This window comes from Haematobia irritans, chromosome 3 (assembly GCF_050003625.1).
Source record: "Haematobia irritans isolate KBUSLIRL chromosome 3, ASM5000362v1, whole genome shotgun sequence".
Taxonomy (NCBI): domain Eukaryota; kingdom Metazoa; phylum Arthropoda; class Insecta; order Diptera; family Muscidae; genus Haematobia; species Haematobia irritans.
In genome coordinates this window covers 160793438-161081795 of record NC_134399.1, presented here as the reverse complement: position 1 = coordinate 161081795, position 288358 = coordinate 160793438, and the positions used below count along the sequence as shown (strand labels likewise).

The 288358-nt window shown below is 32.8% G+C and overlaps 13 protein-coding genes and 5 long non-coding RNA genes across 31 annotated transcripts; 5 read left to right on the top strand and 13 right to left on the bottom strand.

Moving 5' to 3' along the window:
- Positions 1-9057: 9057 nt before the first annotated feature.
- On the bottom strand, positions 9058-69000 carry ewg (DNA-binding protein Ewg). 7 transcript variants are annotated; one of them, XM_075298947.1, is made up of 9 exons: positions 68726-69000; positions 49019-49270; positions 42087-43177; positions 41783-42016; positions 33608-34063; positions 33093-33224; positions 32879-33023; positions 27298-27425; positions 9058-9728 (listed from the first exon to the last, which is right to left on the bottom strand). In XM_075298947.1, exons 3-9 carry the CDS (start codon positions 42873-42875, stop codon positions 9531-9533), a joined length of 2082 nt encoding a protein of 693 aa, XP_075155062.1. In that variant the 5' UTR covers positions 42876-43177; positions 49019-49270; positions 68726-69000; the 3' UTR covers positions 9058-9530. The 7 variants fall into 7 exon arrangements, with proteins under 7 accessions (XP_075155062.1, XP_075155063.1, XP_075155057.1 ...); XM_075298948.1 differs by lacking the exon at positions 33608-34063 and having other exon boundaries at positions 41789-42016; XM_075298942.1 differs by lacking the exon at positions 9058-9728 and having other exon boundaries at positions 25593-27425.
- Positions 69001-76291: 7291 nt separating this feature from the next.
- LOC142228531 (uncharacterized) lies at positions 76292-76672 on the top strand. The gene is made up of 2 exons (XR_012720196.1): positions 76292-76377; positions 76462-76672. It is a non-coding gene; the product is annotated as an uncharacterized LOC142228531 (long non-coding RNA).
- Positions 76673-134844: 58172 nt separating this feature from the next.
- On the bottom strand, positions 134845-146191 carry Cdc50 (cell cycle control protein 50A). 4 transcript variants are annotated; one of them, XM_075298982.1, is made up of 8 exons: positions 146011-146190; positions 145451-145722; positions 141063-141267; positions 140799-141001; positions 140534-140669; positions 140302-140467; positions 139332-139409; positions 134845-135007 (listed from the first exon to the last, which is right to left on the bottom strand). In XM_075298982.1, exons 1-8 carry the CDS (start codon positions 146066-146068, stop codon positions 135001-135003), a joined length of 1125 nt encoding a protein of 374 aa, XP_075155097.1. In that variant the 5' UTR covers positions 146069-146190; the 3' UTR covers positions 134845-135000. The 4 variants fall into 4 exon arrangements, with proteins under 4 accessions (XP_075155097.1, XP_075155099.1, XP_075155096.1 ...); XM_075298981.1 differs by lacking the exon at positions 134845-135007 and adding an exon at positions 135146-135459 and having other exon boundaries at positions 146011-146191; XM_075298984.1 differs by lacking the exon at positions 139332-139409 and having other exon boundaries at positions 134848-135007.
- Positions 146192-150082: 3891 nt separating this feature from the next.
- LOC142229767 (uncharacterized) lies at positions 150083-150774 on the bottom strand. Its single transcript, XM_075300345.1, has one exon. The coding sequence runs from the start codon at positions 150677-150679 to the stop codon at positions 150227-150229; it is 453 nt and encodes a 150-aa protein (XP_075156460.1). The 5' UTR covers positions 150680-150774; the 3' UTR covers positions 150083-150226.
- Positions 150775-151608: 834 nt separating this feature from the next.
- On the bottom strand, positions 151609-151965 carry LOC142228172 (uncharacterized). The gene is made up of 2 exons (XR_012720088.1): positions 151880-151965; positions 151609-151822 (listed from the first exon to the last, which is right to left on the bottom strand). It is a non-coding gene; the product is annotated as an uncharacterized LOC142228172 (long non-coding RNA).
- Positions 151966-152987: 1022 nt separating this feature from the next.
- On the top strand, positions 152988-156772 carry LOC142232132 (PHD finger protein 12). The gene is made up of 6 exons (XM_075302845.1): positions 152988-153154; positions 153333-153523; positions 153631-154085; positions 154156-154415; positions 154479-156121; positions 156181-156772. The coding sequence occupies exons 1-6, from the start codon at positions 153107-153109 to the stop codon at positions 156353-156355; spliced, it is 2772 nt and encodes a 923-aa protein (XP_075158960.1). The 5' UTR covers positions 152988-153106; the 3' UTR covers positions 156356-156772.
- A 1525-nt stretch (positions 156773-158297) lies between these two features.
- On the bottom strand, positions 158298-169550 carry LOC142232133 (uncharacterized). 3 transcript variants are annotated; one of them, XM_075302846.1, is made up of 6 exons: positions 169296-169550; positions 166836-166853; positions 166377-166752; positions 165542-165968; positions 165273-165476; positions 158298-159134 (listed from the first exon to the last, which is right to left on the bottom strand). In XM_075302846.1, the coding sequence occupies exons 1-6, from the start codon at positions 169533-169535 to the stop codon at positions 158507-158509; spliced, it is 1893 nt and encodes a 630-aa protein (XP_075158961.1). In that variant the 5' UTR covers positions 169536-169550; the 3' UTR covers positions 158298-158506. The 3 variants fall into 3 exon arrangements, with proteins under 3 accessions (XP_075158961.1, XP_075158963.1, XP_075158962.1); XM_075302848.1 differs by lacking the exon at positions 158298-159134 and adding an exon at positions 161090-161571; XM_075302847.1 differs by lacking the exon at positions 158298-159134 and adding an exon at positions 161901-162552.
- On the bottom strand, positions 167180-169280 carry LOC142232134 (uncharacterized). Its single transcript, XR_012721040.1, has 5 exons — positions 168960-169280; positions 168531-168894; positions 168135-168466; positions 167739-168070; positions 167180-167674 (listed from the first exon to the last, which is right to left on the bottom strand). It is a non-coding gene; the product is annotated as an uncharacterized LOC142232134 (long non-coding RNA).
- Positions 169551-169783: 233 nt separating the features above from the next.
- LOC142228790 (uncharacterized) lies at positions 169784-171997 on the top strand. Its single transcript, XM_075299303.1, has one exon. It carries the CDS (start codon positions 169910-169912, stop codon positions 171494-171496), a length of 1587 nt encoding a protein of 528 aa, XP_075155418.1. The 5' UTR covers positions 169784-169909; the 3' UTR covers positions 171497-171997.
- A 635-nt stretch (positions 171998-172632) lies between these two features.
- LOC142228791 (uncharacterized) lies at positions 172633-179772 on the bottom strand. 3 transcript variants are annotated; one of them, XM_075299304.1, is made up of 7 exons: positions 179613-179770; positions 179358-179550; positions 179136-179274; positions 178048-178414; positions 175585-175874; positions 175364-175523; positions 175053-175308 (listed from the first exon to the last, which is right to left on the bottom strand). In XM_075299304.1, exons 3-7 carry the CDS (start codon positions 179265-179267, stop codon positions 175190-175192), a joined length of 1068 nt encoding a protein of 355 aa, XP_075155419.1. In that variant the 5' UTR covers positions 179268-179274; positions 179358-179550; positions 179613-179770; the 3' UTR covers positions 175053-175189. The 3 variants fall into 3 exon arrangements, with proteins under 3 accessions (XP_075155421.1, XP_075155419.1, XP_075155420.1); XM_075299305.1 differs by having other exon boundaries at positions 179488-179550; XM_075299306.1 differs by lacking the exons at positions 175053-175308; positions 175364-175523; positions 175585-175874 and adding an exon at positions 172633-173297 and having other exon boundaries at positions 179613-179772.
- A 4542-nt stretch (positions 179773-184314) lies between these two features.
- On the bottom strand, positions 184315-187303 carry LOC142230089 (uncharacterized). Its single transcript, XM_075300723.1, has 3 exons — positions 187061-187303; positions 186632-187005; positions 184315-185523 (listed from the first exon to the last, which is right to left on the bottom strand). The coding sequence occupies exons 1-3, from the start codon at positions 187181-187183 to the stop codon at positions 184500-184502; spliced, it is 1521 nt and encodes a 506-aa protein (XP_075156838.1). The 5' UTR covers positions 187184-187303; the 3' UTR covers positions 184315-184499.
- A 1681-nt stretch (positions 187304-188984) lies between these two features.
- LOC142231761 (uncharacterized) lies at positions 188985-189513 on the bottom strand. The gene is made up of 2 exons (XR_012720906.1): positions 189255-189513; positions 188985-189187 (listed from the first exon to the last, which is right to left on the bottom strand). It is a non-coding gene; the product is annotated as an uncharacterized LOC142231761 (long non-coding RNA).
- Positions 189514-190647: 1134 nt separating this feature from the next.
- Positions 190648-191753, bottom strand: LOC142230291 (uncharacterized). Its single transcript, XR_012720636.1, has 3 exons — positions 191445-191753; positions 191016-191379; positions 190648-190957 (listed from the first exon to the last, which is right to left on the bottom strand). It is a non-coding gene; the product is annotated as an uncharacterized LOC142230291 (long non-coding RNA).
- Positions 191754-192329: 576 nt separating this feature from the next.
- On the top strand, positions 192330-193952 carry PpV (Protein phosphatase V). The gene is made up of 5 exons (XM_075298841.1): positions 192330-192593; positions 192649-192777; positions 192832-192990; positions 193051-193205; positions 193468-193952. The coding sequence occupies exons 1-5, from the start codon at positions 192429-192431 to the stop codon at positions 193769-193771; spliced, it is 912 nt and encodes a 303-aa protein (XP_075154956.1). The 5' UTR covers positions 192330-192428; the 3' UTR covers positions 193772-193952.
- Positions 193953-194162: 210 nt separating this feature from the next.
- On the bottom strand, positions 194163-196588 carry RhoGAP5A (Rho GTPase activating protein at 5A). Its single transcript, XM_075298840.1, has 3 exons — positions 195282-196588; positions 195089-195194; positions 194163-194714 (listed from the first exon to the last, which is right to left on the bottom strand). The coding sequence occupies exons 1-3, from the start codon at positions 196462-196464 to the stop codon at positions 194555-194557; spliced, it is 1449 nt and encodes a 482-aa protein (XP_075154955.1). The 5' UTR covers positions 196465-196588; the 3' UTR covers positions 194163-194554.
- A 2434-nt stretch (positions 196589-199022) lies between these two features.
- LOC142229465 (nudC domain-containing protein 1) lies at positions 199023-201885 on the bottom strand. Its single transcript, XM_075300025.1, has 3 exons — positions 200744-201885; positions 199595-199805; positions 199023-199533 (listed from the first exon to the last, which is right to left on the bottom strand). Exons 1-3 carry the CDS (start codon positions 201803-201805, stop codon positions 199043-199045), a joined length of 1764 nt encoding a protein of 587 aa, XP_075156140.1. The 5' UTR covers positions 201806-201885; the 3' UTR covers positions 199023-199042.
- Positions 201886-202317: 432 nt separating this feature from the next.
- On the top strand, positions 202318-253139 carry LOC142231767 (glutamate--cysteine ligase-like). Its single transcript, XM_075302405.1, has 5 exons — positions 202318-202562; positions 204933-205020; positions 248136-249808; positions 249878-250059; positions 251808-253139. The coding sequence occupies exons 3-5, from the start codon at positions 248138-248140 to the stop codon at positions 251983-251985; spliced, it is 2031 nt and encodes a 676-aa protein (XP_075158520.1). The 5' UTR covers positions 202318-202562; positions 204933-205020; positions 248136-248137; the 3' UTR covers positions 251986-253139.
- A 15307-nt stretch (positions 253140-268446) lies between these two features.
- On the bottom strand, positions 268447-276352 carry LOC142229380 (glutamate--cysteine ligase-like). Its single transcript, XM_075299930.1, has 3 exons — positions 274772-276352; positions 268937-269118; positions 268447-268870 (listed from the first exon to the last, which is right to left on the bottom strand). The coding sequence occupies exons 1-3, from the start codon at positions 276350-276352 to the stop codon at positions 268768-268770; spliced, it is 1866 nt and encodes a 621-aa protein (XP_075156045.1). The 3' UTR covers positions 268447-268767.
- Positions 276353-288358: the final 12006 nt, after the last annotated feature.

Genomic DNA, 288358 nt, shown 5'->3' with positions numbered 1-288358 from the left:
TGATAAGATGTTCAACGATTGTTTCAAAAATGTTTAATTTACTTTGAAAGAAAATTGTTTAACGTCAAAAAAAAATTTCGTTTCTTAGAAAAGGAAACTTTTCTTTCAGTGTAGTCAGAATGTAAGTTCTACTCCCTGTGTAAAATTTCACGTACATCGGAGTAAAATTCTTGCTTCAAGGACCATATAAGTACATATCGGTCGAAAGATATATATGCACTCTCACAAAAAATCGCTTCTGTAACATATACTCCCAAACATATTTTGCTTCAAGCATATATATTTTTGGGTATTGCCCAAACATTTATATGTTTGATCTCTTCCAACATATAATATGTTTGAAAGCATATTGGTCTAAACAATATATGTTTGGGTAGTCAATTTCCAAACATTTTGTATTTTTGCATCCAAATTCAATAATGTTGTCTTCCAAAAAACAATATGTTATTATGTGAACATATAATATGTTTGGAAGCATTTTGCACCCAAAAATATTATATGCTTAAAAAAATTCTCCCAAACAATATTGTGCTCAAAATTTTATTTATTTATTTATATATTTACAATCATAATGAATTATGAAAATAAACAGGTAATATAGGTGCTAACAACATAGGTTTTCGACCTGAATGCTCAAAATTTTGTTTCTGCCCAATTGTATATTCCCCGACATCTTTCTCACTTCCACGAGATTTTTTAGTTCTTAGCACCTTTTTCTGTAATACAAACATTGTAGAAGAAATTATTCAATTGTATGATTTTTTTTATTTTAATTTTACCTTTTGCCGGACGGGGATTCGAACAGCGGACCACACAGTTTGTAAGGATCAAAGAAGTAGCTGATCAATTGCCCAAGGAAAAATAAAATGTTAATTTTGTAATAACAAGCAACAACCACCAACTTAATTCAATATCGCTCCCTGTTAAATAGCGCTCCAAGCTACTAAACACATATATGTTTATAGGCTATTTCTAAATTAATATATGTTTGCATCCAAGCATATTATATTTACAAACATTTTATGTCCCAAACATAATATGTTCTAACATATTAACATATATGTCCCAAACATGTTATGCTAGTTTATGAACATTATATGCTTGCACCCAAAAATATTGTGTTTAAAAATTTGTGTTCCAAACATATAATGTTTATAGCCAAACATATGAAAAACAGTCTTTTTCATCCGTGTGGGAGCTATATCTAAATTTCAACCGATTTCTTTCCCAAATCAATAGGGTTCTATTCAGATCCAAAATACATACACCCAAAGAAAAAATATTTTCCTCAGGAAGGAAGTTTTAGACAACCAAAATTCCCCTTTCTTATAAAGTATATTATTTTCGACCAAACAAACCCAAATTCATGATATGCGATTCAAAGATTTTCTCTAGTTCTATTTATTTGCCTTAAAAGAAATTTTTTAGCGTCAAAATAAAACTTTGTTTGTCTAAAAGTTCGTTCCACAGAAAGTACAACTTTCAGTGTACTTGTATCAAATTTTAAGTCGATTGGACTAAAAGTGATACCTGGACTTTGATCACAAAAATGTTTACGGACAATGGCTAGCTTGACTCAAGGACCCACCCTGAGCATGATTACCAAATACACCATATGTCTATCTCGTCTCCTTATAGATGCATAGACCAAGGAAGGTATAGACATCTCAAGTGAATTCACAGCGCTGTAGTTTGTCTGCACACCGTAGATGGCTCTTTTTCGTCTGCAATTGAGTGATTTTTTAATTTGGCTTTAAATTGTTTCCATTCCTTTGTTCTTTTGATGAAACACCAAATATTGAAAAAGCTTATAAAATTCTATACATCCACACTTTTTTTGTAATGCAAATTGACTGATTTGTACGGTAGTTCTCGTTTTCACTCCACTCAATTGCGCAGTCAAGTGACTCAATTTATTTTTGGAAAACGAGAATTACCGTACAAATCAGTCAATTTGCATTACAAAAAAAGTGTGGATGTATAGAATTTTATAAGCTTTTTCAATATTTGGTGTTTCATCAAAAGAACAAAGGAATGAAAACAATTTAAAGCCAAATTAAAAAATCACTCAATTGCAGACGAAAAAGAGCCATCTACGGTGTGCAGACAAACTACAGCGCTGTGAATTCACTTGAGATGTCTATACCTTTCATGGTCTATGATAGATGTTGCAAACATATGCACTTATAGTTATAATAATACCCTGTTCCAAAGTGTGGCGCATGGTAAAAATATACCCATACTATATATAAAACACCATAATGATATTAATGTTGTAAACTCCTTTGAGATTAATAAATTTTATTCAATATTTGATTAATATTATTTATACACATTGCTTTTAAACTATACATATAAATATAGTATATTAATATATGTAATTAATATCAAAGTATTTTTAATACAATGTTTTCATTATTTTCATATACATACAAATGTAAATTATTACACAAAAACCCTTAATATTGAATTACAACTACAAAAAAAAAATCACTTAATTGTTTCTGTTTTGTTGCTTTGACTAGAACAAGTAATTTTTTCGCATTATAATGAGAATGGTATGTGTATTTATAAAAAGAAACGTTTACAATATTTTCTATTTGTAGACTATTAATTATGAAACTGCTATACATAATAAATTAGATAATTATCTTTTGTATGTAATATCATGATTTATAATATATTAACTCTTGTTGATATTCATATTACAAATTTTTTAGTGGGCATTTTTGTTTGTATATTAAATGCAAACAAAATATTTAATTTATTTATATAAATATTATAATAGGGTTATGGAGTAAATTGTGATTAGAATCTATATAGCTATAAATTTTATACTATTGCAATACTAAATATCAAAAAAATATTTCGTACATTATTATTTTTAAAGATGTATCTAAAAAATTAATAATAATTAAACACTGAGTGTTAATTTGTGGTTTATGCGTGGGGGGGGGCTAGAACATATTACCAAAACATCTTATTGGGAAAAATTAAATATAAATTTTATAATACAATCGAAAAATAAGGAATGCTAGATAATAGTTCTATGTACTAAATTCTGGTTTATTGCTATTCGAAAAATATTACAAATTTATTTTAAAATTTTCTATTTGCATTTTATTTTTTTGTAAGCCTTTTTAGTATACCATATAATATATACACATAAGATTTGTTTTCTTTACAATTATTTCATTTTTCGTTGTTTCCACAAAAGCTAATTGTCGCTACAATTTTAGTGAATAATTCTTATCAATATAATTATTGTATTTTACAAATTTATTTTTATAGGCATAACTAAAAGCCATACTTTTGTGAAAACTAATGAATTTTGGGGATTATTAAAACTAAATAGAAATTTTCTTGATTGTGAGCAGTAAACAAAATCCCATTAAATACTTTTAAAGGTGGTCCAATCGTAATGCACAATATTATTTTGAAGTAAAACAAACACAATTCATAGAAAATTTTGCCAATATTTTATTTCTATAGAAAATTTTGTCAAAATTTTATTTCTATAGAAAATTTGGTCTAAATTTTATTTCCATAAAAAACTCGGTCTAAATGTTATTTCTATAGAATACTTTTTCAAAATTTTATTTCAATAGAATATTTTGTCAAAATGTTATTTCTATAGAAAATTTTGCCAACAGTTGATTTCTATAGAAAATATTGCCAAAATTTTATTTCAATAGAAAATTTTGTCAAAATTTTATTTCTTTAGAAAATTTTGTCAAAATTTTATTTCTATAGAAAATTTGGTCTAAATTTTATTTCCATAAAAAACTCGGTCTAAATGTTATTTCTATAGAATACTTTTTCAAAATTTTATTTCAATAGAAAATTTTGTCAAAATTTTATTTCTACAGAAAAATTTATTAAAAAATTTTTTCTATAGAAAATTTTGTCAAAATTTTATTTCCATAGAAAATCTAGCTAAACATTTTTTTCTATAGAAAATGTTGTCAAAATTTTATTTCCATAGAAAATTTTGTTAAAATTTTATTTCTATAGAAAATGTTGTCAAAATTTTATTTCTATAGAAAATTTTGTTAAAAATTTATTTCTATAGAAAATCTAGCTAAACATTTTTGTCTATAGAGAATTTTGCAAAATTTTATTTTATTTCCATAGAAAATTTTGTCAACCTTTTATTTCTATAGAAAAATTTGTTAAAAATTTATTTTTATAGAATATTTTTTCAAAATTTTATTTCTATAGAAGATTTTGGCAAAATTTTATTTCTATAGAAAATTTTGTCAAAAATTATTTCTATAGAAAATGTTGTCTAAATTTTATTTCTGTAGAAAATTCGGTCTAAATTTTATTTCTATAGAATATTTTTTCAAAATTTTATTTCTTTAGAATATTTTTTCAAAATTTTATTTCTATAGAAAATTTTGTCAACAGTTGATTTCTATAGAAAATATTGCCAAATTTTATTTCTTTAGGAAATTTTGTCAAATTTTTATTTCTACAGAAAATTTTGTCAAAATTTTATTTCCATAGAAAATCAAGCTAAACATTTTTTTCTATAGAGAATTTTGTCAAAATTTTATTTCCATAGAAAATTTTGCCAATATTTTATTTCTATAGAAAACATTGTCAAAATTATATTTCTATAGAAAATTTTGTCAAAAATTTAATTTTTATAGAACATTTTGTCACAATTTTATTTCTATGGAAAATTTTGTCAAAATTTTATTTCTATAGAAAATTTTGTTAAAAATTTATTTCTATAGAAAATCTAGGTAAACAATTTTTTCTATAAAGAATTTTGTCAAAATTTTATTTCCATAGAAAATTTTGTCAAAATCTTATTTCCATAGAAAATTTTGTCAACATTTTATTTCTATAGAAAAATTTGTTAAAAATTTATTTCTATAGAATATTTTGTCAAAATTTTATTTTTATAGAAGATTTTGTCAAAATTTTATTTCTATAGAAAATTTTGCCAACAGTTGATTTCTAAAGAAAATTTTGTCAAAAATTTATTTCTATAGAAAATGTTGTCCAAATTTTATTTCTGTAGAAAATTCGGTCTAAATTTTATTTCTATAGAATATTTTTTCAAAAATTTATTTCTATAGAATATTTTTTTCAAAATTTTATGTCTATAGAAAATTTTGTCAAAATTTCATTTCTACGGAAAATTTTGCCAACAGTTGATTTATATAGAAAATTTTGTCAAAATTTTAATTCTATAGAAAATTTTTGTTAAAAATTTTATTTCTATAGAAAATTTTATCAAAGAAAATCTAGATACAATTTTTTTTCAATAGAAAATTTTGTCAAAATTTAATTTCTATAGAAAATTTTGTCAAAATTTTATTTCTTTAGAAAATGTGGTCTAAATTTTATTTCCATAAAAAACTCGGTCTAAATTTTATTTCTATAGAATATTTTTTCAAAATTTTATTTCTATAGAATATTTGGTCAAAATTTTATTTCTATTGAAAATTTTGCCAACAGTTTATTTCTATAGAAAATATTGCCAACATTTTATTGCTAATGAAAATTTTATTTCTAATGAAAATTTTGTTCAAAATTTTATTTCTATAGAAAATTTTGGTCAAAATTTTATTTCCATAGAAAATTTTGTCAACTTTTTACAAAATTTTCAATGGAATTACCATTGAAAATTTTGTCATTTTAATTCCATTGAAATTTTTTTCAAATTTTATTTCTAAGAAATGTTTTCCAAAATTATATTTCTATAGAAAATTTTGTTAAAAATTTTATTTCTATAGAATATTTTGTCAAAATTTTATTTCTATAGAAAATTTTGTTAAAAATTTTATTTCTATAGAAAATTTTGTCAAAATTTTATTTCCATAGAAAATTTTGTCAACATTTGACAAAAATTTCAATGGAATTGAAAATTTTGTCAAAATTTTATTTCTATAGAAAATTTTGTCAAAATTTTATTTCTATAGGCAATGTTGTCAAAATTTTATTTCTATAGAAAATTTTGCCAACAGTTAGTTGATTTCTATAGAAAGTTTTGTCAAAATTGTATTTCTATAGAAACTTTTGTCAAAATTTTATTTTTATAGAAAATTTTGTTAAAAATATAGAAAATGTTGTCAAAGAAAATCTAGATAAAAATTTCTTTCTATAGAAAATGTTGTCAAAATTTTATTTCCATAGAAAATTTTGTCATAATTTTATTATAGAAAATTTTGTCAAAATTTTATTTCCATAGAAAATTTTGTCAAAATGTTATTTCCATAGAAAATTTTGTCAAAATTTTATTTCTATAGAAAATTTTGACAAATTTTAATTACTATAGAAATTAAAATTAAAAATTTCATTTCTTTACAAAATTTTTTCAACATTCTATTTCTATAGAAAATTTGGTCAAAATTTTATTTCTATAGAATATTTTTTAAAAATTTTATTCCAAAAAAAATGTTTTGAAAATTTTATTTCTATAGAAAATTTTGTCAAAAATTTATTTCTTTAGAAAATTTTGTAAAAATTTTATTTCTATACTAAGTTTTGTAAAAATTGTATTTCTATAGAAAATTTTGTCAAAATTTTATTTCTATAGAAAATTTTGTTAAAAATTTTATATCTATAGAAAATTTTGTCAAAGAAAATCTAGATAAAAATTTCTTTCTACAGAAAATTTTGTCAAAATTGTATATCTATAGAAAATTTAGTTAAAAATTTTATTTCTATAGAAAATTTAGTTAAAAATTTTATTTCTTTAGAAAATTTTTTAAAAATTTTGTTTCTATAGAATATTTTTTAAAAATTTTATTCCAAAAAAATGTTTTGAAAATTTTATTTCTATAGAAAATTTTGTCAAAAGTTTATTTCTTTAGAAAATTTTATTTCTATAGAAAATTTTGTAAAAATTTTATTTCTATACTAAATTTTGTAAAAATTGTATTTCTATAGAAAATTTTGTCAAAATTTTATTTCTATAGAAAATTTTGTTAAAAGTTTTATATCTATAGAAAATTTTGTCAAAGAAAATCTAGATAAAAAATTCTTTCTACAGAAAATTTTGTCAAAATTGTATATCTATAGAAAATTTTGTTAAAAATTTTATTTTTATAGAAAATTTAGTTAAAAATTTTATTTCTTTAGAAAATTTTGTAAAAATTTTATTTCTATAGAATATTTTTTAAAAATTTTATTCCAAAAAAAATGTTTTGAAAATTTTATTTCTATATAAAATTTTGTCAAAAGTTTATTTCTTTAGAAAATTTTATTTCTATAGAAAATTTTGTAAAAATTTTATTTCTATACTAAGTTTTGTAAAAATTGTATTTCTATAGAAAATTTTGTCAAAACTTTATTTCTATAGAAAATTTTGTTAAAAATTTTATATCTATAGAAAATTTTGTCAAAGAAAATCTAGATAAAAATTTCTTTCTACAGAAAATTTTGTCAAAATTGTATATCTATAGAAAATTTTGTTAAAAATTGTATTTCTATAGAAAATTTAGTTAAAAATTTTATTTCTTTAGAAAATTTTGTAAAAATTTTATTTCTACAGAAAATTTTGTCAAAATTTTATTTCTATAGAAAATTTTGTCAAAATTTTATTTCTTTAAAAAATTTTTCCAAAATTATACTTCTATAGAAAATTTTGTCAAAATATTATTTCTTTTAAAAATTTTGTCAAAATTTTATTTCTATAGAAAATTATGTCAAAATTTTTACGATGGTATGAAATTTTACATATTATAACAATTTAAAAATTCGTTAAGTTAATTTAATGAATTATGATTGCACCATGCTTTAATATTAGCATAAGAAATTGCAGTGGCTTAACAAAATAGTTATTATTCATTATATGGATTAACATACTAATTAAAAAATTTGCCATTTTGCCATGGATTACTTTTCGAAATCATTTAATAAATTTCAGAAGATAAATGCATATTGGGAAATTTATATTAAAAACTAAAAGCAATGACTAGAATTGTTGAGTTCAACTAAATGTAAAATATTACAATATAAATAAAACGAGATAAAACAAACAAAACCTAAACAAAAAATATCACAAATAAAGAAGTTGACATAGAGATACTCAAATTAATATTTTTAATTCTAATAAAAATAATGATAAAAAGTTACATACAAAAAATATAAAAATAAATGACGATATTTTGTAAACAATCCATATTTTTTTTTTTTTTTTTTGGAACAAAATCGACATTCATACTTTTGTACCACCTTTTAATATTATTTGCATTATAAAATGCTGTAGCTAAATAAAATGATTATTGTTCATTATATGCAATTAACAAGATTTGATGATATACTTAATGAACTAATATAAACATTTGCATTTCTTTCATAAAATACATACTTAATCCTTTAATAGATTTGATTTTAAAAAATCATAGAAAACTAAAAGGAATGACTAGAATTGTTGAGTTCAACTATGTGTAAAATATTGCAAACGAAATTTAATACATGCTCATCTAAAAAGAGGAAAAGCAAAAACATTGAATAAAAAAAAATCAATCAAATAAAACATATCACAAATAAAATAAATGGTTTAATATTTTTCATTATAATAAAATTTATCAGAAATGGTTACATTAATTTTTAAAAATAAATTAATGACAACATTTTGCAAATCCTCCAATTTTCTCAACAAAATCAACATTTATGCGCTTGTGCCACCTTTTAATATTATTTTCATGAACGAATACTGTGGCTTGACAACATTTGTTGATATACTTAATGAACTAGTTTAAAAATTTGTTTTTTTTTCAAGGAATATTTACATTCATAAGTATTTTATAGATTTGAGAAATTTTTATAAAAAACAATGACTGGAATTGTTGAGTTCAACTGAGTGTAAAATATTGCAATATATCCAAAAAAAGAACATGAAAAAAATAAAAAAAAAATACATAATATTATGGCAATAATATTATTTGCATGGACATATTCAAATTATATTTTTAATTATTATAAAACAAAACTAATAAAAATCGGAAAAGGTTTTATTAAAATGTAACAAAAATTAATGGCCACATTTTGTAAAAGTAACAAAATTGACATCCAAATATAAATGAAATATAATCGTTAAAAAAATTCACAAACAAAAATTATATTTAACAAATAAAATAAAAAAATAAATAAAAACACAAAATATAATTAAAAACTATTTATAAAACAAAATGAAAAAAGATTCTTTCAGGTACATAAAAATAGGGTAACGTTTTTTTCCAAAAATTATTTTCAAAAATTAAATATACACATATAAAGAATTTTTTTTTTTCAGAAATATTAATACCACTTGGTATCAATATATAATATCATATGTTATCAATATTTTAGTGGCTTCCTACACACAACAAATTGCACAGTAAATTCGTCCATACGCCTAATTTAGACTTTTTCCTCGTACCGTATTTAGCTGCTCAGCTTTCTTATTTAATATCTCAATTTGAAATTTGTATAAATTGTATATTTGGTAATGAGGCTATTGTTGTCGCCGTCCCCGATGCCGTTGTCCTCAGTTGTTGATGTGTCATCGTTTTGGCGTAGGCCGAATCCTATTGTTCCATTATAATGGTATCATCTGCCTTACAATTACCGCTATTAATGGCCTCCATGGCCTTCGATAGTAGAGTTGCATCTTTTAGACTGACCACTTGAAGAACTTGAGGTTGTTCACCGGGTGCTCCTTGTATCATCATTTGATGCATACCGGGTGAGATATTAATGGTTTCCAGTTGATCGCCATTTTCGACCTGTAACGAATGAGAGGAAAATGACAAAATGGTTTAATAAATATTCTATAAATATTTTTTTTATAAATTATTAGAAATATGGACAAAGTTAGAGAACCGCACATAGTTTACTTCGTCTCCTGCCGAAGAGAATTTATCTTCTGCCATCACCTAGCGAAATCGGGTTTGAAAGTGCTCCAACAGGTGGACCATCACAAAGTTTTCTAAGACAACACTCAAAAAAAGTGGACCTACCAGGCAAGAAATGGTAGTATTTTATTTTAGAAAATTTTGACTAAACTATTTAACAAACGCCGATATGATGCAAATATGTACATATTTGTTACGTTAGGTGACAGCCCGATATTTCAGGCTCATTTAGACTATTCAGTCCATTGTGACACCACAGTGGCGAACTTCTCTCTTATCACTGAGTGGTGCCCAATTCTGTATTCAGCTCAATGGCAATGGATTTACTTTTTATAGCCGAATCCAAACATTGTTGCGACAAACATGTTACATGTTCCCCGTCTAAAAATAACATTTTGCTCTTGAAACATGTTCGGGGTGATCATATTCCTTTTCGATACATTCAAGAAAATATATTGGACGTAACTCACATTCCTCTCTTGTTAAGGAAAATTTCGTATCTTCTAGAATTTGAGCGCCCTATGAATTTGAAGATATGGACATTTTTGAAAAATTTTACAAAATTTACGAAATTCTGAGGTGCTATTTAGTAAAATTTTATACGTCTATTTATGTTTAACATTTTTCTCTTTTTTAGTTAATTTAACTAATCTGAATCAAAAACGAGTAATAAAAGTCTAAAGTTGGTTGGGGCGGACTATATTATACCTTTGTACTCAACTTTGTACACACAAAAAAATTTATTAGATTCAATCACAAAATTCAAGATTTTTTCTATGTGTGTTGTAAAATCTTTCATGTTAGGTTAAAACAAGTATATACGGCCGTAAGTTCGGCCAGGGCGAATCTTATTTACCCTCCACCATGGATTGCGTAGAAACTTCTACGAACGACTGTCATCCACAATCGAATTACTTGGGTTGTGGTATCTTAAAACTTCTTAACATCGTTTTCTAAATTGTGAGTTAGTCTATACGTGGTATATATTAGACAAAAAAGTTATATATAGGTACGTCTACAAATAAATACGACTCGATATGGACTTTTGCACGGTACGTAGAGAGCCAGAATTGAAATATGGGGGTCGCTTATATGGGGCTATATACAATTATGAACTTGATATGGACCAATTTTTAGTGATTAGGGATCGATTTATCTGTGGGCTATATATAACTATAGACCGCTATGGACTTAGTTGGGCATGGTTGTTAACGGCCATATACTAGCACAATGTACCAAATTTCAACTGACTCGGATGAAATTTGCTCCTCCAGTGGCTCCAAAACCAAATAACTATTGATCGGGATCGGTTTATATGGGGCCTATATATGATTATGGACTGATATGGACCACTTTTGGCATGGTTGTTAAATATCATATACTACAACCTCGTACCAAATTTCAACCAGATTGGATGAATTTTGCTTCTCCAAAATGCACCAGAGGTCAAATCTGGGGATCGGTTTATATGGGGGCTATATATAATTATGGACCGATATGGACCAATTTTTGCATGGTTGTTAGAGACCATATACCAACACCATGAACCAAATTTCAGCCGGATCGGATGAAATTTGCTTCTCTTAGTGGCTCCGAAAGCCAAATCAGGGGATCGGTTTATATGGGGGCTATATATAATTATGGACCGATATGGACCAATTTTTGCATGGTTGTTAGAGACCATATACCAACACCATGAACCAAATTTCAGCCGGATCGGATGAAATTTGCTTCTCTTAGTGGCTCCGAAAGCCAAATCAGGGGATCGGTTTATATGGGGGCTATATATAATTATGGACCGATGTGGACCAATTTTTACATGGTTGTTAGAGACCATATACTAACACCATGTACCAAATTTCAGCCGGATCGGATGAAATTTGCTTCTCTTAGAGGGTCTGCAAGCCAAATTTGGGGGTCCCTTTATATGGGGGCTATACGTAAAAGTGGACCGATATGGCCCATTTGCAATACCATCCGACCTACATCAATAACAACTACTTGTACCAAGTTTCAAGTCGGACGGACATGCTCAGATCGACTCAGAGTTTCACCACGACCCAGAATATATGGAGTCTTAGAGGGGTATATTAACTTTGTCATTCCGTTTGTAACACATCGAAATATTGCTCTAAGACCCCATAAAGTATATATATATATATTCTGAGTCGTGGTGAAATTCTGAGTCGATTTAAGCATGTCCGTTCATCCGTCCGCCTGTTGAAATCACGCTAACTTTCGAACGAAACAAGCTATCGACTTGGAACTTGGCATAAGTAGTTGTTATTGATGTAGGTCGGATGGTATTGCAAATGGGCCAATTGGACCACTTTTATGTATTGCCCCCATATAAACCGACCCCCAGATTTGTCTTGCGGAGCCTCTTGGAGGAGCAAAATTCATCCGATCCGGTTGAAATTTGGTATCTGGTGTTAGTATATGATCTCTAACAACCATGCAAAAATTGGTCCATATCGGTCCATAATTATATATAGCCCCCATATAAATCGATCTCCAGATTTGATCTCCGGAGCCTCTTGGAGGAGCAAAATTCATCCGATTCGGTTGAAATTTTATACATTGCGCTAGTATATGGCCGCTAACAGCCATGCAAAAATTGGTCCATATCGGTCTATAGTTGGCCATCGGCTAATCACACAAAAATTGGTCCATATCGGCAAAAATAATTTACCAAAATATTATTTCTATAGAAAATGTTGTCCAAATTTTATTACTATAGAAAATTTTGTCAAAATTTTATTTATATAGAAAATTTTGTCAAAATTTTATTTCTATGGATAATTTTGTCAATATTTTTTTTTATAGAAAATTTTGTCAAAATTTTATTTCTATAGAAAATTGTATCAAAATTTTATTTCTATAGAAAATTTTGTCAAAATTTTATTTCTATCTAATTTTGTTAAAATTTTATTTCTATAGAAATTTTTGTCAAAATTTTATTTCAATCATTGTTGTTGTTTTTTTGATTCCAGCTTAAAACCATACATTGACTAAACTACAAGTTTAGCTTAACCAACAGAGGAAAAGAAAGTTTGTCAAATATAGACTGCAAGATGGTTGGATGGACTGCAAGATGGTTGGATGGACGCACGTTTCGGAATTACCACATTCCTCATCAGCATCCTCTACTTGCAGCAAAACTATCAACCAATTATCAGAATAAATTCAGGCAGTTCATTAAACCCAACAATAAACCACACTTGAACCCTCCGAAAAAAGGTTTTACATTGATAGCCGGCTTTTGCCGAAAAAAACAACAACAATGATTAAAGAACAAAAACCAACAATAACAAAACAAAACGAATGAAAAAAATTTTATTTCTATAAAAAAAGTCGTCAAAATTTTATTTCTATAGAAAATTTTGTCGAACTGAATTATATTGGCCTTTTTTTGTTTAATATATCCCCCCTTTGGACTAACTTTCAATTTAGAAGACGGTGTTAAAGAAGTTTTAAGATACCTTTCCATCGACAAGTGTTACCACAACCCAAGTAATTCGATTGTGGATGACAATCTTTAGTAGAAGTTTCTACGCAATCCATGGTTAAGGGTACATAAGATTCGGTCTGGCCGAACTTACAGCAATATATACTTGTTTATTTTTATTTTTATTGGAAAACCCATTTCCCAAATCACTTCTCACATCATTCCAAATCTATCTAATCACCTCCGATAATAGTTCAACAAAGCAAAATTTTCCACTAAACCACAAATGCTCAATGATAGCTCTATAATAGCTGTAAATAAAAAGAAACTGAATGAAAAAGAAATCAATAAAAACAATAAAAAAAAACTCAAGAATAAAAAACTTACATGAAACAACCAAGGTAAATTAAAAAGAAAACAAAAATAATTTTTTTTATAACATCAAAAAAATTTTATTTCTCTAGAATATTTCACTTCAATGAAGTTTCATAAAAAAATTAAACTAATATACAAAAGAAGAAAAGAAATCATATATAGGTGTATATGTGTGTAAATATATACATCTAACTAATACATACAATAATTCAAAGTCTATTAAAAAAACAAACAAAAAATATATATATAGTATATTAGAAAAAAAATCTGTTTATGATTTACCATAATTCAAAGAAAATAGGGATAGTTTTTGGGAGCGAAAAAAATAATAAATTCATAATTAAAATAAATCAAATATTGAGATAATTGTATATTTATACACATGTATTTTCCATCAAACAATAGAAAGAATAAACATATGTAATTGGAGTTTATATGTATTAAATATATTTTTTTAATCTAATCAATCACAACACAACAAAAATATAATTTGTAAACTAAATAGATTCAATATTTACAACAACAAAAAATCCAATTAGATATATGGAAATATTGACCATGGTGATGATGATATCAACAAGGTCACAATATTTTATAATTGAAGATTGTTGACAACAATCAATAGTGAATTGAAATCAAACAAAATCAAAAATTTTGCGTATAAATTAATTTAACATAAACTCTTTTCAGTTTTAAGGACTATAAATCTAAGTGCATTTATTTAAATTTGGTAAAGTAAGGTGGGAAGGTTGGGCATTTTGGTTTTAAAAATAAAAATTCCAAATACTTTTAAAATTACTAAAATTGCACATATGTTTTGTTTTTGTATAGTATAACCAAAAAAAAATATAATTCAACTAAAATAAAAAATAATTGCGATTTCTTTCAAAAGCTTTGGATTGATAACACACTTAATAAACTTAATAATGAGAAAAATCTTTGATTTTATCTCCCTTAATTTGACTTTCAAGTTTGCCATTGCACATTAATTCGTTTCAAATAAAAGCACTAAATATTTTAAATATTTAAAACAAAAACTTACAAATATTTAAATCTTTAAAGAACTACTTAAAAAAAATATTTTTATAACAAAAAAATGTAAAAAAAATTAACAAAATTATTTAATTTAAACATTGCAATTCAGTTTCGATTTCTTTTTGGTTTATTCTAAATTTCTTCTCAATTCTAAGTTTTCAGGTTTATGATCATTTAGGAACATCTTTTTTTTTTCAATTCATTATATGAATAGGTTTTTGTAAAAATTTGTATATAAATGTAAATGTTTATGATAGTTAAATGGTACAGTATGGTATTTTTATGTGTATTCTTTAAAAATACACAACTTTGGCATGAATAGCAATAATTCAAATAAAAAAGAATAAAAATAAAAATTATAAATGTATGTCATAAAAATAATAAGTTTTTCAAATTTATTTTGGCTTTGTTTCTAACGAAATTAATTTTTTTATAGATTTCAATAAATATGACAGATTATACCATGAATTTCTAAAATGGCAAGTAGCATAAACAATTTGGCAAAATTAAAGTATTCTAATTTTGTATTGCCTTTGGTATAATAGGAAGTAACAGCAAAAGAACCAAGGATAGAAATATTGAAAAAAAAACTAAGACCATGTTTCCTTTTTAATTCAAAATCCATTTAAAGCAAAAGACCCAATTGGAAAGTGGTAAAAATTATATAATTGGTTTTTGGTTCTCATTTCTAAAAATGTAGATTTAAAGTCAAGTATTTAGTATAGTCCGAAAAAAACTCTTACCTAAAACACATTTTTATTAAAAACAATACAAATAAAATCAGAAGACTTTACATCCAAAGAAAAAATACTTGCCTCTGGAACGAACTTGTAGACTAGAGAGCTTAACAAAAGAGTCGACTTCTGGCTGACTGAGAAGAGTAAAAAACAGTACTAGAGAATGAAATGGATTCATATACTATGGAACCTATTAAAGGCTGTAAGTTCTAAAAGAATGAGAAAAACTGAAGGAAGAGTTTTCTTTTCTGAGGAACGAAATTTAAACAAGAGAAGTTTTCATTCAATGTTCTTTAAAATAAAATAAAAAAGAATAAAATGAAAACATCGCATACCTTACATAAATTCGTATATATTTTCTCTTGGAGAAAGAAAAAAGGAATTTCCTTTATGTAAAAGTTCGTTCAGAGGGAAAATATTTGTTCTTTGTGTCTATTCAGGCAAAACACCAAGGACGAAGTACCCACTTTAAAATCTTCTTCTTTGAAAAATAATGCCGCACTAATTTTTGGCTTTAAATTCTTCTAACACCCAATACAAAGGAGATATGCCGCAGACAGAAGAGAATTGGTTACAGGAGGTATACGTACAAAAAATCTAAAGCCAATTTGCTGTGGTATGGTTATGAAAGTAAAGGGACGAATTCTAGACAAGAAGGGAATAGAACGCTTCCACAATAGATTTTCTTTTTTTTGCAAAAATATGAAATAACGATTATATTGCGCAAAAATAAATACGAATGGTATTTATGCTTCTGCACCCCATATAGATGGGAAATCTCAATAATTAGACAAGTTGATGGTGAGGTTGAAAAAGTAAATTAAATCGGATTTTCCATTTGGCTGAGTGTGGTTTTACATGGGGGAAAATCTTAAGATATTTTATGCAGCATTTACTTATTTAAAATGTAGAGGGGGTAAAATACTTTTGAAATCTAAAATCGTATTCTTACCACGGTTGCCATTCGAGCCAAAAATAATCTACCAAAATTTGGAGAGAATTTAATCAAAAAAAAATTGTCAACATTTTATTTCTATATAATATTTTGTCAACACTTTATTTCCATAAATAATTTTGTCAAAATATTATTTCGATAGAAAATTTTCTCAAAATTTTATTTCGATAGAAAATTTTCTCAAAATTTTATTTATAAAGAAACATTTCTCAAAATTTTATTTCTATAGAAAATTTTCTCAAAATTTTATTTCTATAGAAAATTTTGTCAAAACTATTATTTCTATAGAAAATTTTGTCAAAATTTTATTTCTATAGAAAATGTTGTCAAAATTTTATTTCTATAGAAAATTTTATTAAAATTTTATTTCCATAAAAAAATTTTGTCAAAATATTATTTCTATAGAAAATTTTGTCAAAATTTAATTACTATAGCAAATTTTGTCAAAATTTTATTTCAATAGAATATTTTGTCAAAAATTTTATTTATATAGAAAATTTTGTCAAAATTTTATTTCTATAGAAAATTTTGTCAACATTTTATTTCTATAGAAACTTTTGTTAAAATTTTATTTCTATAGAAAATTGTATTTGTTATGAAAATTTTCTCAAAATAATATTTCTATAGAAAATTTGGTCAAAAGTGTATTTCTATGGAAAATTTTGTCAAAATTCTATTTTATAGAAAATTTTGTGAAAATTTTATTTCTATAGAAAATTTTGTCAAAAATTTTATTTCTATAGAAAATTTTGTCCAAATTTTATTACTATAGCAAATTTTGTAAAAAATTTATTTCTATAGAAATTTTTCTCAAAATGTTATTTCTATAGACAATTTTGTCAAAAATGTATTTCTATAGATTATTTATAGAAAATTTTGTCAAAATTTTATTTCTATGGAAAAATTTGTCAAAATTTTATTTCTATGGAAAATTTTGTCAAAATTTTATTTCTATAGAAAATGTTGTCAAAATTTTATTGCTATAGAAAATCTAGATAAAAATTTATTTCCATAAAAAATTTTCTCAAAATTTTATTTCTAAAGAAACATTTCTCAAAATTTTATTTCTATAGAAAATTTTGTCAAAATTTTATTTCTTAAGAAAATTTTGTCCAAATTTTATTACTATAGCAAATTTTGTCAAAATTTTATTACTATAGAAATTTTTATTTCTATAGAAAATTTTGTCAAAATTTTATTTCTATAGAAAATTTTGTCCAAATTTTATTACTATAGCAAATTTTGTCAAAATTTTATTTCTATAGAAAATTTTGTCAAAATTTTATTTCTATAGAAAATTTTGTCAAAATTTTGTTTCTATAGAATATTTTCTCAAAGTTTTATTTCTATAGAAAATTTTGTCAAAATTTTATTTCTATAGAAAATTTTGTCAAAATTTTATTTCTATAGAAAATTTTGTCAAAATTTTATTTCTATGGAAATTTTTGTCTAAATATTATTTCCATAGAAAATTTTGTGAAAATTTTATTTCTATAGAAAAATTTGTCAAAAATTGTCAACAGTTTACTTCTATCGAAAATTTTGTCAAATTTTATTTCTATGGAAAATTCTGTCAAAATTTTATTTCTAAAGAAACATTTCTCAAAATTTTATTTCTATAGAAAATTGTGTCAACATTTTATTTCTATAGAAAATGTTGTCAAAATTTTATTGCTATAGAAAATCTAGATAAAAATTTATTTCTATAGAAAATTTTCTCAAAATTTTATTACTAAAGAATATTTTCTCAAAATTTTATTTCTATAGAAAATTTTGTCAACATTTTATTTCTATAGAATATTTTGTCAAAATTTTATTTAAATAGAAAATTTTGTTTAAATTTTATTTCTATAGAAAATTTTATTTCTATAGAAAATTTTGTCCAAATTTTATTGCTTTAGAAAATTTTGTCAAAATTTTATTTCTTTAGAAAATTTTCTCAAAATTTTATTTATTTAGAAAATTTTCTCAAAATTTTATTTCTAATGAAAATTTTGTCAAAATTTTATTTTTATAGGAAATTTTGTCAAAATTGTATTTCTATAGAAAATTTTGTCATAATTCTATTTATATAGAAAATTTTGTTAAAATTTTATTTCTATAGAAAAATTTGTCAAAATTTTATTTCTATGGAAAATTTTGTCAAAATTTTAATTCCATAGAAAATTTTGTCTAAATTTTATTTCCATAGAAAATTTTGTGAACATTTTATTTTTATAGGAAATAAAACTGTGAACCGTGAACCTCACCATGGCAAGAATTAAAATCCTAAGCGCATTTAAAGTCGTGAGGGTAGCTAAAATCATGAAATTTTAACGATCCTTATTGCTTTGAATATTTCATGCATTACACTTATTTATGCAAAATCGTTGAAATCGGGCAAACTTTTTTCAGCGTTATTAATTTAAATTTTCTTAATTTTCCCCCCAAAATACCTCTAATGATGATTACCTAGATAATTCGAATTTCCAGTTTGGATTCACAATTCCTTATGACTACTTTCTCACATACCCAATAAACTGAACCCCCACTTCGTAATTTTCAAAATATCTAACATACTATGTCCTTGAAATACTTTTAAATGAATAAGTTTTCATTTCCAACGAAAGTAAAACCCAATAAAGTCTTATTAAATTTTAATGGGAAAATTTTGCCAATTAGATTAGCATAAATATTTCATTATTAAAAATTACTATACTCTAAATGGACTACACGAAAAAAATATTTTATTCCGAAAATAATGTTTAGTCTAAGTTCTCTAAAGGCAAAATTTGTCAATATCCTTTGCGTGTAGTTTATGAACGGAAAGGATTCTTATGATTATATTTGTTATTATCCTTTTTGCTGTTACATTTACTTCCTATACACCAGCATAGACAATTTCAAATTACCAATTAGTTAAAAATCAAACTTTAAGATTCGATAATAGCTTTGAATTTTTCATAATTACGAAAAACTTTTTAATTAGGGAGGGGGGCAATAGAGAATGAGAGAAAGAGAGAATTTTTTCAATATTCCCTAAAGCCCACATTTAATTTTTGGCAAAAATCTTTGGTGACTAGATGACGATAATGATAATGATTATGTTAATGACACAAATGTAACTATGTTTGATGATGGCAAAGTATGGCTATCATATACAAAACTTAAATTGATTTTTGGTATATAATCTAATTATAAAAATGTTGACGATTATATTAATGATAACAAAAAATTAAGTTAGTCTACTTAAAACACTTGCTAATCAAGTCGAAACTTTGATAAGACGCTATATACATGAATTTCCAACATGGAAATACAAACGAATTTGTTAAGTAGTAAAAGATAAGAGGATATTTCTAAAAGATATACATATTACTTTAATGCTATAAAGAGGGCAAGTAGTTATCCGAAATTCTAAGGATTTGAGGAGGAGATATGCAAAATGAATTTTCGTTCTTTTTTTATTTTTTTGTTTTAATTTGGAAATATTTTCACATTATTAACATCATTAGATCAGCAATAATAATACGTCATAATTTACGTATGTCAATTATTAATACCAGTAAGGAGAATCAAAGATCACACATTGAGGTGGTCATCCGATTTGTAAAGGGAACATATTTACACTCAAAAAAAGTGAACCCTGTTTTGAGAAAATTTTCTTCACTTTAATAAAACAAGTCTCTATAGTTCTTTCGGCAAATTCGATTTTGAGCAGTATGTTTGAAATGTTCTTCTATTTTTTCCGTTTTTCGACTACACACAGAAAAAAAGATCACCAAAATATTTCCAATTAAAAAGTTGATTGAAGTCGAAAATTTTTTCAATTAATAAATTAATTGATACAATTAACTTTTTAATCAAACTCGGAAGACTAAGTCACTTAAAAAAGGTGGTCGACATTTTTTTTTAATTTTTAACTAAAAATTTATATCAAACTATCCACTTTTAATCAAATTAAAACACTAACCGCCATTTTCATGAAGCTCCGTTAGTGCTACGTTAGCTAACGAACTTTTATACCGTGATATCTACATATCTGTCATCTTGCATATGTCAGCTAGAAACTTAACTGCTGAAATTTTTTCAGTTGAAAGTTAACCGGAGAAAAGATATTTTCATTTTTCTTTCTGTTAACTGGCAGTTAAAGCCTAACGGAGCACAAGAAAATGGCTGTAAGACAGTTAAGAAAGTAATTGAAAATAGTTACGTTTTTAATGGAAAAAATTAATTGAATTTTGCATTCAACATCAATTAAATTTTTAATTGAATCAATAAAAGAATTAATTGAAAATTGCTAATAAAATCAATTAATTTTTTAATCAAGCATTTTTTTTAATTCCAATTAAAACTGTGATTGATACTATAATTTTCGTGATTGAAGACATTTCAATTAGAGAATTAATTGGATCAATTAATTTCGTGATTGAATCCGAACAAAATTTTTTTGTGTGCAGCTCTTGAACTATTGAAAATTTTACAAAACAATTAAGGGAAAAATATAAACTCAAAAAAAAGTAAACCCTACACACAAAAAATTTTCTAGTTGATTCAATCACAAAATTAATTGATCCAATTAATTTTTTAATTGAAATGTCTTCAATCACGAAAATGATAGTATCAATCACAGTTTTAATTGAGCATCCAAAAAATACTTGATTAAAAAATTAATTGATTTCATTAGCAAATTTCAATTAATTTTTTAATTAATTCAATTAAATTTTTAATTGACGTTTATTGCAAAATTAAATTAATTTTTCAATTAAAAACGAAACTATTTTTAATCGCTATACTATATTTCAATAACTATTTTTAATTTTGATTCCATTCCATTTTTTAGTTAAAAACTCTCAATCATTAACTTAATTGACTTACGGCCATTTTCATGTAGCTCCGTTAGGCTTTAACTGGCAGTTAACAGAAAGTAAATTGCAAACATCTTCTCTTCGGTTAACTTTAACTGAAATTTTTTCGTCAGTTAAGTTCCTAACTGGCCTATGGAATATAAAGGCAGGATGACAGCTTCGTCTATAATACGGGTTAAAAGTTGGTTAATTAACGGAACACTAACGGAGCCTTATGGAAATGGGGGTTAATGTTTCTAGTTTGATTAAAAGGTTAATTTTTTTAATTGAAAAAGTTTTCAACTTCAATCAACTTTTTAATTGGGAATATTTTGGTGATATTTTTTTCTGTGTATATAGCACTAAAACCAACTTAATTCTATTTCCGTTCATGACATTATTACGTTTAGGGAAATTTTTCTTGACTTTAATAATCGGTGAAAATAGTAGTCAATTTTTCACAGCATTTTTCGAGTTATGGACATGCGAAAAATAGAAGAAAATTGCAAGAATGTGCTCAAAATCCCATTTGGGGAAATAACTAAAGAGGCTCTTAAAAAACGAACAGCAACCAATCTAGCAAACTCCAGAAATTACTTTCCTTCTCTCATCGACTACTACTCTGGCTAGGATAAGTGATTTTTTGGGTCACTGCGTAGTCTTTTGCGTACGTTAGGTAAGTATAGTGGCAGCCCGATACTTCAGCCTCACTTAGACTATTCAATCCATTGTGATACCACAGTGGTGGCCAAATGAACTAAAACAAGTATACAAAGTAGTAAATTCGGCCGGGCCGAATCTTAAATATCCACCACCATAAATCTAATATATTAGTTTACTTTGAAAACTCTTCGTCGTAAGGGGTACTTGATAATATATAGAATTGTATGGGGTTTGATGACAAATCTTCTTCCAAGCAAGTCAGCTCCCGAAGACAAACTTTAAAGATTTTACCTATGAAGACCAAATCAGATTCTGGATTCTGGCACACCTTTTTATGGTCCTCAAATATCTCTTGATTTCCAATTTCAGGCAAATCGGATGGTAAATATAGTTTGTAGAAGACCTAGAAGCAAAATCGGGAGATCCCGATACGGACCATTTTCGGTCTATATGGGGGCTATACCAAAACATGAACCGATAGGAACCATTTTCGGCATACCTTTTTATGGTCCTCAAATACCTCTATATTTTCAATTTCAGGCAAATTGGATAAAAACTACGGTTTTTATAGGCCCAAGACTCCAAATCGGGAGGTTGGTTTATATGGGGGCTATATCAAAACGTGGACCGATACGGACCATTTTCGACTCACCACTTTATGGTCGCAAAATACCTCTAGATTTTCAATTTCATACAAATCGGATAGAAAATACTGTTTCTAGACGCCCAAGAAGTAAAATCGGGAGATCGGTCTATATGGGGGCTATACCAAAACATGGACCGATACGGACCATTTTCGACACACCTCTTTATGGTTCCAAAGTACCTCTATATTTCCAATTTCAGGCAAATCGGATGGTAAATATAGTTTCTAGACGCCCAAGAAGCAAAATCGGGAGATCGGTCTATATGGGGGCTATACCAAAACATGGACCGATACGAACCATTTTCGACACACCTTTATGGTTCCAAAGTACCTCTATATTTCCAATTTCAGGCAAATCGGATGGTAAATATAGTTTCTAGACGCCCAAGAAGCAAAATCGGGAGATCGGTATATATGGGGGCTATACCAAAACATGGGCCGATACGGACCATTTTCGACACACCTCTTTATGGTTCCAAAATACCTCTAGATTTCCAATTCCAGGCAAATCTGATAAAAAACTACGGTTTTTATAGGCCCAAGACCCCAAATAGGGAGTTCGGTTTATATGGGGACTATATCAAAACTTGGACCGATATAGCCCATCTTCGAACTTGACCTGCCTGCAAACAAAAAACGAATCTGTGCCAAATTTCGGGACGATAGCGCCATTATTGAAGGCTGTAGCGTGATTACAACAGACAGACAGACAGACAGACAGACAGACAGACAGACGGACAGACGGACATGCTTATATCGTCTTAGAAATTCTCCCTGATCAAGAATATATATACTTTATATAGTCGGAAATCGATATTTCGATGTGTTACAAACGGAATGACAAACTAATTATACCCCCGTCACCATTTTATGGTGGTGGGTATAAAAATGGCGAAAAATTATACACAAATGAAGCATAAAAATTTACTAAATTCGTGCAGAAGACATATAGCTCAGAATTTCTTAAAATTTGTAAATTTTACCAATAATTCGCCCATCATGAATTTCGTATGGTACTAAAGATATTTTTGCAATTTTTAATTCTTTTCCTTCAAACTTCGACATTTTCTTTAAAAAGAGAAAAAAATAATTATGTGTAATAAATTTTCTTGAATTTGTCGAAAAACATTTACTGATTTTTGTAAAATTGGCGTGACTTCTGCCGTTGTAATGTATAGTGTAGTTCAATCTTCCTAAAATTAACCAAAATTTTCCTTCCTAGTGGATTCACTTATAAAAAAAAGTCAGCTGAAAACAGCAGTCGATGTCTGCTGTTATATTTTTGTATTTCAGGATCTAATGAACAACAAATTATAAAATTTTTACGTTATAAATTTTGCCCCGAAGCATATTTAAGAACAAAAGGTAGTTTTGGGTATATTTTTGCACTGTAATATACGTACAAACTCCTAAATGCGAACATTTTGTTTACTATTATGCCTCAATTTGATAAATATATTCAGGTTTTTGAGTAAATATTATAGAGTGAGTGCAGCAAATGTGATAAAGGCTGGTAATGTGGTATAGTAGCTTTTTTCTCTATCTAAAAACATACGAATAACTAAATCAAGCTGAATAGATTGTGGCTGTCAGAGGGAAATCAAAGATCAGTTTGATGTTTGCAACTCTTTCTCTGTGCCAGTTGAAAAAAATCACATTTACCTGTGCTTGAATGTTTTTGTTTTTTTTTTTTTTGTGGTCCTTAATCATTTCGTTTTGTGTGAAGGTATATTTTCAATTTATTACCTCCACCATAGGATGGGGGTATATTAACTTTGTCATTCCGTTTGTAACACATCGAAATATTGCCCTAAGACCCCATAAAGTATATATATTCTGGGTTGTGGTGAAATTCTGAGTCGATCTGAGCATGTCCGTCCTTCCGTCCGTCTGTTGAAATCACGCTAACTTCCGAACGAAACAAGCTATCGACTTGAAACTTGGCACAAGTAGTTGTTATTATTCATCCGATCCGGCTGAAATTTGGTACATGGTGTCAGCATATGATCTCTAACAATCATGCAAAAATTGGTCCACATCGGTCCATAATTATATATAGCCCCCATATAAACCGATCCCCCGATTTGGCTTGCGGAGCCTCTAAGAGAAGCAAATTTCATCCGATCCGGCTGAAATATAGCCCCCATATAAACCGATCCCCAGATTTGACCTCCGAAGCCCCTTGGAAGAGCAAAATTCATCCGATTCGCTTGAAATTCGGTACGTGATGTTAGTATATGGTATCCAACAACCATGAATTTTGCTTCCCCTTTTGGGGAAGGGTACATAAGATTCAGCCTGGCCGAACTTACAGCCGTATATACTTGTTAATTTTTGGATGTAAATAACTGACGAGTACTAAATAAGCATAAAATGTATGCAATTGCGATACATATATTGCATTTATTTTTTTTTTAATCTACATTATGGTGTACCACATTACCTGCAAATTTTATGAATTCGTGCTAAATGTGTTTTTTAATAAATTCGCAAATATATCCGAAATTATGGGTTTCTTATTTTTCGCTCATAGTGGCGTGGATGACTAACACTAGTAAAATGAATGTGGTAACACCTTATCCTCGTCGGAGAAAAACAAAAAATTTTGCTATCGAAAAACAAATGGGTATACCACATTTGCTGCACTCACCCTAGATATTCATAAAAAATTGTGTCACGATAGCCCCTAAGTTGACAGCCAAACTAAAACATGTTTTAGTATAATCGAGCTTAAAAAATATCAGACAATGTTTGCTGTTTCAGCAAACAGTGACAATATTGCCTTTTTCAGCAGACTTTTTGCTGTTTTAGCAGACTTTTCTGCTGTTTCCTCTAACAAATTTCTTTGGGTGTATCCTTCGTTCCTCTGTACTTTTACTTTAGAAAATCGTAACTAAACATTATCAAAAATGCCTATTTCATTTCACAAAAATAGAAAATATTTTTCAACAAATTTAAAAAAATAAATTTTAATTTAATTTGTTAAATAAAATTTTTTTTTTAATTTGTTAAATAAAATTTCGTAGATTGAAAATGGGAGTTCAAAATTGCAAAAATGTCTTTAGTGTCATACGAAGTTTAAAATGAGCGCATTTAAATTTTTTAAAAATTCAGAAAATATTTTGTGGGAAATACATATTAAGTAGTAAATCTGTATGCTTCATTTAAGTATAATTTGTACCCTCTAATTAAATTAATTATTTAATTAAATTAGTTTTAGTGCCCTTTTTTACTAGAATTTTCGTTTACCGATAATGATGTCTCACAGATGTTTATTTCCAAAAAATAAAAACGCTTTGTTTTGGATGTTTACCAGGCATAAAGACTCTGGGAAAAAATTTCCAATATTCTATCGAAATTTTCTGTCTTAAAAATTCTTTGCGATATCTCCTATTTGTTTTTTTTTTTTATCAATTGCAATTAATTATCTATTGACTCAATTTTAATAGTTTTCGAAACATCAACACTGAGAAGACGATTGCCCAGGCGAATACTACCAACACGACAAACACCTACAACATTTCCATCATTTGCATTTCCATCATTGTCAACACCATCTCCAACACCACCATCACCTACATCAGATGGCCTTTCGACAATTTGGATATTTAAGAGGCCTTCGGCATTTGTTGCAGAGGTGTTGATGATGCCACCACCACCACCAGAACCATCATCGCTATTGTTGCTTGTGCTATGCATCAAAGATGAGTTTTCCGTTTCAATTGCCGTATTGCCACATAACTCCTCATCTTCAATTTTAATCACTTTAGGTAAATTATTATGTTTACGACGTTTATGGCCGGATTTCATATGACTCTGGTTATTGTTGTTGCTGTTATTATTATTATTACTATCGCTACTACTATGATGATGATGATGATGATGTTGGCCAAAAGCACTATGGTGACTGCGACTTCGATGTTTTGTACCAGCTGCAAATAGATGATGATGGGAATTGTTGGGAACTCCTGTTGTTGCAACAACTATTGGTAGGGCTGTAGCAATTTTGATATTGCTAACATTATTATTGTTGTTATTATTTGTAGTTGTTGCATCATTATTATTGTTGTTGTTGCTATTATTAAGAATATTTGCTGTTAAATTTAAATGGCCTGGATTTGTGGCAATAAAAACTTTTGCCGTTGCATTTTGTAAAACATTTGTTAAACTTTGTTGATTTATGAAAGAGGCCTGATGGTGTTGCAAATGCTGGGGATGTTGTTGGGGCACTTGATGTTGACTAGAAGAAGGGTTTTGTGTTGCTACTAAACTAGAGGCATTTATTATTTGGCAACGTATATTGTTATTATTATTTGTACTAATATTACTATTATTGTTGTTATTATTATTATTACCACTACTACTACTACTATTATCACTGTTATTATCGCTACTATTATTATTATTATTGGTGGTGGTGGTATTGTTGCTGATATTATTGGCATTAAGATTTAAACTTTGCACCAAAGCATGAGCTTGACTCAATCCCGAATTTACTAATAAACGTTGTGCTGCCGCTGTGGCCATTGGTGTTGCCGCCATTATTGAATAACATTGATATTGCTGATGTGGTCCTGGACCCGTTGTTGCAATGATCGTAGCATTATTATTATTATTATTATTATTTGAAACATTGCCATTACTACTACTATGGCTGGCGGTGTTATTATTACCACCATTATCCCCTCCATTTGAGTCATTTCTATTATTATCACTATTGCTATTATTACTATTATTTTGATTAGAAGCATCTACCTGCATTGGTGTTATACACACTGTGCCATCACTATTTGTATGAATCTGTTGAATGTTTGCCATCATCGATTGATACATGGATGCTGAAACGGGAACGGTGATCATGTTGCTAACTGACACGGGATAACCTGGAAAAGAAATAAAAAAACGAATAAGTTTACATTCATGTGTTACCAAAGAAATCGATAAACTATATTGGAATATATTAACAAAATTATATTAGGATTTAGTTTTGTCAATATCATAGGTTAGGTTAGGTGGCAGCCCGATGTATCAGGCTCACTTAGACTATTCAGTCCATTGTGATACCACATTGGTGAACTTCTCTCTTATCACTGAGTGCTGCCCGATTCCATGTTAAGCTCAATGACAAGGGACCTCCTTTTTATAGCCGAGTCCGAACGGCGTTTCACATTGCAGTGAAACCACTTAGAGAAGCTTTGAAACCCTCAGAAATGTCACCAGCATTACTGAGGTCGAAGCAGGAATCGAAGCCACGACCTTGTGTATGCAAGGCGGGCATGCTAACTATTGCACCACGGTGGCTCCCAATATCATAGCAAGAATTAAATACACTGAAAAAAACGATGCCTGGTTTGTCTTTACACTAATGATTTTGGTATTGATTCCGAGCCAAAGAAGCGGACAATTTAAATAAAGACACGATTCGGTAAGACACAATCCTCTTTTAAATTTGAGTTTTCCGTACTTAATTCTAGGAAACAAATTTTGATTTATACGTTTTCAGCTTTTTTCTTCATATCTTACAGAAATACTTAAAAACCGTGTTGACGACAGCTTAAAGAAGTGTTGAAAAACATGTACTACATTTGAACGCTTTTTGCTTTATAGTCAAGATACAAAAAGTCAACAAATTTAATGATTAATTTACAAGATTTTTTCAGAATTATTAACCCATTACCACTCTCTGTCCCCATATGGGGTCACTTGTTTAAAGTCAACAAGTACATACAGTAGTAAGTTCGGCCGGGCCGAATCTTGAATACCCACCACCATAGATCAAATATAAAAGTTTACTTTGAAAACTCTTCGCCGTAGCGGGTTACTTGATCATATATAGAATTTCAGAGGATTTGGTGACAGCAGATCATTTCAACCAATAAGCTTCCCGAAGATAAATTTAATGATTCTACATATGAAGACTAGATCAGATTCTGGATTTATAAGAAACTATAGCATTTTCACTTCAAATGAAACCTTTTTCAAATCAAATGAAACCTTTTTCAAATCAAATGAAACCTTTTTCCATTTCAAATGAAACTTTTTTTCAAATCAAATGAATCTCTAAAACCAAAGGAATTCTTTTTAATGAATGAATTTATAATTAGCCCGCAAAAATTATTTTCAAAGGAATTGGTATATCGCTAAAAGCAAAAATACACTTTTTTGAAGAATTATTTCGTTGAAGAATTATGTGTTCCTTTCTTATTTGTACTCTCAACTAATGCTGAAATTATTGATTATCCAAGTCTTAATTTACGATTGCACGCCCTCTTAAATATAAGCTCGTTTTTAAATGAATATACAGTAGAACTCATTTATAGCGCCCTCAACCAATTTGCACGTCTGCTTTTGAATGGACATTCGGTTATAACGACGATGTAAGTTCTGTGTACTAATTTTTATTTTTTTCATTCCAATTTTTGTCGTAAGCCAATACTAAATAAAGAAACATATACTGCGGGGAATCACAGAGTTTGTTTTCGACTATCCCAAACAGAGGTGCAAATGACAAAGAAGAAATATTCAAACCAGTTTGGGATGAGTTCGAGTTCAAACCAGGACTGGGATGAGTTCGTAAATGTCGATGACAACGTTGTGACATCAGAAGAGCCTTCATTGAGAGAAATAATGGAGAACACAAAAGAAAATGATGAAACTCACAGCGATAATGAACCAGATGACGAAGATGAGCCAATCAAAATTCCAACTAGGACAGAAACCTTGAGTGTGGTGCACACATTAAAACAGTATTTACGATTTGGGGGTTCTGATATATCAGAGAGTTTATATAGTTCCGTTGAAATTATTGAAAGTAAATTCACACAAAAAAATATCAATTAATTTGATTGTCAATACAATTAAAATTATGTTTAAATCCAATCGAAAATTCATAATGAGTTATAGTAACTATTGTAATTTTTCATACGAAATTTAAAAAATAAAACAAATTTCTTTTAAGTCAGTTGTTAACTAAGGGTTTGGTGACATTATAAGTTAATTTTTTTTTGTTTTGTGTACGGAACCTACATAAATCCAAAGCCGAACTTTTTTTTTGGAAATTTTTCATATCCCAGCAAAAAATTCGGTATTTTGTGAGGTATTTTGTGGCACAAATGCTGGTAACATAAGGGAGGTTAAACTAGCAATTCATAGAATAGTCCGTTATCTATATTCACTTCGTCGATATGACCATATTTCTCCTCATGTCCAGGAGTTCCTTGGGTGCCAATTTTCTAGGTTTATTGACTTCAGTTTACTTGTTCTTTTGCACAAGATTTTTCAGTGCTCAGTCACCTCGATTTCTAGTGCACTTATTTTCTTTTGGCCGCTCGCAGCGAAATCAGATTGTTATGGCGCTTGCCAGAGGTTATATGGACAAGTCATTTCAGTCTAGAATCACCAGATCATATAATTGTCTTCCTACTAACTTAAAGGATTTCTCGATTTCTGATTCGACTTATCGAAAGAGATTACGCGATCAGCTTGGATCCCTACATGAATGTTATCCAACCTCATGTTAGTAGTGTTGCTTTGTTGTGGTTGGTTTAGTAAATAATCTTTTCTTATTTTGTCTTATTTTAATTATATTGGGAACCTAAAATGTTTTGTCATATTTCATATTATTAATTAATTTATTTTTATACTATCTTATATACATATTTATACTTATTATATACACGCATATGTTCTCACATTGTCATAACTTGAATTGTACTTTATTCATAGACTATATAAAAAACTGTACCGATACTCGATATATTCGGCACACCCCTTTATGGTCCTAGAATACCTCTAGATTTCCAATTTCAGGCAAATCGGATAAAAACTACGGATTCTAGAAGCCCAAGAAGTAAATCTGGAGAAAACTACGGATTCTAGAAGCCCAAGAAGTAAATCTGGAGATCGGTCTATATGCGGGCTATATCGAAACAGGGTCCGATAATCACCATTTTCGGCACATCATAACTTGAATTGTACTTTATTCATAGGCTATATAAAAAACTGTACCGATACTCGATATATTCGGCGCACCCCTTTATGGTCCCAGAATACCTCTAGATTTCCAATTTCAATTGGATAAAAACTACGGTTTCTGGAAGCCCAAGAAGTAAAATCGAGAGATCGGTCTATATGGGGGCTATATCAAAACATGGACCGGTACTCACCATTTTCGGCACACCTCTTTATGGTCCTAGCTCTAGATTTCCAATTTCTGGCAAATCGGATAGAAAATACACTTTCTAGACGCTCAAGAAGCAAAAACGGGAAATCGGTCCATACGGGCGATATACCAAAACATGGACCGATAGGCACCATTTGCGGTACACCTTTTGATGGTCCTAAAATATTTCTAGATTTCAAATTTCAGGCAAATTGGATAAAAACTAAAGTCCAAGACCCCAAATCAGGAGGTCGGTTTATATGGGGACTGTATCAAAACTTGGACCAATATAGCCCATCTTCGAGCTTGACCTACCTGAAAACAAAAAACGAATCTGTGCCAAATTTCAGGACGATAGCGCCAGTATTGAAGGATGTAGCGTGATTACAACAGACGGACAGACGGACATGCTTATATCGTCTTAGAATTTCTCCCTGATCAAGAATATATACATCGATATATGTTACAAACGGAATGACAAACTTATTATACCCCCGTCACCATTCTATGGTGGTGGGTATAAAAAAACTATGAGATACCCGTTATTTTTGTAATTTTAAATACACGTATGACAGTTTTATACTGCATTTGATCTATGAACAAAGTCGCACTTAGTCGCATTTGATAAACAAATGTCGTATTCAGTGCTTTAGCGAGAAATAAACAACAAATACATTTGGTAGGTAGTGGCAACCGAAAGCGTTATGCAAAAGAGTTTTAAGACCTCCACACTCCGATTTAATGGCCTTCAAGTCTTCTTTCTCTAATTTCTGTTATATATTGGCCATAGATAACGACCTCAATACATTTTTGATCATTGGTAGTTGGTGATTTTTTTGGTATGCGGTTTTTTTGGAACCGTTTTTTTTTTTTTTGATATGCGTTTTTTTTGGTATGCGTTTTTTGGAAACGGTTTTTTTTGTATGCGTTTTTTTTGGAACCGTGTTTGGTATGCGGTTTTTTTGGAACCGTTTTTTTTGGGAGAGTCCCACCTGGGGTAAAGAATTAATTTTTGATCTTGGGAAAATTATAAATTTGTTGACACTAAACAAATGCAATAATCGCTCTCCAGAAGCACAAAATCAAATACAACTTGAATTCATTCGAGCCTCTGTGTTAAACTCTGTTTCACAAAATAAACCAATTAGCTAAAAAAACACTATTTTAATGGCTCTTGTCTCTGAGGCGCAAACCAACTTGAGCATCAGAGACCGAAGCGGTAAGAGTCAACGACTTCATTCATCAATAAACCAACACCATCTTAATTTGAAATTCATTTGCATTTTTTTTATTTCATGTTTGGGAAATTTACTATTACAACTTGTGAGACAAACATTAATCTACAGTTCACTTTCTAAAAAATCTCACAGTTGTACACTCCGATCACCAAACCGAACAAATTGTCTGGAGACAAAGCATTTTCAAGGAAGAAGATATTTGGAATATTTTCTCAAAGTTTAAAAAGGTCTCTCCCATGTTACGACTTGTGTAAGGTATTCCCACTTACAGCGTATAAGCATCAATAAACCTAGTGAAGTAGAGGGACCAATATGATTAAAAGGTCGGCTAACAAGTTCAAGACAGAACGCGCACTATTGATTTTGAGCCGTAAAAATAAAAGATATTGAACCTTGAGGGTTAACTTTGTCTATAACAGGCTCTCGAACCCCATATTAGCCTGTGGCTATGGTCTGGGGACATAACTTTGGGCAAGTTTAAAAAGTATTCTTCGTCAAGTTGATTCTTACAAATGGAGCATGAGGTAAACTTCTCTCTTATCCATGAGTGCTGAATGGAAATTGCACATCTGCAAAAGACTATGGTCTCCATCACAAATAAAAACGCTTATTACAAGTTTGAGCCGTCAAAAAAAAGAAGAAATCGAACATTTGTAGTGTTGCCCCTGAACCATGTTGCTTTGATGTTTTATAAACAAAACCAATGGATTAGAACTGGAAAATATCATATAACGAAATTTTAGGTTTGTAGACATTTTCATTTAAAGTCCCAGTACTCGAAATTGAGATACAGTTAAAACTAGCCGAGGACTTAAATACATAAAGGATTTTTATTCTTTATATGAGAATTAATCTAAAGCGCAACATAGTAACAAAATCTTTAAAGTTAAATGAAAATCCCATATTTAAAATAAACGTCTCACAGTTATGTACATACCTTGTCCATCCTCAGTTGTTATATAAATTTGTCCATCTTGAGCAACGGTGGCTTCAGTTAAATCAACTGTCATATTTTCATGTCCATTAACATCTCCTAGACTTTGTACAGTTTGTATGGTGGCACCGCCTTCACCTTGATGCAGCTGTAATAAAATTGCAAGAAAAAATTAAGTGAAAAGAAACGCAGTGAATGACCCATTATGACAACATACCGTAGCAACCCCCTGGACTTGAGCCGTTGTACCATCAGGTAATGTTATTATAGGGTTATTTGGATCAACTTGAATTAGAGAAACTGTGCCATCAGCATTTTGTATTGTAGATAAAACGGTTTGTGTGGTGTACTATAAAATAAGAGGACAATAAAAAAAGTAGGATTGTTAAAAATATCATCTCAAGAAAGTGGATTTAAAAAGCTATAAAAAATAAAAACAAAATACGTAAGCCAAGAAACAAGAATGTTAGAAGAAAAAAATCATGAATAGTTACAACAACAAATAAAAATATCGAATGCAACTCCACAGTAGAGTATTAAAATCTCAACTGAGATTTTATTTAGCAATAAAACAAAATCGAAAAACAACGTACAAAAGAAGGAAAAAAAACAACGCAAAGCAAATCCGAACAAAAATAAAATGGTGTAAAAAAAGATAACTCAGATCATCAAAGCAGCAATTTAAAAAAAGGAACAATTCAATAATTTTTGTAAATAGTTGGGTTTACGAACATCCACATCGCCCAAAGTCATTGGTTCTATGCAAACTTGAGCATTTGATATGGTCTGAGCAGCATTCGTTGTGGCATGTACTTGTTGCTGCTGATGAACTTGTTGTTGCTGTTGCACTTGTTGTTGTTGATGTACTTGTTGCTGTTGCTGAACTTGTTGTTGGTGCTGTACTTGCTGTTGCTGTTGCTGTTGCTGCTGCTGATGCTGATGCTGAACTTGTACTTGTTGTTGATGCACTTGCTGTTGCTGATGCGGCTGATGATGTGTTTGTGTTATTTGAGCCATCGGTGCTGGACACAATTCAATTTTCGTTGAGGCTGGTAATCTGGCTGTTGTGGTTATATGTTGGTCATTCGTACTTTGTATTATTGTGGGTCCTGGATTATTCGGATTATGGGGATTTGTTGTTGTAATCACTGTACCCGAACTATTAATCTTGACCACATTAACTTGTTGCTAAAAAAAATAGTTTATAATGGAATGGAAATGAGTAAGAGTAGTGGACATTTTTTTGTAATGTCAGTAAAACGGACTGGAATGTATCTTCGTCCACCAGCTGTGATATTTGTCTGTTTGCTTGTTCATAGGCATTTGCATTATATTCAAATATTGTTTTTTTTTAACCCCAAATATTTAAATATTAGGACAAACCCCAACAATTTAAATATTAGGAAAATAATTCATTGACCCAGAAACACATTTGATAATGATCGCTGTATTTTACAGAGACTAATGTCAACATACAAAAAAATCTTAAAATAAATTTATTATCCATAGCAGTTTAATTTTTATACCCTAAACCACATAGTGGTCAGGGTATAATAAGTTTGATCGGCCAAAAAATGTGCCTACCAGAAATATTGATTTTAGACCCCATAAAATATATACCGATCGACTCAGAATCACCTCCTGAGTCGATCTAGCGCTTGGTGTCCGTCCGTCCGTCTGTCCGTGTATTTGTTGTTCACAGGATTCCGGTCGCAATTATTAACCGATTTTGATGAAATTTGGTACAGGTTTTTTGGGCACAAGGACGAACGCTATTGAATTTGGAAGAAATCGGATCAAATTTAGATATAGCTCCCATATATATGTATCGCCTGATTTCGACAAATGGGGTCACGTTGCGCGTTTTTTCAAACGGATCGTCACCAAAGTTGGCAAAAGGTAATCTTTTCCATCGCCCTTCAAGTATGCAAAATTTCATCCAAATCGGTTCAGATTTAGATATAGCTCTCATATATATGTATCGCCCGATTTTCCCAAATTTGGCCACAAAACCTTTATTTATCAACTGATCTTACCCAAAGTTGGCTAAATGTAATCTTCTATAGCACTAACTATATGTGCAAAAAATCATCGAAATCGGTTCAGATTTAGCTATAGCTCCCATATATATGTACCGCCCGATTTTTCTAAATTTGGCCATAAAACCCTTATTTATCAACCGATCTTACCCAAATTTGGCTAAATGTAGTCTTCTATAGCACTAACTATATGTGCAAAAAATCATTGAAATCGGTTCAGATTTAGATATAGCTCCCATATATATGTATAGCCCGATTATCCAAAATTTGGCCATAGAACCCTTATTTATTAACCGATCTTACTAAAAGTTGGCTAGATCCAGTCCTCTATAGTACTAACTATATGTGCGAAATTTCATCGAAATCGGTTCAGATGTAGATATAGCTCCCATATATGTATCACCCGATTTTGAAAAATTCGCCCCTAATAACCTTATGTTTGACCATACAGGGCTCATTTCTTAACTGATCTTACTCAAATCTTGCACAAGGTAATGTTTTGTGGTATTAATCAAACCCGTAAAATATTATGCAAATTGGTTCAGATTTAGATATAGCTTCCATATATATGCATCGCTCGATTTTCCCAAATTTGGCCATAGTACTCTTATTTATTAACCAATGTTACTCAAATTTCAAATTTTAATTTACTAGCCTATCGTATTTATACGTACTTGTAGCTCTTACATAAGAATATTGCTCGATTTTTACAAATTTGTATTTATTACCCACACTAATTTAACGATTTTCTCTTTTTTTAATAATGGGCTCAATATTAGTGGCATACTAACTCCGTAGGCGCAATATCAACACAGCCAGTGTTGCTAGAAGTAGGGGAAATTGCCTACATGTAGGGTTTTTCTAATACTTAGCGTCTTGTAGGGACGTAGGGCCACAATGTAGGGCATTTTCACTCAACACAATTTGTAATAATTTTTACATTTTGGTTGCTCTAGAGGAGGAAATTAGACGCCGACAAAGCTTGATCTTTAACAATGTGTGGTAAACTTTATTCCTGTAGAGAATTTTGTCAACATTTTATTTCTATAGAACATTTTGTCAAAATTGTACTTCTATAGAATTTTTTTTTTAAATATTATTTTTATAAAAAATTTTCTCAAAATTTTATTTCTGTGGAATTTTTTCTCAAAATGTTATTTCTATAGAATTTATTGTCAAAATTTTATTTCTATAGAAAAATTTCTCACAAAAATTTGTTTATAGAAACTTTTTCCAAAATTTTATTTTTATAGAGATTTAACAAAAAAGATAACTAATTTGGGTAGAATTCTATTCTAAGTTATATACGTTGCATATTCATGTTTTAAGATAATAAGGTACTTAGAATCATTTTTGTTTTGTAAATTTTTTTAAATTTAACGAAAAATATAGCAGGGAAAATTGTTTGGGAATGTATGGGAAAGTAGGGAACTTTTTTTTGTCCTTGTAGCGTAAACCGAACATTTTCCGTGGCAACATTGACTATAGTCAGATTGACACAAAGCACCCATACACATGTACCCCTTAATTTTCTTAAATATGCAACTGCGGTTTATCTCCCAGACCTATATGTTATAGTCGGCCCCGCCCGACTTTCTACTTTACTTACTTGTTTTTAATTAAAGGTGAGTATTAAGTTCGAGTTTAGCCGCTAATTTTCACTAAAGTGAAAACTAAATGTGTAAAAACGTCATAAAATTATACACATTTGTCGCAGATTTCATTATAACTTGATGGGGAATATCCCAAACCAAATTTTCACAAAGTTTATATTCCTTAAAATGGATTATTAAAGAAAAGTAATCGCGAAAAAATTACGATTTTAGCGGCTAAACTCGAACTTAATACCCACCTTAAAAGAGGAATTATTAACAAGTGAAGTATCTTAGGTACCATCCACTCTCTGCAAAACAATAGTTTCGTAGCGGCACATTATTAACCCCTACATATATGGACATAAGAATATGACAGTTGATTTAACTGAAGCCACCGTTGCTCAAGATGGACAAAGTTATATAAGAACTGAGAATGGGCAAGGTATATATTCGGCTATATCACATTTGAACCCACAGCGCAATTTTTCTTCATGTTGTTGGAAAATACCACCGAAAATGAAAGAAAATGTTTGCCATGAGTTGTAGGAGAAATTGACGTACCGAATTTCAGCGCAATTTATATTGATCTTTGTTAGATTATGTTGTGGTTATCGAATGACATAAGTAAATTTCACAGGATCGTCAATCTGTAAACCGTAGCTCTTAAAAAGCCACACCAGAAGATCGATTTGAATGGGATTGAATTGAGATAGATTGTCAATATATGTATATGAAGTATTTTGTTTGGGTCATTGGCCCTCAATTTCTCCCTCGATGCTCAAGAAGACAAATTTATATGGCGGTATATTAGAGTATAGACCGTTTTGGCTTATACCTTTATATAAGCTCATAGTTGCCCATGATTGTATATAAAGAATTGACCTGAATAATAAGTCTGTGGGCAACATGACAAACGAAGGATAGGATAAAGAAATCCCTTTTTCCCACCTGCAAATGTTCAGTAGTATTGGCAGATGGTACTCAGTGTATACCGCCTATGTGAAGCAACGATAGTAATACGGCATAAGCCCACTTACTGAACAAAATGGCAGTTGGAACCTTGTTTGTCTAATATCACTTGTAGACAAATTTGGTATGTGTATGGGGAATACACATCGCCTCCGCATACAAATTTTAAATTTATAACAAGTAAGGAAAGCCTAAAGTCGGGCGGGGCCGACTATATTATACCCTGCACCACTTTGTAAATCCACATTTTCGATACTATATCAAATCCGTCAAATGTGTTGGGTGCTATATACAATGGTGGTTGTCCCAAATACATACATTTAAATCTAACTACATCTGAACAAAATTTATAATCTTTAGACTTAAACTTTAAGTCGGCTAATGCCCTGGTATTATACACTATGTTAGTAAAAACAAGTAAGGAACGTCTAAAGTCGACTATATTATACACTGCACCACTTTGTAGATCTAAATTTTCGATACCATATCACATCCGTGTTGGGGGTAATATATAAAGGTTTGTCCCAAATACATACATTTAAATATCACTCGATCTGGACAGAATTTGATAGACTTCTAGAAAATCTATAGACTCAAAATTTAAGTCGGCTAATGCACTAGGGTGGAACACAATGTTAGTAAAAAACAAGTAAGGAAAGTCTAAAGTCGGGCGGGGCCGGTATTTTGGCCATTTTTGTCGAAATCAGAAAAACATATGGGAGCTATATCTAAATCTGAACCGATTTCAACCAAATTTGGCACGCATAGCTACAATGCTAATTCTACTCCCTGTGCAAAATTTCAACTAAATCGGAGTTAAAAATTGGCCTCTGTGGTCATATGAGTGTAAATCGGGCGAAAGCTATATATGGGAGCTATATCTAAATCTGAACCGATTTCAACCAAATTTGGCACGCATAGCTACAATGCTAATTCTACTCCCTGTGCAAAATTTCAATTAAATCGGAGTAACAGATTGGCCACTGCGGTCATATGAGTGTAAATCGGGCGAAAGCTATATATGGGAGATATATCTAAATCTGAACCGATTTCAACCAAATTTGGCACGCATAGCTACAATGCTAATTCTACTCCCTGTGCAAAATTTCAACTAAATCGGAGTTAAAAATTGGCCTCTGTGGTCATATGAGTGTAAATAGGGCGAAAGCTATATATGGGAGCTATATCTACATCTGAACCGATTTCAACCAAATTTGGCACGCATAGCTACAATCCTAATTCTACTCCCTGTGCAAAATTTCAACTAAATCGGAGTTAAAAATTGGCCTCTGTGCTCATATGAGTGTAAATCGGGCGAAAGCTATATATGGGAGCCATATCTAAATCTGAACCCATTTCAACCAAATTTGGCACGCATAGCTACAAAATTTCAATTAAATCGGAGTAAAAGATTGGATTGACTATAGTACTACTTGTTCTTCTTGTGCAAAATTTTAAGCAAATTAGGGTAAAACTCTGGCTTCTGGGGCCATATAAGTCCATATCGGGCGAAATATATATATGGAAGCTATATCTAAATCTGAACCGATTTCTTCCAAAATCAATAGGGTTCTATTCTGAGCCAAAACACATACTTGTGTCAAATTTGAAGGCGATTGGACTTAAACTGCGACCTAGACTTTGATCACAAAAATGTGTTCACGGACAGACGGACATGGCTAGATCGACTCAGGGACCCACCCTGAGCATTATTGCCAAAGACACCATTTATCTATCTCGTCTCCTTCTGGGTACCCTGGATACCCTGTTCCACAGTGTGGCGCAGGGTATAATAATAGCATACATCCGTTGTATGGAATTTACCCCAGTTCCCACAAAAAGCGGGTTATCTCTACTCCGTAATACTGGTTCCCCTACCACTTCTCAGACTATACTAAAATAAGCAGGTACATCATGTGTTATATGCACAGTTGCCACCTACCAAAGTTTGAAGAAAGTTTTACCAAAAATCTACCAAATTTAAAAAAAAAATTTTTTGGAAGTTTTTGATTAATTTTTTGTGGTTATTATGAAAAAATAATGTTTTTTTATTTTTATTATGGCTCCCCTACCACTTCTCAGACTATACTAAAATAAACAGGTACATCATGTGTTATATGCACAGTTGCCACCTACCAAAGTTTGAAGAAAGTTTTACCAAAAATCTACCAAATTTAAAAAAAAATTGAAGTTTTTGATTAATTTTTTGTGGTTATTATGAAAAAATAATGTTTTTTTATTTTTATTATTTTAATTTAAAAGTTTATTTCAGTATTTGCAATATTATATACAGTGAAACCTCTGAAAGGTGGACATCCACGGTCGCCTAAATTTTGTCCACCTTTGAGAGGTGTCCATGTATGAGATTTTAATGTTTATGTATTAATATACCAAACATCCTCACACAACTGTCCATGTTTAGGAGGTGTCCGGTTTTCAGAGTGTACACGTTTAAGAGGTTTCACTGTATTATGATCTCTCCTATTAGCAAACATTTTTTGGTGTATAAATATCCCTTGACTGTGTAAATGGGTAGATTTTAAATGTTTTAACAATTTAGCTTGCAGCAACAAGGGAATGTTACTACTTCTTTAAGAAGGGAGAACTAACTCACAATGGAATTTGAGGGTATGGCCCAATACGAAAATTAAAATTTGTAATGATATTGAAAATATAGACAATTTTGTCAAGGTATGTGTCTGTGGACTTATGACAAGACCCCATAAGTCGAGATAGGACAATTTCTCAAAAATTTTATGTTGTGTGTAGTTTTTGAAGGTATATCTTTCTGCTTTCTTTCAGATATTCGATATCTGCCCTAGATCGGGAAATATAGAATAGTGAAAACAACACAGCTCGCGAATTTTTTTAAAATTTAATTTTGACAAAACAACATATCTCATCATATGTTGTAAAATAAAATCGAAATATTTTTTCTTTTTGTTGTTTCTTTGGCCAACTCTGTATGATTTTATTATTATTTAATTTTAGCTATTTAGGCCTAACATGGACAATATAAGCTGGAACTACCAAGTTGCAATAAAATAAAGAAATTTATGTTACGTGTTTGAATGTTTATACAAATGTAATCAAAAATGCTTGAACACCAAATAGTGGAGAAACGTCGGGAGAATATGAAATAAAAGGGTTTTATTTCAAAACTAAGTTAGGCCTATATAGCTAAAATTAAATAATAATAAAATCGAAATACTTGCAGGATACTTTTGACAAAACAACATAAGTCCACGTAGGGTTTGTGTAACTGACCAATTTTTTTTTTACAAAAAAACATATTGCGAGTCATGGTGTTTTGTCGAAAAAATGAAAATAAACGCATATTTAACTTCAGTTGTGTTGTTTTTTAGTCAGAATATGATCATGATTCAATGCGACAAAACACCATAAAAAGAGATGTGTTATTGTTTAAAATAAAATATCATATGACAAAACAACATAAGTCGGTCATTCCTAATGTTCTCTGAATCGGGGCTTGCTAGGTGGTTTTGCCAAAGTCTAAAAATAAGCTATTGAAAAGGTCTATCACTTAAATATTAAACATTTTCCAGATCTTTTCTACAGAAGTTTTTGTGATCCCTTAAAGGTGTATTTTCGGTCTCCTGTAAAATTGAGTTTTTAGACTTATGGGGTTTTGTCATAAATTTGACAACATTTTATTTCTATAAATAAAATTTTATTTCCATAGAAAAATTTGTCAAATTTTTATTTCTATTGAAAATTTGTTTAAATTTTATTTCTATAGAACAATTCGTCAACATTTTATTTCTATAGAAAAATTTGTCAAAATTTTATTTCTATGGAAAATTTTATCAACATTTTATTTCTTTAGAAAAATTTTATTTCTATTGAAAATTGTATCAAAATTTTATTTCTATTGAAAATTTTATGAACATTTTATTTCTATAGAAAATTTTATTAAAAAATTGTTGTATGTATGTTTTATATACATACAAATATATATTTATATAATTATTTGAATTTCGCTTTTTTCGCAATAAAATTTAAATTTTGTGGGTTCTACCGGGTATAAAACCAATTCCACATACATATGTAGACTGGAATTTTCAATAAAATATGTGTTAGTATTTTTCAAGAGTGGAAAAATGTCCGTGGTGTGTTCTTTCTGTAGGATATGTACTTATCACACCACCATGTAATTATATAACCATTATAGATTTTATTACAATTTGTGTATATCGAAACAATAATTTCGGCCATGCATTATACTTCCCTTACACTAAGCTACTTAAAGTTGAGTGAGCACAGAAAAAAAGGTTAATATTTACCCTTACATTAGATGCTGCATTATTAGTTGGCGTAGCTGTTACAGTTTGTATAGTAGTAGCTGTATTATTATGAACTGGTTGTACAATCACCTCTTCATCGTCATCTTCTTCTTCGTGTGAGATCAATTGTGAAACTTTATCATCTTCATCGGCAAATGTGGGCAATAAATCCTCACGACCATGATATTTGTAACAGTTTATAACAATTTTACGCAATGCATGAGTCCAGGATATCTATAAGAGAAACCATTGAGGGATTATGAACACAATTTCACAATACATATGAGAAATTAAAGTACAAAACCTTTTGTTTATCATCTTCTGATCTGGCATCCATACGAACATTGGCCCAGGGTAATTCTTTGGGCCACCATGGGGGTCTAGTTGCCTCCCTACCCCAGCCAGGTTTACCCCGACCTGTGGAATATTTCAACATTAACGGTATAAAAGCTCTCAACTGAGCCTGTGTCATTTTCTCCACTGGTGTTGGTATGCCATCGATAATTAGCGGTGGTAATTCAAAGAGTGAAGGATCTTCTTGCGGTGGGGGTGGAGCTTGTTGGGCTAAAGCATTTTCCAATTCATCCATTACAATATTCTTAAGATTACGTACTACATCTTCTAGGGGTTTGGCACCGAACACTTTATAACTTGTATTAGGCTTTCCAGGTGTAGCAACCAGAACTACAGCCTGTTTACCCACACGTCCTGTAAACTCGTATATAATACCACGTAATTTTCGCAGCAAGCGATTCTGTTGTCGTTTACGCACCGACGGATTCGTTTCGAACGAATGTTGCCTTTTGCGTTTTTTCGATGAAGCAATGGCTGCAGCAGCTGCAACACCAACTGGTCCCGCCGCTGCCAATTGATTGGCCAAATCATCTTGCACTGCAATCTGGGCCAATTCATTTTCGTCGAATATACTGCCATCACTACTAATGAGATCATCGTCGTCATCGTCCGAGGCCATACTATCGTCGAGCATTTCGATTTTGTATGTGGTCTGATGCTGTTTCTGTCCATGACTTGTTATACTTTCCACAGCTGCCTGTGTAGCATTTTGCACAGTAGATATTGTGGTAACATTCATTTTGGATCTTTGGTGTTTGCCTTCTATATAGATGTTATCGATTTGAAAAGGGCTTCCTAAACGTTGGCCCTCTCCTTAACTTGTGGGATCAATCCCAATCTTTGGTTTCTTTGCTTAAAGTAATACAAATAAATTTTTGGTTTGGTTTATTGCACTTCTCCTTCTCAACTTCTCATTCGCTTTTATTTGTTTATATATCTATGGTATTGGTTTTATATACAACAAAGAAGAAGATATATGCAGATGCAGCTTAAGATATAAAGAAGTTCGTTTCAGATAGATTGTAGTTAGATGTCCCCAAACTGAAAAAGAAAAAAATATTAATTTATAATTATATATAATATAATAAACAAATATATACGGCCGTAAGTTCGGCCAGCCTGAATCTTATGTACCCTCCATCATGGATTGCGTAAAAAGTTCTCCTAAAGACTGTTATCCAAATACTACGCAGAAAACAAATTTCACGAAAGTGTTTCCAATTAAAGCCTTAATTGAGTTTTAAACAAGTATATACGGCCGTAAGTTCGGCCAGGCCGAAGCTTATGTACCCTCCATCATGGATTGCGTAGAAACTTAATGTAAATACTGCCATCCACAATCGAATTACTTAAGGTGCGGTAACGCTTGGCGATGGCAAGGTATCTTAAAACCTCCTAACACCATCTTCTAAATTGTATGTAAGTCCATACGTGGTATATATTAAATCAAAAAAATCGATTCAATACGTATATAATTCAGTTTGACAAAGTAGACATAAAATTTTGACAAAATTTTCTACAGAAATAAAATTTTCTATAGAAATAAAATTTTCACAAAAATTTCTATATAAATAAAAATTTTGACAAAATTTTCTACAGGAAGAAAATTTTTACAGAAATTTCTACAGAAATAAAATTTTAAAAAAATTTTCTATAGAAATAAACTTTTGACAAAATTTTCTATAGAAATAAAATCTTGGTAGATTATTTTTGGCTCGAGTGGCAACCATGATTATGAACCGAATAAAATTTGAACAAAATTTTCTATAGAAATAAAATTTTGACAAAATTTTCTATAGAAATAAAATTTTGACATGATGAAAATTTTATTATGAACCGAATAAAATTTTAACAAAATTTTCTCTAGAAATAAAATTTTGACAAAATTTTCTATAGAAATAAAATTTTGACAAAATTTTCTATAGAAATAAAATTTTGACAAAATTTTCTATAGAAATAAAATTTTGACAAAATTTTCTATAGAAATAAAATTTTGACAAAATTTTCTATAGAAATAAAATTTTGACAAAATTTTCTATAGAAATAAAATTTTGGTGGATTATTTTTGGCTCTAGTGGCAACCATGATTATGAACCGATATGGACCAATTTTTGTGTGATTGGACCAATTTTGGTATGGTTGTTAGCGACCATATACTAACACCACGTGCCTAATTTGAACCGGATCGGATGAATTTTGCTCCTCCAAGAGGCTCCGAGGTCAAATCTGGAGAATGTTTTATATGGGGGCTATATATAATTATGGACCGATATGGACCAATTCTGGCACGGTTGTTAAAGATCATATACTAACACCATGTTCCAAATTACAACCGGATTGGATGAATTATGCTTCTCTTAGAGGCTCCACAAGCCAAATCTGCGGATCGGTTTATATGGGGGCTATATATAATTAAGGACCGATATTGACCAATTTTTGCATGGTTGCTAGAGACCACATACCAACATCATGTACCAAATTTCAGCCGGATCGGATGAAATTTGCTTCTCTTTGAGGCTCCGCAAGCCAAATCTGGGGATCGGTTTATATGGGGGCTATATATAATTATGGACCGATGTGAACCAATTTTTGCATGGTTGTTAGAGACCATATACCAACACCATGTACCAAATTTCAGCCGGATCGGATGAAATTTGCTTCTCTTTTAGGCTCTGCAAGCCAAATCTGGAGATCGGTTTATATGGGGGCTATATATAATTATGGACCGATGTGGACCAATTTTTGCATGGTTGTTAGAGACCATATACCAACACCATATACCAAATTTCAGCCGGATCGGATGAAATATGCTTCTGTTAGAGGCTCCACAAGCCAAATCTGAGGGTCCCTTTATATGGGGGCTATACGTAAAAGTGGACCGATATGGCCCATTTTCAATACCATCCGACCTACATCGATAACAACTACTTGTGCCAAGTTTCAAGTCGATAGCTTGTTTCGTTCGGAAGTTAGCGTGATTTCAACAGACGGACGGACGGACGGACATGCTTAGATCGATTCAGAATTTCACCACGACCCAGAATATATATACTTTATGGGGTCTTAGAGCAATATTTCGATGTGTTACAAACGGAATGACAAAGTTAATATACCCCCATCCTATGATGGAGGGTATAAAAATATTCAATTTAAAATTTAATTGATTCAACAATTTTTTAGTTGAAACAAGAATCAATCACAAAAATAATAGAATCAATTAATTTTTAAATTTATTTTCAATTAATTTTTTAATTGATAGTATAAGTTTTGTGATTGAACACATTTCAATTAAATATAAATTGGATCAATTAATTTCATGATTAAAGACAAACAAGTATATACGGCCGTAAGTTCGGCCAGGCCGAATCTTATGTACCCTCCACCATGGATTGCGTAGAAACTTCTACTAAAGACTGTCATCCACAATTAAATTACTTGGGTTGCGGCCGATGGCGATGGTCGCTTAAATTCAGTTCTTGACCGGTATATATAGGGAAGAAATAATTAAGAACCGATATGAACTTTTGTGCGGTAATTATAGAGCCTGAATTGAAATATGGGGGTCGCTTTATATGAGGGCTATATACAATTATGAACACGAGTCTACCAAAAATGGCAGATTTTTTGCTGTTTGGTAGATTGGTAGAATTCTTGGATGGTTTGGAAGATTTTTCAAAATATGCCTATCCAACTATGAAATGCTTCATAAATTTGTCTATAGAAATAACATTTTGACAAAATTTTCTACAGAAACAAAATTCTAACAAAATTTTCTAAAGACATAAAATATTGACAAAATTTTCTATAGAAATACATTTTTGACAAAATTTTGTGTAGAAATTATATTTTGACAAAATTTTCTATGGTAATAAAAAAATTTCTATGGGGAGCCACCGTGCTGCAATGGTTAGCATGCCCGCCTTGCATACACAAGGTCGTGGGTTCGATTCCTGCTTCGACCGAACACCAAAAAGTTTTTCGGCGGTGGATTATCCCACCTCAGTAATGCTGATGACATTTCTGAGAGCTTCTCTAAGTGGTTTGACTGCAATGTGGAACGCCGTTCGGACTCGGCTATAAAAAGGAGGTCCCTTGTCATTGAGCTTAACATGGAATCGTGATAAGAGAGAAGTTCACCAATGTGGTATCAAAATGGACTAAATAGTCTAAGTGAGCCTGATACATCGGGCTGCCACCTAACCTAACCTAACCTATGGTAATAAAATTTTGGTAGATTTTTTTTTGCTCGAGTGGCAATCGTGGAGATCGGTTTATTTGGGGGCTATATATGACTATAGATCGATACGAACCAATTTTTGCATGGTTGTTATCGTCCATACACTAGCGAAATGTACAAAATTTCAACCGGATCGGATGAATTTTGCTCCTCCAAGAGGCTCCGGAGGTCAAATCTGAGGATCGGTTTATATGGGGGCAATATATAATTATGGAGCGATATGGACCAATTTTTGCATGGTTCTTAGAGACCATATACCAACATCATGTACCAAATTTCAGCCGGATCGGATGAAATTTGCTTCTCTTTGAGGCTCCGCAAGCCAAATCTGGAGATCTCTCTGTTATGAACACATGTTAAATTTTGTTTCGATCTGGCAACTCCTTAATATAGAAACAGGTGTTCAAAAAAGACGCATCCGCAATTTTTTTACAATGGAAAAATTAGAAATGCGTGCTGTAATTAAATATTTACATAAAAAAGGTTTATCGGGACAAGATATTCATAATGATATGGTGAAAGTGCTCCTTCATATGCAACAGTAAAAAATTGGGTTGCTGAATTTAAACATGGTCGTACAAGCATTGAAGATAAACCAAGTAGTGGACGTCCAAAAACAGCGTGAAATTGCTAATATGATGGGCATCTCAAATGATCGAGTCCATTTAATTTTGCATGAAGAACTACAGGCTTTCTGCAAGATGGGTGCCGCATTTGTTAACAGTCGATCAAAAACGCATCGGTCCATATTTTAGTATAGCCCCCATAAGAACGATCTCCCGATTTAACTCCTTGGGTTTCTAGAAACCGTAGTTTTTATCTGATTTGCCTGAAATTGTAAATATTCTGGTATTTTAGGCTCACAAAAACGTGTATCGGATTAAGTTTTTATCGGTCCATTTGGTAATGCCTCCATATAGACCGACTTCACTTGTTGAGGGTGTAGAAGGCGCACTGATCATGAAAATTGCTTGAAACTCAATGTAAAATTTCCAGATTTTACTTCTACAGATTTAAGATTTCAAATCAATACGTTATTTTATAATTTTCTTGGACACTTACAAGAGATGTTAATGATTGCTCTAAAACTCAAACAAAAATGGTTCTTATAAATCCAGAATCTGATATAGTCCTCATAGGTGAAATCTTTAAATTTATCTTCGGGAAGTGTCCTCAAGTCCTCAAGCCCTCCTGAAATTTCACAGGAAACCCTAATATTTGGTTCATGGTGGTGGGTATTTAAGATTCGGCCCGGCCGAACTTTGTTCTGTATATACTTGTTTTTTAATTCAAATGTCTTCAATCATGAAAATAATAGTATCAATCACAGGATTTTTTAGAAATAAAAAATGTACTTGATTAAAATATAATTGATTTCTTTCGGCATTTTAAATTAGTTTTTTTAGGTAATTCAATTAAAAATTTAATTGACTTTGGTCTAAAAAATAATTTTTAATTAGAAAATATTCTTTTATTTATTAAAAATGTTAATTGGGATAATTAATATTTTAATTAATATTGTAAACATTTTCACTTATTTTCTAAATTGACTTTATTTTTTAATTTGATTAAAACGTTAATGGTATCAGTTTATTTTTAATTTAAAATTTTCAACTTCACTACATTTTTTTCATTTGGAAAAAATTTGGTGATATTAGAGATCTGACGTTCATTTAGAACAAATTTAAACCAAATTTTCAAAATTTTAAGACTTTCCACAGTTAAATGTTATGCTTTTAATCTTCTGTTTGGCGTGATACTTTCTTGCATTGAAGAATTGGCAACGCCATTCATACAAATGTATGGGAGTGAGAGACCTATAGAATCTGGTATATCAATTATCACAAAATAATTAAACATGTTCTTGGAGGTGTATCTGTAGCCTCCACTCAAATTGTTTATAACAAACAGTAAATAAATGGCACGTTCTGCCTTTTTTGCAAATTATGAAAACTTTTGTAATAATAGATGAAGGTTTTTTTTGCGAGCGAAATATGTAATAAGTTCTAATGTTTTTATTGTTAATTTTCAAAATAAGAAACAGAAATCCCAATTTGAATACCAAGTGAGAGAAGGAGAAAATAAAAGTCAACTAATTGAAATATAACAACATCGCACATTTCGAAGAGAGCTTTATGGCAGTCAAACACTTCTAATGAGAATATATTCAAAAACAAAATCTATTTTAGAACCTATCATCATAATTAAATTCAAAAGCTTTGAAAAACGCAAAGTTTGTGTTTGAAAAAAAAAAAACAAATAAAACTATAATAAATGCCAAACAATTTGGTGGACGCGTCTATAGAACCCTTATTGAAAATACATAATTGTTGAAATTTTTATTTTGTTGTTGGTGTTTTTGTTGATAAGTAAATGAGGTCATCCAAAGTCGGTGCACTTAATTAAGTCACTATGAATAAAAAAATCGGCTGACATCGGTGACGATGAGAATGAAGATAATGATGTTGATTACAAAACTCATGCACTCACACTATTCATTTGCGCTTGCGTAAATATACATATATACTATATGTTTTATTTTCTTATAATAAAATGTACTTGTATTTATTTGCTTATCTTATCTGTTTTTTTTTTTTTTAGAATTGTTCTATTTTGTTGTTGTTTAATTGTATTAAGAAACTTACATACATATTCACAAAATTTAATTTTTTGTTTAGTTCTCTGTGAACTTTTCTTGCGCACTTTATCAAATTTTTGTTTAAAATAAAAAACAACAATTTATATTTTCTTTATAGTATTATGAATTGTATTTTTCTATTTTTGAAACCTTAACGCAAACGCATAGCCAGCCGCTCCGTGTGGAATCGGGAAAAATCACTTCTATACTTTAACGAACCACCCCACCGACTGAGCAGGAGCATTACAGTTTTCCCCGTCTGCGTCGTCGTCGTTTTGATAGAGTGAGTGAGTGTGGCCCGGAGAACAAGGGAGAGAGTGAGTGAGAGAGAGAGAAAGACCAAGAAAGAAAGAAAGCATAAAATGTACAATATGATAAACAATAAAAATCAATACAAAACAACAGTCACAGTCGGCCGTCAGAATGAACGAAAGCAACATCAGCATTTCCACTGCTGGCACACTTGGCTCTTTGGGTTGGTGCGCGCCCTGCCTGTCTAACTTACAGCTAGCAGCTATAGCTAGCCAGAAGTGCAAGTACACACGCACACCTCATTAAATACAGATATGGACACAGTGGGCGATGGCTAACATTTTAATTTTTATCAAAAAAAAATATTTTAAACACTAATTAAATTGCATTCGATTAAAAGTTCATATATTGATACACTGAACAAATATTGACCTAATATGAAAGATTAAACAGTCAACATTTTGGTATTATGTTCGGAGTTTTCATCGAAATTTTCAATTATAAAAGCGAACAAATAATTATATTTTCATAAAAAAAACACAAAATTGATGAAAAAGTTCGAACGTATTAATTGCATAAGATTCCGACTTTCGACCACGGTTTCCACTCGAGGCAAACAAAATCTATCAAAATTTGGAGAAAATTGTACCAAAAAACTACCAAACAAAAAAACCTTACTTTGCTTAATTTTATTTCCATAGAAACATTTGTCAAAAATGTATTTCTATAGAAATTTGTGTCAATATTTTATTTCTATAGAAAATTTTCCCCCCTTTTTCGTTGGACCATAACTCCTTAACCCTGAAACTTATAAACTTAAATTGGTAATAGTTAGTTGTCTTTGATGAGAAGTTCAAATTTAAATTTTATTGTAGTCCGATAGTAACTCTATTTTTTCGGTCAGGTGGGTATTAAGTTCGAGTTTAGCCGCTAAAATCGTCATTTTTTCACGATTACTTTTCTCTAATAATCCATTTTAATGAATACAAACCTTGTGAAAATTTGCCTTGGGATATTCCCCGTCAAGTTATAATGAAGTCTGCAACAAATATGTATAATTTTATAACTTTTTTTACTGATTTAGTTTTCACTTCATTGAAAATTAGCGGCTAAACTCGAACTTAATACTCACCTTTACAACAAAAATAAATTCTTGCGATTTTTGAGTCCGAATATCGGAACATGGGGTTTGTGAAAATTTTATTTGTATAGAAAATTATTAGTTTATTTATTTTTATAGACAATTTTGTAAACATTTTATTTTAACATTTTATTTCTAAAGAAAATAGTCAAAACTTTATTTCTATAGAAAATTTTGTAAAAATTTTATTTTTATAGAAAATTTTGTCAAAATTTTATTTTTATAGAAAATTTTGTCAATATTTTATTTCTATAGAAAATTTATGAAGTACCTCTTAGTTTGAGAGGAATAGATTGCAAAATCTACCAAATTCTACCAATCTACCATTTTTGGTAGAATAATTCTACCAACTGTGGCAACCGTGTTTTCGACACGGAAATCAAAATAATACCCACATTAAGGGGAACATTTCTTCAAAATAAAGATTTAAAGTTGGGTTTCAATACAAAAGAAAATAATACTCCGAAATGAATTTTAAGACTTAAGGTGGGTACTAAGTTCGAGTTTAAGGTGGGTACTAAGTTCGAGTTTAGCCGCTAAAATCGCTAAAGTGAAAACTAAATCAGTAAGAAAAAGACATAAAAGTATACACATTTGTTGCAAATTTTTTTATAACTTGATGGGGAAAAGCCCAAAGCAAATTCTCACAAAGTTTGTATTCCTTAAAATCGATTATTAAAGAAAAGTAATCGTGAAAAATTACGATTTTAGCGGCTAAACTCGAACTTAATACCCAGCCGCTAAAATAAAAAATACATCAATAAAATAAGTGTAAAATTATACCTCTTTAATGCAAATTTTTTACAGCTTGGTGAGGAATAGTCCAAAGCAACTTTTCATAAATTTATTCTTTAAAATTAATTATTATAGAAAAGTAATCGTGAAAAATTGCGATTTTAGCGGTTAAAATCAAACTTAATTCTCACCTTTACATGGAAAAAATACCGTTGTTAAACTGATGCTATAATTATCGAATGTTTATTGCAAGAAAAAATATTATTTTGTTTTAGTTTTTTTTAAAGAAATATGCGGTATAAATTTCAATGACCGAACAAATAAGTTCAATGCTAACGACACTGAGAAGATATTGACTTAAATATTAGGACACGCAGCTTTCGCTATATTAAGGACAAATTTCAAATAACAAATAATAAAACTTTAATTAAAAAACAGCTTAAAATCTATGCTATATATTTTTCAATAAATTTAGGACACGAATCTTTGCGTCCCTCCGTTGAAGTCGTATGTCTTTGAATTAAGGAAAATTTTCATTAAAGTAAAGGAAAACATTTTTGAGATAAATAAATCGTTTTGAAATTAAGTTAAAAATTGAATCTTATGATTTGAGATAAAAATGCTTCAAATATATGCTAAGACTTACTTTGAGGATGTTGCATCTTTTGTTTATTTTTTCTTTTTTTTTTTTGAATTTACTTCAAAGTAAATTGTCATAATTTGGATTTTTAAACTGGCCTTTGTTTGCACACGCAGAGAAGAAACATGATTGTCACAATCATATTCGAAGAGCAAAATAATATGATAAGAGCTATTTTTGCGGCGACCATGTAACATTTTAACCTGCAACCATGTTGGCTCAGTGAACATGGTTCTAAGAAAAATATAATTGTCCTCATATAAAATGTTATTATATTGATAAAAAGAATTTTGTTTGAATGAAAAGACAATGGTCACGATTTAGAATGTTATGGTATTCATAAAAAAAGTTTTTCTTCTAGTTAAAAGAACATGGTCACAACCTAAAATGTTTTGATCTTTATGAAAAAACTTTTTTCATCGTCGAAAAAAGGACGCCACTTGAGAAAAGAAAACACAAAATTAACAAAATTTATTTGTTTTTATTTATTTATAAACTAATTCATTTTTTTTTGTACAGGATTTGCTGATTTACATAATTTTTGTAAAGCATGTTGGTATTGATATTTAGATTGGAACAGTTTCGATATCTTCATTAAGGATCTGGCAACTTCAATTTAAGTGAGAGCTGTTGTCATAAAGAGCGAATGAAATGGAATGACTACGCAACGAAATGAATATAAGGAACTGAGGATCTGAAATAGTAAAGGTATCGGATCCAATTCATTTTGTTCCAACCACGGGGCTATATACAATTATGAACCGATATGGACCAATTTTTGTGTGTTTGGGCATCGCTATATCTGATGAAATTTTCTGCTCCAAGAGGCTCCAAAACCAAATCAGGGGATCGGTTTATATGGGGGCTATATATGATTATTGACCGATATGTACCGATGTTGGAATGGTTGTTAAAGACCATATACTAACACCATGTACCAAATTTCAAGCGGATCGGATGAATTTTGCTTCTCCAAAAGGCTCCGGATGTCAAATCTGGAGACCAGTTTATATGGTGGCTATATATAATTATGGACAGATATGGACTAATTTTTGCATGGTTGTTAGTGTCTATGTAGATACACAAAACACAAAATTCCAACTGAATCGGATGAAATTTTCTCCTCCAATAGGCTTCAAAACCAAACCTGCGGATCGGTTTATATGCGGGCTATATATGATTATGGACCGATATGAACCAATTTTGGCATGGTTGTTAAAGATCATATACTAACACCACGTACCAAATTTCAACCGGATCGGATGAAATTTGCTCCTCCAAGAAGCTCCGGAGGTCAAATCTGGGGATCGGTTTATATGGGGGCTATGTATAATTATGGCGTATATATACGCATTTTTTCTTGGTTATTAGAGACCCTATACTAACACCATGTACCAAATTTCAACCGGATCGGCAAGCCAAATCTTGGGGGTCCGTTTATATGGAGGCTATACGTAAAAGTGGACTGATATGGCCCATTTGCAATACCATCCGACCTACATCAATAACAATTACTTGTGCCAAGTTTCAAGTCGATAGTTTGTTTCGTTCGGAAGTTAGCATGATTTCAATAGACGCACGGACATGCTTAGATCGACTCAGAATTTCACCATGACCCAGAATATATATACTTTATGGGGTCTTAGAGCAATATTTCGATGTGTTACAAACGGAATGACAAAGTTAATATACCCTCCCTATGGTGGAGGGTATAAAAATACAAACAAATTTGAGGTTGTAAGGGTTTATGACATATACTAGGTTTTATAAAGATATATAACATTTTGGACCTTTACATTTTGTTGTATGTCGAAAACCTAAAAAAAATTAATACCGACCATCTCTGATTTTAACAATTTTAAACTCCAATTTTTTTTAAATAGGAAATTTTCTTAAACAATAGAAACAAATTTAGTTTTTTTAATAAATTTTAGTTTATTCAGTTTGTGTCATATTGCAATTAATAAGAGTTTCTTTCATGGTGGGTTCACTTTTTTTTGGTGTGGAACATTATTTTTTTCAGTGTATAGAAAATAAGAACAGTATATAAGAATCAAGATGTGTTTCACATTTTTGCAATTAGAAAAAAATATTTTCCCTGAAAATTATATGTCACAGTATTCACCCACTGTGTTGTCAAACAAATACACAGGGATAAGAATAGAAAAACAAGCGCAACGTCAAAAACAATTTGAAAACAATCGCCAAGGCATACAGAACAACTGCGGTGGTAGTTAAGCTTTGTGTCTACCCCACCTCAAGCCATCAGCCACCTCGTCTCGTGTAACTTGTACCCCTAACAAAACGGAATTGTATATTTCATTACGTACTACCACCACGGTGTTCGCCACCTTCACCAACCCTCTCTGTTAACAGAATAGAGGGTGGTTTTTGTCTGTTTTTGATTTTCGCTTTGCACTTGCTAATGATCCATACACGCACACATTCAAAATCATCAGCAAATACACACGCATGCACTGCACCCTTAAAAGTTGTTTGGTCATGTCTTTTACTATGGTGCCGCATTAGTTGCGCGATTTTTTGCCTCCTTTTTGCCGTTTGAGCTATGTTAGTCCGTTTTATTGTTAGCTTTTCCTGTGACAACGAATGTGGTTTGTTAACTCACACGCCGGTTATGGATGGAGAGATATTGCATTAATTATGTCTAAGATATTTTTGTTGTTTTACTTTGAAATAATATACCCCGTGTTAAGCACGAGCCAGAGCCACTAATTGGGGAAAATGTTGTAGCCTCGATAAATTTAGGAAATACATATTAAAATACGTAAAATACGTATTTAAATTTAAGTTACATAGCCAATGTTTCAATATTCAAAATTACATATTTGAACTTTAAACCAATTTCATTTTGAATTACACCCAAAAAAAAAAATATCGAATTATTTTAACAAGTTTTAAATAAACTATTTTACTAATTGCCAAATGATACAAATAATATACATTTTATTCTGTGATTTAAGAAAATGTCATAGTAGAAGATTGGTACAAATTAACTAAATTTACTCATTTTGAAAAGGAATTAATACAATTGAAGTAAAATTTATTTATGCGTTTTGTTCGTAATCGTTGGTTTCTCTTCAATCATTATCGTTGTTTTTGATTTCAGCTTAGAACCATGCATTGACTAAACTACAAGTGTAGCTTAACTAACAGAGGAAAAGTATGCTTGTAAAATTTATTTGGGCAAAGCCCTATAGACTGCAAGATGGTTGGATGTACCGCTGTTTCGGAATTGCCACATTCCTCATCAGCATCCTCTACTTGCAGCAAAACTATCAACCAATTATCAGAATAAATTTGGGTAATTCACTCAACGATGAAGATAGAGGAAGCACGCTCAAAAACATACCCAGTCAACTACATTCAAATCGATGATTTGAGTTTGGCAAAGGAAAAGAGATGTGCTTGTAAATTTGTTTAGGCAGTAGCCGACTATCTAACCTTTTTCAGAAGGTTCAAGTGTAGTTCACTTTGGGTTGAGTGAATTACCTGAATTTATTCTGATAATTGGTTGATAGTTTTGCTGCATGTAGAGGATGCTGATGAGGAATGTGGTAATTCCGGGCTTTGCCCAAATAAATTTGACAAACATACTTTTCCTCTGGTGGTTAAGCTACACTTGTAGTTTAGTCAATGCATGGTTTTAAGCTGAAATCAAAAACAAACGATAAATTTATTTATCTTGGGAAAATATTAATTATTTTATAAGAATTTCGAATTAAGTAATTTTTGTTTACTTCATTTGTATGAAACCTTTGGTTTTTTATACCCTGCGCCACACTGTGGAACAGGGTATTATAAGTTAGTGCATATGTTTGCAACACCTAGAAGGAGAAGAGATAGACACATGGTGTCTTTGGCAAAAATGCTCAGGGTGGGCTCCTGAGTCGATATAGCCATGTCCGTCTGTCCGTGAACACATTTTTGTAATCAAAGTCTAGGTCGCAGTTTTAGTCCACTCGCCTTCAAATTTGACACAAGTATGTGTTTTGGCTCAGAATAGAACCCTATTGATTTTGGAAGAAATCGGTTCAGATTTAGATATAGCTCCCTTATATATATATTTCGCCCGATATGCACTTATATGTACCCAGAAGCAAGAGTTTTACCCTAATTTGCTTAAAATTTTGCACAAGAAGAACAATTAGTACTATAGTCAAGTGTGCCAAATTTGAAATCGGTTCAGATTTAGATATAGCTGCCATATATATCTTTTGCCCGATATGGACTAATACGATCCCAGAAGCCAGAGTTTTACCCCAATTTGGTTGAAATTTTGCACAGGGAGTAGAATTATCATTGTAGCTATGCGTGCCAAATTTGGTTGAAATCGCTTCAGATTTAGATATAGCTCCCATATATATCGTTCGCCCGATTTACACTCATATGACCACAGTGGCCAATCTTTTACTCCGATTTAATGCAAATTTTGCACAGGGAATAGAATTAGTATTTTAGCTATGCGTGCCAAATTTGGTTGAAATCGGTTCAGATTGAGATACAGCTCCCATATATAGCTTTCGCCCGATTTACACTCATATGACCACAGAGGCCAATGTTTTGCTCCGATTTAGATGAAATTTTGCACAGGGAGTAGAATTAGCATTGTAGCTATGGCTGCCAAATTTGGTTGAAATCGTTCAGATTTAAATATATCTCCCATATATAGCTTTCGCCCGATTTACACTCATATGACCACAGAGGCCAATTTTTAACTCCGATTTAGTTGAAATTTTGCACAGGGAGTAGAATTAGGATTGTAGCTATGCGTGCCAAATTTGGTTGAAATCGGTTCAGACTTAGATATAGCTCCCATATATAGCTTTCGCCCGATTTACACTCATATGACCACAGAGGCCAATTTTTTGATCCGATTTAGTTGAAATTTTGCACAGGGAGTAGAATTAGCATTGTAACTATGTGTGCCAAATTTGGTTGAAATCGGTTCAGATTTAGATATAGCTCCCATATATATGTTTTTGTGATTTCGACAAAAATGGTCAAAATACCAACATTTTCCTTGTAAAATCTAATTTTCCTAAACTTCTAGTACATATATACCGTGCGATAAATCATAAATAAACTTTTGCGAAGTTTCCTTAAAATTGCTTCAGATTTAAGTGTTTCCCATATTTTTTTACTAACATTGTTTTCCACCCTAGTGCATTAGCCGACTTAATATTTGAGACGAGATAGACACATGGTGTCTTTGGCAATAATGCTCAGGGTGGGTCCCTGAGTCTATATAACTATGTCCGTCCGTTCGTCCGTCTGTCTGTGAACACATTTTTGTGATCAAAGTCGCAATTTAAGTCCAATCGCCTTCAAATTTGGCACATATTCCTAATTTGGGTCAGAATAGAACCCTATTGATTTTGGAAGAAATCGGTTCAGATTTAGATATAGCTCCCATATATATCTTTCGCCCGATATGGACTAATATGGTCCTAAAAGCCAGAGTTTTGGCCCAATTTGGTTGAAATTTTGCACAGGGAGTGGATTTAGCATTGTAGCTATGCGTGCCAAATTTGGTTGAAATCGATTCAGATTTAGATATAGCTCCCATATATATCTTTCGCCCGATATGCACTTATATGAACCCAGAAGCCAGAGTTTTATCCCGATTAGCTTGAAATCTTGCACAAGGAGTACAATCTGTAGTATAGTCATGTGTAGCAAATTTGATTGAAATCGGTTCAGATTTAGATATACCTCCCATATATATCTTTCGCCCGATATGGACTTATATGGCCCCAGAAACCAGATTTTTGGCCGAATTTGGTTGAAATTTTGCACTAGGAGTACAATTAGTAGTATAGTCAAGTGTGCAAAATTTGATTGAAATCGGTTCGGATTTAGATATAGCTCCCATATATATGTTTTTCTAATTTCGACAAAAATGGTCAAAATACCAACATTTTCCTTGTTAAATCGCCACTGCTTAGTCGAAAAGTTGTAAAAATGACTCTAATTTTCCTAAACTTCTAATACATATACATCGAGCGATAAATCATAAATAAACTTTTGCGAAGTTTCCTTAAAATTTCTTCAGATTTAAATGTTTCCCATATTTTTTTTACTAAAATTTTGTCCACCCTAGTGCATTAGCCAACTTAAATTTTGAGTCTATAGATTTTGTAAAAGTCTATCAAATTCTGTCCAAATCGAGTGATATTTAAATGTATATATTTGGGACAAACCTTTATATATAGCACCCAACACATTTGACGGATGTGATATGGTATCGAAAATTTAGATCTACAAAGTGTTGCAGGGTATAATATAGTCGGCCCCGCCCAGTTTCCTTAAAATTTCTTCAGATTTAAATGTTTCCCATATTTTTTTACTAACATTGTTTTCCACCCTAGTGCATTAGCCGACTTAATATTTGAGTCTATAGATTTTGTAGAAGTCTATCAAATTCTGTCCAGATCGAGTGATATTTAAATGTATGTATTTGGGACAAACCTTTATATATAGCCCCCAACACATTTGATGGATGTGATATGGTATCGAAAATTTAGATCTACAATGTGGTGCAGGGTATAATATAGTCGGCCCCGCCCGACTTTAGACTTTCCTTACTTGTTTTTAACAAACCTCTTCCCAAACCGAATTTTGAAGCTTTAAGAAATTTGTTGAATGAAAAACAAAAAGAACTTTTAAACCGTACTATGGACATATCTGTCATCATTCTTATATCCATATGCCAGTTAGTAATTTAAATGCTGAAAAATTTTTAAAGCTAACCGGAGAGAATGTATTTGCAATTTCCTTCCTGTTAAGAGGGAGTTAAAGCCTAACGGAGTTACATGAAAATGGCAAGTAGGATTTGAAACAACGTTTTATATTGAATGGTTTTTTTTCATTCTATTTAAAACTTGCATTCCAATAAAGATGTTTTTCATTTACATATATGCTCAATTTTGTAATTTTAAGCCCTAAGGCCGATGCAAGATAAATTACAATACAACTACTGAAAAATATAATATAATAATTTTATGAATAATTTATTGACATAAAATTAAAAGGTAAATAATAAAAATATTGGCAAAAAAAATTCAATAGATTTTTTTGTTTTTTTTTTTTTAATAATTGAAATTAAATAATTTTTAAAAATAAGAGAGATACAAAAGGTAAAAATTTTATAAATATCAAAACAAATTATCGCTAAAGTGAGTGAGGATCTACAAAGCGGTGCAGGGTATAATATAGTCAGCCCCGCCCGACTTTAGACTTTCCTTACTTGTTTTTTTTTTTTTTTTGTGGCAAAATTTAACTAAAGTCAAGTAATCATCATGACCTAAAATATAGTTAAATTAGTCGCGATTTCAATTATCGGGGAATAATCTATTATATTAGCTTAATTTTTGTTCCTATGTATATTCTAACTAACATATTTTTTCCGAGTGCATCCTATGGATACGAAACGCTTCTAATAGGCAAATGGCTTGTGTGCGTGCTGGATTTGTAAGGTTATCATTCTTATTCGAAATAGAATTCAAATTAAAATCTGTCTATTTATAGTTGTTGAGTTACTATACTTTCTGGTGCATTCATCACCTCTGCTTTTGTTCAGCACTTCACTATTGAGTTGCAATAAAATACAAAAAAAAACAATGAGTAAATTTTTGTGTTTACTTATTGTGGGATTTTTAACAATATTGAAATATAGCCAGACTCATGGAATGCATGCGTGACCTGGTGTGTGGTGTATATGATTATTAATACGTGTATCTCCCACTGCGCCTGTTCTCGGCAACAACTAAATATATAAAGACCAACGTATCATTGATGGATTGTGATGACTACATAACAAATGACATATGCGTATTTTTTCATATCGCATGCTATACAGGTCCTAATATTGATATCGTATATACCATGGAAGTACCGCTGTCATTTTATTTCAATTTTTTTTTTATGAATTCTACACACAAAGAAAAAATATTTTCCTCCGGAACGAAATTTTAGACAAACAAAATGTACACGCAAAAAAACCATAAAAAAAAAGAAAATTTTCTCAAAAAAATTCTCCCGGGAATAACTATGGATATATCCAGAATCAGGAGCTATACGGAGATGAGTCTGAATCCAAAGACGGTAGACTGAAAGAAGGGTATTCTTTTCTGAGAAACGAAATTTTAGACAAATGAAGTTTTCTTTTGGCTCTACGAAATCTTAGATTTCTGGAACATTAATATCGTTGGAAGGACGATAGGGACACTATTTGGGAATCCCAATGTGATCGGAATCAGTGAACTACCGATAGAGAGTTGAAATGTGCCCGTGAGTGAAGTTTCACTCACTTTAGCGATAATTTGTCTCAATATTTATAAAATTTTTACCTTTTTATATCTCTCTTATTTTTAAAAATTATTTAATTTCAATTATTAACAAAAAAAACAAAAAAATCTTAAAGCTTCAAAAATCGGTTTGGGAAGAGGTTTGTTGAAAAAAAAACTCAACAAATTTGAGTTAAAACTCCAGCAGAAAGGAAAATGTTAGTTAATTTAAAAAAATTTAATTATTACAAGCCTACATGTCATGCCAATTTCACTAAAATAAGTAAAAATTTTTCGACGAATCAAAAAAAAAAAAAAAATTGTGCATAATTATTTTTTTTCACTTGTTAAAGAAAATTTCGCAGTTTGCAGGAAAAAATTGGAGTTCAAAATTGCAAAAATGGCTTTAGTGACATACGCCATATGTTCAAGATGGGCGCATTTTTGTAAAATTTACAAATTTCAATAATTTTTTAAATGTTTTATGGGAGACACGAATTTAGTAAACCTTTATGTTTCATTTGTGCATAATTTTTCCCTCTATTTTAGTTCATTTAAAGACAAGGAAACTTTCTCATAACATAACTTGTCCATGAATAAATTGGCTTTAGTGCCATATAAGGTTCACTTTTTTTTGAGTGTACTTCATCATCAATGTGTTGAGTTCGTATGGTACTCAGGATTCTTAATTATTTTAATTACACTCTGGTTGTCTAGCAATAGATAGTTTTCTTAGCTACTAACAGGTTGGCTGACAAGTCCCCGGTCTGACACATAGATGGCGTCGCTAGTATTAAATGCATATTATTTTTATATAGTACCAACCTTCAAATGATTCGTGTCAAATTTTGACGTCTGTAAGTCAATTAGTTTGTGAGATAGAGCGTCTTTTGTGAAGCAACTTTTGTTATTGTGAAAAAAATGGAAAAAAGGAATTTCGTGTTTTGATAAAATACTGTTTTCTGAAGGGCAAAAATACGGTGGAAGCAAAAACTTGGCTTGATAATGAGTTTCCGGACTCTGCCCCAGGGAAATCAACAATAATTGATTGGTATGCAAAATTCAAGCGTGGTGAAATGAGCACGGAGGACGGTGAACGCCCGAAAGAGGTGGTGGACGAAAACATCAAAAAAATCCACAAAATGATTTTGAATGACCGTAAAATGAAGTTGATCGAGATAGCAGAGGCCTTAAAGATATCAAAGGAACGTGTTGGTCATATCATTCATCAATATTTGGATATGCGGAAACTCTGTGCAAAATGGGTGCCGCGCGAGTTCACGTTTGACCAAAAACAACGTGTTGATGATTCTGAGTGGTGTTTGCGGCTGTTAACTCGTAATAAACCCGAGTTTTTCCGTCGATATGTGACAATGGATGAAACGTGGCTCCATCACTACACTCCTGAGTCCAATCGACAGTCGGCTGAGTGGACAGCGACCGGTGAACCGTCTCCGAAGCGTGGAAAGACTCAAAAGGCCGCTGGCAAAGTAATGGCCTCTGTTTTTTGGGATGCGCATGGAATAATTTTTATCGATTATCTTGAGAAGGGAAAAACCATCAACAGTGACTATTATATGGCGTTATTGGAGCGTTTGAAGGTCGAAATCGCGGCAAAACGGCCCCATATGAAGAAGAAAAAAGTGTTGTTCCACCAAGACAACGCACCGTGCCACAAGTCATTGAGAACAATGGCAAAAATTCATGAATTGGACTTCGAATTGCTTCCCCACCCACAGTATTCTCCATATCTGATCCCAACGACTTTTTCTTGTTCTCAGACCTCAAAAGGATGCTCGCAGGGAAAAAAATTTGCTGCAATGAAGAAGTGATCGCCGAAACTGAGGCCTATTTTGAGGCAAAACCGAAGGAGTACTACCAAAATGGTATCAAAAAATTGGAAGGTTGTTATAATCGTTGTATCGCTCTTGAAGAGAACTATGTTGAATAATAAAAACGAATTTTGACAAAAAAATGTGTCTTTCTTTGTTAGACCGGGGCCAACCTGTTATATGCCATAGTGGAGGTTTAGAAAAAAAATTGATTACAAGAACCATGTATTGGTTAAGCCCAATTGAAAGACAAATAACACAAACGCCAGAATGTAAACACCACAAAAATATTTGATCACAGCTTTTATTACTCCAACGCATTATTAATCAAGACTTCAACTCAAACAAAAACTGTATATACTATTATATAAATTACTTACATAAAAACTTAATGTACACACAAAAAAAATTTTTTCTGATTCAATCACGAAATTAATTGATCCAATTAATTTTTTAATTGAAATGTCTTCAATCACAGAAATGATAGTATCAATTAAAAAATTAATTGAAGGTCAATTAAAAAATTAATTGATCCAATTAAAAAATTAATTGATACTATTAATTTTTGTGATTGATTTTTGTTTCAATTAAAAAATTTGTTGATTCAATTAAATTTTTAATTGAATATTTTTTAAAACTCAATTAAAATTTTAATTGGAAAAATTTTCGTACTTACACAGAAAAAAATTCTGTGTAAGTAATATATTTTTGATTTGATTGAACATTTTTGAATAAGCTCAATCCATTTACAATGTGAATTGAGAAATTTTTATTTTTTGATAATCACTATTAAATCATTTCCTAGATTAAAATTCCTTAATGGAAGTATAAAATTTTATCTAATAAAAAATAAATGCTTATGAAGGAGAAATGGACCGACAAAAAAGCTATGAGTAAACAAAACTAATCGCCTTACCAGCCCAGCTAACAACAAATCAATATAAACGGCAAAAGCCCAAAAAAATATGTAATGCACTTGTGCTGTAATCATCAATTTTTTGTTTTTTTCAAACGTTTGCCCTTTCTTCTTGTGCTCGTTTTATTGTTTATTTTTCTCTGATAAAATAAACTCAAGCAGACGAAAAGGGGGAGTTTTTTTTTATAGAGAATATGTGCGCCCGTTTTTTGGCTCTATTCCAATCAGTCAAAATGTAAGGTATATGCGCATGTGAGAACCTCCCCAAATGCATGAGCTGAACAACTGTCTGCATGCCAAACCAACCTAGTGCAGTATATGAGACATGAGCGGTAACAAGAGGCAGGAGTATGCGTAGAGCGATAATACACATATAATCCACTTACTCCAGCGGCTGAACATATACACAAGCGCATACAAATTCTAACCCACAAAACAAAAAACACACCAATTCCAATTGGAACTGTACTTGTCGAACGAAACCGTTCTAAATGGTAAATATTCTGCCTTGCATGGGGTTGTTTTTGAGAAAGGGTAGTTAATTTCGTGATTCAAGATAAGTATAAAAAAGGTTTCCCACTTTTTTGAAATTTTTAACAAACATATAGATGAACATAATACACTTAATATTAATATTAATATATTTAATATTTATATTATAGGAATATTTATACCCTGCGCCACACTGTGGAACAGGGTGTTATAAGTTAGTGCATATGTTTGCAACACCCAGAAGGAGACGAGATAGACACATGGTGTCTTTGGCAAAAATGCTCAGGGTGGGCTCCTGAGTCGATATAGCCATGTCCGTCTGTCTGTGAACATTGTTGTGATCAAAGTCTAGGTCGCAGTTTTAGTCTAATCGACTTCAAATTTGGCACAAGTATGTGTTTTGGGTCAGAATAGAACCCTATTGATTTTGGAAGAAATCGGTTCAAATTTAGATATAGCTCCCATATACATATATCTTTCGCCCGATATGCACTTATATGGGCCCAGAAGCCAGAGTTTTAGCTTGATTTGCTTGAAATTTTGCACAAACATAACACTTGGCCGTATAGTCAAGTCTGCAACATTTGATTGAAATCGGTTTAGATTTAGATATAGCTCCCATCTATATCTTTCGCCCGATATGGACTTATATATGTCCAGAAGTCAGATTTTTATCCTGATTTGCGTGAAATTTTGCTTAAGGAGTGCAATTGGTACTATAATCAAGTGTGCTAAATTTGATTGAAATCGGTTCAGATTTAGATGTAGCTCCCATATATAGCTTTCGCCCGATTTACACTCATATAACCATAGAGGCCAATTTTTTACTCCGATTTAGTTGAAATTTTGCACAGAGAGTAGAATTAGCTTTGTTGCTATACGTGCCAAATTTGGTTGAAATCGGTTCAGATTTAGATATAGTTCCCATATATATGTTTTTCTGATTTCGACAAGAATGGTCAAAATACCAACATTTTCCCTGTAAAATCGCCACTGCTTAGTCGAAAACTTGAAAAATGACTCCAATTTTCCTATACTTCTAATACATATCTATCGATCGATAAATCATAATTACACGTTTGCGAAGTTGGCTCAAAATTGGTTCATATTTAAATGTTTCCCATATTTTTTTACTAACATTGTGTTCCATCCCAGGGGGTTAATTTTAAGTCAATAGAAGTCTTAAATATATTGTCGGTTCAAATTTAAACGTATGTATATGGGAACATAACCCTTTATATATAGCACCCAACAACAACTTGCAGGATTTCAGATGGTATCGAACATGTAGATCACAAAGTGGTCCAGGGTATAATATAGTCGGCCCCGCCCGACTTTAGACTTTCCTTACTTGTTTTCTAGTAGAATAACCCTATGCTATTAATAGATAGGTATGTTATTCGTGATAAACTTTAAGGAATTTTAATTAGAACCTACGACACTATACGTAAAGGGCATAATCAATGAATGAAATGTCCTACATTTTATAAATACTATCATTACCACTTCAACATTTCCAGTACTATGGAATATTGCAAAAATAATACCCATTAGGAACAAGAATGTAGAGAATCTCGAATCTTAGAGACTCATTTCCATTATGCCCATTATATGTAAAATGATGGAGCATATATTGAAATTGCAGTTGCTAGATTTTCGTAAAGGAAACTCGTTACTTCTGCATTAGTTAGCCTTACTGACATAAGGTATACAAGTAGTGGGCAAAATTGCTGAGTACTACTGTCCCTAGATTTGGAGAAAACCTTTTATTGATTGGACCATGCTCCACTCATTTAGACACTGTTTTATAAATTTGGACTTTCAAGTTCAGCTTGTAAGTTGATGAGTCGTATAATTGTTATATCTCTAGTGTCCTGAAAGTATGCAGTGGTGTACCCCAAGGAGCAGTTCTATGTCATATTTTATTCATTATATATATATCAATGATCTGTTTCTTAATATAGATGACAACAATTGCGTTTCAGTTGTACATGCAGACGATCTTCAAATATTATTTAAGGGGAATTTGGGATTTTTGGACGTCTACAAGCTAATATTATTATAGAGCTCCAAGTCTATTAACACAGTCATTTCAAAGGTAAATCTAGCTCTGCGCTAACTTTATAATATTGATTTGCTACTTTCAATCATGTGAAAATTAAGGTAGTGCATTCAATTATTATGCCAATAATATTCTGAGGTCCACTCTGGATGTACTGGTAAGCTAATGAAAAGACTAAGGGTTACCTTCAACCGGGCTATTCGGTATATATACTTTGAAAATGTATAGCCATATAGCTTCTTATGTAGACAGATTCTTTATCTGCCGATTCCGTTAATTTAAAAAAATAAATAAATAGCAAACACCTTTATCCCTCGTAAATAGAAATCCGCAAATCTTATATCCGAAATTGTGTAGTACTGTGAGCCAATCTCATTTTCATATAAGAATTTTAGACACACATTTTTAGCCATAAAAATGCACTTTAATTTATGTCTATTTTGTACTCAATGGATTTTGAGTAACTGATAGTAAAACATAACATAATTCTCTATTTTTTTCTTATTCGCTCTCAATTTTTTTATATTAAAAAAATATTTGGTTTATGCAAATATATATAAAATAATAATTTGTCCAAAAGTATTTTTCCCCATATGCCCTCTTTTTTTGTTATTAATTTTAAAATATATAAAAAAAAAAACAAAAGCAAACATTTAAGTAAAGACCATACGGGAAATGGATCAAAATCAGGACTATTCCCAGTCTTAGTTCTGGTCAAGACTTATGGTAAAGGCCTGTCACTTTAACATGGGTTTGTCATTGACGGGGCAAATTTACACTTTAGGGCACGTCCTGGGACATGTTAGTAGTAGCACCCCTTAGACAGGTCCTCATGAACCAGTGTCGGACAAACTCTTAGGAATTTGTTTCATTTTGGTTATCCGAATCGCACCAGAAATGAAAAACTTTTCAAATTTGTTGAACAATAGATTATTCTGGTAATTTTACTTCACTAAATGTGTATATCCAATAAGATTTTTATATCATGTGAGTATGGAAATCATTAAATTATGACTATTTAAAAACTGCGACAAACTGGATCACCGGTATCAGTCCCGTAATAGGTCCGTCATTGGCAATTTGCACCAATTTCCCATAGGGTATATACTTCAAATACAGCTATTGCTAAAAACAAACACATTGTAGGAAAGCATAAATATTACCGATGATATTTTTGTAGTAATAAAAGCTTATTTAATTTTTCTAGTTTCTAACTAGTTGTTCAAATTTTTTTTTTAATAACTAAAATAGTTTTTTTTTTCATTTTTAAGAAATAGATGTATCTTCACTTTTTTTATTCAATTAGAATTTATTATTGTTGTTTTTTAACTTTTATATTGGTTAAATATTTTTATATGTAAAGTTAATTTTGTAATATTTTTTTAACCATCTTCTATTAGCCTATAGGCTTGGTTATTTTCACAAAAAATAATATATAAAATAATAAGTAAATAAAATAAATGTACCAATCGCCTCAGCGCCTGAATCGATCTAGATGGGTCTGTCCATAATTTTTTTAAGCAAATTTCATGTATTTTCTCCATGACGAGTATGTCCGTAACCGTATACATATGGTCATTTGCGCTTGGTTGTAAAATGAGTTAAATAATAAAAAAAATAAATAAAAATAAAAAAGATTGACAATAAAGCTGAATTTATTCCATTAAACTAATTTTTGTTTTATCCTCACTTTTTTGTAAAAATACTACTTTTAAAGTTGAAAATTCCTCTTCACGTCCATGTGGAAGGATCTCTCCTAGCTATGTAAATTAACATGAATGAATGATTGAAAGCTTCCAATAATGACACTTTACTCAGCTGATAGTTTGAAAGTGTCATAATGGATTTCATATTTCCGACAAACATTCCATATGGGACATGAACGAACTCTACTAGAACTCAGAAGTGGGATTAATAAAGATTTCTTTGTTTGGCGGGAGATTTAATACCGACCATTCTTCCGGAAAAAACTGATTGAGAAGAAACAGCGCCAGCGCTGATCCTTCCTACTATCAAAATGTAAACAATAGAGAACAATAGTATAAACAAGGGGATACTTCAATACTACCATTACATGTTCTCTAACAAATAGCTCCGGTCGTGACAAGTCATTCATAAATGGAAAGCTCATCTACAATTTACCGTCTGTCCATCCATCAGCTTGTCCGCTCGTCCATATTGCCCGCCTTTAGTATTGAAATAACCCAGAGACGGAGCTTGCATTGAGCATGCATAGAAATGGGACATTCGCAATGGATGTATGTGCGGAATTTGGTGGCAAGACAAAATATCGCGCATCAACTCATCAACGAACGATATTCATTCTATAGTAAAATACACACCACCATACATAACACAACAACTTTGTCGCTATGTGCTGAGTGAAGGAAATATATTAGCACTTTAATTTCTAATTTCTTTCTAATTTTTATCACAATAGAATAGGGAAACATTGTTTTAGAGTAATACGTATGTTCTATCCATCGTTATTAGATTGTATAACAATCAGTCAGTCTCCTGGTGTACATATTGCCAATTACAGATGTGAAAATTACTACTTCCCCCAAATTGGAACAAAGTGATTATAAACACCTACATTTGGGAAGGCGAATAATTAAAAATCTGTTAGTCCCGGATCGAAATGAAAAACAAAAATATTTTCCATATTCTAATACCAATAAATCGATCAAATCTACAAAAAAAATCACTGGCAAATAGAAACTAACATATGGACTCATTCCCAGCTAGAACATCATATCTCGGAAGTTATTCCAACAATTGAAGCATTAGGAAAATAATATTATACAGTCTATTTGTTGTATAAATAAAAAGATTATCCAGCAAAATTTTCCAAAAAATTTAATTTATGAACAATTGAAAGTCTAATTAAATAATTACATTTTGAGATATTACTCTTTTGCACAATATATCGCTTTCCATCATTTAGTATACAGGGAAAAAACAAAAATAACGACGACGAAGTTCCAACAAACAAGGGTGCTCCCCAAAACCACCCCCTAAGTTGGTAGTGTAGTTAACACAGTCAAAACACACACATAACAGAAACAATAAACAATACACATACATACAATCAGCAAATAGATACACAAAACATTTCGATTTTTCACCAAAAAAGGGATTCCAGGCATAGGCACTAAATCCTCAAAAGGCACACACCCATAACTACAAATATGGACATCAGTTCTGGGTCAAAATCAAATTTGGAGAGTCTTTAATGCGCATTATTGTTTTATCTGTGCCTTTAGTCATTGGAGGAGTTGAGTTCATCAATTGTTTTTCCTCAGTTAGTGGCATATATGAAAAAAAATTGTTCTTACTTTCCACACGGAGCAAGCAGGCCCAGTTGACCCGTTGCTGTCACGTCTGCGTGCCTACGCACCTGCGTGTAATTTTGTTGACAAATATGCCTCAAATTTATTAATTTGCTCCATTAATTCTCACACACTCATTGCACTTGCTTGGCTATTACAAAATATTTTCCTTACAAAATTTAAGGCGATTTTGTTTAATAAAATCGCAACAAATTTTCCCGTTCTGTTAGCGAACAACACGAAAATGGAAGACATCGATTGGGGGGTTGTAAAAAATATTCTTCTTCTTTTTATTGGGGTTGGTGTGGGGGTTGGGGCTCTGTAGACATAGAACAACATATGATAGCGTTGCCAACCATCACTAGAAGGGATGTGAGGTTAGTGAGAACGCAAAGTATACAAAAGGCATTACCAGCCGCTTTCATGGAGAATTGTCTTATCAGAAACTAATTTTTTAATTGTTTGTATGTATAAGGTCGGATTGCTTGTAAATCATTCGGTCTGTTTTATTTTAGTACTCGACCAGTCTTGCTACTCGATGCCGCCGCCGAATATGTTGACTCATCTCGACTCAATTTTAACCGTCAATTAATAACAAATTTTGATTTATGCGCCGTCCAGACTATAAGTTTATCCGGACGACAGTGCTCGTATCGAACATATCCCATATATTGGCCACAATATTAAGTTAATTCCGAAGGCATAATCGATACTGCTGCATGTTTATGGGATCGATAACACATTTACCGATTAGTTAGTCATCGCCGACAATTCGTATCGATTGACCACATTGTAAGAATATTTAAAAAACACAGAAAAACGTATAATCTGGACGACGCATTATATAAAAACAAATTATTAATAATTGTTGTAGTTTTTGCCAAAATTTTGAATTTTCCACCCACAATCAATTAGTACTAAGTTACTATAAAAATATAGCTCAAAAAATTTTAATTAAAGGTGGGTATTAAGTTCGAGTTTAGCCGCTAAAAACGTCATTTTTTTCACGATTACTTTTCTTTAATAATCCATTTTAAGGAATACAAACTTTGTGAAAATTTGCTTTGGGCTTTTCCCCATCAAGTTATAATAAAATTTGCAACAAATACGTATAATTTCATGCATTTTTCTTACTGATCTAGTTTTCACTTTAGCGATTTTAGCGGCTAAACTCGAACTTAATACTCACCTTAAGGCCGGCATGCACCTCTAGCGAAAAATTTCATTCCCATAAGAAATGCATTGCTATTTATGCTAACGAAATTTTCGGTAGCGTTCAATTTCGTAAGCTGGTACGCACCTCTAATGAAAATAACAGGGTTGTCAAAAGCATATTTTTGCAGCAAACATTTAATTTATTACAATCATTGTGTGCGTAAAAGTTTTAAAAGGTCTGTAAATAGTAAACAATTTATTTGAGGAATATTTGGAACATATATTAACAATTTTTAAAAGCGATTAGCTGGTTTAAAATTTGTGTACACAGCCCTGTTTTTTTGTTGTAGACTTAGTGTGTAAATATAACCATAGCGATAGGCGGTAGGCGAAACATTTTTGCCGCAACGGCAAATACAATAAGCTTGACGGCGAATAATTCCCTTTTTCACGTTTCCTAGCGTTTTTGTTGTCAATACAGCGTGCTTTGACAATATTAAACAATGAAGTTGAATAAAAACATACAATGGCTTGTTATTTGTTGAGTTATTTCAAGAAAAAATAATCTACACGTCTCCAGGCAACAGCAATTCCTAGTGGCGAGTTAAAAAAAATTGATAAGCGATGGCAACACTATACCAGTTTTCGCCAAGGAGTTAGAATAAGTTTTAATTTAGCGACACGCCGCTAGCCGTCATGGTATTCCGTCGCGGATTTTGGGCTTCCCATAAGAAATACACGTAAATAAGTGTTCGCCTACCGCCTATCGCTATGGTTATATTTACACACTTAAATAAATTTTTGATACCGAAAATTTCGCTAGAGGTGCATACCAGCCTTTAAATGTAAATTTGATTTTAAGATTGGTTGTACAACTAATCTGATTGTCATTCACTTATGCGCTTTATGTGCTTTACAGACTATCAGTTATTCCGGACGGAATGTCGGCGTTTGTAAAGAATCTTACAGTGTGTCGGATCGATGCGACATGTCGGCGATGACTAAATAATCGGTAAATGTGTTATCGATCCCATAAACATGCAGCAGTATCGATTATGCCTTCGGACTTAACTTATAATGTGCACAATATATGGGATATGTTCGGCACGAGCACTGTCGTCCGGAATAACTGATAGTCTGTAAAGCGCATTACAGATTATCAGTTATTCCGGACGGAATGTCGGTGTTTGTAAAGAATCTTACAGTGTGTCGGATCGGTACGACATATCGGCGATGACTAAATAATCGGTAAATTTGTTATCGATCCCATAAACATGCAGCAGTATCGATTATGCCTTCGGACCTAACTGATAATGTGCACAATATATGGGATATGTTCGACACGAGTACTGTCGTCCGGAATAACTGATAGTCTGTAAAGCGCATAATGCGCATAATGCGCCGACAAGTTGTATCGATCCGACACACTGTAAGATTCTTTACAAACACCGACATTCCGTCCGGAATAACTGATAGTCTGTAAAGCGCATTAACTTCAAATTGATTTTATAATGGATAATTGTTCGACGACGAATAGACAAATTTAGCTGTCCAGCCGCCGCCGTCGGAGACACAAAATTAGTATCAGCCGACCAAAATAGGTCGGCTTCATTCTCTGATCAGAGTTGAAGTTATCCGAATGGTAATGAGATTAGTTGTAACAACCAATCTTACAATCACATTTACATTTCATTCAAATTTTCTGATCTAAATGTTTGTAAAATTATTATAGCAACTTTATACTAACGGATTTTGGGTGGACAAAAAATACAATTATGGGGATTAATATTTTTTTCTGATTTAAAACAATATTTTTGATTAATTGACAACTAATTTTGAGTCGAGATGAGTCGACATATTCGGCGGCGGCTTCGACTGGCAAAAACAGCCTGATCTATTGAACATCTGACTATTGCAGTGTTGCAGATAACGCTTCCATGAACGTGATGCCGGTATGATGCATTTCCGAACAGAGCCGGGGTCCATAAACGGAGCTGTTACTATTGGTTCATATCGGTCCACGTTTTGAAATAGATCAATCTCCCGGTATGATTTCTTGAGGGCGTAGAAGCCATTTTCATTCAATTTGTTTAGAATTCAGTGTTATTTTGGGCCATTAATGTCGCAATTTTCATCCAGTTTGGCTGAAAAAATATGAATTTCTGATTTTTTTTATTGCGACCTTGTGTTTGTATGTGTTGCCAATTCATGGATATGGATTTTGTCTCAGCTAAATTTATGGTATGCAATCAAAAAAGTATGTATTTTATAAAATTCTCCCCTTGTGACTTGCAGGGTGGTAAATATAAAATAAAATTAAATTCTTCTCTGTCGTGCAATCAACATGGACTAATAATCATTATTATATTAGAATTCATGCGACATCTACCTGTTAAATTTCATAGTTTTACTTTTGCGATTTTGTCTCATTATTGATGTATAGATGACGCCGATTTAATATAGAGAAAAAAATTACTGTTGGCAAACATATTTTTCCATGGGTACGAAAAAAATGTAGTTCAAATCTTGCGTATTTGTGGAAATCAGTATTAGAAAAATTCCATACCTTTTTCTAGTTAATGAACTATTTGTAACTGTTTTCTGTTTAGGATTTTAATACACTGTGCCACACTGTGGAACAGGGTATTATAAGTTAGTGCATATGTTTGCAACACCCAGAAGGAGATGAGTGAGACAAATGGTGTCTTTGGCAATATTGCTCAGGGTCGGTCCCTGAGTCAATCTAGCCATTTACGTCCGTCTGTCTGTGATCTAAGTCTAGGTCGCAATTTTAATCCAATCGACTTCACATTTGGCACAAGTTTTTGATCTAAGTCTAGGTCGCAATTTTAATCCAATCGACTTCACATTTGGCACAAGTTTCTATTTTGGATCAGAGTATAACCCTATTGATTTTGGAAGAAATCGGTTCAAATGTAGATATAGCTCCCATATATATCTTTCGCCCGATATGCACTTATATGGGATCAGAAGCCAGAGTTTTACTCTGATTTGCTTTAAGTTTTGCACAGGGAGTAGAATTAACGTTCTGGATATGCATGCTAATTTTGGTTGAAATCAGTTCAGATTTAGATACAACTCCCATATATATCTTTCACTCATATGACCATAGAGATCAAATCAGATGTACGTGAAATTTTGAACAGGGAGTAGAATTAACATTGTAACTATACATGCCAAATTTGGTTGAAATCGGTTTAGACTTAGATATAGCACGTGCAAAATTTGATTGAAATCGGTTCAGATTTAGATATAGCTCCCATATATATCTTTCGCCCGATATGGACTTATATGGCCCCAGAAGCCAGATTTTTGGTCGAATTTGGTTCAAATTTTGCACTAGGAGTACAATTAGTAGTATAGTCAAGTGTGCAAAATTTGATTGAAATCGGTTCAGATTTAGATAAAGCTCCCATATATATCTTTCGCCCGATATGGACTAATATGGTCCTAAAAGCCAGAGTTTTGGCCCAATTTGTTTGAAATTTTACACAGGGAGTAGATTTAGCATTGTAGCTATGCGTGCCAAATTTGGTTGAAATCGATTCAGATTTAGATATAGCTTCCATATATATTTTTCGCCCGATATGGACTTATATGGCCCCAGAAGCCAGAGTTTTGGCCCAATTTGGTTGAAATTTTGCACTAGGAGTACAATTAGTAATATAGTCATGTGTGCCAAATTTGATTGAAATCGGTTCAGATTTAGATATAGCTCCCATATATATGTTTTTCTGATTTCGACAAAAATGGTCAAAATACCAACATTTTCCTTGTTAAATCGCCACTGCTTAGTCGAAAAGTTGTAAAAATGACTCTAATTTTCCTAAACTTCTAATACATATATATCGAGCGATAAATCATAAATAAACTTTTGCGAGGTTTCCTTAAAATTTCTTCAGATTTAAATGTTTCCCATTTTACTAACATTGTGTTCCACCCTAGTGCATTAGCCGACTTAAATTTTGAGTCTATAGATTTTGTAGAAGTCTATCAAATTCTGTCCAGATCGAGTGATATTTAAATGTATGTATTTTGGACAAACCTTTATAAATAGCCCCCAACACATTTGACGGATGTGATATGGTATCGAAAATTTGGATCTACAAAGTGGTGCAGGATATAATATAGTCGGCCCCGCCCGACTTTAGACTTTCCTTACTTGTTATACCCTCCATCATAGGTATATTAACTTTGTCATTCCGTTTGTAACACATCGAAATATTGCTCTAAGACCCCATAAAGTATATATATTCTGGGTCGTGGTGAAATTCTGAGTCGATCTAAGCATGTCCGTCCGTCAGTCCGTCCGTCCGTCTGTTGAAATCACGCTAACTTCCGAACGAAACAAGCTATCGACTTGAAACTTGGCATAAGTAGTTGTTATCGATGAAGGTCGGATGGTATTGAAACTGGGCCATATCGGTCCACTTTTACGTATAGCCCCCATATAAAGGGACCCTCAGATTTGGCTTGTGGAGCCTCTAAAAGAAGCATATTTCATCCGATCCGGCTGAAATTTGGTATATGGTGTTGGTATATGGTCTCTAACAACCATGCAAAAATTGGTTCCCATCGGTCCATAATTATATATAGCCCCCATATAAACCGATCCCCAGATTTGGCTTGCGGAGCCTAAAAGAGAAGAAAATTTCATCCGATCCGGCTGAAATTTGGTACATGGTGTTGGTATATGGTATCTAACAACCATGCAAAAATTGGTTCCCATTGGTCCATAATTATATATAGCCCCCATATAAACCGATCCCCAGATTTGGCTAGTAGAGCCTCTAAGAGAAGCATATTTCATCCGATCCGGCTGAAATTTGGTACATGGTGTTGGTATATGGTCTCTAACAATCATGCAAAAATTGGTCCATATTGGTCCATAATTATATATAGCCCCCATATAAACCGATCCCCAGATTTTGGCGTGCGGAGCCTCAAAGAGAAGCAAATTTCATCCAATCCGGTTGTAATTTGGAACATGGTCCATATCGGCCCATAATTATATATAGCCCCATATAAAACGTTCTCCAGATTTGACCTCCGGAGCCTCTTGGAGGAGCAAAATTCATCCGATCCGGTTCAAAGTAGGAACGTGGTGTTAGTATATGGTCGCTAAAAACCATACCAAAATTGGTCCAATCACACAAAAATTGGTCCATATCGGTTCATAATCATGGTTGCCACTAGAGCCAAAAATGTTGTCAAAATTTTATTTCTAGAGAAAATTTTGTTAAAATTTTATTCGGTTCATAATAAAATTTTCATAATTGTCAAAATTTTATTTCTATAGAAAATTTTGTCAAAATTTTATTTCTATAGAAAATTTTGTTCAAATTTTATTCGGTTCATAATCATAGTTTCCACTCGAGCCAAATATAATCGACAAGATTTTATTTCTATAGAAAATTTTGTCAAAAGTTTATTTCTATAGAAAAGTTTGTTAAAATTTTATTTCTGTAGAAATTTTTGTCAAAATTTTCTTTCTATAGAACATTTTGTCAAAATTTTTATTTCTATAGAAAATTTTGTGAAAATTTTATTTCCATAGAAAATTTTTTAATATTTTCTTTCTGTAGAAAATGTTGTCAAAATTTTATGTCTACTTTGTCAAACTGAATTATATACGTATTGGATCGATCTTTTTTGATTTAATATATACCACGTATGGACATACAATTTAGAAGATGGTGTTAGGAGGTTTTAAGATACCTTGCCATCGGCAAGAGTTACCGCAACTTAAGTAATTCGATTGTTTATGGAGTGTTTAGAAGAAGTTTCTACGCAATCCATGATGGAGGGTACATAAGCTTCGGCCTGGCCGAACTTACGGCCGTATATACTTGTTTTTTACTAACATTGTGTTCCACCAACACATTTGACAGATTTGATATGGTACCGAAAGTTTTGATCTACAAATTGGTGCAGGTTATAATATAGTCGTCCCCGCCCGACTTTAGACTTTTCTTACTTGTTTAATAGAAATATAATGCAAAACCTAAATTTAAAAGTGAAATGCGTTTTAAATGTATCGTTAATATAATTCGTCGCTTCTTTGGCTCGAAATCAATACCGAATAATTTAAGTACAGACAAAATCATTGGAACTGGGCAAGCTTTTTTCCAGTGGACTAACTCACAATTCCTCACAATTAAGATTGTCTACTAAACAATGTTAAGAAGTTTTGCACGCCTTGCATTCAATGGATCAGGGGTTTAATATCATATTCGACTGAACTTCAAAAGGTTGTTCGGCGGTGTTTATCTTCGCTCAATAATGCTTGGGACATTTCTGGGTGTTTCAAAGGTACACTCCAACTGCTTTAACCGTACTTTGAAACGCCGTTCGTGCTCGGCTATGATATATGGTAGCATAAAGTGTTAACCCTCTAATGTCCCAATTTTTTTTGCCAGCTGATTAAATTTTCAATGTTAACGACACGAAAGCAAGAAAACTAAACAAGAAAAATTTATACGGTAAAATTCAGTATATGCAGCAAAGCGTCTTGAACAGCTTTAACTAAGTTTTCTTTTTATTTTACCCATTTTTGTTCTCTTAAGGTGTGTTTTACTAAAACCTTCCTTATTAAATGAAGACCGGCTTGGGCATTAGACTAAAGTATCGGGGTGCGGCTATAACTAACCAAACATGACATTTAAGATAAGATCTGCCAAGTTCTAGAAAATATCTATTTATACCTACAAAAATACGAACATGTTGACAAGTCTTCCGTTTCAAAAAAAAACCGCAGTTTGAAAACATACCAATGCTGCTTTGTAAATCTTTCATTCCATTAGAATATTATAAAATTTCTTAATTTAGAGTTGGAAATACTTGGTAGGTAGTTACATTACGTTCATATTTCTTATACATATGTATATATTTCTTAGAGATATGTACGTCGTCAAAACGTCTGTCCCAATGTTTGTTCTTTCAAAATATTTTTAATTTTTGCGGTTGTAAAATATTACCACCAGTATGAATCATTGGTCTAGAATTACCCTTAGTCAAACTTCGGGCTCAGCATTTGCTTCGAGGTTATTTAAAGAGAAAATTATTCGTGATGGAGTTCAAGTGTACTAGTGTCGTACCGTAATATTTTGCTGGAAAATCACAACCACATATTGTTAGCGAGCTCAAACACATTAACGTAAAAATAAGGTTTGGGTATCCTGCCATAAATCATTATAATGATAATGGTAGCATTGCCAAGCGGCTTGTTGTTACTCTAAAACAATCTTCGTCAACAGGTGAAATGGCCAAAGATTTCAAAATACCAATGCGTATTTAAGAACCAAAAGTAATTTTTAGTATATTTTTGCACTGTAATTTACTTACAAGCTCATAAATACGATCAGCAAACATTTTGTTTGCTGTTATGCCTCAATTCGATAAATATTCAGATATTTAATCAATTATTATAGATTTTCATAAAATATTGTTTTAATTATGTTAGGATAGCTACTAAGTTGATATTATTATTTGTTTCAGCCAAAATAAAACATGATTTAGTGTAGTCGAGCTTAAAAAATAGCAGGAAATGTTTGCTATTTCAGCAAACAGTGACTGCTGTCCCTTTTTCTGCAGACTTTCTGCTGTTTTAGCAGACTTTTCTGCTGTCCCTACTAACAAATTTCTTTGGGTGTAGCATAATATACACATTGCTCAGATATAAAGTTTATTTTCCATATCCAAATTCGATAAACTTTTCAGTGAATTGCTTTGATGTAGTTAAAAGTTTCGACTTTAAACTAGGTATCTTTACATGAAAGTTACTTTTGTTTAACTAAGGTCAACTTGACTTTTATAATTCTGTAGAATTCTTCAAAATTAATGAAATCGTCTTTAAATTCATTTACTTTTTGTATCTTAACTACAAAGCAAAAAATCTTTCAAATATAGGAGATGACTTTCTTTATTAACTTTGTCATTCCGTTTGTAAAACATCGAAATATTACTCTAAGGCCCCATAAAAAAAGGAAAATTTCCTTACGCTGTCGAAAATTTCGTAAAAAATAATAAAATTTAACTACAAACAAATAATTTTTTTCCAAAAAAAAAAAGATAAATTTAGCGTTAGTTTAACAAGGGATTTTTTTTTTTCGTTGTATGGCCCCAATATAAACCGACCACTAGATTTGGCTTGCGGAGGCTCTTAGGGGAGCAAAGTTCATCCGATTTGATACGTGGTGTTAGTATACGGTCTCTAACAACCATACAAAAATTGGTCCATATCGGTACATAATTATATATAGCCCCCATATAAACCGATCCCCAGACTTGACTTCCGGAGCCTCTTAGAGGAGCAAAATTCATCCGATCCAGTTGAAATTTGGTACGTGGTGTCAGTATATGGTATCTAATAACCATTCAAAAATTGGTCCATATCGGTCCATAATTATATATAGACCCCATATAAACCCATCGCCAGATTTGACCTCCGGAGCCTCTTGGAGGAGAAACTTTCTTCCGATCCAGATAAAATTTGGTACGTGGTGTTAGTATATGGTATTTAACAACCATGCAAAATTGGTTCATATCGGTCCATAATTATATATAGCCCCCAATATAAATCGATCGCCATATTTGACCTCCGGAGCCTCTTGGAGGAGCAAATTTTATCAGATCCGGTTGATATTTGGTACGTGGTGTCAGTATATGGTATAACCATTCAAAAATTGGTCCATATCGGTCCATAATTACATATAGAGACCCCATATAAACCGATCGCCAGATTTGACCTCCGGAGCCTATTGGAGGAGAAACTTCCATCCGATCCGGTTAAAATTTGGTACGTGGTGTTAGTATATGATATTTAACAACCATGCAAAATTGGTCCATATCGGTCAATAATTATATATAGCCCCCATATAAATCGATCCCCAGATTTGACCTCCGGAGCCTCTTGGAGGAGCAAATTTCATCAGATCCGGTTTATATTTGGTACGTGGAGTTAGTATATGGTCTCTAACAACCATGGAAAAATTGGTCCATATCGGTCCATAAATATATATAGGCCCGATATAATCCGATCCCCAGATTTGAGCTCCGGAGCCTCCTGGAGGAGCAAAATGTATCCTATCCGGTTAAAATTTGGTACGTGGTGTTAGTATATGGTCTCTAACAGCCATGGAAAAATTGGTCCTTATCGGTCCATAATCGTATGTATATATATCGATCCCCAGATTTGGTTTTGGAGCCTCTTGGAGGAGCAAAATTCGGTTGAAATTGGTACATTCCATGCCAAACTTGGCCCATATCGGTCTACAGTTATATATAACCCTCAGATAAACTGATTCCCAATCACACAAACATTGGTCCATATCGGTTGTATATAGCCCCCATATAAAGCAACCCCCATATATAAATTCTGGCTCTCTAATTACCGCGTAAAAGTTCATATCGGTTCATAATTATTTGTAAACTTCCCTATATATACACCTTTTTTTGTCTACTATATACCACGTTACAATTTACTTACAATTTAGAAGACGATGTTAAGAAGTTTTAAGACACCTTGCCATCGACAAGTATTACCACAACCCAAGTAATTCGATAGTCTTTAGTAGGAGTTTCTACACAATCCATGGTAGAGGGTACATAAGATTCGGCCTTACCGAACTTACGGCCGTATATGCTTGTTTTCATTATATTGTTCGAAAGCAAAACATTCCGGAAATAACATCAAATTTTAGAATCAGTTGAGATTTGTTCGAACCGGCTACCTTTGGCACCTATTATGGCCTATACTGAAAAAACTACTGTTTTGAGGACAAGGATTTCATGTCATTAAAATATGAATGCGAATTTTGCTTAGAATATATGACGCATTAGGTTAGGTTAGGTTAGGTGGCAGGCCGATGTATCAGGCTCACTTAGACTATTCAGTCCATTGTGATACCACATTGGTGAACTTCTCTCTTATCACTGAGTGCTGCCCGATTCCATGTTAACCTCAATGACAAGGGACCTCCTTTTTATAGCCGAACGGCGTTCCACATTGCAGTGAAAGCACGTAGAGAAGCTTTGAAACCCTCAGAAATGTCACCAGCATTACTGAGGTGGGATAATCCACCGCTGAAAAACTTTTTGGTGTTCGGTCGAAGCAGGAATCGAACCCACGACCTTGTATGCAAGGCGAACATGCTAACCATTGCACCACGGTGGCTCCCATATGACGCATTACTCTGCTGTAAAGTTTTTTCCTTGTCCAAAAGTCAATAAATTTTTAAACGAAGTCGTTTTGTCCTTATAGTAAAGATATTCGACTTAAAAATGGGAATCTCAACACGATAGAAAATTTTACTTAACTATGGTTAACTTGGCTTTAATAATTCGCAAAAAAAACGTTAAAAATATGGGATGTTTTTGAATACTTTATTTTAAATACGTTTTTTACTTGAAACATAACATAGTTTCTATTTGAAGTTGAGTCTGAACTTGGTAACTTATGTTGCCGTTAATACGTTTTTAAAGGACTTTGATAGCACACGAAAAAACAGCTGAAAAAAACGTATTATATTAAAATTTGTTTGCTATAGTACGCAAAACTCAAATTTAAAAGAAATTTATGTCTTAAAAGTATCCTACTTCAATTCTGCGCTTCGTCGTTGGCTTGGACCAATATCATTAGTCTAAAGACAAAATTTTTAAAACCGGCCATGCTTTTCTTTTTAGTGAACATACAGATATGCAATGCGACAAAGTAAAGCGCTATATATATATTTTTCTTTTTTTATACCCACCACCATAGGATGGGGGGTATATTAACTTTGTCATTCCGTTTGTAACACATCGAAATATTGCTCTAAGACCCCATAAAGTATATATATTCTGGGTCGTGGTGAAATTCTGAGTCGATCTGAGCATGTCCGTCCGTCCGTCTGTTGAAATCACGCTAACTTCCGAACGAAACAAGCTATCGACTTGAAACTTGGCACAAGTAGTTGTTATTGATGTAGGTTGGATGGTATTGCAAATGGGCCATATCGGTCCACTTTTACGTATAGCCCCCATATAAACGGACCCCAAAATTTGGCTTGCGAGGCCTCTAAGAGCAGCAAATTTCGTCCGATCCGGCTGAAATTTGTTACATGGTGTTATTATATGGTCCCTAACAACCATGCAAAAATTGGTCCACATCGGTCCATAATTATATATAGCCCCCATATAAACCGATCCCCCGATTTGGCTTTCGAGGCCGCTAAGAGAAGCAACTTTCATCCGATCCGGCTGAAATTTTGTACGTGATGTTAGTATATGGTCTATAACAACCATGCAAAAATTGGTCCACATCGGTTCATAATTATACATAGCCCCCATATAAACCAATCACCAGATTTGACCTCCGGAACCTCTTGGAAGACCAAAATTCATCTGATTCAGTTGAAATTTGGTACGTGGTGTTAATATATGGCCTCAAACTCCCATGCAAAAATTGGTCAATATCGGTCCATAATTATATGTAGGCCCCATATAAACCGATCCCCAGATTTGACCTCCGGTGCCTTTTGGAGAAGCAAAATTCATCCGATCTGCTTGAAATTTGGTTCGTGGTGGTAGTATATGATATTTAACAACCATGCCAAAAGTGGTCCGTATCAGTCCATAATCGTACAAAGCCCCATATAAACCGATCCCGAGATTTGGTTTTGGAACCTCTTGGAGGAGCAAATTTCATCCGAGTGAGTTGAAATTTGGTACATTGTACTAGTATATGGTCGTTAACAACCATGCCTAACTAGGTCCATATCGGTCTATAGTTATATATGGCCCTCAGATAAATCGATCCCCAATCACACAAAAATTGGTCCATATCAAGTTCATAATTGTATATAGCCCCCATATAAGCGACCCCCATATTTCAATTCTGGCTCTCTACGTACAAAAAGTCCATATCGATTCGTAATTATTTGTAGACTTAACTATACATAACTTTTTTGTCTAATATATACCATGTATGGACTAAATCACAGTCTTTCGTAGAAGTTTCTACGCAATCCATGGTGGTGGGTACATAAGATTCGGCCTGGCCGAACTTGCGGCCGTATGTACTTGTTTTTAATTTTATTATTCAAAAGCGAAAAAAGTCGGAAATAACATCAAATTTTATAATCAATTTAGATTTCTTCTATTTTGCCTACAAAGCCATCACACACTGCACAAAAGTGGCTATGCGGCATTTCTGTCCATACCTGGCGAAGCCCCGTCTTGAGATGATCGCCACTTTTTTGCACCAAGCGCAGAAGTCCAACGGATTGAGATGGGGATATTTTAGTGGTCATTGTGCAGTAGAAATAAAGCGAGGAAACTTCTTAATCATTTTAAAGCCATTCTTCGTTGACGCGTACTGAGTGCTATGGTGCTGAGTCTTGTTGGAACGTCCATGGTCTGTGGCTGAAATGCTTGTCTGGTCAGGACTTAAATACTTTCTTTAAGACATTTTCCCAATAGTAGATGCAAAATTTACAAAATATTAAGGACAAATTTCTTTAAAATATTGCAAATTTAATTAATTTAAAGTTTAAAATCTTTGCTTCAATTTTTTTTCATTAAATTTAGGAAACAAATTTCGTAAATTTGCGTCCCTCCGTTAAAGTCCCATGTCTTTAAAGTAAGGCTAATTTTCCTTAAAGTAAAGAAACACATTTTTGATTTAAAGAAATTGTCCTTAAATTAACTGAAATATTGAAACTTTAGATTTAAGATAAAAACGCTTCAAATATAGGCTAAGGCTTATTTTGAGGATTTAGCGTCTTTGGTTTAAAGTTTTTTTGGAATTAAGAAAACATTTTTTACTATGAAGTATCCGTTTTAATTTGGATTTTTAAACTGATATTTGTTTGTAAGTGAGTACCTTTATTAATAAACCGCGAAAAGAGAATGAATATTTGATAAATGAGATCTGTATCATAATTTTAATTTTATTGGTCCTAGATTTAAAGCCAGATAGGTCGCTAAAAAATTTGGCTCGGAATCAATACCAAAATCCTTAAGGGTAGATCAAAATCTTTAGATCCAAGTAAACTTTTTTTTGAGTGTAGTCGGCATTTATTTTGACCCCACGGTCAATGAGTGCGAGCGACGTTACGGTGGCGCCCAGCGTGGTATTCCACCATTCTGACATGACAAAAATAAAAAAATCAAATTTTATGATTATTATTATCAAATGATAGAAAACATTCCATATTATTTGCGCTGTGGAGTTTTCAACGTCACTCAAAAGGAAAAACACCTGCACAAGAAAATTTTATTCACTGATAACAATGAATTCATAAAAATGAACAAAACCCGAACTAAAACCGAGTTTCCTCAAATTTAGTAAAATTTCTTATAAAATGATAAATCTGCCTTCTTTTAATATAGAAAGCTTATCATACATACGAATAAGACATAGCATAGACAAATATTTTAGTTCACTCGTACTAAGAAGTATTCAATCCTTTCAAAACTTAATCAAACACCAGGAAAAAAGGTTATTCGAAACTAAAGGAAAAAATGTTCATCAATTTAGTTTAGCCATTTTATTTCCATTAAGGTAAATTTTTGTGTGAAATAATAAAATTTACTTGTTTCAGCAAACAAATCCTGAACTGAAAGCAGTTAGGAATAGTTCATTAACTAGAATAAGGCATGGAATTTTACTAATACTGTTTTCTTCGCTGGGTATAAGAATTTACTACTGAACAAGAAAATTTTATTCACTGATAACAATGCATTCATACAAATGAACAAAACCCGAATTAAAACCGAGTTTCCTCAAATTTAGTAAAATTTCTTATAAAATGATAAATCTGACTTCCTTTATTATAGAAAGCTTACCATACATACGAATAACACTTGGCCTTTCAAAACTTAAGGAAACACACTTGTTAGAATAAAGGAAAATTTCCTATATTTCTCTTATCTACCTGTAATCGATATGTTTGCGCGTGGGTTGTTTTTTAGTTGGAATCGCGTTGTTATGGTATAAAGGGTGATACGGTCAACATTTGGTCAATATAAACTTGACGTATTTCTTTCAATTTTGCATTTAAAAAACCTGAACACCCCTCATTTTGAAGGTGTGTGTGTGTAGAATGTTGCTCCTATTTTGATTTTGGAATTCACTCTTCAGCAAGCAAGAAGAGCAGCGTATCAAAATTTTGCTCGCGCATCGCGAAAGTCCGAGCTACTCGCACGCAAAGCTGGCAAAATCGCTAAAAGTTGCCAAATCAACCGTTACAAATGTAATTAATGTGTTTGGGGAACGTTTGTCGACAGCCAGGAAGTCTGGATCGGGGGAAATCGAAAACCGAAAGCCGCTGAGACGACAAAGAGAGTTGCCGGTAGTTTCAAGCGAAACCCTAACCTCTCTCTCCGAGATGCCGCAAATAAGCTGGGTGTATCGTCTACAACCGTGCATCGAGCCAAAAAACGAGCCGGACTATCGACTTACAAGAAGGTAGTGACTCCAAATCGCGATGATAAACAAAATACGACGGCCAAAGCGCGATCCCGGAGGCTGTACACGATGATGCTGACGAAGTTTGACTGCGTGGTAATGGACGACGAAACCTACGTCAAAGCCGACTAAAAGCAGCTTCCGGGACAGGAGTTTTATACGGCAAAAGAAAGGGGAAAGGTAGCAAATATTTTCAAGCACATAAAACTGTCAAAGTTCGCAAAGAAATATCTGGTTTGGCAAGCCATCTGTACCTGTGGTTTGAAAAGCAGCATTTTCATAGCTTCCGGGACAGAGAATGAAGCCGACCCATTTTTGTCGGCGGCGGCTGACACTACATTTTTGATTCCGGCGGCGGCGGCTTGATGGCTAAGCCGATATAAATTTGTCTATTCGGCGGCGGACAATTATCCATTATAAAATCAATTTGAAGTTATCCGAATGGCAATGAGATAAGTTGTACAACAAATCTTACAATCAAATTTACATTTGATTCAAATTTTCTGAACAAAATTTCTGCAAAATTACTATAGCTACTTGATACTGATTGATTGTAAGTGGAAGGTTCAATATTTTGGCAAAAACTACAACAATTACTAATACATTTTTCTGATTTAAATCAATATATTTGATTACTTGGCGGCTAAATTTGAGTCGAGATGAGTCGATATATTCGGCGGCGGTGTCGACTGGCAAAAACTGGTCGGCGGCGGCTAAAATCTGCGGCGCGACTCGGCGGCTTCATTCTCTGTTCCGGGACTGTCAACCAAGAAATTTACGTGAAAGAGTGTTTGAATAAACGTCTGCTGCCTTTCCTGAAGAAACACGGTTGTTCCGTACTGTTTTGGCCGGATTTGGCATATTGGCATTACGGTAAAAAGGCCATGGAGTGGTACGCCGCCAACATCGTGCAGGTGGTTCCCAAGGACAAGAACCCTCCCAACACGCCAGAGCTCCGCCCAATTGAGAAATATTGGGCTATTGTCAAGCGAAACCTAAAGAAGACCAAAAAAACTGCTAAGGACGAGCAGAAGTTCAAGGCAAACTGGCTTTCTGCGGCGAAGAAGGTGAACAAGGTGGCTGTACAAAATCTGATGGCAGGTGTCAAGCATGAGGCCCGGCAATTCGGATTTTGAAAAGCGAAAGCCTAACTGAATATTTTTTAATTAAACGATTTCACCGATCTACACGCGTTTTCCCTTGACCAAATTTTGACCGTATCACCCTTTACGGAGAGATTATTAAAAATAATATAGTAAAATAATATAATAAATAACAAATAAGATATATAAAATATTTGTTAATTTAAATTAGTGAGGAAAAATCATGTTCGTGATAGTGTATAAAGAAAGAAAACGCCAACAGAAAAACAACCCCTTCATTCGTCTTCATTTTGGAATATTCAATTAACAGGTAACATTCAGTGACGCTAACCTTTTGGGAAAAAATTGGTTTATGATTTTTTATATTTGTAGGTATTGAAATTGTAAAAGGAGGTGTAAAAGGTACAAGAAGAAGAAAAAAGCGTTTTACAGTTGATGACATTACATGGAAATTGGAAATAGTGGAATAATAAACAAATATTTCAAGGCCAGTCGATCCTGATGATTATTAATAAATATATTTAATATATTAATAAAACGTGTATTTTATTGGAGAAAAAAATGCCTATATAAATAAATAAAATTGTATTTAAAAACGAAGGTAAGCAGTTCTAAGTTTGAAGTAAAAAGGTTTACCACAAATATGTAAGATTTGTCCCAATGAATGAAAAAAGTTCAATAAAATCATTCTATATATGAATTCATTTTTGTAAATTTTTTCATTCTGTAGTATAAGGGTACATAAATATAAGAGAATGTTAACTAATATATGGAATGCCTTCAACCTAATTTCAACGAAAATCACATCGTTCCTAAAACTAAAAATGTCTTTGGCGCTATACGAAGTTCAACTTTCTTCACAATGAGTTCATTTTAACTTAAAGAAGGGGTCACTTTTTTCTGGGTGTACGGCCATAAGTTCGGCCAGACCGAATCTTATGTGCCCTCCACCATGGATTGCGTAGAAACTTCTACTAAAGACTGGCATCCAAAATTGAATTACTTGGGTTGTGGTAATACTTACCGATGGTAAGGCATCTTAAAACTTCTTAACATCGTTTCTAAATTTTAAGTTAGTATATACGTGGTTTATATTAGACAAAAAAAAAGCAGATGAAATACGTATATAATTCAGTTATTGACCGGTATATAGAGAAGTCTACAAATAAATACGAACCAATATGAACTTTTGCGCGGTAATTAGAGAGCCAGAATTGAAATATAAGGATCGCTTTATATGGGGGATATATACAATTATGAACCGACATGGACCAATTTTTGTGTGATTGGGGATCGGTTTATCTGCGGGCTATTTATAACTATAGATAGATATGGACCAAGTTTGGCATGGTTGTTAGCGGCCATATACTAGCACAATGTACCAAATTTCAACCGAATCGAATTAATTTTGCTCCTCCAAGAGGCTCCGAGGATCAAATTTGGGGATCGATTTATATGTGGACTATATATAATTATGAACCGATATGGACCAATTTTTGCATGGCTGTTAGGTACCTTATACTAATACCACGTACTAAATTTCAACCGAATCGGATGAAAGTTTCTCCTCCACGAGGCTCCGGAGGTCAAATGTGGGGATCGGTTTATATGGGAGCTATATATAATTATGAACCGATATGGACCAATTTTTGCATGGTTGTTAGAGAACATATACTAACACCACGTACCAAATTTCAACCGGATCGGATGAATTTTGCTCCTCCAAGAGGCTCCGGAGTTCAAATCTGGGGATCGGGGCTAAGATAATTATGAACCTATATAGACCAATTTTTGCATGACTATTACATACCATATACTAACATTACGTACTAAATTTCAAACGGATAGGATAAATTTTGCTCCTCCAAGAGGCTCCGGAGGTCAAATCTGGGGATCGGTTTATGTGGGGGCTATATAATTATGAACCAATATGGGCAAATTTTTGCATGGTTGTTAGAGACTATATACTAACATCACGTACCAAATTTCAACCAGATCGGATGAAAGTTTCTCCTCCAAGAGGCTCCGGAGTTCAAATCTGGGGATCGGTTTATATGGGGGCTATATATAATTATGGGCCGATATGGACCAATTTTTGCATGGTTATTAGAGTCCATATACTAACTCCACGTACCATATTTCAACCGGATAGGATGAAATTTGCTTGTCTAAGAGGCTCCGCAAGCCAAATCTGGGGCTCGGTTTATATGGGGGCTATACGTAAAAGTGGTCCGATATGGCCCATTTGCAATACCGTCCGACCTACGTCAATATTAACTACTTGTGCCAAGTTTCAAGTCGATAGCTTGTTTCGTTCGGAAGTTAGCGTGATTTCAACAGATGGACGGACATGCTTAGATCGACTCAGAATTTCACCACGACCCGGAATATATATACTTTATGGGGTCTTACAGCAATATTTCGATGTGTTACAAACGGAATGACAAAGTTAATATACCCCCCCCCCCACCATCCTATGGTGGAGGGTATAAAAAAATTTATTTAGTAGACTAGTGTAATTGATTGAAATATGATTGAAATATGATAAATGAAAGTGCCGAAGAAATCAATACATTTTTTAATCAGATAAAAATTTTTATTTCTAAATAATTCTATGTTTGATACTATCATTTTCGTGACAGAAGCAAATTTCAATTAAAAAATTAATTGAATCAATTAATCTTGTGAAGGAATCAGAAATAACAATGTGTGCAAAGGTAAACTAAATGATAGAAATGAAAATGGATTTTACATGTTAAATATTTGGAGGGCAAATATTAGCAACTACACTCTTAGAAAAATATATTTTTCATATGTTCCGATATAAACAAAATGTGTTTCGGGCACAATTTTAAAACACAATATATTTAAGTGCAAACATGTAATGTTCCTAAACTAACACTAAATGTTTGGGACATCTATGTTAATATGTTAGAATATATTATGTTTGGGACATGAATGTTTCATAAAAATCATATGTGTGAATGCAAACATGTATAAATTTACAAATTTCGACTAAACATACATATGTTGTGATATATTATTCAAAGCGACAGAGAGAGTATAGAGAAAGAAATAGAGATGGAAACCGGCAGAGTTGACAAAAGATATCAACATAACACAGCGAAAGAATCAAAAGAGAACAATTTCTATGAAACCGCTTGTATGTTGTTAAATAAATTTATGTTTATATTATAAAATTATATATGTGTTTATACTCGACTCCACATTCTTCTTTTGTTAGAGTTTTTGAATTCCTTCCAAATTTTAAAGTTTTGTACCAAAAACAGGTTTTTGTTACAAAATTGTTATTTTGCAATAAAAAAATAATATGTTATCCAAAAATCAGTCAATTTCGTTTATATCAAGCCCTGTTACTGACTATAAATCTTTAATAACCCACATTTCGAAGTTTCATTATAAAAATTTAATATAGTATAAATATAAATGCGTAAATTAAAAAAACCAATGGTGTTCGGTCGGAGCAGGGATTGAACCCACGACCCTTTGCATGCTGGTGACTATAACAGCTACGTAGCCCAGTGGATAGGGTGTTGGCTTACAAACTGTATGGTCCTCGGTTCGATTCTCCGTGCAGGCGAAAGGTAAAATTTAAATCTATATATATAAAATTCAAATTATGCTTGTTTATTTGTTTGTTTGTTTATTTGTATGTTCCGGGTTGGCGCGAAAACGGCTGAACCGATTTACTTGAAACTTTCAGAGATCATGGGGGGCACTCATGTGCTGAAAATAGGGTACCTCATTTTTTGACATATGGTCGCGGAGAGGAACCACCCCTTTGTCCGACTTTTTGAAAATTAGACCAAAGTTGACCGATTTGCACGAAATTTTCTGGGATAGTAGGGGGTGATCCCTAGACAAAGATTCGCAAATTTTTTTTTCGAAAATTGGTCGGGAGGGGGTACCTCCCCCTTAAGCGACTTTTTGAAAATAGAGCTCAAATTTTCCGATTTGCTTGAAATCGGAAACGGCTGAACCGATTTATTTGAAATTTTAAGAGAAGGTAAAGGATGATCATGTAGTAGAAATAGGGTAAATCATTTTTATATTTCTGGCCCGGGGGGGTGGGGGGTGGGGGTACCACCCCTTTGCTCGATTTTTTTAGAATTGGACTTACGTTTTCAGATTTGCTTGAACTCGCAAACGGTTGAACCGAAGGTAAAATATGATCATTTGGTAGAAAAAGGTACTCCCTTTTGTTATATCCGGGCGTGGAGAGGTACCTCCCCCTTGCCCGACTTTTTGTTAATTTGACTTACGTTCTTCGATTTGCTTAAAATTTTCAGTGAAAGTTTGTTGTGACTATGGGACAAAGATCCGCAACTTCATTTTCTGAAATTGAATCAGGGAAGGGACCCTTTGCCGGAGGCGTACCTCCCCCTTGCCGATTTTTTTTCAAGTTTCGGATTTGCTTGAAGTCGGAAACGGTCAAGCAGATTTACTTGAACTTTTCAAGAATGTAGAGGGCCACCATGTGGTGAAAATAGGGTACCTCATTTTTTGGTATCTGGTCTGGGAGGGGTACCTCCCCCTTGCCCGATTTTTTTGAAAATTGGACATAACTTCTCCGATTAACTTAAAATTTTTCAGGATGATAGGGGTGGCCCCTAGAAAAGGAGTCGCTAATTTATTTTTCGAAATTTAGTCGTGGAGGGGTCTCTCCCATTTACTCTACTTTTTTTAAATACAGTACAGTAAAATACGGTGTACAGTACTACTCTTCTCGGGTATTGAAATTTACACAGTAGTCGTGCAAAATGTTTTTAGGAAACTGTTCTACCTGCTTTTTAAAAAAGAAATAGTGCGGACACGCGTATCTTTTGATATTAAAAAAACTATTAAATTGTGGCTTTGTTATTTTACCTTTCATAACTATTACCGATAAAGTAGTCAGTGTGAAATCAGTGTGTAGCAATAATTACCTTCGATTATTACCATTTGCATTCACAACTCTGTAACAACTCTGTAACTCCTGTAATAAATTTTTAAATCATGCCAATGAAGAAGAAGGCAACTCTTACGAAACTTTCTATAAAATCGCAGAAACTAAAACAAAGAAGGAATAAAGAGTCGCAAGAAGAGCGTGAGTTGCGTTTAGAAGAAAATAGAAATAGAGCAACAACTTCTAGACAAGCAGAGACAAACCAACAGCATGAAATTCGAATCCTGTCACAAAGACTTCGATCAAGCACATTGCGTACATAAGAGAAATCTGAAGAAAGTCGCCGCAGAATCCAAGCACAACGAATACGGACGTTAGCTTCTCGAGAAATCGAAACTCAGAATCAGCGCGATATTCGGCTCCAATCGCAAATGGTAACAACTATTGCATTGAGACAATCTGAAACGCAAGAACAACGCGATACACGACTCCAATCGCAATTGGTCAGAACTCCTTCATTAAGAGAATCGGAGACGCAACAACAATGGGATCAACGATTACGCTCCCAACTGATAAGAACTGCTGCATCGCGACAATCAGAGACACAACAACAACATGATGCCCGAGTGCAATCAGAACAAGTACGATTTTCAAATCGTATAAATTCAGAATCTGTAGAAGATCAAGCTACGCGTCTTTTATCACAGCGCTTAAGATCATCGAACACTAGATCCGCCGAAAGTTCCAAAGGGAAGAGAAAGGCGACTAAGGAGAGAAAGTTTTCTTGAAATTTACATAGGCAGTGGGGGAAGGTTATGAACGAAGAAGCAACCTTCCTTGCCCCACACTTGAAGGAAAGTTTCAAGAACTTTCAGGGAAGGTTAGGGGTGCTATTCACTACGGTGTTTGTCGATATTGTATCGTCCCTTTAAAACAATAGAGCAAAATTTAAACATCGCCAATCTACTTGAAATTTACAGGGAACGTGGGAGGAGGTGATTAAATTTATACATGATTTTTAAATTAGTATATGATTTTTCGATATCTGGTTGGGGAAGGGGAAAATTGAAATAAACTTTGTCGATTTACTTCGATAGAATTTATAGGGACCATTGAGTAGTTGCGAAATTAATATAGGGTACGTGATAGACCGATATCAGGTCGGAGTGGAGCGAAGGTGGGGGGAGGGTTCCCTTTTGTCCTTTTTTTCTTAAATTGAAAGTAGAGGGTTGTCCGTAAATGGGAACTCGGTACATAATTTTATGATTTTTGCACAGGCTTCTGCCAGACTTCTTTTTAGTAAAGAACTTAAATTTACATGAAATTGGCAGCCAACGTAGAGGGTGCATCATTTTCCAACATTTTAGCAAATGTTAATGTGGTAAAATTTTTTACTAATTTTGCTTTTTCCGATTTATTGGATGGGAAAGAGTAATTCTTTGTATGTTATTATAATATAGTGCCTAATTTTCAGATATGTTGAGGAGAAGGATACCTTTCCTTGACAAGCCACACTTAAAATTCACAAGAAATATAGAAGAAGGTACACCCTCTCCCGCCGTATTTGTACCTATAAACGAAAAATCAAGTAGTCCGATTTGTTTAAAAGAATACAAATCTTTTCGAATTTGTTTTCAGCACGAAGGATATAGTTGACTAAGTTAACACAAAATATTCCTCCAAATATGCTTAGGAAGGCGCAGCGAAGCGGGCCGGGTTACGCTAGTAATTTATAAAAGTGAATAATTTCTTCAACATTATTTGTATTACAGAAAAAGGTGCCAAGAACTAAAATATTTCGTGGAAGTGAGAATTACGAGTATGTTAGGGAATGAGCACAATCGTCTTTGGGAAAATTCTCCCAAGCATATAATATTTTTGGGCTCAAAATGCTTCCAAACATATAATATGTTCACATAAAACAAATATGTTAATGTTTCGGCAGTATCCAATAATATATGTGCTTCCTGCAAAATAGGTTTGGAACATATGTTAAAGAGGCGATTTTTTTTGAGGGTGTGGGGATAGCTTTATATGGGGGCTATATACAATTATGAACCGATATGGACCAATTTTTGTGTGATTGGGGATCGGTTTATCTGCGGGCTATTTATAACTATAGATAGATATGGACCAAGTTTGGCATGGTTGTTAGCGGCCATATACTAGCACAATGTACCAAATTTTAACCGAATCGAATTAATTTTGCTCCTCCAAGAGGCTCCGGAGTTCAAATCTGGGGATCGGTGTATATGGGGGCTATATATAATTATGAACCGATATGGACCAATTTTTGCATGGTTGTTAGAGACTATATACTAACACCATGAACCAAATTTCAACCGGATCGGATGAAATTTGCTTGTCTAATAGGCTCAGCAAGCCAAATTTGGGGCTCGGTTTATATGGGGGCTATACGTAAAAGTGGTCCGATATGGCCCATTTGCAATACCGTCCGACCTACGTTAATATTAACTACTTGTGCCAAGTTTCAAGTCGACAGCTTGTTTCGTTCGGAAGTTATCGTGATTTCAACAGATCGACTCAGAATTTCACAACGACCAGGGGTCTTACAGCAATATTTCGATGTGTTAAAAACGGAATGACAAATGCATCATTTTTTAATACCCACCACCATAGAATAGTGACGGGGGTATAATAAGTTTGTCATTCCGTTTGTAACACATCGGAATGACAAACTCCGTCTGTCCGTCGGGCTGTCTGTCTGTCTGTTGTAATCACGCTACAGTCTTCAATAATGAAGCAATCGTGCTGAAATTTGGCACAAACTCGTCTTTTGTCTGCAGGCAGGTCAAGTTCGAGGATGAACTATATCGGTCCAGGTTTTGATATAGTCCCCATATAAACCGACTTCCCGATTTTGGGTCCTGTGCTAATAGAAACAGTAGTTTTTATCCAATTTGCCTGAAATTGGAAATCTAGAGGTATTTTAGAACCATAAAGAGGTGTGCCATAAATAGTGAGTATCGGTCCATGTTTTGGTATAGCCCCCATATCGACCGATCTCCTGATTTTACTTCTTGGGCTTATAGAATTCGTAGTTTTTATCCAATTTGCCTGAAATTGGAAATCTAGACGTACTTTAGAACCATAAAGAGGTGTGTCAAAAATGGTGATTATCGCTAAATTGAACTTATTTTTATGGGAAAAAAATTATTTGCTTGTAGTTAAATTTTATTATTTTTATCGAAATTTTCCACAGCTTAATGAAATCGTACTTTTTTTAAGTATATGTCAAAAACTTTATGAAATAAACGTGAGTATAAAGTTCAATTACCGTACACATAAGCTCAATATGAACTAAAGCAAAAGAAGATTTTCGTACGATTCCCAAAAATAGTAAGAATGAACTACTGTATGCTTAAAATGGTCATGATTTGGCGCCAATGATTTTCTTCTTTAATTTTAGTTAATTTTTTCTTCTATCAGATGATGTAATTTCGTGAACTGCAGTTAAAAAGTACAATAGGGCATTAAAATTTCCTGGTTTTAACAACGCTTTGTGGAAATCTCCAAATGTGGAGTAAAATTTAGTTCAATTTTCGTGCGAGGTAGTTCATTCTTCCTATAAAACTGTTCACTTTTTTTCGGTGTAGTTATTGGACTTATATAATGCGTCTAATTTGTCTGAAATTGGAAATCATGGTGGTGGGTATTTAAGATTCGGCCCGGCCGAACTTACTGCTGTATATACTTGTTTTAATTTGCAATCAATTATTATTCGAGCTTTTATCTATCCCAGCCAGATCTATACTAAAGGATGTGGAAGGTTCATTCGCTCGAACTGAAACATGTACAGTCAGGCGTGTATAGATTTGTATCTGGCGTTTTCTTTTCAATGACTCTATGATCAAGTTCTTTAATCTTCTTTGTCCATAAAGCTCGAATAATAATTAATTGTAAATTAAATAATGCAAATAAAATTAATTTAATTTAATATAAATTAAATTTTTTGAAAGAAAAATCATAATATTTTCTTTATTTTTTATTCGCTAAATTAAAAAAAAATTAAATTTTATCAATCTTTTTTTAACCTTGGTTAAAATCTGCGAAATCTTTAGATTAATGTAACCTTTTTTGGTGTAGACATTTAAATTGTTTTGCTTGGATAATGCGTTTTTTTTTTTGGTTCAATATATATTTTTTATTTATTTTTTGTGTATGCAGCGATTTATTATGTAGACCGGATATCGAAGTAACATAAGAATGAATTATCACACACTTAAATTCTTGTATTCGTCTCTTTCTCTCTCTCGCTATCTCTTTTGTTGTTTTTTGCAAAATAATATCACGTCTCACAAATGAATATTGTTGTAATGAAATTACAAGGAAGCCCTTCACAAGGCAGCTAACAATCTTAAAACAGCTATGTTGCCAAATGATGGACTGTCTTGAAATTTTATCATATTTTTTATTTAGATATATTTTATTCACTATCAGAATCTTCACAATTTTTTTATGCAACAAAGAGAATTGATATCCGATGATAACGGCGATTTAGGATATTAATCCTTAACGGCTATGCCATTAGAGCTACAAAATACGACTGAGGAAATGCAAAGTCGTATGTGAGTCTTAAATAGTGAGTGGATTTTAGTTTAACGATAAAAGTCGTCGTCGTCTTCATCTTCTGATAAGAATTCCCAGCATAGTTATATATTGAAAATGTAATACTTGCACATTACTTTTTTCTGCGGCTTTGTGCTGACACACTGGCTGACCATCTGAATAGAAGAGTGAGTGATTGGACGCAAAAAGACCCGCAGAAGCCGTAGATGTACATATGTAGTACCATCATACATCAACACTAAAACGTAAGTTATTTTGGGCTTATCGTAAAGCCACGCCTACACGTTGTTGCAGTCGATGCTGTGGTATCACAAAAAAACAAAAAAAAAAAATAAAATGATCCGCAGCAGAAATAATGGGGTGTTATCTTTTGTTCGCCGCATTTGAAATCATGTATATGTTCCATATAGAGATATTGTTATGGGTCAAATCTGCGATTTTCTTCATTCTTATCCAATATAATTGTGCATGTGCATTTATCGAATATTTAGAAGGAATTTGACATACAGGATGGCTGATATGAAATGCAACAAAGCAAAAAAATATAAACCGAAATATAAAAGGCAACCCTTGTAATATTAAATTTTAGAATGAGTTTAGATTTGTTCGAATAGGCTGCCTTTTGGGACGAACTATGGTCTTGAAACGGCCAACAAACCCATCACGCACAGAAAAAAAACATGTCTGGCTCCAAAGATTTCGCCTTTTCGGAGAACTGAGTTAAGAGTACATTTAAGACATTGCTCTTCTCTTTCAAATTTGAGTGTTGAATACCCGATTCTGTGAATCACTTTTTAAACAATTTGTTTTTTTTTTCTTTCATGGCGATATATCCAGTTTTAAGTCACGTCACAATTAACGAATTTGCCTTTTGGACAAGGAAAACAACTTTATATCAGAGAGCTTAGCAAATTTCGGATTCGTATTTTAAGGACATGAAATCTTTGGCCTCACGACAATACATTTTTTAAGTACATACTGCACGAAGGTAGCTCTGCGGTACCTTGGTCCATTCCCGGCGAAACTCCGCCTTGAAATGATCGACACTGTGGTATTTTTTAGTGCCAACCTTACTTTCGAACAAGTAAGCAAAGTAGAAAGTCGGACGGGGCCGACTATATCATACCCTAAACTACCCTTACTGAATTAGTAATCATAAGCATTGTGTGGTAACATTGATATAGGTCTGGGAGATAAATCGCAGTTACATATTTAAGAAAATTAAGGGGTACATGTTTATGGGTGCTTTGTCTCAAGATGACTATAGCTCATAGTCTGTGTTGCCAGGGAAAATGTTCGGTTTACCCTACAAGGACAAAAAAAGTTCCCTACTTTCCCATACATTCCCAAACAGTTTTCCCTACAATATTTTCGTTAAATTTAAACAAATTTTGAAAAAAAAAAATCCATAGAAATAACATTATGAAACAATTTGTTATAGAAATAATATTTTGAAAAAAAAAAATTCTATAGAAATACAATTTTGACAAAATTTTCTATAGAAATAAAATGTTGACATTTTCTACAGGAATAAAGTTTTGACAAAAATTTCTATAGAAATATTTATTTGGTAGATTTGTGGTAATCTTAAAATTCTGTTAGATTTTTCTTTGGCACGAGTGGTAACTGTTGTTACCACACGTTGTTAAAGATCAAGCCTTGCCGGCTTCTAATTTCCTCCTCTAGAGCCACCAAAATGTAAAAATTTTTACAAATTGTGTTGAGTGAAAGTTTCCCTACATTGTGGCCCTACGTCCCTACAAGATGCTAAATATTAGAAAACCCCAACATATAGGGAATTTCCCCTACTTCTAGCAACACTGGCTGCCACTAATGTTGAGCCCATTATTAAAAAAGAGAAAATCGCTCAATTAATGTGGGTAATAAATCCAAATTTGTAAAAATTGAGCAATATGATCGGCTAGTACATCAAAATTTGAAATTTGAGTAACATTGGTTAATAAATAAGAGTATTATGGCCAAATTTGGGAAAATCGGGCGATGCATATATAAGGAAGCTATATCTAAATTTGAACCAATTTGCATAATATTTTGCGGGTTTGATTAATACCACAAAAGACTACCTTGTGCAAAATTTGAGTAAGATCAGTTATGAAATGAGGCCTCTATGGTCAAACATAAGGTTATTAGGGGCAAATTTTTCAAAATCGGGCGATACATATATGGGAGCTATATCTACATCTGAACCGATTTCGATGAAATTTTGCACATACCGTTAGTACTATAGAGGACTGGTTCTAGCCAACTTTTAGTAAGATCAGATAATAAATAAGGGTTCTATGGCCAAATTTGGGAAAATCGGGCTATACATATATATGGGAGCTATATCTCAATCTGAACCAATGATTTTTTGCACATACGGTTAGTACTATAGAAGATTACATTTAGCCAACTTTGAGTAAGATCGGTTGATAAATAAGGGTTTTATGACCAAATTTAGAAAAATCGGGCGGTACATATATATGGGAGCTATAGCTAAATCTGAACCGATTTCGATGATTTTTTGCACATACGGTTAGTACTATAGAAGATTACATTTAGCCAACTTTGAGTAAGATCGGTTGATAAATAAGGGTTTTATGACCTAATTTGGCAAAATCGGGCGATACATATATATGGGAGCTATATCTAAATCTGAATCGATTTCGATGAAATTTTGCACACTTGAAAGGTGATGAAAAAGATTATTTTGTGTCAAATTTGACGACGATCGGTTAGTAAAAAAGTGCCACGTGACCCCATTTGTCGAAATCGGGCGATACATATATATGGGAGCTATATCTAAATTTGATCCGATTTCTTCCAAATTCAATAGCGTTTGTCCTTGTGCTCAAAAAAACTCCCTGTACCAAATTTCATCAAAATTGGTTAATAATTGCGACCGGAATCCTGTGAACAACAAATACATGGACAGACGGACGGAAGGTCGGACGGACACCAAGCGCTAGATCGACTCAGGAGGTTATTCTGAGTCGATCGGTATATATTTTATGGGGTCTAAAATCAATATTTCTGGTAGGCACAATTTTTGGCAGGTCAAACTTATTATACCCTGACCACTATGTAGTTTAGGGTATAAAAAGTCCCAAACGCAAAAGTCCAACGGATGAGATTGAGATTTTGGTGACCATTGTGCGATAGAAATGAAGCGAGGAACCTCCTTTTTGAAGCCATTCTTGGTTGACGCGTGCAAAGTGCAATAGTGCTGAGTTTTGTCGAAATGTCCATGGACAGTGGCCGAAATTTTGGTCTGCCCAGCGCTTCAATAATGTCTTTAGGATATTTTTCCGATAATATTCGGCATTAATTTTGCCACACGACAAAATTCGGTAACAAGCCGCTTTAATGCAGAGTTAGAATCTTTCGATTCTAACTCTTTTTGTACAACGATGAGTTCTTGCACTTTCGTTGAATTTCAATGGCTTTAGTCCAAGCTCGTTTTTCAAGTTTTCTACCACTGCGGCATGGATTTCGATCAAAATTGGCCTTCATTTTTCGAAACATTTCTGGTCTTGTTATCGTTTTTTCGTCCACTTTTCGTGCCTTTATCACGGACATCACACTATCACGCTTGAATTCCAAAGTTTTTGCTACAAAAATGTTCCATTTTCACGCAAAAAACTAATTCTTTCCTCCCAAACAAAATTTTAGACAAGGATCGTTTCTCATTTGCTTTTCACTGCACTATGGGCGGAAATTGAAAATTTGCTGCAAAAATTATTTAAAATCAATCTAGTATCGCCAAACATGGTATATCGATATATCTATATATCAAAATCAAATGTTACCAACAAAAAGGGAGTCAATCCCCCTTATTCCAGGTGCGTTACTATAGAGGGGTCGAAATTGTAATTCCACTTGGAATACTTTAGAATATACTCTTAGATGGAGTTTAATTTATATTTGCTTATTTCCCTTATCCCCAGAACTTGATGTAAATAGTATAAACCAATTGTCATTTTATTAAATTAATTTTATTAATTAAAATTAAACAAATATTAACCATCAAAATCACATTCTTCGGTATCTAACTCTAATTCCGTCCCTCTGTGTTTGTTGTTCGCAGGATTCCGGTGGCAATTATTAACCGATTTTGATAAAATTTGGTACAGCATGTTTTCTTGGTCAAAGGACAAACACGGTTGAATTTGGAAACAAAATGGATCAAAGTTACATAAAGCCCCCATATATATGTATCGCCGGATTTCGACAAATTAGACCATGCTGCGCTTATTTACCACCCGATTGTCTTCCAATTTAACACAAAGTAATTTTTTATAGTACCCTTAAAGTGTGCAAAATTTCATCAAATTCGGTTCAGATTTAGATATAGCTACCATATATATGTATCGCCCTATTTTCCCAAATTTGACTATAAAACCCTTACATTTATTTTAGTATGGGCAAGTTTGGGCAGACAAACTTTACAGCACGTAAAAGTATACTTCCTCACGAACAATAATAAGCAAAAATTTTCATAAACAATCGTTAACATTTCTAGTTCTATTCCTCCCAAATATACGTATGTGTTACAATTTTCACATATAAACCGCACTTTTGAATCCATAAATTCAAGTTCAAAAACAAAAATATTTTGTAAAGTCTTTACAACATTTTGAACTACTAAACCTCCTCTTAGAATCTACATTTAAAAGTTTTCTTTATTCACTTTTATTGCGAAAAAAAAATTAAGCACGAAATTTGTCAATTTTTGTTCGCCTTGATTAAACGCAACTGGCATAAATTTTGGTAAACATTGGCAGCCTTTTTCTCCTGAACAGGGTTGCCAAGTTTTAAATTAACTTTCGATTTTTACTATCCAAGATGTTCTATAGTAATTTCAATTGGAATATCCAATAATTTTTCATTTTGAAAATTTGACTTTTTGTCGCTGTTTTGCGATTTCCGCCCATAGTGCACTGTAAGGAAGTTTATTTGGAAGAAAAGTATATATTTTTTGTGATAAACGTTTATTCTTTTCTGGATGTAAAAACAATTTCATAAAAACTGACTCCAAAAAACAATTTTTTCTAGCTAATTGCATTTGCTCTCACATGTAGAAGAAATTATTATTTGATTTTATAATTATTTTTAAATTTTACCTTTCACCTGGACGGAGAATCCATCCGCGGACCATACAATTTGTAAGCCAACACATTATCCACTGGGCTACGCAGCTGTTATTGTCATCAACAGTCAAGCAGTTATATTTTATAGCATAGTTTTTTGCGCCCACGAGCCGATTAAACAAAATTTATTTAACACAAACATACATTTAGTTGGACACCGTGGAGCAATGGTTAGTATAGGTTCGATCCCTGCTTCGACCGAACGCCAAAAAGTTTTTTTGTTTTTTTTTTTTTACATATATTCCAGATATGTTCGTAAGATTCCGAAAAGATGTTCAATATTACATACTACTATCCCAGCAAAAAAAGATTGGAAGTTCTTCTAAAGGCACAACTTTAAAAGCACTTCCAAAAAGGTTTTCTCGAAGATGTTCTTTATTTTAGCTACACAGGAAGTTCTTTTAATTCAATTTTTTATAACTTGACTTTTTCATATTTTTAATGGGTATTTTTAACTTTTTTTGTTTCAAATAAGTTAAAACCTGAGTAAGAATTAATAAAATGGTACAAATTGCTAAAATTTTGTCAAAAAAAATGTAATATACATTCTAGAAAAATTGCGAATTTTTGAAGTCAAACATTTCAGACAAGCGTTAGAATGCATAAAAAATCATTAAAAAAATTAAATAAATTATTTATTTAGCAAAATATCACAATTTTTTTTAATTCACATCCAAAACACTGAATTCGAATCACACCTTAAGAAGTGATGCAAATTCAGTGCAACAGCTGTTGAAATGGTGGACATCCATCCTATGACAAGCACATGTTAAATTCTGAGCCAATTTTGCACCACTTCCGGATCCAAAAAGAACATTTTCACTGCTTTTTTGGCAACGCTTTTTTGCTGGGATATTAAATTTTTACTATGAAACTGTAAAATGTGTCTTAATAAAAAATTAAAGTCGGAAAAAAATAGTGCTTAATATAAACGAAATGGACTGTGTTTTTTATTGAAAAAATAATTTTTTTTATTGAAAAAATAAAAATTTTGTAACAAAAAATATTTTTGGTGATAAAAATTTAAAATTGTCGAAGAAATTCAAAAAAGTCTAACAAAAGAAAAACGTTTGCGTATTTATCGTCCAAAAATAAAATTTTACTCTAGAAACATGTGGAGTGATCATATTCCTTCTCTGACTGTTGAAAGACAAAATCGTTGGAACCGCACAAGACTTTTTTCAGTGTATGAATGGTGTGCAAACTACAAGGCTTAAGTTATTAAACAACAATGCTTTATTTCAAAGACATTCAGCATAATATATATGCGTGTATTCCAATTTGGAAAATATATTAAAAAATGAGTTCATTTTCAGTTTCATTCATTATTAAGTGAATATATTTGTAATGCACTTATGTCCAATTACAAAACATCATATACCATAATCTTTTGTTTTTTAAAATACATATATTTCTGCCAGATAGTTTTTTATTACGCTTTTAATTATACACTGAAAAAAACAAGCATGCCCGGTTCCAAAAATTTTTACTTTACTTTAAAAATTTTGGTATTGATTCCGAGCCAAAGAAGCGGAGAATACAAGTTAGGATACTTTTAAGACACAATTCTTTTTTAAATTTAGGTTTTGTGTACTTGCTTCTAGGAAGCAAATTTTAAGTTTTCGTTTTTTCAGCTTTTTATCTTCATATGCTATCAAAGTCCTTTAAAAACTAGTTAAGGGCAGCTTTATTTTCCAAATTGAGACTCGACTTCTAGTAGAAATTATGCTATGTTTCAAGTAAAAAACGTCTTTAAAATAAAGTGTTGAAAAACATGTCTTATAATTGAACGATTTTTTGCTTTGTAGTCAAGAAGCAAAAAGACAACAAATTTAAAGACAATTTCATTAAATTTAAAGAATTTTTCGGAATTATTGTTTCATGTTATGATACCCATTTTTAAGTGAAATCACTTAATTATAAGGATAATACGACTTCATTGAAAAGTTTATCGACTTTTGGAGAAGGACAAAAACTTTATATTAGAGAAATGCGTCTTCTATACTAAGCAAAATTTGCATTCGTATTTTAAAGACATGAAATCTTTGACCTCACGACAATATTTTTTTCAGTGTATATGTACACAGAAAATAAAGTCCGTAGTTAAATTAATGCTAAATGTAACTTATTTTTATTGCAAACACATATTTATTTGTAGTTAATTATTTTCATTTTCCACAGCCCAATGATATTTTCCTTATCCTAAGTACAGTGGCGTGCAGAAATGAGTACATAATTTTTTTTTTCAATTCTAAACGAATAAAAAAGCAGCAATAAAGAAAATCAAAATAATTTTATTTTTCCCTTATTCCTTCTTCAATTCTAAATAAAACAACAAAAACTCAAAACGAAAAGTAAAGAATTGAGAGAGATAAATAAACATAACAAAACTCGCATGTACTCAATTTTGCACTTTTCTATACCGGTGTCAGTTGGAACATTTTCTAGTACTTGGTCCATATCCCTTTAATTTTTAATACCATATTTGTACGCTTTGGCATACTTTAAACCAATTCCTGTATAATTTCATCTGGTATATTCTGCCATTCAAGCTGTTCCCACAGGTCTTCTAATTTTGATGGAGCTGTCTTCCCACTATTGACCATAAATTCTCAATCGGGTTGAGGTCGGGGCTTTGCGCTGGCCAATTCATCACTTGAAATTTTGCTCACTAAGCCATTTTTTCACTATTTTTGACTTCAATACGACTTCAGGATAGGCACTCTTGTCAAAAAAACACGTGAAAATGAGTCTGCAAAATGGCGAGTCTTTCTTCTTCATCATACCATCCATTTTCTGCAATGGCACATTGTGCCACCAAGTGAAGCAGCCCCAAACCATGATCCTTCCACCACCATGCTTCACGGTTTGTTTAACATGGTGGCGTTGACTGGTATCACCAGAATGACGCCAGCAATATTGTTTACCGTTCGATTGGAAACGGTTAAATTTTGATTCATCTGACTAGATAACACGTTTCCAGTTATCTGTCGTCCAATTTTTATGCTTTCTTGCAAACTTCATTCGCGCCTTTTTATTCTTTTCGGACAATGCAGGTTTATTTTTTTTTACAGCTGAAACATAACCAATGTTGTGGAGCGCAACTACTTAACTTGCTTACTTTGGCAGAACAAGTACGTAACGCCGAAAAATACTACTAGCAAACTCGATTCTAAACACAAAGTTGTATTACAGATCATAAAGAAATACAAAAAAATACAAAACTAACGGTATATTTTGGTTTTCTACTGAGTACATCAAAAAGTGCAAAATTGTGTTTTTTTGTTATGTTTATTTATCTCTCTGAATTCTTCACTTTTTGTTTTGAGTTTTTTGTTGTTTTATTTAGAATTGAAGAAGGAATAAAGGAAAACTAAAATTATTTTGAGTTTTTTATTGCTGTTCGTTTAGAATTGAAAAAAAAATTAATTATGTACTCATTTCTGCATGCCACTGTATACGACCGTGCACACAAGTTCAATGTGAACTGAAGCGGAAGGAACTTGTCGTACGATTCCCAAAATTAAAAGTTAAAATATTTATGATTGGTGCCAATAGTTTTTGTTTATTTTTAGTTCATTTGTTCTATGAGTGGTTATAATTTCGTAAATTGTAGTTAAATAAAAAGTATATAACATAAGCTCATTACTATTTCCTTATTTTAAAAACTCATTGTGGAAATTTCAAAATGTTGAGTACAATTTTCGCACGATGTAGCTCATGTCAAACAGTTAACTTTTTTTCTGTGTATATTTCTTCGATAAATTTCAGGGTAATATAAGCAAAATGAGTGCAATAAATACATGAGAATCAGTATGGGTTTAGTACAGTTTTTGAAAAACCATACATACACATACATACGTGTATTTTGAGGCTTCAAATCTGGACCCTGACTTGTTTTAAAAAATACGTTTAAGTATAACAAGATGAATGACTTATTCACGTGCAACATTGTGTCTTGTATAAAATTTGCGATAATTTTTTTTCATGGAATGTTCACAAAGTTGCTAACACCATTACAATTTATGCACTATGGATACAAAACCAATGATGTAATGACACATTTAAACCGAATAAAATATTTTAATGTACCATATAAGGCTTGACTACTCATATAAAACACGAACTTGCAGCAGAATGTTCGGGTAGGCCTAATATTATGTACCCTCCATCATGGTTTACGTACAAAATTCTAATGAAGGCTGTCGTTCACAATCGGTTTACTGTATGTGGAGTCTATATTGCAAACCCTGAGAGAGTGGGGTTATATATATAACCCCACTCACCTTATTAGCAACTAAAGGGTTATTTTTTACCTATCATCTTTTTAGTAGCACTGATTTAAGCAGCCGACGCATGTTTCGAGTTTTGTTTCACTGTCAAACATATTCAGTTTGGTCTATAATTTAATTATGTATCGTCTTACAAACTAACAACAAAAGGCACTGAAAAAAAACATGCACAGTTTCAAAGATTTTGGATTTACACTAATGATTTCTGTATTGATACCGAGCCACAGAAGCTGAGAATTGGAGTAAGGACAAATTTAAGATACAAATCTTTTTTAAATTTAAGTTTCGCGTACTTGATTTTAAGAAACAAAGTTTAATTCATTCGTTTTTGCAACATTTTTCTTCATCTGCCATTTAGTGTTGGGAAAGTAACGAGTATTTGATTACAAGTACTCGTTACTGACTAATTTTTTGAGTACTCGTTACTAGTAAAAAGTAGAGGTCTGCATCGAATAACTTTTTACTACATGTATGCAATTCGCTGTCGAATATAGTATATACACTGTCTTTCTCTCAGAGCGCAAGTAGTGAAGTGAAGAGAACACTTGCTTGTCAAATACCACCAAGTACTTATCCGAAACAATATGTGTTCCGAAAAAAAGGAACAATAAAAATGTAAGTACTTGAGAAAAAGTACAACATGGATTCTCTTCACTTCACGTGGTACCACAAGTATTTCTCAGTTATGTGCGAAGCAAAACTTTCCATTATTATGAATCATAGATATGTATGTATATCACATATTTCACATATTTATGTATGTCACACACTTACCTTAACGTTTGCCGTTCTTTATAACAAACCAAAACATATATTATGGAGAGTAACGATTTTTTGTATTTCTGAAACTGCACGTGGTACATTGAGTACTCTATGAAGTTTTGTTCTCGCAACATACTCGACGTGATCACTCTGAGTACACTTCAATAAGAGAGAAAGAGGAATATGTGTTTGTTGGTAGTGAAGACATCAGAGTAGCAACAAGAAGTTACTCGTGGCTTTTGGTGTTCATCAAAATGTGTACCAATAGTTTTGCGAATCTCTCAAATAGATGTACTCATGTAGCAAGTACACGTGTACTCTGCAATTACAAATGGAATTGTGCAGACCTCTAGTAAAAAGTACTCAATTCTGAAATTTCATCCAGTCCACACCGCAGAAATTGTGTTACTATATATATTTTTGATTACCTGCACGAACTTAGATGAGATGCCTATTGCGTGTAATTTGTATATTAGAGCTGACCTGGAAATTTTGTCGAACGCTGCTTTAAAGTCGACGAAGAACGCATAAACTTTTCTTTTTTCTGCTAGCTTGATATTAACTATAGCTGCCAAATTGTATATATTATCAGCAGTAGAGTAATTTCGTCGAAATCCAGCCTGGTACTCCAGTAGAACTTGAAACTTCTCAGTCCATTTGCATAATCTATCATTTAGTATTCCCATCATTGTACACAATTCATAAATGATATCCCCCTATAGTTTTGTGGTTGACTAATATCTCCCTTTTTATGGATAGGGAATATGATTGTTTTGGAAAAAGCTTCTTCAATAGATCCTCCATTTAGGATACAATTATAAGATTTAACTAATAACTCATGAAATAAGTCTGAAGCATTTGCAATATATTCGTAAGGGATTCGATCCTCTCCTGGCGCTTTATTTGCTTTCACATTATCCAGTACTTTTCTCAATTCTCTCACCGTAATTGGTGCGTCCAAATCTTCTTCTATGTTTAACATAGGTGCGTATAATATTGGTTCAACAATTCGGCTAGGGTTTAACAGGTTTTCAAAATAGGATTTGAACTCGACTGCATCAATAATACTGCTTATTTTGAAGCTTTGTCCACGAAGTTCACGAGCAAGTTTCCACCAACTTTTACTATCATTAATGAAATTTAGTCTCACAATCAGTTCGTAATAGTAGCTAGTTTTGGCCCTTCTACATGTATCTTTATATTCACTCAAAGCGTTCAGGTAATTTGTTTTATCCTGTGGATAGTTCGACCTACGGAAGTTTTTGAGTAAATCAAAGCTTTTATTTCGTGCTTTGTTACAGTTTCCATTGTACCATGGTTGCTTAGCCTGGAAGTCGACTGCATGAGGTTGCGTTGTGGTTGCGGATCGTTTGATAATTTCGCTGAGATCAGCTATTTTCGGTTCTGAATTGTCGCTCAAAATTTCATGTAGAGCTCGGTCTAATCTTAATTTGTATCTTTGCTTCATGGAATCTCGTCAAAAGAGTTTTGGTAAAAGGTTTAACTTCTTTGTGAGTCCTTCTGTTACCAGAGTTAACCTCAACGAAATTGGCAAATGGTCTGACCAGGATTTAAAATCGACCTGAAATGATTGTACATAAGGCAATAAGTCCTGTGAGATAGTGCAAATGTCATTTACAGAGTTTCCGATCGAGCTTATATATGTGAACTCTCCATCTACATCACCTCTAGTCTCTCCGTTTAATATGAACAAATTATGGTTTGAACACAGTTCTATTAGTTTCTTGCCTTTTGCATTTAAAATTTTATCTTTAGAATGCCTAAGAGAACAGCCAGCTGAGAACATCTCAAAGTCAATTTCATTAATTTCTTGGTTTATTTCGCCGATCCTAGCATTGAGATCCCCAATTACTATTGGTTTTTCCAAGTTTACGCTTTCGAAAAGGTTTTGAACAGAAATAAAATCCTCTTCCCAAGTGCAGGGCTTTAGATACAGCGGTAATAAAGTGAATGAAGTTTTTATCGTTTTAAATTCGAAATAGGTTATATTATTTTCTACTTTCTTTTCATAAGTAATACCCAGTTTTTTTAATTTGGGTGTTTATCCCTACTAGAACTCCGCCGCTTCTTCTTCCAAATCTTTGTGTTCTAATTGCAGGTTCATTGTGTAAGACAAAACCAGGGAAATATTTTTTTAAGGATTCAAACTTATCAAGTGACAAATGAGTTTCGATTAAGATAAATACATCCATTTTATTAATATAATTGAAAAAAGATGGGTAAATTAGTTTGTTTTCAAGACCATTTATATTAAATGACGTAATATTAATGAAGTAAAAAGTACTCAATATCTTCACAGCCAGTTTTTTTCTTCTGACGGTAAGTAAGTTGGCGGTTTGGAGGTAAAATTCTTGACTTCTTGGAAAATATTAATTGAAGTTTTCGAAAATCGTTTTATCAGTTAAAATAACACGAAAAGGATATATGGCTTCACCTTTGAAGAAAGTGAAAAATTTATCTGATTTCTTAAAAACGTTTGCATTTGAAAAAATTTGCATGGGGTGTAGGTGGGAGCTATAATTTAAGGCATCACACGGATCACGTCTCATGCGAACAGTATGAATATTAATGTCGTTGACTTCAGCTGGTTCAATCCAATTGTTTTCAGAGAAGGTACCCAAGCTTATTCAACAACCCTTGGAAAATTTCAACATTGGGTCTTACGATAAAAATGATCGCTAAATATTTTCATCCACTGTCAATGGTGGGAAATGGTGGATTTAAAAAGTTTGCAAATTGCAAGCATCAGTAATACACAATACCATTTAGATATACCCTGACGAAAAAATACCAAATAGTGAATACGAAATTGGCTCTAAAAATTTGAATGATTGGTGAAAATCTTTTTCTAACGAGACCCATATATCTACAACACCACATTTTATAACACTAGAATAAAACTGGATAATGTAATTTGCTTTTCTATACTGTTTTTAAATTAAAAAAAGAGGAAGATATTATTAAAAAGTGCCCACAATGTCTTTTTTAATTTTTTTTATAAAAATAACTAATAGTAACGAGTATTCAATTCAAAAGTAACGAGTAGTCAAAAGTAATCAAAATTTACAACACTACTGCCATTAGAGTCCTTTAAAATCATATTAACGGCTGCAAGTAACAGGTTGGCTGATAAGTCCCCGGTCTGACACATAGATGGCGTCGCTAGTCAGGCTGGTCAGGCCGAAGCTTATGTACCCTCCACCATGGATTGCGTAGAAACTTCTACTGAAGACTGTCATCCACAATCGATTTACTTGGGTTGCGGTAACTTTTGCCGAACGTAGTCCATAAGTGGTATATATTAAACTTAAAATGGCCGATTAAATACGTATATGATTAAGTTAGAAGTAAAATTTGGACAACATTTTCTATAGAAATACGATTTTAACAAAATTTTCTATAGACATAAAATTTTGACAAAATTTTCTATAGAAATAAAATTTTTACTAAATTTTCAAAAGATTTAAAATTTTGAACATTTTCTATAGAATTAAAATTTTGACAACATTTTCTACAGAAATAAAATTTTGCCAAAATTTTCTATAGAAATAAAATTTGACAACATTTTCTATAGGAATAAAATTTTGACAAATTTTTCTAGATTATTTTTGCTAGAGTGGCAAGCATGATTATGAACCAATATGGACCAATTTTTTTTGTGATTGGAGATCCGCTATATATAACTATAGACCGATATGGACCAATTTTGGCATGGTTATTAGCGGCCATATATTAACACCACGTTGCAAATTTAAACCGGATCGGATGAATTTTGCTCGTCCAAGTGGCTCCGGAGTTCAAATCTGGGGATCGGTTTATATAGGGGCTATATATAATTATGGACTGATATGGACCAATTTTTGAATGATTCTTAGAGACTATATACTAATATCATGTACCAAATTTCAGTCGGATCGGATGAAATTTGCTTCTCTTAGAGGATCCGCAAACCAAATCTGGGAATCGGTTTATATGGGGGCTATATATAATTATGGACCGATATGGACCAATTTTTGCATGGTTGTTAGAGACCATATACTAGCACCACGTACCAAATTTCAACCGGATCGGATGAATTTTGCTCCTCTAAGAGGCTCCGGAGTTCAAATCTGGGGATCGGTTTATATGGGGGCTATATATAATTATTGACCGATATGGATCAATTTTTGCATGGTTGTTAGAGACCATATATTAACACCATGTACCAAATTTCAGTCGGATCGGATGAAATTTCCTTCTCTTAGAGCAATCGCAAGCCAAATTTGGGGGTCCGTTTATATGGGGGCTATACGTAAAAGTGGACTGATATGGACCAATTTTTGCATGGTTGTTAGAGACCATATACTAACACCATGTACCAAATTTCAGCCGGATCGGATGAAATTTGCTTCTCTTAGAGCAATCACAAGCCAAATTTGGGGGACCGTTTATATGGGGGCTATACGTAAAAGTGGACCGATATGGCCCATTTGCAATACCATCCGACCTACATCAATAACAACTACTTGTGCCAAGTTTCAAGTCGATAGCTTGTTTCGTTCGGAAGTTAGCGTGATTCCAACAGACGGACGGACGGACATGCTCAGATCGACTCAGAATTTCACAACGACCCAGAATATATATACTTTATGAGGTCTTAGAGCAATATTTCGATGTTACAAACGGAATGACAAAGTTAATATACCCCCATCCTATGGTGGGGGTATAAAAAGGAATTTCGTGTTTTGATAAAATACTGTTTTCTGAAGGGGAAAATATGGTGGAAGCAAACACTTGGCTTGATAATGAGTTTCAGGACTCTGCCCCAGAGAAATCAACAATAATTGATTGGTATGCAAAATTCAAGCGTGGTGAAATAAGCACGGAGGATGATGAACGCAGTGGACGCCCGAAAGAGGTGGTTACCGACGAAAACATCAAAAAAATCCACAAAATGATTTTGAATGACAGTAAAATGAAGCGGAGGCCTTAAATATATCAAAGGAACGTGTTGGTCATAGCATTCATCAATATTTGGATATGCGGAAGCGCTGTGCAAAATGGGAGCTCACATTTGACCAAAAAGAACAACGAGTTGATGATTTTGAGCGGTGTTTGCAGCTGTTAACTCGTAATACACCCGATTTTTTCCGTCGATATGTGACAATGGATGAAACATGGCTCCATCACTACACTCCTTGGTCTTTCCACGTCTCCGAAGCGTGGAAAGACTCAAAAGTCCGCTGTCAAAGTAATGGCCTCTGTTTTTTAGGATGCGCTTTGAATATTTTTTATCGATTATCTTGAGAAGGGAAAAACCATCAACAGTGACTATTATATGGCGTTATTGGAGCGTTTGAAGGTCGAAATCGCGGCAAAACGGCCCCATATGAAGAAGAAAAAAGTGTTGTTTCACCAAGACAACGCACCGTGTCACAAGTCATTGAGAACGATGGCAAAAATTCATGAATTGGGCTTCGAATTGCTTCTCCACCCGCCATATTCTCCAGATCTGGCCCCAGCGACTTTTTCTTGTTCTCAGACCTCAAAAGGATGCTCGCAGGGAAAAAAATTGGCTGCAATGAAGAGGTGATCGCCGAAACTGAGGCCTATTTTGAGGCAAAACCGAAGGAGTACTACCAAAATGGTATCAAAAAAATTGGAAAGTCGTTATAATCGTTGTATCGCTCTTGAAGGGAACTATGTTGAATAATAAAAACGAATTTTGACAAAAAAATGTGTTTTTCTTTGTTAGACCGGGGACTTATCAGCCAACCTGTTAGCTTTGTTTCAAGTCAAAAAATCTTTAAAATAAAGTGTAGAAAAATCTCCTATTTTTAAATGTTTGTTTTTTTTTTTGCTTTGTAGTCAAGATGCAAAAAGTCAACAAATTGAAAGACGATTTCATTAATTTTGAAGAATTTTTCAGTATTATTAAAGACTTTGACCTTAGTCAAACAAAATTTTCTTTCATTTTAGGATACACAATTTTAAGCCGAATCACTTAACTATAAGGACAAATCGAAAATAATATATCGACTTTTGGACAAGGAAAAAAATTTATATCAAAAATGCTTCTTCTAAGCTAAGCATTTAATTCGGATTCGTATTTTAAGGACATGAAATCGTTGGCTTCTTTTTATTGATCCTAGATTTAAAACCAAAAAGGTCCCTAAAGAAGCCGAATCTTTGGCTCGGAATAACAATAACAAAATCCTTAAGGCATCACCGTACTTTTGAAGAAGCACGGTGATGCCACCAACCCACTTTTTCTAGATTCATTGGTAGCTTTTGCAATGTTTCTGACTGATCGTCACCCCTACATAGGCAAATATGCTTACGTACACGCGTAAAAAAGTTTACTTGGATCTAAAGATTTTGACATTCTCTTAAGGATTTTGGTATTGATTCCGAGCCAAATATGCAGATTCTTTAAAATTGGTATACATTTTAGGGAGCTATCAAGCTTTAAATCTACGCTCTATAAAATTAGAATTATGATACAGATTTAATTTATTGAATCACGGCTTCATGTATAAATAAAAGTCTGTTAAAAATCCATATTATAGCAGATACTCCAAAGTAAAAATATTATCTTATTTTCAAAAAGAAAATTTAAACTAAATCCAAATATGCAAAAATCCTCAAAATAAGTATCAGGCAATATTTGAATCTTTTTATTTTGAATCCAAAGATTTAATATCTCAGTCAGTTTAAAGATTATTTACTTGAAGCAAAAATGTTTTTCTTTACTTTAAGGAAATATTACCTTACTTCAAAGACACATGACTTAAATGGAGGAACGTAAATTTTAACTATTCGTGTCCTAAATTTAAAGAATAAAAATTAAAATTTTGAAGCACAAGAAATTTGTCCTTAATATTGTATAATATATACGTGACTTAAAATGTAAATTGCAAATTCTTTCATATTGAGTCAATAGTTTTTTCTGTGTACTGTTTACATAGAAAATTTTTTCCAGTGGACGTAAAATAAAGAAACTTCTTTAAACTTTGTACAGGGTATTATTTTATTTAGATATAAGTATATATATCACACAATTGTTGTTGATAAATATGGTCATAATATCTTGGAAAACCTTCTTTCTCTGTCTGCAAGCTATCTACTTCACCTATAAAACCTGATTTTGAAAAAACAATATGATCCTTACAAAAATTTTGCGTGTCCGACCTACATGCCATATAATGACTCCCTCATCCTCAGCGGAAAAACCTAGTGACACAAAAATTCTGAATCCTGTGTCTGTACATTGATGATAGACGACAAAATGACCTACAATGCTTACAATGGAATACATATTGGGACAAGTTCAAAGTTACCACAATAACAAAATCAAATAACACAACACACGCAACGATGAGAAGGAGAGGCATACCGTACATATGGTTCTAAAGCAAATACTGTTCAAGGATAAACTCCTTTTTGAATTAATTGAACTACACACAGAACAAAAATGCGAAAATTGATCTAAATTGTGATCCAATTTCAAAAATGCGTTGTTAAAATGATAACAAATAATTACTTGGTATACACAAAAAAAATTTATAATTGAATCACGGAATTAATTGATTCAATTATTTTTTTAATTGAAATGTCTTCAATCATGAAGATGATAGTATTAAACACAGTTTTAATTGGGCATTAAAAACCCTGCGGGAAATTAGTGCAAATTGTCACTAATGGACCCATTACAGGATTGGTTTAGCTCCAGATTATCAACATTGTCTTATAATTTATTGATTTTTATACTCACTTGATATTAAAATCTTTTTGAATCCACACTTTTAATACAATACAACTATCAGAATTATTTATTGTTCAACATATTCCTTTCTGGTGCGATACGGAGGGAAACAGGGTCCTGAAAGTTTGTCCCAGACTGTTTCATAAGCAGTTGTCTATGGGGTAGTCCTACTAAGTTGTTCCAGGACGTGAGTCCAAGTCGTGTCCTAAAGTGTAAATTTTCCCAGCCTATGACAAACCCATGTTAAAGTTACCGTTCCATTCCATACGCTTGGACCAGAACTGTGTCTGGTCCATACACACCAGGCACTAACCCTGTACCGGTCCTGGGGTTGATCCATTTCCCGTAGGGAATATTTGATTACAAAATTAATTGATTTGATTTGAAAATTTAAATTAATTTTTTTAATTGATTCAATTAAAAATTTAATTGATATTGATAAAAATATATATATTGATAAAAATTAGTTAATTATAACTATAAATATAATTATAGTTAGTGCATTTGTTTGCAACACCCAAAGAAACATGGTGTCTTTGGCAATAATGCTCAGGGTGAGTCCCTGAGTCGATCTAGCCATTTTCGTCAGTCCGTCTGTCCATCCGTCCGTCTGTCTGCACTGATATTAATTTACGAAATAATAAGGAAAATTTCTTTAAAATAATGAAATTTTAATTAAAATAATAGCTGATAGCCTAAGTAGCTAATGCTAGATTTTTCTCTGAGTCCCTGAGTCGATCTAGCCATTTTCGTCAGTCCGTCTGTCCATCTGTCCGTCTGTCTGCACTGATATTAATTTACGAAATAATAAGGAAAATTTCTTTCAAATAATAAAATTTTAATTAAAATAATAGCTGATAGCCTAAGTAGCTAATGCAAGATTTTTCTCTATTATTCTTATATTTACTATAAGTTTAAAATAAAGTTTATGATCTTTGCTTTAATTTTTTTTCATTAAACTTAGGACACAAATTTTGCAAATTTGCGTGCTTCCGTTAAAGTCTCATGTCTTTGAACTAAGGCTAATTTTCCTTAAAGTAAAGAAACACATTTTTGATTTAAAGAAATTGTCGTTAAATTAATTGAAATATTGAAACTTTAGATTTAAGATAAAAACGCCTCAAATTCAAAATTTAGTGTCTTTGGTTTAAAGTGTTTTTTTTTTTTTTGGAATTAAGAAAACATTTTTCACTTTGAAGTATCCGTTATAATTTGGATTTTTAAACTGGCATTTGTTTGTACGTGAGTACCTTTATTAATAAACCGGAAAAGTTAATGAAAATTTGATATATGAGATCTGTATCCCAATTTTAATTTTATTTGTCCTAGATTTAAAGTCAGATAGGTCACTAAAAAATTTCTTTATTTTAAAGAAGCCGCATCTTTGGCCCCTTAAGGGATCCAAAATCTTTGGATCCAAGTATACTTTTTTTTTGAGTGTGTGAACGCATTTTTGTGATCAAAGTCTAGCTCGAAATTTTAGTCCAATCGACTTAAAATTTGGCACAAGTTTCTATTTTGGGTCAGAATATTGATTTTGTAAGAAATCTGTTCAGATTTAGATATATCTCCCATATATATCTTTCGCCCGATATGCACTTATATGGGTCCAGAAGCCAGAGTTTTACATTGGTTTGCTTGTTCCACAAACATAACACTTGGTCGTGTAGTCAAGTGTACAAAATTTGAATGAAATCGGTTCAGATTTAGATGTAGCTTCCATATATATCTTTCGCCCGATATGTACTTATATGTCCGCAGAAGCCAGAGTTTCGCCATAATTTGCTTGAAATTTTGCACAAGGAGAACAATTAGTACTATAGTCAAATATGCCAAATTTTATTGAAATCGGTTCAGATTAAGATATAGCTCCCATATATATTTTCGGCCCGAGTTAGACACATATAACCTCAAAGACCAAAGTTTTATTCCGTTTCACTTGAAACTTTGCACATGGAGTAGAATTAAGGTTCTTGATGTGCATGCTAATTTTGGTTGAAATCGGTTCAGATTTAGGTATAGCTCCCATATATATCTTTCGCCCGATTTTCCGTAATATGACCGCAGAGGTCGAAGTTGTAATCCGATTTACGTGAATTTTTGAACATTGTTGCTATGTTTTCCAATTGATAATTGTTGATAATTGTTGCTATGCATGGCAAATTTGGTTAAAATCGGTTCAGATTTAGATATAGCTTTCATATATATGTTTTGCCGATTTGGGCAACATGGCCAAAATATCCAAAATTTTACCAATAATGCACCCATCAGGAACTTCGTATGACACTAAAGACATTCTTGCAATTTTGAACTCCAATTTTTCCCTTCGAAGCCCAAAATTTTCTTAAAAAAAGTGAACATAATTAATTATGTCTAGTAAATGTTCTTGAATCTATCGAACAATATTTACTTATTTGTGTGATATCGGCGTGATATTAGCGTTTGTAATGGTTAGGTTAGGTTAGGTGGCAGCCCGATGTATCAGGCTCACTTAGTCTATTCAGTCCATTGTGATACCACATTGGTGAACTTCTCTCTTATCACTGAGTGCTGCCCGATTCCATGTTAAGCTCAATGAAAAGGGACCTCCTTTTTATAGCACTTAGAGAAGCTTACACGCTCACAAAAAATCGCTTCTGTAACATATACTCCCAAACATATTTTGCTTCAAGCATATATATTTTTGGGTATTGCCCAAACATTTATATGTTTGATCTCTTCCAATATATAATATGTTTGAAAGCATATTGGTCTAAACAATATATGTTTGGGTAGTCTAAGTTCCAAACATTTTGTATTTTTGCATCCAAATTCAATAATGTTGTCTTCCAAAAAACAATATGTTATTATGGGAACATATAATATGTTTGGAAGCATTTAGCACCCAAAAATATTATATGCTTAAAAAAAATTCTCACAAACAATATTGTGCTCAAAATTTTACTTATTTATTTATATATTTACAATCATAATGAATTATGAAAATAAACAGGTAATATAGGTGCTAACAACATAGGTTTTCGACCTGAATGCTCAAAATTTTGTTTCTGCCTAATTGTATATTCCCCCACATCTTTCTCACTTCCAAGACATTTTTTAGTTCTTAGCACCTTTTTCTGTAAAACAAACATTGTAGAAGAAATTATTCAATTTTTTTTTATTTTAATTTTACCTTTTGCCGGACGGGGATTCGAACGGCGGACCACACAGTTTGTAAGGATCAAAGAAGTAGCTGATCAATTGCCCAAGGAAAAATAAAATGTAAATTTTGTAATAACAAGCAACAACCACCAACTTAATTCAATATCGCTCCCTGTTAAATAGCGCTCCAAGCTACTAAACACATATATGTTTATAGGCTATTTCTAAATTAATATATGTTTGCATTCAAGCATATTATATTTACAAACATTTTATGTCCCAAACATAATATGTTCTAACATATTAACATATATGTCCCAAACATGTTATGCTAGTTTATGAACATTATATGCTTGCACTCAAAAATATTGTGTTTAAAAATTTGTGTTCCAAACATATAATGTTTATAGCCAAACATATGAAAAACAGTCTTTTTCAACCGTGTAGAAACCCTTAGAAATGTCACCAGCATTACTGAGGTGGGATAATCCACCGCTGAAAAACTTTTTGGTGTTCGGTCGAAGCAGGAATCGAACCCACGACCTTGTGTATGCAAGGGGGGCATGCAAACAATTGCACCACGGTGGCTCCCAAAGCGTTTGTAATACTATTTAGTTAACATTTTCCAAAAATAATCAAAATTTTCTAAAAATGAACCAACATTTTTTTCTTCCTGGTGGGTTCACTGTTTTTTCAGTGTAGTGCAAAAAAATTAATAAACAACTTTTAAGTTACAAAACAACTGCAACATAAGATAAACGTTTGCTACTATTTTCGGCTCTTTTTTGGGTGACGATTTTTTAAAGAAATTTTTGGGACGAATTGAGGATTTTGACGAAAAATATTTTAAAAATTGAAAATTTTCAGCCCAAAACGGTTGGCACCACTGTTTGCTACACCCGTTTTCCAATAGTTTTAAGTTTTTTGCGGTTGGGAGCCCTATTTTATCTAAAATATGGAGAAATTAATTTGTTTTTTTATTTTTTTTTTTCATAATGTTCAAAAATCCTGATCGGATACCAATAAAATCTCTAGTTAGTGATGGCTATAATTTTTGCCTGAAGATTATCCCATTTAAAATTTGTTTCAAGGAAATTCTTCAAATAATGTGAAATTCAAAATATAAACAATAGCAAAGTATATCCTCAATATTAGTGGGTCACGTGCACATGTATTTGGCAATACGGTAATGGAGAAGCTCAGACACAGAAACCAAAGGCTAACACTAAATACAAAACATGAACCACCCACCCAAAGACCATGCCTACCACGCGCCGCAAAATATGTAGGGAAGCAGCAGAATGGAATGATACCAACTGAATATACTGTGACGTTTAAAAATGTTTGCTGTTTCATTGTAACATTGTCAAAACAAATTAGAAAATATTATGGTCTCGAAGAAAATATTTTTCGGTTATGAATAATATAGTTATTGTCGAATATGTTATGATCCCTACGAAGGCAGGAGTTTCCAGGTGATTACATATGGCTATGGTAAAAATTCCTATGGACTTGAAGAACAAGTGAAAAAACCGGATTTAGGGGTGGTATCCTTCACTTTTCAAAATTAGTGGTGTTTGAGACATCTGAAAGATGTTATAGACCAAGCTATGAAGTGCAATATTTTCACGTAGGGAACATTGAATAAAAAAAGTAAGAAGGGGCTAAAGTCAAAGTTAGGTTAACATTGTGATGGGTTCACGTTTTTTGAGTGTACACAACTGATATGAGGATAACAAAATTTCTAAGAGGATAACAGTGTTGCCAGGTTGGGGATTTCCACCAAATTTAGGGGGTTTTCCTACGTTAGGGGGGATTTTTAGGGGTAACATTGATTTGGGGGTTTTTAGGGGTGAACAATATCTAACACCTTATAAAGTAAAACAATACTCAAACAAATTCGGATATGAATTTGAAGAAGAAAGGACCCGGGAGGTCAAAACAAGGACCTAAATAACTAGTACTGTCGCTACTATTTTCACATGCTTCTGTCGAAAAAGAGCATTTTCAATGTTCGATATAATTACAAACAAATTTAGAAATAAATTTGACAAACATTCTTTTCCTCTGTTGGTTAAGCTACACTTGTAGTTTAGTCAATGCATGGTTTTAAGCTGAAATAAAAAAACAACAACAAATTTAGAAATAGTATGCTAATTTCAATAGCTGAAAGCTTCTTTAAAGTTAATAATATTCCATAAATGATAAGTGTCATTGGCTGGTAAGTCCCCGATCTGACACATAGATGGCGTCGCTAGTATTAAATGCATATTATTTTTATATAGTACCAACCTTCAAATAATTCGTGTCAAAATTTGACGTCTGTAAGTCAATTAGTTTGTGAGATAGAGCGTCTTTTGTGAGGCAACTTTTGTTATTGTGAAAAAAATTTAAAAAAAGGAATTTCGTGTTTTGATAAAATACTGTTTTCTGAAGGGAAAAAATACGTTGGAAGCAAAAACTTGGCTTGATAATGAGTTTCCGGACTCTGCCCCAGGGAAATCAACAATAATTGATTGGTATGTAAAATTCAAGCGTGGTGAAATGAGCACGGAGGACGGTGAACGCAGTGGACGCCCGAAAGAGGTGGTTACCGACGAAAACATCAAAAGAATCCACAAAATGATTTTGAATGACCGTAAAATGAAGTTGATCGAGATAGCAGAGGCCTTAAAGATATCAAAGGAACGTGTTGGTCATATCATTCATCAATATTTGGATATGCGGACTCTGTGCAAAATGGGAGCCGCGCGAGCTCACATTTGACCAAAAACAACAACGTGTTGATGATTCTGAGCGGTGTTTGCAGCTGTTAACTCGTAATACACCCGAGTTTTTCCGTCGATATGTGACAATGGATGAAACATGGCTCCATCACTACACTCCTGAATGCAATCGATAGTCGGCTGAGCGGACAGCGACCGGTGAACCGTCTCCGAAGCGTGGAAAGACTCAAAAGTCCGCTGGCAAAGGAATGGCCTCTGTTTTTTGGGATGCGCATGGAATAATTTTTATCGATTATCGTGAGATGGGAAAAACCATCAACAGTGACTATTATATGGCGTTATTGGAGCGTTTGCTACTTTTGGGAAAAAAAACCGGTTGGACCGGTTATGCCGGTTATTTAATTTTTAAAACACAGCCCAACGGTTTTAAAGAATGGTCCGGTTTTTTTGAACCGAGAAAAACCGACTTTCAAACCAACCGATTTTGTGATCACTCTAATTATAAACCGAATTTTCATAATATATTTTTAATTAATTTGATTTTAAAAATTTATAAATTTATGATTTTTTTCTGAAAATTTGGAAATGCATTTTTATCTACATTTTTACATTTCTAAAATTTTTGGGCGTTTTGGGAAAACTCTAGACCAATTTAAGTTTTTTTTTTTTTTGTTAAATTCGGGGTAAGGTTCACAAATCACCTGGCAACACTGGAGGACAATTTCTATATGTTTTCTTCGTTAGAAGTTAGCATATAGGACTCAAAATTGAGGGTAATATCCCAGCCAGATCTATACTAATGACTGCGGAAAAGTTCACTCGCCCGAACGGGAATATGTACAGTCAGGCGTGTAAAGATTTGGTTTAGGGGTTTTCTTTTCAATGACTCTATTGATCAAGTTCCTTAATCTTCTTTGTCCATAACGCTCGAAAAATAATTATTTTTAAATTAAAATCATATATTTGGAACTTAATCGGTATCAGGTTAACATGAAAAAATATTCTTATATTTGGTCCTGAGTTGAAATCATCCATTTACTCCTATACGATGATCCAGATATGAAGGTATGCAATATCATTTAACTGGACGTGGACGGTGGAAATCATGTAAAGCATTAATAAAGGCAGCTTTAAGGCATCATATGGCCAGCTCACCCAGGTTTTCTATACCTCATACAAATCAGTCATGTCAGTATTACTTCTTGGAAGCATTTCTAAAATGTGTCACAAAAGGTGTAACTCGCAATAAAAGCGGCTCACATTCGCACACTTTTTCAAAAGAGTAAATATAAATAATACGAACTTATATTAATTTTTCTGTATAGAAATGTGAAACGGAATTTTTAAAATTAAAACTAATCTAACAATAATTTCATCTCTATTTCAACGAAAATCACTCCGTAAAATTGACAATTCGGAGGATTAACAGAGTTTACCTAACATACTACAGTTTCTGTGCATACTTTTAGCCGGTTGAAGGGTCTGGGAAAAATAATGTGTAAGAAGGGAAAAGTGCTAACAACCATAGTATTCGAAGCTTAAGCCTCATTATTTGTTAATCACATCCATAAACTTACACAGAAAATAATATCACCCAAATATTTCCAATTAAAAACTTGATTGAAATTAAAAACGTAATTTAATTGTACTTTTTGTATTAATTCTGTTAAGAAAATGATTGAAATTGTTTACGCCTTTAATTAAAATATTAATTTAATTAATATTTGTTTAGTTCGGCTTGATGTCATATGAATAAAAACAGATGTTGTTGTTTTTGTTGAGTTGTATTTTTATATAAAATTATCCAATATTTCGAAACATCTCCGATGTTCGTCTTCAGGTAAATTTTTTTAGAAGTAAAGAACAATGAACTTATTCGCAAACGAGTAAATTTACAACTGTTGTTGTAAATTTACTCGTTGTTGCAAATTTACTGTCACTGTTGTTGTAAATTTACTCGTTGTTGCAAATTTACTGTCAGTTGTAAATTTACTAGTTTGCGAATAAGTTCATTGTTCTTTACTTCTAAAAAAATTTACCTGAAGACGAACATCAGAGATGTTTCGAAATATTGGATAATTTTATATAAAAATACAACTCAACAAAAACAACAACATCTGTTTTTATTCATATGACCTCAAGTCGGACTAAACAAATATAATTAACAGTTTAAAGGTGAACTATCAAACAACAACAAAGAAAAAATATATTTATAAAAAAATATATGCCGAAAAAATACAAAATAAAAACGTTATATAAAATAAAAAAATATATTTTTTTAGAAAAATATTTAATAAAAAAATTTCCGCTAGTGAGATTTGAACCAGCGTTCTTTATTTTTTCATTCATAATAATAAAGAACAACCCAGGAATTAGTTAGAATGTCATGCCGTGTTGTCATATTATGCGCTTTACAGATTATCAGTTATTCCGGACGGAATGTCGGTGTTTGTAAAGAATCTTACAATGTGTCGGATCGATACGACTTGTCGGCGATGACTAAATAATCGGTAAATGTGTTATCGATCCCATAAACATGCAGCAGTATCGATTATGCCTTCGGGCTTAACTGATAATGTGCACAATATATGGGATATGTTCGACACGAGCACTGTCGTCCGGAATAACTGATAGTCTGTAAAGCGCATTAGGTTCATATCAAAAACATTTGAATAGACGTTTTGATTAATCGTTTTCAATGGCGTTTGTGGTTGAGTGTGCTAAGGCGTTCTGTTATGGTGCCAACAAACCCAGGTTCAAACCCCGGTATAAGCGAAGAAGTTTTTCATTTTGTAAAAATTAGATAATAAGAAAATAAAAGTGTAACAAAAAATACTGATAAAAATAATAAAGTGGAAAAAAATTTCGTTTTTTTAATTTCTTCATCCAAATGAACTTGCAAGGCACAACTTCTAAAGCAATGCAAAGGATCCAAAAATAAAGTACTTCCGTCCTATGACAAGCCAATGTAAAATTCATTGGAGATGATCCAAGTTTGCACTACTTCCGGATCACAAATTGGGGATCCAAAGTACTTTTTTGGAAGCTCTTTTTTTGCTGGGGTGTTTATAGAATATTAAATAATTATTTCGATTAAAGATATAAATCTTAGACTTATTTCATTCACATACCACTTTAGTTTATAATTTAGTTAACAGAGAATAGTATTTTTAAATATACAATACAATTAAAATTTAAATTTAAAAACCTACACACAAAAAAATTTTTTTTTGATTCAATCACGAAATTAATTGATCCAATTAATTTTTAATTGAAATGTCTTCAATCACAGAAATGATAGTATCAATTAAAAAATTAATTGAAGGTCAATTAAAAAGTTAATTGATCCAATTAAAAAATTAATTGATACTATTATTTTTGTGATTGATTTTTGTTTCAATTAAAAAATTTGTTGAATCAATTAAATTTTTAATTGAATATTTTTTAAAACTCAATTAAAATTTTAATTGGAAAAATTTTCGTGAAATTTTTTTGTGTGTAGTAAGCAATAATATTATGTTAAATTTTACAGTATTATTAACAACTTCAATCATACTTTTTGCCATCAGTGTATATCAGGGCGTATATAAGCAAAGTAGTACTATTGCATATATATACTCATATATATAAAGGAAAAGGCCACAAACACTATTGAACACATATGTATATGGATTTATGTATGTGTTTCTATTTAACATACATATGTATATGTACACGTTTGTTTGCATATACTATGCATGTACGTAGTACATAAAGGAGTTATTATATACACTGCACACTTGGTTTGTACTACTTTCCCCATTTGAGAGGTAGAGTATTTCAAAATAATATTTGCATACTCTTAGGCGTATCATTAATCGTAATTGTTTTGCAAACATATTATGTCAATCACTTTATATTCACGTTTTCTCATTATTCAAATATTTTTAAGGACTATAATGAACGTTTATTGTTAATTTATCTCTGTTCAATTATATTTCATTATAACTTTTGAAACATTCTACTTTTATTATATATATTAAATTCCTTTTTTTAACAAATTTCCACAATTGAATTTCCTTTTTTGTCGTCTTGTTATGTCTTTCTGGTGCACCGCAATACACAAAACACCGTTCACAATTTCTTTTACGTTATGCTATCAACGTTCCAGTGAAAAATCAAAACAAAGTATCCTCAAAGCCCCCCTCAAAAGAAAATATAGTCTTCGCGTAGCCTGCCTCCTTGACGCCGTTGGATAGTATTATAGTTTGTGTGTTATGGTCGTCGTAATTATGACGACGGGCAAGATGATGACAACGCTGTGTGCCTATTATTATGAAGATGGAACTTCATAATGATGTTGATGAGCTTGTACACGATTATGGGATGTATTTGTTGTATCCAAAGTATTTTACGATGTTGGACACACGAGGTCGTTTGGCGTATTTGTGAAGCGCATGCGTTTCTTTAAGTAGTCGTTGTCCTTTTTGCCTATAAATTCTACACACACAGAGGCACACGTGGTCACATAATGTAATCATGGTTCTACCGTTAAAATTGTCAGGGCCCTATAAATTGAAAAATTATCTTATTATTATCCGATGTCAATTCTCTGACAGGATCATGTCTCAACCAAAAAAAATCAACAAACATCTATAGAGCCAGCAAGATTTTACGGAACCTATGAGGCCCCAAAATAAAGTTTACTTGGATCCAAAGTTTTTGATATTCCCTTAAGGATTTTGGTATTGATTCCGAGCTAAAAACGCAGCCTCTTTAAAATAAAGTCATTGTTTATGAAGCTATCTAACATCAATCGACACTCAAAGAAATTAACATTTCAACAAGTATATACGGCCGTAAGTTCGTCCAGGCCAAATCTTATGTACCCTTCACCATGCGTAGAAACTTCTACTAAAGACTGTGATCCACAATAAAATTACTTGGGTTGTGGTAATACTTACCAATGGCAAGGTATTCCTTACATCGTCTTCTAAATTGTTAGTCCATACGTGGTATATATTACACAAAAAAGCAAATTAAATACCTATATAATTCAGTTCTTGACCGGTATATATAGGGATGTCTACAAATAATTACGAACTTTTGTGCGGTAATTAGAGTGCCAGAATTGAAATATAGGGGTCGCTTTATATAGGGATATAAATATACAATTATGAACCGATATGGACCAATTTTTGTGTGATTGGGGATCGGATCGGTTATATAAATATAGACCGAAATGGACCAAGTTTGGCATGGTTGTTAGTGGCCATATACTAGCACAATGTACCAAATTTGAATCGAATCAGATGAAGTTTGGTCCTCCAAGAGGCTCCTAATCTGGGGATCGATTTATATGGGGGCAATATCTAATTATCGACCGATATGGACTAATTTTTGTATGGTTGTTAGCGTCCATATACTTACACAAAATACAAAATTTCAACTGAATCGAATGAAATTTGCTCCTCCAAGCCCCCATATAAACCGATGCCCAGATTTGGGCTATATATGATTATGGACCGACATGGACCAATTTTTGCAAGGTTGTTAGATACTATATACTTACACCACGTACCAAATTTCAACGGGATCGGATGAAATTTGCAACTCCAAGAAGCTCCGTAGGTCAAATCTACGGATCGGTTTATATGGAGGCTATATATAACTATGAACCTATATGGACCAATTTTAGCATGAATGTTAGATACAATATACTAACACCACGTACCAAATTTCAACCGGATTGGATAATATTTTCTCCTCCAAGAGGATCCGCAATTTTTGCATGGGTGTTAGAGGTCATATAACATACAAACATATAATATTTTCTCCTCCAAGAGGATCCGCAATTTTTGCATGGGTGTTAGAGGTCATATAACATACCAGATCTGATGAAATTTGTTCCTCTTAGAGCCTCCGCAAGTCAAATTTGGGGGTCGGTTTATATGGGGGCTATACATAAACGGGGTCCGATATGGCCCATTTGCAATACCATCCGACCTACATCAATAACAAATACTTGTACCTAGTTTTAAAGTCGATACACTAAAAAAAAACTTACTTGGATCCAAAGATGTTGACCTTCTTTTAAGGATTTTGGTATTGATTACGAGCCAAAGATGCGGGTTCTTTAAAATAAGAAAAAATTTTTTTGCGAACTATCTGGCTTTAAATCTAGGATCTATAAAACTCATTTACAGATCTCATTTATCGAATTTTTAACTCCATTTTTCCGGTATATTAATAAAGCTATTCACGTACAAACAAATGCCAGTTTAAAAATCCAAATTATGATGGATACTTCGAAGTAAAAAATATTTTCTTAATTCCAAAAAACTTTAAACCAAAGATACTAAATCCTCAAAATAAGTATTAGCCTATATTTGAAGCGTTTTTATCTTAAATCTAAAAATTCTATATTTCAGTTAATTTAAGGAAGATTTCTTTAAATCAAAAATGTGTTTCTTTACTTTAAGGAAATTTGCCTTAGTTTATAAACATGCAACTTTAACGAAGAGATGCAAATTTTCCTAAAATTGAGTTTGCGTGATCTTTAATATCACGTAAATATTTTTTTCAGTGTAGCTTGCTTTGTTCGGAAGTTAGCGTGATTTCCACGGACGGACGGACAGCCCGACAGAAGGACGGACGAACGTGTCTAGATCGACTCAGAATTTAACCACGACCCAGAATATATATACTTTATGGGGTCTTAGAACTATATTTCGATGTGTTACAAACGGAATGACAAAGTTAATATACCCTTATCCAATAGTGGAGGGTATAAAAACGTGCATCTTAAATAAGACATATTTTCAGATTTGATAGTAAAAACACAGCACGAAATGCCGGAATGTTTCCGTTTCCAAAAGTTATATTTGGTACGACGTTTGTAAGAAGGGGATCAACCAAAGTGGTTTGTTTTCTTTAAATAAAGTTTCTTTATATAGGCTTGTGTATGCCCAATTGATTGGTTGTATGCGTTGATGGCTATAGTGATAATTGAGTATTAATGACAATAAGAACTGCATGGTGTAGTGGATAGTGTACTTGATTTCAAATTGTATGATCCGTGACAAAAATGTTCCATAGTTCACGTCCGAAAAGAACATTTAGCTCTTGAAACATGTTTGAGGTTATCATATTCCTTCTAAATCCGAAATCGGATTTAGGTTAGGACGAAAAGGGGAACATAAGCCAGTATTCGGTGCACTCTAACTTCTTTTTTTCATCGTTCCCTTCTGCGTCCTTAACAAATTTCCTACTTTGTTTATAAGCTGGACCAGTTCCCGAATCACCTCTTCACCGATATGGTTATCTCTTTTCCTACACGGACGAAAAAGACTGTTTTTCATATGTTTGGGTGTAAAAATTATATGTTTAGAACTCAAATTTTTTAACACAATATTTTTAAGTGCAAGCATACAATGTTCATAAACTATCATAACATGTTTGGGACATATATGTTAATATATTACAAAATATTATGTTTGGGACATAAAATAATTGTAAATATAATATGCTTGGATGCAAACATATATTAATTTAGAAAGAGAGACCTAGCTCCAAGTAAAAGAATGGATGTAACCAATTGGCGCCTTAGAAATATATATATATACAAAGGAAATTTCATTTTTTCTACCCGTGTGTGCCTAAGGTGAAACATAATATGTTTGAACAATAGAAACACTATTTTGTTTGGACCAATCCTGGAAATATATATGCTTGAAGCAAAATGTGTTTGGGTATATGTTACAGAAGCGATTTTTTTCTGAGGGTGTAGTAAAGACAGGACAGTCACAAAGGTAGTGTTCCCAAGGTCTCATCATCCTCAAAACACATCCTACACATCATCCCCCGCTACTACTATTCGGCCCTCACACGGCCTTCCTGACTGTCGTTCGGATTTTATTAAGAAAAATAAGGAATGACAATAAAATTGTTCTTAACCTCTGCAAGCTTTATTGTCTTTAATCCAAAGATTCAGATAATTTTCCTTTGCTTAAAGGAAAATTTGCTTTACTTCAAAGACGTAGAACTTTAAAGAGGGGATGCAAATTTCAAAAATTCTTTCTTAATTTTTAAAGCAAATGTTATAAACTTTATTTATTTTAAAGGAATTTGTCCTTAATATTGAGTAAATTGGGGATTCTAATATTAAGGTTTCATAATATTTTATATTAGGCTAATATTACTTTTTATGGAGCCAGTAAAGTTCTGTGTATCCAGCAAGCCGTCAAACTTCCAAGCAAAGCATGAATTGATCCTTTACTTTCTGTCCACAGTTTATACACATGAAGTAACGTCCGCCTTCCTATTACGCTGCCAAGAAGAGGCCATTGCAAGGCCCATCTGAACCTTCAATTTTACTATGCAATGTTTACTCTCTCGTGATTTACATGCAGTTTGTACGATTAGTGTGTTGTTGTGTTTTTGGCGGCCGTAATGGAAAAGGAGGCAGGGAGTTGGGACTAGGTTGACAAATTTTCAGTTGGGTTGATTTCACTTTATTGAGTCTGTAGTATAGGAAATCGATAGAATATGCTAGTATTAGGCAGCTCATCAACATCTCACCAACCGAAATCATTTCGACGCCACTCATGTATCCATACTTTTGCTGTTGTCAGCAATGCCCATGAAGGTAGAATATGATGCAGAATTATTTGTCCTGTCATATGTATCTTCGCTGAGGATCATTGCGGACACAGTGGTGTTTGTATGTTCACACTGAAAAAAAAAGCATACTCGGTTCCAAAGATTTTGTCTTTACTTTAAAAAAATTGGTATTGATTCCGAGCCAAAGAAGCGGAGAATACAAGTAAGGATACTTTTAAGACACAATTCTCTTTTAAATTTAGGTTTTGTGTATTTGCTTCTAGGAAGCAAATTTTAATTTTTCGCTTTCTCAGCTTTTTTTCTTCATATGCTAAAAGTCCTTTAAAAACGAGTTAACGGCAACTTTATTTTCCAAATTAGGACTCGACTTCCAGTAGAAATTATGCTTTGTTTGAAGTAAAAAACTTCTTTAAAATAAAGTTTTGAAAAACATGTCCTATATTTGAACGATTTTTTGCTTTGTAGTCAAGATGCAAAAAGACAACAAATTTAAAGACAATTTCATTAAATTTAAAGAATTTTTCTCAATTATTAAAGTCAAGTTGACCTCAGGCTATAAATTTTTTCTTTCGTGTTAAGATACCCATTTTTAAGTCAAATCACTTAATTATAAGGACAATACGACTTCATTGAAAAGTTTATTGACTTTTGGACAAGGAAAATAACTTTATTTTAGAGAAATAATATGCTAAGCAAAATTTGTATTCGTATTTTAAAGACATGAAATCTTTGACCTCACGACAATATTTTTTTCAGTGCATGAGGGATATTTTCTTAAAAAAAAAAAACAGTAATTGATGAGAAAATTAGTAGTAAATTAGTAATTACGAGTATGTAGTAGGTTGTATTCCTACACAGAAAAAAGTAAACGGCTGACCGGTATCAGCCATGTTCAGGTTTTTTTATATCCTAAACCACATAGTGGTCAGGGTTTAATAACTTTGAACTGCCTACCAGAAATATTCATTTTGGACCCCATAAAAAATTTTTCGGATAAACTCAGAATCACCTCCTGAGTCGATCTAGCCCTTGGTGTCCATCCATCCGTCCCTCCATGCATTTCGTGTTCGCAGGATTCCGCTCGCATTTATTAACACTAGCCAATTTTTTCTACATTATCTGCCACTATTTACATATGTAAATATTTTGTTTCCTTTGTTATTTTTAACTTCGTAACAGTTTTTTTATATACACCATCGGAGGGTGTATATAAACTTTGTCATTCCGTTTGTAAAGGTGAGTACTATGTTCAGTTTTATTCACCACAACACTAAATTAAAAGTACAGAAATATATATGAAGACGATTATATTATTATCACGTCTTGTCAAATAATTTATGGAAACGATCCAAGGAATTGATTGCGGACTGTTTTATATTTCTAAATTAATTAATTTAAAAAAGTAACCGTGAAAATAAGGTGGGTTTCAGCTTGAAAACTGAACATAGTACTCAGCTTAACACATCAAAATATTGCCCCCATATAAATGGACCCCCAGATTTCGCTTGCGGGGGTTAGAGACCATATACCAACAGGGTGTTGGTATATGGTCTCTAACAACAACACATAAAAAAGCGGTTCCAACGATTTTGTCTTTACTTTAAAAATATTGGTATTGATTCCGAGCCAAAGAAGCGGAGAACACAAGTAAGGATACTTTTAAGACACAATTCTTTTTTAAATTTGGGTTTTGTGTACTTGCTTCTAGGAAGCAAATTTTAATTTTTCGCTTTTTCAGCTTTTTTTCTTCATATACTATCAAAGTCCTTTAAAAACGAGTTAACGACAACTTTATTTTCCAAATTAAGACTTGACTTCCAGTAGAAATTATTATATGTTTCAAGTAATAAACGTCTTTAAAATGAAGTGTTGAAAAATATGTCCTATATTTGAACGATTTTTTGCTTTGTAGTCAAAATGCAAAAAGGCAACAAATTTAAAGACAATTTCATTAAATGTAAAGAATTTTTCTGAGTTATTAAAGTCAAGTTGACCTTAGCCCAAACATTTTTGCTTTCATGTTATGATACCCATTTTTAAGTGAAATCACTTAATTATAAGGATAATACGACTTCATTGAAAAGTTTATCGACTTTTAGACAAGGAAAAAAACTTTATGATAGAGAATTGCGTCTTCCGTGCTAAGCAAAATTTGCATTCGTATTTTAAAGACATGAAATCTTTGACCTCACGACAATATTTTTTTCAGTGCATGCAAAAATTGGTCCATATCGGGTCTATAATTATATATAGCCCCCATATAGACCGATCTACAGATTTGGCTTGCGGAGCTTCTAAGAGCCACAAATAATCTACCGAAATTTTATTGCCATATAAAATTTTGTTAAAATTTTATTTCTATAGAAAATTTTATCAACATTTTATGTCTTTAGAAAATTTTGTCATAATATACTTTCTATACAAAATTTTGTCAAAATTTTATTTCTATAGAAAATTATGTCAGAATTTTATTTCTGTAGAAACTTTTGTCAAAATGTTATTTCTATAGAAAATTTATGAAGCAACTCATAGTTGGAGAGGAATTTTTTGTAAAATCTTCCAAAACATCAAGAATTCTACCAAACAGTAAAAAATCTGACATTTTTGGTAGACTCGTGTTCATAATTGTATATAGCCCCCATACAAAGCGACCCCCATATTTCAATTCTGGCTCTATAATTACCGCACAAAATTTCATATCGGTTCGTAATTATTTCTTCCCTATATACCGGTCAAGAACTGAATATATACGTATTAATCGACCTTTCTTTTGTCTACTATATATCCCGCATGGACTAACTTACAATTTAGAAGATGATGTCTTAAGCCTTACCATCGGTCGCAACCCAAGTAATTTAATTGTGGATGACTTTAGTAGAAATTTCTACGCAATCCATGGTGGAGGGTACATAAGATTCGGCCTGGCCGAACTTACGGCCGTATATATTTGTTATGTTTGTTTTGCATTCTGATATTCGCTACAGAAAAAAATATTGTTGTTGTTCGACATTATTAAAATCGGTTCAGAGTTAGATATATCATTCGCCCGATATAAACCAATATTACCACAGACGCCAAAGTAGAATTATCATTCTTACTATGCATGCCAAATTTGGTTTAAATCGGTTCAGATTTAGATATAGCTTCCATGTATGTATATCTTTAGATATAGCTCCCATGTACGAGGGCAGTTCGGAAAGTTCTTAGCCTAGCACAAACAGCGGCGGTATAAACAGAAAACAGTTAGTGTTTAGGAAACGTCCTAGTTTCGATCTGGCAACTCCTTCATATAGAAGCAGTTTCAAAAAGAGGCATGCGCAATTTTTTTGCAATGGAAAAATTAGAAATGCCATTAAAAATTTACATAAAAAAGGTTTATCGGGACAAGAAATTCATAATGACATGGTGAATGTGTTAGGTGAAAGTGCTCCTTCATATGCAACAGTAAAAAATTGGGTTGCTGAATTTAAACGTGGTCGTACAAGCATTGAAGACGAACCACGTAGTGGACGTCCAAAAACAGCAACAACAACAGAAATTGTAGCCAAAGTGCATGATATGGTATTAAATGATCGACGAATAAAAGTGCGTGAAATTGCTAATATCATGGGCATCCCAAATGATCGAGTCCATTTAATTTTGCATGAAGAACTACAGATGGAAAAGCTTTCTGCAACATGGGTGCCGCATTTGTTAACAGTCGATCAAGAACGAATAAGAATGAATAGTTCTCAAGCTTGTTTGGATCGTTTTAAGCGAAATAAAATGGATTTTAAGCGTCGTTTCATAACTGTTGATGAGATATGGATCCACCACTATGGTTAGGTTAGGTTAGGTGGCAGCCCGATGTATCAGGCTCACATAGACTATTCAGTCCATTGTGATACCACATTGGTTAACTTCTCTCTTATCACTGAGTGCTGCCCGATTCCATGTTAAGCTCAATGACAACACCCTCAAAAAAATCGCTTCTCTAACATATGTTGCAAACATATTTTGCAGGAAACACATATATTGTTGGATACTGCAGAAACATTAATATGTTTGTTTTATGTGAGTATATTATATGTTTGGAAGCATTTTGAGTCCAAAAATAGTATATGCTTGGAAGAATTCCCCAAAGAAGATTGTCCTCTTTCCCTCACATAATTTTCACTTCCACGAAATTTTTGAGTTCTTCGCATCTTTTTCTGTAATACAAATATGCTTTTTTTTCAAATGTCTATTCTCTTGGTTCCGAATGTCTATTCTCTTTATTCCGAATACTCATTCTAATATTCAAATTAAATAGTAATTAGTCTTAAGCATATAAAATTTTTGGCCTTATCATGAAACAGTTTTCCGAAACAACATACAAGCGGTTTCACAGAAATTGCTCTCATTTCATTATCTCGCTGTGTTATGTTGATATCTTTTTATTCAACCCTCCCGGTTTCCATCTCTATTTATTTCTCTATACTAACTCTCTCTCTCTCTGTCGCTCTCTGAATAAAGTATCACAACATATATATGTTTACTCGAAATTTGTAAATTTATATATGTTTACATTCACATATTATTTTTATGAAACATTCATGCCCCAAACATAATATATTCCAACATATTAACATATGTGTCCCAAACATTTTGTGTTAGTTTAGGAACATTACATGTTTCCACTTAAATATATTGTGTTATTTTTCTAACAGTGAAGGGACCTCCTTTTTAAAGCCGAGTCCGAACGGCGTTCCACATTGCATTGAAACCACTTAGAGAAGCTTCGAAACCCTCAGAAATGTCACCAGCATTACTGAGGTGGGATAATCCACCGCTGAAAAACTTTTTGGTGTTCGGTCGAAGCAGGAATCGAACCCACGACCTTGTGTATGCAAGGCGGACATGCTAACCATTGCACCACGGTGGCTCATCCACCACTATACTCCAGAGACAAAAGAACAATCCAAACAATAGACTGAAGCTGGAGGAAGTGCCCCAAAGAAGGCAAAAACAATTCAAGCACGAGTTGCTTGACCACCCACCTTATTCTCCTGATTTAGCTCCCAGTGACTTTTGCTTGTTCCCAAATCTAAAAAACTTCCTTGCTGGCAAGCGTTTTACCTCAAATGAAGATGCAATTACAGTTGTAAACCACTATTTTGAAAACTATTTTAATCAAGGTATAGAATTGCTAGAAAAGCGTTGGAGTAAGTGTATTGAAGTTTCAGGAGATTATATTGAAAAATAAAAATATTTTTGAAAAACTAATTATTCTCTTTCATTGATAAGAAGTTTCCGAACCGCCCTCGTATATGACAACAGAGGCCAAATTTTAATCCGATTTACATGAGAATGAATTGGGGGAATATCACATGGAGAACGACGGTGAACTATCTGAATTAGAGAGGTAGCAATTTTTGGTTGGTAAAGATGGACTTAAATTGGATAAAAATCCTATATGAATCGAAAACATGAAATTTTTCATGAATCTTGTTTTAACGGCTCTAAACCAAAGGAAAAAGGAAGAGTCCTACATACGAGTACAAGGAAAATATGTGGGCAATGTAAAAACCCCGTCTGTGTGGAGCACAACTGGGTGCAAACCAAATGCTACATTTGCTCTAAATATATACATATTTGGAATTTTTATGTCCTCTTCTTTTATCTGTATTATTTTCATATGAAATACTTCAAAACATATCAACTAAAAGTATCTTAAACCAAAAATACTTACATACATATGTATGTAAATAGTGGCAGATTTTGAAGAGTAATCCAAAAATTGTATTGAAAAACTTTTATATTGTAAAAAATATTGTTAAATATGTACATATTATGGAAGAGCACGAAAAATTAGTCACTGAATCCAAATTGCATAAAAATCGGAATATTGTTGAAATGGCAAGAGTTTCAAAAATGAAATATTTACATTTGTATTTATATAGTGCCAAAGATAGGTTTAACCGACTTCGATAAAATTTGGTACAGATTTTTTTGACACAAGAACGAACGCTATTGAATTAAAGTTATTCGTAATAGAATTAAAGCATTATAGTGTGATTGCTTTATACTTGCTTGGAAGACCACAATGATATCTTTAGAGCCCTCCATCACTTAGTTGTGACTAAATCTTTTGTTTTTCGTGCAATTACTCGTTACTGGCAGTGGACGAAATCCAACAAACTGTTTCAACAACATTCGAAAAGTGAAGGCCACATTTAATCGAAATGCACGACTAATTTAGTTCTGCTCAAGTTTCCAATTTGAGCAGTTTGGGAACAAACAAAATGATTTCAAGCTCTACCGGTAGTAATGCTGGAGACCGCCTTATTCATTGACCGAGAGGTCGAAATAAATGACGAATACTATGATGAAAATATCCTAATAACAGTATTGAAGCCCTTGGACAAACAAACATTTCGGCCGCATACCATGGACATTCCAACAGGACTCTATCGCACTCAGCACGCGTCAATCCAGAATGACTCGAAAATAAGGTTCCTTACTACATTTCTATCGCGAAATGGCCACAAAAATCTAAGGATTTCATTCCGACTTTTGTGCCAGGGACATTTTGGAAAGTAAGGTTGGCACTAAAAAATACCAAAGCGCCGATGAGCTCAAGACGGCGGAGACATTTTCGTGCAGCGTCCCAGCAAAAAAAATTGGAAGTTCAACTTTAAAAGCACTTCCAAAAATGTTCAGTTATTTGAGTCAATTTTTTATAACTTGCTTTTTTCATAATTTTAATGGGAAATTTAAAATTTTTTGTTTCAAGTTGGTTAAAAACAGATTAAGACTTTATAAAATGATACAAATTATTTAAATTTTGCCGAAAAAAATGTTAAATCCATTCTAGAAAACTTGCGTGTTTTTGAAAATATTTGACGTTAAATGCTCCAGACGAACGTAAGAATGCATTAAAAATCATACTTTTTTTTAAATTTATCGATTTGTCGAAATATCACATGTTTTCTTATTTCACATCCAAAACACTGAATTCGCATCACACCTTAAGAAGTGATGCAAATTCAGTGCAACGGCTACTGAAATCGTGGACATGCGTCCTATGACAAGCCCATGTTAAATTCATCGCTTCTGTGCCAATTTTGCCCCAGTGCCGGATCCGAAAAGAACATTTTCACTACTTTTTTGGCGACCCTTTTTTACTGGGGTGTATAGCTTTGTCGGCCGATTGAAGGCCACAATTCGTACCAAAGGTAGTCTATTCGAACAAATCTAAACTGATTTTAAAATTTGATGTTATAACAAAAAAACATATCAGCTATCCTGTATAGGCCACATATAAACCGATCCCAAATTTTTGACTTCATGAAACTTCTGGAGCCGCAATTTTCAAACGAACGGCTATATATTCATTATTTATTATTTTTTTCCTTTTTCTTCCCGAAGTTTTTATGAAATATCCATACACTGAAAACACTTATCCAGCATAAAATAAAATAAATGTTTTTTTTTTTTTTTTTTGTTTTTATGTTTAAAAGATCACATGTGATTTATTGTTATTTTACTAATTATGTGCTTATATAAAAATCTATGTTATATAAATTGCATAAACGGCGATGACATATAACAACAAATAGCATCATAACGAACGTTGAATAAAAAACGTTAATAAATATATCAAAACCTATAGAAAGAAAGATAAGAAAATAGTATTGAATTGTTTTAAATAATACGAATTTGAACATTATTGTTTATGTATATATAAATAGGAAAAAAATGCATTATAATGAGTAACAAAAACAAAACTAGAAAATAATAAGTATACATTTAGAGTATATATATTTCTTAGATAAGTCACATAGTGTTTTCCAACGATATCGTACTGAAATATCTAAACATAAATGTACATACGCGATTAGGACTTCCGGGATTGTTAATTTTTTTATTTATATCTACTTTCTAAGACAAATCAATTTAACCACAATGGTTTAGGAATAATACACATCTACTAAAAAGGACTACATCAACATTGCAATAAGTTGAAGAATGTCGGCACAATGATATCTTATTGTTAGTTATTTTTTTATCATTTATGAATAGGGTGTACGAGGGTTCACATTGATCATTTCTGCGTTACTGCAAAGAGAAAGGAAATATGTGGGTATAAATTATGTTAATATTAGTAAACATAGATATATTATAAGCGGGTAAGGTATATGGCTTTTGAAGGAGTGAATGTGATCTTGAAATGGATACATGTAATACATTCGCATTTCATGATAACCCAAGAAGTACATTTGGTAAGCATACGATATGGGATGATATGGCAACATGTCTTGAAAATGTTATTCGAATAAAATCTCCTGCGTCAGATTTGACTGCACACAACAAAAAATCTGATTCAATCACGAAATTAATTGATCGAATTAATTTTTTAATTGAAATGTCTTCAATCACGAAAATAATAGTATCAATCACAGTTTTAATTGGGCATAGAAAAAATTCTTGATTTCATTAGCAAATTTCAATTAATTTTTTAATTGATTCAATTAAAAATTTAATTGATGTTGATTGCAAAACTCAATTATTTTTTTAATTAAAAAAGGTCAATATTTTCAATTACTTTTGTTTGAAATACATTTTTAATTATAAAATAAAAAAAATGTTCATCACTTTTTTTAACTGACTTAGCCTTTCGAATTTGATTAAAAAGTTAATTGCATCAATAAATTGTTTAATTGAACATTTTAAAAATTTCAATCATTTACTTAATTAACTTAATGTTTCTACCTTGATTAAAGGTTAATTGTATCAATTAATTTATTCATTGAAAACATTTTCAACTTCAATTAACTTTTTAATTGGAAATATTTTGGTGATATTTTTTTCTGTGTGTTGTTTCGGCAGACATGATTGATAAGAAGCTCAAGGTCAATGAATACGAAAAATAGCATAAGAACAAATCGGATGTACGAAACGATTAACTGCATATTCCTGCTTCGACCGAACACCAAAAAAGTTTTTCAGCGGTGGATTATCCCACCTCAGTAATGCTGGTGACATTTCTGAGGGTTTCAAAGCTTCTCTAAGTGGTTTCACTGCAAGGTGGAACGCCGTTCGGACTCGGCTATAAAAAGGAGGTCATTGAGCTTAACATGGAATCGGGCAGCACTCAGTGATAAGAGAGAAGTTCACCAATGTGGTATCACAATGGACTGTCTAAGTGCCACCTAACCTAACCTAACTGCCTATTCATACAACTTTCACTCTCCTCGAAACGAATCCCAATTGATTTTATGACAAAATTTAAGTTCTGTTTGTAAAGTCGATTCAAATTACACAATTAATATAAAAAATATTAAACAAACAAATGTATAAAATGCAATATCGCAAGAAATTTAGCCATTATTATTGTTCTCATTTCAGCTTAATCCCATCCATTGACTAAACTACAAGAGTACACCCAGAGAAGGAATATGTTCACCTCAAACATGTTTTAAGAGCAAAATGTTATTTTTGGATGGTGAACATGTAACATGGTTTTCCCAACCATGTTATTTTCTCGGAATCATGTATCTGATTTCGGCAAGAAGGTTATATTTGACGAGAAAATAACATTTTAGTGACAAACATGTTACATGGTCACCATACAAAAATAACATTTTGCTCTTAAAACATGTTTGAGGTGAACATATTCCTTCTCTGCGAGTACTCTTGTAGTTTAGGCAATGCACCTGAAACATGTTTTAGGTGATCATATTCCTTCTCTGCGTGTAGTTATTTGGGCAAACCCCTTTAGACTGCAAGATGCTCGACTATCAAAAAACCTTTTTTCGGTAGGTTCAAGTGTAATTCACTTTGGGTTTAGTAAATCATCCGCATTTATTCTGATGCTGATGAAAAATGTGGTAGTTCCAAAACGGCCGTCCATCAAAGCATCTTGCAGTCTAAAGGGCTTTGCCCAAATAAATTTGACAAACATACTTTTCCTCTGTTGGTTAAACTACTCTTGTATTTTAGTCAACGCATGGTTTTAAGCTGATATCAAAACAATAATAGTGATTGAAGAAGAAACCAACTATAATAAACGCAAAACAAGGAGGAAAGAGCAAGCACGCTCAAAATAAATGCACTCAAATCAATGATTTGTCTTTGGCAAAGAAAAGTTGCAAATTTATTAATAGCCCATACAGATTATGCACATAATCTATATAAGATTTTGGAAGTATAATGTTAATGAGGTATAAGGCAAAGTCGACCAACAAAAAACGATTTTCGGGAGGTTCAAGTGTAATTCATTTTGGATTCAGCGAATTAAGTTTCGCTGCAAATAGAGAATGCTGATGAGAAATGTTCCCTTATTCACATTGAGTAGTTGGAAAAGAGTAAAAAGATACCCGTGGATAATTGATGTCATCACCGTCACGAAGGCCTATTTTGCATACTTCAAAAAAACGTAGTTTTAAAATGGTTTAATAAAGTCGCTGGTGTGTTCCATTTTTTCCAAAATATTGTTTTTGTTTTCTAAGCTAAGAACTTATGGGACCACCGTTGTTGTGTTATCATCTATTTAGTGTTGTGCTACATCAGCTCGTATCCAGATCGAGGAACTCTGCGACTAAGAGGGGATGCATAAAGAATGATCTGGTAGTGAAGCGAGTAGGTTTGGCTAGACAAGCGAAAAGATAACGTGTGTTATGTGGGACACACGCTGCTCTGATAGGTAGGAATTGAGGCAGCTGCACTTGACAGATTTTATGGTGTTTTCTTTTCTGAAAAAAGGTGCATTGCCTTCATTTTGTCTGTACACAATGCTCATTTTTAAAATATTTCTAGCAACCCAAAAAAATATTATCATTTCCGCGGGCAGAAAAGAATTCAAAGGAGAAACAGGGCAATCGCAGCACTCTCGTTTGTCGGCAGTGCTGAAAATGCCCGCAATTTGCCTATATGCGTGGCACTATTTTCACAACAGAATTCGTACTTTTGCCTGCTTTTTTAGATAACAACCTAAAAAGATCATTTTCCGGGCAAAATGCAAAAAATGTGCATTTTTTTACAAGAAAATAAACACCATTAGTATCACTTGTCTGAGGTGTCCACACTGGCGCTGCCTAGTTTACCACAACATGGTTTCTTCGACCCCACCCCGAGTGTTGCCAGCAAGCGTCTTGAGGACCTTGTTTCTACTGCGGAGCTTATCACAAATTTCAGTAGCATGGGCAGACCACTTGAAAAGGAGAATCTTGGAGGTAAATTATACTGTTTTCTCCTTCGACTCTGAGATTCAAAAGACTGTGTAATTCCGCCGTCAATGTAGTGAACAAATGGACCACCATCATAAATGTCGTTTTTATTTTTAAAATGTATATCAGGTATTTTAGGGTCTTAATTTTCATAATTTCAAATTTCTAAGAAGATCTAGGTAACCAACGGTTAGTTTTTGCTACATAATTAAGATCTCGGGAATAGGGACCCAAAAATTTTATCGATGAGATTTAGTTGAAGATGACCAAATAGAGATATGACATATAATATGACATATAAGCAGGTTGATATGGTAGCAGTCGAAGCAAAATTTTTTTTATCGAAGAGAGTAACTGATAAATTTATCCTTTAGTACAACTAAGAATATGATCAAAGGCTACTTGAAGTACAAAGTATTAAAAGGGGGTCGCCGGTTCCATTTTAATTAAACATGAAAATGCATAAAATTACATACATATATTTATAAAGTTTCACAAATCAATTTTCAATTTTTTCACTGTCATGATATGCTGTTTTTGTATCGTAATGCTCAAATGTAATTGAATATAGCAAATGTATTAATGCTAAATCTGAATATTTCCTACAAATTTAAAGTATAACCACTCAACTGTTATAAGACCAAACTACGAAATATTATTTTAATTTGGAGCTAACGCTATAGTCTACAGACAAATTCTATTAATCAAAGTACAAGCACTAAAATAGAAAAAGCGAGGAACCTATCAATATGAAGGACTCACGCAACCATAATTTCAGGCTCTGGATTTAAAATGTTGCTATACGAATAAGGAAAGTGTGGCGTTACAATTATCGGATGCCTAAAGAATAAAAATTTATTATAAGTTATTGAATGTCATATATTTGACGTTTTATTGAGTGAGTTTATAATGACAAATTGTTGTGGAAATTAAAAACAAATGCGAATCTTGTGTCGTTTGTACCGTCATTTAATACATAAAAGAAAAAGTTTTAACATCATGAAACATTGATGAAAAATGTTTACCCTTCCGGGTTTATGCCATAAACATTTTACTGAAAATTAACAAATCTACGATGAGAAACCGATTTTAAAATATTATAAATACATAACAATGCTGGCGACATTTTAAGAAAACTGAATCGGACAACCGTCCTGGACATAAAACCAAAGTGGAGACAATAATCAAACATCGTAAACCAACGTCTGATTACTAATGAATTAAAATCAATAATGCAGCAACCACACAAATAAATATTTTAAAAACCTGAAATCTAAGTGATTACTGCAAATTCTCTATACATTTAAATTATGATCGCGTCAATGGAATTAAATCCGTGTGTTGTGCTTTGCACGACAAAAAGTTATCAATTAGATAATTGTGGCAAAAGGCATATAAATTAGAAATAAATACGATATTACCTAAATCTATCTTAAGTATGTATTATTATTTATCAACGAATTGTAGACTTATCCAAATAAACAAATATTGTTTTAAATTTGTATATATTGACCCGAAGAAGGCTTAGGCTTAGTTAATACCTAAATGGGTTGCGTAAATCCCAAAGATTCCGGGTCATTGCTGTACAATGCCCTATTAGTAGGAATATTACAATACTATTAAAGAACGAATTCAATAATAATAGGAGTAGGAATGTCTGTTAAACATCCACAGTTCAACTCCATTCATATTTTCGTAAATATAAAACAACATTTATGGCAATATATCAAACCTTTTGCTACATTTGATATGTATAATTAATAACGCTATGCCCAAAACTAGACAAATACATCCGACCACAATGTAAGCAATACCCAAGAAAGGATTCTTTCCACCCAGCAAAGATGTGGTTGACAATATCATCTTTTTGGATCCATCGAATGCCGATACTGGATATTCTGTAAAAAGTAAGGATATTGAAAATCTTTAAATTTAATTAATACTTTAAGGAACACAATACTTACGGTACTCAATATGCAGCGTATATTGTCCACTCTTTAAGCCATTTTCAAAATTCGGTTTACTATGATCAATGCGTCGATAAAGTTTACGGAAACTAGGCAAAGCCGCAGTACGCATCCAAACAATTAAATCTTCATTCTGAAAAAAATAAACGAAATATATAAAATAAGAAACAAGAAGGTGTTCATCGCAATTGGATGCTGGAATACACATGTCGATTTCCGACCAAAGCTATGGATATTTACTAGTCAAATTCTTTATACATACCTGAAAACCATTATTATCTGGGTTATTGGGATCTAATTGCCATAATTCTTTGCTCCAAAATTTAGGTTTGGCATATTTTCCTTCAAGTACAGATTGTAGATTTCCTTGTGGATTGCGGAATTTCACTTGTTTATCCGATGGCCATGCAATACCAGTGTTTAACAAAGGAACAGAATTTCCATTGTAATCTAATGTTAGTGTGTCTTCAAAAACATAAATCTATTAATATTGAAATGAACAAATGATCAAAAGTTTACTATTTACCATTGAATAACGAATTGGCAATTGCTCCACAGGGTGCAATTGGAATTTGTGCACCTGTATCAGTATCTTCGTATGCAAATGGCACACAGTCGGTGGACGGTGTTGGTGATAAACGGCCCAGCAATTGATCGTCATCTCTTGATTTTACATAACGTCTATGATTTTGATAATAGTTACTGAGACCATAATACATGAAAACATTGCCCTATTATAAGAAATAAATAAAATATGGAGAGGGATTAATATATTTTTTTGTATTTAATTATAACGAAACCTATTTTTGTTATAATTAATGAAGAAATCATAATATATTAAATATGAGGTAATCGTACGTATTGTTATCTTCAAAATTTCTAATTGGAATTGTGGCGAATAATCTCGTAATACACCCAAGTTTTTTCGTCGATATGTGACAATGGATGAAACATGGCTCCATCACTACACTCCTGAGTCCAATCGACAGTCGGCTGAGTGGACAGCGACCGGTGAACCCTCTCCGAAGCGTGAAAAGACTCAAAAGTCCGCTGGCAAAGTAATGGCCTCTGTTTTTTGGGATGCGCATGGAATAATTTTTATCGATTATCTTTACAAGGGAAAAACCATCAACAGTGACAATTATATGGCGTTATTGGAGCGTTTGAAGGTCGAAATCGCAGCAAAACGGCCCCATATGAAGAAGAAAAAAGTGTTGTTCCACCAAGACAACGCACCGTGCCACAAGTCATTGAGAACGATGGCAAAAATTCATGAATTGGGCTGTGAATTGCTTCCCCACCCACCGTATTCTCCAGATCTGGCTCCCAGCGACTTATCTTGTTCTCAGACCTCAAAAGGATGCTCGGAAAAAAAAAAATTTGGCTGCAATGAAGAGGTGATCGCCGAAACTGAGGTCTATTTTGAGGCAAAACCGAAGGAGTACTACCAAAATGGTATCAAAAAATTGGAAGGTCGTTATAATCGTGGTATCGCTCTTGAATGGAACTATGTTGAATAATAAAAACGAATTTTGACAAAAAAAATGTGTTTTTCTTTGTAAGACCGGGGACTTATCAGCCAACCTGTTATTAAAGTATTTTCCGGTAATGCCCCAAACCATTCACTAATTAAGCTCAAAGATATAATTGAACAAGTATATACAGCAGTAAGTTCGGCCGGGCCGAATCTTAAATACCCACCACCATGAACCAAATATTAGGGTTTCCTTTGAAATTTCAGGAGGGCTTGAGGACTTGAGGACACTTCCCGAAGATAAATTTAAAGATTTCATCCATGAGGACTATATCAGATTCTGGATTTATAAGAACCATTTTTGTTTGAGTTTTAGAGGAATCATTAACATCTCTTGTAAGTGTGCAAGAAAATTATAAAATAACGTCTTGATTTGAAATCTTAAATCTGTAGAACTAAAATCTGGAAATTTTACATTGAGTTTCAAGCAATTTTCATGATCAGTGCGACTTCTACACCCTCAAGAAGTGAAGTCGGTCTATATGGAGGCATTACCAAATGGACCTATAAAAACCTAATCCGATACACGTTTTTGTGAGCCTAAAATACCAGAATATTTACAATTTCAGGCAAAATCAGATAAAAACTACGGTTTCTAGGGCTATACCAAAATATGGACCGATCCTCACCATTTTCGGCACACTTCTTTATGGTCCTAAAATACCTCTAGATTTCCAATTTCAGACAAATTGGATAAAAAATAAGGTTTCTATAAGCCCAAGACCCCAAATCGGGAGGTCGTTTTATATGGGGAACATACCAAAACATGGACCGATACTCACAATTTTTGGCACACGTATTTGTGGTCCTACAATACCTCTAGATTTCCAATTTCCGGTAAATTGAATAAAAACTGCGATTTCTATAAGCCAAAGAAGTAAAATCGTGAGATGGGTTTTTATGGGGGCTATACCAAAATATGGACCGATACTCACAATTTTTGGCACACGTATTTGTGGTCCTACAATACCTCTAGATTTCCATTTTCAGGTAAATTGAATAAAAACTGCGGTTTCTATAAGCCCAAGAAGTAAAATCGGGAGATCGGTCTATATGGGGGCTATACCAAAATATGGACCGATACTCACAATTTTTGGCACACGTATTTGTGGTCCTACAATACCTCTAGATTTCCAATTTCCGGTAAATTGAATAAAAACTGCGATTTCTATAAGCCAAAGAAGTAAAATCGGGAGATGGGTCTATATGGGGGCTATACCAAAATATGGACCAATACTCACAATTTTCGGCACACGTATTTCTAGTCCGACAATACCTCTAGATTTCCAATTTCAGGTAAATTGAATAAAAACTGCGGTTTCTATAAGCCCAAGAAGTAAAATCGGGAGATCGGTCTATATGGGGGCTATGCCAAAACGTGGACCGATACTCACCATTTTTGGCACACCTCTTTAAGGTCACAAAATACCTCCAGATTTCAAATTTCAGGCAAATTGGATAAAAACTACGGTTTCTATAAGCCCAAGACCCCAAATCGGGAGGTCGGTTTATATGGGGACTATATCAAAACCTGGACCGATACAGCCCATCTTCGAACTTGACCTGCCTGCAGACAAAAGACGAGTTTGTGCAAAATTTCAGCACGATTGCTTCATTATTGAAGACTGTAGCGTGATTACAACAGACAGACAGACAGACAGACAGACAGACAGACAGACGGACAGACGGACATCGTTATATCGTCTTAGAATTTCTCCCTGATCAAGAATATATATACTTTATATAGTCGGAAATCGATATTTCGATGCGTTACAAACGGAATGACAAACTTATTATACCCCCGTCACCATTCTATGGTGGTGGGTATAAAAAAGGGGACAATAACAGAATTTTCATTTTATAACCATATTATGTGAACCCGAATAAAACAATCCAGAAATTTACTGTGTCATATCAAAGATAAATGCCAATATAAAGCTATTAACTTTAATTTTGCCTTATCGTAACTGATTGGCTTATGTTTTTACCAAACTAAAAAAAGCGATTAAATATCTTCTAGATTACTACACTATCAGGAGTTCCCAACCAAAATGTCTAAACATGTTTGGTATGTCTTGGGTACTCCAAATTATTTGGACCTTACGGGATCACTATTGAACTGATAATTTAATTAAGTTGAATACATTTACCCTATAATAAAGAAAGATAACTTAATTAAATGCTATCGATTGTTGTATACATTATTACCTGTCTTTACACGAACGACGACAACCCAAAAACTACTTAAAATGTTTACTATATATACATATATATATCGATTTGTGTGTTCTTAACATACAAACTTGGCCTGTGTTTCCAAAGAAATATTATACCACAATCCCTCGATTTACGCCGTCTCGGTTTACGATGTTTCGATTTACGTCGTCAACCTTTTTGTTCCACCCAACTTCGATTTACGTCGTCGATTTTTTTAGACTTTATCAGAAACGCCTTCCATAAATGAAATAAGTACCAACGATGATGACATCGAAACATTTATTTCCGAAATTCTCACCGAAAATTTCTGATTCAAATTCTGATTGATATTGCATATATAACGCAATTGTCGAAGTGGCGATGTTTTTTAATATGTATACAACGTAACGGTGTTATATTTTTTTATGAACTTAATTTTTAAACCCGATATTTTTGAATAATGAATTGTTATTTTTTGTTTATATGTTTGCTTTATGTATATTGTGTACACGTACATACATACATAGTTAAATGGACTTAGAAGTATGACCAATTTTTAATTCGGTTTACGTCGTTTCGATTAACGTGGTCAAATTCCGGAACCAATCACGACGTAAATCGAGGGATTACTGTATATAGTAAATTAAATTGCTACAAATATATTGCTACACTCTTTTGCATAAATTATATACAAGTGGTACATTGTTTTGGTTGGTTTATGTATTTCTTTTTTAATCGAACTTACGCCCACTTTCCCGCCCCTTCCAAACGTGAAACCTCATCCACATAATGTAGGGACAGCGCACACACCATGATCCGGACCATGGCGGGGTGGAGGCAGAGGGATATAACCAGCTACAGAGAAGAGCTCATCGGCCGGATATATTACACCACAAGGCTAAATACTAGCTGATAGATTGATTTAAAATAATGCACATCCTAAAAATAGGCTCTACAGAAGCATAATTCGAACGTTGAAAATCTATGAAAAGAAACTGGTAATTCCTGGAATATTTATCCTAATCCTAGATATCAATTCCGAGCATGGAATATCACTACTAACTAACCTATACACCATCATAGAGCTCAAAATTACTAATTTTTTGCGCTTGTTCTAATTCCCTTTTTGGGAAACACTGACCAAATAATACAATACAATAGAAAATTAATCCTGTCATACTCACCACAAAATCTTTTTCCAAAGTAAAGGTTATTTCACATTTACATGAAGAATTGATATTCTGTCCAATATATTGAGAACATGTTAGATTTTTTTCGCCTGCCTTGAGACAATCTGTGTAGTCAATTATGTGTTCGCTGACTTCATCGGAAAAGTAGAGCAAAGCTACTCCTACTGGTATGAAAAGTATTCCAATTATAAAGAAGGTTGGAAGAACCGTTCCAGCCGTTAAAACAGGTTGCCATGCTGGTAAACGTTGTTGTTTAAAAGCAGAATCTGAATAATATAAATAAAACAGGATATTAGTAGAAAAACAATCAATAATCACAGGTGTTATTGATTCGTTGTCAGGTCATACATAGACTCATTGATTATGCCACCTTATCCCTTTTTTAATTATTTATATTTGGTATATGGGTACATAGTACATACTGCGTTTACATTATTAGTCATCATGCGTACTGCGTTTATTATTATTATTATCTTTTACCCAATTCCCAATAACACAATCAGCAGGTAAGACCATTTTCTTTTAATCAAAAGCAAAAAAAAGACAATTCTTACCAGAAGGTCGTTTGGACTTTTGTTGGAGTCCCTGAGTTTCCACTGGCTGCGAAGCCATAATTTAAATAAGTTGTATGATTTTTGTATTAATACTGACTATAAACACTTTATCCGAGAATAGAAATACGAGTTAAACCACCAACAATTTTTATGAAAAAGCTGATATTGACATTTCTATTCGATAGCGATGGTATTTGCACTGTCTGATTTATCGAAAAGTTGACAACGAAACAGTGTTGCCTACATGTCTACAAGCAATGAAATTTGGTTTTAATAGGCATGTTTTATTATAAAGAAAATTAAAGGGTAAAAAAATTTTAAAATATTGCGAAATAAAATTCACAAACGAAATTTTGTATTTATTAGAGCTTTCACCCAAGATAAATCCTGCCCGAAATCCAGGGATTTTCGGATTAATCCCGGGATCCCGAAAAAATAATTCCAATGTGTTAAATTTGTGGTTTTTATCATTATTTATTAATAAATTGGAGTCTTCATTCTGTGCAAACGGCCCTTAGATTTCATACCTAACAAATTGAGTTAATAAACATTTATGGTACACCTTGAGTTTTTCATCAAAAATCGAAGTATAAGATAAGGCTCTCCTTTGAACAATGAGTTCATGTAAAATGGAATTCGTGACACATAAAATAAAAAGCAATGATATATGTCCGTCGACAATATCCCTGCCAACATTTTTTGAATTTGGGGGCGCTTCTGAGAATCCCCACTACGTCGAAAACAATCATATACGACATCAAAAACTCGTCGGAAAAGCGCCGTCACTATTGAGAAGTTGTACCACGCCAAGTTACTACGAAAAAGTTTTTCATCAGTGCTATTATTATGCGCTTTACAGACTATCAGTTATTCCGGACGACAGTGCTCGTGTCGAACATATCCCATATATTGTGCACACTATAAGTTAAGTCCGAAGGCATAATCGATACTGCTGCATGTTTATGGGCTCGATAACACATTTACCGATTATTTAGTCATCACCGACAAGTCGTATCGATCCGACACACTGTAAGATTCTTTACAAACACCGACATTCCGTCCGGAATAACTGATAGTCTGTAAAGCGCATTAGGTGCCTATTTAGATCAATTTCGAAGGACGCCAATAAGAACCCCTGCAAACTATCAGAAAAAGTGCAGAAAGGTAATTGTAGAAGAATCATTGTGGTCAAGTAAAACACGATTGTGTAGATGTTTATTGATTTGATTAAACATTTATAATTTCTTATAAATATAACATTTTTCGGTTTATCTCATCACGTTTAACATAATTTTTTGCATTAATAAAAGAATGATGTTGAGTTTTAAGTAGCAAGTTACATATTGCAGCGTCTATCAGCCAGTTTGTTTATTTTCGATGGAGACAGCGTGCCTGGAAAAATATTTGAAAAACGATCACTTTATTCTATTTGGAAAGTCGAAAATTGTTCACCATATACCTTTCACAATTTTAAGCGTAATATCTATGTTTTCAGAACTTTATTTTCGTTTTTATTTAAATAAAATATAACAAGCTGGTTGCGCTTGGCGTTTCACAAAAAATAAAATGGCTCTTCTAACAGTAGTGATGGCAAAATACTTTCATGTACATTTTGTACTTTTTGATATGCTTCCCCCATCACAGTTCACGATGGTTGTGGTGACATTTACGAGTCTGTGGTAGCGATGAGGATGAAATGGAACTTTGAATTGCTGGCAGGGATGACAAGATCGCCTTTATCTTATAAAAATTTGGATGTCTTGATATTTTTAAGATGTTACTTAAAACGAAGGAAAAAAGGATTATCGAAAGTGTTCGAAAATATACCTAATATAATATTTTGCTGGTAAGATAGCGATATGAAATTATTTTTAAATTTATATTTTCTTCATATTGTTGAGTTGGTCTAATTGTTCGTAAAGTATGATAGCAATTTGAAATAGCTTTTTAATTTGCACTTATGTTCTTTTGTTAATAACATTGAATTAAACTTATCAATTTTTGGCGCTGTAGATTGTTATTACTTAAAATATTTAAAGAATCCCGAAAGTCCCGGGATTCTACATTTTGAAATCCCTAATCCAGGGATTTAAAAAAATCGATCCCCAATGACAGCCCTAGTATTTATTATCGCAATGTGAATTCTCAGTTCATACGTACACTCAAAGAAATATGTTAGTACAGCAAAAAGTCCTCGGGAAGAGGGAAACAGTCACATCATTTTCTGTTATTTTTTAAACAAGAGGGTCTCAAAGCAATTGAGACTAACAAAGTATACAACTAGGTGCTATACAAGATAGAAAAACAATATGTAAAGAGTAATCCGTGCAATTTCAGTAGCAGACGAGCTTAGTTATACTACTCTATATTTTTATATTATGTGGATTTTTGTTTTTTTTCGACATGTTCGTTTTTTTTCAAATTTTGCTTGTATATCCGTTTCTAATGAAGCATGATTTCAACCCAATTGCGAATTATTGAACAATTAAGAAATCGAGTAAATCCCTGCCAACATTTTTTGAATTTGGGGGCGCTTCTGAGAATCCCCAGTACGTCGAAAACAATCATATACGATATCAAAAACTCGTCGGAAAAGCGCCGTCACTATTGAGAAGTTGTACCACGCCAAGTTACTACAAAAAGGTTTCGCATGAGTGCAATTATTAGGTGCCTTTATAGATCAAATTAGAACGACGCCAATAAGAGACCCTCCAAACAATCAGAAAAAGCACATTTTAAGATAGTGGTAAAAGAATCATTGTGGTCGAGTAAAACACGTTTGTTTAGATATTTATTAATTTGATTAATCATTTACAAATTCTTAAAAATATAACATTTATACCACTATCACATCACATTTAACATAATTTTTTGCATTAATGATGATGTAGAGTTACAAGTAGCGAGTTACATGTTGCACCGTCTATCAGCCAGTGTTTTTATTCGATGGAGGCAGCGTGTCTGTAAAATATTTGAAAAACAATCACTTTATTCCATTTGGAAAATCAAAAATTGTTCACCAATATACCTTTCACAATTTTAAGCGTAAAATCTATGTTTTCAGAACTTTATTTTCGTTTTTATTTAAATAAAATATAACAAGCTGGTTGCGCTTGGCGTTTCACAAAAAATAAAATGGCTTTTGTAAAAGTAGTGATGGCAAAATACATGTATGAAGTACATTTTGTACTTTATGATATGCTGCCCCCCATCACAGTAGGATGGTTGTAGTGACATTTACGAGTCTGTGGTAGCGATGAAGATGAAATGGAACTTTGAAATGCTGGCAGGGATAATACAAAAGAGCTTGAAAAAAGTATTTTCTATTTGTTACAAAAAAGATCGAATAGAACCAAATTATCTAATAAAAGCATTATATTTGCCTAAATATCTGAATTGATTTCAAATTAAGGTATAACAACAACTAATGTTTGCTTACCCTATTAGGAATTTTTCAATATTACATTTGATTTCGGCGCCGAAAACAAATTTGTTGTTACTTTTTTGATTGAATGAAATTATAAGAATTAATTATAGGTTATCAGCAGCCGCTATATTACCATATATAGGGCTGTTCTCTTTTAGCACTGGATACCCTAAGCAGTCATGGACTAAAAGAAAACAGAGTACTCGTTTATCCAGGACATCTCCAACATCTCTGAAAAAATTTAATTTATTTAAAAGTATTGGATGTGTTATGACAATTTACAATTCAATATATTTATATCAAGAGAAAGCGTCTTAAACGAATCCACCTCGCTAGTATTTTAACCAAAATTAAGTAATTATATATGTGGTCCATGCAAATTAAAAGCAACACGTATTCTTAAGAGTTAAGGAAATTCAGTTTTAAATCTTGATTAATAATAGAAACTCGTACATTAGAACAATACAATTATAATTCAACTTACATAAATTCCATATTGACCCATTTTTGTTTAAGATTGTACTACAATCTTCCACTTGCTGGCTATTGAATTTGTTGATAACTCAAATCCTGAGAATTTTTTGGAAAACTTAATATAATATCTCTTCATGTAATTATGCCAAAATAAAATAAAAGCTATAAAAATATGCTTATTTCTATATTTTTATATATTTTTATTAATAACATTTATTTATTCCAACTATGATATCCTAAATTCAAAAGCAGTGTAGGACAAAAAATAGCGAGTTTTACTTTAGTTTTCTCCCAATGTAAATTGTCTTATCTAAGCTAGTAGCACTCGTCTTGCAGAACATTCTGTTCTAATGTGAAATTATATTCTTCCTGTGCATCGACAGACATTTGCCGTGTTAGAAACGCTAATATACCATCCACTTGCATTTGTGTATTGTCGAATGTTGTTTTTGTGCATAACTGCGGTGCTAGGACAAAAGGAATATCTTGAACATAGGGAACGGGATGTAAACTATTTGTTGAATTCGCTGTATTTGGTGCAACACCAGGTGGTCCTGGATACTGGTATCTTGGATATGGCGTTCCATAAGGCGCCGCTGGCATTGAAGGGTATACAGGCCTATGCGGATGTTGTGGAGGATCATTTGGTTGACCTTTCTTTTCCACAAAAATGAAGTCATCCGCCCCTTGCTGATCTGTTGAGCTTGATGGGCCTTGTATTACAGGAGAATCTGAATTCTGAGATTTTTTAGTAAAGAATGAGAACATTTTTATTAATCACGGCGCAATATTTGTGAAATTATTTTTATTATCTGCTGCGTAATGCAAAGTTCAAAAGCGTTCCATCGTTTGATTAAAAACAAAACAAATGGTATGAGGGTTGTTCAGTTGAGGACGTTCTGTCACACCGAATGTGTATCAAGCAGCTGGTCATTAGCAGAGAATGAAGCCGACCCATTTTTGTCGGCGGCGGCTAACACTAAATTTTTTCCTCCGGCGGCGGCGGCTTGACGGCTAAGCCGATAAAAAATTGTTTGTTCGGCGGCTCAAAATTATCTATTATAAAATCAATTTGAAGTTTTCCGAATTGTAATGAGATTAGTTGTACAACCAATCCTACAATCAAATTTACATTTCATTCAAATTTTTTGAGCTAAATTTTTGTAAAACTATTGTAGCAACTTGATACTAATTGATTGAAGGTGGAAAGTTCAAAATTTTGGCAAAAACTATAACAAGTATTATTAAATTTTCTGATATAAATCAATATTTTAGATTAATTGGCGGCTAAATTTGAGTCGAGATGAGTCGACATATTCGGCGGCGGCGTCGACTGCTAAAAACGGGTCGGCGACGGCTAAAATCGGCGGCGAGACTCGGCGGCTTCATTCTCTGGTCATTAGGTATGTTCGCGTACTTTCACAGTAAAAACTTACAAGTATCCCTGCCGACATTTTTTGAATTTGGGGACTCTTTTGAGAATCCCCACTACGTCGAAAACTATCATATACGACATCAAAAACTCGTCGGAAAAGCGCCGTCACTATTGAGAAGTTGTACCACGCCAAGTTACTACAAAAATGTTTCGCATGAGTGCAATTATTAGGTGCCTTTATAGATCAATTTAGAACGACGCCAATAAGGGACCCTCCAAACAATCAGAAAAGGTGCATTTTAAGATAGTTGTAAAAGAATCATTGTGGTCGAGTAAAACACGTTTGTTTAGATATTTATTAATTTGATTAAACATTTACAAATTCTTAAAAATATAACATTCATACCACTATCACATTACATATAACATAATTTTTGGCATTAATGATGATGTTGAGTTACAAGTAGCGAGTTACATGTTGCTGCGTCTATCAACCAGTGTTTTTATTCCATGGAGGCAGCGTGTCTGTAAAATATCTGAAAAACAATCACTTTATTCCATTTGGAAAATCACCAAATTGTTCACCAATATACCTTTCACAATTTTAAGCGTATAATCTATGTTTTCAGAACTTTATTTTCGTTTTTATTTAATTAAAATATAACAAGCTGGTTGCGCTTGGCGTTTCACAAAAAAATGGCTTTTTTAACAGTAGGAATGGCAAATTACTTGCATGTACTTTTTGATGTACCTTTTCATGATGGTTGAAGTGACATTTACGAGTCTGTGGTAACGATGAGGTTGAAATGGAACTTTGAAATGCTGGCAGGGATATAATAAGCACACCATGGAGAAACAATTCCCTGCCAGCATTTCAAAGCTCCATTTCATCCTCGACGCTAGCATAGACTCGTAAGTGACACTGCAACAATCGCCAACTGTGATGGGGGAAGCGTATGAAAAAGTATGAAATGTACATAAAAGTATTTTGTCATCACCAATGTGACAAGAGCCATTTTATATTTTGTGAAATACCACGTGCAACTAGCTTCTTATAATTTATTTAAATAAAATCGATAATGAAGTGCTGAAAACATAGTTATTTCGCTTAAAATTTTAAAAGGTATATTGGTGAACAATTTTTGACATCACAGTTGCCGATTGTTGTAGTGTCACTTGCGAGTCTTTGAAATGCTAGCAGGGAGAGAACTACTGGCAAAATGTTTATGGTCTTAAACGTCCCTGCCAGCATTCCAAAGTTCGACTTCATCGCTACCACAGAGTCGTAAGCGACATGATAGATATTTTACAACTATAAAACAAGATTTTTAAATTTCTCTCTAGAATTGAATTTTTATTACATATTTTCTAATGTATTTAAGCCTATAAAAAATATTCCTATAACAATAATTTTCTATAAGAAAAAACGCAAATAAAAAAATGCGCCACCCAACTTTTTTATAACAATCCGAAATATAGGCCACACAACAATTTGTAAAGAATTTTTAATCGATTGTCGTTTTTGGAGTTTAATTCGAACCAAACCTATTGGATATTCAATTATAGTTATTCTTTGGAAAGTACACGAACATACCTTATATATGTGCTTATTATATATTTGGTAACACTATATCTTGGGCATTGCCATAACAAATCTAAAATCCTAACAGGTTTGTTTAATCACTCAACTATAAAGCGCTCCAAGACAGGGTTGTGTAGTAATGTCAAACAAATCTAGAGTCCTTCATATTTATTTGTTAACTGAGTATAATAATATTGAATTCGTTTTGTATCGTTTTTAATTGAAATAGGATTAAACCATGTCTAAAACTGATGCAAATCCAAATGCTGAGTTAAGCATTATGGAGGTAAGTAAATAATCAAATGCGCCAGAAGTGAAAGCCAGAACGGGCATTTGGTCAGTAGCGCTAGAAAAAAGTGGGAAATGTGTGTACAGCTATGGGTCTTACAAAACGCTGAGATACACTACTTAGTTTTTCTTAATCGGTTTCTTCTGTTAATTTGTAATTGTTTTTATTTTTATAGCAAATACAAAACTTAATTAAACCTCCGCCAACTGAAGATGAAAAATTAGGTGTTCGTCCAACGGCAACCAAGCATCCATACTATAAGAGACCCGGTCGGGGACATAACCATGATTTGTGTGATGCCTGTGAAGAAGGTGGAGATTTGCTTTGCTGTGATCGTTGTCCATCAAGCTTCCATTTGCAGTGCCAGTAAGTTCGAGGGGCGAGCACATTTTCGTTGGAGAGAAATATATCGCCAACCTAAAGTGCATGTATATAATACATAACCTTATATTTTCCATCTATCTGTTCTCCAGTGATCCACCATTGACAGAGGATGATATACCGAGTGGTCAATGGCTATGCCACAACTGTCGCATGACATTGAAAACAGCACCATCTACTTCGTCAAAATCCAGTTCGGTTGAACGCACTTCCACAACATCAGTAGCAGCCGCAGTAGTTGCCGCAGCAGCGGGGGCTAACTCAAGACCGAATACTCCTTCCGCTGGCGGTGATCTGGAGTCGATACCATTAAAAATTCGTCATTTACGTAAACGAAGTAGTAGCCGTGCTTCATTTTGCAGCGACTTGAGTAGCACGGAGAAATATCTCTCGAAATTACCCGTTGGTATACAGAGAGCATTAGACCCCAACAAGAAACCCACACCTTTAGATGAATTAATAAAGGCGGCAAGTATTTTGAATCCGAAACAATTTGAATTGCCAAGGGAGTTAGAAATACACACACAATTTCCGGGCAATGACAAAAGTATGTACCCTTACAAATTTGGGTTTCATTTCAAATAAAATCATTTCAATATATTTTTTTCCATTTGTAGTTGAACCAATACGTAATAATGGTACTAATCATAAAAAACCAAACTATAGAAGAAATTCAAAACCTTTCGAATTAGATTCACAGGGTTTAGTTCCATTGCCGGCTAAAACATGCTTTTATTGTCACCGTTCATGTAAGAAGGCACCTTTGGTGGCCTGTGACTATTGTCCACTATTTTTTCATCAAGATTGTTTGGATCCACCTATGACAGCTATGCCGACTGGCTTATGGATGTGCCCGAATCATGTAGAAAATTTTATTGTAAGTATATCCAAGGTGTCAAGACGTATGAATGAAAAACTTGGCTGACAATATAATTTTCAGGACAACAATCTTCTGAGCAGTATTTCGGCAACAGAACGTGTTCGTTTATGGGATCGATTTTCACAGCCAATTGATCACGAGGCTGTAAAAATGGATTTCTTTCGTCGTGTACATATGAGAAACCCCCCATTTCGTATTAAGATACCAGTCAAGCAAAGAGACACAATTGAGGTACCTCCAATGGTTAAATATCACTACGAAAATCCTCCTCCCCTCTTGCCATCATTGAGAGAAACCTTACGCTATGACATTGTCAAAAGGCGCAAATGTTTACCAAGTGCACCAGAGGTTATTTCAAAGGAAAGTGTTGCAGAATCTTTGGTAAAGGACCTGGAAGCTTTAAAATCAGCAAAGGCGAAGTTAAGAGAAATACAAAAGGAACTTGGGCGCATTGACGAATTAAGTAGTAGCAGTAGCAGCAGTGAGGAGGATGATAACGACGAAATCCTTATGACTACAAATGAAGACAACAACAAATCAAATGAATCTGAAACTTCTAACGTAGTGGAAGCTACAAAAGGTGTAGGTGGCGATGAAGCTTTGCCAGAAAAAGAAGCAAATAAAAATAAGACCAAACGTACAAAAAGAGACTCAACAGGCCAACAACAGTCTCACGGAAAAGAAACTGAAATAAAAACTGAGTGTGAAACCATATCTGTGGAAAAAGAAGAAAAGAATTTGACGCAAGTTGAGGAAAACATTGAAACCAATAACAATAACTGCAGCAATAATGCAGACGACTCTGATGAGGAAATGAAATATGATCCACAAATTGACACAGAACTTCAATATCTGGACGTAGAACTTATTAAGAAATTGGCCTATCAGCGTTTACAGCAATTAGTGCAGGATCATCCAGAAATTGTTGTGCAATATCAAAATCGTACTGCTGCAAAACGTATTAAGGAATTAACGCAAGCACAAACGACAATTGCTACTGAACAGCAAACATTTACTGAAAACCAAAGGGCTTCGGAAATTCTCTCACCCAATGACGTTAGACGATTATGTATTATGTTTACAGGGGAGACATCATCCATTTTGGCTCAACCGAATTCAGCTTCCGAAGATACACCCCAATTGCATCCTGCCTTAGCAACAGCGGCAGCAATTGTAGCAGCCGACGAGGAAGAACAAAAATATACCCCTCGCATATACACGGACCAAGAGAAAGCCTTTGAGGTAGCTACTAGACTAGAATTGAAATTAATGCGAAGAAAAATACGCACAAGAGCCGTTCTTACTCCTCTTGGTGATATACTTGAAGACAATCGTTGGTTTAGTAACATTGAACTACATTCGTCATTTTTTATGCGCTATCGTAGCATAAACATTGGCTATGGTGAAACAAATGTAGGAGTTGATATTAATCTCTCGGTAATAGGTCATTGCAGGCGTGTCTCGCCAAAACATGCAACAATATTCTATGATGATTTTACGAAAACATATGAATTGATCAATTACTCTGAACATGGTACAGAAGTGAACGGTCAATTGTATTCCTGCGATTTTAGTGAACCCAGTCCAACGCCAGCAAAAAAACTTAAAGCTGATGACGTCGATTTGCAAAAGAAGGTTCAAGCAATTCTTGACAAGAGGAGAGGAATTCAACGCCACTTTTTTGTAGTTGACAACAACGCCCGGTATTTAAATTTGAACGTACTTTTTATTTGTGTTTATTAATTCTCAATCTTGTTTTTAGTATGGCGCCACCCCCCAAGCCTGATTGCAAATGTTCTGTCTATTCCGAAGGTCCTATGATCAAGGGTGCCTGGGAGGGAACCGCGATTTTACAGCATGGTTCTTTAATACGATTCGGTTGCTTAGCATTTGTTTTCTCAATACCCAAAATGGAGACATGTAATGGCCAAGGATGAGGTGGCCTACATCAAAGCCATTGAAATGAACGAACGACATCAAGGCAAATCATCATCTCAACATAAAGTACAACAAACAAAATTATTTGCATAATTTTGTTGTTTTATATATCGTTTTTCCGATTTTATATATTGTTTAAGCTAATTTTAAAATCGTTTATTTCATTTTGACCAGCTTTTAGCTTTGTTATAGATCGTTTAATTGAGGTCGAGAACGCAACGTACAATGAAATTAAATTGTATATTGTGTTCTTATGTACATACTACATATACACGGTTTATGCAGCACATCTGGATGTAAAAACACATACTCAGCATGGTTAATATACACTCTTATTATTACATTATTTGGAATAATGTTTTACTAAAACTAAGTAAATATAATGAGAATAAAACACAGTTTTTTTGAAAAAAAAACGTCTTGCTCTATATCAATGCGCATGTGGTAATGATGGCTCCCCAAATCTCTTCTATCGAAAGGAAAATGAAGAAGCAATAATGTGTGATTTTGAGTTTACTAAGTATCGGACAGTAATCATCGATATGATAGAAATTCGCCAAATACAGTGGGTCTCATGGTTTAAGTAGCTTGTCACTATATTCCATATGTCACATAGGAATTTAACTGCCGAACATTTTTCATTTAAAGCTACCCGAGGAAAGATATTTACAATTTAATTCATGTTAACTAGCAATTAAAGTCTAACGAAGCTACATGAAATTGTCGTATGTCTTGTATACCCAAAAATCTGAAAATTTATCAAAATAAAGCAAAACAAAGGTATATTGGCTGATCGCATTTAGAAGCTTTTAAGAATATTAAAGTGTATACAAAAAATCCACTTTTTTTACTTTAATGTGCTTTGGCTATCATGGCTAAAAGACATTTTTATAAGTGTAACCTTGGGTATGATATATTCCATATGTCACATAGGACATATGGAAAATACACATTGTTTCTTTGTACTAGACTCATACACTCATAGAAAAAAGTCTGCTAAAAACAGCAGTCGATGTCTGCTGTTATATTTTTGTACTTCAGGGCCTAATGAACAGCAATTTATAAAATTTTTGGTTTATACATTTTTCCCCAAAGCATATTTAAGAACCAAAAGCAGTTTTTGGTATATTTTTGCACTGTAATATACTTACAAGCTCCTAAATACGATCAGCAAAACATTTTGTTTGCTGTTATGCCTCAATTCGATAAATATTCAGATTTTGGTCAAATACTATAGATATTCATAAAATATTGTGTTAATTATGTGAGGATAGCTCCTAAGTTGACGTTTTTATTTGTTTTAGCCAAAATAAAACATGTTTTAGTGTAATCGAGCTTAAAAAATAGCAGGAAATGTTTGCTATTTCAGCAAACAGTGACTGCTGTCCCTTTCTGCTGTTTTAGCAGACTTTTCCGCTGTCCCTACTAACAAATTTCTTTGGGTGTAAAAAAGTCTACCGAAAACAACAGCCGATGTCTGCTGTTGTATTTTTGTACTTTAGTGACTATAAAATTATATGTATTATAAAATTTTTAGGTTATAATTTTTTCCCAAAGCATATTTAAGACTTAAATAAGTTTTTGGTATAGTTTTGCACTATATTTGAAAGCTCCTAAATGCTATCAGCAAATATTTTGTTTGCTGTTATGCCTCAATTTGATAAATATTCAGGTTTTTGGCAAATACTATAGATATTCCTAAAATATTGTTTCAATTGTGCTGCGATAGCCTCTAAGTTGATAGTTTAATTTCTTTCAGCCAAACTAAAATATGTTTTAGTGTAATCGAGCTTAAAAAATAGCATACAATGACTGACTGTTTTCGCTTTTTCAGCTGACTTCTTGCTGTTGTAGCAGACTTGTTTGCTGTTACTACTAACAAATTTCTTTGGGTTTAAGTTCTCATTTCCCCATTCTCCCCCCCAGAAATTTTTTGACAAATTTTATTTTTCTATATATTTTGACTTGTATTTTCCATATAAATATTAAAAAGAAAACATAACTTTTAAAAATATTCCACACCTACACCAAAATTTTATATGGTATGCCTAAAGTACACATCTTAATATCATTATAATAATTCCGATTGATTTTTTCTTCACCGCTTTCCAAAAAGTTAATTACATATATTTGTGAATATTCACTAAAAACTACTTAATACATGTATTTAATATATGAATTTGTTGCATTAAATGTAGGTCGTATTGTGGGTGCTCCGCTTGACGGCTTTCTGGTAGTTCTGGATTCTCCGTATTTGGATCCAAATTAAGGCGTTCCATCTTTGTTTTCCACCATTCTTTTGGATGTTGCCGCTTTATGTGAACATACATATTTGATTTAGAGCGTGACTCTTTTCCACAATGCGGACAAGTATACAACTGAGTGCCGGTATGCGTAGCTAAATGTTCGTCCAAGCCACGTTTTTCGCGAAATACTTTGTCACAAAAACTACACTGTAAATTTTTTTCCATTTCATGTAAATATTTTACATGATTTTTTAGACTGCGACGAGTCTTAAAGACTTTTCCACATATCTTGCATGGCTGTGGTACATCTTCATGTTTAAAACGATGCAAACGAAGGCTGTTCGGATTTTTAAGCCAAGTTTTGCATATGGAACATTGTACCGGTGGTTCCGTTACACCCAAATGCTCTTGGTAGTGTCGTTTGAATGATTCCTTACATTTAAAATTCTTACCACAAATATCACATATATTGATTGCCATATCCTTATGTTCCGAAGATTGGTGACGTCGCAATTGTTGTTTGTTTCCAACCCTAGGATAAATGGAAATTGGAAGAATTACATTTTTGACAAATGCTGTATGTATAAAGTAATTTTTTTAGAGATGTCTATGTATGTGTGATGTCTGACACAAAATCTTCATATTTCCCACTTTGTCGTGAACTATTTTGTTTAAGAGGTAATGGCATTTATACAATAAAAACTATTAAGTAAGTAGTAGAAGTAGGTGGTTAAGAAATATGGGTAATTCCAACTTATCATGTTTGCGTTTGTGTGTTTGATGTCGATTCGTTCGATATTTCAGGACCTATTATATTTAGATCTAAAGCGAGATTCAAGACTTCCACCATTCATTCGAATGAAGACGATTTATGTTATACATATATTGTATGCCTTTGAACATGATTCCTTGCCAATATGTATAGATAATCTTTCTTACAAAAATTACGCATTAGCTTCTTTTGCAATACATGCCATATTTCCATAAACATCGGTGTGTCTTGAATTATTCGTCACAAATTGAACAGAACTTGGATGTTCTTCATGCTGAAACCGGTACATTTTTACACTATTTTGACTTTTCCCACCATAACATTGAAAGGCACTGATCTTAAATGCATTTGATAGTTTTTTTTAAGAATCAATTACATTTGAAATTTTTACCACAAATATCACAAACACAACTTGTTATATCGTCATGCAGCGTTATAATATCTACCAATTCATAATAAATTTTCGAATTAATTTTTCCTTCAAAATAAATTATAATAAGCAGAGAATATGATTTGAATATTTTATGCCGTGGAATAATTTTTGCTTTTTCATATAAAGTGTACATTTTTGGATAAGGGTAAAAATCTATTGTCTTTTTGTTGCAACCAAACGAGTATTTCGTAGAGTTTGAAGCCACACACTTATCACCAATATTTAGAATGTGGGGATTGTAAACATTTAAATTGGAATTCGCCCTATTTATTTCCAATTGTGATATTCTCTTCTATAGATGTGCCAAGGAGAGTATATACTGTAGCATTGTTTTGCTATAGCCACTATAGGTCGATTTCCAAAATATTACTTCTGTATACCAAAACTAAAAACGTCATCTATGTTTAATACTTTTACATATTTTTCCTTCTTTGGCGTTCATAAATATTTTTAATATTTTGATTCCGCACTTTGGTGTCCGTTGTTAATTTGTTTCCTTCCGTCAACCCCAAGAAATAGATAATTAAGATAATTAATTAAGTAATACGGAAACATAAGTAGCTGCCCGAATGATCAGCTGCATTAATGCAGCGAAAATAGCAAAAAAGACCAGCCGCTATTGTAACATAACCAAAGAAATGTGTTACAAATATATCTGGCATTTATTGAAAATTCTGAATTTTTCACATATAATGTATAACGCATGTAGAAACTTTTAAGAGTATTATAGGGCTGAAAAATACAAAAAACTACTTTTGGTTCTTTCTTTTTCTTTGTATAACATTTTAAGATATAAACATTTTACAAAAACATTTATTAGCAGGCATTGACCTCTGTTTTTTGCAGGCTTTTCCCTATGCGTGTAGTTTTCCTACAGTAATCCTGTTATGGAGTCTTTGAATTATTTTCGTTTTATGTACAATTCATCGCTAATTTTTTGAGTGTGTGAAAATAATCATATATTTTTTTCAACACTTTCAAATGTCTTTAATTAAACGTTTTTATTTTCCAACAGTTTATTCTACTGAATTAAATGCTTTTCATATATTTCGGTAAAATATAAAATATATTTTCAAAATTAAATAAAAAAACACTTTACATTATCTCTTAATTAATTGGCTCTAATATTAATACATTATTATAAAAGAACAATCTCCCCCTATTATATCTATGTAGTACTTTGCACTTTATTGTCTGTAATACTATCTGGTTCAATGTGTTGTGCTTTGTTTTCCGTTTCTGGTTTAATGTTATAACGTTCCTGTTTCGATTTCAACCATTCTTCAGGATGTTGTCTTTTAATATGAACATACATGTTCGATTTGGATCGTGACTCTTTGCCACAATGTGGACAGGTATATAGCTGTGTTTCTGTGTGTGTTGCCATGTGTTCGTTGAGATTTCTTTTTTCACGAAATATTTTATCGCAATAGCTACACTTTAGGTTTTTTTTCCAAACGATGCCAATAACCTTTGTGTCGACTCAAATTCTTTTTCGTATTGAACACTTTACCGCAAATGTTGCAAGAAAATTCCGCATCCTCATGGATAGTTAAATGCACCTTCAGACTGTAACGATTTTTAAGCCAAGCTCCACAAATGGAACATTGAGCAGCCGGTTCAACAATACCCTGGTGCTCCTCATAGTGTTTTTGAAAGGCAGTTTTCGATTTGAACTTTTTCCCACATATATCACAAATATGATGATAAACGTTATTGTGCACAGATTCGATGTGACTACGCAAGCGGTATATAGTTGCACATCTAGTGGGAAATTTAATTGTAGAAAGACAAAATTCAATGAATATATTTCAAAAGAAAATTAAAGAAAAGATGATCTCAATAGAACAAAATTATTTAGATTCATATGTAGCTAAGGTGTTTCCTATTATATTTTTAGCGTTTAGAGTTGTATATTGAAATTCAACCGACAATTAATCCTAAGTGTTCTCTTAACTTTATTACTAAGCTTGATTCCTATCTATTTACTTCTATTTTAATTTATTTGTAAGAAATCTTAGAATTTTAACTTATTATTTTACCACATACTAACATTTATATCGTTGAGGTGAGAGACAGAAATAAAAAGAATATTTTGCATTTTATTTTTATTTACAATATTTTTAAGTATGCATTGTTTATTTATTCAAAAAATTGTCATACATCTTTAATACATCATGTTGTTGTTGACGATATTTTTCTATTTCAGGATGTTCTGTACTGGGATCTAAATTCAAACGTTCCACCTTTGATTGCCACCATTCATTAGGATGTACGCGCTTTATGTGAACATACATATTCGATTTTGAACGTGATTCTTTACCGCAATGGGGACAAGTATACAACTGTGCCCCTGTGTGTGTAGCTAAGTGTTCATCCAAATTACGTTTTTGACGGAATACTTTGTCGCAATAAGTACACTGCAGATTACGTTCCAATTCATGCCAATACGTCATGTGTCGACGTAATGTATGACGGGTCTTAAACAATTTGCCACAGACAGTACATGAATTTGGATGTTCTTCATGGACAAAACGATGTATGCGTAAACTGTGTTGATTTTTTAGCCATGATTTGCAAATGGAACACTGTACAGCTGGTTCAACGATGCCTTGATGCACTTGGTAATGTCGTTTAAAGGAATCTTTACATTTGAAGTTTTTACCACAAATGTCACAAACATGCAAAGATGCGTCCTTGTGAAAGGAATCCATATGTCGTCGCAATTGGAATTCACTTTCTAATCTGTGTGATACACATGAAATTTTATTTTAATGTTTATTTTATAAAAAGGGATGTATACAAAGATTATCAGCAGTTCTAGCTCTTAGTGTAATAAAAAAAATGTCAAAGAATTTCTTTTTTTTCTGTTAATGAATTGGCTGATATGGAGTCCTTCCTTATAGCAGCAAACTTATATATGGAATATATAACTCTGATACATTTAATTTAATGTGCAAATGCAGGTTCATAAGAGTGCTATTCCTAAAATGTTTATTTTTATTATTGTTTTTTTTTTTTTCAATATTTATTTTGTATTTGATGTTATACAAATTATACTCTATCTAAGTTTGATTGGTTTTATTCATTCATTTCATGTAATCTTACACAATATAACCAAAGCTTATAAAAGGAAGAACCAAAACTACAATTTTCAATTTTTTGGCGGATAGAGACAATTGGTTAAAATAAAATACCTTGTTTACATAGGGAGTGCTGAAGATTTAATATTTGAGGAGAGGTTGTCAAGACCGTAATTTTCGAATACGATTCAAGATAATTAAAATTAAAAATTACAGTCTTTAATGAAAGAAAGTCAGAAATGTAAATTCAATTACAAGCATTTTTTATAACCATTTTATATTGGCCTAAAGGCTTGGTTATTTTCACAATAAATATAAATAAAATAAAATAAAATGCTTGTTAACATTTTTATGCTGCACTTTTGTTCGAGGGTGTGTGCCGAAAAGTTAACTTAAACGTTAAAGCTGCTGCCGGTTTCTCAATTCCTTGTTATTATTTATCGTGCCGATGGAACAGCTGATCCCATTTACCATTGAAGGGTTTATACTCTGATTAAGTATTAATCGAAGGATGAGAAACCTGACATTATTTATGCGCAAAACTAAAATGTAGTTCATTGTAAATACGGCAAAAATGTTAGGAATATTGAACTCAAATTCAAGACACAAGTCTTTTGAATATGTATCTTTCCTAGAATACAAGATGCAAATAAGAAACAAAGGTATGTCATTCTTCTATGGATCTCCCCCTATCTAAAGGTAAGTATAAAATTCTTGAAAATGAAACATTTTCACGATTAGAAAGAAAACTTATTGTTTTTTAAAGGAAAGCCTTATCACTCTTGTTACTTTTCACTTACAATTTTGGTTTCCACTGATGAAACACGAACTTAATATCGTTGTTGACAAAACCAAATATCATGGAATGTACTTGAATAACGATGACAAATATATACTTGGATATCATTAGAACCCAATGTCATATAACCGAATACATATTTTGGCCAAATCAAGCCTGTTTTGCAAATGTATGTATTTAAAATCAAAAATTATGTTCCACTTTAAAGTCAAATGGTCACAAATGACCAGTTTTAATTACATTTTTATATACCGAAAATTTAGTCAAATTTCAATTCGTTCCCGAAGTACGACTTTTGTCCGAAAAATCGAGGAACCATTTCAAATGATTTCATTTTCAGTATGTTTAATGAAATAACTTAAACTCTTGGTGGTATTTACAATTTAAGTTTGCTAAAATATTAAAATGTGCAAAATCCAGATCAATGGTATATGTTCCATTTTCAATGATCGAAAAATTTAATGTGTCCAAAACGTATAATCTCTTTATTTTATTTCAAAATTTTAAAAATTATTGACTGTTTTGAAAAATATTAAAAAAAACTATTAATTGATTAATTGAAATAGTTAACTTTTGTATTCCTAAGAAGAGGTAATGGCTATGTTCGGATATGCATCAGATCAGCAAAGCTTTATTTGCATCACTGCAAAAGTCAGATATTCAATAATGTAGATGAGGCTGAAAAATGCGCAAACGATTAATTATAAAAAAAAATTGATATAAATATTTCCATTGTTAACTTTATTTCATTCGAAAATGTAAACAAACTGCATATCAGTCAAGAATGGACAACAGTTGTTCTGCTAATCCAGTAGAAGAGCTGATGCCGACATGAATCACGACGCATAAATGCAGCGCCGTGATGCATTACCGAACAGGATAAATAAAGAAAAAAGAGTTAATAGGCCGGCTACCTCTTGCAGTAAAAACTGTAGCAGTATTGTTCCTTTAAATAATGGACATAAATAAGTTTTGATGTTAACTAAGAGCAATTTTTAGAAATTTTCCTAAATCGAATCCCTTTATTTCGCGAAGAAAATCACCGTGGTCTATCAGACTGGTATAAAATTTAAAGCGTGATAATAATGTGCTTTGTTTTATGGCATCGACTTTAGAATAATATACATATTTGATGTTTCATGACCGTTTTATATGTAAGATATTTCATACAATCTCTTTCAAATTCGAGACGTGATATTTATATACGCTCAACAACTTGGGTATAAGCATCGTTGATCCGCATTTCTCAACGCAAAAAGTGTTCATATATGCCTAATATATGCTTATGAAATAAACTGATTCCATATTTAATTTTTAATAAACCCTCTGACGAACAATTTTTTAATTTTTTGTTCTGTTTCTGCAGTTAAACTACTGAGCCGATTATGTTGGTCTGTAAGATCATCTGACTTGTTTTTACCTACTTTAATGATTTCCATCATCTACATTTTGCTGCTTTTTAGCCAAAGTTACAAGTCTAGTAGTCAGAATGAAAAAGTTGGATTTTCAACTTTTGATATTAATAAAAACCCAACACTCAAAAAACAAACAAAAGATCATTGAAAATAACTAATTATACTTACCTTTTGTTGCATATTTGACATTCAATGTCTTGGTCTTTACTGTGAGTACGTAAGTGGTTTTTAAAGATCGTAAAATTTCGGAAATTTTTGAAGCAATGTTCGCATTCATACTTTTCAAGTATATCTACATTATCGGGATGTTGACTGCTAATATGAGATGTCAAATCTCTTGAATTGGATAGGACCTCGTTGCACATTTTACATCTGCAATAGAAATAGATATATGTACAAAGAATAAAATATTTTAGTATTTATATTGTTTCATATACTTGAATGCATCAGGATTTTTGTGCCAAAGAAGATGATCTGCCAGAGGCCTTTGTTTTTCGAAAACAGTATCACAACATTTAATATAAGGTGTGCGGGTATGTGCCAGTAAAAAGTGCTGTCGTAAATCTTTCCAAGTGTTTACTTGAACTTGACAAATTTCACATTTCAATTCCATTGACGTTGCAATTAATTCTTTGGCAGGAATGTTCTTTTTTCGTTCGCGCTTCTTTGCAGGATCTTTTGGCTCTTTTGGTTCTTTACGTTCCTTACGTTCTTTGCGCTCTTTAGGTTCTTTGCGTTCTTTAGATTCTTTGCGTTCTTTACGTTGTTTAGGCTCTTTTGGTTCTTTTGATGTGCTGTTCTTTGTGTATTTACGTTTTCGTTTGTCCTTGTTTTTGTCCCTGAGGTTAATCAAGGGTAGATCGTCTGAAAAAAATATTTTTAATTATCGTACAAAAACTATAAAATAATTTATATAAAATTTCTCTAAATAATGGCAATATATTATCAAAACACCAATGCCTCTGCAAAACGAAATTTTATAAGAAATATTTGATTTCAAGCTAATGTTTGAAATTATATTCGTTCCAATATTAGAATTCAACAATGTTAATCCTTAACGGTGTTAAAATTGCTTGGCGTTAAAGTAAAAATTGTATAATCCTTATTAATTGGAATCAATACAATAAACGTCAATCCAGTTTCCACAGCAATCAATAATGTAAAAATGACTTTTGAAATTTTAAGTAACATCATAAGTTTGTCTTCAATAATAGTTTCGAACTTATTGAATAAAGAATAAACCATTTAATATAGCCTTGAAAACGTTCATACCTTCTGATGACAAATCAATGTCACGTCCATCATCGGCAAATACGTCCACGTCTGGGCCGTCATCATCGTCATCTAGCACATCCGCTGCTACTATTTCTTGCTCATCTTTCCCATCATCCTCCTCAGTTTTCAATACAACAATTGGACTTTCGAACATAGCCTGTTCCATCTCCTTGACAACGCTGCTGGCCCCATCAATGATATTTTTATCTTCAACATCACGGCTGTCGTGGTTTTCCTCCTTAAGCTGAACTAGAAGAAACTTATCTAGTGTGCACTGTTTCTCTTTAACATCTTGATGGAATTTGTGGAATTCTTCTAAGTGATCATGACAATCCTGGCATATCATAGTTGAGACAACATCATCTTGTTTAACCTGATAAGACCAAATAAACCCAATTATTAGTTTAACACACACATAAACTATTACTAATTATTACAACAACAACAGAAACCAACCTCAATGTCCAAATACTGCCCAATAAACACAAACGTTTGAAAAATACTAAAATTCAATAATTTTTCAAACATTTTTTCAAAGGATTAGGGTAATATTCAAGTTGAGAAATTGTTGAGAAAATCGCGTTCTCAACAAAAAACAGACATTACCCTCAACAGTAAAATTCAACACAATAGCAATAATTTCTCAATTGTAATCCTCAAATTGAAATGCATCGCTACTCAATAATTTCTCAAACAGTTTTCAATGTGAGAAAAATAAAAAACTAGCATTGTTGCGAATACTTTCAAACCACAATTTGTATGAAAGTCAATCCTAGTTCCAACTGAAAGTCAATACAAAATTTCTAGGGATTTTGTAAATTTTATTTTTTCGTTAACAAATATAATAATCTTAAAAATAACATTAATAATATATGAAAATAATAATATTATACCAATCAAAATGTAATTATCTTATTAAACGTATTAATAAATAAAACTATGAATACAACTTTAAATATCTTAAACATTTTTACATGTATAATTCCATTTCCTCCATAATGTTGGTGTCATTAATATGCTGGCAATTTGAAATATTTACTATCGAGGAACTTGCTGGCTTGTGTGTTAGAATAGATTCCAGCAAGAGGAAATCACAAAATATCAAACTGATGACGGGATGTAAATTGATGTAATGCACATTTTCATCCAGAAGTTCTTGATATAGGAATTGTTGCACTTTGTTTTAATTGGTTGCACTTTGTAAGTTTTCTGAAAACTTTTCTTTGTTGTTTCCTTCATCGGTTTTTCATCGGCCAACATCTTCCAAGAATATACCATTCAATGATTTTAGTTTTCTGCAAAACAATCGAGTTTTGTGATTTCCATTATGTTTTCATTTCACTTTTTATTTTGACTTACCAATTTGTATTTCTTCCAACTGACCACGTACTTCGTGATTTCCTCAAGAACGTTGGTGTTACAAAATTGTTGTTATTAAAATACTGGCAATTTTCAGGAACTTGATGACCAGATAATTGGAATAAATTTCCAGCAATTTCAATTCACAAAATAACAAATTAAACCGATGATGCACATTTTCATCCAGAAGTTCTTGATATAGGAATTGTTGCACTTTGTTTTAATTGGTTGCACTTTGTAAGTTTTCTGAAAACTTTTCTTTGTTGTTTCCTTCATCGGTTTTTCATCGGCCAACATCTTCCAAGAATATACCATTCAATGATTTTAGTTTTCTGCAAAACAATCGAGTTTTGTGATTTCCATTATGTTTTCATTTCACTTTTTATTTTGACTTACCAATTTGTATTTCTTCCAACTGACCACGTACTTCGTGATTTCCTCAAGAACGTTGGTGTTACAAAATTGTTGTTATTAAAATACTGGCAATTTTCAGGAACTTGATGACCAGATAATTGGAATAAATTTCCAGCAATTTCAATTCACAAAATAACAAATTAAACCGATGATGCACATTTTCATCCAGAAGTTCTTGATATAGGAATTGTTGCACTTTGTTTTAGTTGGTTGCACTTTGTAAGTTTTCTGAAAACTTTTCTTTGTTGTTTCCTTCATCGGTTTTTCATCGGCCAACATCTTCCAAGAATATACCATTCAATGATTTTAGTTTTCTGCAAAACAATCGAGTTTTGTGATTTCCATTATGTTTTCATTTCACTTTTTATTTTGACTTACCAATTTGTATTTCTTCCAACTGACCAGGTACTTCGTGATTTCCTCAAGAACGTTGGTGTTACAAAATTGTTGTTATTAAAATACTGGCAATTTTCAGGAACTTGATGGCCAGATAATTGGAATAAATTTCCAGCAATTTCAATTCACAAAATAACAAATTAAACCGATGATGCGATATAAATTAATCTATCGATGTGATGCGAATTATCATCCAGTAGTTGTTGATATGGAAAAGCATAAATACCAAGTTTTTTTGGTTGCACTTTGATTTATGGAAACTTTCTCTTCTCGATAAGCCACTACCATTTTTCATCGGCCAGCCTCTTAATGTGTCCAAGAATCAGCATCCAAATATTTTAGTTGTCTGCAAAGAGATTTGAGTTTAGTGACTTCCTTCAAGTTTTCATTTCGTGTTTTAGTTTTACTTACCAATTATTATAAGCAATTTCAATTGATTATTAAAAAATTTCCACATTTTTGTATTTCTTCCACGAACTTTGTTGTCCAAAGTAGTATTGAAAACCATGTGGTTTTTTCGTTGCATTTCAGGGTAGTGTTTTGTCAAAGTTTTCTCCAATTATCTTCAACACATTTTCAAAGTTTTCGTCAACATTTTGCCAAATTGGTTGTAATTCGCAAACAATTTGAAGATGAATTGAAGATGAGCTTTTTCAAGTCAAGTTGAATTTATGTTGAAAATGATATTTACCCTCAAACTGAAGAGGTGTTGCATTTGAAAAACGCTCATCCTGTGTTTATTGGGTGTTCAATAAGTTTGACCATTTCCATTGCCTCCATTGTGGTATCCAAATCATGATATAATTTTATAACCGATTCGCTGGGAACTGCTTTTAGACACAAACGGCAAACCATTTTATCGGCCAATCTTGTAAAAATTCCTGATTTCAATTTCTTTCCGACTCCTATAGGTGTATAATGTGTGTATATTTTCTTCTTTTCGTTTAGATCATTCACAATGTAATGATAGCACATGTGATGTGTCATCTACAATGTCCAGAGATACCAATTAGTTAATTTAACGTGCTATATAAATTTTATATATCAAAAAATGGGAGAAAATGTAGGAGACAAATAAGCAAATGTGCATCCTAAAATATGCGCCCTTTATGAAGCGAATAGCGGGAATCTATAAGAAAAGAAAAAAAGAAAAGGTGGAAAATTGCTAAAAATTAACTTTGAAATAATTTGGTAACACTGAACTAAATGCATTTTCTTAGGGAGGGAGGTGGGTGGGTGCCATACAAAATCAAAATATTTATCATATGTTATAATGCTGAAAATAATTAAAATGGAAAAATAACAGACCATAGAGATCAATCGTAGCATTTTTCGCATTTGTACTTGCGTAAACTTTAAAAATGTCTAAAACAATGGAGAATTGTATGGTATGCTTGGAATCTGGAAATGGAGATGAATATACGAGACTCAACATCAACTCCGACGAATGGCACAAATATAATATGCAGAAAATAATTGAGAAACACCTTTGGTGGTGGTCAAGGAATAAATTTACGTGGATATGTCACGAATGTTGGTCTTCACTGTGGTCATTCCACACGTATTATTTGCGTGTCCAAAAATCGCATAATTTGCAGTTTATGTCTCTATATCTCAAAATGTCCAAAGAGGAAGAATTACTATCAGATGATCCGGAAGAACTGCATGAAGATCTTATACCATTGGCGAAACGAAAGCGAGGGCGGCCAAAACTTGTCGAAGACAATTGCATTACCTTAGATGTTGATATCAAGAGTGAGACGGGTTCGCATTCTGATAAGGAACTTGAGAAAGACTTTAATTCAACATCAATGTCCGATCAAGATTTTGCATCAGATCATGATGAATTTCAAGATGATTGCAGCTATAGCAAGTTATCTTCAGAGTCAGAAAATGCTACAAAAGCTGAAAGAAAAAGACCAGTGTGTAAGAAGAGGAAGCCCAAAGATGAGGGAGCTTCTTCCATACATTTAACTAAAAAATACGACATATTTATATCTGAAAATCATAAGCTATTTTGCTCTCTGTGCCACATTCCACTTTCAGATTTTCACAACTTGATAATACATTTTCAAAATGACCATAGCACTACCAAACCATTTGCAATGTGCTGTGATAGGAAATTCTATAAAAGAGCAATTTTTGTCGATCATTTGTATGTTCACAAAGATCCCGAATATTTTAAATGTAAACATTGCGAAAAGGTACTGTCCAACCGACGATGCCTAAAAAATCATTTGGAATCTCATGACGAGTCCCGAAAGGCGAAATATAAATGCGAAGAGTGTGGAAAAAATTTTCTTAGAAGCGGAAGTCTTGCGAAACATAAGCTACTACATGTACCAGAGGACGAAAGAAAATTTCAATGCATGGAATGTGATAAAAAATTTGCCTCCGAGAGTTTGAGAACACAGCATTTAAAGGTAACACATTTAAACAAATACGCCAAAATATGTGATGTCTGTGGAAAAGCATTTAGAGAGCGACACTCTTTCCAACGTCATTTGTCCGAACATACAGGAATACCAACGCCAAATATAGAATGCGATTTATGCGGCATGAAACTGACAAGTATATATGGCCTAAACCGTCACAGAAGATTGCGGCATACAGAGGAAAATATGCAGGAACAAATATGTCCAATATGCTCCAAAGTCTCACCAAATATCGCTGCTCATAAAAGTCACATACAATATTCGCATACAATGAAAAGAAGACACGCATGTCATTTATGTGAGAAAGCATTCCGGCGTCCCAAAGAATTAAAAGAACATTTAAGCACGCATACCGGCGAAGCTTTATATACTTGCCCACATTGTCCGAGAACATTCATTTCAAATGCAAATATGCATAAGCATAGGAAAAATGAACATAGAAAAGAATGGGAGGAAAACCGTTCACAGAATAGACTTGTACAATTAACGGAAGGATTGAAGAAATTATTATAAGATAGTCGTCGTTATTTTAAATATATTTGATATTTGTTTTTTTTTTCTCTTTTTTTAATGTGCAAACTATAAGTATTTACGTTAAAAATTTCACCTATCGCTTGTCACTAAGATACTCAAATATCATGGGCAAGATTGGGAGTCTAGCCAAACTGTTTGTCAAATGAAATTTTAGTCGTAAAAATAAATTGAAAAAATTGGACCCAATGAGCTTTTTGATTGAAATGGAATTGAATATAGAATTTTCAGAATTCTAATCACTTGCCCTGTTGTTAAAACCAACCACTGAATGGGATTTTCCAGTCAATCAATCTCCGATTTTATAATTTAAATTAAAATATATTTCCAGTTTTGTATTTGTGTATGTATTTATAATGTGAGTATTAAAATATATTAATATACCATATTATTAAAAATTTTTAGCATGTTGTCTTATTGTTTAAGTCTCCAGTATATATTAAGCAATAAATATTTTCGATATGAAAATTTTAAGAAAACCAATTTTTGAGTTTTTATAACACAGGCTAAAAAGAACGGTATTTTCATTGAAATGTGAGTTGTTGACTATGGGTGATATTTATAACAACTCACTCATGGAAAAGTCTGCCCAAAACAACAGTAGATATCTACTGTTATATTTTTGTAATTAATGGTCTAAAGAACAACATTACATAAAATTTCGATGTTTTAAAAACCCGAAAGGACGTTCAATAGTTTGGGTGTATGATAGTTGTAATGAAGTTTCGTTATTTAATTTTTGATATTATGACTGTAGAACATGGTACATGAGTTTTGGTTGCAATGTTGTATTATGTATTACAACAAAAATTTAAAATTTTTTTTAATTATTGTCTATAAAGAATTGAATGCATGAAAAAATTACTCGTCAATTATTGAAAAATTAATTGAAATATTAGTTGACAAACTTCAACTTCATTGGGTCTTTTTTTTTTGAGTAGCGATCACAAAAGTCGAAGACATTTCACTTACGACTTTTGCAAAACTGTATCCTTGCTTCCATACCGATTTTAAATTCATACAGGCCCAGTCAAACAATCAACATTTTTTCTACAAATATGCGTTGAAGGCAATATGATTTTTAGAAAACACCACTAATCAAATAATACAAAGAAAAATAAGAATTTAGTATATATTTACATGTAAACAATTGCTATATTAATGATACCATGTAATAATATTACATACTTATGTAATGTAATAAAGCCTAGAACTAGATTAAACAATTTCAAGAATTACTCAATGCTTTTGGCAGCTGTTAATTCTCTCTGCTTAACTTCTATACATTTGGCCTTGTACAGTTTATTTTTCTCCAATCTAAATGCCCGTTTTACTGTGTCCTTGTATATATCAAATGTATCACATTCTGTGGCTGAAAATAATAACTCGTTTATATTACGATATGATCTGAATGATTTCTTTCCCTGACTTCCATCAAAATTGAAATCTTTTATTATGGCTTCACTAAATAAATTGTGAAAATTTTTGAGAATACCTCCTCTCTGTATAATTTTCTTTACGACATCGTTGAACACTTTGTCGTTTTTATCGTTTAATTTACACTCCAAATCATCTAAAGCTTCTTCTGTTTCGATTGGGAATAATCTTATCATTTTCTTTTTTTCTTCATTTTTTTCCAATATCTCATGTAGGCACATTTTAATTTCAAATAACTCGCTGGCAAAGAATTGATTTTGAGATCGAATTTCTCTTCGAAATTCATGGACTCCCTGTGTCTGGCCCTCTATGTGTTTTTGAATGCACTTTAGCATATCATGCATAGCTGAAAATATAAAAAAGAGTATGCTTTGATTTTTGTGCCATTCAAAAGATCAGCTACAACAAAATGCGAAAGTTTTTCTGTATAATATAAATTTTTTTGTTACACTGTATGGCTTTTAATTTAAAAATAAATTGTTAGGGAGTAACACAATTTTTTTTCTAATTTAACCCTTATATTATGTTGGGGTCATTTGGTGACCCAAGTCACATTTATCATCATCACATTTCATATTATTGGAATATAATTAAACATTCTTACTACTCAGTGCATGAATTATTGACATATACTAAATTCATGCTGAGTAGTAAGAACTTTTAATTAAATTCCAACAGTAAGAAATGCGATGATTATAAATATGACTTGGGTCACCAAATGACCCCAACATAGTATAACGGTTAATCACGAAATTAATTGATCAAATTAATTTTTTAGTTGAATGTCTTCAATCACGAAAATGGTAGTTTTAATCACACAGAAAAAAAAATTCACGAACATTTTTCCAATTAAAATCTTAATTGAGTTTTAAAAAATATTCAATTAAAAATTTAATTGATTCAACAATTTTTTTAATTGAAACAAAAATCAATCACAAAAATTAATAGTATCAATTATTGGATCTGTTACTTTTTTAATTGATACAGTCATTTCTGTGAATGAAGACATTTCAATTAAAAAAATAATTGGATTAATTAATGTCGTGATTGAATCAGAAAACAATTTTTTGTGTGTTGCTAGATAGAGATAGCAATAGGGAATTACTGACGCGCACGAAGTGGCTAGTTCAACCACGTTGCGCAAATACTTTGCTCTTCTGTTGACATTAACCATGGTAGTATTTTATTAACCATAAAAGCAGAACATAAATAATAAAATACGACGCTTAATCTATGTTTTTAGGAAAAACTACTTTAATTGATGCTTTGGATAAGTAATGGGATTTTTCAAATTTTGTTTTTATCTTTTTTTTGCACTTTTGTTTTACAAATTTTTAGTTTAATATAAACCTACTACTCACCTTGAAATAATAACATTCCGCTAGACTTATTATTATGGTATTCGTAGAAAAGGGTGTTTATCAATGCAATGAGAACTGGTACAAAGGAAGGAAGCGACCTTCAGTCACAAATGATGTTATGCTTTAATTTGAGAAAAATGCGAATAAAATTCTTAAAATATGGTTTTTATCGTGGGTATTATTTTATTCATTTTTTCAATTGCCCTCCTGCTAGAACAACATAGTGCGCACGTTCACCCAACATGATGAGCTTGCTGAATCTTCCATCAAGAAACGGTCGATAAGAACATCGGAAGTGTGCCATTTTTCTGGGTGTAAATAATTATCGCTATTTTTTTAAATTTCAGGAGGAATGCATCCTATAACTCGGCACGTAAATTTTGGATTTGGAGTCTATTTTACTTTTGAGCCTCTTATTATGTTTTCTGAAAAAGTGCTTTGCCTATCTGTACAGAATGTGCATTTTAAAATGTCATTTCATCATTTCAGCGGGCAGAAAAGAATTCAAAAGAGCAAACAGGGCAATCGCAGCACTCTCGTTTGTCGGCAGTACTGAAAATGCCCCCATTTTGCCTCTATGCGTTGCATTATTTTCACAACGGAATTCGCACTTTTGCCTGCTTTTAAGAAAGGAACCTAAAAAGTTCATTTTCAGGGCAAATGCAAAAAAGTGCGCATTTTTTACAAGAAATCAAAATACCATTAGATTGTTGTTAATGATTTCGGATCAATATTAACAATTGTTCTGTTGTTTTTTATATGCACACTTAATTATTTATTTAACATATTGAGAAAGAAAACATGTGGATGAATAAAAGTATGAAAAAACGCCCTACTTAAACAAAAAACATTAACCAAGAATCCGTTAATTTTGAAACTACATTTCTCTCTTTCTTTTTCGGCTAGCTACACGATCTCTAGCATGTAGTACATGTTGCTGGCAGACCCTGTTTATATCCAAAACGGAATATTCCTTAAATTTTGTGTGACACATATCTATAGACGAAATACAGTTATTTACTTTAAATAAAAGCATATTGAATTATGTAACCTTTCATAATTTTGAATGTTGCAAAATCTTGTATACTCGGTTTTTCTGGAGTTCCTCGCCACGTCAAGCCAACCGCTAAATCATCGCTTATTACCGATTTTATAGCCAGTCGCATAAATGTAGGCATATCTTTCCCTCCAAGTCGTTGTATAATATATTTCTGCAATATTCCAACATAGTAAAATTCATTTAAATGCTTTAAAAGAAATTGATTAGCATACCAATTGAGTTTGCATTTCTTCATCTAACAGTACTTGCTCATCAAATTCTCTGAAATCATCCAAAGAATAAAATGGAAGTGATGGAAATAGATTTGATGTTTCAACTTCTGTATCATTTGTTGATATATGCCTTTTAACTTCCCGTCGTAGTGCCATAACCTCGTCTGTTAAGTTAATTATTAGGTCGTGCTGCGCCTCATCTCTTTCTTTCAAATCCCATTTCAAAGTGCGAATCTCTTTTAGGAGCTCAGCTATAAGTAAATTTCCATCATTGTCCTTCGCCTGCAATACTAAATTTACCAAAAAAAAAAATGGTTTAAGGTGAAAGCATTCTGTAACTCATATAATCTAATTTCAAAAGAAAAAACTTTTTGTAACAAAGTGATGACATATACTTTATGGTCGGCAATGCAGAAAAGGATGCTCTAGAAATTGAACGTGTTGTTTTTAAAACGTTGTTGAAAACTTTTTTTATACAATATTGTTAAATTACTTATGCCATATTAGAACATTTTTTATTACAAATATTGATTTTTTTTTACAAATTATATAGACAAGTACGTAGTTTATATAAACTAACTACTTTCAAAACCCGAAGATAGATGAGTTCTACAATAAATATATCTCATTTAATACATAATAGAAAAATGTAAATTACTACAACAAACGGTCTTATTAAACTACTTAACTTGACGTACACTTTCGTCCAGGCTTTACTAAAAGTCCAGATATATTTTGCTATTTTGGTAATTGAAATTTAAGATATTCCTAAGATTAACCACCATTTTCATGAAGCTCGGTTAGTACAATGTTAACCAACGAACTTTTTAACCGTCTGCCGCCCAGCCTATATACTTTAAATTTTACTCACGAATTAATTGGTATTGCGATAAGCCAACAGTAAAATTGTCATATGGTTAATAGACTGAAGTTAAAGGTTCAATTAATATTTTATTTTGTAGAAATGAATAAAAAAATCAGACTTCGACATAACTAGACAATTAACTTTTAAAAAAGCAACTAAAAGTAGTTCCACACTTTTTCCCAGATTGTCCCCCAGAGGCCTTCTTACGCTTATGCATATGATGTTAAAATAGATTAACATTTTTTCACTATTATCTTCATTTATTATTACTATTATATTAAACGTTAATTCCCAAAGTAAATTCAGAAATAAGTTTAACATTTTACCAAATAACATAAAGCTAAGCTAACATAGAAAAAGGGAAATGACAGTAAAATTGTATGCTAAAACCTCCATTTTCAGGAAGCTCCATTAGGACAAGGTTAACAAAAGAACTCGTAACTCATCCAATGCATAAATACATCATCGGTTTTATATATAATTGCATTCATTTCAGTCGAAATTAACGGCAATTTACAATTTGTTAACCGACATTTAAACTCTAACAGAGAAAAGGTCATACTACAGAGGCATATATCTAAATCAAATCAATAAATACATAATATACTATGTTTTTGGAACAATCTGGTTGGTTCAACAGAAGAAAATAATCGAGAAGGTTCAACGGTTAAAACTAGAAGTGCCCATATGTAATAGGTACTTTTCGTTAATGTGGTATCACAATGGACTGAATAGTCTAAGTGAGCCTGAATCTTAATCGGGTTGCCACTTTAACCTAACCTAACCTAATATACTATGTGCTTTAAAAAAAATTATATACGTAATGGAGATACTTACCCTCCCCTATAATTTTAATCAAACAAAGATGATTTTACTTAAATCGCATCAAGTATACATTCTCTTTTGCAAATACATACAAAACAATTTTGTGTGGTTTGTACTACGACTAAAGCAATAATTTTTTAAGGTTTGTTCAAATTTACTTTTTGCACACAATTCAGAAGGAATAAATTAAATTTGTGCTATGACAAAATCGAATTTCAATATAACTTTTAAGTTACTGATCCAAAGCATCAATTAACCTGCACCTAAGCAGGTTGAGAAATAATATTGTATAATAGTTTATATAACCTAACTATTTTCCAATTAGTAATGTGGGAAAGTGTAAATACAGTATCTGAGTAGTCACGATGTGCAGAAAAAAGCAATAATGCTCCTCTTGGGTGAGTATAATTGGAGTAACATTCTTTGGAGGTCGAAACTCCTTCTAATACCATCTAAAAATTAAAGGTTTTCTGAAATTTGTTGGTATGGATTTACATTATCCGGCGGGAGTCCGACTTTATGTATATACAGAAGTCGTAAACAAACTTTGAGACAAATAGCTTTGAAGGTTTTAAAAAGTGGGCAAAACAACGTTTTTTCTCCTTCGATATCAATATGTGTAATATCTCAAAACTTCTTAAATTTAATAATTTCATATTGAAAAAGTGATATAAATTTAAGAAAATTGAATTATGATTGAATCAGACAAGCAATTGCGAATAGAAATATGTTATAATCTATTTATTTGGAATCTTATCAGATTTATGACTTACCTCCCGATGAATGTACATCACTTGAAAAAACATTCTTATTCGACTCCTCACTTTTACCATTGTTTTGACAGTCATCAAATAAATTCTGATCATTTCCTTCCTTTTCGTCTTCAGTCTTTACAATTTCCATTATATAATCACATGATTCGTCTTCCAACTCCCATGTGTCCGGTACGATTCTATCGCAGTCATCATCATTGGCCTCCACAAAACTAACACTTACAGGAACTTCGTTTTTGACTTGAACGCATTCACTTTGAAGTGTTTCTTGTTTTTCTTCAACATTTTTGCGGAATTTATGAAATTCTTTTAAATGCCCATGACATTCGGAACAAATAATGGTTGAAATAGCATCATCATGCGTAACCTTAATAAAGAAGTAAAAACTTGATAATGGTATTCATATTTAAGAACTGTATATTTAGCACCCAATTTAATAAAACATTGATTCACTATTGCTTTTTCTTCGAGCTTTTAATACCCACATTCTAAACTATGTGTTGTTAAAAAATATAAACAAAATAACCGTGTAAAAAAAGAATATTTAGATGGACAACTTTCATTATTATACACCCATAGGAAAGTCTGCCAAAAACAGCGGTCGGTGTATGCGAATATATTTTTGTAGTTAATGGTCTATGGAATAACAATTGTAAAATTTTTAGTTTTTAAATTGTTCCCCCTACGATTTTCAGACTTGTTGCTGTTTTAGCTGTTTCTACTTATGATGAGCACAAAATGCCGAAAAGCAGTTTATTTTCGCGGTTACTTCTAGTTCTAAAATAGGAAACGCTATTTAATCAATGACCTTGATCTTTGTCAAGATTTGACTTATATAACATCGTCGACACATCTATTCTTGATCTCTTCATCTGGAGTTCTGATGGAAAAATCAAATATAATACCTGGCTTTACTATAAGGATGTATACCTTTTCTGAGAATTCTTTGAATTTTCTTTAAATACCAGAATTATATTCTCAACACTGATACCCTAGCTTTATTTTAAAAATATTATCGGTCTTATATAAACATTGTCGGATTTTGTGCATGGGTCCATAGGTTTTGTGCGTCAATTTATTTTACTTACTTCTATATCAAGATATTTTTCAACTAGTCTTGCCATCTCTAGGCCTTCTATAACGTTCAGCTCCGAATTGCGATACAGCTTTACAACCGATGCAATGGACGAGTCATCTTTCAAGCATAAGCGGCAAACCATTTTTCTTCTGTGAAATACGAACGAGAAATACATACATATTTTTATTTTGTAGAGGTTGGTAAGCGATAATATATTTCTGCATATGCCTACCCTGCCTTAAATCCAAGCTAATCCTTAAGCACTATTTATGTATTTGATGGTATCTCACTTTTAAAAGCCTTAGATTTGGCGGGCTTCAATTCAACGCTCATAAAATTCAAATGCCCTTAAATTTGGTTACCTTTTCTACGAACCCTCTTGTCGTTTTTAGGTCCTAATATTTTACGGTTCTCAGAAGTCCTCTCTTAAAAAACAGGGAATGTATTAAAATTTCAATAAGAATTGATACATTTTATTATTACTTACCACTCGCCAATGAATTTAAAACCTGTATTTAAATATTGTGCCAAAGTTTCTATTATTTACTAGTATTTCTTTTATTTTAAACACTTATTTAGATTTTGGAGTTTGTTTATCTCACTCTTGTCGCTTTCGAATTGATGTTGCCAGACAATAGAAATTATGATAAAATGTGGGCTTCAGACGCCGAAGTCGGTTGTATATTTGCCGGCTAAACCGCCGCCGATTAAATATAGAGTTGTGCCCGCTGTGTGGTGAAATTTCAATAAAAATTTACTCTTAAGGTGAGTATTAAGTTCGAGATTAGCCGCTAAAATCGCTAAAGTGAAAACTAAATCAGTAAGAAAAATGCATGATATAATACGTATTTGTTGCAAATTTTATTATAACTTGATGGGGAAAAGCCCAAAGCAAATTTTCACAAAGTTTGTATTCCTTAAAATGGATTATCAAAGAAAAGTAATCGTGAAAAAATGACGTTTTTAGCGGCTAAACTCGAACTTAATACCCACCTTTAAGGTGAGTATTAAGTTCGAGTTTAGCCGCTAAAATTGCCATTTTTTCACGATTACTTTTCTTTAATAATACTTTTTAAGGAATACAAACTTTGTGAAAACTTGCTCTGGGCTATTCCCCATCAAGTTATAATAAAATGTGCAACAAATATGTATAATTTTATGCCTTTTCTTACTGATTTAAGGTGAGTACTATGTTCGGTTTTTTCACCAAAACACTAAATTAAAAGTACAAATATATTTATGAAGACGATTATATTTTGATCGATTCTTGCCAAATAATGGATGGAAAAGATTCAAGGAATTGATAGCAAATAATTTTATATTTCTAAACTAGTTAATTAAAAAAAGTAACCGTGAAAACAAGTTGGTTTTCAGCTTGAAAACTGAACATAGTACTCAGCTTTAGTTTTCACTTTAGTGAAAAAACTCGAACTTAATACCCACCTTTAAGGTGAGTATTAAGTTCGAGTTTAGCGGCTAATTTTCACTAAAGTGAAAACTAAAGCAGTAAAAAAAGTCATAAAATTATACATATTTGTTGCAGATTTCATTATAACTTGATGGGGAATATCCCAAAGCAAATTTTCACGAAGTTTGTATTCCTTAAAATGGATTATTAAAGAAAAGTAATCGTGAGTACTATGTTCGGGTTTTCCACCAAAACACAAAATGAAAAGTACAAATATATTTATGAAGACGATTGATATTTTGCCAAATAATGGATTGAAAAAGTCCAAGGAATTGATTGCAAATAATTTTATATTTCTAAATTAATTAATTAAAAAAAGTAACCGTGAAAACATGCTGGTTTTCAGCTTGAAAACTGAACATAGTACTCAGCTTTAATGCTGGGTATTAAGTTCGAGTTTAGCCGCTAAAATCGTCATTTTTTCACGATTACTTTTCTTTAATAATCCATTTGAAGGTATACAAACTTTATAAAAATTTGCTTTGGACTATTCCCCATCAAGTTATAATAAAATTTGCAATAAATATGTATAATTTTATGCCTTTTTCTTACTTCACTTTAGCGATTTTAGCGGCTAAACTCGAACTTAATACTCACCTTAAAGGTGGGTATTAAGTTCGAGTTTTTTCACTAAAGTGAAAACTAAATCAGTAAGAAAAGGCATAAAATTATACATATTTGTTGCACATTTTATTATAACTTGATGGGGAATAGCCCAGAGCAAGTTTTCACAAAGTTTGTATTCCTTAAAAAGTATTATTAAAGAAAAGTAATCGTGAAAAAATGGCAATTTTAGCGGCTAAACTCGAACTTAATACTCACCTTTAGCCGCTAAAATCTTCATTTTTTTTACTAAAGTGAAAACTAACAAGTACACACAGCCGTAAGTTCGGCCAGGCCGAATCTTATGTACCCTCCACCATGGATTGCGTAGAATGTTCTACTAAAGACTGGCATCCACAATCGAATTACTTGGGTTGTGGTAATACTTACCGATGGCAAAACATCTTAACATCGTTTTCTAAATTTGTGTGGACGATCACAATTTGTGGATATGAACAAGAAGACTTCATGTACTCGTTCGCTATTTTCTGGCGTTCCCCAGGGTTCGGTCCTTGGTCCAATTCTATTTCTTTTTTATATGGATGATTTACTGGAGTGTCTGAGAGGTACTAGTTGTTCGGCCTTTCTTTATGCTGATGATGTGTTGCTTCTTTTTAGTGCTTTTCGTGAGTTCCCAGATGTTTTGGAGAATAACGTGAACTTTTGTTTGAGCCGAGTTGAGCAATGGACGGTAGCAAACTCGTTTTTTCTAAATCCTCTGAAGACAAAGGCAGTGCTTTTTGGTTGTCAATCCGTGAATATTAATGTTATGGTTGGCCGAAATGTTGTTCAATGCGTCGATCAGTTAAGATGTTTGGGAGTTTTGATTGACAAGTATTTGTGTTTGGTCCTCACATTGACGCGGTGCAAGGTAGAATATATGCGACTTTGCGTAGGTTTTATTCTTCCAATTTGTTTTTGCCTTTTTGGGAGAGGTATCGATTGGCCCATGCTTTGCTAATGCCTATTATACGGTATGGCATTGAGATAGTGTCTGGTATAACGGCCACTAACTTCTTGAAATTGAGGCGTGCTGTAAATTCTATTGTTAGATTTGTTTATAATGTTCGACGGCGAGACCACATTTCAGAGTTTGTCGTGAAATTTCTAGGCATACCGTTTTCTAGTTTTGTTGATTGTGTCAATCTATTCTTCTTTTATAAGGTCATGAGAATTGGAACACCTAGAGCTTTATGTGAGGCCTTTAATTTTACTCGCTCGACAAGGAATACTCAGATAATTATACCTAGAATAACGTGCTCATTGTATGAGCGCTCTTTTCTTGTTCGCATTGCTCGTTGCTGGAACTTGCTTCCAATTGATTTAAGGATTTTTTCTCATACGAATAATGCTTTTCGCTTGAAAATATATAATTTTTTTGTTTCCCATTCTGATTAATGGTTGGGATTTATTGGTGTTGTTTAGGACACATACTTCCATACGAATGACTCGTTGTATTTCTTTTTTTTTTGGGTGGGGGCCCTTCAAACAAAATTTCAACAATCTTGATAGTTACATTTATAACTATGATTATATTCATATTTGCATTTATTATTATTATTATTGTAAGAATTATGATTATATTTCTTTGCCTAGGCTTTAAGACTAGTTGTACTTTATTTATTGGCCTTGTGGCTTAGTATAACATATAAATAAATAAAAATGAAATGAAAAAAAAATTGTTAGTCTATACGTGGTTTATATTAGACAAAAAAAAACATGGCTGTTTAGCGGCCATATACGAGCATAATGTACCAAATTTCACCCGAATCGAATGAATTTTGCTACTCCAAGAGGCTCCGGAGGTCAAATCTGGGGATCGATTTATATGGGGGCTATATATAATTATGAACCGATATGGACCAATTTTTGCATGGTTGTTAGATACCATGTACTAACACCACGTACCAAATTTCAACCGGAGGTCAAATCTGGGGATCGGTTTATATGGGGGCTATATGTATATAATTATGGACCGATATTTACAAAGTCTTGCATGTTTGTTAGAAACCATATACTAACACCACGTACCAAATTTCAACCGAATCGGATGAATTTTGCTCCTCCAAGAGGCTCCGGAATTCAAATCTGGGGATCGGTTTATATGGGGGCTATAAATAATTATGGGCCAATATGGACCAATTTTTGCATGGTTGTTAGACACCATATACTAACTCCACGTACCAAATTTCTACCGGATAGGATGAAATTTGCTTGTCTAACAGGCTCCGCAAGCCAAATCTGGGGGTCGGTTTATATGGGGACTATACGTTAAAGTGGTCCGATATGGCCCATTTGCAATACCCTCCGACCTACATCAATATTAACTACTTGTGTCAAGTTTCAAGTCGATAGCTTGTTTCGTTCGGAAGATAGCGTGATTTCAACAGACGGACGGATGGACGGACATGCTTAGATCGACTCCGAATTTCACTATGACCCAGAATATATATATATAGTTTATGGGGTCTTACAGCAATATTTCGATGTGTTACAAAGAGAATGACAAAGTTGTTATAGACACCATCCTTTGTATAATAAGTAAAAAAAGGCATAAAATTATACATATTTGTTGCAGATTTAATTATAACTTGATGGGAAATAGCCCAAAGCAAATTTTCACAAAGTTTATATTCTTTAAAATGGATTATTAAAGAAAAGTAATCGTGAAAAAATGAAGATTTTAGCGGCTAAACTCGAACTTAATACTCACCTTAAAGTGTTCGTAACGAATAAAAAATCATCAAATTCAACAAACCATTTAAAATTAATAAAAAAAATTGGACAATTTCCGTAATAATTTTACAAGTATTTTTTTTTTATAATGCAGTTTCGTGCGAAAAGGCGAACTTAATCGAGCTTAAAAATAGCAGACAATGTTTGCTATTTAAGTAAACAGTGACAGCTTTCCCTTTTTCAGCAGACTTTCTGCTGTCACCCAAATTTCTTTGGGTGTTGCTGTAAGACTGAAAAGATGACCTCTACGGGAGGACAGCCAAAAATTAATTCATTCAAAATTTTTGTAAATTTATATAGTACACCCAAACTATAACAACCTTATGAGCATTTCTTCATAGCTATAGTTTACTTACATTTTGTAGATTGAAAGATTTCAAAATTTCAATAAATAATTTGTACTAAATGTATTTAAATATAATAAATAAGTATAATAATGGTAACTAAATAACTAATGAATACTTTTTGTTTTTCTATAATCTGGATTACAGCAATGTAATACTGTTTTCAAAATATCCTACTTACACTTAATTTGTATAGTAAATGTACTATAAACTACATTATAATTTAATAAGACATATCCTGCATGCCTATTATGTCATTGTAATGTTTGCTTGCACTTCTTATTGCCTTTTTGCATTCTTCTGTGGTAATACTGTGCAACATATTATCGATACATTTTTCAGCCAATAATAGACGCTGTTCTTTTACTTCATTGGGATTGAAGAGAGAAATATTGGGTTGACTTTTAACATTTTTCTTAATGTTATCCCAAATGATTTCCAATGGATTTAGGGAACATGAATATGGACTAAGTAGTAGAAGAGTTACTTCGGAATTATTTAAATATTCATCGAGTTCAGAAAAGCAATAATCGCTATCACATACAATTACTAAATTATTAAGATCATAATTATTAGTGGATACCATTTTTCTAAATATATCATCTGGTCGTAAGCGCTCCCGACTGCGCTTAAGTTCTATATCACCTTCCGCTGATATAGCTCCCATCATGTAAATTGTAGGATCGCACGTAGCAAAGAATGTTGTATTTGTATTAAAACGTCCTTTAGCGCGACGACAAAACATTTTTAAATGAGCCTCTCCCATCCAGATAATACTTTTCGTTAATTCCATATAATATTGAAGAGTTTTAACATATTCGGAACGTTTAAACTTATTTTCGATTGTATTCATAAGATGCGAATGAAAGTCCTGTGATCGCCTGTGTTGGTAAAGACGGCCTTCTAGAATACCCTCTATATAATAAACGCAGACATCTTTTTTCAAATGGTTTTTAACTTTGGAAACAATTTCCTTTAACGTCAACTGTCGGTTTTCTTCTATCCACCGAATAATCGTATGAATTTCATTTTCGGAAAAAGAAATTTTGCCACTTTTTAAAAACATTTCTTTACGGCTCGTCGATACCCAGGTGTAAGCAGTTTTATACTTTACTCCCAGCTTCGAAGCCAAGGCGGACCAATCATCTCCTCGGTTTGCAGCATCAACGATTCTCGACCGATCTTCAGGTGTATGGGTTTTGTAAGGAGTTTTGCGAATTGGTGCCTTGGAAGAATTGGATTTCATTCTAGAATAATAAAAAAATGTATACAATTTATTTATTTAATCGAGTAGTTACTCCACTATAATTAATGTATGTTTACACTGGGAACTTTCATAAATATTTGTTAGTTTGTTTACATAATTTTTGAATACTGAAATACCGAAACAAATTTATTCAATACTTTTGTGAGTCATAATTAAGTAGTTACTCGACTTTCAAGACTGATTATTTACATTGTCATAAATAAATATATACATATTTTTAAGCTACTACTAAGAATTTTTGTTATTTATTTTTCTTTTTTTTCTTTTCTTTCCTTTTATATAAAGAAGTATTCCTATTAAAACATACAAAAGAGAATTATCTTTTCTTGTTTCTTGCTTAAATATACACTTATCTGCTTTGTGTAAATGATTGTTTTTTATAAGTATTCAACATCTTTTTTGCACACCTTATGTATTATTATGTATGAATATTGTATGAAACTCTAGAGAGTAGTCCATTGTAATTATTTTATTTTGGCCAAATAGGCTTAGAATTACATGCTCTGAATGAATAAATAAAAAAAATATAGACTTCTATAACGAATTTGTTGTATGCTCATAAAGAGAATTAGCTTCAAGGATCACAATACATACACTGGTGTGAAACCCGATTATTTGCAGTATAACAGAGAAAATTAAAATACACATTAGTTTCTGCTTTGGCAATGTATATAGAAAGTAGTTTATGCAGATACGCTTCTATAGGAATGAATATTTTTTTCTGGCTGGAAATTTTTTTTTTTGACAATTTAATTTTCACTTTTTGAGCTCAGATTTGGAATATCTATGATGAAAATAACAAAACTTTCAACTTTTCATCGAGATCAGCCAAAGTGTAGGAGAATGTGTCTCAGGCATGTCTACTGCATAAAAATGGTTCGCGAAGTTCAAAAATAGTGAATAGTGAATCAGTACTAACAATTGGTTTTACTCAAAAACTCTGTTAAATACCCTTCGAAATTATACGAAGACTCAATGTATTGGGACGCCTCGGAGATAATTTGTTGGAAATGTATGACAACATTATAGTGGAAATATCAAAATATTATTTCTGAATTATTAATTTATTTCATCAAAGTAAAACTCACTTGAACGGAGTTCCTTCTCCTATTAACCATGGCGGCATATTGTCAAATCCTGATCTTTTTCCACTATAAAATTCGTTATTAGTTTGGTGTTGACCACTGGCCGGAATCAACAATTCATCTTGTGTATCTATTGGGATCTCGTCGCACTCTTGACTGGCTCCACCATCAGTCTTGAACTCCACTAAAACATCAGTATCTCGTATGTAACCAATTTCGTGTTCATCCTCATCATCAGAATCTTCCAATTTTATTGTAGGAATATAATTCAGTGATTCTTGTTTCTCCTTAACTAACAAAGCAAACTTGTGGAAATCTTCCAAGTGTGTATAACAAGAGTGACAAAGGAATGGCGATTGGGAATCAGATGATTTTAGCTAGAAAAAGAGCGGATTAAAAATATCATTTTTGCCCATTACAGAGTATACCCACCTCCATTTGTAAATATTTTTCTATTACATCAACCAAACGACTTTTGCCATCGAAAAAGAACTCATCGTAAATACTGTATGATTTTGTCCTTCTCAAGGGGACTATGCACAGTTCGCAATTCATAATTTTGTGACCAATAAAACGTTTTTGTTTTTATTTTTTATATTTTTAAGTGAAAAAGAATTTAATTACAACATATTATAGACAATTAGAATTTTCATTCACCCGGAACTGCTGACAATTAACATAAACAATTTCTGTTTTGCAAAAACAAACATAACAAACGTATTATTGCACGACGTATTGTGAGGTCTTAGCGTATCAAAAAATTCAATTAAAACGTATGTTTTCTATTATTCAGATCATTACAATATCCCTGCCAGCATTTCAAAGTTCCATTTCATCTTCATCGCTACCACAGACTCGTAAATGTCACCATAACCATCGCGAACTGTGATGGGGGAAGCATATCAAAAAGTACAAAATGTACATGAAAGTATTTTGCCATCACTACTGTTAGAGGAGCCATTTTATTTTTTGTGAAACGCCAAGCGCAACCAGCTTGTTATATTTTATTTGAATAAAAACGAAAATAAAGTTCTGAAAACAGATTTTACGCTTAAAATTGTGAAAGGTATATTGGTGAACAATTTTTGATTTTCCAAATGGAATAAAGTGATTGTTTTTCAAATATTTTACAGACACGCTGCCTCCATCGAATAAAAACACTGGCTGATAGACGCTGCAACATCTAACTCGCTACTTGTAACTCTACATCATCATTAATGCAAAAAATTATGTTAAATGTTATGTGATAGTGGTATAAATGTTATATTTTTAAGAATTTGTAAATGATTAATCAAATAAATATCTAAACAAACGTGTTTTACTCGACCACAATGATTCTTTTACCACTATCTTAAAATGTGCTTTTTCTGATTGTTTGGAGGGTCTCTTATTGGCGTCGTTCTAAATTGATCTATAAAGGCACCTAATAATTGCACTCATGCGAAACCTTTTTGTAGTAACTTGGCGTGGTACAACTTCTCAATAGTGACGGCGCTTTTCCGACGAGTTTTTGATATCGTATATGATTGTTTTCGACGTACTGGGGATTCTCAGAAGCGACCCCAAATTCAAAAAATGTTGGCAGGGATACCATATTCGAAGCGAGAACGAGCTTAGCGCTCGGCTTTCCATCAATTAGGGCGCGATTAAAAATAACATGCAAATGAGAAAACGGCAGTAACGTGCCGGTCATATTATATCCTTATTTATATCATTTTGGGGATTTTATATGAAACACTCGGTAACGATATTTTGAATCAAGTCAAAACATTAGTTGTCAAATTTGCGTTTTCTTGTATTTTAAGGCCGGTACTATGTTCATTCTTGCGAAAAATTTTTATGGAAACCATTATTTCGCACATAGAAAGCGGCGTTTTTTTAGGTAGCTTGGAGCGCTATTTTACAGGGAGCGATATTGGATTAAGTTGGTGGTGTTGCTTGTTTTTACAAAATAACATTTTATTTTTCCTTGGGCAATTGATCTGCTATTCCTTTGATCCTTTGTATAGTTTCGGAACAAAAATATGGTCCGTGTTTGATTTATAAACCCGCACAAATAGTTTTTAATAAATAAATTATTTCTTAATTCACATTGCAAATGCCCTGCCAACATTTTTTGAATTTGGAGGCGCTTCTGAGAATCCCCAGTACGTCGAAAACAATCATATACGATATCAAAAACTCGTCGGAAAAGCGCCGTCACTATTGAGAAGTTGTACCACGCCAAGTTACTACAAAAAGGTTTCGCATGAGTGCAATTATTAGGTGCCTTTATAGATCAATTTAGAACGACGCCAATAAGAGACCCTCCAAACAATCAGAAAAATCACATTTTAAGATAGTGGTAAAAGAATCATTGTGGTCGAGTAAAACACGTTTGTTTACATATTTATTAATTTGATTAATTATTTACAAATTCTTAAAAATATAACATTTATACCACTATCACATCACATTTAACATAATTTTTTGCATTAATGATGAGGTAGAGTTACAAGTAGCGAGTTACATGTTGCAGCGTCTATCAGCCAGTGTTTTTATTCGATGGAGGCAGCGTGTCTGTAAAATATTTGAAAAGCAATCACTTTATTCCATTTGGAAAATCAAAAATTGTTCACCAATATACCTTTCACAATTTTAAGCGTAAAATCTGTTTTCAGAACTTTATTTTCGTTTTTATTTAAATAAAATATAACAAGCTGGTTGCGCTTGGCGTTTCACAAAAAATAAAATGGCTTTTGTAAAAGTAGTGATGGCAAAATACATGTATGAAGTACATTTTGTACTTTATGATATGCTGCCCCCCATCACAGTAGGATGGTTGTAGTGACATTTACGAGTCTGTGGTAGCGATGAAGATGAAATGGAACTTTGAAATGCTGGCAGGGTGGCGCCGTGCTATAAACGTCAGTTTTTCAACACGAAAAAACAAAGTATCACAAATGGAAAAAATTTCGCAAATTTTTCGCATTTTTTGGTTTTGTATGGAGTTTCAACGCGAAAACCGAACAGAGTACCGGCCTTTATATAAAAAATCAAAAGTTCGCATAAGTGTATACCCTGCCAACATTTATTGAATTTGGGGGCGCTTTTGAGAATCCCCACTACGTCGAAAACAGTCGTATACGATATCCAAAACTCCTCGGAAAAGCGCCGTCACTATTGAGAAGTTGTACCACGCCAAGTTACTAGAAAAAAGTATCGCATGAGTGCAATTATCAGGTGCCCTTCTGGACACATTTAGAAGGACGTCAATAAGATCCCCTTCAAACAATTAGAGAAAGTGCATTTTAAGATAGTTGTAAAAGAATCATTGTGGTCAAGTAAAACACGATTGTTGAGATGTTTATTAATTTTATTAAACGTTTATAAAATCTCATAAATATAACATTTATACGGCTATCGCATCACATTTAACATATTTTATGCATTAATAAAAGATTGATGTTGAGTTACAAGTTGCAAGTTACATGTTGTAGCGTCTATCAGCCAACCCAATAAACACAAACGTTTGAAAAATACTAAAATTCAATAATTTTTCAAACATTTTTTCAAAGGGTTAGGGTAATATTCAAGTTGAGAAATTGTTGAGAAAATCGCGTTCTCAACAAAAAACAGACATTACCCTCAACAGTAAAATTCAACACAATAGCAATAATTTCTCAATTGTAATCCTCAAATTGAAATGCATCGCTACTCAATAATTTCTCAAACAGTTTTCAATGTGATCAAAATAAAAAATTAGCATTGTTGCGAATACTTTCAAACCACAATTTGTATGAAAGTCAATCCTAGTTCTAACTGAAAGTCAACACTAAATTTCTAGAGATTTTGTAAATTTTATTATTTTTTCGTTAACAAATATAATAATCTTAAAAATAACATTAATAATATATAAAAATAATAATATAATACCAATCAAAATGTAATTATCTTATTAAACGTATTCATAAATAAAACTATGAATACAACTTTAAATATCTTAAACATTTTTAAATGTATAATTCCATTTCCTCCATAATGTTGGTGTCAAATAACTATTAATTAATATGCTGGCAATTTGAAATAATTACTATCGAGGAACTTGCTGGTTTGTGTGTTAGAATAGATTCCAGCAAGAGGAAATCACAAAATATCAAACTGATGACGGGATGTAAATTGATGTAATGCACATTTTCATCCAGAAGTTCTTGATATAGGAATTGTTGCACTTTGTTTTAATTGGTTGCACCTTGTAAGTTTTCTGAAAACTTTTCTTTGTTGTTCCCTTCATCGGGTTTTCATCGGCCAACATCTTCCAAGAATATACCATCCAATGATTTTAGTTTTCTGCAAAACAATCGATGATTTCCATTATGTTTTCATTTCACTTTTTATTTTGACTTACCAATTTGTATTTCTTCCAACTGACCACGTACTACGTACCACGTGATTTCCTCAAGAACGTTGGTGTTACAAAATTGTTGTTATTAAAATACTGGCAATTTTCAGGAACTTGATGACCAGATAATTGGAATAAATTTCCAGCAATTTCAATTCACAAAATAACAATTAAACCGATGATGCGATGTAAATTAAACTATCGATGTGATGCGAATTATCATCCAGTAGTTGTTGATATGGAAAAGAATAAATACCAAGTTTTTTTGGTTGCACTTTGATTTATGGAAACTTTCTCTTCTCGATAAGCCATTTTTCATCGGCCAGCCTCTTAATGTGTCCAAGAATCAGCATCCAAATATTTTAGTTGTCTGCAAAGAGATTTGATTTTAGTGACTTCCTTAAAGTTTTCATTTCGTGTTTTAGTTTTACTTACCAATTATTATAAGCAATTTCAATTGATTATTAAAAAACTTCCACATTTTTGTATTTCTTCCACGAACTTTGTTGTCCAAAGTAGTATTGAAAACCATGTGGTTTTTTCGTTGCATTTCAGGGTAGTGTTTTGTCAAAGTTTTCTCCAATTATATTCAACACATTTTCAAAGTTTTCGTCAACATTTTGCCAAATTGGTTGTAATTCGCAAACAATTCGAAGATGTATTGAAGATGAGCTGTTTCAAGTCAAGTTGAATTTATGTTGAAAATGATATTTACCCTCAAACTGAAAAGGTGTTGCATTTGAAAAACGCTCATCCTGTGTTTATTGGGAATGCTTTTATTCCCAATGGAGGCAGCGTGTCTGGAAAAATATTTCAAAAACTATCACTTTATTCCATTTGGAAAGTCAAAAAATTTCACCAATACACCTTTCACAATTTTGAGCTAAATAACTATGTTTTCAGAACTTCATTATCGTTTTTATTCAAATAAATTATAAGAAGCTAGTTGTGCTTGGTGTTTCACAAAATATAAAATGGCTATTGTAACAATAGTGATGGCAAAATACTTTCATGCGAATAGTGATGGCAAAATACTATCACAGTTGGCGATTGTTGCAGTGTCACTTACGAGTCTGTGGTAGCGATGAGGATGAAATGGAACTTTGAAATGCTGGCAGGGTAAACACGTCCATATTGTGTATGAGTGAACGCAGTAGTTGAAATCGCCTTTCTATTGCATTTATTTCAACGTAATTCTTCGTTCGTTTTATGCTATTAAAAAAAGAAATTTCGAGCATATTGTCAACGTAGTATAAGGGTATAAGTTGCTTACAGCTATTACCTGAAATGTCATATATTAAACCGTTTGAGAAACTCTGTCAAAGTTGGGCTGTCTTTGCACTGTGAATGCATAGCTAAATAGGGACTGAAAGCATTTTTGCGAATTTTTCTATTTTTCACGAGTAAAAGACGTAAAATATGGCCGATCTAGACAAATGGATTGATCTGGTAAAGGACTGTAGATATCTACCAGAAAACGACTTGAAAAAATTATGTGATATCGTTTGCGAAATTCTTTTGGAAGAATCAAATATACAGCCAGTCAGCACACCAGTGACAGTTTGTGGTGACATACATGGACAGGTAAGCAAAGGTTTTTTTTATTGACAAAAAATATTAAAGGGCGTTCCTTTTTCAGTTTTATGATTTGGAGGAACTATTTTGTATTGGTGGTGCTATTCCGAATACAAGTTATATATTTATGGGTGACTTCGTTGATCGAGGTTACTACAGCCTGGAAACACTGACACGTTTACTGACACTAAAGGTATGTAAATGGAAATAGTATGTACTTTCTTTAATAACAATGTTTATTACAAAGGCTCGATATCCTGATCGTATAACTTTGCTAAGGGGGAATCATGAATCACGTCAGATAACAAAAGTTTATGGATTCTACGACGAATGTTTCAGCAAGTATGGTAATGCGAATGCTTGGAAATATTGCTGCAAAGTATTCGATTTATTGGCAATAGCTGCTGTAAGCAAATGTTATATTATCTTAAAAAAATAACTTTGAATTTATACGTTATTTCAATAGATTATTGATGAAGAAGTACTGTGTGTACATGGAGGTTTAAGTCCAGAGATTATTACTTTAGATCAAATTAGAACCATTGATCGTAATGGTGAAATACCATATAGAGGTGCATTCTGTGATTTAGTGTGGTCGGACCCCGAAGAAATGGATTATTGGTAAGTGTAATACATGAATATAAACATTTATGTTGAAGCTTTGCTACCAATTTTAAATATCACCCGTTCTTTGTACCCGGAGGAAGATCTTGTCCTGCCTGCCGTTTTGAAATGTATCCTTACAAAACATTAGTACCTTAGTGCCATACTATAATCAACTACTATTATTGGTATAATGTTTAAACAGTTTTGACCTTTTGGTATTGATTTTTGTCAAAACATTCACTTCATATCGCAATTTCTCTCTTATTTTTCTTTTCAGGGGCCAGAGTCCAAGAGGCGCTGGATGGCTTTTCGGTCAATTGGTTACCAAAGATTTTATGCAAATTAACAATTTGGAATTAATTTGCCGAGCTCATCAACTCGTTAACGAAGGCATAAAATATATGTTCGACAGTAAGTTAGTAACTGTATGGTCGGCTCCAAATTACTGCTACCGATGTGGTAATGTGGCAGCGATGTTAAATTTCCAGACAGCAAAAGATCGTACAGCGAGAATATTTGTGGCGGTACCTGAAACGGATCGAGTTATACCACCACACAATACCACACCATATTTTCTATAAACTAACATATCTGAACGAGCATCAACAACAATTGGCATTTACGTTCGCATGTAATGCTTTAAAAATATGCCTTTCACAATTTATTTTATATTTAAAGAAATTAGTATTTTTTTCTTTGTTCTTATATACCAAATCCCATTTAATATTAAACAACATGTAGACTCGCGTCTAACATAATGTACACATACGAGGCTTTTTCAATCTTACGCTGGGTCTTTTGTTCCAATGTCACAGTGAAAATGCACAAAAAAAGATTTAAAAAAATCCTATGTTTGTTAAATATTAAAAAGGAATGGAAGATAATAGCTAAGAGCATAAAATCAACCACTTGCCTAAACAAAACGTAATTGTGAATGTTCATTTTCAGTGTAATGATCTAATATAACCCACCTTTAGCGTTTATATTTCCCATTGTTATTTTATTGTGGCGTTATATTGACAAATTGTGTTCTACAATTTAGCGGGAATCCTTAAATAAATTATTGAAACCTTTTTTGTACACAAAATATGTGTAGTTTCTGTATTTCTGTGTATAGATCGTGTATCTCAACGATATATATAAAAGTACAAAAAACGTCGTACATATATAAACAAGAAATAAATAAATGCTCTAAGAGTAAAATATCTGGGTTATCGTTACATAAAAGGAGGGCCCGTCCATTTCCTTGATGAAAATGAGTTATAATAAATAATTTGGTGCCAATGTATTATTTTCCTCTATGTACGCATAATGGTCGACAATTAAATGGTCTTCAATAATGGCTGGAAATATGGAAATTAAACTTAATTAAAAATAGACGAACAATGTGTTATTAAAAACGACAACATGAAGATTTCCTCCGTTAAATTCGTAAGATGTTGAGGAGTAGCTATTAAAGTTGGTGCAAAGACAGTAGCCAAATTATGTTCATTCATTTTATTAACTGCGTAATGCGAAGCAACTCTGAAAAAAAAGAACAATTAATTTTGCATGTGTTATTTTAGTATGGAAACACTACTATTATGTATTAATCCTAAAAAGTTATCCTTATTTTTTGTACATTAAGTTAATTTTTAACTATTTCAAGGCGCATTAAGCATGAGCAAAAATGAGAACCAAAATTTAGTTTAATTTTTTATTCAGTCAATTTTTAATTAATATTAAACAAATATTCATACTATCTTTGAATTAGAATAACTTAAATTTTTCATTTTCCAATCGACCAAAATGCAGTTTAGATCGAAAATAAAATAAAGCGTCGTCATTTTGATGAAAAATGACTGTCTAGGGCAATTGTAAATAGTACTATTCTGTTTTGTAATTATCCTTTTACGTACCTCTTTAGATGTTCCATCATAAATTTAAGGCAAGCATAATGAGCCATTGGCAGTTTTTTCGCTGATTCAGCCATACGTTTTATTTGTTCTTCTTGACTGTTAATTCCTGATAAATGTATTTAAGGAAAATTCAGAGAGAGATAAAACATTAGATATATTTGGAATACATATATTAATGGAAAATGCTACTTACTTGATGCTTCCATAAAACTGGGATACGATTGAAATGTTATTAAAGGTACCGGTAATAACCGCAAGTACAACTTTAATGTTCCTGCTATAACGTTTACATTACTATATGCCGTCTCAGACATGTTCGTTTTCTCTCCTTCGCTATCAAGAGCCAATTTCAAAGCATCTATTTCATCGGCGAAACCAGAAACACGATAAATACCCTCCTGTAACATGCCACGAGCCTCGACCTCTTCAACGCATCGGCGGACTACAAAAGGTATAGAACACTGGTATAGTTGCACAACTGTGGTTAAATCAGTTCCAAATACACCGCGAATATTCTTCAAGTCAGGCAAGCATTTTGCAGGCACAAGTTCTGAGCACTTATTGTGTGCCACAATCCCACAATCTTCGCATTTTACTCCTTGTGCGGTAAATCCCCAAAGAAAATTTGCACACACTTCACACCAATTTAGTCCTTTAAAGGTATGAACTTTAAATGCATGGTCTTTCTCGTATACGAATGGAAGCAACGTATCAACATCCTGATCTATAACTTTTTCTGTGCTCGCAGAACACCCATCAACGACGGAAATTTGTTTGTTTGAATCGATTACTTTACGATCATCTAAATAATCTTTGTTTCCATTTGTTTTGTGAACAAGAGATTTTCTTAAATCATTTGAAAGCGCTCTCAATTTTCGTCTATTCAAAGTCATATAAGGACTTGATTGATAGGAATTCCCCGTCTGTTGATTTATTTCATTGATAATTGGAGCAGCATGGAGTTGCATATAAAAGCTAACCAAACCATCTGCAACAAGGTCATAAACCGACTCGAAGTGTTTTGATTTTTCTTGCAAGAAATGACCTTCCCCACTTTTAAAGTAGATCTTAAAATGTTTAGTTTTCCCATTGAATCTCAAGCTAAGTGTATAGTAGTCTTCCGCCCCTGGACTTTTTCTTACTATAAATGTTCCATCCGGTTTATTGTTTAATAATTCATCGGCTTCTTTGTGATTCATTCGTCCATGATATTCAGTTCCATAGAAATTCGGTATTTTCTCCTCATTCCCGACATTATTTTTCAGGATTTTGTTTGTATGTAAAGGTTTTGGATTTGGGGCTTCTAATTGGATTTTATACAATTCTGGTTTCCATACTTTTTGAATATTTTCAGTCTTTTCCTCTTCCAATGACATGATTGTTAATCTTCGTACTTAGTAAGCGATTCGGAGATTCATAGTTTTTCTTTGTAATTAAAATGTATTTTTATAAAGAACAACATAACACATCAACACATATCTTCTGTAAATTGCAAACTAATTTGACGTCTTTGCAATTACCATTCAGTTATTCGCCGTTATGTGTCGTAGCGCAAATTATGTAAATTTACAAGCGTATATATTCGGTGGACTATTTTGGTATTCTGTAGCACGTAAAGGTGGGTACTATGTTCGGTTGTCGAGCCGGTTTGTTCCACGGTTACTTTTTTGAATCAAATAAGATATGTTTACCCAATATATGCTTTAAAGCTATTATTATTATAATCTTTATTTGTAATTTGAAGCCTTAAAGTCCAATTGAGGTAAATTACAATAAATCTACTAAAGAATAACTCCTCGAAGCACAAATTTTTACTTATAATGTATGATGTTTAAAGGTATGGAAATAAAATGATCACAAATATAAACTTCTTAAGTGTAAAGAAAAAATGTAAAATTATATAATCTTCAATAAAAAACTACTGCTGCAATTATTATTAATTTTTTGTTGTTTTTTATTTTTAATTTATTATTTTTCCTAAAAATTAATATAACTATTGTACATATATATAAAGCTTTTATTCCGTCATCTTCAGTGACACCTACTTCTAAGTACAATATGATTTTATTTTGTTTATTATTATTATTTTTTTATATAACAGCTTCGATAAAAACGTAATCATCTTCTTACCGATTTTTGTATTTTTAATTTAGTGTTTTGGTGAAAAAGGCGAACATATTACTCACCTACATATATGGCTTATTTTACTACCGAAAATTCCATGAAGACTTGTTATCGATTGTTCATATTTTGCACTCATATACATGATGAATCTCAGAAATTCCTGGTACATTCCAATAATACGATAATTCCTGGTACATACCGATACTCAAGTATTATTTATGGGTGTCTGAAATTTCCACTATTAATTAAAATTGGTATTTATACTACTGAAAATTCCGTGATATTATTGATTGGTTATGTTTTGCACCCATAAGGTACACAAGGTAAAACTGTATTATTGGCATGCAACAAGCATTTTCGCAATAACTACTTACCGGGCTTTATGGGAGAAAATGTAAACAATTGAGGACACTGTTTTTATTAGAATCTGGAGTTGAATAATCGACTTTACTCTCCAGAGCCCGGTATGCAGTTCTAGCGAAATTTCAGCTTCCCATAAGAAATTTTGTTATCGAATGCTTACAATTTCCCCCATTGGAGGAAGGTTATGTGGCGGCCCGATGTATCAAGCTCACTTAGACTATTCAGTCCATTGTGATACCACAGTGGTGAACTTCTCTCGTATCACTGAGTGCTGCCCGATTCCATGTTAAGCTCAATGACAAGGGACCTCCTTTTTATAGCCGAGTCCGAACGGGGTTCCTCATTCCAGTGAAACCACTTAGAGAAGCTTTGATACCCTCAGAAATGTCACTAGCATTACTGAGGTGGGATAATCCACCGCTGAAAAACTTTTTGGTGTTCGGTCGTAGCAGGAATCGAACCCACGACCTTGTGTATGCAAGGCGGGCATGCTAACCATTGCACCATGGTGGCTCCCTCCATTGGAGGAAACACATGGTAAATCTGCTTTCCTAGAGGATTTGGATGGCAAACTGAGACTAAGAATTCCATTGCGATACCACAAATTATGGGAGAAAATGTAAACAATTGAGGACACTGTTTTTATTAGAATCTGGAGTTGAATAATCGACTTTACTCCCCAGAGCCCGGTATGCAGCTCTTGCGAAATTTCAGCTGCCCATAAGAAATTTTGTTGTCGAATGCTTACAATTTCCTCCATTGGAGGAAACACATGGTAAATCTGCTTGCCTAGAGGACTTGGATGGCAAACTGAGACTAAGAATTCCATTGCGATACCACAAATTCTAAACTTCTCTGTTGTCAATTTGTGCTGATAGATTTTGATTTAGTTCTATGAGAAGGGATCACCTTTTTATAGCCGAGACTGAACGGGGTGTCATCACACTACGAGCGAATCTTATAACATTATAATTAAATCTCAAATTGTAGCGAATTTAGTTTAAAGCCTTATATGTACGCTAAAGCAAATATCGTTTGCATGCCTATAATGACGTTTCGCCATATATGCAAAATTAAACAGTCGGTAATGAAAACTCACGGAATTTTCACTCATCACCAACCTATAAAAAGGCCATGACAATACTGAAGACGACGCGTTTACACATACCTCTTCGAGAAGAAATGCATTGCAAACTTTTCGTAATTCAAATATAATTTTCGCTAGCGACCTTAAAACCAGAATTTCAAACATGGGTAAGTTTAATCAGCATATCTATTTAGAAAAAAAGATGGAACATAGTTTAAACCATCTACATTCTATCATTTTCTACTTTTACGTCAGTTACCTTTTAAAGTTTAGGGCCCAAAGTCGCCCATTTTAAATTGCTTCGACAAGTATTCGAATTTGAGTAGTACCCATTATATTGCTAAAGCAGAAAACGCAAAGTTATGGAATGAATATATTTATTAACTCTCTGTCATTTGTATAAATATAACAAATTTTTTCGTTAATAAAGTAACTACACTGTTTGCCGTACATAGTCCAAGAACTTCACCCGCATCATCCAAAGTTATCAAATGTTGTTTGCCAATCGTAATTTGAGGTCCATTACGGTTTCTTAATCCACTTGCAGTATCGTATTTTGATTTATACAAAAAGATGTGACGATGTGATTCTGCAATAACTGCATATCCTAAATCTGGGGAACAGTCCATAAATTTTTTTTGTTGCTTTGATGCTTGAACATAGCCAAAAGCATGTAAATTTCCTTCATGTCTCAGAGACCACTCATCGGGTTTTGACGTGTTGTATTGTTGTAGCCAGAGGGAACAATCAACGTCCTGTCTTGTGGCAACGGCTAAAGGAAATCCTGGCCTCAAAGATGTAGTAAATAATGGCGGGTTAGATCCCAATATTATGGAATGTGTTACTGACTTAGATGGTAAGTTGAAACGAGCTAAGAAAAATTAATTGTAAGTGGTACATTAAAATACACATTTTGTGTTGAATTGACTTACACAAAGTAAACTCGTCCTCATCCATACTCATTGGAAAATCGCAATCTTCTATGGGTGCCTCCAGATTCGCTATAGGTTGTTGTTCAATAGGTAGACAATTTTCTTGATTGTTTTCAGTGTTCTCTTTTGGACCCAGACCTTTTGATAACAGTGTGTTCCAAGGAATACCGGAATCTTGTTTTACCAGAGTTATTTGTAGATAATTGTTTTCCTAAAAAAATTGATGTATTGACCCATTCATAACCATATATAGGAAAAGAGTAATGGAAATTCAATTTGTTTCCCTTACAAATACAATTAAAGTTCCACGAATTCTAAAAACCACGTGGCAGAACATCCAAATTTTAGTGTACACCGCAATTACATCTAATCAAAATTTCAATTTTTTATTTCCAAGTACACACTTAGTATACACCTCTAGAGAACATTTTTTTTGTACACCAACTTTGGAGATTTCTGATGTTATTCTTATGGAAAAAAAGTAAACAATCAGAAGGTATTATTTCAGACTCATTTAATCTATTTAAACAATTGTGCTACTACAGGTTGCATGTTTAGATCTATGACAAGGGAAGCCTTTTGGTAACCGAATCCAAACGACGGATTGCAATGAAACCACTTATCCCCATTTTCATAAAGCTCCTTTAGTGTTCCGTTAACTAACCAACTTTTAAACCGTATTAAAGACGAAGCTGTCATCCTGCCTTTATATTCCATAGGCCAGTTAGGAACTTAACTGACGAAAAATTTCAGTTAAAGTTAACCGGAGAGAAGATATTTGCAATTTACTTTCTGTTAACTGGCAGATAAAGCCTAACGGAGCTACATGAAAATGGTCGTTAGAGTAGTTTCAATAAGCAAAAAAGTCGACAAATTTGGAAAGTGTCGAACATTTGGTAATTGGTAAAAAGTTGTCTAGAAGGAATAGGATAGTTTTTAAAATGCAGATTTTTTATTTTATTGTGGCCCGAAAATTCATGTCCCAGTCAATAATACAGATTTGCCATGTATTTCTTAAAGAATGCAAGTACCAATTTTTTAGTGTTTGTATGCATCTTCATGATACATTCATTTAGGCCAAAATGACTGCCAGTCACCAATAAATGTTGACGAGGATCACAGGAAAAAAGGCATTTTGTGTTTACTTACAATGGTCCATGTTGTTAGATCGTTATCAATCTTATCACTGAGCTCATTGTCCAAAAGGTACTCATCATTACATTTGACCGTTATTTTGTAGGAGGTACATTTGATATTATAACTATTTTTATCCATTCCTGGTTGAACATCAAATTTCACAACTATATCATCATCGGTTTGTGACCATGAATAACCAAATACATTTGTCCCATCTTCATCTCCACCATGTAGCTGGGGTTTTTCTGCAACCACCTTAGCATCGGACACTCCATCAGATTTTGTTGAGCGCCATTGAAGTTCACGATTAGAACTTAATACCAATGATTCACTTCTTGGTTCAAATGCACAGTAATATATCGACCCTCTGCCTTCCAAAGTATCCAAAATATCAAAATGCCATTGTTGTTCTTGTTGAGACCATTTACACCAATGTATGTTCATAAAGTGTACACTATTACCACCGGGCTCTTTCGAATCTACTCGTTGCACGTGTCCCATGGCCAATGAAATTTGCTTTTTTTCTTGAATGATATCCAAACGTGCGTCCAAGATTACATATCCAATTTCTTCCGAGTCTATGCCGTTGGGAATGATTGTTGCACTAGCAATAAATTGCCATTCTTGGGCTTTTAAACGGTTTCCTGTATCAAGGAGTAATACCTTATTGACTCCATCACACACTACGCAAAATTTTTCCGATATAAATCGCAAAGTTCTATTATACTCTCCCTTCGATACAAAATTTGATTCTATATCTTTGTTTATTTTGTATATGACTTGCATTTCGTTAGGACAACCTTTGTTTTCATCATAGCTAGCACGAACTATTTCATCTGTGCAATTAAGGAAGTATGATTCGGTCCTCATCCAAGGATCAACGAACAATAGGTTTTGCATGGAAAAGATTTCCGTGTGTAATAGTCCATATTGATCGTCGTTCGGTTCGGCTTTTAATGGAGCTGATGTAAGTTCCTGTTTTATAACCGGTACGGGCTCCAAAGAAAGCTTGTAGCCATCGAAATTGGAACGAATAAGAGTACGATCTTGTCTTAATTCCACGCTTTTCGGCATTCTCAAAAGTAAAACAAATTGATCCCAATTTCAGCTGATTCTTTTCAACACAATGGACATAAACAATGTGGCATGAGAAGAGTTACCTAAGTTGCCACCTGGGGTTAATAATAAACGGAAGGTACACGGAGTAAATTAATATCCAATAAAAACAAGCATTGGAGTACAACACGATTTCAAATACATTTTCAGGAGAATAGACTAGAGTTACTGATGTAGTAGTCCTTATTTCAAATGAAAAATCAGTTTATTTATTAGACAAATTGTTTGAAATTGTATAAACACACGGCAGTTCAATACGATTTGAAAATATAATTTGAAAGTAAGTTGAATTCACAGCTTTCTCAAACGCACCGTTTTGTTGTGCCATATTAATACAATATTCTTCCAACTTGGGTTACCATATCGGAATAACTATGATGACAGTAGAAAAACATATGGTTTCGACAATTTTGAATTCGCTTTGGAATTTGAATGAAATATATAGCAAAGAGAACAGCCTGTATCAGAATTTAGGAGTGCGGCAACAAATACACACGAAACAATTGGAGACCGGTGTCGCGGAAAGTGAATTTTATATTGAAAAAAAAAAAAAACAAGTTCATTTGGAAACAAGAACACGCGGTTGCAATTACATTGGTGATTTTCTATCGAAACAATTCTAACAAGAAAACCAATAAGAAAACGGAGAACGTAGTGTGTACTCGAATCTCGTAATAAAGAAATTTATGCTGATATTTTCGGTGTTGAAGGATATGTAGGTGACACAACAAGAAAAAGAAATTACGAGAGTTTCAAACAGACAAACATAGTGTTGATAATCAGAAATACGTCATCGCAAGTTCTTTACTTTTCCATGGACATTAGCAACTCTAGTTTAGCTATACCACTCAAAAACAATTTTTTTTGTTTCGATACAACATTTTACAGACGTAACCGGATAACAGGTCATCCGGACCTAAGTGTAAGCAATAATCGTTAGTTAATAGTACATCACTAAAGAGGTAAATGTAAGATCTTTCAAATGAGGTATATCCATCCCGACAATTCGACAATGGTCCAACAATCCGTTTTGGTCTTGTGTATGTTTGAAACGGGGTTTTTACAAATCGGCTGTGAATCAACATCTGTTTGTTGTTAAGTTATAAAATAAACGGTTGTAATTTGTACTCAGGATATCCGCGAATATAAATTTGAGGCAGATATCTCTGCTAGAACCGGAGCTGATAAAATATGCAATTTTGCATTAATTTTTGTTTGAATCTTGCTTTTCGGGTAAGAAAAAAATGAACGGACTTTAAACCGGTTGTGGAAACCTCGTCGTAGTTAACCGATTATTCGGAAAGCCACATTTTTAAAGAAAAAAAATTTAACCGGTTAATATCACCGTTTCTAAAGGATATCATCCTAAATTTGATTAATAAGTGACAGTTTTAGATACAAACTTTAATTGTTATAAGCTGTTTAAAAAATCCTGTTCTAAAAAACACGTTTCAATCTCTATATCCAGAACAGAAATATCACATCGCACCGATTCATTCACCATTTGAAAGTTCTCATCATTGCCTTTTTAGTGACGGTGATCGGCTCACTAGAACCCGTTTTAGAAACGTTTATTTACTTACATTGAACCGGATAAAACTGTAACTGTAACCTGATATGCACTACTGCAAGAAATCCACATCTTCCCGTCTGACGTTTGAGAGAAAATGCTAACGAGACGTTGTTATCGATTGTATAAATTTAAATTTTGTACTCATATGTGGCCCGACATACATACACATTAAGCTCGAAATTTAACTACATATGTACATTTTTACGCTTTCCGATTCACTAAAGTAATTGATTCAATTAATTATCTATTAAAACTAGTAACTGATAGTGTCAACTTAGAAGTATACTTGATTAAATTTGGGAACGTTTCAGTTACTTTATAATTGGCTTGATTTTTTTGCGCAAATAAAATTTGATTGAAATTGGATCAATAATTGAAAAAAATACAATTCAATCAATTAGATTTTTATTTATTTTTTATATAAATATAATTATTTCTAGATGCAACTTTGAAAATCGAAGAGTATCCCTTTAGAGCCACCTTGGTGCAATGTTTAGCATGCCCGCCTTGTATACATAAGGTCGTAGGTTCGATTCCTACTTCGACCGAACACCAAAAATTTTTTCAGCTGTGGATGATTATCCCACCTCGGTAATGCTGTTGACATTTCTGAGTGTTTAAAAGCTTGTATAAGTGGTTTCACTGCAATGTGGAACGCCGTTCGGACTCGGCTATAAAAAGGAGATCCCTTGTCATTGAGCTTAACATGGAATCGGACAGCACTCAGTGATAAGTGAGAAGTTCACCACTGTGGTATCACAATGGACTGAATAGTCTAAGTGAGCCTGATACATCGGCGTGTCACCTAACCTAACCTATCCCTTTTGAAGTAATTTTAAATTGGTCTTAATTTGATGTCGCCTATCAATAATTTTTCTTTTAGAGCTTTTTACTTCGTAAAAAGAATGAATGCTTTTTGTGTGTCCTTATTTATGTGAAATGCCTACATTCGTGTAATGTGATTGTCCTTTAAGGGACGAATGGTAGATTTTTCATAACTAACATTTAGGAAATGCTATTTTCTACAAAGAAATTCTGCAAATATTTATACAATTTCAAATATAGCAAACAGCTTGTTTAAAAAGTGTAATCCCTACCCCATGGTTTACAAAACACTGTGTCTCTAATGACAACTCTAATTGCGAACGAGGTGGGTGAGGTCATCGCCAGTTTTTGTTTCCCAAAAATTAACATCATCGATATATTTGGTAGCCGTCAATTTTTATTCGTTGATATCTTTCATACTTAAGAATCAAAATAGTGGCAATTTTAAAAATGTATAAACAAACCTACAAGCCGTGCAGAAAAATATCATATTCATTAAATTCATTTGAAAAAATAAAATAACGAAGGAAAACAGTCAACCACTCATTGAATAAACAACAATAACAAGCTTCTTGTCCATACTTTTTGATAAAGCAAATATCAAGGTGCCACAGTCGATTATCCCTTGTGAAATTCCAGTGAAAATATACAAAAAATATAATTTTTTTTATTACATTTGATTTTTAGAAACTAGAATCTATTTGCGGAAACATATTTCGGATTTTTTTCCACAATCAGCAATTGTCATCAACTCCTTTATAAAGGTGTGCTACTGGTAAGTTAACGACATTACTAAATGTATTAATACGTATTTTATTGATATAGTCAAACACGTTTATAATGTACACCGTTTATAACGATGAAATTGTCGGATCCAAACGATTTTTCGTGTATTCTCCATACAAAGTACTACTTTTATAACGAATGCGTTTTTATAGCAGATTGAGTGTTATAGTGAACAATATTTGTGGCCCCTTTAACATATTTATTTTTATTAAAAAATCATAATGAGCAAATTCATTTAGATCAACTGAAAATAAAAAAAAATTGTCGCGCCTGCATAAGTATAATACATGGAAATTCACTTTCAATTTTTAGCTATTTTATCTAAAAGATTCTCGTAGCGGTAAGCAGCTCAACCCGCAATAAACTTCACATCTAAAATTGAACTTTGGCCCTTTCTCTTTCTTTTTTTTTGCCTTTACCAATTTATACTTCTGGGAGTCGTTTCAACTCATACGATACAGTCCATTTCAGCAGTATATATCTCTCGGATTTGTACATAAGTAAACAGCCTCTATTCACCGTGATAAATGCTGGACTTGGGTTTGATCTTAGTACTAAGCATTAGATACAAGCAGAATTCATTTGAGGCAAAGATAATTATTTGCAGAATTCAATTCAAAATTAAAAAAAGCTAGAACTAAAAGTTTAAAAACATTATTGCAACTTATTATTAACTTTATTTCACGTCCGTTTGTTAATACGGACGTGCATATATGATACAAACTTATACTTTGTTGTATAGAGTTGATTATCATGAATAACACTTTTTTATTTTGATGAGGAATAGTTCTTTGGATGGAAGATAATCATATTGTGCCTTATTGGATATGCATACATTGAGCTATAGGTAATAACCATTTCTTTTAATTACTTTTTTGTAGGTATTATTCACTACATTGTAGACACATCTATTCAAGGTCGACTACAGTAGTTCTGTATTAAATAAAAAATGTGATTTTATAGTCATCACATTAAGAGTAGGGAACACGATAGGTTGTATTAATTTATAATTGGATGATTTACTAAAGTTACCATAGATTATTCCACCAAGCAATAGTTACAGTTTTGTTTATGACTAATAAAAAATGATTTTTATTCTTGTATGACATTCGTTGTCTAATACCAACGATCTTAAAACTGAAACTTGTTCTCTTAGCCTCGACTATATTTCCTCTAAATCTATTATTTTATTAATTACATAGGTGAACATATATGTATAATTTCGACTATAATATATATGAACGAATGAGTGTTCACTGTGTGGATTTTTTCAACTTGTTGGTGTTCACTGCGACGCCCTCCTCTAGTAAAATAGAACATGTGTCAATTCTCACAGCAGTAATTGATTCTAACTCTTGTTGTCTCCATACCTATATAGTACACTTGCCGGCGTTGTATATTAGCTAAAAATAAAAGTTTGGGAATAATTGTGTTGAAAATCAATCACACTACAGCTATGTAAATTTCTCATGGAGAACAAATGTACTTATTCAAGTCGCTACTAATAAATGCCTCTCAAAATAGTTTTATGAAGTGTTGGATGTGACAAGTGTACGGAGAAAAAGTGAAATTAATATATTATCCTCTTAGCATGTAATATATAAATTAATATTTTTGGTAATATATTTCGCAGCACATTACGGTAAGCAACAGATCGCAACTAGGAAAGTTTTTCAATAGGCACGCGATTTATTTATTACCATTATAGCTATAAATTACACACTCAATAGGGTAGTATAACCATGACAAAATAAGAGATGTTATTCCGTATATTTTCCTAATTTTATTTTTAACATTTGAATTTATTACAAAATTTTATTTAAATCAAATGCCGGTTTGACATTTCGGGCAAACGCAGTCGAAAGTATGGTTTGTGTTAGCGCGATGAAATAAAAAGTATTAAAGAGTCTGCCATTTGTAAAAGGTTAAAGGCCGGTATTAAGTGCGAGTTTAGCCGCTAAAATCGTCATTTTTTCACTAAAGTGAAAACTAAATCAGCAAAAAAGGCATAAAATTATACATATTTGTTGCAGATTTCATTATAACTTGATGAAGAATAGCCCAAAGCAAATTGTCACAAAACTTTTATTCCTTAAAATGGATGACGATTTTAGCGCCTAAACTCGAACTTAATAGCCACCTTAAAGCTAATTGTTTTACACTTTAAACAGTTAGAACTGAGATTCTTTCCGGATGACATGCACAACTTGAAGGTGATGAAATTGCTCACCCCAGTGAGTTTGGAAAGATGTCAGGAGATTATTTATTTATTTATTTATTTATTTAGCCATTTAAAGCTATTAGATAATACCAAATTATAATTTAGTTCGGATTTTATAAATTAAAAGTTTTGTTTAACATATTCAATGACTTTACGCTTAAATTCTTTAAAATTTCTTTCAACTTTTAGTTGTAATGGTAATTGATTAAAAATTTTAAGGCCATTATAAAATACTACATTTTGACAAAAGTTAGATTTATGTAATTGCAGTCTAAAATCATGTAAATTACGTAAATTGTAAGGTTGTACATCAGAAACATAGGTCAAATTATTTTGAACATATTTTGGTAACATTCCATTCTTGGCTTTAAATATGAAAATTAATACTTTCATTGACAGCATCTGATTAACAGACATCCACTGTAAGTTTTCCAGCATGATCGAAACGTGTTCCAATCTACTACACCTTAAAATGCATCTCATGGCCCGGTTTTGTTGTTTCTGTAGTCTCTCTCTCATTGCATTGCTACCTAAGAATAGTACCGTTGAACAGTATTCAAAATGAGGCTTTATTATTGTATTGTAAATACGAATTGCAGTTTTCTTTGAAATATTACGGTGGAATGGGTAACAGTTCATAGGCCACTTCGACTAATTTGATCATGACGAAGAGGGTGGTCTGAGCCGAGGCGTTACCATGATGAAGAGCACTTTTTTCTTCGCTAAGTGTATCTTATTTGTTCAATTCTATACACAAAAAAATTTCACGAAAAATTTTCCAATTAAAATTTTAATTGAGTTTTAAAAAATATCCAATTAAAAATTTAATTGATTCAACAAATTTTTTAATTGAAACAAAAAATCAATCACAAAAATAATAGTATCAATTAATTTTTTGATTGGATCAATTAACTTTTTAATTGACCTTCAATTAATTTTTTAATTGATACTATCATTTCTGTGATTGAAGACATTTTAATTAAAAATTAATTGGATCAATTAATTTCGTGATTGAATCAGAAATTTTTTTTGTGTATGTAGAAACGTCCCGTGATATCTTTCGGGATTCTATGCTTGTGGTCTGCAGAGAGCAAACACAGAAGCAAAATATTACCAATATATTTCCAATTATAAATTTGATTGAAACTGAAAACTTTTTCATTTAAAAATTAATTGACACAATTAAATTTTTAATCAAATCCGGACGACTAATGGCCATTTTCATGTAGCTACGTTAAGCTTAACTGCCAGTTAACAGAAAGAAAAATGGAAATATCTTTTCTCCGGTTAACTTTTAAGTCAGTTAAAAATTATTGAGTTTTTTTTTAATTTTTAATTAAAAAATTAATTGAAACAATCATTTTTTAATCAAACTCAAAACACTAACGGCCATTTTAATGTAACTCCGTTAGTTTTAAATGCCAGTCAACAGAAATGAAATTATAAATAACTTAACATTCAGTGAAAAAATATCAGCAGTTAAGTGAAGAAAGAAAGAATATTAATTGGATCAATTAAGTTCGTGATTGAAACAGAAAAACAATTTCTTCAGTGTATACTAAAATTTTCATGCGACAAATAATGGATTTTAACCACTACAGATTTACTGAAAGAAAATTCAAAATTTCGAACTTTTAACTACTTTTATCTTGGGAAAATCGTTATTTAGACTTTTTAACATATAATAGGTATAATATCAGCAGTTCCGCTTTAGGAATAGCTCTCATTAATATATACATTCAAAAAATGTTGTTATTCATAACAGCAAAAATATCTGCTAAAATAGCAGTTTTTGTCTGCTGAAAAGGGAAATGAGTCAATGTAGTTGTTTCAATAAGCATCCGTTAGTTAAAACAGCAAACATTTTCTCTGCTAAAATAGCAAACTAATAGTGCTGAATTTAGCACACGTGTTTGCTACAATTTTTTGAACAACATCTCTGCTAAAATATAACAATGCATTAGTTGAAATAGCTGAAATTTTAGTCCTGGCAACAACCTTTGTCGTTTTTTACATGACATAAAATCAGGCTTTTGTAGACCAGCAAATAAAGGGTGATTTGTTAAGAGCTTGATAACTTTTTTAAAAAAAAAAACGCATAAAATTTGCAAAATCTCATCGGTTCTTTATTTGAAACGTTAGATTGGTCCATGACATTTACTTTTTGAAGATAATTTCATTTAAATGTTGACCGCGGCTGCGTCTTAGGTGGTCCATTCGGAAAGTCCAATTTTGGGCAACTTTTTCGAGCATTTCGGCCGGAATAGCCCGAATTTCTTCGGAAATGTTGTCTTCCAAAGCTGGAATAGTTGCTGGCTTATTTCTGTAGACTTTAGACTTGACGTAGCCCCACAAAAAATAGTCTAAAGGCGTCAAATCGCATGATCTTGGTGGCCAACTTACCGGTCCATTTCTTGAGATGAATTGTTCTCCGAAGTTTTCCCTCAAAATGGCCATAGAATCGCGAGCTGTGTGGCATGTAGCACCATCTTGTTGAAACCACATGTCAACCAAGTTCAGTTCTTCCATTTTTGGCAACAAAAAGTTTGTTAGCATCGAACGATAGCGATCGCCATTCACCGTAACGTTGCGTCCAACAGCATCTTTGAAAAAATACGGTCCAATGATTCCACCAGCGTACAAACCACACCAAACAGTGCATTTTTCGGGATGCATGGGCAGTTCTTGAACGGCTTCTGGTTGCTCTTCACTCCAAATGCGGCAATTTTGCTTATTTACGTAGCCATTCAACCAGAAATGAGCCTCATCGCTGAACAAAATTTGTCGATAAAAAAGCGGATTTTCTGCCAACTTTTCTAGGGCCCATTCACTGAAAATTCGACGTTGTGGCAGATCGTAAGTCTATTCATGATGAAATGTCAAAGCATACTGAGCATCTTTCTCTTTGACACCATGTCTGAAATCCCACGTGATCTGTCAAATACTAATGCATGAAAATCCTAACCTCAAAAGAATCACCCTTTATATGTGACTACCCAAGTCTGTAACACGTGGGATTTTGTGCTTCAGGACAAATATTTTCATATAGGTTTAGTATATAAAAATCTCATTGTACATTTTTTTTCAAATATATTAACTAAAATGTAAATTACAATCTCCGCGTGGATAAAAAAATGCGCATATTAATTACAAATGTTATTGCATAATCAAACACTATTAATTGTTCTTTAATGTTTGAAGCTTTTTAATTGTTTTTGGCTTATTATCAGTTAGTCCGGAGAGAGTTTATAATTTTGAGTCAGCAGAAGATTTCAGCAGATATTTTCCTAAATAGCAGCAGTCAGTGTTTGCTATTAACAGCAGTCTTTTTTTATATGCCACATTTACAAATCACACGGTATGATTTAAAGAGCATCAGTCGCATCTATTAAAATGTAGATGTAACTCCCTTCATATTTGTTAATTAGGTTACTAACCAATCTTTAAATTTTGGAACAAAAAAATGCTTCTTTTTCAATAGACATAATCGTATACCAATACAGAGGGTTGATTATGGATAAACGACATCATATTTTTGTTCATTTATAAAAATAAAACACAAATGCCGAAATAAATTTTTCCGTCAATGCAGTTCACCGGTGAACCCACACAAAAGTGTCATATGGAAATAATATTTTGTAAATTAGGTTCTTTTGTTTTGAGAAAAGCGTCATATCATACAAGGCCATTCGATAGTGACAATAACAAATGTTTCCTTTTTTATGATTTTGATAATGCGCAAGTGAATCAATAAAATGAAGGGTGTTTTTATCGAGAATAGAAAAATATTACAAAACGCATTAAAATGACGACGTAGTTTATTGCACAAAAATTTGCAATAAAACTGATTTGTTTCAAGTACAATACATTAGTCCATATGTGTTTGCAAGCGTTTACAATTCCAATTTTCTTACACAAAACATAGCTTATTTATTGCAAAAGTAACATAAATCAAAATGGGAAATTTCTTTCTAAATTTTGGATGTGAAAAATGGCCAATGCAAATTGTACTATCATTACAGTGGTTTTATAAATAATTTTGATATATGCCACTTATGAAATAAACGATATGTATTTTATTATAAAACATTTTTATACCCTTCACCACTACTGTGGTACAGGGTATAATAAGTTTGTGCATTTGTATGTAACGCCAAGAAATAGTGGTCATAGACCTATCTTTTAGTATACCGATCGGCTTAGAATTAAATTCTGAGTCGATTTAGCGATGTCCGTCTGTCTGTCTGTCCGTCCGTCCGTCCGTCTGTCTGTATATGTATTTTGTGCACAAAGTACAGCTCGCAATTTAAGTCCGATCGTCCTCAAATTTGGTATAGGGCCGTTTCTTGGGACAGAGGCAATCGCTATTGGTTTCGGAAAAAATTGGTTCAGATTTAGATATAGCTGCCATATATATTTATCCCCGATTTGGTCATAGTTAACGTGTTTATCAACCGATTTTCTTGAAATACCGTACATCCAAATATTTTATGAATCTCGAAAATCTTGCAAAATATCAGCCAAATCGGTTCAGATTTAGATATAGCTCCCATATATATCTTCCGTCCGATTTAGACGCATATGACCACAGAGGCCAAAGTTTACTGTCGATCTTCGTGAAATTTTGCACAGATGGTAGAATTGACATTCTACCAATGCTTGATACATTTGATTGAAATCGGTTCAAATTTAGATATAGCTCCCATATATATCTTTCGTCCGATTTGAACTTATATGGCCACAAAAGCCAGAGTTTTGCCGTGATTTGCTTCAAATTTTGCACAAGGGTTACGTTTAATAGTATCGTTAAGTGTGTCAAATCGGTTCAGATTTAGATATAGCTCACATATATATCTTTCGCCCGATTTGGACTTATATTGTCTCAAAAGCCAGAGTTTTGCCCTGGCTTACTTCAAATTTTTCACAAGCGGTACTTTTAATGATACTATTGTATGTGCCAAATATGGTCCAAATCGATTCAGATTTAGATATAGCTTCCATATATGTATATCTTTCGTCCGATTTGAACTTATATGGCCTCAAAATCCAGGGTTTTGCCGTGATTTGCTTCAAATTTCGCACAAGGAGTACTTTTAGTAGTATCGGTAATTGTACCAAATTTGGTTGAAATCGGTTCAGATTTAGATATGGCTCCCATATATATCTTCCGTCCGATTTGCACTCATATGACCAGGGGGCCAAAGTTATACTCACATTTACGTGAAATTTCGCATAGATAGCAGAATTAATATTCTAACTATACATGTCAAATTTAGTCAAAATCGGTTCAGATTATATAGCTTTTAGAAGTAAGTATATCTTGTAGAAGTAAAAAAAGTGTCTCTTTTATATAGCTTCCAGCATATGTGAAGTAGTTGAGATGGTAACACAAATTTTGGCCTACATAGGGGTGAAGGGTATAATATAGTCGGCCCCGCCCGACTTTAGACTTTACTTACTTGTTTTTCAATATATTGTGTTTTTATTCGTGTTTTTTTTCACTAATTCATTTCCGTAAATTAAAATCAAATTTGTTATATATTCACAAATTTGCTGTTCATTTCAATTCATTTCATTTGTTTATTCAATGAAGTTCACACTAAACTTGATTTCTGATGTATATAAAAAAACTAACCTAATCTGTAAAACCATTCATTATACATGTTATTTTATCAGTTCTTATCATTTTTATTCTTGCTATTTAAAAGTTGTCTAGTAATGATGAGACTTCAAATTTTACTATATTTTATTTCACCATGTGCTGACTCATCTTGAGTCTTGTGGATATTATTGTGCAATAAAATTTTATAATGTATAAAATATATCAACGAGTACAAAAAAATCCAAATGTTGATTAAAAAATTTATTTATTAAAAGCTTTTGCCCAGTATTATTTAGTATCAATTTATTGAAAATTAAATTATAATGAAGTACACCCAGAAAAAGTTATGATAAATCAATTTAAAATCATTTCGAATAAAAAATGTATTCCCCTTATTGTGGTCTACAAATTGGCAAAACGCAAAATTTCCCTCAATCATTATGTTCCAAACCACAATGATAAATAATACGAATATTCTTTGTACTGTTCTTATGGATATGGCTTTCAACTAGAAGACATTTTTTGGCAAATAAGAAATGGTTTGCTAGTTATTGATAAGCCAAAATATTTTCGAAAACGAGAGCTTTGCATAACAATGATGTCAAATTAATTGAAATAAAAATTAATCTACAAAATTAAATTGTATTTCACTTGCACTGAAAAACATAGAACCCACCAGGAAGAAAACTTTGGGTTAATTTTAGAAAATATTGAATATTTGTAGAAAATTTTAACTGAACAGTGTTACAAACGTTGGCATCACGCCGATGTCATAAAAGTAAGTAAATATTTACGACAAAATTTATTAGACATAACTATATTCTTTCACTTGTTAAAGAAAATTTTGCAGTTTGAAGGAAAAACTTGGAGTTAAAAATTGCAACAATGTCTTTAGTGACATACGAAGTTCATGATGGACGCATTTTTGGTAAAATTTACGAATTTAAAGAAATTCTGAACTATTTTGTGGAAGACACGAATTTAGTTAATCTTTATGCTTCAGTTGAGTATATTTTTTTCCTCTGTTTTAGTTAATTTGACTAACGTACACAAAAAATTGTTAGAGTAAAGGAAACTTTCTCCAAACATAATAATTCCGTGAACTAAAATAAAGTTAAATTGGCTTTAGTGAAATAGAGCGTTCACTTTTTTTTGAGTGTGATATCATTTAAAATGCATATTATTTCATGTAAGTACATAAAGGGTGATACGGTCAAAATTTGGTCAAGGGAAAACGCGTGTAAATCGGTGAAATCGTTTATTTAAAAAATATTCTGTTAGGCTTTCGCTTTTCCAAATCCGAATAGCCGGGCCTCACGCTTGACACCTGCCATCAGATTTTGTACAACCACCTTGTTCACTTTCTTCGCCGCAGAAAGCCAGTTTGCCTTGAACTGCTGCTCGTCCTTAGCAGTTTTTTTGGTCTTCTTTAGGTTCCGCTTGACAATAGCCCATTATTTCTCAAATGGGGCGGAGCTCTGACATGTTGGGAGGGTTCTTGTCCTTGGGAACCACCTGCACGTTGTTGGCGGCGTACCACTCCATGGCCTTTTTACCGTAATGGCAAGATGCCAAATCCGGCCAAAACAGTACGGAACAAACGTGTTTCTTCAGGAAAGGCAGCAGACGTTTATTCAAACACTCTTTCACGTAAATTTCTTGGTTGACAGTCCCGGAAGCTATGAAAATGCTGCTTTTCAAGCCACAGGTACAGATGGCTTGCCAAACCAGATATTTCTTTGCGAACTTTGACAGTTTTATGTGCTTGAAAATAGCTGCTACCTTTCCCCTTTCTTTTGCCGTATAAAACTCTTGTCCCGGAAGCTGATTTTAGTCGGCTTTGACGTAGGTTTCGTCGTCCATTACCACGCAGTCAAACTTCGTCAGCATCGTCGTGTACAGCCTCCGGGATCGCGCTTTGGCCGTCGTATTTTGTTTATCATCGCGATTTGGAGTCACTACCTTCTTGTAAGTCGATAGTCCGGCTCGTTTTTTGGCTCGATGCACGGTTGTAGACGATACACCCAGCTTATTTGCGGCATCTCGGAGAGAGAGGTTAGGGTTTCGCTTGAAACTACCGGCAACTCTCTTTGTCGTCTCAGCGGCTTCCGGTTTTCGATTTCCCCCGATCCAGACAAACGTTCCCCAAACACATTAATTACATTTGTAACGGTTGATTTTGCAACTTTTAGCGATTTTGCCAGCTTTGCGTGCGATTAGCTCGGATTTTCGCGATGCGCGAGCAAAATTTTGATACGCTGCTCTTCTTGCTTGGACGGCATTTTGACAACTGAAGAGTGAATTCCAAAATCAAAATAGGAGCAACATTCTACACACACACACCTTCAAAATGAGGGGTGTTCAGGTTTTTTAAATGCAAAATTGAAAGAAATACGTCAAGTTTATATTGACCAAATGTTGACCGTATCACCCTTTATTGGTATTCTGTAAAATTGGCTGTATAAATCGTTGGCATATTTTATTTTACCTTAGAATTTAATTCAATTTAAATTGAAAAAAATGCACAAAAAAAGTGAACTCTCTATTTCACTAAAGACAATTTAACTTTATTTTAGTTCACGGAATTATTATGTTTGGAGAAAGTTTCCTTTACTCTAACAATTTTTTGAGTACGATAGTTAAATTAACTAAAAAACGTAAAAAAATTATACACAAATTAAGCATAAAAATTTTCTAAATTCGTATTTTTCACAAAATAGTTCATTATATCTTTAAATTTGTAAATTTTACTACAAATGCGACCATCATGAACTTCGTATGTCACTAAAGACATTCTGGCAATTTTGAACTCCAATTTTTTCTTTCAAACTACAAAATTTTCTTTATCAAGTGAAAAAAAAATAATTATGTCTAATAAATTTTCTTCAATTTGTCGAAAAATATTTACTTATTTTTGTGATATTGGCGTGATGCTGTTTAGTTAAAATTTTCTAAATTATATTCAAAATTTTCTAAAATTAGCCAAAAGTTTTCTTCCTAATGGGTTCACTGTTTTTTCAGTGTGCCCACACGCAAAGAAGGAATATAATCAACCCAAACATGTTTCAAGAACAAAATTTTATTTTTGGATGGTGAACATGGAACATTTTTGTCGCAAAAATGTTTGTTTTTTGGCAAAAATTTACATGGTTGCCGAAATCATATACATAATTTTCGAGAAAATAACATGATTGCAACAAATATGTTCCATGTTCATCGTTTAAAGTAACTTTTTGCTCTCGAAACATGTTTGGGGTGATCATATTCCTTCTCAGGATGCACAACACTTATTGCGTTTTTTTGTAAAATATGCTCACTTTTTTGTATTTTGCACGGCACATGACCTTTTTAGATTCTTTTGTAAAAAGCAGGCTGCAATTCGAATACTGCTGTGAAAACAGTGCTTCGCACAATGGCAAATTGAGAACATTTTCAGCACTGCCGACAAGCAGAGTAGCATAACAGGTTGGCTGATAAATCCCAGGTCTAACAAAGAAAAAAATTCGTTTTTATTATTCAACATAGTTCCCTTTAAGAGCGATACAACGATTATAACGACCTTCCAATTTTTTGATACCATTTTGGTAGTACTCCTTCGGTTTTGTCTCAAAATAGCATCGAGCATCCTTTTGAGGTCTGAGAACAAGAAAAAGTCGCTGGTGCCAGATCTGGAGAATACGGTGGGTGGGGAAGCCCAATTCATGAATTTTTGCCGTCGTTCTCAATGACTTGTGGCACGGTGCGTTGTCTTGGTGGAACAACACGATTTCGACCTTCAAACGCTCCAATAACGCCATATAATAGTCACTGTTTATGGTTTTTCCCTTCTCAAGATAATCGATAAAAATTATTCCAAGCGCATCCCAAAAAACAGAGGCCATTACTTTGCCAGCGGACTTTTGAGTCTTTCCACGCTTCGGAGACGGTTCACCGGTCGCTGTCCACTCAGCCGACTGTCGATTGGACTCAGGAGTGTAGTGATGGAGCCATGTTTCATCCATTGTCACATATCGACGGAAAAACTCGTGTGTATTACGAGTTAACAGCTGCAAACACCGCTCAGAATCATCAACACGTTGTTATTTTTGGTCAATTGTGAGCTCGCGCGGCACCCACTTTGCGCAGAGCTTCCGCATATCCAAATATTGATTAATGATATGACCAACACGTTCCTTTGATATCTTTAAGGCCTCTGCTATCTCGATCAACTTCATTTTACGGTCATTCAAAATCATTTTGTGAATTTTTTTTGATGTTTTCGCCGGTAACCACCTCTTTCGGGCGTCCACTGCGTTCACCGTACTCCGTACTCATTTCACCACGCTTGAATTTTGCATACCAATCAATTATTGTTGATTTCCCTGGGGCAGAGTCCGGAAACTCATTATCAAGCCAAGTTTTTGCTTCCACCGTATTTTTTCCCTTCAGAAAACAGTATTTTATCAAAACACGAAATTCCTTTTTTTTCCATTTTTTCACAATAACAAAAGTTGCTTCACAAAAGACGCTCTATTTCACAAACTAATTGACTTACAGACGTCAAATTTTGACACGAATCATTTGAAGGTTGGTACTATATAAAAATAATATGCATTTAATACTAACGACGCCATCTATGTGTCAGACGGGGGACTTATCAGCCAACCTGTTATTGACCGAATTAGTTGCCTTTTAATAGTTGCTGTAACTGCCAAAAGGATGTTGGCAATAAATTCGGTTACTACAACCAATCTGTATTCTCTGTGCATTTATGGGTTAAGGTTCGTAATTTTTATTAGCTCGAGTATGGTGGGAACCTATGAAGAGCGATTACAATATTTGCCGTAATTATTGTATTTTGTCTTATTTATAATTTACAACGGAACGACTTTCTTATGTTTAGTTTTGGCCCCCCTATATATTTCTTTATATTGCAGTTCGATTTGGAACAGTAAAGTGGGACAACGACCACGCAGCGACGTCACAGCTAAAAACATCACAAAAAACCAACAACGACCCATTGACTCATTCTGAATGAAGCGGCTATTTTAATGGCGACACTTAGCAAAGAAATGTCTTCTATTGACATAGTAGGTATTTGTTTTAACAGAAATATCGCGTGTTTTATGTGGAATAGTTTATTTCATATAGATAGACACCTTAATTCAATAGTATGCTAAAGTCAAAATCATGTTCTTGTTCCAATAATGGCAATTTTAAATTTGCGTTTATAATTGGGATGAAATATTTGACATAAAAATCAACAAGCCGCAAATAAACTATTAAAATTTAATTTAATTAAAAAAAAAATAATTTAATTATTTAAAAAATTAAATATAATAAAAAATTAAATATAATGAATGTAAATAAAGTCATAATAATTGAGATAAAACTATTAAAAACATTTAATTATATCATTATTTGGAATTAACCTTACTCGTGGGGAATTTAGCTATCTTCTTAAACTGAGTCGATCTAGCCCTTTGTATCCGTCCTTGGCCGATCTTTATACAAGAAGGTCGGATTAAATTTTAGTATACCCCAGCAGATCAAGTGTAGATGGCGAATCTCATCGTTTGATTTGTACAAATACAGATGTGTGTGAAGATAAATTTTAAAATTTAACTTTAACAGAGCAATTTTAACAGGTTAACAGAGCTATGTTAACGGTTAACAGAGCTCTTTTGTGTAAAAAAATAGCGCATTTGAATTTAATTTTAGATTAAAACTTAAAAAATGGCGTTGTATGTGCATTGCAATTAAAAAAACAAATCAATAATAATAGAAAACACAATGAGTAATAACTAACTTAAAGGAATATTAAGAATATATATCTCAGAACTGTTAAAAAATGGCTGGTTGCAAAAATAAGTGGTAATAAATTGATTTGTATAAAGTATGAAATTGGAGATAGATAGGTTGATAAAACTGGTACCACATATAGCTCTCGTCGAGTGCTATCAGAAAGTACAAGAGTTATATTCCAAATTCATTTCAAATGCGAGAAATTTTGAAATTTTAGAAATCTGGAATGGCCCACTGTGGTGGAATGGAAAAAGATAGGTTAATGAAACTGGTACCACATATAGCCCTCGTCGAGAGCTATCAGAATATATACGTGTTGTATTCCGAATTCATTTCAGAATCGAGCAATTTTGAATGTAAAGTTAATGATAAAAATCTAAAGTGGCCCACTGTGCTGGATTACAAATAGATAGGTAAATGAAACTGGTACCACATATAGGCCTTGTTGGGCGCTATTAGAATCTACAAGAGTTATATTCCGAATCCATTTCAGATTCGAGAAATTTTGACTCTAAAATTAAATTTTAAAAATCTAAAATGGCCCACTGTACTGGAATGGAAAAATATAGGTCAATGAAACTGGTACCACATATAGCTCTCGTCGAGAGCTACCAGAATATATAAGCATTATAATTCAAGTCCATTTCAGATTCGAGAAATTTTGATTCAAAAGAAACATTTTATAAATATGAAATGGCCCACTGTGCTGGAATGGAGAATGATAGGCCACTGAAACTGGTTTCACATATAGCCCTCGTCGAGAGCTATTAGAATGTATAATCATTCCATTCCAAATTCATTTCAAATTCAAGAAATTTTGAAATTAAAGTTAAATTTAAATTTGAAAAATATAAACTGGCCCACTGTGCTGGACACGAAAAAGATAGGTCAATGAAACTTCTACCACAAATAGCCCTTGTCGAGTGCTGTAAGAATCTATAGGCATTATATTCCGAATCCATTTTAGATTCGAGAAATTTAGAAATTAAAGTTAAATTTTAAAAGTCTGAAATGGCCCACTGTGCTGTGGAATGGGGGAAAGATAAGTCAATGAAACTGGTACCACATATAGCCTTCGTCGAGAGGTATCAGAATATATAATTGTTATATTCTAAATTTATTTCGAAATATTGTCAAAATTAGAAATAAAATAGACATATTTTCCATTTGAAATTTACCTCTGTGACTGCGTAGCAAAATGTGTTAAACCTCGCTGTTATTAATATAACATAACATACTTTACTCTGAGAGTCGCTCTCTTGATTCGACTCTCAACAGATATTGTGAAAATAACATAGCAGTGTCTCACTATTAACTCATGTATTTTTGAAGTTAAATTTTAAAATAGAAAAATTCAATTTTTTCAAAATCGTTAAAAGATAGGCGAATGAAATTAACGTCAATAATAGTTCTTATCTAGATCTATCAGAATATGTAAGCAGTATATTCCGAATCCATTTCAGATTGGAGAAATTTTGAATGTAAAGTTAAATTTTAAAAATCTCAAATGACCCACTGTGGTGGACACGAAAAAGATAGGTTAATGAAACTAGTACCATATATAACCCTCGTCGAGAGCTATTAGAATATATAAGCAGTATATTCCAAATCCATTTCAGATTCGAGAAATTTTGAAATTAAAGTTAAATTTTAAAAGTCTCAAAGGGCCCACTGTGCTGGAATGGGGAAAGATAGGTTAATGAAACTGGTACCACATATAGCCCTCGTCGAGAGCTATTAGAGTATATAAGCGTTATATTCCAAATCCATTTCAGATTCGAGAAATTTTGAAATTAAAGTTCAATTTTAAAAATATGAAATGGCCCACTGTGCTGGAATGGAGAAAGATAGGTCACTGAAACTGGTACCACATATAGCCCTCGTCGAGAGCTATCATAATATATAATTGCTTTATTCTAAATTTATTTCGACATATTGTCAAAATTAGAAATAAATTACGAAATATTTTCCTTTTGAAATTTACCTCTGTACCTGTGTAGAACAATGTGTTACCTCATGTATTTTTGAAGTTATATTTTAAAATAGAAAAATTCAATTTTTTCAAAATCGTTAAAAGATAGGCGAATGAAATTAACGTCAATAATAGTTCTTATCTAGATCTATCAGAATATGTAAGCAGTATATTCCGACTCCATTTCAGATTGGAGAAATTTTGAATGTAAAGTTAAATTTTAAAAATCTCAAATGACCCACTGTGGTGGACACGAAAAAGATAGGTTAATGAAACTAGTACCATATATAACCCTCGTCGAGAGCTATCTGAATATGTAAGCACTTTATTCCGAATCCATTTCAGATTTGAGAAAATATGAAATTAAAGTTAAATTTTAATAATCTCAAATGGCCACTGTGCTGGACACAAAAAAGATAGGCGAATGAAATTAACGCCAATAATAGCTCTTGAATAGGCCTACCAGAATATATAAGCATCATATTCCGAAGCCATTTCAGATTCGAGAAATTTTGGAATTAAAGTTAAGTTTTAAAAATCTCATGAAGACCATATTAAATAAATGTGTACCTGTCGATAGTAGTGATATATGCGTTTAATGTAAAACGAGGCTATATTCTATATTCAAAAAATCCATTATTTAGTTTTGAATTCTTAAATATCCTAAATCTCCATTAATTTTTTATATGATATTTTTTTACATTACAAAACGTATTGCCAATGATATTGTCTATATATAACATAAAAAATTGAACACTCAATAAACAATACTATGCAATGCTGATATTTATATATAAGTCATTTTAATTAAAATAGTATAAATATAAAGTAAGTACTTAAAGTATTCTCCATCCCAGCACAGTGGGCCATTTCATTTTTACATTCAAAATTTCTCGAATCTGAAATGGATTTGGAATATAATGTTTATATATTTAGATAGCTCTCGACGAGGGCTATACGTGCTACCAGTTTCATTAACCTATCTTTCCCCATTCCAGCACAGTGGGCCATTTAAGATTTTTAAAATTTAATTTTAGAGTAAAAATTTCTCGAATCTGAAATGGATTCGGAATATAATGCTTACATATTCAGATAGCTCTCGACGAGGGTTATATATGGTACTAGTTTCATTAACCTATCTTTTTCGTGTCCACCACAGTGGGTCATTTGAGATTTTTAAAATTTAACTTTACATTCAAAATTTCTCGAATCTGAAATGGATTCGGAATATAATGTTTACATATTCTGATAGATCTAAATAAGAGCTCTTGTTGACGTTAATTTCATTCGCCTATCTTTTAACGATTTTGAAAAAATTGAATTTTTTTATTTTAAAATTTAACTTCATAAATACATGCGGAAATTGAGACACTGCTATGTTATTTTCACAACATCTGTTGAGAGTCGAATCAAGAGAGCGACTCTCAGAGTAAAGTATGTTATGTTATATGAATAACAGCAAGGTTTAACACATTTTTCTACGCAGTCACGGAGGTAAGTTTCAATAGGAAAATATGTCGTAATTTATTATAATTTTGACAATATATCAAAATAAATTTAGAATATAGCAATTATATATTCTGATACCTCTCCAGTGGTACCAGTTTCATTGACCTATCTTTTTCCATTGAAGCACAGTGGGTCATTTCAGATTTTTAAAATTTAATTTTAGAGTCAAAATTTCTCGAATCTGAAATGGACTTGGAATATAATGCTTATATATTCTGATAGCTCTCGACGAGGGCAATATGTGGTACTAGTTTCATTGAAATGAAGAAATCTTCATTTCAGCACAATGGGCCAAACCATATTTTTTAAATTTAACTTTACATTCAAAATTTCTTGAATATGAAATGGATTCGGAATATGATACTTATATATTCTGATAGGCCTAGACCAGAGCTAGTATTGGCGTTAATTTCATTCGCCTATCTTTTAACGATTTTGAAAAAATTTAAGTTTTGTGTTTTAAAATTTAACTTCAAAAATACATGAGGTAATTGTGAGACACTGCTATGTTATTTTCAAAACATCTATTACGAGTCGAATCTGTAACTAAACCAAGAGAGCGACTCTCAGAGTAAAGTATGCTGTTTTGTTTTAATAACAGCGAGGTTTAACATATCTTGCTAAGTAGTAACAGAGGAAAATTTCAAAAGTAAAATATACCTAATTTTTGTTTACATTCAAAATTTCTCGAATCTGAAATGGATTTGGAATATAATGCTTATATATTCTAATAGCTCTCGACGAGGGTTATATATGGTACTAGTTTCATTAACCTATCTTTTTCGTGTCCAGCACAGTGGGTCATTTGAGATTTTTACAATTTTACTTTACATTCAAAATTTCTCGAATCTGAAATGGATTCGTAATATTATGCTTATATATTCTGATAGGTCTAGATAAGAGCTATTATTGACGTTAATTTCATTCGCCTATCTTTTTACGATTTTGAAAAAATTGAATTTTTCTATTTTAAAATTTAACTTCAAAAATACATGAGGTAATGGTGAGACACTGCTATGTTATTTTCACAACATCTGTTAAGAGTCGAATCTGTAAACAAAACAAGAGAGCGAGTCTCATAGTAATGTATGTTATGTTATTTTAATAATAGCGACGCTTAACATATTTTGCTAAACAGTCACAGAGGTATATTTTAAAAGGAAATTATGTCTATTTTTTTATTAATTTTCGCAATATTTCGAAATAAATTTAGAATATTACAATTATATATTTTGATAGTACTCAACGAGGACTATATGTGCTACCAGTTTCAGTTACCTATCTATTTGCAGTCCGTCCAGTGGGCCACTTTAAATTTTTATCATATAATTTTACATTCAAAATTTCTCAAATCTGAAATGGATTCGGAATATAATGCTTATATATTATGATAGCTCCCGACGAGGGCTATAAGTGGTACCAGTTTGTTGAACCTACCTTTTTCGTGTCCAGCACAGTGGGCCATTTAAAATTTTAAAATTTAAGTTTAATTTCATGCTTTCTCCAATCTGAAATTTATTCGGAATATAATGCTTATATATTCTGATAGCTCTCGACGAGGGCTATGTGTGGGACCAGTCTTATTGACCTATCTTTCTCCATTTCAGCACAATGGGCCATATCCTATTTTTAAAATTTAACTTTAATTTCAAAATTTCTCGAATCTGAAATGGATTTGGAATATAATGCTTATAAATTCTGATAGCTCTCGACGAGGGCTATTTGTACTACCAGTTTCATTAACCTATCTTTTCCCATTCCAGCACAGTGGGCCATTTTAGATTTTTAAAATTTAATTTTAGAGTCAAAATTTCTCAAATCTGAAATGGATTCGGAATATAATGTTTACATATTCTGATAGATCTTGATAAGAGCTATTATTGACGTTAATTTCATTTGCCTATCTTTTAACGATTTTGAAAAAATTTAATTTTTCTATTTTAAAATTTAACTTCAAAAATACATGAGGTAATGGTGAGACACTGCTATGTTATTTTCACAACATCTGTTGAGTGTCGAATCAAGAGAGCGACTCTCAGAGTAAAGTATGTTATGTTATATTAATAACAGCGAGGTTTAACACATTTTGCTACACAGTTACAGAGGTTTTTTTATTTATTATTTATTTCTAATTTTGACAATATTTCGAAATAAATTTAGAATATAGCAATTATATATTCTGATAGCTCTCGACGAGGGCTATATGTGGTACCAGTTTCATTAACCTATCTTTCCCCATTCCAGCACAGTGGGCCCTTTGAGACTTTTAAAATTTAACTTTAATTTCAAAATTTCTCGAATCTGAAATGGATTTGGAATATAATGCTTATATATTCTAATAGCTCTCGACGAGGGCTATATGTGGTACCAGTTTCATTAACCTATCTTTCCCCATTCCAGCACAGTGGGCCATTTGAGATTTTTAAAATTTAACTTTAATTTCAAAATTTCTCGAATCTGAAATGGATTTGGAATATACTGCTTATATATTCTAATAGCTATCGACGAGGGTTATATATGGTACTAGTTTCATTAACCTATCTTTTTCGTGTCCACCACAGTGGGTCATTTGAGATTTTTAATATTTAACTTTACATTCAAAATTTCTCCAATCTGAAATGGATTCGGAATATACTGCTTACATATTCTGATAGATCTAGATAAGAACTATTATTGACGTTAATTTCATTCGCCTATCTTTTAACGATTTTGAAAAAATTGAATTTTTCTATTTTAAAATTTAACTTCAAAAATACATGAGTTAATAGTGAGACACTGCTATGTTATTTTCACAATATCTGTTGAGAGTCGAATCAAGAGAGCGACTCTCAGAGTAAAGTATGTTATGTTATAAAGGGTGATTCTTTTGAGGTTAGGATTTTCATGCATTAGTATTTGACAGATCACGTGGGATTTCAGACATGGTGTCAAAGAGAAAGATGCTCAGTATGCTTTGACATTCCATCATGAATAGCCGAACGATCTGCCACAACGTTGAATTTTCAGTGAATGGGCCCTAGAAAAGTTGGCAGAAAATCCGCTTTTTTATCGACAAATTTTGTTCAGCGATGAGGCTCATTTCTGGTTGAATGGCTACGGAAATAAGCAAAATTGCCGCATTTGGAGTGAAGAGCAACCAGAAGCCGTTCAAGAACTGCCCATGCATCCCGAAAAATGCACTGTTTGGTGTGGTTTGTACGCTGGTGGAATCATTGGACCGTATTTTTTCAAAGATGCTGTTGGACGCAACGTTACGGTGAATGGCGATCGCTATCGTTCGATGCTAACAAACTTTTTGTTGCCAAAAATGGAAGAACTGAACTTGGTTGACATGTGGTTTCAACAAGATGGCGCTACATGCCACACAGCTCGCGATTCTATGGCCATTTTGAGGGAAAACTTCGGAGAACAATTCACCTCAAGAAATGGACCGGTAAGTTGGCCACCAAGATCATGCGATTTGACGCCTTTAGACTATTTTTTGTGGGGCTACGTCAAGTCTAAAGTCTACAGAAATAAGCCAGCAACTATTCCAGCTTTGGAAGACAACATTTCCGAAGAAATTCGGGCTATTCCGGCCGAAATGCTCGAAAAAGTTGCCCAAAATTGGACTTTCCGAATGGACCACCTAAGACGCAGCCGCGGTCAACATTTAAATGAAATTATCTTCAAAAAGTAAATGTCATGGACCAATCTAACGTTTCAAATAAAGAACCGATGAGATTTTGCAAATTTTATGCGTTTTTTTTTTTAAAAGAAGTTATCAAGCTCTTAACAAATCACCCTTTATTAATAACAGCGAGGTTTAACACATTTTGCTACGCAGTCACAGAGGTAAATTTCAAAAGGAAAATATGTCTATTTTATTTCTAATTTTGACAATATTTCGAAATAAATTTAGAATATAACAATTATATATTCTGATACCTCTCGACGAAGGCTATATGTGGTACCAGTTTCATTGACCTATCTTTCCCCCATTCCACAGCACAGTGGGCCATTTCAGACTTTTAAAATTTAACTTTAATTTCTAAATTTCTCGAATCTAAAATGGATTCGGAATATAATCACCCTTATTCCTGAAGTCGCCCTCGCTCTCGCCGTCGCTTTTTGTCGTCTGTCGCTTTTAAGTCGTCTCGTCATTCATTTGGTATTCCTGCGAAGTGGCGACGGCGACGACGACGATTACTTTTTGTACCAATTACAATACTCGGTAATAAAAGGCCGATATCACTAGAAAACAATCAGCTGATGTGCAAAAAAGAATTTTAATTTTTTCGGTTTAAAATATTTTTATTTCTGACTCAATTCTAAGTCGGAAAATCAAGAAAAAATATTTAATTTGACGCGGAAAAAATGTGGATATATATTCGAGGACAGTTAAAGCTTCCAAAACTACAAAAATGGCGACGACGCTGAGATCAAGGGCACAAGTATCATCGTGAAAGAAAACAATCAGCTGATGTGCAAAACTGAATTTTAATTGTTTGCGTTTAAAATGAAATGATTTAGATATCTACATTAGGGCAATAACAACATCCGGCATATACAATTGGAACGACGTTGACATTATGTGTCCAAGGATCATTCAAAGTTCGAACCATTGTTACTTAAGTTTGCTGCTAAATAAAACACATTGGACTTGAAGGATTTCTATCAAAAATAAATGGAATTGAAAATCAACACGTTTACTTTAATTGTACAGTGTTCTTTTCTATGATTTGAATGTGATGGCCATAATTGCTATATAAACTGATTTTTCCCATTTTTTTTTTTGTAATTGTTGAAGATTAGTCACTTTACCTCTTACCAATTTCCATTTTTTCCATTTATTTTTCAATTGCTCGATTAATAAAGTCTAAAAAACTTCTTCAAAAATTAAACACTAAACTCGTCGCTGGTAACTTTAATGGCGACAAAAAGCGACGATGTTGGCGACAAAAACCGACACCAGGAATACCGATTTTCTTCGATAGCAGAATATATCGACGAACGGAATACCAATTAATGGCGACTGACGAAAAGCGACGGCGACTTCAGGAATAAGGGTGAATGCCTATAGATTCTTACAGCACTCGACAAGGGCTATTTGTGGTAGAAGTTTCATTGACCTATCTTTTTCGTGTCCAGCACAGTGGGCCAGTTTATATTTTTCAAATTTAAATTTAACTTTAATTTCAAAATTTCTTGAATTTGAAATGAATTTGGAATGTAATGATTATACATTCTAATAGCTCTCGACGAGGGCTATATGTGAAACCAGTTTCAGTGGCCTATCATTCTCCATTCCAGCACAGTGGGCCATTTCATATTTATAAAATTTTTCTTTTGAATCAAAATTTCTCGAATCTGAAATGGACTTGAATTATAATGCTTATATATTCTGATAGCTCTGGACGAGGGCTATATGTGGTACCAGTTTCATTGACCTATCTTTTTCCATTCCAGTACAGTGGGCCATTTTAGATTTTTAAAATTTAATTTTAGAGTCAAAATTTCTCGAATCTGAAATGGATTCGGAATATAACTCTTGTAGATTCTAATAGCGCCCAACAAGGCCTATATGTGGTACCAGTTTCATTTACCTATCTATTTGTAATCCAGCACAGTGGGCCACTTTAGATTTTTATCATTTAACTTTACATTCAAAATTGCTCGAATCTGAAATGGATTCGGAATACAACACGTATATATTCTGATAGCTCTCGACGAGGGCTATATGTGGTACCAGTTTCATTAACCTATCTTTTTCCATTCCACCACAGTGGGCCATTCCAGATTTCTAAAATTTCAAAATTTCTCGCATTTGAAATGAATTTGGAATATAACTCTTGTACTTTCTGATAGCACTCGACGAGAGCTATATGTGGTACCAGTTTTATCAACCTATCTATCTCCAATTTCATACTTTATACAAATCAATTTATTACCACTTATTTTTGCAACCAGCCATTCTTTAACAGTTCTGAGATATATATTCCTAATATTCCTTTAAGTTAGTTATTACTCATTGTGTTTTCTATTTTTATTGATTTGTTTTTTTAATTGCAATGCACATACAACGCCATTTTTTTAAATTTTAATCTAAAATTTAATTCAAATGCGCTATTTTTTAACACAAAAGAGCTCTGTTAACCGTTAACATAGCTCTGTTAACCTGTTAAAATTGCTCTGTTAAAGTTAAATTTTAAAATTTATCTTCACACACATCAAATACAGTTATATTATATTTTCCACCTGGCGGATCATCTCCAAATTTTGTACAAGTCAATCTTCTAAAGTGGCACAACACGAGGGCAGTTCGGAAACTTAGCCTAGCACAAAAAGCGAGGTATAAACAGAAAAAAGTTAAGTGTTTTAGAAACTTCCATCTCTGTTATGAACACATGTTAAATATTGTTTCGATCTGGCAACTCCCAGAAACAGGCGTTCAAAAAATACGCATCCGCAATTTTCTTACAATGGAAAAATTAGAAATGCGTGCTGTCATTAAATATTTACATAAAAAAGGTTTATCGGGACAAGAAATTCATAATGATATGGTGAATGTGTTAGGTGAAAGTGCTCCTTCATATGCAACAGTAAAAAATTGGGTTGCTGAATTTAAACGTGGTCGTACGAGCATTGAAGATGAACCACGTAGTGGACGTCAAAAAACAGCAACAACAACAGAAATTGTAGCCGAAGTGCACGATATGGTATTAAATGATCGACGAATAAAAGTGCGTGAAATTGCTAATATCATGGGCATCTCAAATGATCGAGTCCATTTAATTTTGCATGAAGAACTACAGATGAAAAAGCTTTCTGCAAGATGGGTGCCGCATTTGTTAACAGTCGATCAAAAACGCATAAGAATGAACATTTCTCAAGCTTGTTTGGATCGTTTTAAGCGAAATAAAATGGATTTTAAGCGTCGTTTCATAACTGTTGATGAGCTATGGATCAACCACTATACTCCAGAGAGAAAAGAACAATCCAAACAATGGACTGAAGCCCCAAAGAAGGCAAAAACAATTCAATCGGCTGGTAAGGTTATGGCAACGTTTTTTTGGGACTTCAAAGGTATTTTATTGATTGACTATCTGCAAAAGGGTAAAACAATAAATTCAGGGTACTTTTGCAACCTTTTGGATCAATTAAATGTACAAATTCGCACCAGCGCACAAGAGTGTTTTAACAATGGCTAAAATCAACGAATTAAAGTACGAGTTGCTTGACCACCCACCTTATTCTCCTGATTTAGCTCCCACTGACTTACTTGTTCCCAAATCTAAAAAAAAAATCCTTGCGGGCAAGCGTTTTACCTCAAATGAAGATGCAATTACAGTTGTAAACCGCTATTTTGAAGACCTTGAGGAAAACTATTTTAAACAAGGGATAGAATTGCTAGAAAAGCGTTGGACTAAGTGTTTTGAAGTTTCAGGAGATTGTATTGAAAAATAAAAATATTTTTGAAAAACTAACTATTCTCTTTCATTGATAGGCTAAGAAGTTTCCGGACCGCCCTCGTACATCGGTTCGTATTTATATACACGCAGGAATATGAACACCTCATATAGCAAAATGTTATTTTTGGAAGGGCAGAAAACATCTTTCTCGGAAAATTAATATAGTTGCGACAAAAATTGCTACATGGTACAAAATGTTACCGCCCAAAAATAACATTTTGCTAGGAGGTCATCATATTCCTTTTCTGGGTGTATGAATCGCTCGAGCCATCCTAATGCAATGGTTAGCATGTCCGCATAGCATACATGAGGTCATGGGTTCAATAAAATTTTTGGTCGAACAATGGTTTTCAAATTGCGTTCTCTAAGTAAATTTCCCTTTGTGTTTTAGCTTCTGGCGCCAGTTCATTTGCCTTTCTTATTCCGGCATGTCCCGGATCCCATATAATGCAGATCTAACGTATTCCGAGTATACTTTTGCATTACAATGTGGTTTGCTATCTCACCGTAATATCTGCATTCGCCATTCGGACTAGCCTAGAAAAGCGAGATCTGTTATCCTTGAGCTAAATATAGAATCGGGTAGCACTCATTGAAATAAAGGGCTGTCTTTGTACTACCGTCAATTACTTACCAACCTTTCTTAAATTCGGCAAATCATTGTGTACCTATATGTTCGTAGGGTTTATCCCACGGCATCTACTGTTTATTGGTTTTCGGTAAAAACTAGCTCACTGGGATTGCGCCCAAACAGAGTGAAATACTGCTCAGAAATGATCTCATGCTGGATTTGGTGGGGAATTTCTACAAATTTGGGAATTTTTGTGGGAAGTCAGTTCGATGACTCTTTATACCAATAATTAACTTTGATAAGGGCATGTTTCGGATGATATTTTGAAAACCCGCCTCCTGGTTTTATGGTTTGAAATCTTCATCTTTTTGTAACTCGCAAAATGTTATAACAAAAATTGCATATTTTTCCAATTTTTATTTTTTACGGATTTTCTACAGCAGAGTCTATTCCTTTACTTCAAAAAACTTGCCAAAAAGGATTTTGTGGGGAAATTTAAATTAAATTGGGGATTTTTGGGGATGTTAGCGTTCTATTTTGGGGGTGAGCAAACACAACACAGAGATAGTTTTCTCACCTATATCCCTCATCTGCAAAGGGCGCTTCGCATATGTTATGTCGTGGAATTGTGTCACTTTATATTCCTTGGTATCAGGTTAAGGAAGTCACTTGCCAGTGAGCTTAACATAGAATCGGACAGGAGTCAATGCTAGAAGTTCACTAATGTGGTATCGCAATGGACTGAATGGTCTAAGTGTGCCTGAAATATCGGGCTGTCACTATATGTAACGTAACCTAACTTCACATATGACACATGCGATTTGATATTTTTTGTGCTCAATTTCCATACTAATGACAGTGAAGATTTCGTTCTAGTATTTTTAATTAATTCTTTCATGAACATTTATTTGCAATTTCACAACAATGTCGCCTTGTTTTTACTCGTAACAAAAATGAGAAATTTATTATTTTCAATTTCAAACGAAACGCTTAAAAACCTCCTATATTAATAATATCAACGATGTCATGCAATTTTAAATTTCAAAAGCAAATATTTGCAATATGTGCAACAATACAAACAATTACTTTGATGAAATAAATGCGATATATTTATAGAAAATGTGAAATTAGGTTTCTGAGAAGAGCGTTGAAATATAAAATAATATTAACTTGAACTACATATATACTTATAACCACAAATGATTACAAAACTTTCGTGTTTTCCTTCTAAACTGTTTTCAATACTTACGGTTAAAACATTTTTTAGGAGGTAACTTTCACATGAAAGGGTACACTGAAATAAAAAAAGTTAGTTGGCAATTAAGAAAATATACTGAAACAACAAAATGTCGTCTGGAAACGGCGAAGCAAAATTTGCATTTTGTTTGTTAAACCCCATTGTCACAGAACAACAATGTGAGAAGAATATTATCCAGATCTTGGTCCCATTGTTTTCAGGTCGGGTTTCTGTTTTCAGGCCTTAAAATTTGGTCATAATTCGCACATTAATTAATCGTTTTTTTTTTTTTTGTAAATTCATTAAATATGTATATATGTACATACACTGAAAAAATATTTACGTGATATTAAAGATTACGCAATCTAAATTTTACGATGCGGAATTTACAAAATATTAATGATAAATTTCTTTAATATAATGAAATTTTAATTAAAATAAAGGTTATAATCTTTGCTTCAAAAAATGTTTTAAGGATAAATTTCTTTAATATAATGAAATTTTAATTAAAATAAAGTTTATAATCTTTGCTTCAAAATTTTTTTTTTCATTTAGGACACAAATTTTGTAAATTTGCGCCCGTCCGTTAAAGTCGCATGTCTTTGAACTAAGGCTAATTTTCCTTAAAGTAAAGAAACACGTTTTTGATTTAAAGAAATTGTCCTTAAATTAACTGAAATATAGGAACTTTAAATTTAAGATAAAGACGCTTCAAATATAGACTAAGACTAATTTTGAGGATTTAGCGTCCTTGGTTTAATTTTGTTTTTTTGAATATGTTATACAATATGACGTGTTTAATAAATTAATTTTTGCTTTTTGATATAGAGGGGGCGCTCGTGCTATAATTTTATAACGACACCCAGAAAAAAGTGCCTTCGAAACTAAAAGAAAAAATGTTCATCAATTTAGTTTAGCCAATTTATTTCCATTGAGTTATATTTTTGTTTAAAATAATAAAATTTGTTTGCTTCAGTAAAAAAATCCTAAACTGAAAGCAGTTAGGAATAGCTCATGAACTAGAATAAGGCATGGAATTTTACTAATACTGATTTCTTCGCTGGTTTCCTCAAATTTAGTAAAATTTCTTATAAAATGATAATTCTGACTTCCTTTATTATAGGAAGCTTATCATACATACGAATAACACTGGGCATAGACAAATATTTTAGTTCATTCGTACTAAGAGTATTCAATCCTTTTAAAACTTAAGGAGACACACTTTTTTGATCTACCTGTAATCGATACCTGTCATCGATATGTTTGCTCGTGGATTGTTTTTTAGTTGGAATCGCGTTGTTATAGTATACGGAGGTATTGTTAAAAAATAATATAGTAAAATAATATAATAAATAACAAATAAAATATATAAAATATTTGTTATTTTAAATTAGTGAGAAAAAATTATGTTCGTGATGGTGTATAAAGAAAGAAAACTGAATAACAACCCCTTCATTCGTCTTCATTTTGGAATCTTCAATTAACAGGTAACATTCAGAGACGCTAACCTTTTGGGAAAAATTGGTTTATGATTTTTTATATTTGTAGGTATTGAAATTGTAAAAGGAGGATAAAATCCTTATGCAGCAACTTATTAAAAGTGAAAGTGATGACATTACATGGAAATTGGAAATAGTGGAATAATAAACTAATATTTCAAGGCCAGTCGATACTTTTGATTCTTAATAAATATATTGAATATATTAATAATTTGTATTTAAAAACGAAGGTAAGCAGTTCTAAATTTGAAGTAAAAAGATTTACCACAAATAAGTAGGATTTGTCTCAATGAATGAAAAAAGTTCAATAAAATCATTCCATAGATGAATTCAATTCAGTTAAATTTTTTCATTCTTTAGTATAAGGGTACATAAATATAGGCAAATGTTAACTAATATATGGAATGCATTCTACCAAAATTTCAACGAAAATCACATCGTTCAAAAAAATAAAAATGTGGCGCTATACGAAGTTCAACTTTCTTCACAATGAGTTCATTTTAACTTAAAGAAGGGGTCACTTTTTTCTGGGTGGAGGTTCATTATAATTTATTTTCACACACACACATTAGTTAAAGCAATTGTTAGATATAGCAGTATTACTATCATTTCTCAATATAAATTTGGAGTTTCTCGATTAGAATGTGTATTTCGAGACATTCTTATTTCGCTATTTTTGTTGATATTTGCATAAATCATCCGTTTTTTAATTTTTCTTTCCTCAATGTCAGTTTTTAACTTTGCAATATCAATACATATTTTTCGATAAAATTTCAAACTTTGTCAATATCAATTTTTGTTTTTTTTCTTTTTTTGTAAATTTCATTAGGTCGTCTATTATTTTTTTTATGGACAAACATTTAAACTCGAGTGTAAATAAAGTAAAGATACCTAAAATCAAACCCCAATGAATGTCAAGGTTGAATTATTTTGTACTTGTCTGGTCAGCAAAAGGTAGAGAGCGATAATGTACGAGAGAAAAAAAACTTAAAGAGACCATAACAATAAAAAATAGCGAATGGGAAATTGCATCGAAAAATGAAAGAAAAACAACATTTTACATTGATTTGAACATTTTCATGTATTGTTGATATAGTTCAATGTTTCTTGTGGATTTTTCATATTTATTCTTAATGGCGCGTGCTAAGAGATACCAAATTATTTTGCCCCACATTATCATTTGTATTTCGCAGATTATGTGGAATTATAACGTCGTAATAATTGCAATTCCTTATGAAATACAAAAACTACTACTATGTATAAAAAATATAAATAGTATGTAATTAAAAGTGTGCAAAACATTGAAAAAAAAAATTCTTTACAAATATTTTTAGCCCGAAATGTTCAAATGATTTTTTTTTTGCTTTATAATAGTTATATATCCGATGTATTTTTATACCCTGCGCCACACTGTGGAACAGGGTATTATAAGTTAGTGCATATGTTTGCAACACCCAGAAGGAGACGAGATAGACACATGGTGTCTTTGGCAAAAATGCTCAGGGTGGGCTCCTGAGTCGATATAGTCCGTCTGCCCGTGAACACATTTTTGTAATCAAATCTAGGTCGCAGTTTTAGTCCAATCGACTTCAAATTTGGCACAAGTATGTGTTTTGGCTCCGAATAGAACCCTATTGATTTTGGAAGAAATCGGTTCAGATTTAGATATAGCCCGATATGGACTTATATGGCCCCAGAAGCCAGAGTTTTACCCTAATTTGGTTGAAATTTTGCACTAGGTGTACAATTAGTAGTGTAGTCAAGTGTGCCAAATTTTATTGAAATCGGTTCAGATTTAGATATAGCTTCCATATATATCGCTCGCCCGATTTACACTCATATGACCACAGTGGCCAATCTTTTACTCCGATTTAATTGAAATTTTGCACAGGGAGTAGAATTAACATTGTAGCTATGCGTGCCAAATTTGATTGAAATCGGTTCAGATTTAGATATATCTCCCATATATAGCTTTCGTCCGATTTACACTCATATGACCACAGAGGCCAATTTTTAACTCCGATTTAGATGAAGTTTTGCACAGGGAGTAGAATTAGCATTGTAGCTATGCGTGCCAAATTTGATTGAAATCGGTTCAGGGTTAGATATAGCTCCCATATATATGTTTTTCTGATTTCGACAAAAATGGTCAAAATACCAACATTTTCCTTGTAAAATTGCCACTGCGTAGTCGAAAAGTTGTAAAAATGACTCTAATTTTCCTAAACTTCTAATACATATATATCGAGCGATAAATCATAAATAAACTCTTGCGAAGTTTCCTGAAAATTGCTTCAGATTTAAATGTTTATTTCTTTACTAACATTGTGTTCCACCCTAGTGCATTAGCCGACTTAAATTTTGAGTCTATAGATTTTGTAGAAGTCTATCAAATTCTGTCCAGATCGAGTGATATTTAAATGTATGTATTTGGGACAAACCTTTATGTATAGCCCCCAACACATTTGACGGATGTGATGTGGTATCGAAAATTTAGATCTACAAAGTGGTGCAGGGTATAATATAGTCGGCCCCGCCCGACTTTAGACCTTCCTTACTTGTTTTATATTGTGTATTTCATATGGTATACAATTTTAGCTAGATAAATATCAATACTTAATATAAAGAAATTATATTTATTTATTTAATTAATTCCATGTCTGTTAGGCGTATTCGTTCATTAGGAAGGCTCGATATCTCAAACAGTATTTTAGATATTTTACAAGATTATTCACCCAGAAAAAAGTGACCCCTTCTTTAAGTTAAAATTAACTCATTGTGAAGAAAGTTGAAATTCGTATAGCGCCAAAGGCATTTTTATTTGTTTAAACGATGTGATTTTCGTAGAAATTATGTAAAATGCATTCCATAGATGTATTAGTTAACACTTTCTTATATTTATGTACCACTATACTACAGAATGAAAAAATTTAACTGAATTGAATTCATATATAGCATGATTTTATTGAACATTTTTCATTCATTTAGACAAATCTTACATATTTTTGGTAAACCTTGTACTTCAAAACTATAACTGTTTATCTCCGTTTTTAAATACAATTTTATTTATATTGGCGATTTTTTTCTTTAATAAAAGACATGTATTATTAATATATTAAATATATTTATTAAGAATAAACAGCATCGACTAGCCTTGAAATATGGGTATATTATTCCACTATTTCCAATTTCCCTGCAATGTTATCAACTGTTAAATCTAGTTTTTCTTATTTTCTTCTTCTTCTTGTACCTTCCAGTTTAAATAAGTGGCTGCCTAACGATTTTGTTCTCTTGCAATATCAATATCTACAAATATAAAAAAAAATCATAAACCAATTTTTTCACAAAAGGTTAACGTCACTAAATGTAACCTGAAGATTCCAAAATGAAGACGAATGAAGGGGTTGCGATGCTTTTGGTTTTTTCTTTCTTAATACACCATCACGAACATTGATAGACTTATTGTTTGTTATTTATGTTCAATAATTTTCAAAAAACGAAAAGTATTTTTGGTAGTGGTTCGTGTCTCGGCTAAGTTTTTGCTGCAAATTGGAATTTATCTTCACACACATTTTTAATTTATACTTTAACAGATTTATCAGTGTGAGCATAAAAACAGTTCATAGATTTGTTCTCCATTTCTCAGATATCTTTGACAACTTCTCAATATAAAGAAACAAATTTTAATTTACAAAAATATCTAATCTACTCGGCTTTATTTGGAAACTATGTTAGATGGACATTGTCATTTCCTTCCTTATCCAATCTCATATCATCCATTTGCGATTAGAGAGCAAAGAATGTTTCAGATGAGGCGGACTACTTAATCTTTTGTATTTTTATAATATTTTAATACCATCTATCGTAATACTAAAAAAATGTTAATGACAGCTATCAACACGTTTTTCGTCTATTTTTGAGATACTGTTCTTATCTTTCTCCAGGAGGTATGTATGCAAACAATTTTTAAGTTCTTATCAGCCTTTTCAAGATAGTATTAAATATTAATCAGTAACACTTACTGGGGACAATGAAATAAAAACTTGCCGTGGAAATATTTCATGTCATGTCATGAGGACTATTCATAAAAATTTAAATAAAATCTAATCAATTTTACTTGTTTTCAACAATCTAAATTAACATTTTACTCTTCAAGAGAATGAAGTTAAAATATAGGGCATATATTAATATATTTCGGAAAAATATGAATGATATCCCAGCAGAGTAAAAATTGGAAGTTGTTATAGAGGCACAATTTTACAGACACTTCCAAAAATGTCCTCCCATTGCATGAATCTTAATATTAATAATTTCACCACACAATTTTTATACCCTCCACCATAGGATGGGGGTATATTAACTTTTCATTCCGTTTGTAACACATCGAAATATTGCTCTAAGACCCATAGCATGTCGGTCCGACCGTCCGTCTGTTGAAATCACGCTAACTTCCGAACGAAACAAGCTATCGACTTGAAACTTGGCACAAGTAGTTGTTATTGATGTAGGTCGGATGGTATTGCAAATGGGTCATATCGGTCCACTTTTACGTATAGCCGCCATATAAACGGACCCTCAAATTTGGCTTGCGGGGACTCTAAGAGAAGCAAATTTCATCCAATCCAGCTGAAATTTGTTACATGGTGTAAGTATATGGTCTCTAACAACTATGCAAAATTGGTCCACATCGGTCCATAATTATATATAGCCCCCATATAAACTGATCCCCCGATTTGGCTTGCGGAGCTTTCTAAGAGAAGCAAATTTCATCCGATCCGGCTGAAATTTGGTACATGGTGTAAGTATATGGTCTCTAACAACCATGCAAAAATTGGTGCACATAGGTCCATAATTATATATATAGCCCCCATATAAACGGATCCCCCGATTTGGCTTGCGGAGCCTCTACGAGAACCAAATTTCATCCGATGCGGCTTAAATTTGGTACATGGTGTTAGTATATGGTCTATGACCATGCAAAAAATGGTCCACATCGGCCCATAACTATATATAGCCCCCATATAAACCGATCACCAGATTTGACCTCCGGAGCCTCTCGGAAGAACAAAATTCATTTGATTCACTTGAACTTTGGTACGTGATAATATATGGCCTCAAACACCCATGCAAAAATTGGTCGAAATCGGTCCATAATTATATATAGCCTCCATATAATCCGATCCCCAGATTTGACCTCCGGAGCCCCTTGGAAGAGCAAAATTCATCCGATCTGTTTGAAATTTGGTACGTGGTGGTAGTATATGATATTTAACAGCCATACCAAAAGTTGTCCATATCAGTCCATAATCATATATAGCCCACATATAAACCGATCCCGAGATTTGGTTTTGGAGCCTCTTGGAGGAGCAAATTTCATCCGAGTCAGTTGAAATTTGGTACATTGTGCTAGTATATGGCCGTTAACAACCATGCCTAACTAGGTCCATATCGGTCTATAGTTATATATAGCCCTCAGATAAATCGATCCCCAATCACACAAAAATTGGTCCATATCAAGTTCATAATTGTATATAGCCCCCATATAAGTGACCCCCATATTTCAATTCTGGCTCTCTACCACGTATAGACTAACTCACAATTTAGAAAACGATGTTAAGAAGTCTTAAGATACCACAACCCAAATAATTCGATTGTGGATGACAGTCTTTCGTAGAAGTTTCTTCGCAATCCATGGTAGAGGGTACATAAGATTCGGCCTGGCCGTATATACTTGTTTATCATTATTTTATTATGAATGAAAATTATGTTTACCATAGCATGTGAAGAGTATAATGTTTAGTATTCCTTGCCATCTTTTTTGTATGAACAATAATTTTTTCATTAAAAAAATTAATTTTTGGGAAACGCAAAATTTTGTGTTTTTATTAAAAGTTGTTTCTTTCAGGATAAACAAAGTTCATTGGGAACATATATGGTAACAGAAACTATAAAGAAATACTTATTTACCTACAAGGAGTTCTAAAATTTCGTTTCGCAAGAAAGAATTATTTATTTGTGTGTATGATAAAAATAAATCATATAAGAAATAGTTTTTATTGCTTATCTACTGCTCTCGAATTAAAGAAATATTGTCATCTATTCTTTTTGTTGTATCATTACATATGAATAAGTCTCGCAATGTGGAAAGAAATATACCAACATGTTATTATTATCATTATTGGAATTTTATATAGGTTATAGTTATGTATTTGTCATCGATTATTTAACCTCTTGCAAAGAATATAAACTTAATTTTAATTAAAATTTCATTATTAAAAAAAATGTCCTTAATATTTTGTAAATTGTGCATCCTAAATAAATAAATATTTTTTCAGTGTAGATATTTACACCAATTTTCATGAAGCTCTGTAATACCTCATTCACATTATACTTCCAAAATCCACTTTAACAAGATTTCAACTGTCAGGGCCTGTTCGAAACCGAAACTTTTTACTATGGTGAGATATCAATTTACTATGGTGAAAAACAATTGCTAATTTGGTGTACTCATTTCTTTAACAAATAAAACTATTTTTTGTTTGTTTTGATATAATCAAAACATGCCAAGCCTATTATATATAATTTTTAAACCGGAACATATGAAAAATAGGCTTTTTCGTCACCATAATTCATTTGATTATCGTTTTCTACCTTTTTATTCCATAATCCTTTTCCTTATAAAAAATAATAAACAAGCTCTCAAAATTGTAATACGCCAGAAAAAACATTAAATATATTATTTAGATAAGCCAATGTCAAGTCCATTATTTCGACTAGACAAATGGTCATTGAGTTCAATCACTCGAATAGACAATTGTGGGTATCATTGTTTGTTTCTTGTCGAACAATATATCTGGTTTGAAGTTAATAATAATAATAATCATTTGACCGACTATATTTTATGAAAGAGAATTGTTCATACATTTCAACCACAAAGTAAATTACAAAATTTTTTACTGTGAAATTACTTTACGATTTGGGTGAAAATTGTATAATTTAGTTGGATAATGATGTCTTCGTCCACACTCTCCCTCTTATTAGATTAACTCATAAAGTTAACACTGACGCAGTTTGCTTGAAAACAATAAATCGTAATCAAGCTTAATTTGAATTTTTGACAGCCGAATATATTCTATCATATAAATATATACATTTAAAAGTATATCCATTCAGTTGGCCTTGTGACTTCTACCCAATAACGTATTGGTAATAAGATATTACTTGCTGCTGGTGTAGAAATAAAAATCAATTTAACAATTTCGGAGTCCAAAACCATTGGGAATTAAATTCTATCGTAAGAGTTGTTGTTACATTGAAAAATAGAAACCAGAACTTGTTTGAAGCCCAAAAGAATTACGTATATATAAATATATATTTGTGTTATATTAAAATGATGATTGTGTCGAATTAAAAGTTGAATGATCTATGTTATAAATAGGGGGAATACGTCAAGTATTTAATATAATAATGATATGCGATAGAAGGTTGAAATTAATTGTCCACAACATAGATACTTACCCTACAAAACAATTGAAAGTTGTTCAACTAAATTCATCCCCTTTTTAAATTCATCCCAGGATCCTCTATTCATTTTTCCACTTCCGTTGAATTTTTAGAAGGATAAGTCTTACAAAATGCTCTATTTGCTAATTGGCTGTTTTAAGTGAAAAATTTAAATTTCGACAATTAAATAACGCAAAAAAAAGAAATAAAAACAATGAAAATAAAAGTTTGGGTTTTCCACTTGCATGGAAGTTCTTCAAAACAGGTCTTAGAAATTCGCAATATTGCTCTTTTAAGTGAAAAATTAAAAGAGAATGGAAACTCATTATAAATGTAAAAAAACTATGAAAATAAAATTTAAAAATGTACCCTATCGGGGATTTAAACATGAGCCGTGTTTAAGTTCAAATTCGTAAGGTCAAAATGTATTCGTTAGATGGGGACTTAAAATCTTGTAAAATGACAATTTCCCCCTCGTTAGAAAATGTACCCTAAGCTCTGGATGCAGCTCTGTGCTTTCAGCACAATTCGTTACATTTTTCTAACGAGTCGCGCCATTACCGTCTTGCGGCGTCTAACTTTTGTTATTATTGGTTTCTGGATTACGTCCATATAACAGCGAATTGTTAAAAAAGGTAAATAATAATCTCCCAAAAATTCAATAAAATTACGTTTTATTGAAACATCATTGAAAAGAAAAACTAAATCCCTTGTGTTTTTATTTACTTTATTTTTCGGTGCTACGCATTCAAGCCGTTTGCAGCTTTTCGAAATTCTTTTGAGAAGGTTTTGCAACTTTATTAATTTAAAGAATTAACAGATTGGCTGATAAGTCCCCGGTCTAACAAAGAAAAACATATTTTTTTGTCAAAATTCGTTTTTATTATTCAACATAGTTCCCTTCAAGATACAACGATTATAACGACCTTCCAATTTTTTGATACCATGTTGGTAGTACTCCTTCGGTTTTGCCTCAAAATAGTCCTCAGTTTCGGCGATCACCTCTTCATTGCAGCCAAATTTGTTCCCTGCGAGCAACCTTTTGAGGTCTGAGAACAAGAAAAAGTCGCTGGGGGCCAGATCTGGAGAATACGGTGGGTGGGGAAGCAATTCGAAGCCCAATTCATGAATTTTTGCCATCGTTCTCAATGACTTGTGGCACGGTGCGTTGTTTTGGTGGAACAACTCTTTTTTTCTTCTTCATATGGGGCCGTTTTGCCGCGATTTCGACCTTCAAACGCTCCAATAACGCCATAACAGGTTGGCTGATAAGTCCCCGGTCTGACACATAGATGGCGTCGCTAGTATTAAATGAATATTATTTTTATATAGTACCAACCTGCAAATGATTCTTGTCAAAAGTTGACGTCTGTAAGTCAATTAGTTTGTGAGATAGAGCGTCTTTTGTGAAGCAACTTTTGTTATTGTGAAAAAATGGAAAAAAAGGAATTTCGTGTTTTGATAAAAATACTGTTTTTTGAAGGGGAAAAATACGGCGGAAGAAAAAACTTGGCTTGAGTTTCCGGACTCTGCCCCAGGGAAATCAACAATAATTGATTGGTATGCAAAATTCAAGCGAAATGAGCACGGAACGCGGTGGACGCCCGAAAGAGGTGCTTACCGACGAAAACATCAAAAAAATTCACAAAATGATTTTGAATGACCGTAAAATGAAGTTGATCGAGATAGCATAGGCCTTAAAGATATCAAAGGAACGTGTTGGTCATATCATTCATCAATATTTGCATATGCGGAAGCTCTGCGCAAAATGGGTGCCGCGCGAGCTCACATTTGACCAAAAACAACAACGCGTTGATGATTTTGAGCGGTGTTTGCAGCTGTTAACTCGTAATACACCCTTAAAGATATCAAAGGAACGTGTTGGTCATATCATTCATCAATATTTGGATATGCGGAAGCTCTGCGCAAAATGGGTGCCGCGCGAGCTCACATTTGACCAAAAACAACAACGCGTTGATGATTCTGAGCGGTGTTTGCAGCTGTTAACTCGTAATACACCCGAGTTTTTCCGTCGATATGTGACAATGGATGAAACATTGCTCCATCACTACACTCCTGAGTCCAATCGACAGCCGGCTGAGTGGATAGCGACCGGTGAACCGTCTCCGAAGCGTGGAAAGACTCAAAAGTCCGCTGGCAAAGTAATGGCCTCTGTTTTATGGGATGCGCATGGAATAGTTTTTATCGATTATCTTGAGAAAGGAAAAACCATCAACAGTGACTATTATATGGCGTTATTGGAGCGTTTGAAGGTCGAAATCGCGGTCCCATATGAAGAAGAAAAAAGTGTTGTTCCACCAAGACAATGCACCGTGCCACAAGTCATTGAGAACGATGGCAAAAATTCATGAATTGAGCTTCGAATTGCTTCCCCACCCACTTTTCATTAAAAATTGGATTATTTTTAATTAAGTTCGTGATTGAGATACATTTATGACACCCTTAATAAGGAGATTAATTTCTTATCTTAAGCTTAAGCTTGCTTGGTATTTTATTTGTTGCTTTAGTAGTTTTTCGTGCTATGTATACTAACAAATTTCTTTGGGTGTAGACAAAAACATTCTGCTGTCCACCTGGGCTAACAGATTCAAATTTTTTTCTCTCCGAAAGAATTTTCCGTATGTCATCCATGATAAAGGAAACCTAACCCAGCTTTGTTCCACAGTTTAATTATAAAAACAGCATTTAAACTTTTCTATACTAATTACAACATTTTTCCGGTGTAGACCCTTTTCCCCTGACCTGACGTGCATAACCAACAATGGCATATCATTCAATAAAAACACACTTCACTTTGTAAATATGTACTCGACACAACGACTATATAATGATTTAATCGTTATATTGCGTATTTTTTTGTTTTGTTTATTTACAAGTGTGTTCGATTTTTTTTGCTTATTCTAGAGAGAACGAATAGAAAAATCGTGATTTAAATTTCATACAATGGAAATCGACAAACATAGCAAATATAGAATTTAAGGCTATTTATTCTCAATTATGAATACATTGATTGTAGCGGAATTAAATAACATTCCAGTTCCAGCGGAATTAAATAACAGAGGTTCTAACAATGGAATGGCGAGTCCAAAAGCCTATTAAAACAGAACATCAATTTTGGAATTAATTTTTGAACTTTTAAGTCATCAAGCTCGGTCCAAAGATTATTCTACTTTTTAACATGTTTGAACCCTTAGAAAACTGTCAACGAAAATTTAGTAAAATTTTTCCCAATGTGAGAAAATTTTGCTTATTTTTATTTATTAATTTTTTATTTTTATTTATTTATAGCTTTAACTGCTAGGGTTTTAAGCTTGCTTATTTTATTATTGTTGCTTTCGACCATTCCCTTTCAAGTTATAATAAAATTAGAAAAAAAACAACTTTCGCCCGAACACCAAAAAGTTTTTCCGTAATTCTGGTGTTATTTCTGAATATTTCAAAGCTTCTCTAAGTCTGCTCACCATAATGTGCTCCCAAAAAAAAAAACTTTTCTCTGGAACGAAATTTTAGACAAACAAAATTCCCCTTTCTTATAAAGTATTTTCTTTGAGAGCATTTATACCCAAATATATGACAAGCGATTGAATGATTAAAACAAAAGGACAATTAAATTAAGGATATATATTTTTTGCAAATTTTATTATAACTTGAAAAGTGAATGATCCAAAGTACAAATACAGAAAGTTTATTTTCTTTAAAATAAATTAAATTATGTTATACACCCAAAAAAAAATTATTTCCTCTCAAACGAAATTTTAGACAAACAAATATCGTTTCCCATTTGCTTTTTGGGATAAAAGAATATACTTTTTGTGATAAACGTTGATTTTTTTATAGGATGTAAAAACAATTTCATACAGACTAACAAAATTTTTTTCTGGCTAATTGTATCTTTCCTCACATCTTTCTCACTTTCCCGAGGTTTTTAGTTCTTAGCAACTTTTTTTGTAATACAAACAATGTAGAAGAAATTGTTCGATTTCATATTTTTTTTTTTAATTTTACCTTTCGCGTGGATGGAGAATCGAAACTCGAACCATACAGTTTGTAAGCCAACACACTATCCACTGGGCTACGTAGCACAAGCAACACAAATAGTCAAGCTGTTATATTTATAATGCATACTTTTCGGCGCCCACAAGCCCAATTAAAAAAAATTTATATGACAGAAACATTCATTTAGTTGGCCACGGTGGATCAATGGGCATGCTGCCCGCGTCGCATACAAAGGGTCGTGGGTTCGATCCCTGCTTCGACCGAACACCAAATATTTTTTACATATCCAATTTTTGTAAAAAACAAGTATATACAGCACTAAGTTCGGCCGTGCCGAATCTTAAATACCCACCACCATGAATCAAATATTAGGGTTTACTTTGCAATTTCAGGAGGGCTTGAGGACACTTCTCGAAGATAAATTTAAAGATTTCACCTATGAGGACTATATCAGATTCTGGATTTATAAGAACCATTTTTGTTTGAGTTTTAGAGGAATCATTAACATCTTTTGTAAGTGTGCAAGAAAATTATAAAATAACGTCTTGATTTGAAATCGTAAATCTGTAGAAGTAAAATCTGGAAATTTTACATTGAGTTTCATGATCAGTGCGTCTTCTACACCCTCAAGGAGTGAAGTCGGTCTATATGGAGGCATTACCAAATGGACCGATAAAAAACTTAATCCGATACACGTTTTTGTGAGCCTAAAATACCAGAATATTTACAATTTCAGGCAAATCAGATAAAAACTACGGGTTCTAGAAACCCAAGGAGTTAAATCGGGAGATCGTTCTTATGGGGGCTATACTAAAATATGGACCGATACTCACATTGAATATTTAATCAGCTGGCAAAAAAATTGGGGCATTAGAGGGTTAAAAAATAATAAAAAAATAAAAAAACAAATGTATCGGTCTCCTCTTTCGGCATACCTCTTGTATGACCCGAAAATACCTCTAGAAGCCCAAGAAGTAAAATCGGGAAATCGGTCTATATGGGGGATATACCAAAATATGGACCGATACTCACCATTTTCGGCACACCTCTTTATGGTCCTAAAATACCTCTACATTTCCAATTCCAGACAAATTGGATAAAAACTACGGTTTCTATAAGCCCAACACCCCAAATCGGGAGGTCGTTTTATATGGGGACCATACCAAAACATGGACCGATACTCAAAATTTTTTTTGGACCGATACTCACATTGAATATTTAATCAGCTGGCAAAAAATTGGGGCATTAGAGGTTTAAAAAAAATAAATAAAACAAATGTATCGGTCTCCTCTTTCGGCACACCTCTCTATGACCCAAAAATACCTCTAGATTTCCAATTTCAGGTAAATTGAATAAAAACTGCGGTTTCTATAAGCCCAAGAAGTAAAATCGGGAGATCGGTCTATATGGGGGCTATACCAAAATATGGACCGATACTCACAATTTTTGGCACACGTATTTGTGGTCCTACAATACCTCTACATTTCCAATTTCAGGTAAATTGAATAAAAACTGCGGTCTCTATAAGCCCAAGAAGTAAAATCGGGAGAACGGTCTATATGGGGGCTATACCAAAACATGGACCGATACTCACCTCTTTATGGCCATAAAATACCTCTAGATTTCAAATTTCAGGCAAATTGGATAAAAACTACGATTTCTATAAGCCCAAGACCCCAAATCGGGAGGTCGGTTTATATGGAGACTATATCAAAACCTGGACCGATATAGCCCATCTTCGAACTGGACCTGCCTGCAGACAAAAGACGAGTTTGTGCAAAATTTCAGCACGATTGCTTCATTATTGAAGACTAGCGTGATTACAACAGACAGACGGACATCGTTATATCGTCTTAGAGAACCCTATATATTTTCACCGATATTTCGATGTGTTACAAACGGAATGACAAACTTATTATACCCCCGTCACCATTCTATGGTGGTGGGTACAAAAAAGCGGAAAATTGTTCTAGAAGTTGCTTTTCTTCCATTTTTTTTGAGCGAGAAAGATACATGGCTATACAGGTTATATCACCCTTTTTGTATGATCGTTGTGAAGGCATCCTCCAAATTTTATTTTTTGATCATCTTGATTTGCATGCACGCACATCTTTGTTTATGGTACTCGTTTACCCTCAATTAACATTATTTGGCTTCAAAGAATAATTATAACAATAAATGAAAACTTCTTTGGTCTAAAATTTCGTTTCCCAGAAACATAAATAGAAATTTGAGGGTTCTCGTCGGATAATATTTAATGCATTTCCCACGTGTATTTATCTCTATTTTTCTTGAGTACTTGGCATTCCTCCTAAACAAACGAAAAAATAAGGACTACTAAAATAAGGACTGCTGGATAGTCCGAATTAGAGATGTTGTACTGTAATAAACAAAATAATAATAAAAAAACAGAAAGATAAAACAAATGTAATCACAATCATTTTATAATACAAGATTATTCTATAAAGAAAGCACACTATTTCAGTTAGTTAACGTCGACTTTTTAAACATTTAAAACTTTTTTTTGCAAAGATTAAATTGTTTATTTTTGCCAAGATTAAGTAGACTAGTTAATGTTTTGATAACAACCACCGATTAGTGTTATTTTTCTAATAGCAATACTTATATGATATCTGATATCTTCAATATTATCTAAAAAAAAAAAAAACAACAACAAAATCAATGACTATTATTTTTAATAACCTGTACAGTCCTTTACATACATATATATTTTTAAAAAATTTTGAAACTGAAATAAAAATTCACTCATCCATCAATTAATTGGCAAATAACCAAATTGAATAGACAAAAACAAATTTTCAAATCTTAGTCTACTTCGTCTAAGAAATCGTAATCGTAAGATAATGTTTTTACAAACAAAATCGGCAAATGTAGACGAACATATTAAAACAGCCGGCATTAATTGCTACGTATTTAAAATCATCTAAAATTAAAATAATCGTTTCTATAAGACTGCCCATAAAAAATCTTTTATTTTGTAAAAAACTGTCATCATTACAATATAAAAATGCCATAGCAATTGTTCACTGATAGAGATAAAAAAATTCACACAAACAATGCATTGGCTACTATTAATTGGCTGCTATGTAATGACATTTTGTTTGTTGTTGGGATATTAGTAGTTGGGATATTAGTAAAACACACGATTAAGCTATTCTGATTATTAAGTGAAATTGTAAAATTATGAAAATAATAGTAAACACTTGAAGGGAAAATGATTACTTTTGAGATAAAGTCAATAAAGTGCAAAAGTCTTCTCATGGGGTCCTTTATCTAAAGCTATGTTGCCAGTATTTACCCCAAATTGGAGATTTTTCTTCGGGAATGGGACGAAATTTATGAGTTGGGAACTTGGAGATTTTAATGGGGGAATTTTCAGATATTTTGTGGGAATTTTTTCCATATGTAACCCTAAAACCAAACACTTTTTTAAAATTGTAAAAAAGGCATATAACAGCGAATCAAATAATAAAATATAAAAAAACAATTGCTCTTTGGTATAATAAGTTTTCTATTCCGTTTGTTTGTTTTTAAGTCAAAACTCAAAATAAAATTGTTTTGTTGCTCTTATAAACGATTTTATTGCTGACAATAATATCTTACAGGATAAATCGTTTGAACCGACAATTACTGTACTCCCGTTTCTTTAAAGAAAATAAAGCTTTTTCATACTTCAGTCTATTACAATTCGATCTTCTTTTCTTTTTTTCATTTCAGTTATGGGTCTTTTAACTGAAGGCAGCCCTCTGTCCTGGAATGAAACTAAAGCTTTGGCAGAACATGTTCGCAAACATGGCATACAACAATTCATAAATCTCTACCATCAGCTGAAGGATCGTCAAGGTGATGTCTTAAAATGGGGTGACGAAGTTGAATATGTCATAGTTAAATTTGACGATAATGGCAAAGTAGCACGAGTTTCTCTGAAAGCTCGTGAACTATTGGCTAAACTCAATGAAAAAGAAATGACTGATCCACAAGGTGTAAAATCTCTGTGGCGTCCCGAATATGGTGCCTATATGATTGAAGGTACCCCAGGCAAGCCATATGGTGGTCTAATGGCACATTTTAATCTCGTAGAGGCCAATATGCGTTATCGTCGTGAAGAGGTCACTGAATTACTGGACAAAGATGAATGTGTTATGTCCATAACGAATTTTCCTCGATTAGGTTGTCCTGAGTTCACCTATCCCATATACAATCCTAATCCTGAGGATCCCAATAGTGCAGCGAAATCATTGTATTTTCCAGATGAAGCTATATTTCCCGGCCATCCTCGTTTCAAAAATCTAACTCGTAATATTCGTATGCGTCGAGGTGAGAAAGTAGCCATAAAACTTAAAGTATTTAAAGATGAAAATACCAAGATACCAGTCGAAGGCAGTCCTCCTAATGAACCGGATGTAGTATTATTAGACGCTATGGGTTTCGGTATGGGTTGCTGTTGTTTACAATTAACATTCCAAGCGTGTAATATTACAGAAGCACGTACTTTGTATGATCACCTAGCACCTTTGTGTCCCATTATGTTGGCCTTAACAGCGGCTTCACCTATATATCGAGGCTATTTAACCGAATCAGATTGCCGTTGGAATGTCATATCATCATCGGTCGATTGTCGCACACCGGAAGAAAGAGGCCTTAAACCATTGAAAGAGAATAAGTTCCGCATTGCTAAATCACGGTATGATTCTATAGATTCATATCTCTCCCCCGAGGGTGAGAAATATAATGATGTCCCGATTACGTATGATGAGAATGTTTATCAAACTCTACGTAATGGTGGTATTGATCACCTATTGGCTCAACATGTTGCTCATCTCTTCATTCGTGATACAGTTTCATTGTTCAGTGAGAAAGTGCATCAGAACGATGAAGAAGATACAGATCATTTCGAGAATATACAATCCACAAATTGGCAAACAATGCGCTTCAAACCCCCACCACCTAATTCATCAATTGGTTGGCGTGTTGAGTTCCGGCCATGCGAAGCTCAAATAAGTGATTTTGAAAATGCAGCCATTGTATGTTTTGTAGTGCTATTGACTCGTGTTATACTGTCGTATCAGTTAAATTTCCTAACACCTATCAGTAAAGTTGATGATAATATGCAGAGAGCCCAGAAACGTGATGCCTGTCGCAAAGAGCAGTTTTGGTTCCGCAGGAATGTACGCAAAACCAAAAAACATTCATCAAATGGTTTTGCCAATGGAACGGCGAAAGATGTTGATCATCACAATGGTGGCACCACTTTAAATGGCACAGCAGATGCCATTAAAGAAAATGCCAAAATGAATGGTGGCACGAATGGTTATCATTCAACTGAAAATCACATTGAACAAGAAGAGGAATTCGAGCTCATGTCGATTGGGGAAATATTCAATGGCAAGGTGAGATTGAAGCTTGAAATAGGATTTGTGATAGCAAAAAAATTTCGTTTTCAATATTTGTAATTTTAGGCTGATGGTTTTCCTGGATTGGTGCCTCTAATACGTAGCTACTTACAATCAATGGAAGTTGATACAGATACTCATTGTACCATTGAGCAATATTTACGTTTTATAGAAAGAAGAGCATCTGGAGAATTGGTGACAACAGCCACGTGGATGAGAGAGCAGGTCTTGAAACATCCCGACTATAAGTAAGTGAATTGATAATGAATTTTATTTTTGTAGAAAAATTCGATGAAATTTTATTTTTATAGAAAATTTCGTCGAAATTTTATTTTTATAGACAATTTCGTCGAAATTTTATTTCTCTTGAAAATTCCGTCGAAATTTTATTTTTATAGAAAATTTCGTCGAAATTTTATTTTTATAGAAAATTCCGTCGAAATTTTATTTTTATAGAAAATTACGTCGAAATTTTATTTTTTTATTGTTAAATAAATGAAATGAAATGAAAATTTCGTCGAAAGTTTATTTTTATAGAAAATTCCGTCAAAGTTTAATTTTTGTAGAAAATTTCGTCGAAATTTTATTTTTTTATTGTTAAATAAATGAAATGAAAATTTCGTCGAAATTTTATTTTTATAGAAAATTCCATCAAAGTTTAATTTTTGTAGAAAATTGCGTCGAAATTTAATTTTTATTTTTTGTCGAAATTTTATATTTATATAAAATTTTGTCGAAATTTTATTTTTATAGAAAATTTTATCGAAATTGTATTTTTATAGAAAATTTCGTCGAAATTTTATTTCTATAGAAAATTTCGTCGAAATTTTATTTGTATAGAAAATTTTGTCGAAATTTTATTTTTATAGAAAATTTCGTCGAAATTTTATTTTTATAGAAAATTTCGTTGAAATTTTATTTTTATAGAAAATTTCGTCGAAATTTTATTTTTATAGAAAATTTCGTTCAAATTTTATTTTTATAGAAAATTTCGTCGAAATTTTATTTTTATAGAAAATTTTGTCGAATTTTTTTATAGAAAATTTCATGGAAAAATTTCGTCGAAATTTTATATTTATAGAAAATTTCGTCGATATTTTATTTTTATAGAAAATTTCGTCGAAATTTATATTTATAAAAAATTTCGCCGAAATTTTTATTTATAGAAAAATTCGTGGAAATTTATATTTATAGAAAAATTCGTGGAAATTTATATTTATAGAAAATTTCGTCGAAATTTTATTTTTATAGAAAATTTCGTCGAAATTTATATATATAGAAAATTTCGTCGAAATTTTATTTTTATAGAAAATTTCGTCAAAGTTTAATTTTTGTAGACAATTTCGTCGAAATTTTATTTTTATTTTTTTTTGTCGAAATTTTATATTTATATAAAATTTTGTCGAAATTTTATTTTTTTATAGAAAATTTCATCGAAATTTATATTTATAAAAAATTTCGTCGAAATTTTATTTTTATAGAAATTTTCGTTGAAATTTTATTTTTCTAGACAATTTCGTGGAAATTTTATTTTTGTAGAAAATTTCCTAAAAATTTATATTTATTGAAAATTTCGTCAAAATTTTATGTTTATAGAAAATTTCGTCGAAATTTTATTTTTTTATTGTTAAATAAATGAAATGAAAATGTCGTCGAAATTTTATTTTTATAGAAAATTTCATCGAATTTTATATTTATAGAAAATTTCATCGAAATTTTATATTTATTGAAAATTTTGTCGAAATTTTATATTTATTGAAAATTTCGTCGAAATTTTGTATTTATAGAAAATTTAGGAAATTACTCAAGAAAAAAATGTTTATAGAAAAATTTGTCGAAATTTACAGATTCCTTATTATATTTTCTTTAATATTTAATACATTTTAATAATTAACACAGTCGGCTCCGCATTCGTCTGGCTATATTAGCTAGCTATTATAATATTGAAAGTTGAATGATTTTATATTCAAATGATTTTATTCTCATTTCATTACAGAAAAGATTCCATTGTTAGTGATACAATAAATTTTGATATACTCAAGAAAATTGAAGCCATTCAAAAGGGAAATTTAATAGAGCCATCTCTATTGGGCCAAGGAAATCACACGAAGACTAAAGATTTCATTCCAATGGCCATACAAAAGCATTTGACTGGTTGTTGTGAAAGCATATGACCAAATGCAGGTGATACTTTTCAATATGGTAGCAACAAATATAATAATGATGTTGGAGCAGATGATGATAACGATAATGATGAGAAGGTGATAACTGTGATGGAGAGACAAGAAAATCAACAAATACAACAACAGTAGCAGCAAAACTCGCTTAGAGCTCAGATGCAATAGAAAATCGAAGAAATAATAACTTCCATACAAGCCATGAAAATTCGAAACAATGAAAGCCAAATTGATGGTAAGCAGCCACGATAATTATAATAGGCAAAACCACTGGCCATGATAGTCGAACGACAGTAAATGTTGCGTTGACTTGTTAGTAGCGCGATCTAGCTCGTCCCAGATATACATTGGCTTATGTAACAGCAATTTCTAGTTCAATCATCTTGCATCTTGTTGATATCTCAACGAAGTCATAAAAGACTTGTAAATTCAGTTAAACGCTTTTTAAAACCATAAACAGGCATAAATGCAACAAAACCATAATGGGAGTTGTGCAAAATACATGTGATAATGCTTTTGTCTTTTCTCTACTCCCTCTCGAAGCGAACATGCAATGTAAATGGTTGTAGTCGGTTGAAATAAAAATCAAGGACGCCACGAATGTCTCAGAGAGTACGTTCTCCTTCATAATCATTGGTATAAAGTGATGCAAACAACATCAAGGAAGGGTATTAAGTTAAATATATTATCTATAAACATTTACATTATTATAAATCTATACATATACTATATGAAAAATAATATAATTTTTATTATTTGTTAAATTATTTCTTTAAAAAGAATATAACACATAAACGACTCCTTTATAAACTATAAGTGTTTATTTATTGATTACTTAAAAGAAAATAAGATTTTTTTCTAAAAGGAAATTTTTAAATATTAAAAAAATATATATTATATTCGACCTGTATTTAGATTTTTCCAAATATTGATAAAAATGAGCTCTATGTCTCGTTTTTATCAACAATTGGGAAATTTTTAAACTATATCAAACATACACGCGTATACAATTTAATTGCCACTTAAAATTAATGCAAATGAAAATAATGAACAAAATAAATATTGTGAGAAAAAAACTAAAAAACCATATAAAATATACAAAATAAAAATGAATAAAAACAGAAAAGCCAATTGGTACAAATAAACACAAATTTCGAGTTATCATGTTTTCTTTAATGTGTAATGCAGTGGATAAATTTACATTGGGTGAAACCTAACCTACTCGACTCACCGCCAGATCACTCTGGACACATTTCCAGCCTTGATCAGGACACAAGCTGAAGTACCTAAGCGCATAACACAAGATGGATGAAACCACGTAACAAACTTTTACGACAACAACATTGGGTGGAACAATTTGGAGAAGCTTTGAAACAATCAGAAATGTCACCAACAGTACTGATAATTCACCAATTTTTTTTTTTTTGGAGTTCGGTCGAAACTGGGATTGAAGTGCTTAAATATAGAAGTAAATGTACTTCAACCTAACCATTTTTGCATAAAAAATAATTTTTCTGATACAAAGTTGATTGATCAATAAAATAGTTTTGCCTTTAGAAACTAAAAAATTTAAATTTTTTCATAAAAGAAAATAAAAATTCGGTAACAAAACTTTATTAGTATTGATATTGTCCTTAAATTTGATAATTTTTGTGACTTGGCGATAAAGCTAAAACGTATACGTATACGAATATACAGAAATAGTACACACAAGAAATTTTGTTATTCATAACAGCAATAATATTTGCTAAAACAGCAGTTTTTGTCTGCTGAATAAGGAAAGTTGGAAAGTTGTAAATTTTTGTAAGAAGTCAAGTATATTGATAGTAGGCGTCATTTACACCGAATACTGTTAGGACATCACGTGGTTTGTTTCATTGGAAACTTTTTGTTGCTTTTTGCAACTGGTAAGTGGGAAATTTGAATGATTCCAATTCAATTTTTGAATGTTACCTATGAAGCAATCATTTATAAGGAATTTCTTATTGCGCATTAGGACTTACCAACCGGCGGAAATATAATTTTCTGCGAGGAACTAAAGACGAATTACACGAGGACGATTCGTGGAATTGATTCACATTCACCTGGAAGTGGATTTGGGAACATGGGCATATAATTAATTTTTTTTGACACATCAAAGTGTGGAGCAAAGGCTAGCAGTTTGATCAACCTCAAAGTTTCCTACCCGAGCTCGTGCTTCGACTCAGCGGCGGGTTTCTGGTATTGGATTTCAGACACAGATAAGTACAGGGCGGGACAAACCGTTTGTTATATATAAATTGAGCACTAGCACTTACTCGTAACATCGGGTAAGTTCAAAATGGTCTTTTCATGTGTATATTTGGGATGTTTGAATATATGTATGTATGTAATGGAAAATTAATTTTATCGCGAAATCGCATTTCTTAATGTGGCCCTTAATCTACGAGTAATGTGTGGTTAGGTTGTTCATATGATATAGTATATTCACGAAGTTTTTGATTTGGGGAATAGTTAAAGAAAAACGGTGTAGATATTTTCGAGTCTCCTGCAAATACTCTTAAAAGACTTTTGAATTACCTTTGAATAAAAATCGATCGATTTTAGGTTCAAGTACATAGAGAAAAATTATTATTGAATTTTATATGTGATATGATCACTCTCCTTTCTTGTGCTAAACCCAATAGAAGCAAACCGACTAACCATATAACAGCTGTTATAAGAATAAAACTGATATTTAGCAGGGTATTATCTGCTGTAAAAGAGCAGAACGTGTTCGCTGTTAACAACAGTCTTATTTCTATGAGCTTAGATCTCTTTCAAGACGTCATTTAAGTGAAACATGGCATATTTTATCTATGAAGTCAAGTCCAAATTGTAAATGCATCCTAAGTGAAATTGTTCATCTTTGGCTAGGATTTAATAGTGTCAAGACAAATTCTTTGGGATCGGGCAAGCTTATTTCAGTGCGTTAAATTGAAGTTAATTTAGAAGTTCTTCCATCATTAATTCGCCGCAACATGGGCTCGTTGCAGATATTTTGTACTAAAAAATTGGACATCTAAAAACGGGTATATCATATTTAATGTAGTATTTCCTAACCGTGGGCATACCAAAACTGTCCTGGATATACAACGCTAATTTTTATTAATAAAATATATAGATCTATATTATTTCTTTGAGCAAAATGTTCTGTGGCACATACTTGACAAACTTAATTTGAGAATCAAAAGGGTTTTATGCAAAGATTATAAATTGTAGGAAGATAGCTACTGAGGAGATCGAACCATTTACCAGATTAGTTTAATACTCGAACCAAACGCGTATACGACAAGTATTGACATAGCATTAAAATGCAAATAAAACGAAATTAAGTGCACGAAATAAATTTCCATAAATGTAATTTTTTTTGTTGTTGCCTAAAATTTAACATTGTTTCATTAGGAAAATTAAATTTTTCATTAAAAAAACAAGTATATACAGCAGTAAGTTCGGCCGGGCCGAATCTTAAATACCCACCACCATGAACCAAATATTAGGGTTTCCTTTGAAATTTCAGGAGGGCTTGAGGACTTGAGAACACTTCCCGAAGAAAAATTTAAAGATTTCACCTATGAGGACTATATCAGATTCTGGATTTATAAGAACCATTTTTGTTTGAGTTTTAGAGGAATCATTAACATCTCTTGTAAGTGTGCAAGAAAATTATAAAATAACGTCTTGATTTAAAATCTTAAATCTGTAGAAGTAAAATCTGGAAATTTTACATTGAGTTTCAAGCAATTTTCATGATCAGTGCGCCTTCTACACCCTCAAGAAGTGAAGTCGGTCTATATGGAGGTATTACCAAATGGACCGATAAAAACTTAATCCGATACACGTTTTTGTGAGCCTAAAATACCAGAATATTTACAATTTCAGGCATATCAAGTAAAAACTACGGTTTCTAGAAACCCAAGGAGTTAAATCGGGAGATCGTTCTTATGGGGGCTATACTAAAATATGGACCGATACTCACCATTTTCGGCACACCTCTTTGTGACCCGAAAATACCTCTAGATTTCCAATTTCAGACAAATTGGATAAAAACTACGGTTTCTATAAGCCCAAGACCCCAAATCGGGAGATCGGTCTATATGGGGGCTATACCGAAATATGGACCGATACTCACAATTTTTGGCACACGTATTTGTGGTCCTACAATACCTCTAGATTTCCAATTTCAGGCAAATTGAATAAAAACTGCGGTTTCTATAAGCCCAAGAAGTAAAATCGGGAGATCGGTCTATATGGGGCCTATACCAAAACGTGGACCGATACTCACCATTTTTGGCACACCTCTTTATGGTCATAAAATACCTCCAGATTTCAAATTTCAGGTAAATTGGATAAAAACTACGATTTCTATAAGCCCAAGACCCCAAATCGGGAGGTCGGTTTATATGGGGACTATATCAAAACCTGGACCGATATAGCCCATCTTCGAACTTGACCTGCCTGCAGACAAAAGACGAGCTTGTGCAAAATTTCAGCACGATTGCTTCATTATTGAAGACTGTAGCGTGATTACAACAGACAGACAGACAGACAGACGGACAGACGGACATCGTTATATCGTCTTAGAATTTCTCCCTGATCAAGAATATATATACTTTATATAGTCGGAAATCGATATTTCGATGTGTTACAAACGGAATGACAAACTTATTATACCCCCGTCACCATTCTATGGTGGTGGGTATAATAAAAACGAAAAACAACTAAAAGATTACAAACATGTATTAAACTGATCTGGTAAATGCAACATTTGGTATGACGCAAGCCAATTTCCTATCTTCCTCAAATCTATAATCGTTGGTTTTATGGCGATTTGTTGATGGCACACAAATAACAATCCTAAAATTATACTATGTTTATGTACTATATGACTTAAATGCTCGAAGAAAGCTGAACGTAGCATATGTTTAGGCTGTTATTGACGGCGAATATTAAGCATGCAATAAAAGCAAAGACGTATTTTTTCTAAAGGTGCCGTAGTTAAGAGGCAAAATATACTTAACAGGGGGCTCTAGTGAATATTGATTTCTTTCTGTGTCACACATTCTTCACACCTCTCCGGTTAATTCCCAATAAACACAGGATGAGCGTTTTTCAAATGCAACAACTTTTCAGTTTGAGGGTAAATATAATTTTCAACATAAATTCAACTTGACTTGAAATAGCTCATCTTCAATACATCTTCAAATTGTTTGCGAATTACTTCCAATTTGCCAAAATGTTGACGAAATCTTTGAAAAGTTGTTGAAGATAATATAAGAAAACTTTGACAAAACACTACCCTAAAATGCAACGAAAAAACCATGTGGTTTTCAATACTTATTTGTGCAACGAAGTTCGTGGTCAATTGCAAGAAATAAAAAAATGGAAAATTTTAGACAAATAACCAAATAGTTTATAAAAATAGGTAAGTGAAAATAAAAAATGAAATAAAACTTTAAGGAAGTCACTAAATGTATATCTCTTCGCAGAAACTAAAATTATGGATTCTACGGTCTTGAAAACATTAAAAAGCTGACCGATGAAAAAATGGTGGACAATTAAATGGAACTGCTTCAAATAGTTTACAATAATTGGTACGTCAATATGAAAAATTAAATCAACACTTTAGAGAAGTCACTAAATTTAAATCTCTTTGCAGAAAACCAAAATCTTTGGATGCTACATTCTTGCAAACTTTAAGAAGCTGACCAATGAAAAATGAGTGGCTTATCGACAAGAAAAAGTTTCCAGAAACATTACAAGTGCAACCAATTAAAATTGTTAAAAACAACAAATTGTTGAAATCAACAACTTCTGGATGAAAATGGGCATCACATCGTCAGTTTAATTCATATGGTATTATCAGTTTAAAATGGATATTTTGTGAATTCCTTCTGCTGGAAATCAATTCTAACACGCGGTCCAGTACGTTCCTAATTTCAAATTCCCCGCTTGTTAATAAATTTTAATGCTGTTTTATGACACCAAAAGCAAGGAAAACGAATTATCAATGCAAAAGTGTTTACTAATAATGTTTAAGATATTTAAAGTTTTGTTGTTGTTGTTGTTGTTGTTTTTTTTTTTTTTTTTTTTGTTCTTATTTGTTGATATGTTTAATAAGATTATTATTTACCAATTGGTATTGTAGTGTATTATGTAGTGTAGGGTATTATTATATATTTTATTTTGATGAAAATGAATAAATTATACAAAATTCATAGAATTTTGGCTTTGACTTTCAATTTGAAGTGGGGATATCATTCATACAAATTTAGGTTGAAAAGTATTTGCAACGATATTAATTTTGAATTTGACTCGCATCGAAAATTGTTTGACAAATTATTGAGTAGCGATGTATTTCAATTTGAGGATAACACTTGAGATATTATTGCTAATGTGTTGAATTTCACTGTTGAGGGTAATGTCTGTTTTTTTGTTGAGAACGCGATTTTCTCAACAATTTCTCAACTTGAATATTACCCTAATCCTTTGAAAAAATGTTTGAAAAATTGTTGAAATTTAGCATTTTTCAAACGTTTGTGTTTATTGAGTTGTTCTGATTAGGGCTGTCATTCGAGATCAATTTTTATAAATCCCGGGATTCGGGATTTAAAAATTTAGAATCCCGGGATCCCGAAATTTTCCGGATTCTTTAAATATTATAAGTAATAATAATCTACAGCGCCAAAAAATTGATTCAATGTTATTAACAAAAGAACATAAGTGTAAATTAAAAAGCAATTTCAAATTGCTATCATACTTAACGAACATTAGACCAACTCAACAATATGAATAAAAGAAAAAAATAAATTAAAAGACAATTTCATATCGTTATCTAACCAGCAAAACATTTTAAGGATTATGATTAGATTAGGTATATTTTCGTAAACTTGCGATAACCCTTTTTATATCCTAAACCACATAGTGGTCAGGGTATAATAACTTTGATCTGCCAAAAAATGTGCCTACCAGAAATATTGATTTTATACCCCATAAAATATATACCGATCGACTCAGAATCATCTCTTGAGTCGATCTAGTCCGTAGGTGTCAGTCCGTTCGTCTGTCCATGTATTTGTTGTTCGCAGGATTCCGGTCGCATTTATTAACCGATTTTGATGAAATTTGGTACAGGGTGTTTTTTTGGGTACAAGGCCGAACGCTATTGAATTTAGAAGAAATCGGATCAAATTTAGATATAGCTCCCATATATATGTTCCGCCCGATTTCGACAAATGGGGTTACGTTGCACCTTTTTACTAACCGATTATCGTCACAATTGGCACAAGGTATTCTTTTTCAACCCTTCAAGTGTGCAAAATTTCATCGAAATCGGTTCAGATTTAGATATAGCTCTCTTATATATGTATCGCCCGATTTCGACAAATCTGGCCATAAAACCATTATTTATTACTCAAATTTAGCAAAATGTAAACTTCCGTAGTATCAATAAAACTTGCCAAATATTATCCAAATTGGTTCAGATTTAGATATAGCTCCCATATATATGCATCGCTCGATTTTCCCAAAGTTTGCCATAATACTCTTATTTAGTAACCAACGGTACGTAAATTTCAAATTTTGATGTATTAGACGATCTATTTAGCCATACATGTAGCTTGTACATAAATATATTGGCCGATTTGCACAAGTTTATGGATTTATTACCCAAAACTAATTGAGCGATTTTCTCTTACCCAAAACTAATTGACCGATTTCCTACAAACTCTGTAGGTCCAGAATCAACTATAGCTCCTAATATCAGACATTTCTGTTCAGATTGTGATAAAACTCCCATAACTATGTACCCCTTAATGTTCTTACATATGGAAATTCGGGTTATCTCCCAATCCTATACCCCTCATAAACAATGGTTACTAATTCAGTAGAGGTGGTTTAGGGTATGATATAGTCGGCCCCGCCCGACTTTCTACTTTACTCACATGTTTTTCTTCGTTTTAAGAAATTTCTTTTAAATATCAAGACATCCAAATTTTTATCAGATAAACGCGATCTTGTCATATTGTCCGCGGACATTTATCATTGCTTTTTATTTTATGTAGCACGAATTCCACTTTACATGAAGTCATTGTACAAAGGAGAACCTTATCGTTTACTTCGATTTTTGATGAAATTGTGCTTTTTATAATATACCTCATGTATAATAAATTCTTACTCAAGGTGTACCATAAATGTTTATTAACTCAACTTGTTGGGTATGAAATCTAATGGACCTTTGCACTGAATGAAGACTTCAATTTATTAATAAATAATGATAAAAAGTTACAAATTTAACAAATTGGAATTATTTTTTCGGGATCCCGAAAAATCCCGGGATTCGGGATAAATCCCGTCCCGAAAATCCCGGAATTTCAGGACTCGATTTATCCCGGCTGACAGCCCTAGTTCTGATGTTCGGACTTCCGATCGAAAAATGTAAACAACTGATTTTTCTTCCAATTTATTTTATTTACAGAGAGAAACGATGCTGTTCGTAAAAATCGATTCAAAGGCATGGCTCTTATCGGAACTGTCAATATCAAGATCAAGATGTCATCATCGAGCTGATAACCTTTATAAGGTAAAAAAATGTTTGCAGTAACGTGATTGGTGAGAAGACAGTGAAGTCTATTATTGTTAAAGAAATTGCTCTTATGACCAGTTTCTCATCCTCCGATTAATACTTAACCGGAGGATAGACCACCGGTTAGTAAAATTTTTGTATGGGATCATACAAAATGGTCATTTAGAAACCGACCATTAGACTCATTTTTATACCCTCCACCATAGGATGGGGGTATATTAACTTTGTCATTCCGTTTGTAACACATCGAAATATTGCTCTAAGACCCCATAAAGTATATATATTCTGGGTCGTGGTGAAATTCTGAGTCGATCTAAGCATGTCCGTCCGTCCGTCCGTCTGTCCGTCTGTCCGTCCGTCCGTCTGTCCGGCTGTCCGTCCGTCTGTGGAAATCACGCTAACTTCCGAACGAAACAAGCTATCGACTTGAAACTTGGCACAAGTAGTTGTTATTGATGTAGGTCGGATGGTATTGAAAATGGGCCATATCCGACCACGTTTACGTATAGCCCCCATATAAACCGATCCCCAAATTTGGCTTGGGGAGCCTCCCGGAGCAGCAAAATTCATCCGATCCGGTTGAAATTTGGTACGTGGTCTTAGTATACGGTCTCTAACAACCATGCAAAAATTGGTCCATATCGGTCCATAAATATATATAGCCCCCATATAAACCGATCCCCAGATTTGACCTCCGGAGACTTTTGGAGGGGCAAAATTCATCCGATCCGGTTGAAATTTGGTACCTGATGTTAGTATACGGCCTCTAACAACCATGCAAAAATTGGTCCATATCGGTCCATAATTATATATAGCTCCCATATAAACCGATCCCCAAATTTGACCACCGGAGCCTCTTGGTGGAGCAAAATTCATCCGATCCGGTTGAAATTTAGTACGTGGTCTTAGTATACGGTTTTTAACAACCATGCAAAAATTGGTCCATATCGGTCCATAATTATATATAGCCCCCATATAAACCGATCCCCAGATTTGACCTCCGGAGCCTCTTGGAGGGGCAAAATTCATCCGATCCGGTTGAAATTTGGTACCTGATGTTAGTTTACGGCCTCTAATAACCATGCAAAAATTGGTCCATATCGGTCCATAATTATATATAGCCCCCATATAAACCGATCCCCAGATTTGACCTCCGGAGCCTCTTGGAAGAGCAAAATTCATCCGATCCAGTTGAAATTTGGTACATGGTGTTAGTATACGGTCTCTAACACCCATGCAAAAATTGGTCCATATCGGTCCATAATTATATATAGTTCCCATATAAACCGTCCCCAGATTTGACGTCCGGAACCTCTTGGAGGAGCAAAAGTCATCCGATACGGTTGAAATTTGGTACATTTTGTCAATATATGGCCTCTAACAGCCATGTAAAAATTGGTCCATATCGGTCTTTAGTTATATATAGCCGATGACTTATTACACAAAAATTGGTCCATATCGCCAAAAACAATCTACCAAAACTTTATTTCCATAGAAAATTTTGTCAAATTTTATTACTATAGAAAGTTTTGTCAAAATTTCATTTCTATAGAAAGTTTTGTCAAAAGTTTATTTCTATACAAATGTTTGTCAAAATTTTATTTCCATAGAAAATTTTGTCAAAATTTTATTTCTATAGAAAATTTTGTAATCTACCAAAACTTTATTTCCATAGAAAATTTTGTCAAATTTTATTACTATAGAAAGTTTTGTTAAAATTTCATTTCTATAGAAAGTTTTATCAAAAGTTTATTTCTATACAAATGTTTGTCAAAATTTTATTTCTATAGAAAATTTTGTAAAAAATTTATTTCTGTAGAATATTTTGTCTACATTTTATTTCTATACAAAATTTTGTCAAAATTTCATTTCTATACAAAATTTTGTCAACATTTTATTTCTATAGAAATTTTTGTCAAAATTGTATTGCTATAGAAAATTTTGTCAACATTTTACTTCCATAGAAAATTTTGTCAACATTTTATTTCTATAGAAAATTTTGTCAAGTTTTTATTTCTATAGAAAATTTTGTCAAATTTTTATTTCTATAGAAAATTTTGTCAAAATTTTATTTCTATAGAAAATTTTGTCAAGGTTTCATTTCTATAGAAAATTTTGTCAAAATTTTATTTCTATAGAAAATTTGGTCAAACTAGATTATATACGTATTTAATCGGCCTTTTTTTGTTTAATATATACCCCGTATGGGCTAACTTACAATTTAGAAGACAGTGTTAAAAAGTTTTACGATACCTTGCCATCGGCAAGTGTTATCGCAACCCAAGTAATTCGATTGTGGATGACAGCCTTTAGTAGAAGTTCCTACGCAATCCATGGTGGAGGGTACATAAGATTCGGCCTGGCCGAACTTACGGCCGTATATACTTGTTTAATGCTTAAATGCAACTAAAACCACCAGTACACACGAGAAAGGGGCGCTAATAATAACTTAACTTTTAGTTCATGAAAAATAGTTGATTTTAGTTAAATTTTGCCAATTTTTCTTATTTGCAAAATTTTTGCTTACTGAACTAAAAATAAGAAAAAAAGTTGTATACAAATACAAATTTTACTAAAAATAAAATAGTTCATACTTTCCTAAATAATAATTTTTTTAATAAATTTTCTTCAATTCGACAAAAAACCTGTTGCAAAACCTATTTTAGTTAACATTTTCTAAAATGTACCTTGTACCTGGTGGGTACACTTTTGTTTGGGTGTAAATTAGTTGTTTATTTCCTTATAAAAGAAGACTTCATAAAATCTGACGTAAATTTTGCCAATCGTTCGTTATTTACAATACTCAATGTAAAGAAATTGGACGTTCGCTAAATTAGATTTTCGGTGAATACGGTATTCGTTAAATAGAGCTTCGACTGTACTTCTCAACGGCAATCCTGGCTGATCCATATAAATTTCTGGATTTATTTTATATGGATCCAATTTCAATCTATTACACTCATAGAAAAAACTGCTAGTAATAGTAAACACGGACCGCTGTTTTGTACACTTATACCCACAAAAAACGGCAACAACATTTTATTTAGACGATTTACCTGTCTTGAACTTCGTATAGCACTAAAGATATTTAACCAATTTTTAAATTCAATTATTTTACCCAGAAAAAAATTTATTATTTTAATACCCTGATAACTCCCCGGTCTGACACATAGATGGCGTCGCTAGTATTAAATGCATATTATTTTTATATAGTACCAACCTTCAAATGATTCGTGTCAAAATTTGACGTCTGTAAGTCAATTCGTTTGTGAGATAGAGCGTCTTTTATGAAGCAACTTTTGTTATTGTGAAAAAAAATGGAAAAAAAAGGAATTTCGTGTTTTGATAAAATTCTGTTTTCTGAAGAGAAAAAATACGGTGGAAGCAAAAACTTGGCTTGATAATGAGTTTCCGGACTCTGCCCCAGGGAAATCAACAATAATTGATTGGAGGACGGTGAACGCAGTGGACGCCCGAAAGAGGTGGTTACCGACGAAAACATCAAAAAAATCCACAAAATGATTTTGAATGACCGTAAAATGAAGTTGATCGAACTCAGGAAACTCGGGAAGATGAGTCTGCAAATGTGCTAGGTAGTCTTCCTTCTTCATTATACCATCAATTTTCTGCAATGGCCCAATGTGCCACCAAGTGAAGCAGCCCCAAACCATGATGCTTCCACCAGGGCTGTGGAGTCGAGTCAATTTTGCTCGACTCCGGCTCCGACTCCAGCATTTCTTATTAGCCTCGACTCCGACTCCGTAGTCGACACCAGGTGGTGTACCTAAATCTCATTTTAACAGTATTCCAATTGTAATTTTAAGGTGTAGTGTTCCAAAAATAGACCGATATAAGTATTCTGTATTGCCATATGTGTTTATATGTCCATAAGAACTCTAATTTTAATTTTTGATACGACTCGACGACAAATCTCAGCATTTTAGCAATGTAAAGAACTCTACATTTTAATTTCAGACCAATAAATTAAAATACGACATAACGGCCATTTTCATGTATCCCCGTTAGACTTTAACTCCCAGTTAACAGAAAGCAAAATAAAAATATCTTCTCTCCGGTTAACTTTAACTGAAAAATTTTTAGCAGTTAAGTTGCTAACTGGCATATGGAATATATAGACATGATGACAGACATGTCCATAGAACGGTTTAAAAGTTCGTTAGCTAACGTAGCACTAACGGAGCTTCCTGAAAATGGGGGATAAGGCTATATAGAGACCACATCAAAATATGGGTAGATAAAGTCCGCCTAAAAGTCCGCCTCAGATGGCACGTTGGCAGAGGTTTAATTTAAAATTACAGCTTCCATATACCCGATGGAGTATATGGAGTTTTCTCAAATAATTATCTCCATATACAAAATCTGGGCCGACGGGAATTCTTGGCATTTATTTATGGATCTCAAATAACTCAAAATTTCTGACAAATCTTATGAAAATTTTAGACTGGGTAAAATTTCTTAAAACAAATCGGAAATGGGTTTATATGAAGGTGCTATATCACAAAATTGTTCGGTGTGACCCATCTTCGAACTCAACATGCCTGCCAAAAATTCAGAACGTTAGCCTCTACTGCTATATTGCCTTAAAATTGTACCTTTATCAAGAGTATATATAGGCTTAAAAATCGAAAAAAAATCAGCCCATATTCTAGTAAAACCTACTTTTTATATCACCTTGAAATTTCACCCATATACACGCAAAAAATAATTCTTTCCTCCCAAACGAAATTTTAGACAAACAAAGTTCTTTTCTCATTTGCTTTTCGTTGAAAGGAAGTGTATTTAGAAGAAAAGAATATACTTTTTGTGATAAACGTTTAATCTTTTCCAGGATGTAAAAACAATTTCATAAAGACTACCTCAAAAAATTTTTTTCTAGCTAATTGCATTTTCCCTCACATCTTTCTCACTTCCACAAAGTTTTTTAGTTATTAGCACCTTTTTCTGTAATACAAACAATGTAGGAGAAATTATACGATTTTATAAATTTAAAATTTTTATTTACCTTTCGCCTGGACGGGGAATCGAACCGCGGACCATGCAATTTGTAAGCCAACACACCATCCACTGAGCTATGTAGCCGTTATTGTCATCAATAGACAATTACCCATATAAGTTATATTTATATAGCATAGCTTGCGGCGCCCACGAGCCGATTAAACAAAGTTTATTTAACAGAAAAATACATTTAGTTGGGCACCGTGGAGCAGTGGTTGCTACGTCCGACTTGCATGCCAAGGGTCGTGGTTCGATCCCTGCTTCGACCAAAGTTTTTTTTTTACATATATTCCAGATATGGTCGGAAGATTCCGAAAAAAATGTTCAACATTACATTCTACTATATTAAATTTTTACTATGAACTGTAAAATGTGTCTTATTAAAGACCTAAAGTCAGAAAAGAACAGTGTTTGATATAAACGAAATGGTATGTGTTTGTTGGTTCAAAAATAACTTTTTTTATTGAAAAAATAAAAATTTTGTCACAAACGAATTTTTTTGGTGGTAAAAGTGTATACTTTTCGAAGCAATTCAAAAAACTCTAACAAAAGAAAAACGTTTTCGGTACACGTTTTCCAAACGTTTTTTTTTTTCTTTGCGTGTAAATATACTTTAAATGACCTGAAATCCAGTACTTCGTTTTTCGTTGTTCGATTAAAAACCCCAATCGAATCTAATTTGTCGAAATATTTCTTCTGTTACAAACATATGAAGTGTACGACTCCGGGTTATTTTTTTTACAGCTGAAACATAACCAATGTTGTGAAGCGCTCGCCTTGCTGTCCATTCACTAACTTGCTTATTTTTGGCAACATTTCTGCTATCATAAGGCGAGCGTCCGCTTCGGTCAACAGTTTTCGGCGGCCTCTAGTTTGCTCTATGGGAGTAGTATTTTGTCTTTTTGGACGCCAATAAGCAAATACTGACTTATATTTAGTTCCTTGGCTATTTTCCGCGATGAAGACCCATTATTAGTTAAGGAAACTAAATTGTCCTCCACATCGCGCGATAACTTTTTCATTTCAATTTTTACTTGATATTATTGCAGTACACTTTGAATAAAGCTTTAACTCTTACTAGCAAACACGTTTCTAAACACAAAGTTGTATTACTGATCATAAAGAAAGACAAAAAATACAAAACTAAAGGTATATTTTGGTTTTATGATCAAAAAGTGCAAAATTGAGTACATGCGAGTTTTTTGTTATGTTTATTTATCTCTCTGAATTAGTTACTTTTTGTTTTGAGTTTTTTGTTGTTGAAGAAGGAATAAAGGAAAAATAAAATTATTTTGAATTTCTTTATTGCTGCTTTTTTTGAAAATTGAAAAAAAAAATAATTAAGTATTCATTTCTGCACGCCACTGTATATGGCCCCAAAAGCCAAAGTTTTGCCCTAATTTTCTTTAAATTTTGCCCAGGGAGGAGAATTAATATTGTAACTATACATGCCAAATTTGGTTGAAATCGGTTCTGACTTAGATATAGCTCCCATATATATGTATATCTTCCGCCCGATTTGTACTTATATGGCCCCAGAAGCCAGAGTTTTGCCCTAATTTGCTTTAAATTTTACACAGGGAGTAGAATTAATAGTGTAGCTGTGCATGCCAAATTTGGTTGAAATCAGTTCAGACTTATATATATCTCCCATATATATCTTTCGCCCGATATGGACTTATATGCCGCCAGAAGCCTGAATTTTGCTCTAATTTGCTTTAAATTTTGCGCAGAAATAACATGGTAACTATGCATACCAAATTTGGTTGAAATCGGTTCAGAGTTATATATAGCTCCCATATATATCATATCAACATTTTCCTTGTAAAATCGCACTGCTAAGTCGAAAACTTGTAAGAATGACTTACATTTTTCTATACTTCTAATACATAACTATCGACCGATAAATCATATATGCACTTTTTCAAAGTTGCCTACAAATTGCTTCAGATTTAAATGTTTCCCATATTTTTTTACTAACATTGTGTTCCACCCCAGGGGATTATTCGGCTGAAATTTTATGTATACAGTTTTTTTAAAGGCTAACAAATTTTGTCCTGATCGAATCAGATTTAAATGTATGTATAGGGGAACAAAAACCTTTATATATAGCATATAATAATAATCAATATTCACGATTGAATTCCATTTTTTTAAGTTGTTGTAAACAATCCAAAAGCGCTCGTACACGCAGAGAAGGAATATGATCACCTCAAACATGTTTCAAGAACAAAATGTTATTTTTGTATGGAGACCATGTAACATGTTTGTCACTAAAATGTTATTTTCTCGTCAAATCAGATACAAGATTTCCGAGAAAATAACATGGTTGCGAAAACCATCTTACATGGTCACCACCCAAAAATAACATTTTGCTCTTAAAACATGTTTGAGGTGAACATATTCCTTCTCTGGGTGTACTTGTATGTCAAAACGTTCTGCCTACGTATAACCTCAAAATGGCAAGCCTTACAATAAAGTTAACAGATTGCAAATTATGGTTTCCCAATTCCGAAATATAAAAGGGAACCCTCGCAATATGTCATTCCGTTAAGGAATAATTTCAAAAAAAACTTGTCATAGAAACACTATTTATGATTTTTGAAAATCCTTTGGATTACATTTTACGAAATGTTATTTGTTATATATGGTAACTGCAACTGCATTTATATGCAATATTTTTTCTATAAGTGTATACAAATATTTGCTACGTTATTTTTATTTATATAATTATTTATTATTAGATTTTGGTTGTATAATACCAAACTAGTTGTTTAAACATCTTAAAAAATACTTTTATATTTTAAAATATGTTTTAACTTACACTAGAGTCTTGCACTTATGGTTTCAAATTTTATTTAAACTTGTACAAAAGATGTATAAAATTTATACATTTTTGCAATCAGAAACACTTTAAATTTTGACTATACGTTTCTTACCATAAAATGTATGGGAATATTTTATAGCATGCTATATAGTTTAATTATTGTAAAATAGATTTTAACTTAATCTCACGCTGAAACATAGCAATTTTATGCCAAAAGTGAGTATTGAATTTAGATTCCGCAGTTTTTCATTTCGGCTTGTTAAAATTCAATATAATACATCTTAAATTTTCTTCAAATGAGAGAAAGGCCATTACATCGACATTTGATCTTGATTCAACCACTTCTTAGAATGTGTTCAGCAAATTTTCCATTTTGTATGCCTTGAATTGTCTTAAGAAGGTCATAATTGATTCGTTCACTCACAATTGAATCTTGTCTATATGGAAGTAAAACAAGTATTACATATTAAAGAAAAAAAAACATTTTTATAATGAATTCTTACTTGTACTCTGGATGTTTCAGCACTTGCTCTCTTATCCATTGGGCACCAGTGACTATTTCTCCAGAGGCTCGTTTTTGTATATACCGCAAATATTTCTCTATGACACCATAAGTGATGGTATCTATGTCCATAGGTTCAAGATATTGGAATATTAAAGGAATCAAACCAGGGAAGACGTTGGTCTGTGAAATAAGAGAAACATTTTATTATAGGAAATAATTTAGATATTATCTGATAAAAAAAATCTGATAAAAAAAATCTGAAAAAGTTCCAAAGATTTTTTCGGTTCCAAAGATTTTGTCTTTACTTTAAAAATTCTGGTATTGATTCAGAGCCAAAGAAGCGGAGAATACAAGTAAAGATACTTTTAAGACACAATTCTCTTTTAAATTTGGGTTTTGTGTACTTGCTTCTAGGAAGCAAATTTCAATTTTTGGCTTTTTCAGCTTTTTTCTTCATATGCTATCAAAGTTCTTAAAAAACGAGCTATCGACACCTTTATTTTCCAAATTCAGACTCGACTTCCAGTAGAAATTTTGTCTATGTTTCAAGTAAAAAAGTCTATAAAATAAAGTGTTGAAAAACATGTCCTATATTTGAATGATTTTTTGCTTTGTAGTCAAGATGCAAAAAGACAACAAATTTAAAGACAATTTCATTAAATTCAAAGAATTTTTCTGAATTATTAAAGTCAAGTTGACCATAGCCCAAAAAAAAAAATTCTTTCATGTTATGATACCCATTTTTAAGTCAAATCACTTAATTATAAGGCTAATACGACTTCATTGAAAAGTTTATTGACTTTTGGACAAGGAAAAAAACATTATGTTAGAGAAATGCGTCTTCTATCCTAAGCAAAATTGGCATTCGTATTTTAAAGACATGAAATCGTTGACCTCACGGCAATATTTTTTTCAGTGCAGACGATTAACTGCTTTTTGGCCCCAATCAAATTACTTGGGTTGCGGTAACACTTGCCGATGGCAAGGTATCTTAAAACTTATTAACACTGTCTTCTAAGTCGTAAGTTAGTCCTTATGCGGTATATATTAAACAAAAACAAGTGTATACGGCCGTAAGTTCGGCCAGGCCGAATCTTATGTACCCTCCACCATGGATTGCGTAGAAACTTCTACGAAAGACTGTCATCCACAATCGAATTACTTGGGTTGCGGTATCTTAAAACTTCTTAACACCGTTTTCTAAATTGTGAGTTAGTCCATACGTGGTATATATTACGAATCGATTTGGACTTTTTGCACGGTACGTAGAGAGCCAGAATTGAAATATGGGGGTCGCTTATATGGGGGCTATATACAATTATGAACTTGATATGGACCAATTTTTGTGTGATTGGAAATCGCTTTATCTGAGGGATATATATAACTATAGACCGATATGGCATGGTTGTTAACGACCATATACTAGCACAATGTACCAAATTTCAACTGACTCGGATGAAATTTGCTCCTCCAAGAGGCTCCAAAACCAAATCTCGGGATCGGTTTATATGGGGCAATATATGATTATGGACTGATATGGACCACTTTTGGCATGGTTGTTAAATATCATGGCATGGTTGTTAAATATCATATACCACGTACCAAATTTCAAGCAGATCGGATGAATTTTGCTTATCATAAAGGCACCGGAGGTCAAATCTGGGGATGAGTTTATATGGGAGCTATATATAATTATGGGCTGATAGGAACCAATTACTGCATGGTTGTTGGATACCATATACTAACATCACGTACCAAATTTCAACCGCATGGGAAGAATTTTGCTCTTCCAAGGGGCTCTGGAGGTCAAATCTGGGGATAGGTCTATATGGGGGCTATATATAATTATTGACCGATGTGGACCAATTTTTGCGTGGTTGTTAGAGACTATATACTAACACTATGTACCAAATTTCAGCCGGACCGGATGAAATTTGCTTCTCTTAGAGGCCTTGCAAGCCAAATCGGGGGATCGGTTTATATGGGGGCTATATATAATTATGAACCGATGTCAACCAATTTTTGCATGGCTGTTAGAGACCATATTCTGACACCATGTACCAAATTTCAGCCGGATCGGATGAAATTTGCTGCTCTTAGAGGCCTTCCAAGCCAAATCGGGGGATCGGTTTATATGGGGGCTATATATAATTATGGACCGATTTGGACCAATTTTCGCATGGTTGTTAGAGACTATATACTAACACCATGTACCAAATTTCAGCCGGATCGGATGAAATTTGCTTCTCTTAGAGGCCTCGCAAGCCAAATTTGGGGATCCGTTTATATGGGGGCTATACGTAAAAGTGGACCGATATGGCCCATTTGCAATACCATCCGACCTACATCAATAACAACTACTTGTGCCAAGTTTCAAGTCCATAGCTTGTTTCGTTCGGAAGTTAGCGTGATTTCAACAGACGGACGGACGGACGGACGGACATGCTCAGATCGACTCAGAATTTCACCACGACCCAGAACATATATACTTTATGGGGTCTTAGATCAATATTTCGATGTGTTACAAACGGAATGACAAAGTTAATATACCCCCATCCTATGGTGGAGGGTATAAAAAGGCCGATTAAATACGTATATAATTTAGTTTGACAAAATTTTCTATAGAAATAAAATTTTGGCAAATTTTGCTATAGAAATAAAATTTTGACAAAATTTTCTATAGAAATAAAATTTTGACAAAATTTTCTATAGAAATAAAATTTTGACAAAATTTTCTATAGAAATAAAATTTTGCAAAATTTTCTATAGAAATAAAATTTTGACAAAATTTCCTATCGAAATAAAATTTTGATAAAATATTCTATAGAAATAAAATTTTGACAAAATATTAGATAGAAATAAAATTTTAAAATTCTATAGAAATAAAATTTTGACAAAATTTTCTATAGAAATAAAATTTTGACAAAATTTTCTATCGAAATAAAATTTTTAATTCTATAGAAACAAAATTTTGAAAAAATTTTCTATAGGAATAAAATTTTGATAAAATTTTCTATAGAAATAAAATTTGACAAAATTTTCTATAGAAATAAAATTTTGACAAAATTTTCTATAGAAATAAAATTTTGAGAACATTTTCTATAGAAATACAATTTTGATAAAATATTCTATAGAAATAAAATTTTGACAAAATATTCCATAGAAATCAAATTTTAAAATTCTATAGAAATAAAATTTTGACAAAATTTTCTATAGGAATAAAATTTTGATAAAATTTTCTATAGAAATAAAATTTTGACAAAATTTTCGATAGGAACAAAATTTTGATAAAATTTTCCATAGAAATAACATTTTAAAATTCTATAGAAATAAAATTTTGACAAAATTTTCTATAGAAATAAAATTTTAAAATTCTATAGAAATAAAATTTTGACAAAATTTTCTATAGAAATAAAATTTTGAAAAATTTTTCTATAGCAATAAAATTATTATTATTATTTTATTTCAAATCACAATAAATTATGAAGATAAATTTAAAAAAAAAAACATATAAAAAATAAAATTTTTACAAAATTTTCTATAGAAATAAAATGTTGTTAGATTATATTTGGCGATATGGACCAATTTTTGTGTGATTGGGGATCGGCTATATATAACTATAGACCGATATGGACCAATTTTAGCATGGTTGTTAGTGGCCATATACTAGCGCAAGGAACCAAATTTCAACCGATTCGGATGAATTTTGCTTCTCCAAGAGGTTCCGGAGATCAAATTTGGGGATCGATCTATATGGGGGCTATATATAATTATGAACCGATATGGTCTAATTTGTGCATGGTTGTTAAAGACCACACACTAACACCACGTACCAAATTTCAACCGGATCGGATGAATTTTGCTCCCCCAAGAGGCTCCGGAGGTCAAATATGGGGATCGGTTTAAATGGGGGTTATATATAATTATGGACCGATATGGACCAATTATTGCATGATTGTTAGGGACCCTATTCTAACACCACGTACCAAATTTCAACCGGATCGGATGAATTTTGCTCCTCCAAGAGGCTCCGGAGGTCAAATATTGGGATCAGTTTAAATGGGGGTTATATATAATTATGGACCGATGTGGACCAATTATTGCATGATTGTTAGGGACCATATTCTAACACCACGTACCAAATTTCAGCCGGATCGGGTGAATTTTGATCCTCCAAGATGCTCCGGAGGTCAAATCTGGGGATCGGTTTATATGGGAGCTATATATAATTATGGACCGATGTGGACAAATTTTTTCATGATTGTTAGGGACCATATTCTAACACCACGTACCAAATTTCAACCGGATCGGGCAAATTTTGCTTCTCCAAGAGGCTCCGCAAGCCAAATCTGGGGGGTCGATTTATATTGGGGCTATACGTAAAAGTGGTCCGATATGGCCCATATGTAATACCATCCGACCTACATCAATAACAACTACTTATGCCAAGTTTCAAGTCGATAACTTGTTTCGTTCGGAAGTTAGCGTGATTTCAACAGACGGACGGACGACGGACATGCTTAGATCGACTCAGAATTTCACCACGACCCAGAATATATATACTTTATTGGGTCTTAGAGCAATATTTCGATGTGTTACAAACGGAATGACAAAGTTAATATACCCCCATCCTATTGTGGAGGGTATAAAAAAATCGAAATATTTATTCTCAGCCGTTAAAGATTTCAAATACCAATCTTAAGGCAAATCGGGTAAAACACTTCTAAAAAATGGTCCTATATAAAAAATGTTTAGCAAATGAGTTAATGGGTCTAAAGAATGTTATCAAAATCTTTATATCAAACACAGAAAACAATATCACAAACATTTTAATAATTCCACAATAATGTTTAAATTACGACAAGGAAAATCATTCATAAAAATTAATGATATCAATTAATTTTTTTTAATGAGATCAATTAATTTATTAATTTAGTGATTGATGCTATCATTTCTGTGATTGAAGATATTTCAATTAAAAATTAATTGGATCAGCTAATTTCGTGATTAAATCTACAAATTTTTCTTTCCTTTGAAAGCATACAAATCACTGACTTATATTCTATACCCAAAGGAATTTGTAGTAGACACTACAGAAAAATCTTCTAAACAGCTTTCGGAAAAAGGGGAAAGCTGTCAAACTAATTTCGAATTCACAGCCATCCAGTGAGCCTGAGCTCCATGTCAGAGTGATTCTCTTTCTCTTGAATTAATAGTACCATATCGGAGCCAAAGTTCCCCGTCTGCTCTTAAAAGGTGATTCTCATATTCCGACTTCCAGGCCTTTTGCCAGATTTTTTGAACCTAAGTTCATTTATATAATCCCTCAGTAAATTCAACAACATGTTGTGTGATCTCATTAACGAGTTTAAAAGATAATCGAGGAGACATCCAGTGAGCCTGAGCTCCATGTCAGAGTGATTCTCTTTCTCTTGAATTAATAGTACCATATCGGTGCCAAAGTTCCCCGTCTGCTCTTAAAAGGTGATTCTCATATTCCGACTTCCAGGGCTTTTGCCAGATTTTTTGAACCTAAGTTCATTTATATAATCCCTCAGTAAATTCAACAACATGTTGTGTGATCTCATTAACGAGTTTAAGAGATAATCGAGGGCAGGAATGTACAAAAAAAACTATTTTTGGTTCCTGATATTTTCAACAACATGTTTGGGTAATATTTTAAACCCTAAAAATGTTACGAAAATGGAACAACAGACACCGACTTTTTATTTTTACCAGACTTCTATGCATGAGTTTAACAGCAAATATTTTTCGTTTCGGCTTGGTGTGCATATTAACAAAACAAAAAATTCAAAATTAATTATTAACTAACCTTTCCATTAAATATCTCATTCATGGTCATCAATTCATACTCCTCTTGCGATGTCTTTGTGCAATATCCATTTTCATGGAAGCCGTTTGTCCCATTGCTTGTTTGGGCATAAATATTTGAATTTGGTTTTATATTTTTGCGGAACCAGAATTTTCCCTGGCGACTTGCATCTCTCTTCTGTGCCGTTTTCATATTTTCATCAACGCGACTCAAGGGTATTAGCATATTCAAATCATAGGCCAAAATAATACGGGTCAATAAAATCACAAAGCACACAATTGCTGCATTTTCAAAATCGCTTATCTGTACATCACATGGACGGAATTCAATACGCCATCCTATCGAGGAATTTGGTGGAGGTGGTTTAAAGCGCATCGTTTGCCAATTAGTAGATTGTATATTTTCAAAATGATCCGTATCTTCTTTGTCATTTTGATGGACTTTCTCACTAAGCAAACATATGGTATCTCGAACAAAGAGATGAGCCACATGTTGGGCCAATAGGTGATCTATACCACCTTGGCGTAAACGATCGTAGTCTCTTTGATGATAAGGCAAAGGTAGATCATTGTACTCGGCACCTTTTGGGGAGAGATATGAACTGATGGAATCACATCGTGATTTGGGTATACGGCATTTATTTTCCCTCAAGGGATTAAGGCCTCTTTCTTCTGGAGTACGACAATCCACCGATGAACTAATAACACTCCATCGGCAATCCGTTTCAGTTAAATAGCCCCGATATATGGGAGAGGCTGCTGTTAGGGCCAACATTATGGGACACATGGTAGCCAATTGGTCATATAAAACTCTTGCTTCCTGTACATCTGCGGCTTGGAATGTCACCTGTAGACATCCACAACCCATACCCAAACCTGTGGCATCCATCACAACTACATCGGGCTCATTGGGTGGGCTTCCTTCCACTGGTAATTGTGTGTGTTTATCCTTGAATACTTTAACTTTAATTGCTACCTTATCACCTCTACGCATGCGCACATTTCTTGCGGCAGTCTTAAATCGAGGATGGCCTCCAAATGTAGCCTCATCTGGATAATATTTGGACATTGTAACGGACTGAGGATTGTTGGGCTGTGGCATATAAATTGGATATGTAAACTCAGGACATCCGAGACGAGGGAAATTTGCCAATGACAGAATACATTCATTCCTCTCCAGCAATTCGTTGACTTCTTGACGGCGATGATGCATATTTGGTTCCAACATATTGAAATGCGTGAGAAATCCTTCAAAGGGTTTGCCAGGTGTACCCTCTATCATATAGGCTCCAAACTCCGGACGCCACAAAGCCTTACAAGCATGTGGATTTGTTTCCTCTTTCTCATTTAAAACCTCAAGCAAAGCTTCCGCTTTCAAAACTACTCGAGCTTTTTTCTGTTTATCATCGAATCTCACTAAAATGTATTCGATTTCATCTCCCCACTTCAGGGAGTCACCTTTACGATCTTTCAGCTTATGATAATGATTTATGAATTGTTCAATACCATGACGACGCACATGTTCGGCAAGTGCTTTGGTCTCAGGCCATGGCAGGGGTCTGCCCTCAGTTAGAAGACCCATAACTGGAAATATGAACAAGAATAGAAATAATGTTAGTGGATAAGGTCACATGGTTAATTTTGGGTAATCACGAGATCAAAACATTCGTAATAGGTGCATAAATTTCTGAAACCCGTGATCATGTTGTTGACAACAGTATATCAACCGGTATTTATAAATACCGAATGTCTTAAATCAAACACGTGATTATATATGGCATATGTGTGGTGTGATCAAAACAAATTTATTCGCAATGTTTCTTTGGGGAGCTCTCGTGATCGTGTGCATGCAAGAGGGCACCACATATAAATATTGGACAAAAGAGCAAGTGAACTCGAAGACGCCACACTGGGGATATACAAGAGCGTGAGTATGACATTACTAACAAATGTATTGACAGTCTGGCGGATATCGTTGGAGAGGAAGTGCGACATAAAATTGTTTGTGTTTTCCGATTCAAAAAAATTATTTTTTTAATTGAAAATAAACATAATTAATTAGAAACAAACTATACCCGATTAAAAAATTAATTATTTTTAAATTGATCCAATTAAAAGTTTAATTGATTTTGTTTTAGTTTTTTAATTGAGACAATAAATTATTTATTGTGTTATTATTTATTTATTTACAATTATTCTTCCTCGAATCGAAAATAAATCGGTAAAAGCAGAATAAAAAACTTTTTTGGCGAATTTTATTATAACTTGGTGATGAAATGAGTTATTAAACAAGAGAGTAAAGTAGAAAGACGGGTGGGCCGACTATATCATACCCTAAACCAGCCCTACTGAATAAGTACACAGAAGCATTTGTTGGGTACTATTGAAATAGGGTTGGGAGATAAAGCGTATTTCCAAATTTAAGAACATTAAGGGGTGCATGTTTATGGGGGTCTTGTCACAATCTGAGCAGAAATGTCTGATATTGGGAGCTATAGTTGACTTTGCACCTACAGAGTTAGTATGCCACTAATTTTAAGTCCATTATTAAAAAATAGGAAATCTCTCAATTGGTGTGGGTACTAAAATCAAATTTGTGAAAATAGGACAATATTATTATGTAAGAATTACATGTAAGTCTAAATACGATCGGCTAGTACATCAAAATTTTAAATTTTAGTAACATTGGTTAAAAAATAAGAATATTTTGGCAAAATTTGAGAAAATCGAGCGATGCATATATATGGGAGTTATATAAAAGATTACATTTAGCCAACTTTGAGTAAGATCGGTCGATAAATAAGGGTTTTACGGCCAAATTTGGCAAAATCGGGCGATACATATATATGGGAGCTATATCTAAATTTGATTCGATTTCGATGAAATTTTGCACATTTAGTTAGTACTATAGGGGACTGGATCTAGCCAATTTTGAGTAAGATCGATTAATAAATAAGGGTTTTATGGCCCAATTTGGGAAAATCGGGAGCTATATCTAAATCTGAACCGATTTCGATGAAATTTTGCACATACAGTTAGTTGCTATAAAAGATTACATTTAGCCAACTTTGAGTACGATCGGTTGATAAATAAGGGTTTTATCTGTTGATAAATAAGGGTCTAAATATGAACCGATGGCGATGAAATTTCGCAGACTTGAAGGGTGATGAAAAAGATTACTTTGCGCCAAATTGTATAACGATCGGTTGGTAAAAAGTGCAATGTGACCCAATTTGTCGAAATCCGGCGATACATATATATGAGAGCTATATCTAAATTTGATCCGATTTTTGTCCAAATTCAATAGCGTTCGTCCTTGTGCCAAAAAATACTTTGTACCAAATTTCATCGAAATCGGTTAATAAATGCGACCGGAATACTGCGAACACCAAATACCTGGACGGACGGAGGGACATCAAGGGCTAGTTTGACTCAGGAGCTGATTCGGAGTCGATCAGTATATATTTTATGGGGTCTAAAATCAATAAAGGGTGGTTAAATTGTAAGGGCCGATGTTGAATGTGAACCACACCTAAACGCCAAGTTTTTTCCGAATTTTATTTGACATTTCTCTATTTCAGACTTACTCAATTTGAACCATGTAGAGATACACAATCCAACAACGTGTTAAATGGTTCCAAGAAATGGCAACAGTGGATGATCAACTTTCGAAGAAAATCATCTTCAGTGATAAGGCACATTTTCACCTCAGTGGATTCGTCAATAAACAGAATTGCCGCATTTGGGCGAATGAGAATCCAAGAGTGATTGTCGAAAAACCAATGCACCCACAAAGAGTGACTGTTTGGTGCGGTTTATGGGCTGGCGGCATCATCGGACCGTATTTTTTCCAAAATGAGGCCGGTCAGGCAGTTACTGTGAATGGTGTTCGCTATCGTGAGATGATAACGAACTTTTTATGGCCTGAATTGGAAGATATGGATGTGGACGATATGTTGTTGCAGCAGGAGGGTGCAACTTGCCACACAGCTAACGAAACAATGGCTCTTTTGCGCAACAAATTCAATGGCCGTGTTATCTCACGTAATGGCGATGCCAATTGGCCGCCAAGATCATGTGATTTGACACCGTTGGACTTTTTTCTTTGGGGTTATTTGAAATAAAAGGTGTACGTCGATAACACAATTCAACAGCTACAGGATGAGATAATTCGGCACATTAACGGCATAGAACTTCCATTATGCTTCAGCGTCATCTAAAATTTGGACCATCGGATAAAGGTGTGCCACCGAGGTCGCGGCGCCCATTTGGCCGATATTTTCTTCCATACATAATTGAGTAATACCAATATATCATAATAAAATAAAATTACAGTAATTTCCTAAATAGTTTGTGGTTTATTCAAAATCAACATCGGCCCTTGAAATTTTAACCACCCTTTATATCGAGCGATAAATCATAAATAAATTTTTGCGAAGTTTCCTTAAAATTGCTTCAGATTTAAATGTTTCCCATATTTTTTACTAACATTGCGTTCCACCCTAGTGCATTAGCCGACTTAAATTTTGAGTCTATAGATTTTGTAGAAGTCTATCAAATTCTGTCCAGATCGAGTGATATTTAAATATGTATGTATTTGGGACAAACCTTTATATATAGCCCCCAACACATTTGACGGATGTGATATGGTATCGTGATATGGTATCGGATGTGATATGATATCTACAAAGTGATGCAGGGTATAATATAGTCGGCCCCGCCCGACTTTAGACTTTCCTTACTTGTTTTTGCATTTTGATTTTCTATACCAAAAAAATATACATAAAAAAAATAAAATAATACATTCTATACCAAAAAAATACGATACATATAAGTAAAAACTTTTTTTTGTCAAATTGAAGAAAATCTATTGGAAATAATATTTTTTTTTTCTAAATAAAATTTTAAATATAATCAACTAATAGTCATGAATCGGTTTTAGAAGTTTTCATTGGCTTTTATTTTTTTTTTGGTATATTGAATTCTTTTCACTCACAATATATAATTTTTTTTTTTAAATATTGGTAAAGTCTTGGGTTTATTAATTGGGTCAACATAAAAATTACGTTCCAGTATATGAATCACTTGTTTTCAAAACAAATATTTATGCATAATTTATATATATTTTCAAAATATTTTCAAATCATTCGGTTAATAATCCCATTACCGAAAAAAATCCATATGAAAATGCCACCACGATTTATATCTCTTTTATACGGGTAAATTTAAAACGTATAATGTTTATAGATGATTGCATTATTCATAGATAACACACATATATGACATGCATATCAAATTTATTACCTTATATTTTAAAGAGCACAAATATTTTACAAAAAAAAGAAATCACGTCAAAAAAATGATGGGAAAAATTTCCAAAATCAAATTAAGATTTTATTCTACGAAAAATAAAATTCTCAACCGGAGACCGCCGTATGTTTTGCTTGGACGAATACAAGTAACTGAAGTAAATGATCTGCACCAAATACACCCAGCTATTTATGGTGATTTTTGTCAAATCTTTTTATTTCTCTTTGTTGGGATTGTTGCATTTACAATATGTCCGAATATTTGAAAAAAAAAAACATTGAAAAAATTTAAGAAAAAAATCAAGTAAAACATGTTCCATTTAAAATTATTTATTTAGACCGATCTGTGAATAACAATACAAAATTGGTAGGATTTTCAAACGTGCAATGATTTTAGATAGGTTTCCATCGAATTAGATTTTGATTTTAATAACAAAGTCATAAAGAAAGATATCTCTGGTCCCCTGACTGATTTCAATTAGGGAGTAATTTTTTAATTAAGCATCAATAAAATATTGTTAATGAACCGAGTAATAACAAAATTTTAAATGATCATTAATTTTTTCCATATGTTTACTAAATACTAAAAGTAACGATTTTTGTTTTGTATAAAATATCAACCAAAGAATGACGCTTTGGACTGGCCATTTTGTTTCCATGCAAGAACCCATTCATGAATGTCATCGTGTGCGCATAAATTCTTGTATATTTCTTCTGAGACAGACTGGCTGGCGCCGTTTTATCCAATAAAACTAAATAATGTTAACACATATATTTGTTCTGGTTTATCCATTTTTTTTTAATTTATGTGTCTACAAAAAAAAACGAGTATATATGGCTGAAAGTTTCTAACGTTCTATATTTTAAATACTCATCACATTGCTCGGAACAAGAAGGAATACCTATGTAGACGATTATTGCTGAGATGTGGTTGAAATCGGTTAATACAGGGAAGCCGACACAAAATGTTACCCATTCAAAGAACCCTGTTTTTGGTGTAAATATATTTTATCTTGATCCAAATGACAAAAATGTGCCGAAGGAAACTACATTTCAGAATCGAGTTAAATTTGATCGACGTGATGTCCTGTTTCACTATTTCTGTGAGAATGGCAAAAATCTGCACTCATAGAAAAATAGACTGATAAAAAAGCAGCCGTTGTTTGCTGTTATATTTTTATACTTTGTGATCTAGCTGAAAAAAATTTGTAAAATTTATAGGCTTAGAGCCTATAAAGTATTTTCAAGAACCAAACCAAAAAGGTTTTTCATATACATCTATGTTTATACCCTAAACCACATAGTGCACGGATGAAAAAGACTGTTTTTCATATGTTTGGCTATAAACATTATATGTTTGGAACACAAATTTTTAAACACAATATTTTTGAGTGCAAGCATATAATGTTCATAAACTAGCATAACATGTTTGGGACATATATGTTAATATGTTAGAACATATTATGTTTGGGACATAAAATGTTTGTAAATATAATATGCTTGGATGGAAACATATATTAATTTAGAAATAGCCTATAAACATATATGTGTTTAGTAGCTTGGAGCGCTATTTAACAGGGAGCGATATTGAATTAAGTTGGTGGTTGTTGCTTGTTATTACAAAATTAACATTTTATTTTTCCTTGGGCAATTGATCAGCTACTTCTTTGATCCTTACAAACTGTGTGGTCTGCTGTTCGAATCCCCGTCCGGCAAAAGGTAAAATTAAAATAAAAAAATCATACAATTGAATAATTTCTTCTACAATGTTTGTATTACAGAAAAAGGTGCTAAGAACTAAAAAATCTCGTGGAAGTGAGAAAGATGTCGGGGAATATACAATTGGGCAGAAACAAAATTTTGAGCATTCAGGTCGAAAACCTATGTTGTTAGCACCTATATTACCTGTTTATTTTCATAATTCATTATGATTGTAAATATATAAATAAATAAATAAAATTTTGAGCACAATATTGTTTGGGAGAATTTTTTTTAAGCATATAATATTTTTGGGTGCAAAATGCTTCCAAACATATTATATGGTCACATAATAACATATTGTTTTTTGGAAGACAACATTATTGAATTTGGATGCAAAAATACAAAATGTTTGGAACTTAGACTACCCAAACATATATTGTTTAGACCAATATGCTTTCAAACATATTATATATTGGTAGAGATCAAACATATAAATGTTTGGGCAATACCCAAAAATGTATATGCTTGAAGCAATATATGTTTGGGAGTATATGTTACAGAAGCGATTTTTTGTGAGGGTGTGGCCAGGGTATAACAGGTTGGCTGATAAGTCCCCGGTCTAACAAAGAAAAACGCATTTTTTTGTCAAAATTCGTTTTGATTATTCAACATAGTTCAAGAGCGATACAACGATTATAACGACCTTCCAATTTTTTGATACGATTTTGGTACTACTCCATCGGTTTTGCCTCAAAATAGGCCTCAGTTTCGGCGATCACCTCCTCATTGCAGCCAAATTTTTTCCCTGCGAGCATCCTTTTGAGGTCTGAGAAAAAGAAAAAGTCGCTGGGGGCCAGATCTGGAGAATACGGTGGGTGGGGAAGCAATTCGAAGCTCAATTCATGAATTTTTGCCATCGTTCTCAATGACTTGTGGCACGGTGCGTTGTCTTGGTGGAACAACACTTTTTTCTTCTTCATATGGGGCCGTTTTGCCGCGATTTCGACCTTCAAATGCTCCAATATTGCCATATAATAGTCACTGTTGATGGGTTTTCCCTTCTCAAGATAATCGATAAAAATTATTCCATACGCATCCCAAAAAACAGAGGCCATTACTTTGCCAGCGGACTTTTGAGTCTTTCCACGCTTCGGAGACGGTTCACAGGTCGCTTTCCACTCAGCCGACTGTCGATTGGACTCCGGAGTGTAGTGATGGAGCCATGTTTCATCCATTGTCACATATCGACGGAAAAACTCGGGTGTATTACGAGTTAACAGCTGCAAACACCGCTCAGAATCATCAACACGTTGTTGTTTTTGGTCAAATGTGAGCTCGCGCGGCACTTATTTTGCACAGAGTTTCCGCATATCCAAATATTGATGAATGATATGTCCAACATGTTCCTTTGATATCTTTAAAGCCTCTGCTATCTCGATCAACTTCATTTTGCGGTCATTCAAAATCATTTTGTGGATTTTTTTGATGTTTTCGTCGGTAACCACCTCTTTCGGGCGTCCTCCGTGCTCATTTCACCACGCTTGAATTTTGCATACCAATCAATTATTGTTGATTTCCCTGGGGCAGAGTCCGGAAACTCATTATCAAGCCAAGTTTTTGCTTCCACCGTATTTTTCCCCTTCAGAAAACAGTATTTTATCAAAACACGAAATTCCTTTTTTTCCATTTCACAATAACAAAAGTTGCTTCACAAAAGACCATCTATCTGACAAACTAATTGACTTACAGACGTCAAATTTTGACACGAATCATTTGAAGGTTGGTACTATATAAAAATAATATGCATTTAATACTAGCGACGCCATCTATGTGTCAGACCGGGGACTTATCAACCAACCTGTTAACTTTGATCTGGCAAAAACTGTGATTACCAGAAATATTGATTTTAAACGAATCTACTCCTGAGTCGATCTAGACCTTGGTGTCCGCCCATCTGCCCATGTATTTCGCAGTATTCCGGTCGCAATTAGTAACCGATTTTGATGAAATTTGGTATACGCCGTTTTTCTTTGACACAGGGACGAACACTATTGAATTTGGGAAAAGTCGGATTCAATTTAGATATAGCTCCCATATATACATATGTATCGCTTGATTTCGATAAATGGAGTCTGATTGCGCTCATTTTCTAACCGATCAGAGTCAAATTTGACACAATGTAAACTAATATACTACCCTTCAAGTGTGCCAAATTTCGTCGAAATCGGTTCAGATTTAGATATAGCTCCCATATATATGTATTGCCCGATTTTCCCAAATTTGGCCATAAGTCCATTATTTATCAACCGATCTTACTCAAAGTTGGCTTAGTTTAATCTTCTATAGAGCTATGTGACAAAAGTCATGGAAATCGGTTCAGATTTAAATATAGCTCTCATATATATGTATTGCCCGATTTTCCAAAATTTGGTCTCAAAAGCCTTATCTATTAGCACAAAGTAACCTTCTCTGATATCAAACAAACCTGCAAAATTTCATCCAAATCGGTTCAGATTTAGATATGGGACCCATATATATGTAGCGCTCGATTTTCAAAAATTTGCATCTAATAACCTTATTTTTGACCATAGTAGACTCATTTATTGACCTATCTTACTCAAATTCAGTATAAGGTAATCTCCTGTGATATCAACCAATCGCTCGATTTTCCCAAATTTGGCCATAAGACTTTTATTTATTAACCAATGTTACTCAAATTTCAAATGTACTTGTATTAGCCCATTGTATTTAGACTTACATGTAGCTCTTACTTAAATATAGTGGGGGTTGTTTAGGGTATGATATAGTCGGGGTTGTTTAGAATATGATATGATACGTCGTCTCCGAGCCGATGACATGCCCCAATTTACCACAGCCGAAGTTACTAATGTCATCAACAGCGCGAAACCACCCAAGGCGTTGGGCCCCGACGGAATTTCAATGCTAATGCCGAAGCATGTGGGAATACTGGGAGTTGAGTACCTGACCAGACTCCTCAATTTGTCCTTAGAATCACTCATTATACCCGATGTCTGGAAGATGGGTAGGGTGATTCCACTACTGATTCTTACTTAAATATAGTGGGGGTTGTTTAGGGTTGGACCCCGATGGAATTTCAATGCTAATGCCGAAGCATGTGGGAATACTGGGAGTTGAGTACCTGACCAGACTCCTCAATTTGTCCTTAGAATCACTCATTATACCCGATGTCTGGAAGATGGGTAGGGTGATTCCACTACTGATTCTTACTTAAATATAGTGGGGGTTGTTTAGGGTTGGACCCCGATGGAATTTCAATGCTAATGCCGAAGCATCTGGGAATACTGGGAGTTGACCAGACTCCTCAATTTGTCCTTAGAATCACTCATTATACTCGATGTCTGGAAGATGGGTAGGGTGATTCCACTACTGAAGCCAGGCAAAGATTTCAGCACACATTAATATGGACTCAATCAGCCCAAGCCGTCACAGGACGGTCCTCGTGGTGCTTGACCTATCGAAGGCATTCGATACGGTCAACCATGCCACACATCGAGAATACGCCCCTACAGGCAGGAACCAAGCGTTGGGTTCTGAATTATCTGTGCGGACGCCAGTCGTACGTGGAATTCAGGGACAAGGAGTCAAAACCCCGTAGAGTTAAGCAGGGAGTTCCCCAGGCTGGGGTGATGTCTCCGGCACTGTTTAATCTCTACCTGTCCTCGATTCCACCCCTTCCTGACGGCGTCGAGATTGTATCATATGCGGACGACTGTACAATCATGGCATCCGGGCCCATTGTTGATGACATATGTGATCGATTGAACGTCTACCTCGCTGATCTTACCAGTTATTCCACTGCAAGAAATTTAAGGATATCTCCCACCAAATCCTCTGCCACAATATTCACTAGATGGACGGCGGAAGTACGCAGGCAGTTGAATGTCAGAGTCGACGGCGAAATAACCGACCACAAATTACCCCAAAATTCTCGGGGTCATATTCGACAGCCTCTTTAAGTCGTCCGCCCATGCCACTGCAATTTGTGATAAGCTCCGCGGTAGAAACAAGGTCCTGAAGTCGCTTACCGGCAGCATTTGGGGTGCGGACAAAGAAACCTTGTTGACTACTACGCCAGTGTGGACACCTCAAACGAACGACAAGCAGTGGAATAACATACAGACCTGTCAGAACGCTGCCCGTAGAACTGCAACAGGATGTCTCCGCAGTACCTCCCTGGATCATCTTTATGCGGAGAACAAGATCATCCCAGTTCGTCGACACAATTACATGTTGTGAAATCAGTACCTCTTGTGTGGCTATCGAAGCAGTCATCCAAATCACCATCTTGTGGATAGACAACCTCCTCCCAGGAATGTAAGGGTTGATCTTCACCTTCTAGAGCGCGAGATCCAGCGTTATAAAAGAGAGCCTCTAGATCAGGCAGCATGCCAGACAGGTCTGAACAGGATTCATGAGGATACTGTAGCTGAAGCGGTGAGAAGCTACAAGGTTAATCCTGTTCTAGGAGTCCCACCACCGCCCATAGCACCGGAGGAGAGAGATATCCCTAGCAGACCAGGGTAGTTTTGGCCCAACTAGGTTAGGTTAGGTTAGGTGGCAGCCCGATGTATCAGGCTAACTTAGACTATTCAGTCCATTGTGATACCACATTGGTGAACTTCTGCTGCCCGATTCCATGTTAAGCTCACTGACAAGGGACCTCCTTTTTATAGCCGAGTTCGAACGGCGCTCGACATTGAAGTGGAACCACTTAGAGAAGCTTTGAAACCCTCAGCATTACTGAGGTGGGATAATCCACCGCTGAAAAACTTTTTGGTGTTCGGTCGAAGCAGGAATCGAACCCACGACCTTGTGTATGCAAGGCGGGCATGCTTACCATTGCACCACGGTTTTGGCCCAACTGAGATCAGGCAAGTGCAGCCGCCTCAATTCCTACTTATCAGTGATTGATAGCAGCGTAGCTGACGTGTGTCCCATCTGTAATTGAGGGCCACGTGACACTCGTCACCTTTTCGCTTGCCCAGCTAAGCCTACCCATCTCACTCTGGACACACCCCATCCTTATTGCAGTGTTCCTTGATTTGGCTACTAATTGAATTGTTGTTATGGCTTAATTCAATAATCAGTTTTATACCAAATACAAGACACAATCTTAATGTATTGTTACGAATTTGATAATTATAGATATAAGTTTATTTAAATTAGTTTCCGTTAATTTAAAATTTCAAATTGTAACGATAAAATTTCGCTATCACTTGGAATCATCTATTCATTTTCTAGTATTTTCCTGAATTTCTTTTATGTTCTTTTGTTTGCTTACCGAAATGTTAGTTCTTACTCTCTCATAGAATAGCAACCCCTTTGCTTTGTTATTCTGCATTCTCATTTCATCTCATTGTCTATTGTCATTATTGTTGTTGTTGTAGTAATGCGAGCATATATCTATGTGAGTGTGTATGTGTTTGGCAGCCACCAGGTAAACAACTTAATGGTCGTAGATCCTTCTAGCATTGTCTAAGAATGTTCTGGCGTTGCCAGAATATTGAAGTGCTACCAGAATGTTCTCGTATTGCCACACCGTCATATATAAAAGCGTTCGCATGCTGCTAACGAGTCAGTCTTAATTAAAGCGTCAAACGAATAACTTCAGTGTGAACGAATTGTAAAGTGTGAAGTCATAGTAAATAAATTGTAGATTGCCGTTATTTAAAAGAATGTGTTTTAATTGTCGGGTAATTAAAAACGCCTAAATATAAAAACGTAACAATTGGTGTCAGAAGTGGGATAACGAAAAAAATCTACAATGAAGTTTAATGAGCTTCGAGTGGAAGACTTAAAAAAGGAATTGAGCAAACTGGAGCTGCCGACAACAGGCAATAAGGCCCAGCTTCAAAAGCGTCTACTGGAAGAGTTTGAACGGCGTAATATGGACATTGCGACGCATGAGTTTGATTATAAGGAAGACATTGATGAATCAATACTCGTCAATACCAGCAGTGTAGAAACTCCGTCTGTGGCTTCGAGTGTTGTAGATTACACATCAATGCTCAGTGTTTTGAGTAAAATGATGGAGGAAAACTCTAGAAAAATCATGGATGAGAATTCTAGAAAAATGGAAGAAAATTCTAGAAAACTGGAAGCAAATTCTCTAAAAATGGAAGAAAATTCTAGAAAATTGCTGGAAGAAAACGCTCTAAAAATGCAAGAAAATTCTAGAAAAATGATGGAAGAAAATTCTCTTCTTTTGGTGGAGAAATTTGACGAAAATTCTAGAATTCTTAATGAAAAGTTACAACAACTTTCGGAAGGTATGGAGAAACGCGTAGACCACATTGAAAGTCAAATTGTGGAATTGGATAAGAAATTTGTGGTTCACGATGAAAAATTTCTACACCTTGAGAAAAAAATGTCAGAACTAGAAATGAAAGGTGGCCCAGTGCGCGTAATCGAGGGCCCAAAAATCAAAACTCCTGTTTTTGATGGCTCATCTTCATTTGATGTTTTCAAATTCCAATTTGAGACGGTGGCATCCAGAAACATGTGGAATGACAACGACAGAGCAATTGAACTTCTGT

What these genes read in the sequence shown, in the direction of transcription:
- LOC142229767 (XM_075300345.1), bottom strand. Translation starts at nt 150,679, where the DNA reads ATGTTCTCATTCTTTACTAAAAAATCTCAGAATTCAGATTCTCCTGTA.
- Cdc50 (XM_075298981.1), bottom strand. Translation starts at nt 146,068, where the DNA reads ATGGCTTCGCAGCCAGTGGAAACTCAGGGACTCCAACAAAAGTCCAAA. An exon ending in CTTTGGAAAAAGATTTTGTG is followed by an intron (nt 141,268 to 145,450) that starts GTGAGTATGACA and finishes TTCTTATAATAG; the next exon opens with GGCAATGTTTTCATGTATTA. An exon ending in GAGCCTGAAATTATGGTTGC is followed by an intron (nt 135,460 to 139,331) that starts GTGAGTCCTTCA and finishes TTCTCTTTGCAG; the next exon opens with TAACGCAGAAATGATCAATG.
- LOC142231767 (XM_075302405.1), top strand. Translation starts at nt 248,138, where the DNA reads ATGGGTCTTTTAACTGAAGGCAGCCCTCTGTCCTGGAATGAAACTAAA. An exon ending in GGGAAATATTCAATGGCAAG is followed by an intron (nt 249,809 to 249,877) that starts GTGAGATTGAAG and finishes TTGTAATTTTAG; the next exon opens with GCTGATGGTTTTCCTGGATT. An exon ending in TTGAAACATCCCGACTATAA is followed by an intron (nt 250,060 to 251,807) that starts GTAAGTGAATTG and finishes ATTTCATTACAG; the next exon opens with AAAAGATTCCATTGTTAGTG.
- LOC142229380 (XM_075299930.1), bottom strand. Translation starts at nt 276,352, where the DNA reads ATGGGTCTTCTAACTGAGGGCAGACCCCTGCCATGGCCTGAGACCAAA. An exon ending in ATGAGATATTTAATGGAAAG is followed by an intron (nt 269,119 to 274,771) that starts GTTAGTTAATAA and finishes CTTATTTCACAG; the next exon opens with ACCAACGTCTTCCCTGGTTT. An exon ending in CTGAAACATCCAGAGTACAA is followed by an intron (nt 268,871 to 268,936) that starts GTAAGAATTCAT and finishes ACTTCCATATAG; the next exon opens with ACAAGATTCAATTGTGAGTG.
- RhoGAP5A (XM_075298840.1), bottom strand. Translation starts at nt 196,464, where the DNA reads ATGTCATTGGAAGAGGAAAAGACTGAAAATATTCAAAAAGTATGGAAA. An exon ending in CAGTTTTATGGAAGCATCAA is followed by an intron (nt 195,195 to 195,281) that starts GTAAGTAGCATT and finishes TACATTTATCAG; the next exon opens with GAATTAACAGTCAAGAAGAA. An exon ending in ATGATGGAACATCTAAAGAG is followed by an intron (nt 194,715 to 195,088) that starts GTACGTAAAAGG and finishes CTTTTTTTTCAG; the next exon opens with AGTTGCTTCGCATTACGCAG.
- LOC142232133 (XM_075302846.1), bottom strand. Translation starts at nt 169,535, where the DNA reads ATGACACATCACATGTGCTATCATTACATTGTGAATGATCTAAACGAA. An exon ending in AAAAATCCTGATGCATTCAA is followed by an intron (nt 165,477 to 165,541) that starts GTATATGAAACA and finishes TTTCTATTGCAG; the next exon opens with ATGTAAAATGTGCAACGAGG. An exon ending in TGTCAAATATGCAACAAAAG is followed by an intron (nt 159,135 to 165,272) that starts GTAAGTATAATT and finishes CATTTATCCTAG; the next exon opens with GGTTGGAAACAAACAACAAT.
- LOC142228791 (XM_075299304.1), bottom strand. Translation starts at nt 179,267, where the DNA reads ATGGTTTGCCGCTTATGCTTGAAAGATGACTCGTCCATTGCATCGGTT. An exon ending in AAGAAATGCAAACTCAATTG is followed by an intron (nt 175,524 to 175,584) that starts GTATGCTAATCA and finishes GGAATATTGCAG; the next exon opens with AAATATATTATACAACGACT. An exon ending in AACATTCAAAATTATGAAAG is followed by an intron (nt 175,309 to 175,363) that starts GTTACATAATTC and finishes TTTCGTCTATAG; the next exon opens with ATATGTGTCACACAAAATTT.
- LOC142230089 (XM_075300723.1), bottom strand. Translation starts at nt 187,183, where the DNA reads ATGAATTGCGAACTGTGCATAGTCCCCTTGAGAAGGACAAAATCATAC. An exon ending in AAAAATATTTACAAATGGAG is followed by an intron (nt 187,006 to 187,060) that starts GTGGGTATACTC and finishes CTCTTTTTCTAG; the next exon opens with CTAAAATCATCTGATTCCCA. An exon ending in GGAGAAGGAACTCCGTTCAA is followed by an intron (nt 185,524 to 186,631) that starts GTGAGTTTTACT and finishes TTATTATTCTAG; the next exon opens with AATGAAATCCAATTCTTCCA.
- LOC142228790 (XM_075299303.1), top strand. Translation starts at nt 169,910, where the DNA reads ATGTCTAAAACAATGGAGAATTGTATGGTATGCTTGGAATCTGGAAAT.
- ewg (XM_075298942.1), bottom strand. Translation starts at nt 42,875, where the DNA reads ATGAATGTTACCACAATATCTACTGTGCAAAATGCTACACAGGCAGCT. An exon ending in ATGCAGCATCTAATGTAAGG is followed by an intron (nt 34,064 to 41,782) that starts GTAAATATTAAC and finishes TATTTTTTTTAG; the next exon opens with CAACAAGTTAATGTGGTCAA. An exon ending in TGACTTTGGGCGATGTGGAT is followed by an intron (nt 33,225 to 33,607) that starts GTTCGTAAACCC and finishes CTTATTTTATAG; the next exon opens with TACACCACACAAACCGTTTT.
- LOC142232132 (XM_075302845.1), top strand. Translation starts at nt 153,107, where the DNA reads ATGTCTAAAACTGATGCAAATCCAAATGCTGAGTTAAGCATTATGGAG. An exon ending in AGCTTCCATTTGCAGTGCCA is followed by an intron (nt 153,524 to 153,630) that starts GTAAGTTCGAGG and finishes TCTGTTCTCCAG; the next exon opens with TGATCCACCATTGACAGAGG. An exon ending in GTAGTTGACAACAACGCCCG is followed by an intron (nt 156,122 to 156,180) that starts GTATTTAAATTT and finishes TCTTGTTTTTAG; the next exon opens with TATGGCGCCACCCCCCAAGC.
- PpV (XM_075298841.1), top strand. Translation starts at nt 192,429, where the DNA reads ATGGCCGATCTAGACAAATGGATTGATCTGGTAAAGGACTGTAGATAT. An exon ending in GTGGTGACATACATGGACAG is followed by an intron (nt 192,594 to 192,648) that starts GTAAGCAAAGGT and finishes TTCCTTTTTCAG; the next exon opens with TTTTATGATTTGGAGGAACT. An exon ending in CACGTTTACTGACACTAAAG is followed by an intron (nt 192,778 to 192,831) that starts GTATGTAAATGG and finishes TTTATTACAAAG; the next exon opens with GCTCGATATCCTGATCGTAT.
- LOC142229465 (XM_075300025.1), bottom strand. Translation starts at nt 201,805, where the DNA reads ATGCCGAAAAGCGTGGAATTAAGACAAGATCGTACTCTTATTCGTTCC. An exon ending in ATCTAACAACATGGACCATT is followed by an intron (nt 199,806 to 200,743) that starts GTAAGTAAACAC and finishes CAATTTTTTTAG; the next exon opens with GAAAACAATTATCTACAAAT. An exon ending in TGAGGACGAGTTTACTTTGT is followed by an intron (nt 199,534 to 199,594) that starts GTAAGTCAATTC and finishes AATTTTTCTTAG; the next exon opens with CTCGTTTCAACTTACCATCT.